The sequence below is a fragment of the Hippoglossus hippoglossus genome, chromosome 3 (genome assembly GCF_009819705.1).
Source record: "Hippoglossus hippoglossus isolate fHipHip1 chromosome 3, fHipHip1.pri, whole genome shotgun sequence".
Lineage (NCBI taxonomy): Eukaryota > Metazoa > Chordata > Actinopteri > Pleuronectiformes > Pleuronectidae > Hippoglossus > Hippoglossus hippoglossus.
The window spans coordinates 17725774-17950840 of record NC_047153.1 but is presented as its reverse complement, the minus strand read 5'-3'; the positions used below and the strand labels follow the sequence as shown (position 1 = coordinate 17950840).

The 225067-nt window shown below is 41.2% G+C and overlaps 13 protein-coding genes across 21 annotated transcripts; 7 read left to right on the top strand and 6 right to left on the bottom strand.

Moving 5' to 3' along the window:
* Nucleotides 1–1018: 1018 nt before the first annotated feature.
* Nucleotides 1019–5037, bottom strand: acta1b (actin alpha 1, skeletal muscle b). Its single transcript, XM_034572208.1, has 7 exons — nt 4903–5037; nt 4013–4149; nt 3118–3442; nt 2615–2776; nt 1941–2132; nt 1650–1831; nt 1019–1516 (listed from the first exon to the last, which is right to left on the bottom strand). The coding sequence occupies exons 2-7, from the start codon at nt 4139–4141 to the stop codon at nt 1373–1375; spliced, it is 1134 nt and encodes a 377-aa protein (XP_034428099.1). The 5' UTR covers nt 4142–4149; nt 4903–5037; the 3' UTR covers nt 1019–1372.
* Nucleotides 5038–10878: 5841 nt separating this feature from the next.
* On the bottom strand, nt 10879–18654 carry abcb10 (ATP-binding cassette, sub-family B (MDR/TAP), member 10). The gene is made up of 14 exons (XM_034575995.1): nt 18021–18654; nt 17393–17599; nt 17018–17220; nt 15882–16016; nt 15343–15489; nt 14760–14895; nt 14534–14629; nt 13918–14127; nt 13106–13185; nt 12740–12920; nt 12301–12344; nt 12168–12202; nt 11919–11977; nt 10879–11797 (listed from the first exon to the last, which is right to left on the bottom strand). Exons 1-14 carry the CDS (start codon nt 18436–18438, stop codon nt 11604–11606), a joined length of 2145 nt encoding a protein of 714 aa, XP_034431886.1. The 5' UTR covers nt 18439–18654; the 3' UTR covers nt 10879–11603.
* Nucleotides 18655–19541: 887 nt separating this feature from the next.
* urb2 (URB2 ribosome biogenesis homolog) lies at nt 19542–34963 on the top strand. Of its 2 annotated transcripts, none has more exons than XM_034575975.1 (12): nt 19542–19710; nt 20419–20552; nt 21764–21940; nt 22075–23228; nt 23328–23466; nt 23960–26426; nt 26953–27113; nt 27203–27313; nt 28902–29144; nt 31223–31319; nt 32165–32298; nt 34511–34963. In XM_034575975.1, exons 2-12 carry the CDS (start codon nt 20427–20429, stop codon nt 34706–34708), a joined length of 5007 nt encoding a protein of 1668 aa, XP_034431866.1. In that variant the 5' UTR covers nt 19542–19710; nt 20419–20426; the 3' UTR covers nt 34709–34963. The 2 variants fall into 2 exon arrangements, with proteins under 2 accessions (XP_034431866.1, XP_034431875.1); XM_034575984.1 differs by having other exon boundaries at nt 20416–20552.
* A 5087-nt stretch (nt 34964–40050) lies between these two features.
* Nucleotides 40051–93261, top strand: galnt2 (UDP-N-acetyl-alpha-D-galactosamine:polypeptide N-acetylgalactosaminyltransferase 2). Of its 4 annotated transcripts, none has more exons than XM_034578943.1 (16): nt 40051–40636; nt 71032–71116; nt 75432–75585; nt 78133–78231; nt 78354–78421; nt 78535–78600; nt 78684–78805; nt 81270–81357; nt 82544–82631; nt 82778–82881; nt 83836–83962; nt 87357–87449; nt 88212–88295; nt 88570–88723; nt 90043–90162; nt 90400–93261. In XM_034578943.1, exons 1-16 carry the CDS (start codon nt 40541–40543, stop codon nt 90553–90555), a joined length of 1704 nt encoding a protein of 567 aa, XP_034434834.1. In that variant the 5' UTR covers nt 40051–40540; the 3' UTR covers nt 90556–93261. The 4 variants fall into 4 exon arrangements, with proteins under 4 accessions (XP_034434834.1, XP_034434826.1, XP_034434853.1 ...); XM_034578935.1 differs by having other exon boundaries at nt 40054–40636; nt 71029–71116; XM_034578962.1 differs by having other exon boundaries at nt 40064–40636; nt 88570–88696.
* Nucleotides 93262–97127: 3866 nt separating this feature from the next.
* smyd2a (SET and MYND domain containing 2a) lies at nt 97128–105820 on the top strand. The gene is made up of 12 exons (XM_034580761.1): nt 97128–97464; nt 98844–98907; nt 99524–99634; nt 100068–100128; nt 101004–101131; nt 102611–102678; nt 102794–102896; nt 103041–103151; nt 103416–103536; nt 103705–103879; nt 104923–105031; nt 105275–105820. Exons 1-12 carry the CDS (start codon nt 97292–97294, stop codon nt 105356–105358), a joined length of 1308 nt encoding a protein of 435 aa, XP_034436652.1. The 5' UTR covers nt 97128–97291; the 3' UTR covers nt 105359–105820.
* A 2781-nt stretch (nt 105821–108601) lies between these two features.
* On the top strand, nt 108602–129367 carry cenpf (centromere protein F). Of its 2 annotated transcripts, none has more exons than XM_034581077.1 (38): nt 108602–108706; nt 110038–110213; nt 110372–110497; nt 110932–111002; nt 111151–111290; nt 111523–111614; nt 111689–111962; nt 112076–112278; nt 112644–112769; nt 112893–113021; nt 113430–113552; nt 113873–114008; nt 114088–114217; nt 114327–114606; nt 114896–115102; nt 115235–115443; nt 116150–116279; nt 116582–116860; nt 117049–117636; nt 117801–117974; nt 118084–118988; nt 119118–119320; nt 119401–119533; nt 119637–119772; nt 119991–120093; nt 120361–120614; nt 120722–120830; nt 121001–121206; nt 121299–121517; nt 122288–122431; nt 122682–122871; nt 122958–123055; nt 123222–123263; nt 123469–124605; nt 124743–124872; nt 124975–125610; nt 125972–126093; nt 128428–129367. In XM_034581077.1, the coding sequence occupies exons 2-38, from the start codon at nt 110052–110054 to the stop codon at nt 128572–128574; spliced, it is 8493 nt and encodes a 2830-aa protein (XP_034436968.1). In that variant the 5' UTR covers nt 108602–108706; nt 110038–110051; the 3' UTR covers nt 128575–129367. The 2 variants fall into 2 exon arrangements, with proteins under 2 accessions (XP_034436968.1, XP_034436969.1); XM_034581078.1 differs by having other exon boundaries at nt 108671–108706; nt 110042–110213.
* Nucleotides 129368–139306: 9939 nt separating this feature from the next.
* On the bottom strand, nt 139307–151361 carry LOC117757314 (potassium channel subfamily K member 2-like). The gene is made up of 9 exons (XM_034578335.1): nt 151008–151361; nt 147708–147814; nt 147436–147548; nt 146162–146252; nt 145534–145651; nt 144796–144956; nt 142930–143116; nt 142691–142830; nt 139307–139645 (listed from the first exon to the last, which is right to left on the bottom strand). Coding segments are annotated over exons 1-9 (1257 nt in total). The 5' UTR covers nt 151009–151361.
* Nucleotides 151362–162380: 11019 nt separating this feature from the next.
* On the top strand, nt 162381–163905 carry LOC117759405. The gene is made up of 2 exons (XM_034581507.1): nt 162381–162780; nt 163399–163905. Exons 1-2 carry the CDS (start codon nt 162442–162444, stop codon nt 163720–163722), a joined length of 663 nt encoding a protein of 220 aa, XP_034437398.1. The 5' UTR covers nt 162381–162441; the 3' UTR covers nt 163723–163905.
* Nucleotides 163906–165104: 1199 nt separating this feature from the next.
* Nucleotides 165105–184869, top strand: rufy2 (RUN and FYVE domain containing 2). Of its 4 annotated transcripts, none has more exons than XM_034581856.1 (20): nt 165105–165452; nt 167506–167788; nt 170930–171103; nt 171275–171392; nt 172483–172584; nt 173755–173878; nt 174379–174443; nt 174544–174609; nt 175335–175404; nt 175698–175799; nt 175964–176080; nt 176176–176268; nt 176990–177064; nt 177191–177288; nt 181627–181746; nt 182092–182221; nt 182315–182409; nt 182883–182931; nt 183077–183157; nt 183906–184049. In XM_034581856.1, the coding sequence occupies exons 2-20, from the start codon at nt 167713–167715 to the stop codon at nt 184047–184049; spliced, it is 1899 nt and encodes a 632-aa protein (XP_034437747.1). In that variant the 5' UTR covers nt 165105–165452; nt 167506–167712. The 4 variants fall into 4 exon arrangements, with proteins under 4 accessions (XP_034437747.1, XP_034437748.1, XP_034437749.1 ...); XM_034581857.1 differs by lacking the exon at nt 165105–165452 and adding an exon at nt 166120–166647; XM_034581855.1 differs by lacking the exons at nt 165105–165452; nt 167506–167788 and adding an exon at nt 168739–169448 and having other exon boundaries at nt 183906–184869.
* A 1575-nt stretch (nt 184870–186444) lies between these two features.
* Nucleotides 186445–195319, bottom strand: hnrnph3 (heterogeneous nuclear ribonucleoprotein H3 (2H9)). The gene is made up of 11 exons (XM_034581859.1): nt 195254–195319; nt 194317–194409; nt 193722–193877; nt 193202–193345; nt 191193–191331; nt 190282–190481; nt 189606–189701; nt 189024–189139; nt 188525–188660; nt 187599–187655; nt 186445–187464 (listed from the first exon to the last, which is right to left on the bottom strand). The coding sequence occupies exons 2-11, from the start codon at nt 194402–194404 to the stop codon at nt 187385–187387; spliced, it is 1212 nt and encodes a 403-aa protein (XP_034437750.1). The 5' UTR covers nt 194405–194409; nt 195254–195319; the 3' UTR covers nt 186445–187384.
* A 433-nt stretch (nt 195320–195752) lies between these two features.
* On the top strand, nt 195753–200218 carry LOC117759625 (phenazine biosynthesis-like domain-containing protein 1). The gene is made up of 10 exons (XM_034581862.1): nt 195753–196129; nt 196331–196430; nt 197148–197246; nt 197566–197675; nt 198108–198137; nt 198293–198381; nt 198554–198645; nt 198772–198855; nt 199134–199196; nt 199524–200218. The coding sequence occupies exons 1-10, from the start codon at nt 196043–196045 to the stop codon at nt 199634–199636; spliced, it is 867 nt and encodes a 288-aa protein (XP_034437753.1). The 5' UTR covers nt 195753–196042; the 3' UTR covers nt 199637–200218.
* Nucleotides 200175–213305, bottom strand: dna2 (DNA replication helicase/nuclease 2). The gene is made up of 26 exons (XM_034581854.1): nt 212846–213305; nt 211841–211897; nt 210645–211506; nt 210094–210202; nt 209835–209984; nt 209172–209355; nt 207293–207441; nt 207008–207130; nt 206518–206764; nt 206276–206390; nt 205821–205977; nt 205495–205686; nt 205112–205354; nt 204897–205010; nt 204689–204798; nt 204003–204112; nt 203765–203893; nt 203483–203575; nt 203124–203317; nt 202790–202879; nt 202392–202605; nt 202037–202126; nt 201738–201923; nt 201474–201620; nt 200540–201276; nt 200175–200301 (listed from the first exon to the last, which is right to left on the bottom strand). Exons 1-25 carry the CDS (start codon nt 212873–212875, stop codon nt 201223–201225), a joined length of 4149 nt encoding a protein of 1382 aa, XP_034437745.1. The 5' UTR covers nt 212876–213305; the 3' UTR covers nt 200175–200301; nt 200540–201222.
* A 1229-nt stretch (nt 213306–214534) lies between these two features.
* On the bottom strand, nt 214535–216813 carry LOC117759623 (zinc finger protein 260-like). Its single transcript, XM_034581860.1, has 2 exons — nt 216569–216813; nt 214535–215539 (listed from the first exon to the last, which is right to left on the bottom strand). The coding sequence occupies exons 1-2, from the start codon at nt 216729–216731 to the stop codon at nt 214584–214586; spliced, it is 1119 nt and encodes a 372-aa protein (XP_034437751.1). The 5' UTR covers nt 216732–216813; the 3' UTR covers nt 214535–214583.
* Nucleotides 216814–225067: the final 8254 nt, after the last annotated feature.

The following is a 225067-nucleotide window of genomic DNA, read 5'->3' as shown; positions in this document are numbered from 1 at the left end:
TGTCTCTAAACTATCTGTACTTGTTATATGTGACGTCCTCTGATAGCTTATTTGGTGTAACAGGTGTAATATGTCTTCTCTTCCATATGAGCTTCCCCTGAAAGAGTATGGAGCCCCCGGGAGAGGCCTGCATTACGCTCTGATGCTGTAATTGACCACTTGTGTCTCCAAAATGTTCCTCTTGTAGGCCAAATGTACCTGCAGCCTGTAGTGGTTAATCATAGGCCACACAATAGATCACTGAGGTGGTGTAGGATAATGTGGACTCGCCTGCAGACGCACACCCCTTTGTGCTTTTAACCTACACCCTGATAGGTGAGCTTCTCTGCATATAAGGCAGGGGCTGCATGCGGAGATGACCCTCCTGTACAAGGTCTGGATTTTGTCTAAAGATGGTCTGGGCGGAGGACGGGGCTGCAGGGCAGGAAGCTCAACAGGATTCAGAGCCGGGTGTCAGGTGTCCCTGCTACTGATCCTGCGAGTCTAAAGAGGAGCTGCATGCTGCTGCTGCTGCCTCGGCACATTCCTGGCAAGTCAAACTCCCGACTGTCGGAGCTTGAAGGCGTCGCTTTCCAACAATTCTGTCACGTGGTATAGCCCTCCCCCCCAGCTGACAGCAGGGGCTGGTGGGACAGTGAGAGACCCCCACCACCACCACTATCTGTCACCCGTTCAAGGCACTCTATCCAGGGTGCCGTGCCAACACCTCTGTCGACCTCAGCTCATTGGTTCATGTTGCAGTGGTGTGCGTCATACAGTAGGTGAGCTTGTTGCTGAGTCAGTTAAGTCTTGGCTTAGATTAATTAATTTGATTATTTCAGTGAAAAGTTCTTTCCCCTTTTGTTGTTGTGATGAGTATAGCATTTAAATATTTGATTGTATTTGCATCTATATTAAATTTTAAATGTCACTATTTAAATACCAGTTATCATGCAGATACCAGTAATTGTAAATTTCACCAAAGCTTTTGTTTTTCATTATCTTCCCTCTAATAGAAAAACAAGGCCAAGGTCTAAAATACCAAATGATGGACTTTAATAAATATCAATATGTATATACACTTACATTCACATGTGTTGGGCAACATGTTGTTATTTTTTTTATTAAAGTTGTTTTTTGGATGGATGCATGGTTCAGTGGTGGGTTTTTCACAGCTTTTCTCCGTGCAACACAGACAACAGACAGTTACAAAATATGCACATTTTATAGGGATAAAACATGCATATGAATGTCAACAGCGCAGACTGACAGTCCATTGACAGCAGAGTGTTGCTGTGCCGCAAAGGGTGATCGTCCACCCGGCTTGATCCCCTGATAGCTGGTGGTGATAGTTGTGGAAATGGCGGAGAAGCTGGAGAAGATGATGAAGGATTTAGAAGCACTTCCTGTGGACAATGCTGGGACCTGCCTCGTCGTACTCCTGCTTGGAGATCCACATCTGCTGGAAGGTGGACAGGGAAGCCAGGATGGAGCCACCGATCCAGACGGAGTATTTCCTCTCTGGGGGAGCAATGATCTGAAGGAGGAGGAGGAGGAGGAGGAGAGAGTGAATTAGTGATTGCATCTTCTTGTGCGTAATTGTCAATTTGCGTAAAACATTTCAGCTTGCGTATAAACTTGTTTTTGTTCTCATAGTTTGGTTTAAGTACCTTGATCTTCATGGTGCTGGGGGCCAGAGCAGTGATCTCCTTCTGCATACGGTCAGCAATACCAGGGTACATGGTGGTACCACCGGAGAGCACATTGTTGGCGTACAGATCCTTACGGATGTCAATGTCGCACTTCATGATGCTGTTGTAGGCGGTCTCATGGATACCAGCAGACTCCATACCTAGTCAGGTGAGAGGGACAAGTTATCAGAGGGCGGCAGGTGTTGGCATCGAGCTGCATATTGATATTCTTTGAAAGATTTAGAGGATTAAAATGGTTGTCTTAAGTACCGATGAAGGAAGGCTGGAACAGGGTCTCGGGACAACGGAACCTCTCGTTTCCGATGGTGATGACCTGACCGTCGGGAAGCTCGTAGCTCTTCTCCAGGGAGGAGGAGGAGGCAGCGGTGGCCATCTCGTTCTCGAAGTCCAGAGCCACATAGCACAACTTCTCCTTGATGTCGCGCACGATCTCACGCTCGGCTGTAGGGGGGCAAGTGGATGAACCGTTACTCAGAGTGTCGAGGAGCCGAGCGCCACAACTAACGTGTGCGTAATGATAATACGATTGAATGTGCGGAACAGTTACTCTAAGTTACAGAAAGGTCTGAAGTGGAAAAATAACTCGTTTACAATTACATATTATTTTGATAATCATAATTTTGTCGGGCCCAGTGCGCACACAGGCCACATAAATTGTGTCCATTGTAAATTAATTTCTCTGTATCTCTGTGCACGGCCGCCGTAACGTGGTGCGTGCATCTGTCAATACTTCATGTTAATGTCAGTTTTAGTTGTGCTATTATAACAAAACTGCTGGTAAAATAATAATTTATAATAAAAATGTAGATGCTACTTCGGGGGAAAAAAATCGTGCTGCTTAAAGTGAAAGTCTGGAAAGAGCTAATCTTTCGTTTCTTCCTTTTCGGATGTATTGTTTTAGGTGTATAGGTGGAGTTCCTTACCGGTGGTCACGAAAGAGTAGCCACGCTCAGTCAGGATCTTCATCAGGTAGTCGGTCAGATCGCGACCAGCCAGGTCCAGACGCATGATGGCGTGGGGCAGGGCGTAACCCTCATAGACTGGGACGTTGTGGGTCACACCATCACCAGCATCCAGCACAATACCTGAAGAGAGGCAAGGAGGGAGTTTGATTAAGATCGACAGGCGACAGTATGTTTTCTACATAAGTCTGGGGCTATAGCGGGTGTATGAATGATAATTTACATGTACACTCAGATGTATGTATCGATAAGTGCCATAAACTGGCATAAGTAGACCCAGAAAGGCCGATGGGCTGTGCGTAAAAGTTGTGCGTAAAATGGCATCAGTGGGGAAAAATACCCCATAAATAGTGGAGTTATGTGTTGTGTAATTTTATAAGTCAATTATATGTCATCCTGGTATAAAGGAGACTGATTCGATGTGTTATGTCTGAGTGGCAGCTGTTTGTCGTTGTTAATCTTACCGGTGGTACGGCCGGAAGCGTACAGGGACAGCACAGCCTGGATGGCCACATACATGGCGGGGACGTTGAAGGTCTCAAACATGATCTGGGTCATCTTCTCCCTGTTGGCCTTGGGGTTCAGGGGGGCCTCTGTGAGCAGGGTGGGGTGCTCCTCGGGTGCCACTCTCAACTCGTTGTAGAAGGTGTGGTGCCAGATCTTCTCCATGTCGTCCCAGTTGGTGATGATACCGTGCTCAATGGGGTACTTCAGAGTCAGGATACCCCTCTTGCTCTGGGCCTCGTCGCCGACGTAGGAGTCCTTCTGACCCATACCGACCATGACACCCTGAAGGGGAGAGAGAGAGCGAGGTGGTGGAACGGTCAGTCGTGGACGTCAAATACTCCATACAGAAATATTATCTCTTCTGGTCAGATTAAAGGGTTTGGAAATGCGTGGTGAACATTCCGTAAATGTGCCAAGTTACAGCACGGGTCACAGAGACCGACAGAGAACAATTGTGTGACTGACAAATTGTCTGTGACTAATTTAGTCTCTAAGTAGCAAAGGCCACATAGCTGCAGGAGCCAGAATTACATGGCTGAAGATTTATTATTCCACCACTGTTGTCACCTGTAGGCTAATAATAGCACAAAAACTTTACACAGCCTACAGCGATGACATCTCAGTTCAATATTTTTATCACATCGGATAAATCTGCCTGAATATAGTACAACTGACCAAATTAATATTTCATTCATTATTTTAAAATGAGACCAAATCGAATTGTATTTATCTATAGGTTGATGATTTTATATTTAGAGTAATTGTGAATTTATTTTTGTATATCACATTTATTATTGCCAATGATTCTGTCCTCACACTCTGTCCCTATAGAAGCATTTCCTCGCTGTTTACCTGATGACGGGGGCGGCCGACGATGGAGGGGAACACTGCCCTGGGGGCATCGTCTCCGGCGAACCCAGCCTTCACAAGGCCGGAGCCGTTGTCGCACACAAGGGCGGTAGTTTCTTCGTCGTCACACATGATGGCTTCTGTAGGAGAGGAGATGGAGAAAAAAGACCTGAGTTGAATTCACATGGAGATACTGTATGTGACAGAAATGACTTCCAAATTAAATCTTTGTTTCTTGTAAACGCCCACTGGGTGTGTTTTTTAAAACAGACTAAAAAACGAAACAACTGTATCATTTACTGGAGCATGATCTGGATCAGGTCTGTGCTTTGCGCAAAATGCCTCCATTACGCACCGACACAAGGCCGTTCCTAGAAACCTGTATACATCTACACACTCACATTTTAAATATGGAACTAAGCGGTTTTCCTTTAGATAACATATGGTCTTGACTAAAATAAATTCTTTACAGACTGTTATTTACATTTTCGTTATTCAATTATTCAAATTCTAATTCAAATAAATCTACAAGCATCAACTTTCTGTTTTTCAATTGGTCTGATTGCGCATTGCAGCATCAGCATCTTTTCAGGATTTAGTGTTAACACCTGTGAAGCTGGTGAATCAGATTGATCTACTGTATCTGCTTTATCTATTTATCCCTTTATCTATCTAAAGTTTCTAGATCTTCAGATTAGAGCTTCTCCTCTCGGCCCCCTCTCTCAGTCCTCAGCCCTCTCCTAGCCTCTCTTCCAGTGGAGCTGCCCCTGGTCAGGTCCTGTCTGACTCCTGCTCCAGTAGATGCTGTAGTGGTGCTCAGGTAAAGGCCTACAGTCTGCTATCCCAGTGTGGATGAGTGGCTTCAGGAGAGGCCGGTCTCTGCAGGGTCTTACCTTAGGAGTGTGTCTGCGGCTTCGGAGTGAAAGACCCAACCAGTGATACTGCTGAACCAGCTACGGTCCTCTGTTGCAGCTCGTCCACCTTTTATACCCGAGCTCCACCATTCACAAACCTCAGCACTGGCCCCCATCCCGTCCCTCTGCCATATTAGGATGCTGACAGGCCGAGGATGAGGAGTGGGTGGGCGGGGGAGCAGCATGGAGGCGCGCCTCAGGGTGGGAGGACGGGTGCCCTCATCCACCGGGCATCGGTAGAGGGGGCATGAGGAGTGACGCTGCGCGCGCCCGACGAGGAGAGGGCGCGCGCCATATATGGAACTGTCGCTTTGACCTCCCATCGATCCTCGCGGTCCCACCTCGAGGGCCGTAAAAGGAGCGCGAGAGCCACTTGGGGTTTCTAGGGGAGACAGTTGCTCCCTAGCAGGGTTGCAGATTTGCTGCTACTCGGCTCCATCCAGCCTTAAAATGGGAAATTGCTGCTCTCATCTGAACAGATTTAGGATCCAGCGAGAGCCAGGACTGACAGGGCACACAGGAGCTGAGCTGCAGCCATTAAATGCCAATTAAGAGTTCAATCCTCATAATGGAGACCAGTGCAACGTTACATAACATCAGTCCATTAAAGCTGAGCAGGGACATTCTGTGTGTAGACAGTTCATTTCAGTCAAATAAAATCAAGGTGTTCTCTGTGGTTGATTGCACTAAATGTTGTAATCCGACACAATATGGATTCATGATTTTTTTTTAAAAGGGGTTTTGCATCTATACCATGTGTGCATTTGTCATCATAAATGTATGACATATCATAATAAATCGTAAAGATTAATGGTGTGTGTGCACTGAAGTGTATCACTGCACTTGCACACACAATAGTGCTGTATTATTATTCTTTTCTTTTCACAAACAGAGTAGTAATTAAAAATCTGCCACTATGCAGACCTCATGTGTTCATACAGATCTGTCAGAAGCCGATTGAATAAATAAGGAGAGAACCACAGAAACAGCCAACAGCTGAAACCTTACCCGCCTCCTCTGCTCTGTCACAGGAGCAGTTGGATTAATTATAACTCTAACGGTGGAGGGGAGCTGCTGTGCATGTGGCTGGACAAATGGAGGAAGGAACCCAGTGAATGTACATGTGTGCATGCACATGTTTGCTGTGTGTTGACACCAGCAGGAGAGGAAGAGGAGGTTTATAATAAAGTTAAATAAAAGAGAGGAAAAGCAGAGGAATAGACGGAAGTGTGGAGAAAAAGACAGATAAGCGTGAAGAGGTAAAGAAAAGTAGGTAAATGTTTGGGAAGTTAAATGAGCAGAAGCACAGAAGTTAAGAATTCTCAAGCTTAATGAAAAATCAATCAAACGGGGCCAAATTGCACTTGTATATCCAAACTAAAGCTGGGTTCACAAAGACCAGGCAAATGTTCACATGTACAGTATGGCGTGGCATGTCATGACCTGGATTCTCCTTATAGCAGCAACAGAATGTATCACTGTGGATTTCACATGAATGGTTATGGAATGTTATCTGTCCATGTAAAATACATGGAAAGTCATATTTGGAACTCCTAAACCAGGCTCGGTTACTGTAATTGAGGAGAAATGCTGAGTTGCATTAATGCAAGTCCTGCAGGTTTTCAATACACTCCCTGCACCTGAAGTTCAGTTATTACTGTGTACACTAAAATATTTTAGTGGTGGGGGGGTTTCTTCCTATAGGGTTCATTCATTGATATGTCCAGACAAATATGGGATAAGAAGAGGGAGGGAGGGAGGGAGGGAGGGATATCTTTGAAGACTTGGGGGACGGGAGGAAATGCAGATTGAAAATGGTGTGTGTGTGTGTGTGTGTGTGTCAGTGGGAGGGGAGCGAGTGCAGGGCAAGGTTGAGCTACTTTTATGCACTTGTTGTGAGCCATTCTGGATCCGAGGGCCTGTGTGAAACGCCTAAAATGTAAAGGGGCTGGCAGTTGGCTGGGACCAAGAGAGGGAGGGTAAACGAGGAAGGAGGTGAGGAGAGGTCAGAGGGGCCGAGGGGGAGGAGAGTAGTGAGACTTCTCCCGGAGAGGCTGGGGGGGGGGTGAAGGGCGTGTGCGGCAGGTGGTCGACAACATGAGTTTAGTGTGACCAAGCCAGCTGAAGACTCTGGAGAGAAGAGGGTAGTTCTTGTATCATAGATGTTTTGGTGGAGACGACAGAGAGAAAATACAAATCCACTGTGATCATTTCAGCCAGTAGATTTGAAAAGAAGAAGAGGTGGACAGGTGGAGACAGAGAGAGTTTTTTGGGTCAGGGCATTGAAGTTTTTCAGATAGATCATTTTTCAGCCAGCACTATCAGAGAGAACGTCCAGGACTCATGCAGCACAGCGGGTGAGAGTGTCAGGGAAAGTGTAAGAATGGCACAAGCTCGGGTATTCAGTGTAGCTGTAACCAATAATCTAGCTCTAAGTCAGTGTTCAACTTTTTAAAGTGTGGCAGCAACACGTACAGTAGACGTTTTGCATCTGGAAGAGAGAACAATCAGGATTTAGTTGAATTGAGTTTGTTATCTGTGCTGTTGCAGTGAAGAATGACTGAGGATCATGTGGATGTTGTTGCACAGGTAAAACTCAGCAAATCGATTGAATATCAGCAGTTTAATCGATTCCTGTTTTCCCTCATCTTTGTAACTGATGTGCTGCCAAATTCGAGTTCCATCCTCAGCGTGCACCGCTCTCTCTCGCTCAGATTGAGGATAAACACACTCCATCCTGTGTGAAGACAAACCAAATTTGCATTTTGTCTTAATTTGCAGTAGAAGTCCCTTGGTTTTTTGGGTAGTAAACACTGGAGGTGGACAGTGTTTACATAGGGCAGACAGGCAGAGCTGGGAGCATGGTCCCTGATCACTGAGAATCAGTTTTAAAGTTGGATGCCCTTATTGTGCTTTCAGGAGCTTAAGATGTTATCCACATGTTGCTCTGCATGTTTCTTACCAAACCATGGTAATGTGGCATTGTTGAGCCGATCCAAACTGCAACATTAAAGTGTTTGTACCTTCATGGTTCAATTCACTTATTGGAAGCTGCTTTGGAAAAAAAGCGTCAGCTAAATGATATATAATGTTATGTAATGATGTTTTGCTCCTATTTCACGAACAAATAAGGCTCCATGTAACGTCTTCAAGTGATGAATGAACATAGAATATTTTGAGGCCAAAGGGGGTGGGAACTTTCCCTCCAGTTCCCCAAATAGCCCAGGGTACGGTGAAAAGTGAGGGGAGCTGAAGCACATGGAGCTGGAATTAGAAACACCGCACAGGTCTGAACAGCACCGGGTCAGCTGGGACCAATCATCCTCTGCAGGACAGGAGCACAACTGCTGCCTCTGCTGGAGGTGTCCAGCCTCTGCTGGGGTTAGAGGAAGAATGTGACTGGAACTGAAGGAGCAAGAGAAGTTAGATCATCATACAGATCAAACTGTGTAAGAGAAAACGGTGGAAAGAGATTCATAAACATGACAAAAATGGGCGTGGAATTCATCAAAGGTTTTATGTCAGAGAGGTTTTTACAGCGCCGCTTTGCATCGTGTGCCTGTTCTGTTTGATATCATATGAAGATTAAAAATGTTTTTATTTAAACATCTGACTTGATTTTAAGTATAAAACCTGGTTGATGTTTACTTGATGAATCTCTTAACCTGCACCACACTCATATATATATGATATATGATATATTATATAAATCAGTAGATCACACTCGTGTACTGGATCCAGTGGCAGCTGATTGGACACCGTTCAGGAGAAAAGTTCACTGCAAAGTCAACACAACATGCCGCCGGCTAAATACACACCATTACAACCAGGTTTTATTTAGGTATGAATGACAGAATGAACATTGATCCCAGGAACCAGCGGTGACCAGTGGAACATTTCCTGGGCCTGGCCTTTGTGGTAGTCCAACAGCACCACCTACTGGCAGCCTGACACACTGCATGAAACACAGTTGCTGAGAGAAGGTTTGAGTGGGATGGGGCCACCGACCCTGTGGCTCCTCTTCGTACCATTTGTAATAGTTTTATAGGGAAGCGGTGATTTATAAAAAAAAAACGTTTTTTAAGATAAAACTTCATCAAAAGTTCTGAATAAAAAAATAATGTTATTAGTTAGAAACATTAATGTTATATGATGATGGCTTTTGATTCATGTATAATTGATTTGTTATTTGATTTTGAGAAAAGAAATGAAATGAAATTGGGCAGGTTATTAAAGTTTTCTACTTCCTGCTCCTTTTTCTTTCATGGAATGTGTAGGTGTATACAATTGTGAAATTCTTTTGGATTGCAAAATGAACAAACTAAACTAAACAAACTAATAAATATTGTTAAACTGCTTAAGCAAATTAAGTGACAACTTCACTAATAAAAATCTGACATTTAAATTTAATACTAGTACCACAAAAAACTCTTCTTTTAAATATTTTACTTTATTTCTCTTTACATATATGTATAACTTAGCAAACAGAAAATCATTAAAAAAATCATGAAGGTCATATTATTTATTACTCAACACATACATAACAATCATACGAGTTTGCTGTCCTCTGATTTATAATCATTGATGAATTCAGTGGATTCAAGTTTGGGTTATATCAGTGGGTGGAGGAGAGACTGGAGACGAAACAGAAGAAGTGATGTTAACAGATGATGGTCATGGCATCACTGGAAGTGAGATTTAGTTTATAAATTTTAAGTAAAAACTGTTTGTCTTATTGGTGAAATAACAAGACATACAAATAAAGAGAATAAAACTATTGGAAAACTGCCCATAACAAATCAGCCTTTAAAGAATATGTTAACTGATATACAATCTAAGCACTGTAATAAATTAATATATAAAAACCAGAACTAAAGTATAATGACGATAGTGAGACAATAAAACGGCTGATAATCAGTGATCAGTGTTGTGTTAATTCCACGAATCGCTGCCTTCAAATCGTGGATAAATAGTTACATCCACAATGATTCAAGTTTCTGATCCTAAACAAAGGACGCTTGTTCAACATATACAGCACGACAGCAGAACATTGCTGGGTCGTTCCTGATGTGCAATTCTAGAAACAACCAAATCTGGACTTACTTTAAGGTCACAGAGAAGTACAGCTCAAGGCATTTGCATGTGTGGTGTAAACAAGACAAGAAAATCCACTCTCTGAGCGGTGAACTGGGTTTTTACGAGCCAAATAGTTACTGAGGAGAATCATTACTTCTTAGTGGGACTCTCAGAGCCAGCGATAATATTTAACCGGCTCAACAGCGCGGAGGCCGACATGTAGGGGGTTTACGAGCTGTTTGTATAGACTTTAATGAAGGCCAAGTGTACACATGCACACTTTATAAGGAACAGAGCATGGAGGGGACAACGTGTCACAATATAATCAGGTCAGAAGACACTCACATGATCTAATGCTGGTTTTCCGCTTTTCCATAATTTAATGTCAAGAGCAAGAAAGTCACATGTTTTGCTCTTTTTGGAAAAAGATAAAAAGGTGAAGGGATGAATGATGACATTTTTCAGGGCTGGCACTTAAATCCAAGGCAAGGAAACTAGACAATAAGTCCCATGGTAGCTCCTCAGCTTAGACTGTCAGGACTGCTGCTCTTCTTTCCCACAACAAATGTGCATACAGTACATTAATCACGATATTTCAGACTAGTGTTCTCCTTGACAGCACATTGTAGACATGATGAATATCTGCTTCATTTGTCTCGTTTACAATTCAAAATGGCAGGAAGATGCTCTGAATAGAAAAATCTGTGATACATAAACACTTGTATCCAACATCCTAGACTGACTGTTTTCCAATTTAGTTATGAAAATCATAAAAGTGACAACAAATTGAAGTGTCACATCTCATACAATGAAATAGTTTTCTCTTTTGCACCAGATTCAAAGTCCCACATTTATATTTCTGCCTTTTTCTGTCATAGGTCTGAATAATTACCTGCACCAATGAAGTTCTCGTTGCTGTTTGTCTGTAAACAGGATTACACAAAAAACTAAATTTTGTGACAGGGTGGGACATGAAGAACAAGATCAAATTTCTTTAACATGACGGAATATGGTATTAGCCTTGGCGGAGGTTTGCCCTCTGCGAGTGCCCCTCTAGTTAAAGCTGGATTGGAGCTTTTCTTCAAAGCTACAGTAGTGACAGTGATTTAAATCCATGAGCCTCGAGTTTGAGGAGTGTCCCTCTTCATCCTGTCTCATTTTCACACTCAGCCTCTCTCCCGGTCTCATTATTTCAGTGTAGAATAAAAATATATTATCAAAAGAAAGTCTCTCTATAACTTCACTGATCCATGTTTCAGTTCTTAGGTTTTCACTGTGGATTACCCTGGGTTTCCATTACAATTAGATCTTTATGTGATGCTACATAGTCATTCCAGTGGTGAAGGGACTCAAAGCATTGAAGAAAATCCCTTTATGTTTCTCAGTGGCTTCCACATCTCCCATCTCTAGTCCTCCTCTGCTTTCCTTCAGCGTTTATCCATCTCTCTCCATTCCAGGAAAAATAATAGAATTTCTTTGTTCCTCTTTCTCCTCCTCCTCCTCCGTCTTTAGGGAGCATTTCATCCCATTGTGGAGCGAAGCCACTGAACTCACCTCCAGATTTCCTCCGCCTCTGATTCCATGTGTCTCTACTCACTGTCCTCTCAGCGCAGGGCTTGTTTCTGTTCCTCCTGCAGAAACGTCTGTTTCTCCATCAGTTTTCTGAACAGTCCTTGCCTGTTGCCTAGCAGCTCTGTGTGCTGACCACACTCGGCCACGCGGCGCTGATCTAGCACCGCCACAGTGTTCGCATTCTTGATGGTGGACAGACGGTGAGCGATGATCATGACCGTCCTCCCTATTGATTGGATGAGAGGGGCGGGACATAGAAAGGAATAATAAGTATCATTCATAAAAAACTGCTGATTAAACTGAATGTCAGTTAAGTGGAAGAAATTCAAAAAGACAAAGAGATGTACCTTCCATCAGGCGCTCCAAGGCCTCCTGGACCAGGAACTCATTCTCAGAGTCCAGTGCACTGAGGAAAAATGTTGTTTAGGATCTTTTGTTTTAACAGTTGACCTAACATGGGTCTCCAACCATCACAAAGGAGACCAAGAAAATTTAGACGACAAAGATAAAGACAGTGAAGGATTGTAAGTAAAGCATATTATATTTGTTAACTGACTGTACTTTAATTGTTTAATTCAATCAGACATGACTCTCACCTGGTAGCCTCGTCTAAAAGCAGGATCTTTGGATTCTGTGGAGAGAAAACCCAAATATATTGTTATGCAAAATAATTCAGGTTCAACAGAAAGGATGAGGATACAAGCAACACAAAAATGCTGTGGTTCTTACCTTGAGCAAAGCTCTGGCTATGGCAATCCTCTGCTTCTGACCACCTGAGACACAAACCCAGAAGAAAACTTCATTTACACATGCACACTTCACTCAGGGTTTACATGAACCCGACCTGAACCCATAGCTACACTCTAATGTGCACTGTATGGCTAGGTAGAAACAGAAAAACTGCAATGGACAAACATAACACTATTGTTTGTCATATTGAATTGTTGTTTATGTTGTGCAATATGTAGTATATAGCCATATTATTGTGACGTTTTTTTAACACAATTTTTAATGCAGAAATACAAATTTCTGAACCCTCAAATTTGAAACTGGAGTTTCAGAGGAACAGTTGACCACTCTGGCAAAGTAAATAATAAAAGACTACTGCAGATACAGTTGAATCAACATTGTTATGGTAATTCTGTTTGCTTCTCTGCCTGTTCCTCACCTGACAGCAGCACTCCTTTCTCCCCCACTATAGTGTTGAAGCCATCAGGAAAAGCCTGGATGAAATCATAGGCGTTAGCATCTCTGGCTGCTCTGTAGATGTCTTCTGTGGCCACACTGTCGGGGAAATCTGCACCGTACGCTATATTATCCCTGATGGAGCAAGAGAACAGCACGGGCTCCTGGGAGAGAGGAGGGAGGAGCAGAGGGACAATGTGAGAGGTGATCTTCACTCAAAATGCTAATTATTTTTTGGGACGGTTGCAGTTAATATATGTATAAATGTATGACATGTTTTGTGTGTCTGCCCAGCTTCTGTGCTGTGAGATATTTTGTATAGGATGTTTGACATTCATTTATTTATTACCTGGCTGACAGTTCCAATGTGACGCCTGAGCCAATAGGGATTAAGATCCCTGATGTCATGACCATCTATGGTGATGATACCTGGAGAGGAGAGGGTTTTTTAGGTTTGATATATAGTATGTGTTATGACAGTTTTCTGGAAGCTGGTGAAAGGAGAACTCAGGCAGCAGCTGATGTCTTACGCAGGTTTTAATGTGGACTTGATGCATCAAGGAGACCAGAAGGTGCAACAACATACAAACGCTACCAGAGTAACATGAGCAATTGTCACCCCCAAGTCTGAAGATGTCTCCCACAGCCTCCCCATATATCTCCCTCTACTTGCATCACCCAATCTAACAGCACATCCATGAATGGCTAGAATTGCTGTCACTCTCTATGTTACATGTGGGTGTTTGCATCCTATTGGATAGTTAAGCCTAAAGTATGCATAACTAAATCACATTGTGTCCTTGCGTCTTGCCACTGGTGAAATACGCAAAAGAGTTAAAGTTGGTGAGAGTTGAAGTTGGTGTCGTTCTGTCTGGCACCTCTGAGTTAGATATGAAAATCCCTCAATGTAGACACTACAATGCATTGTTGGTTGGCCCTTTATCTTTAACCTAACCTTGGGTCCGGCTTAGAGAGAGAAGGGAGTATCTGTGGAATTTAGACAGGCACTACTCTCCTGTACAGATAGTGGCATATACAGTAATGTGTGAGTATGTTCAAAAATTCTTCAACAGTGTGTAGTCTTGAAATTATTCATTTGTCATAATCGGATTTTTAACCATCTAATGACTGAACAGTAGCTGAATGAGCTCTTGTTCTCACCTCCATCGGAGTCGTACAGTCTGAGCAGCAGCGAGACCAGGGTCGATTTTCCAGACCCGCTGGATCCCACCACTGCCATGATGGTTCCAGCTGGGACCAGCAGACTAAGGTTCTGGAAAATAAGAGCCTCTTTTCGGGTCGGGTAGGCAAAAGAGACATCACAGAACTGCAGCTCACCCTTCAGCTGGTCTGCAGGGAGAACTAGACCCTCTGTGGAGGAATGGACAAGGACAAATTTAAATATATTTAAATATGTTTATTCACAGAGGAGGCAAAAACATGAATATAAATGAAAGGCAAGAAGAGATGTTTGCAATAATAAATAAAATCTTCACATTTTTCAAGCAAGCACTGAATCTTTGAAAATTGTTGACACCAAAATACTCATGTGGTTATAGAGTGACGGTTCAGATGATTAACTTTTCTGTTAGCAGTAATTATTCAAGGAAAATATATTCTAATCAACTATTCTGAAACCCCTTCACACTAAAGATGATCTGCTTTCTGAATACTAAAATAACTCTAATATGTTAAAGATATAATTGCAGGAAAACATGGGAACTCATTGATGTATTGAGGTAATACTCTGCCAGTATTTGTGTATCTGTGTACTGACCATTGAGAGGAAACTCAGGCTTTCTGTCCAGCAGCTCCCAAAGTCGGGTTCCTGCTCCAAAACCCTTCATCAGCTCAGAGTAGAATGAACTCAGTCCTAAGCATCAATACAGAAAAAACAGCACATTATTATCAATCCTAGTTATAGTGCACATGGATGTACACAGTGCAGACGAACAGATTCATATAAGAGGACAGTGCACATGCATGTTCAGTATGCGTGTTACCTGCGATACTGATGCCCACCCAGAAGGTGTACATGAGGAACGCTGAAAGCTCTCCCACGGTCATGTGCTGGCTGGCCATCAGAAGGCCTCCTTTGTAGAGCACTGACAGGATCATGATGTTACCACTGAGACCAGTCTGAAATATCAGGGAAGGGAAAAATTGGATCAGAACATCTAGACATATGAAATGATGAAAGCTGTGACATATCGAATTGAACACAGACTTCCAAATGATACAGTATATAAAGAAGTGAAGTCCTTTAAGAGCTTGTATAATCATGTCATTAAGCTGTTAAATCACTTGATGTAGTTCTCCTCTCACTGTTTCAAGAGCACAAGTGGGCTAATCTGTTCTCTGACCATGTATGGAGGATTGGAAAATACTTTTTTAATGGTGAAACATCCCAGACACAGACACAACAGGTACTGTGGTCATGTAGCAACCCTAACATACAGTGGCAAAATGCAGATGTGTGCAACCGCTCATTTGCTAACAGTGGATTTGGTTTGCATCGCTGACACGCACACACAACACACACACACACACACACACACACACACACACACACACACACACACTTACCACTCCAAAGAAACCAGCTCGTAGCTTAGCTTCCGTCCTGGCCAGGCTGAGGACCTGGTCTGTCTTCTCTGCGTATGTGCTGACCTCTGACAGCTCTTTACCAAAAGCCCTGACCGTTCGCATGTTGCTGATGCGCTCCTCCGCCAACTACACACACACAAACACAGACACGTCCCAAACACATTTTTTTCATTAGAGCTTTATCAACAGGAAATTAGATTATCAACATAGCAAATTAAATCTGTCTACAAATGTAATTCAATTAGCACAGGCAGTGAAGCATTTATCAAACACACACAACTATGGGATGGACACGAGGGCTTCACTAACCATTAATTCAAACAGCTGTTTTCAGAGAAGAGCTTTATTAAATTCATATACTAAGGAAAAACACTGAATTCATTTACAAAACAACTTTGAAATCCTATTTTGTCACATCTTCCTTGTTTACAACACCTACATCCTCAAATAAGGTCTTAATAATCCCTGTACCAAGAACTAAACCCTCAGCTGTATCTTCAGTCTGTTTGTATTTGTACCTCTGTAGCTTGTGCGAGTGCGTCCTGTGTGCGTTTGGAGATGGAGCGAAGATATCGACCATAGACGACCGCAAGACCGGCCAGAGGAGGAACAATCATCAACACAAAGCTCGCAAGACTGGGGGAGACATAGAACTGGAAGAGCAGAGGGAAAAACACAGTGTTAATGGAAATCAAAAGAAGAGGGAGGAGGGGAACAAAAGACGTTCACACAAAATTACTTTTGACAGTAATTACAGTAATTATTTACAGTCATTTCCTTCAATGTTCACGACACCAGGAAATCATTTTACTTCCTTGTAGGGGATACAAATTGTCCTCACGGCATGCATCATGTTTATTATCAGCTTTCTGGTAATACACATGATGCAAAGGTGTTTATGATACTTACTTACAAGTCAATATTACTTCATGAAACTGCTGTTCAAGACTGTATATATCCTAGTTCTTAGATTGTCTGGGGTGTGGCACTCTTTCAACATAATCTCGCATTGATAAGAAGTACTTTTTAAACTGGTTTTCCGACAATCCTATAGCCCACAAACAATAACATAAATGGAAACTGTCAGCTCACATACAACAGCTCTGAATGGAAATATGCAAACAAAAGATCTTTCTAAAGAAAGAGAGAGAAAGGGGGGTTTGGTTTCCGGTTTTGATTTCTTAACTCTTTCGTTTTTGACTTGGAAAGCAATTTGTGCTTAAGCTGGAAAAGTGCTTCATAAATAAAATGTATAATTACTTTATCTTTAAGATGTGTACTGTATGATGGCTGTACTGCCCACCTGTTGTTTAATGACCGATTGTCAACATCATCGTGCATCATGAGCATTTGTATATCCTCCAACTGATTTCACATCACAAACATTTTTTTGGATTAGATATTTTAGATTGACATCACATTTCTAATTATCTGTTTTGATACAATGAATAGACACGATGTGAGAGATAATTATTTGGTGGCTAATAGGATATTGAGTGTGTCCTTTTTTGTAGTAATTGTGATAAAATAATTTCTTTCTCATCAGAAATACAATACCCAACACACATATCTATGCTTTAAATGATGTCTGTTAATTCGGCATTCAGACCTGTCCTCACCAGACACAGAGGACCACTCTGAGGGACGTACTCACCATCATACTGACACCAGCAGCTGCCTGGGCGACAGCTCTCAGACCGTCTGAAAGGTTGTCTGTGATTGAGCGCCCTACTACGGCTGTGTCAGCAGAGAGGCGGTTGATAAGCTCCCCGGTCCTGTTCCGGTCAAAAAATGCCACTTCCTGTCTGAGAATGGAGGAGAAGACGGAGGTTCTGAGATTACTAACAATCCGCTGACCTGCAGAAAGAAGGTAAAATATATTAGTGAGGAAAACAGAGTTGCACTGAAACAATCAGTTGATTTAATAAATTGTGAATCAGTAGAAAAATCATCATGTATTGTTTTTTTGGGACCATTTCATGTGAATGTGTCTGTGCCTGTGCAGTATTAATCTGCCTCATCGTCTCACCTGAGAGCTGCATGAGGTAGACTCTGGCGGCGTTGGCTGCTCCACCACACAGGAACACTCCCGTCAGCATGATACATAATGACGTCAGGGAAGCCGTCATCGCCTCTGTGTCTGTTCCAGTGGTGTATATGGTGTCGATCACTTTACCGAGGAGGAACGGTGCTGACATGGTGACTGCACTGGACACAGTTAGGAATCCAAGAGCAGCTGTTGTGAACAAAAGAAAAAAGACAGAGAAATGAGACATGAAGAGGAAAGGTTAAATAAAAGCAGAAGATCCACTGAAGACCGTGGAAACTAAAACCACAGTTACAAATGATCAAAGAAAGTATTTAAATCAAAATTTGGAAGCAGTTATTACAGTAACCCCTAATCACAAGATACTTTTAAACTCTTATAACGTTGCTCTCCATTGTTCTGAAGTAAACAGAGAAGCCAGAGAATTTGTAAATAAGGGGACCAGAAAGCTGAAGACACTCAACACCAGCAAAGAAACTCTACTGCCACTGGAGTTTCGGTGGAATGAATGAAATGAACGAGGGGGGGGGGGCAGATACATGTAAAGGGGGCCCTCGCTGCCTGCGCTACGCTCCTGGCCATACAGACCCATTATACACACACAGTTTACCTGCCAGTTTCCATCTCTCTGGATGAGCGAGTCCCAAAATCCTCTTCACATCCTCCAGAGGGACGGTGGTCGGCGTCTGTTCCCTGTCCGTGTCCGGCTGTGTCGCCGGGGAGGACGAGGAGGACGAGGAGGCGGCTGAGGAGCTGGCGAAGGCGACAGGTGTGCGGGTGACTGTCCGTGCTCGGGCTGTGGACTCGGACGTGTGTAAACAGAGTATGGAGAGCGAGCTGCGGGGCAGCACCGACGTGAGGGGCCTGGCTGCCGGGTGGAGTGAGGAGTTAGCCCCGCTCCTCCTCCGGGGGTCCGCTGCTGAGAGGGTCAGGCGGTGCCCCTGTGATAGCCCCCTGGCCTGAGTCAGTCTCAGTCGGGACAAATGCCCTCCGTGTGTGCAGCCTGACATGCGGACTAACAGCCACATTGTCCTAGATGCGAGCTAAATTCCCCACAGAGGCGTCAAAGACATTAACCGGTGAAGATAAACAAGTGGTGTCGAGGTGTTGTAAGGTCCATGTCAGCTCCGCCGCCCTCAGGTCAACACACCGCCTCCGTAGCCGCCCAGCTGCCGAGCCTGCCGCCGCTTCATTGTCGAGTTGTGACCGTTATTGTCGCTTTTATCTGCGCTTCACAGGCGTCTTCACCCAGTTTATCTCTTATCAGCGAGCAGCTAGCAGCAACACCCCGCCCGTCACGCACATCTGCCGGCCCCTGACACATATGTGGCGGAAGCGGAGACACGGGCGACACCACAATCAGCCCGAGGACCACATCTGATGTTCCGGTGCGGAGTGTGGAGCAGCGCGGGGGAGCGTGGAGCAGTGGGAGCAGTGGGAGAGGAAAGGTGACCCTGCGGCTCCTGGTTCACACGAAGCCGCTGCTCGATGTCACCGCCGAGCACCAAACTTCCTCCAGGCGAGACCAATCCAGCCCAGAGCAGCCCAGTGTTTGTTTCAATGCTTTATTGACAAACAGCAACATTAACAATGATCAAAGCGAACACAACAACACGTAAAACACAACAAATCACGCCATAAATTAATCAGTATTATAGAGGGTTTGTAAATTAAGCCAAACAATACATTTTCACAGGAGAGGGAGAATTCAGAATCAATATATGGGGAAATAAATGTGCAGACATCTTGCCAACAAACAGGAGAGTGGGGACAAGAGCAAAATAAGTGATGGATATCTCCTGGAACCATGTGACTAGAAGACACATCTATATCTCTATTGCATTATCATAGTGTTCAGTTGACTCCACAGCAGAAACCATAATTTCATAATTGGAATAATTTCCATAAACTCATATATGGCTGCTTGGCAGTTGTCAGTATTATTAGCAAATTTACAAAGCTAAAACCCATTTCCTATTTGCATCCGGTATATTCTAGCTGAATTTTTCGATAGTTTAAAAAAGTGGTTTTCTGTTATTTTGAAAATAAATGTTGCATTATCTTTCTGTTTTTGCATACTTCTTAAAATAATAAATAAGTTAGTTTGAATATTATGTCATTTCTGTGAGAGAGAGACATTCTGTGAAAGAGAGACATTACTCTGGAATATCTGAGACGACCATATTGACTAACTGCCGATGATGTCGATCGACTCTCGGTTGCTTTGGGCTGGCCGGCAGGGTGAAAGTTGAAAGTTCGTCCCCATCTGAAAACAGGAGCCACGTGCCTGCTGTAAAGTCGTGAGTTCAATGAAAGAAATGTTTACAAGTGCATGTATGGTTTATATAATAAGCTTAGTCGGTGCTCGGGGATAGTTTGCTCCAGTACACACGAGTGACAGCCCAACTATTAGCTTATTTTGACGTCAGCTAGAACGTGCTATCTAGCTAGGTGCCGTTAGCTTCAGAAGCGGAGAGAGTCAGAAAGTTGGTTTGTATACATGAAAAGCATGTACACCCCAATAATGATAATAATCAAATCAAAATATACTTCATTGTCCCCATGGGCATGGGGAAGTTTTTCTTAGGCCATAGTGCTACAACAGAACAGTACACAAGGACATATAGTGTAAGACCCACAATAATAATGCAGAATAAAAGCGAGTTGAATATTGCACCTGCCCTAAAACACTTAAAAAGATAAAACACTTAAAGGATATAACGCTTAAAAGATGAACAACAACAAGTGGAATTATCCAGATTGTAAATGTGCCAGACGAGGTGCAAAGGTTATTGAGATACATGGCTGAATCAAGATGTTTCCTTATTGAGTGTGATAGACTTTGGGATGAATGAGAGCTTGAGGCGTTGGGTCTTAGTAATGATTGAACATTACACATGAACCTAAATGTGACCGCTGTCAGCATGTTCTCTCATTCAGTGTGTGTTAACTGTGCCTAAAGTACAATCATACAATAAAACGCTCATCTTGTTTCCTGTGCACAGCAGCTACAGCGATGGCTGCCATCTACTCAGGAATCCATCTGAAACTGAAGAGTCCTCAGACTCCATGGGAGGACAAGCTGAAGCTGGCACGCTTTGCCTGGATCTCCTCTCAGTGTCTGCTGCCCAACAAGGAACAGGTGACAGCTGAAGTTGTCTTGCAAGATACTTGTGTCTTTGTAAAACTATTATAATACTCTGTTTGTTTTAATTTGGGTGCAAGGTTCAGATGCTGGAAAGCCTCAGTAGTCATAAATGTGGTCTGAGTAAAAAGTGGTTGCTGTAGTTTTATTTCATAATAATCATCCATGTAGATCATTGTTTGGATATCAGTTATCATCTGTAGATGTTATGTGTCCTCTGTTTTAATCCTTACTCATGGGTGTCTGGTTATAATTTGAAGTGGGGAGCTAACTTAAAATACTTAATTGCCTGGGGGTCTGCAGGTCCTTCCCAATTACAAATAGCACTTTAAAACAGGGTTCCTGCATTCCTACATCACCTAACCCCTTGTATTAAGCAACAGCACCCTGCAGTGGTGTAGATTAGTTGGATTGAGGGTGCCATGTAAACCAAGAATGCATCAACAACAGTATATCACCAGCTTTATCAGGACAGAAGATGATCACTGGAAGAATTTCATATTTAAAATTATATTCATAACAACATTGTAGTCGAGGCTGCAGGCTATTGGGTCAATTTCCAAATCAAACAAAGATAAAAAAAATTATATTAAACAGCCTAACGACTAATAATATAATTAGTATAATTAAACCTGAGGGTTGTCTTTCTCAGTACTCACAAAGCCATTTCCAACAACAACCCACAGTTTAGATGAATAAAATGGATTTACAACAGATATCACATTCCAATACCACCTGTTTATTTTACACATAAGTTCTAGTTGAAGCAGTTGTCATAGCAACACTAGCTGGTGTAGTTGTATGGCTATACATGAAGGAATAATCACATGATGATAAGTGTATTTGTATAATAACAAAAAGTAAAAATTGGGTTGTAGCTTCGCTGCAGATGAATTTGCTGAACATTTGCTCACATGTTCCATTGCTCTGGTACCAATGGCTTTTGTATTAATTCTATTTATGATGTCTACTAGAGGATTTGGGTTTGGCATCTATCTTAGTGCACATTACTTGACAGGCCTTCATTAGGACTGTGCTGATGCAGTGACCACATTTACTGTGGAGGATTTGTGAATTTCTTTCTTTGTCTCTTGTTCATTTTTATTTTTCATTCTATAATTTGTGTCTGCTTTAAGATAGTTAAAAAAAGACTGCCTGTAATTCAAACACTTTATTTCAATGACTGTCTTAACCTTTTCTCACTGCAGGTGCTGGTGGACTGGTGCACCCATGCTTTGACAGGCTGGTACAACCAGAAGGTGGAGTTTTCTCAGAATGTACTGGAAGGCCTGTGGTATTACCTGGATGACCTGCTTCACAGCCGAAAGCTCCACTCACTTCTCAAACAGGGAAAGACCGTCAGCCTGAGGCTCAACATGGCACAGGTGTTTGTTTACGGCAGAATCGTGTGTTGGTTAATGCGCTTGCATATTCATACTTAAGAAACAGGATGTGTCGATATATGTGTTGGATGTTTGTATATGAAGATTTCATTCCTTGTTCCTCTTTTCGCCTCCAGCTGCTGCTTGAGCGTCTCCAGGAGTGTTCTCGTGTTGGCTCCAAGTCGCTGGTGTGTGCGGCCACCATACTGAGCGTGTGTCAGGGCATTCTCTCTTCTCCCGTACTCTCATCTGTCTTCATCACCAAGTATGAACTCATGGTTGACCTGCTGGCCAAACTCTGCTCGATGGCCTGCTGTGAGCTTCAGCAGCCATTGCTCACAGAAAGCATAATGCCTGAGTCTGATACATGTCAAGATGAGGCGATGAGCGAGCCTCTTCAAACTCCACGTGCTAACAGTAAGGACACGTTGGACTCTCCTGCAGATCAGCCAGAGTTAGATACCAATAAACCAGCTTCCAAACCAAATGAAAACCGTTCATCTAATTTGTTTGAGGTGCTGCTTCAGGTGTTGTCATGTTATTTAGCGGTACAGAGACAACAAGCCAACCCTAACAGGGTCTTTACCCTGGTGACCAACCAGCTGATCCAGCCATTAGTGCTGCTCAGGCATCTGCTGACTTCTGGGGAATTTGCTCCCTCTCACACACATCTCCGTCAGCCGCTGTGCAGAGACATCCGCGTCAAGATTGACTCCATCCTTCAGTCTGCCCTCTTCCCGTCCGAGCACCTGACCTCTTACAAGGAGGAGCTCCTTCCATCTAAAGGCGAGACTGGGAAACGTGGTCCAGGAGGAGCAAAAGGCCCCCTGAAGCCAATCAGTGCCATTATTCCCAAACTGAGTGCACAGGGCTACTGTGAGCCGCACCTACATTACTCTGTGAAGTCCAACACGTTGTCTCTGCTGTTTAAATTTTTTCTGGAAAGCTATGGAAAAGGGAGAGGAGAGAATGAAGAAGAACAGAAGATGCTGTGTTTCTATTTTCTCATGAGATTGGTCCCAGCATTAGATCTATGTCTTGATGGAGACTCCGTCTCACCTGCAAAAGCAAAGCAGTCAGTGTCTGAGTCGACTGGGCAGACGTCTTCCCCGGACTCCCCCCATTCCCCAGAGAGCTGGTCATTGGCTCTGTTGTCTGTGGAGTTCCTGCTAAGCCAGGCTCTGTCAGCAGACATTTATAATGTAGCAGCAGACAGAATACGACACAAACAGGTCCAGCTCAACTTTTACAGAGCCCTGGGGCAAATGCTCTTCAACCAGGCTCAGCCAAGGTAACAAAAACCTCCTCTTGATGTGTTTTTCATTATCTTTTTTTCATGTAAACAATCTTTTGGTCATTAAATGTAAAACTCGAATATCTTGTCTTTCAGCATCCCAGCATGGTACCGCTGTTTGAAGGTGCTCTTGAGTCTTAACCATATGATTCTTGAACCAGACCTGGACCAGCTGTTATCTTCAGCCTGGGTTAATTCGGAGTGCATGGAAGCACGAGTGCAGCGCGCCAGACAGGTCATAATTCTAACAGTAATTCCTAAATTTGATTGTGTAACAATATGATATTTGTATTTATTACATATGCACAAAAAATCTGGGTTTTGAGGTCACGGTTCGGTATGTGTTCGGTATTTAAAAAAACAAGAAATAGAAAACATTAAACTGCTCCTTTTAAAAAAAGTAAACACAATTTGACTTAACAGACAATGGCTGTCAGCCATAAAATCCATAATACTGCTGCAACTGGCTGCAATCTACAAATAAAGTACATTTACAAAAGCAAAATCATTACGAGGAACTTACGCTATTTGTTACACATGCGCTCAGAACCGAAAGGCCCATACTGAAATTGTTTCGGTACAAATACATTTACTGTTACACCCCTAATGCAAATGCTATAAAAAAAACAATAGATAAGCTCATGCTGAGAATTGAATACATGTAAATATAGAATTGAGTCATTATAAACAGATGAATTTTAATGATTCTGGATTTTTTGTCCCAACAGCTGATGGTGTGCAGTCTCCTCCAGACCTACACTAAGCTCCGTCAGATCCCTCGCCTCTTCTCTGAGCTCCTGTCTGTGATCTGTCAGCCAGCTCTGGAAGAACTCCGACCTCCTCTGCTGTCCGAGGCGGTCTCCGTCTCCCTCGGGACTTGTCTTCTGGACACGCCCCCGTCCCAGTGCCTTGAGATCTGCTCATCAGTGCTGGAGAGCATCAGGACATATATACTTCCTGAACTGGTGAAGGATGAAAAAGAGGCAGAGAAGATGGACATTGATGGAGGAGGAGATGATAAAAAAAGCAAACTCAATGTGGACCAAGAGAGACAAGATGCATCTCTGAAGCTCTTCTCCCTCAGCCAGCTCCTTAATGCGGTTTTATTTAGCCTGAAAACTCTAGACAATGCATCTCCTCTTCCTTTAGTCAGGCAGGGTCAAGCCCTGATGGAGGAGATGCAGCAGGTAGTCAAGGAGTTACTTCAGGTGTTGCCAAGAGAAAAGAGGATAAAAAAGACGCCAAGGAAAGGCAAAAAGAAAATGGACCACAAAGAGCCAGAGAGGACCACAGTGCTGTGGGAACAGAAGACCCAGGAGGCAACTCTGCTCCTCAGGTACGCCTGGGTGGAAGTGGACACGCTTTTTGATATCCACTGTGGTAAATACATATCTCCTGACTCTGACCAGGAGGCAGCTGTCCGTGAGACTGGGGAGGAAGCTCTTTCTAATGCTCCGGTCCAAACTCGCATTGAGAGTCTTCTATCTGGTGACATCTTACCTGCACATCTCTATCCCTCCCCCTCCTGCAGCCCCATGAGCTGCTTGCTGCTCAAACTCCTCACCTTACAGCAGATGAAGAGAGTAATGTTGGACTGCAACTTACCGTGTGAATCCAGCACTACTGCACTGCTGAACAGGGCGGCCCACTTTATTTCAGCTGAACTGAAGCTTGAGGAGACTCCAGGTGGAGAGCAGGTGTGGGACGGGCAGATAAGCAGCGTAAACAGCAGCTCCTACGTTGTCGCACACTGGCATCTTGTCGCATCCAATCTGCCATTGCTGGCTCCCTACCTGAGCGGAGATGACGCGGGCTGCATAGCAAATGTTCTCGTCAGGTCTCTCAGCGAACAGTCAGACGGAGGGATGGACTGTCCAACCAGCTGTCTGACCATCTCCCTCATATCATCGCAGCTTCTTCAAAGCCTAATTCTCCCCGAGTTACCTTCACTTCTCTCTGCAATAGTTTGTTCCCTCGCACAAAGGATTTACGGTGTCCTGCTGGTGGCACATGCACCCAAGGTTTGTGCTACACTCCCGAAGATTCAGGAAGACGGAAGTGATGCCAGTCCGTCTTCTGCCAAACTGGTGGAAAAGGAGACCATAGTTGAGGATATACTGGCGTCCTCTAAGACTGGAGACGTGTTTGTATCACTCACGGACTCACAGACCAAGGAACTGGTGAACTTAATTCAAATCTTAACACAACTTAACCCAGATGCTATGAACTCTGAGGATCTCGCCTCTGTTTTCCTCCTCCTCTTCATGATGCTCACCTCCGCCTCCTGTCAGTCAGACGATCGTCCTGACTCTGAAGCTGATGCTGTGTTCCAGGCGAAGCTGCTCAGGATCCTGACTCCTCTTGTGGAGAGCAGACACTTAAAAAGTGTATTGAAGCTCATTCATGCAGGTTCTCTGCTGCAGGCTGCTGTGTCTTCTCTCCTCTGGCATAGCAACAGTGGAAGATATCGAGCCACAAACAGCCCTGATTGGATGGACTTAATCAAAGCAGTGCAGGACTTCATCAGGGCCTTGGTCCAGTTGATTATATTCAGAAACAGCAGCGTCCAACTCAACCTGAATCAGTTTGTTGCTTTTCTTACCAGTAAGGAAAACCCAAGCGGGCACAATGTTGCACTAAGTTCAGCAGCTGTTTCAGGAAAACCAGATCCAGGAGCATCCATTTCTTCTGTTCATCTTGAGCTGGCATCACTGTCTTCTTTTGTCCAGGAGATGACCTCTAACCTGGGGAGGAGTAAACTAATGGATCAGACCTTGACCCAAATGGTAACAAAAGTGAATGCTACACTGGGACCAGCTGTTGAGTCCGTCATAAGACCCCAGACTGCCGGCGAAGCAGCCGTCCAACCAGTCGTCCTCGATCAAGCCTTTGTGGTAGAAGTTGTTACCGTCATGCTGCACTGTGAACTGTCCTCATTGTCAGTGGAAGAACAGAACAAGCAGGATGGCACCACGCTCACCCTGAGCCACATGACCCTCTATCAGAGCTTGTGCCAGCAGATCCTCAGAGAATTAACCTCTGACCTCAGGCCAATGGAATCTCTGGTCTCCTATCTCCATTTCCTGTCCTTATTCTACAAGGCAGCAGAGATGACGAGAGGAGACGAGAAGGGAGAAAAGGAGCTGGATGAGCTGTATGCTCAGATCCTGCAGAATGTGCAGGGACTGCTGAAAGGTAAATGGACAGACTGGACACATAATAATAATATCCATCCATACATGCATACACACACACACAGGACAGATCATAAGTGAATCACAGGGCCATAATAATAATAATAATACAACTTTATTTATATGGCACTTATCTAAACAAGGTTACAGAGTGCTGTGTCAGTGGTTTCCTTCATTAATCACCTCCTACTGGCAGAAGTTTACAACTGCTTCTGCATTTAATTTATGACAGTGTTGAAATATGACGACTATTTGTAGGGGTTGTTCAAAAAGGAGGTTTGATATTTCATAACAAACAAAGCTAGATAAAATCTTATCACATAGATTTTGATTTCTATAAAACACTTGACATCAGCTCAGATTAATGTCAATACCTAAAGACCAAACATTATTGTAAACGTTAAAAGCATTAAATTTATTTCTAGATATATGCATGGAGTTATACTGTGTAGTTGTGTCACGTCTCTATCAAACAGACTGATATGCTGATATGACTTTACACTGTTTTTTTCCCATTTTGCCTGCAGCTCCATGGCTGTCACCAAAAGACATCTGTGAGCTGGAGCCAGCAGTGCAGGAGCTGCTGCGCCACCTGGTGGAAAAAAGCACGGCTGCTCAGTTCAAGCTGCTGCTCCTGATGATCAGAGAAGGACTTAACACTGGTGAACTGAGGGCTGGAAACTACAGGGTGAGGCTAATTGGTCCAAATCACTTTTGTAGTATCAGTTAAAAAAATAACTGCTTTAATTTTGTCACTGTTCCTCCTCTGTTCTGCAGGAGGTGCTGTCTGCAGTAACCATCACTAAGCTGCTGTTCTGTTGTCAGTTACCTGAGCCCTGCAATAAAGCTCTGTGGCACATTGCACCGGAGATTATATCTGCTATGGTGGTGAGAAAACACAAACACTTAACACACACTTACAGGGATAGTTCACCGAAAAATGAAAATTCACTCATTATCTACTCACCACTATTACCCCTGAGACTCGTAACATGTTTTGTGGACTCACCCACCCCTCCATCGGCATAGTGGTGAGTGGATAATGAGTGCATTTTAATTTTACACACAAAGTCATACAAAGCAAACACAGGAAGGAGCAGCCTTCAGTGAGCATCACACAAACATACAGAACTTATAGACGGATATGTTTAAGTGTCCTAATCCAAACTGTAGGAGTTCCATTAAACAAGCTGTATTTACATTTTGATCATCCTTTGATTTTAAGATGTGTAGACAAAAGAAATGATAACACATCAGTGTAGCTTGCACTGCACTTTTTAAACAAGCAGGGACAGTCCCACGCTGAGAGCATTTTTAATATGTTCTTCAGACATCAGTAATATTTCTTCAGGAAGTGCAGCACATGTGACAGCTGTCAGGAGTGACCCTGCAGACAAATGACGATCAGGCTGCTGATTTCCACTGGAATGTCTCTTCTTTTCTTCCTTTGGTCAATGTGCTTTCAATTAGGCTGGCTGGGTGGAGAAAACAGACAACACAGCAATCTGCTTATATCATACTGTAAACACACACACACCCAAAGTGTACTTAAATATGTTAATCATGCTGTTGTTTCCTCTGTTACGACCTTCACTATGTCCATATGTCTTCAGTCGTTGATTTGTTTCCTGCACAGTCTTCTCTTGAGACAATTTTCTTGGTTTTAGATTATTGATGGAGGTTACGTTTTCAGCCCTGTCCATTTGTTGGGTGGTGTGATTGTAAGCGAGATTACACAAAAAATCCAGACAGATCTCCACGAAACTTGGTGGAATGATGTTGTGTGGGTCAAAGAAGAACCCATTAGAGTGGATCTGGATCAGGTGCAGATCAAGGAATTTCTTTTCAGTTTCTTTAACATTGGAAGATAAGGCGTTTTTCAACATTTACCTCGATTTCTCCGAATAAATCATGGATCTTGATGAAAAAATCTGATGTTTAGGTGACAATCTAGTAAATTGTGGTTTCATAAGGGGACTGTTGGGCCTTGGAGGAGTTATACACTCTACTCAATGCCCTCTAGTTGTCTATGTCTTAACTTTTTTTTCCACAGTTATTGAGTGCTGTGTCTGTGTCACAGTTTAAGTAATGAAATGAATGATGGCTGAATTCCATTTAGCTGATTCAGTTCCAGAGACCTGATGCAGTTTCTGCTCACTCTCATGGTTCAATGTGACACTTGAAAAGATCAAATCAACGTTCAATGCTATTAGTATCAGCTGCTGTGTCTTTCCTGCTGTGACAAGTCAAAATGTCGCCTGGGGAAAAAGTCCTCGTAGTGTTGTCAGGGTTTTTCAGTTTCATATTTAATTTATTACTTCTTGAAAGCTTCAAAAAGTGTTCATACTCTGTGTGTGTGTGTGTGTGTGTGTGTGTGTGTGTGTGTGTGTGTGTGTGTGTGTGTGTGTGTGTGTGTGTGTGTGTGTGTGTGTGTGTGTGTGTGTGTGTGTGTGTGTGTGTGTGTCTTTACCTACAGTTCTTGGTAAGAGCATCTGGACTGGACAGCTCTCTAACGCTTCCCTTTACCGTTCCTACGGTGACTTCGATGACATCACTGCTGCGGCAGGGGGAGGGGCTCTTCACCAACCCTCATCATGTGGTCCTGGTGCTTGGCGCGCTGCAGTCTGTGCCCCTCGACCACTTGTCCCCACCCGTCTACCAGTCAGCCTTCTTGGCTGTTCATGAGGCGCTGTTCGCCATCATCCAGTGTCATACTCAGGTAGGAAGAGACAGAAGGTTGGGTGGTTTCCAAGCTCGTATGCTTTTAGAACAGGATAATCCCAACAATACTGGATTCTTGAGGCCTGATGTATATGTAGAGTGAAAAAGTTATCCTTAACATAAACTTGTACCATAAACCGACATTTTTTATCTATATCTCTAGGATTTATGATTTTGAAGATTTGTGACCAAGATACACACAGACATTTTACATTGGAAGAATCAACTTATCTGGTAGACAATCTCTTCAATGGCTTTACTGTTTTTAAATTACTTCACACCAAGTTTGGTATTTCTGCACTGCAATTTATTATTTCTTAGGTAATAAGATGTCAGATATTGGCCAATATCAGCCAATATATCAAACTGGACAATTTTTTGTTATAGCTCCAGTCCAGAAGTTATCCAAGTAGATATAAATCTGTGTTTCATTTGACAGGATTGCAACAGAATGTGATGTAATCCAAAGAACAAGAAGACATTTAAAGGAACACCGCAAACTAGAGTGTTGTAAACATATAACCAAACTCATAGCAATAGATAATTGTAGCACCCCCACTGTAGGTCAATATAGGTAAACGCTGCTGGTTCAAATCCAAGATTTGAAGAAAAAGGTGCCTTAAACTGTGCTGCTGAGCCCACAGGATGCCCTAGAGGAATGTCGCTTTATACCAGAGGATATTGCAGCTCATCAGAGTTGTGATGCAGCTGCACAAAAATGTCATGACATCCAAAATTTCAGCTTTAGTTTGCATTGCAAACAAAATGTGTGAAAAAATAGACCTATTTTTTTTTCTCCTAGTTTTTAAAACTTTTTGAAGGGGAATTGATGTCCTAGCCTGCATATGGCCTTTTGTTGTACCGGTGTAAATGTGATAACTTTTGAGTTTCTCACTGGTTAAAATGTTGAAAGTGTTCTTTGTTCAGAAACAGCAACAGAGAGCGACTGAAACAAGGCAGCTGTGTTGAATAAAACAGAGCAAGACCCAGCTAACTGATTTCAGATGTTTGTGAGGACAAAAGACAGCAGTAAAAGAGAGCAGGAGCGAGGGAGGTAGAACTGAGAGGAAGCAGAAAATAAAAAACTACATTTATAGAGTATGGGAGGGGAATAAAAAAAAAGTGATAAAGAGAAGAGAGCAGGAGGTGGAGAACAAAAGAGTGAGGAGTAAGTGAGGGAAGTTTTAGGACATTGAAGATAAGAGAGGAAGTGAAGTGGGGGGAGGGAGGTGGAGAGGAGAGAGGTGGAGAGGAGAGAGGTAGGGGAGCTGGCAGACAGTTTAGGTTGGCATGGAGCGGGTTCAAGTCAATGGAAACCATTACTGAGCTCCAACCAGAGCTGGTGACGTCACCCCCCCCTCTCTAATTATTCTTTCTTCATCCCTCACTCTATCCGCTGTAGTCTTCAAGCAAAGAGAGGTACTGAGTGAAATGCAAACGTAGCTCTTGTGGGAAGCCAACTTTACCTCAGTCTTATACTGAACTGTAGGTTTGTAGCTGCTCTGTTGTGACTCGAACAGTGAAAATGATGAAACAGTATTGTCATAATTCAAAAACATTTCTTTGTTTAAATATTAATGTTCGCTAACTTTTTATTTTTCTCCTTTTAAATTTCTTTAAACTCAGAAAACTGAAACTCAAATCTGTGACAGTATCACATTATTCTCTATGTTTGTTGCAAAGTTAAATATTTAAGACACCCTGGCTGTACCATTAGATCAGAATAATGTCTTGTGCATCATTTTATACCCTTTACTTTAAAAATCTAATTACCTCTACAATTTCTTTCTGATGCAATCATAAGGTTGAGCTGGATCCATTTGAAAATCTATTGTATCATTACATATATTGATACACCTATTATACCCCTGCTATAGAGAACAGTACAGTTGCGGTATCTACCAGATTTAAGCTGAATCTCACCTGCCCCCCTAAGGCGGTAAAATCATTATGGATGTTTTATGGCCACCGACCACCAACATTATGACAGTCCAACTACAATCTGTTAGTTTTACCTCCTGATCAGACAAACGTGTGACATCTAAAATATGTTTGTGTGTGTGTGTGTGTGTCTAGGTGTTGTCGAACGCAGCTCCATCCTTTTTAAATGTCTTCTATCGTCTGGTGGCATCCATTATGCAGGAGGGTCGGCAGAGAGGCGACAGTGACACAGGTAACATCTACATGCTCAGAAAAGTTGACTCACTATGTTAATTAATTTGGAGAAAAACTTGCGGTTTGAATGTGAACGTGAATAAACGTGTGATTTAAACTAGTCGTAAAAGCAGGTAGCTGAGTAATAGGAACATTTATAAAATTCCTCCGGCCCTAATATAATAAACCCCATTCATCCAGTATCCCCAGCATGTCGAGAGAAATGTACATGTACCCTTTTCTGTTCTTGAATTGTAAAAGATTCAGTGAAATTAACTTTGAAGTCAGTTCAATGCTGAATTAAATACAAAAGAGGAGATTCATCTTTCTGCCCTTCACGAGTTACTGGAACCGACAGGGACTCTGTGTCGTGCCCAGTCACATTTCAACACTGTTGGCAGCTTCTGATATTTACTCAACAGCAGCAGCCTCCCAAAAACAGTGAAATATTAAGTCAGTGAGTTTTCTTGGTCTCAATTAGGTTTTTCGTTAAATCCACTGTAAACCGCTGACATCCTCTGCAGAAATCTGTGACCATAGAAACTTCTCCACAGCAACAAGAGTGCTGAGTCAGCGTGTTGTAGAGGTATCTTAAATTTTTGATCTGCTCAGTTTTTTCTGCACTTAAATCCAAGCATCTTTTATAATCTTGGCTTAAAAACAAGTGTTAACGAGGCAGCATTGTAGTGCAACGTTGTCAATGAAACAAGACCAGCTAACAGGATCGAAAAGAAATGTTTCCTACAGTAAATTAAGTGTAGCTGCAGGCAAAACAGTGAGTCCCAGGTATAATGTGTAAACAGAGCATTTACTTTCCGCATATAAACATGTAAATAAATTGATATCTCTGATTTCATTTTTTAGGTTCTGATTGTGACGTGTATCACAAGTGCTCCAGACTGACACAGAGGATGTTCTCTCACATTGCTGCTACAGCTGAGAGCTTCACCACACTGTCGGCCTTCATGGTGGCTCAGTACGTCACAGAGCTCCAGAAGGTAAAAACACACACACAAACACAAACAACCTTAACCTACTTCTAACCTGAACCTTAAAGTGTTAATCTTTATAAACAGATTCTTCATGTGAATCTGCAAAATCTGTAGGCGAGAGACAAGATTTTGGGGCAGAAAGCCTTGGTTTCCGTCTGTAGTTTGACCTATCACGCTTGAGCAGGTTTTGGTTGCCCGCAGGTCAGTCCGTGTGGTAGACCAAAAGAGGCAGGACTCATTGACCAAAATGCACTGGCTATTAGCTTTTTATTTAATCTGCATTCATATTCAGATAGCTGTTAATAAAGACTAGTTGAAATAGTGTCTGGACCTAAAACACCTACAAAAAACAGATGTTTGTGTTTAGTGTGGCTAAACGTTTTACTTGTGTGATAAAAGAAAACTAGTCAGACTGTAAACAGTGTAAAGCAAACGAAAGACAGGGACTTGGCCCGGATATCTGCTGTCTACAACTGAAGCCTCAAAATATTAGCCGTTGCCCCCAGAGGTTAATTTGTCATCATACGATAGCTGATGACCTCCACGATTGCTAAGTGTTAACCCATAAACAACTCTTTGAAGGTGTGTCAGAAAATAAGGACTGGCTAACACCATATCCTCACTTTGTAGGTCCTCACAAAGATAGAAGTACATGTACACACACACACACACACACACACTTAATCACATACAGCCATACAGTCAGCACAGTTCCTCGTCCAAACCCAACTGTTAGAGCCTGCGGTTTCATTACAGCTGTGAGTGACACACTTACACACACATACAGAACATGTGGATGTATAAGTGAGGCGGCAGGATCTCAGCTGATCCTTTGAGCCCGTCCAGTTTGTCTGGTGGTTAGCGCTGAGCTGGAGAGATTGAGTCGGGCTGCGTGACGGAGACGCTGACGCACAGAGGCAAAGATGGGAACTATTTCCATTGGCCGCGTTGCAAACGTTCACACCATCTCGGTGAGCGGGTCCAGTATTACTGTAAGTCACTGTGCAGAAAGTTTCAGGCTGGATGTTCCCTCAGAGCCGTGAGTCACGTCTGGTTTATGAACGTGGCTCCTCTCTGCTACCAGACTGTATTTAACACGATGCCAACCTGACTCAGCAGTCTGCAGCAGAGTCGCCACACTGAGAGGAATACATGAAAGTACACATTCAGACAGACAGACAGAATGGTGGTGTTTGAGCTTCTTTGAGGCATCTAATAATCCTGAAGTTGGATTTATATTGTGCTTTTTATCAGAGAGTTCAAAGAGATGGACCTCTTTGCGAGTCCAAGGTAATTTAGTTGTCTGAACTGTGTCTAATGGCTCTTAGTCGGAATTACACTTTCCATGCAGCAGTCAGGTTCAATTAAATTAGGGTGGAGCCGCAATTAAAAGTGAAGTTTTTGTGCTGGCGAAGTTTGAGACTTTGGGCTCTGACTTAATAACATTATTAAATCAAGGATACATTTGTTCACTGTAATTCAGCAGGATTCATTGTATCTTGTCATGTCCATTACAATACAAGTCCAGTTACAGATGCTTACCATAGGTACAGGTGAGGGAGCTTTCAGTCAGGTAAAGGTTGTATATGTCAATCTACTCAAATGTTATATACTTCAGCAGCTACAGTAGATGTAGTTTGATTACTTAGTTCTCAGAGAGCTTTAGAATTTCTTGAACATATAACACCATCTGTCCTCACTCCCATTCTCTATCTGTGACAGATTTTATTTGTTTCATTTCTGCAGTAAAACTCTGAGAGACACACAGAACTTATTTTCACTCATGAGTTCATTTTCCTCTTTGGCAGTAGAACATGTTGCACCAGCTTTCAGAAACTCCTGCAGGTCAAATTGGACAAACCAAACACCTAAGGCTGATTAAGTGTAAAAGACTCACTATAGATGGACGTGTAAACTCTCCAGCCCAGTAACATAAAGGCTACAAGTGCAAATGTGTTTGTAGTAAAGACTAGATGTGAGAGAGGACAGTGACCTATTGGCCACCAATATAACATTGGTTGGTATTTGCCACCACTGGGCTCCTGTTTTGTGTCTGTTTGTGTGCATGTGTTTATGTGAGTGAGAAATAAGAAAAAACAGTAATATCATTGCTGCTCGGCATAACTAAATCTATTGATGGGAAAACAACCAGTGAAACAGATCTCGTAAACTGCTTCCTCCTCCTCCCTCATAACTCCCTATTTACTCACCTCTCCAGGTTACTCTGCGACCAGACGTTAAGCTGCATCTCACTGAGGGGATCTATCAGATTATGGACCTGTGCATGGAGCAAGACATCAAGTTTCTGATGGCAGGACTGCAGATGGGAGTCAGAGAGGTTTTCAACGAGCTGTACGGCAGCTACACCCACTACCACAAAGCAGAGAGGCAAGGAGAGGAAAAGTACACTGTTTGAATTTTAATTAGGAAAACAAATGTCTGGATAAGGAAAGATTATGTGATTTCTGCATTTCAATGAGACAGGCTGGTGCAAATCATCGGATGTTTAGGCAGTTGTCACTGGTTCTGTTCAGACCTGGTATTTACATCCATCCTGAGAGATCCAATCATAAGGCAGCAGGGTAAAGTGAAGCGAGCAGAGTCAGGAGGGACTGAATGAATCAATGCTGTGTGTAGATCTACTATGAACAAAGATTTAACCCATTTGAAAAAAAAATAATCATTACCTGGTGGTCAGTGTTGGCTGTATGGTCACCGAGAAACATGTGTTTTAGTCATTATGAAACTGTAGCAAGTCAGAGGACGTCAGCTGAGTAGTCTGTCGTCAATATGTGGCCAAGGATACATTTGTGTCCACACAGCGAAAAAAGAATGTGGCCACGTGCATCTCAGACCACCTCCGAATGTGGTCTGTGTGATCGGATGTCAGCTGACCACTTGTGATCAGATCACTCAGGACGAGGTCTGAGCGAGGTCACTGAGGAAGATGTCGGTTTCTAAAGGGTTGACCCACAGCCATTAAGAACAAAACAGTGCTGTCTGATATAACTGGTTATTATGATATTCAAACACAAAGCTATCTACTAGTGGATTACTTTGGAGAACATGACGGACTGGAGCAACAGTCACCATTCGCATAGTGTCGAAGTCGATATGTGAACTGATCATGTGGAAGTGTTTCCTTTTGCTGCAACCATGACAAATGATACGTAAAATATTGTTTTAATATTATAAATAAAAACAACTGGTTTCAGTGAGATATGATTCTTATTTTACTGCTGGATGAAAAATGGCGACAAATGGGAATTGTACATATTTTCTATATTAGCTTTGTTTCTTTACCAAACTTTTATCATTTTATATGGATACATTTCAATACAATACTGTCTCAACCCAATCTGTGTCTGCATCTTTTTGTGCCCTGTATTGTTTTCATGTACTTTTTGCCTTTATTTGATTGAGTTCAGTAGAAGATCAGACAGGAAATATGAGGGGAGATCAAAGAGGAACATAGCAGGCACATGAATGTTTCACACTGCCAAGCCCAACATGACACCAGCACTGTTTGAGTTGTTCTAGTTTAACGGTCAACAACACACTCGTACAGAGTCTTTCTGCGAATTGATGGTTTTTTGGGGGGCTTTAACTTTCTGAAGCTTGTGGTTTCTATTATCTAAACCCTCATACAAACACATTGAAGCTCCAACATTTCGTTGGGCGTAGTTTTCTGCTTTAGTTACACCAGCAGGGCAGTAAATGTCTGCTGCTCACATCCTGCCAGCCAGTCTTAATCTAATGAGTGGAAAGCCCCTCTATTTACCAATGAACGTATATAAAACTTACTGTAAATCCGTCATTGTGCAACGCCCCCAGTAGAAATGCTGTCACCCCAATAACACGTTGCTTTATGTCATAATGAATTGATGTGACAGTTGTTTTTTTTTACTTTGAAGAGAAACACTAAGCTGTTGATTCAAGAAGTGGCAGTAAGTGACACCTTTTTTGTGCTGTAAATGTATTATTTAAACGAACATTATACACATTGATGCAAAAGTCAGAACCAAGTGGAGCTCTGTAAGAAACTACGTAAGTATTTTTTGATTAACTACATAATGTTGTTGGGCTTTTGGGGAACTGAAGGTTTTAGTTTCAATTCTCAGTGCTGTTATTATAACTGATTCATGTACATAGTGTCTTAGAAAGTGGTCTCAGATGTTTGGACCCCACTGTTTATTTTAATTGGGGGGATTTCTTTTAAATTGTAGTGCAGTTAAAATTCAAATGAATAAAACTGACTGTTGGCCACCGTCCCTCCATGTACATGATTGTATTGACATTCTCATATTACTGTTTAAAGGACTTTTATCAGATTAGTTGAAAACTCTCCTCTTACAGGTGACAATGTTTGACCTGAAGGTTTATGTAAATGGTTGAGAATGCAGAGAAAAATCTTCGAGTGTCAAAGCAATGTTCAAGAAAATGGAAACTATTTTATTAAGAATTTGGCTTCTCACCGACGTTTTAAAATGCTCAGTTAAAGCAAATGAGGCATTTAGGTAGGCGTTCGGATCGAACATAGCTCGAACACATCTCCCCTTGGTTGTTCTTCTGTTAAGCTGTGTCTGTAAATCTTAATACTGGACCGACAAACTCTTTAGTTAAAATTGAACTTCATTTGATATGTTTGGTGGATCATTACTGCAGAGAATGTTGATTTTAAGGACTAATGATTGATGGTCTTCTGGTTTCACAAAAGGTTCTGTGTGGTGTGTTTTGATGTAACTGCTCCAGTAACATGGTCATGTACATATTTGTGAGAATGATGCAGAGCTATAATAAGCTATAAATCTGTCTATTATATAAAAATCGGTCTGCCAGACAAATGTATGGTGGAGCCACTGCAGCCAAGACGTGTACAGTCTATGGAAATACCCTCCACACACTATACAATATTAATTTAATGTTACAACACTGGAAAAAGTTATCTATAGATGTGAGGAAATGAGAAACACAGTTATAGACCGAGTACAGTGAATCTAGTGATTCTATTGTAACTCTTCTACTTAATGTTCCTGTAGAGTTCACAGAGCCACCTAATGATAACAGTAACTGACTTGTTGATGAGTCAGGGAAGTTAGTTTCTTTCCATTGTCTTAGAAAGAAAGTCTATATACTATGCTGGACCCGGTGTTAATGCTGAAAACTGTGAACAACACACATCCAGTAAAGACTCTTCTGATGTGTGCTGGATCAAGGAAACATTTGAAATAAAGGAGACGATCTGCACGTCTGAAACTCCTGTTAAAGGGATTTATTTGACGTTTTGAGCACCAGGCTCTTCCTCAGACTTGTGATGCAGAACAGAGTCAGACCAGGTGTAACAACATGGCAGCTAGAAACACACATGCAATTGATGCTCTTTTAATCTGACAAATATTTCAGACTTGAACTCGCTGATCCATGTTCAGCCTTAAAGACAAAATCTTTCCTTGCTGTCACATGAAAGTGGCTGGTCTTTCACTGGTATTCCATGATAGGTTTATATGACTTTGTTTAATTTATTATTTAAGTCTCAGGTCTCCTGTCTTGCAACATCTTTAGATCATGTTCTCGAGCACAGCAGTTTTCTCTTTGCTCAACTTAGTTATTTTATTTGCTACGTGATTATAACGTGATAGTAAACCCACACATTACCATTGTTAAGCAAAAATAGATGAAAGACTTTAATCAAAGACACGTTGACAGTGAATTCACTTAGTTAATGTAATGTTAACTATTTTTTTAATCATATCTTTGGTGCAGTTAAAGATCAAACCGAACTTTCAGACTAATATTTACAAAGTTTCACTGACACTGCTGTCATGTATGTGTTGAATGTGTTGTCATTATTTGGGAATTGCATCTGTGAACTAGAATGTCACGCGGTAGAGCTCATACCTCTGCCAAGGCCCAACAGTCCCATAATGAATGTAACCACATTTAAATTAACTAGATCCAGATTTTTATTCAAATCTGCACCAAAGTTCACACACTCATAAATATCAGTCCGCCTAAACATGCCTGGTTTATTGCATCAATATCCATGAATTATTCTTTGAGAAATCCAGGTAAATGTTGAAAAAAGCCCTAACTTGCAATTTTAAAGAAAGTGATGCAAAAATGTTCCCAGATCTGGATCCATACCAAAGTTCAATGAGTTCTTCCCTGACCTGTGAAGCATCCTTCAGCAAAATTTTGTGGTGATCCGTCCAATAGTCTTTTCGTAATCCTGCTAACAAACAAACAAACAAATGCCTGTTAAAACATATAACTTCCCTTATGGAGGTCATAAGCATTTTTTCCAAGTGTTACAGATCATACTGTATGTTGCCATGATCCCTCCTAATAGTTTGGATGGACTTTTTTTTAATTGACAAAGGTTTTTGTTGTCATCAAAAAGAAACAGACAACTGCAATATAGAGACAGAATGCAAGATGTTTATAATGTGCATTTATGTGATTAAACACATGTTAACTCCATTTAAAGTAACACTCTGTTGCTCCTGCAAAGTGGCTGACAAGCCAGTAGACAGGCTTGTTGCCATTACTCTCTGTTTCTGGAAGTTGAATTCTTGAAAGCCAAACAGATCCTCTTCAGGGTAATTTGAGGCCCTCGTAACAGTTGTTCAGGACATCCAGGGCAAAGGGCAAAAGATAAAACCCTCTTTAACCTCCGCGCGGCTAAACATCTGTTTCTGTGCCTCTCACTCCTCCACTCTCTTCTCAAACGTTAGCTTGACTTCCATCCATCCATGCTCTAACACTACTGTAGGTAACATAAACACGCTGAGTGTCTCCTCAGACCACCGTAGCGTAAGCAGTAATGAATAAGTGTGTGTGTGTAATTTTACTGGGACACTCTGGAGGAACAGCACAAAGTATGTATTGACAGCTTTTTTTTCTCAGACTGCAGAGCTGTTTGCTTTCCAGTCAAAATCAAATTCTGTCCCCATTAAAATGAAAAATGTCAGAGGCAGATTGAAGCAAACTGAAGATGATCTGACCATCTTACTGTAGCTAAATGTGTTCCAGCTGAAATCTGTCTTACACAGAGTTGATCCCAGAGCTACTGACCATAGACAAATCTATTTACATGGTGCCTTCAATTGGCTTTAAAAATTTAACAAGATGGTGTGACTTGCATAAATGTCCCCATTAATATTTCAAATCTTACCAAAAAATCTTACTTCACTGTGTTCTTCTCCCTGGTGCAGTCAGTGATCATAAATATAAACTAGAAACTAGTAGCATAAAAAAATCATGCACATTGTGGCATAGTTTATTTTGTTGTTGTTGTGATAAACCTAGTGAATACTTAAGAAGACCATTGTCTCTGTGTGAACTGTTGAGTATTTAACAAAAGGTTATTGAAATAAATTGGTAAGTAAGTCAGAGATGTGCTACTATATTTAACTTTTAGGCTTTAAAACATTTTTTATTAATAAATGAGAAGTGCCCTTTTTCTCACTTGAGCCCCCCCCCCAATATGTCTGTGCACGTCCCTGAGACTGAGTTGTTTCCACTAGAACACGTTTCTTTGCCACATCCCGACCCCAGGAGCTAGAACTAGAACAAGAGAGGGGGAGGAGAGAGGAATAGGAAGAGAAAGTAAAACTAAACTGTCTACTTTGGCTTGATTTAAATCAGGTCAGAGAGGAACCAGCGGAAATAAAGAGAAAGTCTCTGCTGTGTGTGATTTAACTCGGTTTAATCTCTTTATACACAGTCTATGGGGTTCATCTGTGACTCTGGCGCCCCCGGTGTCTCCTCGCAGCACGTGCAGGCAGCTGCACGGCACACAGTGGAATCATATGATGATCACAGATCTTCTCTCAGCTCGCACAGACTCGACACTGACATTTTTACAACTAACATTTCCTACAGGGACTGTCCCCACCCCCCAGCCCCTCTGCGCTCGGCTCTAACACGGAACCGCACGGCACGGCACGGCTCTCCCAACCCAGCAGAGCCAGCTCGGGCCCTCCTCCAGGGCTGCGTGAGCCGGTGTTTGATTGGATTAGAGTCGGCTCGCCTTTGCCCTCTAACCTCGCTGATGGTGGTTGGCTGCTTCCTGCTGCCTCCGCTCCCCCTGACCGACTGAGAGAGCCTGCCGAAGCCGCACGGCGAAGCGCCCTGCACGGACACAGCCGACCGGGACGAGCCGCTTCCAGCCTGAGCAGAGCCGAGCCGGAGCGCAGCCACAGTGCACACACGGGCGGTCGGGGGAGAAAAAAGAAACAAGGCAGCCATGCGGAGGAAATCGAGGATATTGTTGTGTTTTGCGGTGCTGTGGGTGCTGGGGATAGCCTACTACTTCTACTCGGGGACATCGCTGAGTCGAAAGGTAGGTTCCCCGTGTTCCTCGACTGTCTTTCCCCGGCCACACGCTCCAGTCCCCGGCTCCGGGCGGACGTTTTCCTTCCAGGACAAAGCGAAGATGGAGCGGTGTGATTTGACGCTGTGGTGCCGCTTCTCCTCCTCTTTTATCGGGGACTCGCTGTATTTTTGGTTGCGGCTGCACCGATGCTGTGAGGAGTGTGATAGAGGGCCTGCTAGTATCAGTGGGCAGGCATTGATTTGCGGGAGATGAGTGTGGACAAGGGTAGCAGGGGGAGCGGGGCCGGCCGGGTCGGCGTGCGGGGACCTCCCGCTGTGCCGGTGATTGCTTTCCCGTGGCAGCGGGACCGGAGCACGTCGGCGCCGGGCAGCGTGTCAGCCACTGAACCGCGGCGGCGCCGGTTTAACGTGAGAGCCCGGTGAAGGTGGAGGAATAGCGGAGTGATTGTTGTTAATGTGAGGCTGCTGGCCTGGCTCACAGGGCCGGGGGTGTTGGGTGGTGGAGGCTGGGTGTGGGGTGGGGGGGTTCGCCCATAGAGCACGTCAGCACAAGCGGTGGCTGCTGCACAGGACTGAGCACAGATCAGGAAGTGTGGAGGCAGACAAGCGCCGGGTTAAATCCCTGATATTCACCATGCTGGCTGCAAACATCAGCTCATCACGTTTTACTGTGGGAAGAACCTGGATCCAGTTAGGAGTCTACTCCTGTGGGGAAACACACCTACAGTCATTCGAGCGATTCCTGAGCTAAACGTAATGCAGTCTGATTCAGACGCCCTGCAATAAGTCCTCTTATAATGTCTAGTTGATTTGTTAAAGCTGTTGTAGGGATTCAGCTGCATGTTTCTCGATAATCAGGGACTAAAAACTACAGTTGAAACAATAAATCGGTCAATTACCTTAAATTCAATCAAGCTGCATCGAGATAAAGATGAACTTTATTGTCCCTCAAAGTGGAGAAATTGTGCTTGGGCTCCTCACCAATAAAACCCACATAAACATGTACACATGCACAAATCCCCCATTATACAACAGACATCATAGCAATTACCCTAAATATGTACAATACAGTGCATACCTGACCATATTGCAAATACATATACATGTACAACAATGTAAATGAATACAATCATCAGTGTTCTCAAAACTGAATAAAAAAAAATCCTATAAATCAGGTATTAATGCAAATAATTGAGGAACAACAAGCGAGCAAATTTCACACACTCAAAAATGTCAGTTCCCTAAACATGCCTGATCTCACAATGTTAAAGAAAGTGGTTAAAATATTCCTGGATCTAACCCCTGATCCGGATCTGCACCAAAATTGAATGGGTTCGTCCTACCACATCCTTCCACCATGTTTTGTGGAAATTTGTTGTCTTGTTTTCCTGTAATCACGCTTGCGAACAACCGGACAGGCGTGAAAACGTAACCTCCCTGTCGCAGGTAATAACCGATTTATAGTTTTTTAAAAGTTATTTCTCAAGCAACAATGTGAACAAATAAATGATGCCTCCAGCTTCCAACATGTGCCTTTTCCTTTATAGAATTTATAGTTATTAGAATATATTTGGGTTCTGGACTTATGTGTCTTGGATAAAACAAGACACATAAGTAAGTAACGCCTGTCAATATAACACAGGGTAATTCAACAGCATCACGAGGCTGCCGTTTGTGATGCTGTTGAATTACCCTGTGTTATATTGACAGGCGTTACTTACTTATGTGTCTTGACTGTTGTTTTAGGCAGTATTAGCCATGTGTACCTAATAAACCGGAAGTGTTACTGGATTCTTTGACAACACAGTGTCCATCAGTTTATTTTTAGATCAGTGTTTTCCCTTTTTGTGTCATGTAGTTGGTTTACAGCAACGCCTTCAACTAGTTTTTCTAGTTACACTAGCGGTAACTGGAAAAGTCTATAGACGTTGCGGTAATAGTATTGTAATAGTTGTTATGGTAGTAATGATGATAGTAGCTGCTAAGATTGACTTTGTGTATGAGAGGGTATGAATTCCATTCATAATAAACCAGGCCTGCACATGCAAAAGTATGTCACATGTGAAATTGAAGTTAAATAACCTCCAGGTGTTCACATGTACGCTCACATGACTAAGACGTGCTGCTGGTGTAAACACTCTATGTTCTTGGTGTGTGTGTGAGAGAGAGAGACAGAGCGGTTACTCTTTTGTGTTGGGGGGGACCCTTGTGCTTGTTGTAACTCTGTCAGTGTGTCCTGTAAGAGTCAATGTAGTCCAGTGTGTCCTGTTTATTTGTCTGTATGGAGTCCTCTGCTTGGGCAGTTTCATTTGCACACTGCCTCTATCGCCCCTCTAGATTTGGTTGTGTGTGCGTGTGTTGGTGTGTGTGAAGGTCCTGTGTGTATTCCACCTGTTCTGTTGTCTTGTCCTATCTTTACTTTGTTTGCTTTGTTTCAGTCAACCAGAGCAGAGCTGTTACTTTTCCATTAGGCTGATAGCTTTTTGTGTGTGTGTGTGTGTGTGGTTGCTAAGAGGGTCAAAGGGGCAATCCATGATAAGCAACTTTCTTTTGAGTTGATTTGTGGGCGGCATTAATGTGGAGCTGGGTTGATCGGTTGCACCTGGATGGGGTCTTTACACACTGGGAGATTTGATCTGTTCAAACAAAGGTGCTGCTGCTCAGGTTAAGTGTTGTTTTCCATCTCACCGTACTCTACTTTCAAGGAACCAAGGTGTTAAGTGATTTCTCTCTGATGTCGTGAAACAAACTTTTGTAGCTGGACTGGAGCTTAGTGAACTTTTCCAAAACGCTCAGGGCTCAACACAGATGGACTAAAGTTGGTTGACCCTGGCCTCATGGAAACAATAAAAACTAAATGTAATGGTTTTTAACAATGGTCTGTGTTTGGTTCCAAGTCCCTTAATTTTATACAATATAAAATGTTTCAAGCAAATGAGAATTTATTTTCTTTACATTGCAAGTTGTGTCTGACCAAGCGAATACAGTGTTATGACAAACAGCAAATCTTTATATTTAATATGTTGGAATTGGAGAATTGTAATATTTACTATAAATTAAATGATTATTGAATATTTATTGATTTTGTTGCTCGATTTAAGTGCTTAATCGATAGCTATCAACTCCAAATAATGTATTTAACAGTTCTAATGTGGCGACTCCATCATTCATTTTTCATCTCGTTTCTTCTCATGACAACAGATGTGTGAATTGGAAACGATGTGAATCTAATGATGTAACAGTGTTGGTAGGTTTCCAGTTATGGACAAACACTCCCCCTCATGTTCAAAGTGTGATTTACAAGTTTGTACGTTCATTCATTCATTAGTCATACTTGAGATAATGGTGACTTGTCTGCATGTTTAGTGGTGCAAAGACAATTAGAAAAGGAGCATGTTCACAGATAGTGCTTTAATCCAGGGTTACACCTCACAAAGCCACGCGTCGTGTCGTCCCTGTTCACGAGCATTGTGGTGACTTCAGTGTCCGGCGGCTTTGGGCTGAGATTTAATGGCAGCTAATACAGCTAATACACTTTTGAATAATCTTAAAGGACAGTGTCTGTGCCAGGGGAATAAGTACCCACACACACACACACACACACACACACACACACACACACACACAGCCATGACACGGTGGCTCTTTGGATCAAAGCTCTCACCAAATAGCATTATCAGTTCAAAAGTATCCCATTTGGAAGAATGTTGCTCTGTCTGTGTGACAACTTCAAAGACACTTTTTGATCACAGTATCAATGCCTGTGAGCGATCACACTGCGCCGTTCAGAAATGAATGCTGCCATTTCTCACATGTTCCTTGTAAGCTCTTTTTGACAAGGCAGTAAAAACAAGGACTGAAATGTCACGGCGTGTTTACATCGGTCAATTGCAAACCTTTTATACAAAATCACTCCTGTATCCTTGAACTTAAATTTCGACCCGCTTCAGTGGAAAGTTTCTTTCTTTAATTAATGTGCACACAATTATACAGTGTTCTTGAGTATTTTTTTCAGGTTCACTGGCTTCAATTCCATTGATATACAGTGTGAAATGAGAGGATTTGAGCTGGGATCAGGCCATAATCTCTGCAATTCTAGAAATATGGATACTTTATAAATTGAATGTCATATTTAAAACATGAGGGTTTCTAATAATCATTCATATTTTCAACCCCTTGGCATTGGTTGGAAAATAGAAATGCATCTCTACATTTATATGATGATAACTGTGAAGAATCTGCTCCTTTGCATATTTTATAGTTGTACGTGTACATGTGTAGTTGATGGACGGGGAGGCACAGTGTAGTGGTTTACCTCATAGCAAGAAGCTTGGTCGGTGGTTTGATCCCCAACTACCTATGGTCCGAATTCCAAAATGTCCTTGGGGCAAGATACCTATCCCCAAATTGTCATTGGAGGCTGTTTTAGCCTGACAGTCTTAAGAAAAAAGCACTGCATGTATAAGAGCTGTATGAATGTGTGCATGAATGGGTGAATGTGGATTGTAGTGTCAAGCTCTCTGAGTGATCGATAAGACTAGAAAAGGGCAATATAAATAGTCCATTTACCATTTTGTGGAATATCTGTTTCGGTTAATTGGCGATAAACTGCTCATCAGTGAGAGTGCGTGGTTGTTTGTATCTGTATGTCGGCTCTGAGATAGATTGTCATATACCCTACAGTATATATTCCCAATGTCAGCTGGGATTAGTTCCAGCTCCCCTCCACCTCCGACCTTGAAAGGATAAGCAGTGTTGCTAACAGATGGATAGTTGATGGACTGAAAGTAAAGTTTCCCCTCTTCTCATCTCCTGTACACAGAACACAGTAGGTGTCTAGAATGACAGGAAACTTTGGGAGACACCCAGCAGCTGGACTCAGTACAAACCCACATATCTGTAAGTGCATTGTTGTACACTGGAGGATAATGTTGCAAACATGAGCCTGCTGCCTCATTAAAGTCTTCCTTGTTGGACGAAGCTCAGAGGGATTTTTCCGGCCTGCTTTTGAAAAGCCGACGTCCCACTGTTGAGTCTACTTTTCCTTCTAATCAGTGGCGTGAGAGGAGAGCTAAATGGCAGGTAGAGGAAGGTGGAACTAAACCAACAAACACTAAAAAGAAAGATATCAGCTGTTTGAGCAAAGCTGCAGGGGTAGACCTACAAAACTATTCATGGGGTTGGAGGAGAGCAGCATGGAGACTAAAAGGGTTTGTGGAAATATAGATATATATACACTATATATATCTATATTTAACTGCAAACTGCCAATATTTGCTTGCAAATTAAGATATTTTAAGTCAAATCCATCCCATTATTGCACCAGCAAAGCATTTAATAAAAATTTCTAAAGGTGGCATCAGAAATCAACCTATCATGTATTCGAGATAAGCTAATCCCTCAATTTGAAATGAAGCCATAACAGATCATCAAATTATGTTAGTGAGGCGCAAACTCTTGAGTGCAGAGGTTTAAATGAACTGACTTGGGCATTGACTTGAGTGAGCGATTTTCATGCTTTTTAAATTCTGTATTATTATAAATTGAATCTTGCACTTACAGGACCTGCATGATCTCAAATTTGAATGTTTGCCGACTGAGCAGTTTAGAAGATGTTTGTAGCTGCAGGCAATTTGGGTTCAGTCAGGTTTAATCCATCCCTCAAACGACATAAAGCACGAGCATAGAGTTACTAAACAAAGCAACCCTGCCACCATACATCCGTGGCTGTCCTGGTTTTCTACAAGACACACACACACACACACATTACGTCATGTGTGGCCTAGACCGGTAAAGGCTGCAAAGATTGCTGCTCGGGCAGGGAGAAAAAAAAGAAAGTATTGCTGGTGAAAACTGGGTAAGGATGTAACCAACCCTGTGTCCTCTCACAGCTGCTGACAAGACTGTCTGGCTTGTTTGCTCCCTTATGACTCATCCCCTCATCGTATAGCCTGCAAACTGCTCTTGAACGCATTCTGTGAACTGCTCAAGTTAGAACGCAGGAATGAGGATCGTGTCTTTCACGAATCACCTGCACTCTGACATCAGAGTTTTGACCTTTTTAAAGTTGTGAAGGCAATTATGAGGCGTGGCAGCTGGCACCCCCAGTAGATCTGCCCCTGGATAGAGCGTTAATTACATAAACTGATAATTGGATTTATCAAAGCAATTAATGGTGTGTTTAACCCCCCCCGAAGATAAGGTGTGTTGCGTGTAGTCAAGACATCCTGTTCATCATTTGTCACTTGACTCATTAATATGTAGATTAGCACAATTATAATGAAAAATTTCCATAAATGAAACTTTTACAAAGAATAGAGACAATGATAATATATAATAAGAGGTTGACACATTCATGCAACATTGTCCAATATTGTCATGGAGCTCAACTTTCAACCAGAGGTGGATCACAGTGTTGACTTGCAAGTATTTCTCAGTGTTATTAGCCGGAGGATTGGATTATAGTTTCTACTTGGTAGTAGATGATTCAGTGGTGAACTTTTCCTTCCAGCAAACCAAAGAGAGGAGAGAAGCAGGAAATTTATCGACTCCGTACGGATTCAGAGAGTCTGTAAAGCTGCCGGGTCCAGAGCTCATGAGTGAAAGTTACAGTCTCTGTTATCTGCAGCTGTAGGCGGCCAGTCTCTGCCGGTCTGTGCATGTCTCAAACTATGGCGTAATCAATACATCTGTCTCTCATCGTAGATAATGTGACTTCACTGGCTCAAAGCATTTCACTGACGTAAAAGTGGAAAATGTTGATTCAGTGACTGATGAAGATGTTGCGTTATCGACGTCGATTAGAGTGCGATTTGACGTGTTATTTTATGTGTGGTATTAAGAACAAGGTGGATGCCAACCTCTGATCCTCAGCATAGGAGTCTGCACACTTCTCTGTATCTGCAATCATTTCAGCAACGTCAGAACTATATATGCAAACTTATGTACACACACACACACACACACACACACACACACACACACACACACACGTTGTGTAACTATGGTACAGTAATCTAACTAAAAGACCTGTGGCTTTTAAACCACTTGAGGCCTCAGCAGTTCAACGTGTTTATAAAGCCAGAACTCGCTGTAATTTCAGCCTGCAAGCAGATCCATTATTGCTAACTAACTAAATGCAGTTCCACAGAGCAAACACTGAATTAATAAAAGGCTTGAATTAAGCTGGAGATCCCCAGGTACGGACTCCTTCACAGATGTATAGCTTTTGTATGAAATCTGTGTGTGCAGGGTTAATTAATGTTCGGTTCCTGCAGATGTTGATCTGATTTAGAACTGATAAGATACAGAGATATCAAAGAAGTTGTGTTATTTAGGTTCTAAGTTAGTTTATGAGTTAAAGGAAAATCCTCTTTTAAACCAAGTAATGGGTTCACTGTTGCTTTAGAGTCACACAATTTCATGCCTGGGAGTTCTAGTAGAGAGGCAGTCTTGTTCTGTTGGAGCTGTGTGTGTGTGTGTGTGTGTGTGTGTGTGTGTGTGTGTGTGTGTGTGTGTGTGTGTGTGTGTGTGTGTGTGTGTGTGTGTGTGTGTGTGTGTGTGTGTGTGTGTGTGTGTGTGTGTGTGTGTGTGTGTGTGTGTGTGTGTGTGTGTGTGTGTGTGTTCACAGTACATGTGGAGGGGAAAGAAACTGTTAGTGACTGTGCATTCGTGTGCTCCTCTTAAGGTCCCAGTTTGTGAAGTCGTTGTACCAACTTCGGTGTCTTCATTTGTCTTGAATTCAGAGTGTGGAAAAAACATGGGGGGGACACTGTAAACGAAATGTGTTGTATTTGTGGATATACAGTTTGCACGTGACAAAAGGTAAACACTTGACAAGTTGACATTAAAAGCTAATATTTAGAGCGGATTGTAAGATTATCTTAATATAGTGATGACATTGCTAAATTGGCAACGCTTGTACCAAAATCTTTGCAGACTTGTATCCCAGTTTGAGACAGCGTTCACGTGAATCTTCACAGTTGGGAACACATTTTTCCAACTTTTCCAATTCCACTTGAATGCACAATAATTTGCTAAACCCCTCCCTCAAATGGAGATTGTCCAATCATAGCTTAGAAACTGACAAGGCAAGCTGTCAACCTGACTCGTAGCAGCCCTGTGCATGGGGCTATAGTAAAAAATATGCATTTGAAGAGCTTGGATGGTCGTCATTAGCCTTTTCCACAAACATACCAGCTATATGGAACAGATTAATCAATATGTGGCTAGGTAGTAATTTTGCTTGAGCTGCAACTAGTAATTATTTACACTATTTATTAATCTGCTGAATATTTTCTCGGTCAGTGGATTCATTGATTTGTCAGAAACAGAAAATAGTGACTGTCTCCCACTAAAATTTCTCAAAGTTAGTTCATTCAAATTGATTCAAATTCTTAATTTTATGTAACAGTTTATTTAACAGTTTAAAATACCTTTTTTTCTTTTTCACCATATATGAACAGTAAAGCATAGACCTCACCCCTGTCCTGCTTGTGCATGTATGTTAGCTAAACAGCCAAACAGGGTTATGTTAGAATAAGAGTGTGATCTTACAATTTCATAATAGACCTAACTGGCTACCTATCTAACCACCTTTGTCTAAACGTACTTTTGAAAATAACGAGAATAAAGACTTTTGAGTGGTTAATCTCCCACTCTTATCTTTGTAACCGGCATTAATGGTTCTGACGAACATAAAACTTGACAGGCCTCGCAACGATAACTAACCATAGTGGGACTTAGCAAATAAATTAAAGCGATTTGCTGTAATTTTGAAAAAGAACGATGGACTGACGATGGAAAAGGTGAAAAATGGTGAGATTTGGGTAGAAAAAAGAGGTAGAAAAAGAGTGTGGCTGGATTCAAATGAGAGAATGGTGAGCTGTGTCGAGTCTGGGAGCTTTTACTTCCTCCAGTCAGAAGGAGTTAGTTCTGATCTACCAGCCCTGAATCCAAATGACTGACCGGCCGTGCTGAACAGACGGATAGCTGTTGACATACCAGGAAATAGACTGAGACGTTGCCAAGAATGAAGACAAATAGTTTAGGTAGATCTTTTAAAGAGCAGTTTATATCTTTTGATATAAAACTGACATCTGCTACCAGGTATGATTGACCACATGCTGATCCGTGGCAAAGAGAACAGCAGTTTTTACTTATTTGATATAACTTAACTCAGTCTTTGTATCCACCCCTCGTGGTCATCAGTAGGTTCCTTGTGGTTAAACATAATAATATGCTGCATCTGTGCATGTGCTGTAAACTGGATTATTTTCTTCTCATGATGATTTTCTTCCCTGGCAGATGCCATGCCTTCATAGAAAAGTGAAGAAAAGGGATAAAGCTGTCCATTGTTCCAAGGGACAAGCGCTGAGACAAGAACATATCAGGGATCTGTTTTTTCATTCAACAGATCAGCCCCTGTTTATTCAATTTGTCACAGAGACAAACTATTGTAGCTGTGTTATAACACTGAAGTTGACATGCAGTCGGAACATGGCAGTCAGGTCAGCAGTAATCTGTGTTCCCCTTATCTGGCTAAAATATTCAAAGAGGCCTGATACGGAGTGGAGGTAGTCATAGTGTTTTGCTTGTGTCCCGTTTGTGGCAAGGACACGGAAATCACTAAACGAATGACCGCGATAACCAAAATGCTCCCACACTGTTGACTTGATGTAGCCGGGGAGTCTGGGATCTAAAGGTTTTCAAATCCATCTCAATCCAATTACACAAGCATTGGAATTTAATAGAATCAGTGTAATGTGTATTATTTACAAAATATGCAGCCGAAGGCTCATTTATGCTGCCTTTACATAAGAAATGAGATACGAGCGTTTCAAATGGCAACTGTCACTGCCCACACACTTCCATGGCTACTCTGCACAGTTTTGTCTTTTGTTTCCATATCTGTAAGCTTTCAGAAGACGTGCACAAATACGGACAAAACCAAAAGGCTCCCTCTATTTCCACATACATATCTCACGTTAACATTGCGAAATCGAGTTGCGGTTCACAGAGCCGTTGTCCAGTTTTGTGATTTTTAGACTTTAGGCATTTGTTTAGCTGTTTTGGTCACAGTTTCAGAATCACTGCAACTGACGGCCACTATCAGATTTCACAAATTGAATTATTTTTTCTTTGTGAAAATCAGGGGGGAAGTCAAGCTCTTTGCCACTGTTAACAGGCTGATTAAGATTAAAGATAGGTGCATTGGCCTTTTAATCTTTCCTATATTTAAAAAATCCTGAATACAAACACCCTCGACAAGATATGCATCAGCTCTGCAGAGAATATTTTTGCTCAACATGAAGAATAGTCTCTGTCTGGAATGATGCTCCATCCACACCACTTCCTGCTGTTTGTTACTGCAGACTTACAAAGCAAATACAATACAGAGCGCATTGAAGCGCATGCAAACAGTCATCCAGGCCACCCACCTCCTCCTCAGACGTGTGTGGATCTGTCAAAGAATCCCGATGCTGACTGGGCTCATCGGTCTCAATGTTGAATGAGCTGCTGATCTTTCTGAATATTAGTTTTTGACATTCTCTCTGAATACAAAAATAAGATCACAAAAATCACAAGAAATTACTTTATTATGTAACGGCATCAAATATTTAGTGCACAACATAATTTTAGATGTTAAGTATAATTTCATACATGATTCATGAAAGATAATCCTAAAATACTTTGCAGTGATGGCTTCCCCTGAATGAATCAATCGGTAAACATGTAGAGAGAAGGTATGGACTAGGGCCAGTCCATTAGGCGTGTTTTATGGTGAATGGTTGTAACTGCAGCATAGCAAACTCCCATTGGTGATGAATCTCGGCAGCGTAAGTGATTTTTAAAATGGAAAAAATGTCCAAATAATGTCTGGCCATGTGCCAAAGTGATGGGTACGATGGATTTTTTTTTTCAAACGCTCGTCTGGTGGGAGTTGTTAACTTCTCACCCTTCATCACATCATGACCATGTGATAACGAACTGGTATTGGTTTCATCTATTCTGTGAGAAAGAAAACACAGCCAACACCACCTATTTGTGAATTGTCTTCCACATGTTTCTTTAAGTGATTCTCTTGGTTTAAAATGTGCATTTTCTTTATGCTTTCGTTAGTCCCTGCAAAAATTGTATCATCAATTGTCCATTGATGTGATTAGGGGCTGCTCAAACTTGGCATGACTCCTCAGCCTATTTTGTTATTCAATGTTATTAATCGTAAATTTTAGGCTCTGGTATCTGCCTGTGAGATTAAATAAGCAAAGTTTTCCTTCTTGCCTCGTCACTATTTTATACTGACAACTGCTCTGCAGGAAGAAGGTGCAGATGCTATCAAAGCAATATAGATATACCGATTAAACTGATTTCAATCCCATAATCTACATATTTGACAAGGACCTACTCCACTGACTCCTGCTACTGATGCTACTTGTGATTTCTCCACCATCATAGCTCATTGCTACAGGACTGAAATTAACACACTGCTACTCACATACACTAAGTTCAAAATCCACAGTTAGGTTTATGATTTTATTGGTCAAGACTTGTAAAGAAGAAGCTTGTAACTTGTCTTTTAAAAAATGTGTTGAAATGGGTTTCAGGAAACAGAGTTGCTGACCTGGCTCTACTGGTTTTTTTCTCATTTACAGGAGGAGGAATCAGAAGGAATGCAATGACTTACTGACTGACAAACAGACTTGTGCCTTATATGAGTACGAGTCTAAGAGTTCCAATACAATGGATAGAAGTGGATGAAATGAATACAGTGTGTGTTTGTACACTTTTTGTTACATCCTCAGGACTTATTGCATCATAAACATCTACCTCGTGGGGACCAAAGCCTGGTCCCAATGACGCAAAACAGAATTTCTGAGGATCTGGTTAAAGTTAGGTGTAAGATGTGAATTGTGGTTAGGTTTAGGTTAGGGTTAGTAATGAATTGGTGATGGTTAAGGTTAGGTACACGGTTTTGGTTTGGCTGCCCACGATGATTGAAAGTCAATACAAAGTCCTAAATGGGGTATAGCTGCGTGAATGTGTAAGGGTGTTGGAAGGATCAGTGTCTTAACAAGGATAGCTATGCAAACACAAAAGAGTCTGTGTGCGCTGTGTGTGTGTGTGTTACCACCACAGCATGTCCTACCACTAGCTAACTTTTCCTGTGGGCTCGTTTCTCCGCTCAGGGACACGTCAGCAGATTTAAGAATTTTGTGTTTGCATCGCAGACTGTCATATGTTTATATGCCAACTCATTACAGTATTTGGCAACACAAAGGTTTTTTTCCACCCATTCCTTCAAGTCGAGTTGCTGTGTCGAACCTGGATGGCTCAAAAAGCTGTAAAAAAAAAAAAAAGAACAAGGTTGCTTAATAGCAGCAGGAGTCATCTGTTTGAGTGGTTGAAACTCTAATGGAAAAAAAACCTGAAAATCAGACCATTTGCAAAAATAAATAGTCAGGAAATACCGTGCTCTTAAAAACAGACTGCTACTGTGTTCCTCTGGTGACAGAAGCCTTGGTTGGCCATTCTGTAAAAATAGACACATGCATTTCCAAATTTAACTTAATGGTAAAGTATACCTCTCTTTTTAACATAAACCCTCCATTTTAACCTAGACTCAGCGCAGAGGTTTATATGAAATGGTGTTTCCTCACTTTCAGACTAATTCTGCTGCCTCAGGACTTTGAAGCCAGTTGTAATTGTATGACTTCATTTACAGGGGCTTATGGTAGGAAATGATTTGTTACTCCAAAATAAGTAGCTGCACCCATCAGTTCCTCTGAGGAGAACTAGTGTTGCCAACGAGCTATTTGAAGCTCAGTGGAGTTGTGTTGTCAGTCAAATACGACAACATATTTTAGGATGACTTCTTTACAATAGTGACATTATTTCTAAAGAAAACTGACTGAAGTGTGTAGTTTCCATTAGTGGCCGTATGTTAAAGTGTAAGTTATTAAGTTAATTGTGTGTTTGTCTGCTCCCCGTTAGCATGTCCATGTCACCAACTCATTATCTACTGTGTAAAAGGAACCAGGCTAGGGGCCATTTCATACTTCATTATACTGTCAGTCAAAGAGTCAGTGACGCTGATGGGCGGTAGGGGAGGTTGTGTTATTGCCTTGTTTGAAAATACTCATCCAACTTGGCTAATGTTCAGTGCCAGAGCTGAGTCCCTCTCCATCATCCAGCTCCGTCTTCACTACAGTTGGGTTGGTAGTTTATTGAAGTTTTATTGTGCATTTCTCTTTGTGCTCTATTGCAGCTAAAGAAAAAGTGCAGAGATTTGGTTGACACAACAATGCTCTGCTTTCTATATTCATCACGAATGACGCCATCACATAGGTTAGAAGGATTTAACAGCTAGTTAGCTGCAGTTGTTTAAAATCTGCTAGTGACAGTTTACATCTCAGCCGGCAAAGGTTGTAGACGAGAAATGAGAAGCTGCTTTTGCTTCTAGCTCTTTCTAAAATCGAGGATCAACGTTTGTGTGTGGGTGTGTGTGTTGGTGTGTCGGTGTGTTTTCCCCTGACTCAGGCCATATTTATGTTAACTCTCCAAAAGGCCATATGGTAATGCACTTTCTCTCCCACCTCTTTTCCTTCTATTTCCTCCTGTGTATTTGCTTTTTTGTCTTCCTGTCTTCACAAGCACACTTTTCTCTCTTCCCGTGCATTCTTGCTTTGTCATACTATTTGTTTTTTAATTTTTAATGCCGTTTGTTCTTTTGTTGTTCTTTTGAAGTAGGCCCATGAATTCAGTTGCTTACCCAGGGAGCCAATTATGAAAACACAGTCAGAAAACACAATATTCTTGCCGTGTATAGATCCTCCAGAAACAGGTCAGTGACCCACTTTTGGGCCCTAACCCACAGTTTTAGAAACCACAGACACAGAGAGAGTAACAGAATATCATGTGCTCTTGGGCCAGCAGGGCCTCATGCCTTTTTTTTGTGGCTCTCTGCATTTTTGCCTTAAAAGGTAGGTTTGATTTATCTGCGATTTCTACTCGGTGGGGGAGGAGTAAATGTGATTGTGTCACATCCTATTAAGATGGGCTAAGAATAGCTAAAACCATCTAACACCTGATTTATTTGAAATGGGTTGTTGCAATGCCCTCTTGTCTGCCTGTCATTATGACCCGGAGCTTAATTCCATGTTGGAGACGCGGCCAAGTCATACACTTTACAGTCGCAGGTACATCTTTCACCTGACAGAACGCTATGTTAGGTTTTGTATCACTCTTTCTATTTGCAGATAGGACTGTTTCATTGTCCAGTCCGCTGTCTATCAGCTGTGTTTGATCCTATCGCAGTGCGTCCCTGCTCAGGGTATGATGTTGTCACAGGTCACCTTACCACCCTACGTGTTAACGAATCAACCACGAGTGTGCAACTATAGCAGCACCAGAATTTGTAGCCACAAACCGCAAGCAAAGTTGTGCATGGCTCTTGTCAGCTCACTGATTAAAATGTATGAACGCAGCTAAATGAAATTTCACTTTCGGAGCTGTAATGGCAGAATTGAGATAAATTGTGGCACCAGAGAATTTGTATTCCGCCTGGACTGAAGTCTGTGTTGTTTCTGTTTCTGTTGTTGGCAGATAACTCGCCTTTCACACTCTATTACTTACAGTTCTCGTGTTTCCAAAAACAGCAGCACGATAGAAATGAAATCTAACTTTGTTTTTGCACTGCTGCTGAACTTGATACTGAAAGTGTCTCTTCGACTTGACTCTTCACTTAATAACTCAATTTGTAGCTGGTTTTGATTCTTGCATTTTGCTGCTGTTATTTATTATTGTGACACAATTTGACATGAATTCCGTCGTCTCAGCTCTATTGTTGCATAGATTACATAGCCCACATATCTCAATGATTATCATAATGATCAAGAAAAAGCATGACATGGGAAGTAATAACACAATATACTCTGATCTTTTGTAGATAAGAACTTAGATTTGTCATCTGTCTGCACGCATCCACAGACAAACATTTTGAGCACCATAGGGACCGAATCCATTCATGCACACACACTCAGAGTAGTATATTATGTCTTATAGTTCTGTCTGTTGTTTGGACTGCATGCTGTACCGGCTCTGTTGGGGGGAGAAACAGCAGACTGTAAGTAGATCCAGTGTTTGCATTGCATTTACATTATATTGCTGAGTTTTACTCTTTCCTAACTTGACAAATGAGCAGGAGATCCATGATATCCTCAGCACTTATACTGCTGGGTTTACACTTTTGTGTGCCATTGGACCGACCTTTTAATGAATACCAGTTGTGTTGCAGTTGTTCTGTGTGCTGCATCAGCTGCCTTTCCTGTTCATGTGAAATGTTACACCGTTTTTTTTTTTTTGCCCTTTGCACGTCACATCTGTAGCGTAATGATAAGGATAGCCGCCTTTTGAAACGAGCCACAGTCAAATGTTTATGATGACTGAATCTAACTATGAATAATGCACCCTGAAACCAGAATAAACCTTTACACTGTCAGACCAGTCCATAAGTATAGCTTGATAACGGTCTGTTATATGTCACTGACACCCATTACAAGAAAAACATGAGTGGGAAGTGTGTAATTAACTTTCATTAAAAGTCTCACATCTGCTCCCCGTCTGTGACTCCAGCCTGATAAACATGTTAATATAGCAAAAGCTGAGATGTTGTCATGATCCTGCCGTGTTTACAGCGGAGAGGCTGTGTGCTGTCTGTGTTGTAACACACACACACACACACACACACACACACACACACACACACACACACACACACACACACACACACACACACACACACACACACACACACGTGACCAAGTCACATCAAAGAGGCCCACTCAGGACGAGATGTTTTAATGCTGCATAAAAAGAATACAGGTGCAACCTAACTCAAAAACAAGTGTTTGTTCAAATGCACCAAAAGAACGTCCTCCTCATTCAAACATCACATCATCGGGGGCGCACACAATAAGCAATCCTGGGAGCCGCTTATTGTTTAATGCTGTCTCAACTTCCTGCATTTGTCCGAACTATCCCAAAAATTATTTTCACTCTGCACACAAACCAAATCATGGTTTAGTTTGATCTGGACTGAGGCCGTCTCTTTTGGCTTACAACATTTTGTTCAGTGAGGGATTAAGAGAAGGACAATCTTTTCAGGATGTCACACAGCAGGTTCAGGCAGTTATGTCTCATTATTCACATTGCATATTAAAGCTGGAATAACTCCCATTGGATCATAGATTTGACTTGCTGATCTATAGCACTGTGCACTGGCTGCGTTGGTGCTTTTAGAGGATGTTATTGGTGCCAGGCCAAGGATAGAACATGTCTGGTTTATGTCCAAACAGGATTGTGTCGCCATCCATTAGTTCATCCTCCTGCAGCGAGAGCTAGAATCCAGCTCTGGCACGTGTGTTCAATTTAGCAACCGATGTGTATAGGTAGTATTAATGTACGTGTAAGGAGAGTTGTATGGAAAATCTAGAGCAAAGGTTATATACTGTATGCATACATATATATTTCAACATTTGGTCTTAAATTTACATAAACAACACACACAGTACAACATACATAGTCATGTAGAGACTGTAAATCTTGGCTTCAGTTCAGACTAAACACACACGCACAGCAACTCCTGCACACCACTCTCATCCATATGTGATACCCATTCATGAAAAATACACCCTCTCTTGCTGGCTTGCAGAAAACATTTACCCTTGTATGGGAAAGAAAATATTTATAGACTTAAAGCTCCTTCCTGTCACACACGCACACGCACACACACACACACTCCTATGGTATGAGGTAACCTGCTGTGTTTCAGTACTTTAACATGCTTCAGTACCGCTGAGGACCTCAGCGTCGTCTGGGGGGGTCTTCATCCACATTGTGCATTTTACTATTTGCAATTTCAATCTTTCTGCCTTTTTTTTTGTGCAACACCCCGTCATTATATTCTCTTAAAAAAGCGCCAGGAGCTGTAATTTCCACAAATCATCATGATCATTACCATGCGCCAAACAATTGAACTAAAGCTCTTCCCATCATTTAGATTCTCTTAAAGCAAGAAGGAACGTTTTTGGTGGTAGTAATCACAGACCACCGCTGTGGTCGAGGGAGGGATGGTCATTTACTGTTCGCAGGAGAGAGGAGGAGGAGGAGGCAGCATCAAAGGAGGCAGGGAGGAAGGACGGGGGTGTACGGAAAGAAAAGAGAGTAAGCAAGTGGCTGATGAAAGAGTGAATTGGGGATTTTAACTTCCACCAGCCCACCACCCTGATGACCTACTTTTTAGCCTCTGCTGACACACTCGGATGATTCAGCACTCCACTCAGTCTCCCCCCTCTGCCTCATCTTCCGCTCTCATTCCCCCCTCCACTCTTCTCTCCTTCTCCTTGCCTCTTACCTCATCTTGTTTAGCATTTCCTCTTTTTCTCCAGCAGCGCCTTCCCTCCTTTCCGAAAATTGAATTCGAACCTGCTCATTTATCAGGAGTCATTTGTTCAAATTATTTCTTAAACTCCCGCCGTCTTAACAGCAAGGGAGCGAGCAGCTTCCACAATGCTGAAGCATCACTACCGCCAATGGAAAATCAGACAAAAGATTTCAGGAAGTGAAATTTAACATTTTAGTTTGTTAGTGTGGTCAATGTCGAACTTCTTTGGTTGAATCTTTGGTGTTTGAGCACATAAATCATCTTTGAGTTCAGGTAGAGAGATGAAAACCACTTGATAACAGTATCATGTCTCATGATCATATATCCCTCGTTTTAGTCTTTCCACTAGCTCCCTGTCTGTTTACAGATTTTAAGATATTGCAAACTAGTTTGAAGGCTCTCTGTGGTCTATCTCTGAGCTTTTTGTACCATATGTCCCGGCATGTACTTTGAGATCCTTGTGCTGAGGTCTTTTGTCTGTTCCAGGATTATCAATAAACGAGTGGTCAGCCACCACAACGATTTCCCGGCCCATGATGGTGACTGAATCATCAGCTGATTTAGATTCTCTAGAACTGTAATCTTGAATTTGCTATGAATAACATTGTATAATTTTTACCTTTCTGCTTAAAGCCCCTTTGGAAATACAATAATTCTGTAAAATTGTATAGGTTTGGGATATAGCAGCTGTCTCTAAATTTGATAATCCTGCGGTTGTGCTTCTTCCTCTTGTCGCGTGATGCCATGTTTCACCATAGACACCAATTGGTTAGTAGGATAATTTAATATTCATGAGGTGCTTTGCATTGACCATTTATGGTTGAATGTGGGCGTGTAGAGGGGAGCGGACTTTGAGGCAGAGCCACATACACACGTTTCCAGGTGGAGTGTGGTTTATAAGGGGAACATGGCCTTCAGGTGTGCGTGTCCACGGTTTTATAGATCTGGATCTTTTCTTGCGTACGCCATTTTCGGACTTTGTGCGCACGTACACTTCTATGTCAGCAACGTCTTTTAAGCCCCTATTTCTGTTTTCACATACAGTATTGGTTTTCATGCATCAAATAGTTTTTTACCTGTATTTAAAAGCAATTTTATGACTTTCTTGTTTAATATGCTGCCAGTGTAAAGCACTTTGTGGTATGGATTTTGAAAAGTGCTCTCTAAATAAAGTTTAATGTTATCATCATTATTATTATATTATTGAGCTCTGTCCCACCCCCCTCTCTTCCTACCCCACCCACTCTATTTCCTCTCACAGATCTCCTCAGCGGTTCGGTCAGCAATCAGCTGTTCTCTCCATCCAGCCTTCTGTTTTGCGTTCTTTCCCACTTGTTATCCCCCCTCTTTCATGTCCGTCTGAACTCCTGGACAGAAACACAGAAGGCCCTGTCTGTGACCCCTCTGGCTGAACATAAATGGTGTGTGTGTTGTGCGTGTAAGTGGGTGTAACAGACACGATGAACCTGAGGCAGGGAGGGAGGCAGATGCATTTCCTAGGCTGCTGCTTGGTGAACTGGCCTTACTGGTCACTTTACCAGTGAACATGATGAGGCAAAGACAACAAGACTTTAATTATCTCATTAGTGAGAAAATTTCCGCTAATTATTAATGGACAGTATATTTCATTGTGTCGGTATATGGATTTAGTTTGATGTTTAATGAGAGTCTGTATCTCAATAAGCTTAACTGCCACGACTACAGTCTCACCAGAAAACCATATGCAAGGTTGAGCTTTTTTTTGTTTTTTGAATATAGATTTCAGATGAACCTTTCCAGATGAATTTAAAGAAGTCAACTTGGGCTCTGGGAAATTGTTTGTGGGTCTGTTTGTCTGTTAGTTAGCAGGATTATGCAAAAGTACTGGACAGATCATCACAAAATAAGGGAAGGGAGGTAAGCGCTCTCTGAGTGTCCTAGTTTTTGATATTGTTATTTTGTACATGATACAATCAGTTACTGAAAAATGTATCAACAGCTACATGGATAATGAGGAATCTTTATTTGCAGCCTTAACCAAATAAATCATTTTCAGCTGATGCCACAAACTGTTTTCGTAGATTGTGAATAGTGGAGCCTCGTGGTAGTTTGAACTCACATGTTCTCCAATCACCAGCAATATGGCCAGGACCTCTCTCTCAAGTTGTCTACATGAATACTTGATGCTCTCTCACTGCTGTTACTCTGCTGCCGGCTTTCACAAAGGTAACTCCCTCCACCTCTGCAGCCTCCTCCTGTCTTCCCATTTAGGTGCATGTGAATTTGAAATGATCTCTTTTAATACTGTGATGTTCATTAAAGGGAACTTATGATTCTCACTGATAGCTCAGACCTCTTTAAGAGACTTTCTTCTGTTTGGCCAAACATCTAGAAACCCTGCTGAGAAGTAGCACAGCCAGCACTCACTGGGTTTTCAGACATCCCAAATGCATAAATCTAAAATTTTCAGAAGATATCCCACTGGCTGGATTCTTTCTGAGCACCAAACATGACTTTCATTAAATCACCAATATCATGCTGGTTTTGTCCCTTTTTGTTTGGTGTGTGTATAGATTTTTGTAGCAAAGGTCCACGACAGAGGGAGTTTTTCTCTCTCACAGAAAACACAGAAGAGCCTGAAACGCCTTGTTTTTATTCCTTTGTGTAAAAGTTGCGTTTTCGTTAAAGACAAACGTGTAATCACGCTTCCTAGCGGGAATCGAAGTGGCAGAGCCAACATTATTGTCACCGTGGCTACAGCAGTGTTAACAGCTGATCAGGAAGCCTCTGGTTAAGGGGTGTGACTGTGACTGTGTGGGCTGACTGTCCATCAGAGCAGTGTGGGCTTTATGTTTCAGAAAGAGGGTGAAAAGAGCAGCGAAGCAGTGCACGCTGAGACAAATAATGTGTATTTGCATATAAACCTATTGCAGTAGACCCCCAACTTAAAATTGAGGACCTTTTTAAATGGTCTAAATATAGAAATTATAAGTAATGTGTCATCTAATAAATGACAAAACACTTGAAAGATACAGAATTGTGTTTCCAGCAATGTTTCTGTGAGAGCAACAGTAACACAGCAGATGGTGCACATGCAGAATCGTTTGTAAATGCTTTGGCTGTGATGTGGTGAAAGTTTACAAGGTTTTATTTCCTGGTAGCAGATTGAGAGCAAACTCACTTATTGGACGTCTTCATTTGGGCTGATCCAGACAACACCAGCGTCAGCCGCTGATAAACAAGAACACAGGAACTGAGGATAATTAGTTACTTTTCCTTCTATGTGTGTGATCTGATTTTAAGTGTGTGTGTGTGTGTGTGTGTGTGTGTGTGTGTGTGTGTGTGTGTGTGTGTGTGTGTGTGTGTGTGTGTGTGTGTGTGTGTGTGTGTGTGTGTGTGTGTGTGTGTGTGTGTGTGTGTGTGTGTGTGCGCGCGCGCGAGTGTGATGCAGATGGGGTTTTGGGAAGGAGGCCAGCACACACAATTGCTCCATTGAGTCTTACACCCCCTAAGTCTCTCTCTCTCTCTCTCTCGCTCCCTCTCCCTCTCTCGCTCCCTCTCTCTCTCTTTCTCTCTCTCTCTCACTCTCTCACACTGGTGAGACTTGTCACAGTTTGCTTCATGCAGTCTGAATTCTCTAGTCAAGCTGACGGAGCTTCAACCCTGAAGCTCCGTCAGCTTCCCAGCACAGCCCCACCCCCTGTCTTTTTGTTATTCTGCCCCCCTCTCTCTCTCTCTCTCTCTCTCTCTCTCTCTCTCTCTCTCTCTCTCTCTTTCTCCTATGTCACTCTTGGCGAATGTTTGATTTTGGCATGACTTTATTTTAAAGTTACACATAATGATTTGATCCATGTGTTTGAAGCAGAATAAACATCTGCGGCCATTCGCCAGCAGGAGTGTGTGAGTGTGTGAGTGTGTGAGTGTGTGTGTGTGTGAGACTTGCTTCTGAAACCTGTGATATTTTGGATAACTCTCCTCCTTTGTCATGGTTTATTAAGTGTCAGAGAAACAGACAGAGAGCAGAACTGTGTTTTTCTTACTCCAGGCCTGGTTGACTAACAACTCGAAGAACCCTTTGTAACAGAACCGAGAGAAAGTGTTGATTTATTTATTGGACCGGTCACTTTCACTCTTTGACATGGATTTTTGAGTTTGTTTCTTGTTTCATTGTTCTAGAATAAGCCCGGGTGTTGATGTCATGCCTTGTGTTTTTGTTTTTTTAAGACTATAGTTTACTTTTGTGCCAATCTATATCTCAAAGAATGGCAGGTTATGCAGAGATAGCTAAAGTATATAATAATAATCATTCGTGAAGAAACCTTACATTACCTGAAACCATAAGAGCTGAGAGAAGCATTGAGCTGAATCGTAAATCATTAATTAGTTTACTGTGGAATAATCAGTCGCAAGGGACACAGAAGAAAAGTTAAAAAAGATGAACCTTGCACATCCCTCTGCTCTGCTTTCTCGTCTCTGTTGTCATTTTCAAATTTCCTGTCGGTATTTATCTCTCTTGTTAAATTTTGTTCAACAAAATCACCACAAATGCCCTCCCTCCCTGTGCATCCTCCTCGACCTCATCTATGACTACATCCCAGTTAAGACATGTTGCAATAACAACCTTCTCCCACTGCTTTCATCCGTGTGTGTGTGTGTGTGTGTGTGTGTGTGTGTGTGTGTGTGTGTGTGTGTGTGTGTGTGTGTGTGTGTGTGTGTGTGTGTGTGTGTGTGTGTGTGTGTGTGTGTGTGTGTGTGTGTGTGTGTGTGTGTGTGTGTGTGTGTGTCCTGAGAACATCGAGCTTTGGTTAAAGACAAGAGAAAAAGATGTTGCTCAGGATCCAAGGCGCTCCACAGTTTCTGCTGACTTTCTCCACCTGACCTCCTAGTATAATGTCCGTAAAAATCCAGGAGAAGTCGATGTGTGAACACAGCAGGGGACCCCCCCGCTGGATTCACTGCGAGCGAGTTGCGGGGTTGATGCCGCTTCTTACACACGACAGATGCCAAAATGTAAAAACGAATATCTTTTCTGGTGAAAATGCGGTGTCATACATTCATGAAGACGCCGGTAAAGCGAGTTTGTGGTGATAAGAGCTGACACCGGTGTCTGTGTGTTGTCTAGAAGATCACGTGATCTCCACAGCGAACTTAATACGTCCTCTCGCCTGAGTAATGCAGAGGATTTGTTTCTGTTTTGAATTGCGTCTGTGCAGAGAACCTCCCGCGGTGGTCATGTCTGACAACGGATAAGAGATTCTAGAGCTTTTGGTGACATGGGCTGACGGTGGTGCTAATGTGCTGTAAATACAAACCTGTGATTTCCGCAGCAGAATAAATACGTCATGTCTTGCCTTCTGAATGCTCTGCAGACGTCACCTCTCGCCTGAATGTTCCAGTCATTTTCCTGTGGTTGTTAATGCATCTACCCTGGAGAATCTCCTGCTGCTCTGTTCACATGTGAAAGACAAAATCTGGAGAAAGTCTGTCCCCAAATGTCTGTAGATTTTCTAGAGAAAACTGATTCAGTCACATGTACTCACTCCTGCTCTATGAACTCCATTGTTCAGGAACTGCACAAGTCCCTTGAGCAAGTTTGTCTGTCTACTGCTTTTCAACAACTGTGAAGGAAAGTTTTGAAGAACACCAAGCCCTCTATTTTTTTTAATAATCCTGTTTCAGTTTTTTTTTATTTCGTGTTATTCTGTGGTAAACTGTGTTTTAGCCTACAAGAGCTCTACAAGACCTTCAACCCCCCTCACCCCTCTTTACATAAAGTAGGAGTGAAATGCTTCCACCTGACTTCACAATGAGACATAAATCAGACTTTGTTCTCTCTTCTTCCTCTTCTTGTGTGGGGATTTTTCTTGGTTGACTCCTTGAAGTTCAGCGAGTTCACGTCTGGGTCTCATCTGGAGAAGAAACAAGGCTTTTTGAGAGATGATAAAAATCTCTGCCTGTGCTTTACGTTAAAGCAGTTTGTTTAATGAGAATTTATGTTTTATACCCCAGAAATATTAACACAGTTAAATGTTACGTCCATTTAAGGCATTTACCATGGTGTGCTTTCCCTAAGAAATGTGATCAGGGCTGTAGTGTGTTGATGGTAAACTGATCAGTTTAGAAACAGCAATAAATGACAAATAATAAAAGATGAGTTTGTATTAGTAAAAGATTTCAGCAGATTTGTCTTGACAGGAAGAGGTCTGATTCAGAAGGGATCAGGTTGAGGTGGCACGTGACTCTGTTTGTTATGACATGTTTGATGCTTATCTGACCAGACGGGTCAGGTTCACACATCATACATAACATGTTGTCTCACCTCTTTTGACTGTGGTTTACTTCTCCGTGATAACCAGCGCAGTGCGTACAGTGTGTTGTGATGTTACTATGAACCCCTGCAGGGATGGTTCTCTTTTCGCTCCTCGGGGTCAGGCAAAACTCATCAGAAAAACTCATCAGAATTCAGCGTCTTGCTAAAGGACACTTCGACAGGACAGATGCTGGCTGTCAGGAGGGCTTGAACCTGTGCCATCTACTTGAAGGATCTTGTCTCTAATCACTCACAGAGCTCGTTGCTGTACACTGGCCTGTGGGTGAAAGCCAGCATAGATTACATACTGTAGGACAACATAATAGAAACAAGTAGCATTGTATTCATTTGTTTCTTTTCTGTTCAAATTTTTACTAATAGCTCTGTGTAGGGCAATATCCTCCCGTCGATCCAAATCTTAATTGAAATATTTCAACACAGCTCCATTCTCTCAGTTGTGGTCGCTAGAGATCGAAGCCAACTTGCTTTGATGATATGCAACTTTACCGCTCGATGTCACTAAACTCTACACACTGGACCTTTTTAAGAGGAATGTTTTGGCTGCATGCATAGATTGCAATGTTTCTGTGTGTTGCAGTTCTTTCTCAACGACGTAGATATTAGGACATTGTTGTAATAAAACTAAGAGCTGATTCTACAAACACCCTGGTCAGAATTTATCTAAGTGCACTCACCTTGGCTGTGGGAAAGATGATGGATACCTACTGTCTCTGCCAGTAGTTTGTGAGCTAACATGGTGCATTTCGAAGGTTATTCGCGAGGCTGCTTCACCTCATCTTCAATTATGGGAAAGTGTAAGTAATTCTGGGACTCCAGTATTCTCTCATATCTGTCATACTTGACCTAGTTCTTACATTTCATTCACTATGGTAAATATAAGAGGAACAGATTTCAGTCAGCACCGTATCATCACTGTGTGCTTACTTCTGCTTCCTGCTGCTCTGCATGCCTGATGTCCTGTATTGTTCTGTCCTGTCGTCTCTTGGAGGGATTTTGTAATAAATTAAATCCCGCAGAGCAAATCAGATCATTGGCACTGAGTGTTGTATCCGAAACATGGTTTAATCTGGATTTACTCTGTGAAATCAAAACCACGTTTGGCTTGAGTTTTGGTGTGTACATAACATGTATGTAAAAAAAGGTGTGTGTGTGTGTGTGTGTGTGTGTGTGTGTGTGTGTGTGTGTGTGTGTGTGTGTGTGTGTGTGTGTGTGTGTGTGTGTGTGTGTGTGTGTGTGTGTGTGTGTGTGTGTGTGTGTGTGTGTGCACACTGTACCCTCACCTCCTCTCTGAGTTAATCTATCACTGGATGTGATCAGATTACTGTGGATTATACGATGACTATTAGAGTCTCAACTAAGTCTTGATAGAACACACATTCACTTACGAACAGATAAGTGCACATAAGTGTGCGTGTAACCGGACTGACGCACTAATGCATGTGAGCTCTCAAACCCCCACATACACAAATATGAGCTGACACCTAACACACACACATGCGTGCTTTGGTGTGATCTGTCAGGGGCTTAAAGTCCATCCCATTATCAGCAAAGCAGGTGAGAGACCTTTTTTGCACCCTGCAGAGATCCTTCAGTTAGCAGAGAGATAAACGTTCATCAGGGCTGGCAGTTGCTTTTTATACAAAGAACTCAACTTAATAAAATAACCCCAAAATCTTAAATGTGGTTTTGAGCCCTCCCTGTGTAAACAGAAGCTGTACTGCTGTAAACAGGGCAACAGGCAGATTTGCTCTCAAAGTCCTTCGACGGTTGAACAGTGAAATCTGTTGTGACAGCCTCAGTGTTTGTCGATCATTAGGTGACATCAGGTGCCTGTCGCATTGAGAGTGTTGATCATGACTTGTCACTGTCATTTTGCGTCATGCTGCAACAACAGCCCACAAAACGGTGATTTTCTTTTTTTTACAAATATAAATTCTTTATCGCTCCGTGCTGCCGTACAAGGACCACCAAAGAACAAGAGAGACAAACTCACTGCAGGGAAGCGTTCACATGAGAGAGTTGTGAGGTGGCTCAAACCATGAAAGCAAAAACCACCACAGTGGGAACAATTATACAAACAAAACAAAAAGCAGCTACAGCTTAAGGAATATCAAAAGACAAGAACATGTCCACACAATGCAGTCTGTATGGACCTTGTCTGGAGTTTGCCTTTCACGTGCTATGAACGCAGCAGGAGATTCTTTGTGGCACACTCACAACAACAGTAAAATTCTTTGCGAATGCAGGTGGCAGGACATGGTGTATTCAGCTTTGGAAATAACCTTACAGCACATTGACGTCTTTATTCTCATCGTCTCTTAAAGTTGACGACTTCATCAGTGGCTCCTCTTTTCTTTTTGTTTTGTTTTCCTTTTTGCAATCCGTAATTGCAAAGATTGTACATGTATAGTTTATCATATTTTCAGACAGGGTGGAAATATATTGTTATATCTACACACAAAGTTAAAAAGTGGAAGAACTGGGTGTTTTTAACAATTGCTCACAACAATATTTTTGTCGGTTATTAATACACAGGCTGTAGCAAGTGGACTGAGGTGTGTGTCTGTCTGTGTGTGAGTGCACTTTTAATCATGTTTCTGTCCTAGAGGAGAAGCAGATAAGAGGCTAAAGCCATTTTCAACGAGAGGTTTTAAAATCCATTCGAGCGATGTGAGTCATAAAAATAGCTCTGCCAACATCTGCTCTCCACTTACCTTTTCTAAGTCACGTTTCAATCAGCAACAAGTCCTTTTTACAGCGGCCAGCTATTGATAAATCACGCAGACCGTTCCTTAAAGCACTGCGTTGTTCTCATCGTCTCTTAAAGCCTTCTGTCCTGGTGCGATTTGTGATTTCCATAAATCACAGGGTGTGCGGATCAGAAGTGGGCAGCACAGACGCAGCTGCACTTTGTCTCCTATCACTTTTCTCTGGGCAACTCTTCTTTCATTTCATTTTCTCCTTGTTCTAATTTTTTATCAATAGCAATATAACAAGTTTTAATATGTATCTCCATATTGCTTATGCATTGTGTAAGAACAGTGTGAGCATATAACACATGATCTACCTCAGATTTGTAAAATGTTTTGCCATTTATCAAGTGTTTGTCATTCTTTGCTCACAACCTTCACCCAGGAGAAAAATCAGTCTTTAACCTAAAACAATATAGTATGACTGGGGGATATTTACATCAAGATAAACATTTTATACCAATTGATAACAATAAATATCAGATTATTTCTTCTTTTATGTTCAAAGACAGATTTTTGCTCCTAAATGAAGGCAGGGGTTTTAAACTCTTCTGTATGAGCAGGGAATAAATTGGTTATGGAGGAAAATTATATTGCAATAACTATTAATACCGTTTTATTTCCCAGCCCTAATATTGTGTGCTGACTGTAACAGTCAGCCATTCTTTAACCCTCAGGGAAATATTACCACTTCAGGTAATTGCTATAGCACTAAGTTCTGCTCTGCTCTTGTATGTTTTGCAGCTGCTGGGAAGATCTCCTGTTGACTCAAATTAAACTAAATTTCACTTGTGCCTATTTCTTGGTTTTCACTTCTTTTATCTCACATTCCATTATTTATTTTCCTCTCAACAAAATTTATTTCTGCAGTTGCAAGTGAAAGTGGAACCCAGCGCTCTGCAGCCATTTGGCACTGTGAAGCACAGCAGGGAAAATTACTTGTTGATCTGTTCCCAGCACTGGCTCTTCATGAGTGTGATTAGGGTGTAGAAGCAAAACGATTGGCATGGGACTGAAAATAGTTTGTTTTTTTAATTCTCTGATGGAATTAAACATTAACATTTTTAACATAGTCATTTTATAATTTACTTGTGCAGCCACTAGAAGGGAAAGTGGTGTGTTTCCAAGAGGAAGCTCATCACTCAACATCACTCAGCAGTAAGCTAGTGGCTTCTTTGTTTTAGTTTCTTGTTCAGCCAATGTTTATCTTTAAGATTTCACTTCCTGTAAACGGATTGTCTGTAAGGAACAGCTGCTAAAAACTGAAATCTGTCTAAGCCTTTTGATAAACATCAAACTGTCAGCAGGTCGGAGGGGAATTCATCTGGTTTGTTGGAAATAACTGTAGGTGGCAGAGATGAGTGTCAGTACAAGTCTGTCTGTCAGTCAATCGACCGGATGAATCAAAAACCACTGAACTGATTTCCATTGAATTTTGTGGAGGGGTTAGACACGACCCAATGAAGAACTCAATTATATTTTGGAGCAGATCCAGATAAACGGGTGGATCAGGATTTTTTGGGTGGAGGTATGGGCTCTCTGAGCAACCTTCTGCATTTTATTTCCTCTTCTAAGGAAGTTATGTTTTCACCCCTGTCTGTTTGTTTGTGAGCAAGATTTCGCAAAAAAAACAGAACAGATTTCCCCAAAACTTGGTGGAAGGGTTCAGTTTGGCTCAGGGAAGAACCCATTACATTTTCGGGCGATTCCAGGATTTTATTTTCATTTTCTCTTTAACATTGTGAGACATATTCAACATTTTTCTAAGGGAATAATTCATGGATCCTGATATAAAAAAAATCTTTGAACAGACCTTTGTCTCTTTGAAACCCCTGATTTCTCAAACACCATTGCATCAATGACTGTAACAAACAGTCTCATGACCTGAGTGAAAAGTCTGGATGAGACTGAAATGACGTGACCCTCACAAGACGCAACACAGTTGACCTCATTAGGTGTCAGTGCTTTAAAGTCTTACAATCAACAGTGGTGGTTACAACCAAAATTTTACAAAATCACACCAATATGAACGAGGTCAGAACTTGCAAACGCTGGTTTACTGACAACCACTGACAGTGACAATACATGGAGATTGAAGAGGGGAGGAAGTTCCACAGTTTAGAATCACATTTGAGAAGCTGTAACAGGGCAAGACTTTGTAAACAAGTTGAAGCATTTCAGTTTGAAGAGTTGTTTTCCCTTCTGAATCTGTCAAACTCCATCTCTGCAGCGAGTACACTGTCAGCTTTAGTTTCCATCCCACATCGAGCATCACCGTCAGACTGAGCACGCTCTCAGCTGTCGTCAACACTTATAGAAATGTATTTTATGGAGGATTTTCTTTAGAGTAGTCGTGGGTGTTAGAGAACCTAATCTTATTTCAGTCAGGAAAATAGGTGTAGTTTTAGAACACAATGACACGCCGTCCTCAGCAGATGAATGGAAACGTTGGCATATAGAGGAAAGAGAAAACAAGAGCGGTTGTTTTGCTACTAGAAAGGCAGCCGCATAAAAGCGTTAAAAATAGTGTGAAAATCCTTTTTCTCCCCTTCACCCCGTCTCTCCAGTGTAGAAATTAACTGTTAAATACTGTTTCTGTTGGTCTCAGACTGTTGCCTGTTCTCCTGAGACAGGAACAAAAACAGATCAATAAAGCGTTTAGAAAAAGCTGAAGGTGAAAGGGACCTACGGAGCAAACAAGAGAGTTTAACAATAGTTTTCTGAAGTCAAGGGCAGCGGTCTGCACAGGGAGGGACGGTCACTAATTGCTGTGGCTCACAGTGTATTGATCCAGTGGGTTTTTATGGTAATATAGATGAACACAAACATGGATGGCTCGGTTCAAATGTCCACCTGTGTAAATGGTGAGAGCATTGCTGTGCTTCTGTCGGGATGGAGTGACTGAATGAATGAGATAATGAGTGGACGGATGAATGACCTGGTTGAAATGTTCCGAATCACTGAGCACATCTCTGATTTTATTTCAAACGCTAAATAATGTGAAATAAAACAGCTTTTCAGTTTAATTATGAGGCTACAGACGACTGAAGAGCAGGATCAGTGAATTGATGATTTTAACGTGAATCTTTTCTGCATTGTTTACTTTGTAAAATAACATTTTCTTATTGGCAATAAACATAAATAACTCAGATAGTGATGTGTCTTTGAAAGGCTCATATCGGCTCAAATATTAGTTTTCTCTTTTAGGTTGGGAATGAAATGTGTAAACTAGTTCAACCCTGTGTTACTAATCTATTATTGAATTGAAGCTATTGAAACTTCTAATAACATCCGCCAAGGAGGTTATGTTGTCACCCCTGTCTAATAGTTTGTATGTTTGATTGTAAGGAAGATTACAGAAAAACCACTGGACAGATTATCATGAAACCCGGTGAAAGGATGCTCTATGGGTCAGGGAAGAAGCTATTACATTTTGGTGTGGATCCTGAAATCTTTTTCACTTTCTTTAACATTGTAAGATGGGACTCAATTTTGTTGTTGTTGACATTTTCATCTTTTTTATCAGAGAATAGTTCATGGATCTTGATGAAAAACTCTGGTGCAGCTTGATTGAATTTAAAGGGACTGTTGGGCCTTGATGGGGGTTTGTGCCCTTCTGAGCGCCATTCTAGTTGATGCTCCATTTAGAATCTTTAAGAATAAGGTGTATCTAGCTGCTCTACTCTGTGACTACCATCAGCCGACGCTGTGTGTGTGTGTGTGTGTGTGTGTGTGTGTGTGTGTGTGTGTGTGTGTGTGTGTGTGTGTGTGTGTGTGTGTGTGTGTGTGTGTGTGTGTGTGTGTGTGTGTGTGTGTGTGTGTGTGTGTGTGTGTGTGTGTGTGTTTTAGGGTCTTGTGTGTGTCAATGCTAATGTGTGTCTCCCGGTTTCTTCCAGAAGGATTCGGACTCCAGTGACTCGTCTAGTAGAAGCAAACTTCACAGCTCGGACGATAAGACTCATGGTCTGGAGACCCTGCCGCCAGGTAGGAAACTTCACTTCTCATCTTACACCACCACCACACTGCACCTAAGCATGACATGGATAATATAGCTTTAATAGTAACAATTATTTGAGTCTATTCAGTGTGTCATTGTTTGTGCTTGCACTGAAGGGAAAGACAAACGCACCCCCGCTGTATGCACAGACATGGTGCACCACAGTCATGTATCCAGAGGGTTTCCCACATCATATTCCCATAACCAAAACCATTTCCTCTTTCAAATGTGGTAACATGACATAGCTTTGGTTTGATTATCAAGAGAGCATGACCATCCTCCACTTCACCATGTTCAAATAACCACCAGACTGTACAGCCATCAGTGTGACACAAATGTCACATCCACTAATGTATCCAGATAATTCAAGGATCCATTTTAATCCTCCCGCAAACCCAACTATGCGTCTCCACCCTGACTTTGACAAACACTGTTTTAGAGTCCAGCAGGGCAGAGAAGTAAGAGCAGAAAGAGCAAATCTGAGAAGAGATTTTTTTATTCAGCGCTCGTCTCTGCTCAACTCACGGCAGCCGCTGCCCCTCCCTCACCAGCCCAGGGCCTGCGAACGCTGAACACACACTCTCTTATCTGATCCAGCAGTAGAAATGGAATCCACTTTGAATGTTGAAGTAGGGACATTTCAACTTCAGGGTGACTTTTTACTTAATAATGGCAGCATATCGCAACGTCACACACACACACACACACACACACACACACACACACACACACACACACACACACACACACACACACACACACACACACACACACACACACACACACACACACACACACACAAACTTGCAAAGAAGAACGGGGAAAAAGGTGAAAAAGAGGAGGAGGAGACTGGGATTAAAATATGGAGGATTAAGTGATGAAAGAATAACTCTTCCACCGATGAAGATTGTCTGATGGATTTAAAGCCCCAGGAAAAAAACTGCAAATGGATTTTATATTTAGGTTTGCAACTAATATATCTTTATTGATTAATTGATCTTCCGTACGTTTCTTGATAGATCAATAATAGTTTAATAAATGTTCCACCTGCATTCCAAAGTCGATTCAGTTCGATTTGTAAGTTGCCAAGTCACCCCATATGTTATTTTATTCACATGCCATGTTTAGACCCTATAATATTAAAGAGAAACACAACAAATGACCCCACAATGAACAAGCAGCTGGTGACTGTGGAGAGAAAAAAAACTCCCTTTAATAGGAGGAAACCTTCAAAGTCAGTGTGGACGGCCGTCTGTCCCTCGACCGGTCAGGAGTTAGAGGAGAAAAATGGTGGAGAGAGGAGAGGAGAGGTGGGTGGAAATGGGGAGAGAGGGAGGTGGAGGGGGCAACAGAAGAGGGAAAGAGAAGAGAGGCAGACAAGTATCATCGTGTTCATAATGCAGCACATCTGAGAAGCTGGATGCAAGAAATTAAACAATAAAACTTAAATCAATTCGTAAAATACTTTTTCCTGTCAATGAATTAATTGTTTCAGTTCTACTCCTGTTTAGATTATCTTTTCAAATTAAATTCTTTATACTGAAATCCACTTTAAAGAGTTTCTGAACATCCCCCTAACATCTTGTTTTCTGATGACCTCCAGGACGCTGTGATGACGTCACTGTTTATTTGGTTGCAGGTAAAACAAGGTTCACACCTGACCTCATCCATCAGTGATGCTTGGTGTGAAACACTTTGTTTGGTGTTATAGATATAATGTGTAACAATTCTTCATTAAATTGTCTAAAATTGACCAGACCTATGTTATAAATTTAGTTTTCTTATGCACTTGCATTATCCAAAATGTTTACAACAATGTTCAAACGCAGATAAATTCACAAGTTTCTTAAAGGTAACAAGACTCGTAATGATCGATTATTGATTGGCATTTGCTGTGTAATGTGAATAAAACTCTAATGCGAAAATGTTGTAACAAACTAAAGCTACCTGTCACAAACAGCTCAGTGTGGAAGGGTGAAAAGTCAACGGTAACTCTGAGAGTCCGAAGCAGCAAACTGCCAGTGGGGTCCCGTCGAGAGTATATAAAGTCGTCTGAGACAGAGAGAGTATTGGGAAAATGTCAACGAGACTAGTAATACCATTGAGAAAGTGAGCAGTTAAACTACTCTGAGTGGTTCAGTGTTCAGGGAGGTCAGGAGCAGCAGGGAGAGAGTGGCACCAGAGTGAGAAGTCGAAAATGTTCATTTCACCACATTAATTAGTTGCTGCCACTAAACATAGATATCAGCAAGGACATCAAACATTGTGACACATGCAGCAGAGACTTGGAGGCACTGGCCGATCAGCGCAAGCTTCGGCTCATTAGCATGCCAGACACATTCACATGCCGTCAGGGTAGACACACAGACACACAGACACACAGACACACACACACACACACACACACACACAGAGATAACCTCGCTGGATCTTTTCTTCTCATAAGGCTCTGTCTCTCTCTCTTACACACACTCATCCATACTGGTAGTGTAATCTCGCACCACCATATGCTTAACACAAGACATTAGCATAGCAGCTGCACCCGGCTAATTAGTTGTATTATTATTCGTTTGTGCCCGTGTCTCAGTAGCCAATGACAAACTGTGAAATTAAACATGACAACTTTCTCTGTTTAGTGGGCAATGATCTCGGTAATCTGCTCAGACAGACGTGACATTCTCCGCCTGTCTTTCTCTCTAAAATCACATTTTAGGCTGAAGCAAATTAGTAAATACTCAAATGTAGTAGTTTTTTTTTCTCCCCAGCTCACTGCAGTGCATAGTAAATGTTCTTTTGTGTTCTTGTAGCTTTGCTCAAATAGCCTCGCCTCATCTCTTTCTGCATATTTTCTGCATATGAGCAGCATGCATTTCATGTCAGCTTTTCCTCAGTGACATGTTGCCACCTTGTCGAGCAGCAAGGTTTCCTTCCCGCCAGTCGTGAGGGATCCTTGCATCATCCAAGCTGCTGCCTACATTTCACCTTCCCACTGATGTGTAATCCCATTCATTCCTGAGACACATTTTCCGCCTTTTGTGAAGGTTTAAATAGCATCTTTTATTTTTGGATACGCTGTGTTTATTTAACATTTCACCAGAGTTGCATTGAGAATATAGTCCTTTATAAAAAGCTGGATTTAGTGTTTATGTGAACATAAAGAAGATAGAGGAAAGTCATTTTCCCCATCACGTTATAATTTATATTGAACAAAATGTGCTTAAAACATTTAGAAACTAGAATGGCACCCAGTGCATACGTCCGCCAAGGGCGCTCGTGAAACCACATTTAAATTCACTCGATCTGGATTTTTACTTTGGAGTCATCAAGATCCATGAATTGCTCTCTCTTATCTAATCAAATCTTATCTCATCAAATCAGTGAAAATGTTGAAAAACTCCCTTCACTCAATTTTCACACAGATCCACCCCTTGATCCGGTTCCTCTCGAAAACATAATGGGTTCTTCCCTGACCCGAACCACCTCCTTCCACCAAATTATGTGTAATCCTGCTAACTAACAGACAAACTAACAAAACGCAGATGAAAACTTAACCTCCATAGTGTTATGGAAGTTTTCTGGAAGCTGGTGAAAGGGGAACTCAGGCAGCAGCTGATGTCTTATGCAGAAGGTTTTAATGTAGACTTGATGCATCAAGGAGACCAGAAGGTGGAACAACATACAAACGCTAACACAGTAACATGAGCAATTGTCATCTCCAAGTCTGAAGATGTCTCCCACAGCCTCCCATATATCTCCCTCTACTTGTGTCACCCATTCCAACAGCACATCCATGAAGGGCTAGAATGCTGTCACGCTCTTTGTTACATGTAGGTGTTCGCATCCTATTGGATAAGTTAAGCCTAAAGTATGCATAACTAAATCACATTGTGTTCTTACGTCTTGCCACTGGTGAAATACGCAAAAGAGTTGAAGTTGGTGCCTCAATGTCTGGGAGCATCTGAGTTAGATATGAACGTCCCTAAACGTAGACACTACAATGTGCTGTTGGTTGGTCCTTTATCTATAACCTGACCTTTAGTCCTGCTTAAAGAGGCAATGGCGTATATCTGTGGAACTTAGACAGGCACTATTCTCCTGCACAGATATAATATACAATATACATTCTATACATAATATATAGTGGCATATACAGTAATGTGTGAGGATGGTCAAACATTCCTCAACACATAGGTAACAAGTAACCTTCACTTAAGGGTAGTCAACATGTGATTTTGATCATCTAACACATCTAGATGGATGTGGTTTGACTGTTGCTTCATATGTTTGCGTGTGTGTGTCTAGGGAAAGTGCGCTGGCAGGATTATGACCAGGACCTATACGTTGGTGCCACGGTGGTCCGATCGGGTCAGGATCCATACGCCAGGAACAAGTTCAACCAGGTGGAGAGCGACAAACTCCGCATGGACAGAGCAGTGCCCGATACAAGACACGACCAGTACGTATCTGCCGTTGCTCAGAATACCTGCTTCACTAATACACACACATTACACACAAAAACTACAACACTGCCCCTATAAGGGTTTTGTGTGCACATGGCTGTCCTTTATTATCTGTCCATTTGATTAATTGGCACCAGACTGGAAACTCCCTGTATTGTGCTCTATCAGATGGAACGAGGAAGTAGCAGCACACACACACACACACACACACACACACACACACACACACACACACACACACACACACACACACACACACACTGTGCTGTATGCTCGATTCATAAAACAAACCTCTGCTTAATGGCTGATTGTTCTGCTTGTTAAATGGATGAGGAGGCAAAAATAAATCCTGAAACAGCACTATGCCATTATGTTTTATTAGGCTTGATTCTCAAGGTGTACCAAATGATCTCGTTGCCTCCTGAACAATTAAGCTGCATATTGGTTTAGCACAAAGAAAAAAGAAAAATTCTGCCTATTTTAATCTTTGCTGTCTTCTCAATCCTTGTAAAACTTCAAGGTCAAATATTTATATGCAACAGCTGCTCTTACTGAATTTCCTGTCAGTTGGCTGCATTTTCCTTTACTAGGAGGATCTGTTCTAAACCTGTATGTTTTGAATGGGCTGTTTGTTTGGCCTGCGGTGATGTTGGTTGCAGCTTACTTACAAAAACTGTAAAAATAACGTGTAGTAATTGAACCGTGGCCAGTAAAGAGCAACTGCAGGACTCAGTCCACAGAACCCTGAGGCCAACGCTACTGCACAATGAACTGTTGAGTCCCTGCATCCACTGCTACAGAGTGCTGGTCACCTGTTTATTCAGTTTATTATTATTGAATGTATCGCCTGTGCACTTCCTTGGGCTCTTAACGATACACATGCCAAACAGATTTTTGTGTAATCCTGCTAGCTAACGCTGATGAAAAAATTACCTCCTATTGAGACGTAATAAAGTAGAAATACCTACCACACTGAGCAAATATTTTGATATTAAGACCAACAACTAAACAATGGGCAGACAAGACTTAACAACCTCTGAATTTATTTTAATATTACAGGTACATGTAAATATTTCAACCTATATGATTTCTGTAGGATTTATTGAGTGTTTTCTATTTTTGAGTCTTGTTTATTCTGAGCAATGGAATGTCGTGTGTGTGTGTGTGTGTGTGTGTGTGTGTGTGTGTGTGTGTTTCATGTGATGCAGTGACTATTTCACTGGTTTCAAGTGAGAGATCATGTGGTGCCAACCAGGCTGCTCCTGAACCCACTGAACGAACCTGTTCTCCAAGAGGGATTTTCATATGTTAAATGAGAGGAACACGTCTGCATTTTGATCAAGTGTTTGTTGTCTGGCTGTTCCTCACCTTGCTCTGCAGGACAAGATCATTATTGAAAACTGGAGTCATTCTGATCTTGATTATTGTAGCGTGTTTTCAAATATTCCAGAATAACTAGATACCTCACAAATGAATGCTGAACAGTTTGTTCTATGTCTTCAGTTCTCTGTACATTGATTCTGTCAATTTAACCAACACAGTGACTTCTAAGTTTAGCTGTAAATCAGCTGGAGACACAAAGAAGTGAAGCTGCTGCCTTTGTTTTACAGTCAGTGGTTTTACTCCTCTCGTATCTGTCTAGATCTATGGTCTAGATACATACTGTGTGATTCAAGGACTATTTTTATAAAGGCACTGGTCTGGCCTCACTGATGTATTGACCTAACGCAGATAGATTTAGCCATTAGCCCACTAAAAGAGCAGAGATGTGTCTCCCATTGATCTGTGAGTGATGTGTCATTTGCACAGCAGCAGCGATTGTGAAAGTTTTTCTAGAAAACCAGCCGGAGCAGGTTCAGTGAGTGAACAAAAGATCAAAAGAGCTTGCAGACTTACTCTATTGCCAGGCTGACAATCCAATATATATAAACTATATACACAATATCATTGGATTGTTGCCCTGCGGTCAGCAAAACCACTATCAGTCGTGTGTGTGTGTGCTCCTGTACAGACATCTTTGTGAGGACCATTTTGAGCCTACAACCTACAGGCCGAGGATATTTTGGCAGGTCCTCCCTTTCTGACTCACTTTTAATGAGCTGTTTGAGGGATAAGACTTGGTTTTAGGGTTAGAGTAAGGATTAGGGTAAGGCATTTAGTTTTGATGGTTAGGGTCAGGGCCTAGGGAATGCACTATGCCAATGAGTGTCCTCACCAAGATAGATGTACAAATTTGCGTGTCGGTGTACTTTGCTTCTTTAGGACCTTTTCAAGAATATACACTGCCCTTGTCAAGACCAGTAGTCTACATCGGGTCCTAATGAGGCCAAACGAGTGAGTGCGTGCGTGTGCACGCCTCGGTGTGTACTAAATCCTTTTTAGTGCATTCCTGTCTTTAGGACCTGTTTAGGGAGTGATTCCAGCTTGCACATTCATTCAGCTGTGCACCTATGTGTGGAGGAGTGTTTTTGCATTTATACTTTGTCATTAAATATTTTTGTGTCTCTTTGTTCCTAATTCGTACGATTTCCTTGTGCGTGCAGCTGCAGACATAAACAATGGAAGTCAGAACTACCAGCCTCCAGCGTGGTCATCACCTTCCACAATGAGGCTCGCTCTGCTCTGCTGCGGACTGTGGTCAGGTAGGTGAATGGTGTGTGTGCTATCCACTCCAAAAAAATACTTATCTATTTTTATGTCTTGGCTGAGATTCTATCTTTTTAAATTTGTTCTTCCTATAAATACCCTCCTTGTCTGTCTTTAGTGTCTTGAAGAAAAGTCCTCCTCACTTGGTCAAAGAGATCATTCTGGTGGACGACTACAGTGATAATCGTAAGTATTGCACAGAAGCACATTTAATGAAAACACTCAGACTTGTTGATATCTGTGTGTAAGTGCAAATGCAACATGAATCTCATCTGTTTGCCACGATCTGTGTATTTCAGCGGAGGACGGGTCGTTGCTGGGGAAGATTGAGAAAGTGCGAGTGTTGAGGAACGACCGCAGAGAAGGTGAATAGAAAAGGAGAAGAAGAAAGTTTTATATGTGTGATGGTTTGTAATAAAGATTTTCTTCTGACTGATGTTTCTCTCAGGACTGATGCGTTCGAGGGTTCGTGGTGCAGACGCTGCCACAGCGCCAGTGCTCACCTTCTTGGATTCTCACTGTGAATGTAATGACCACTGGCTGGAGCCGCTACTGGAGAGAGTGGCTGAGGTACACACACCGTACACACACCGTACACACACCATACACATACCTTACACACTCATACACACACACAGATCACTTAATGAGGTCCCTCTGCCTTTGCCTCTTTTTGTCCTCTAATCACTGCATATAATAAAAATAGTATTTCGGCATCTTTTAAAAGTGACTGTGAAGGGAAAATTCTTGTCCAGTCGTTTATATTTTTAAAAGCATCTCTATAAGGCTGCTTTCAGACATGCACTACATTCTCCTGATATAATATGATGGGGCTAAATGTGAGAGCCCAAATTTTGAAGTCAGTTGCTGCGGATATTCTCCAGAGTTTCTCCTCCCAGCTCCCAAGTAAAAAACATAGGCGTGAGCTCGTGTGAGAGTACAGCAGGAACATGTCTGGAGAATTCACAGAACTCAGGTGAGCTGGTGGATGACGCTCCTAACACACGATGGAAGCGAAACTGAAAAAAAGGAGCCACACGCGTAGAAGACACGCACAAAGATGCAGACTCTGAAAGGCAACAACAGCTTTTGATGATAAGAGCCGACACTGGTGCTGATGTGCTGTAAACAAAAACATGATATCTGCAGCACAATTTATACGACATTTCCTGCTGTAAACGCGTCAGATTGAGACAATCTCCTGCTGTGTTCTTCATATGTGAAAACAGAGTCTGGAAAATGCTTGAACCCAGTTGTGTGGACATTTTCCAGAGTACATGTCTGAGATTGGCTGATCAATATCGATTAGTCGAATCCAAAACAGTTTTAGTTTTATGGTCCAATCCCTCGGCCAACGTGCACACTTTGGACAAAGAATTGCTCTGTAACTCATCTAATTGCTTTAAGTGGATGTGGCGTCATGTCGTTCAGCCTGGATTTTGTCCCATCACCATGCCAACACCAGCCACAAAACAATATCCCAGAAAAGCCACTAAAACTACGCTTATTTATATCTGTTGAGGAATTGTGTTTTTCCTTCCTTCTTTCACATAGAGGTCAGAGGTCAGTGAGGAAGTCAGTCAGTCTCTCATTAACATTCACGTGAAAAACAAGGTGTGTGACATCGCTGCAGTCACACAGGAGTGTTTGGACATTTTCAAAATAAAAACATATTTTCACGTTTTCTGACGTGAAATGTTTGGAAAAACGACTAATGACTCTGTTTGTTGGTGGGGTGATTTTATTTTATCAGTCAGAACAGTGTTTATTCAATTTTAAAAAGTAATTCCTCTGACAGCTTCATGTTTCCGTCTTTCCAAACCAAAGCAAGCTGTAAATGGGAAACTCCGGAAACCGAGCCCCCTTATAGATCAACAGTCTGGTGACATTTACAGTGAAGCCTTGAAGTCGTGACTTGAGAAGGAGCTTCTTGATTAAATGTTATCTTAATCTAAGCGTCGGCACCATGGGTAAAATGAGGGTTGTTCTTTAAATATTTATCTGATATGACTGAAAATAGTCTAATACTCTTTTTGATCTGTCTAAATGTGGCATTCTGTTATCATTGCAAAGGGAATTAATGCCTGAAGCCAAATCTAAAACACTTAGCTTTCAGATTAATTGAAGCCAAAGAAACATGAAATCTGTTTGTTTGTCAAGTCAAAACGTTTCAGCCCAAAATAAACAGATCAGTCAGTATGTGGGGTCCTGTTGTTATCACTCAGACCACTTGAGCAATCCTCTCTCTGAACCAGTGTGAGATGCAGCTTTCAGCTCCAGGATTTGATTTGTTGTAAGACGACAGGGCTGCTTTACTGTCAGATCTACTTTATAAACAGTGATAAACTAAATATAGAACCCAGACTAAACATATGAATCACTGACGTTGAGGGAAATATTTACTTCTGCTCTAAAATTCTACATAACAGGGTAAAGTGCTTGGAGTCGTCTTTAGCTTTGCTAGTTTTGTTGTAAGACTTGCTGTAAATATTTATTAATAAGCTGGATCTCTTCTTACTCTCTGTTAGTTTCTTTGGAGTCGTAAAGTTTTTAAGCAGGTTTTTATGTCTCCACACCAGCAACAGCCAGTTTCTGGAGGCATTTAGTTTTCTGTCCGTCCATCAGTCCCATTCTTGTGAACATGATATCGTAAGTGGTTGAAGGTCAAAGGTGAAAGTCACTGTGTCCTCATAAATCCCTTATTTGCCTCATGATTGAGTTATCTTATGATCACCTTGAGAGAATCCTTCAACGTACAAACGCTCACTTATACTCACAGCTTAGCTGATTACAATGGGATGCTCAATGGTCAAAGTTAAAACATATTTCTGGCCTCTTGAACATGATTTCTAAAGTCTGCTTTCAGGGAATTTCTTCAAATTTTGACCAGTTGTCACTTGGACTCAGAGATTTAATGATGAGATTTCAGTTTCCTAATCTGGAATTGTTATTATATAGACTGAAACTGTACTGGTTGACAGAGACATACACCTGCAGGGCATTCATTGTAGTATTTTCTTTCTGTTCTTCTCAGGATAAGACAAGAGTAGTTTCTCCGATTATTGACGTCATCAACATGGACAACTTCCAGTATGTAGGAGCCTCGGCCGATCTGAAAGGAGGTAAAGTATCCAAGTATAGGTACATGCATGCGCGCACAAACACACACAATAGCAGCACTTATAACTGCTGTTTTGGCATCTACTGTTCTATTTCATAAACGGTTTTCACTTGAGGCTGCTGTTGTTTAGTGGAACCCACGACTACAGGAGTCAGGGTAGCTGGTTCCAACTAAAAAGCAAAAAAAACAACAACTGTAGACAACCTGATCAGCACAAGATAGCAGACTGACACTGGGGGCTGGTGAACATAGTGGACCAATTAGAGTCAAAGTCCACTTTATTGTCAATTCTGGCATATGTAGAGGGATTGAAATGCTGTTTCTCTCTGATCCATAGTGTAAACATATACGTAGACATAGTAACACACTCAACATAGTATATAGTACATAGTACAGAGTGTATGATATGGGACTTAAATTCATCAGGTCGCCAGTAAGACAAATAAAAGGTAACCTAGAATGCTGAATATGTATATAGACAAACTTTTACTAACAAGTTCACCACATCAACTTAAACAGTGACGATATATCAGTGTTGTGTTCACAGCTGGTTTCCTCTGCCCCCAAGTGGCCAAAGACATCCAGAAATGCACGTTAAAGTTTCCAAATAACAAATGGCAGCCGTTTCAATTTAGATTTTGAATCAGACATCTGTTGAAACTTTAAGTACAATTTCATGGTCGTACAAAAAAAATGTGAAAAATGGTGCACGCTGCCATAATTGTATACTGTTTTGGGGAAATTAGTACAGAGTTTAAAATGCAGCAAACGGGGACCTTTTTTTTTTATTGTTTGTAATTTATAACAGACACTAATATCTGGAGTTTCATTATCATTATGCCTCCATCATTCTACATATATACAGTATATGTGTATGTATATTTTTTCAGCGTTACCATTCCTAATGTATGTTTAATTCTACTGTGTATGGAGTATACTACACATTTATTCTTTGTTAAAAATGTTTAATATAATATTAATACTGACTATGCATACTGACATAAAAAAAACTTATAGGGATAAATATCTTGTACTATTATAGAACTAGTATAAAGAGTGTAACAGGGATACTTCCACATACTTTGTTAGTTTTGGGGGTTGAACTCTCTCTCCATTGTGACTTAATCCCAACTAATGGTCATAATGGTTCTGTCGGTCATTTGTCCTCTGTTTGTGTGTGTGCATAGGTTTTGACTGGAATTTGGTGTTTAAATGGGACTACATGACTCTGGAGCAGAGACGAGCCAGACAAGGCAACCCCATCGCGCCAATAAAGTAAGACACACACACACACACACACACACACACACACACACACACACACACACACACACACAGATTTCACAGTTGCCATCATCAGCTAATCCCCCTCCTCTTCCTCACTCCCTCCACCTGCCCTCTTTCTCCCTCTGCCCCTCCAGGACTCCGATGATAGCTGGAGGTCTATTTGTCATGGATAAGGAAAACTTTGAGCTGCTCGGAAAGTACGACATGATGATGGATGTGTGGGGAGGAGAAAACCTGGGTGAGTCAAAGGAGAGCAGAAGAAATGATGACACAGTAATGGACTTCTGAGGAGTAGAAATTGTTGGTGATTGAAGGTTAAACAATATCAAATAGCGAGCAGAAAGAATAAAGTCTAACTCTTGTCAGCTTTCACCATCAATACACTCGGCTGCTGTTATCCCCTGGCCTCCAGCTTCTAAAGGTGAAAGACGTGAGCAGCTTTTCCAGACGCTTTTAATGCTCAGTTTGATATTATTTGAAATGTCAAATAGTTTCTTCTTTAGGTCTTATACAGGCACATAACTGAAACTTATTTCCATCACAAGTGCAGTTCTTTTTTGGCTTGAAAACCACAGATTCCTGTTCACTTATGAAATCTCATCTGTCACATGAGATTTGATATAGTAGCACCAGGGACTTGTCTTCTGCTGTGTTTATTGGGTGTCCATGCCAAGAATATAATCTAAATTCCTCAGGAATGTGGAGGTCAGCTATGAGTAAAAGCATCTTCCGGAGTACAGTCTTGGAGAGTGACAGTGTTAATGTGATAATCACTGGAGTTGGCATTGAGTGGAAATTACCATTGTGTACACAATGGAGCTCATTTGCAAACAGTACAATGATATAATAACAGCTGTGTGTCCCTGCTGCCTCAGTCTGAATGCAGTTGGGATATTGTCAAGAATAAACAGCTGACAGGATGATTCATGCTTCTCTGGCGGCTCCGGCGTGATTAACCAGGACTCAGATCCTGGTTCAATTTCTGTGTTTGTTTAGTCAAAACTTATTCAAATGCAGACAATGTTCTACAGGGAACTTCCTTATCAATGCACTGAAGGGAGGTGCAGAAAAAGCCGTTTTCATACCTCTTATCATAATTAACTGTAATAATTTTATGGAAACAGTTTGTTCAAATGAGTTTATGAAAGGAAAGTGTTTCTGACTTGTGTGTGTTTGTCTTTGTGTGTTTCAGAGATCTCATTTCGTGTGTGGCAGTGCGGTGGCAGTCTGGAGATCATCCCCTGCAGTCGAGTCGGCCACGTCTTCAGAAAGCAACATCCGTACACCTTCCCAGGGGGCAGCGGGACAGTGTTTGCAAGGTGACACGCCTACACAAATATGCCAAGCCTGTAAAATCCGCATTAATCTCTAAGACTCCACCCATCATTTACTTATTTACATTTCCCTTCCACACATATCACATTTCTACTCAAGCCCGACCGATGAATCAGTTGACAAATACGAGCGTTTCACAAATATATCAGCATCAGCGTTTATGTTTATGCTGATCTGTGCTGATATAAAACCTTTTACTTGCTAAATAAACAATGCAAAAACAGTCTGACCACTTTTTGGCCTCTTCTAGTGGGTTGTCATTGTTTGGGAACCAAAATACCAAAATTAATGCTCAGTTCACACGAAATAGACCCAAAAAATCCAACACCCTAATTTTGTATTTATTGTTAACCTATATTTAACCAGAAAAACTTGTGTTGAGAATAAAAAAAACTTTTTAAGGGAGTCCTGGCCTAGACAGGCAGCAACACAAAGTACAAGTTAATCGGGTAAAAACAAGACAATCAGAGTTAGAATATAAAAACAAGAAATAAGGTGCAAAACAAACCAAACATCCTGCAACATCGGTTAAAAACATCGACATCCCAGCGACTCCATTTCCTGGTCTTTTAATATGTTTTTAAAAGCACTCAATATTTCAAATCCCGTAGTTTTAAAACCTTTTTGTAAAATATCTATTACCCTCAAAATATCTATCACCCTCAGATCAACTCCCGCAGATTGTGACTTCAGAGCTTTATTCTGAGGATCACAGTTCACGCTTGATCTTGTATGTCAGCAGGTTAGAAAGCGATCTCACTCTAAGGTTAATTTACCAGCTGCTGCTCCGAGCCTTTCAGTCTTATCACATGATTTTGGTCCACTGCTCAGTTGTCATGCAATTGAAGATCATGTGATTTGGTTGAAAAGCTCCAGAACAGTGACTAAATGGTCCTTGTTGTTGGATTGTTTTGTCAACTGCTGTTTCCAAGGTCAAGAGTCAACCTTCAGGCTCAACTTTTAACTAGACATGGACAGAACTTTCTTCAGGTGCTCAGAAAAGGGAAAATCTATAAAACCATGACAACTGAGGAAACATGTGACATGATGGAAAGCCTGAGAGCAGCTACTGAAAGGATGAATGCTTTTCTTTTCACTCATTTCAGAGTGCATTTAATCTGCACTCAAATCAAACATCAGTGTATAATTGAACCGCCCAGTCCTCCTCTGCGGGCCTCTCTCTATACTCAAATTATTTCAGGCTCAAGTTATTTGCATTGAGTGCTGTGGTGTAAAGGATTGTCTGTGGTTTTAATGACTGAACATGTGATATTTAGTTTTACTGCAGGTCTGAGAATCAAACCCGTGTTAGATAATTAAAACCCAAACCACAACAATTAAAAGCCGAGCAATCACAGGGACAATTGCTTCCAGATTAGGAACGAGCGCTCTTGTTAAATACAGATCTGTTTTTTGCCCATGCTGTGATTTAGAGCTCTGATGAATGTGACAGCATAATCACTGAGCATCGGTTAATGGAAGCATGATACATAGAAAGATAATGGATCTCTGCTTTGAAATGTGGACCATTTACAAGTAACCACCCCTAGAAACAAGCCTGACAAAGCCACATGGTCCTGATTAAGAAAGTATGGGCGGATCAACAAACAGATAAGTGGGAGTTTAAAGTGGCTGTGGTTTCTCGGGTCCTCACCATCATTTACACAGCACAGGGGAAAAAACAAAATGAAGGACATAACAGATGAAGATACTGAACATCTTTGCTCATCACTCTCTTAAGTTTGTGTCCGAAAGTGAACACAGTCGCAGAAATATAACCCTTTCCAACAATTCAGGATATGATTTATGAATTGACACGTGCAGTGGTGTCCTCGTGTTTCAGCCTCAACAATAAAGGTTCATAATGCAGCACAGCGTCATCTCTGGTTTCAGGCTGTTCAGTCCAACATTGTGCTCTTTATGTCGCACATAACTCCAGAGTCCGTCCCATGTGGCTGCTCACAGGGGGAGCTACAACACAGCACATATTTTCTCTGCTTGGATGCCATTATAATTGCTCTTCTGAGAACAGCATGTCCCAAATATCAAACTTTTATGGCGCAAAGATGGGGCTCACTTACAATCAATGTGAAGAACTCTAGACTCCATATGGTGGATCAGAATGACCACCATAGACCAACCAGAGTGGTTGCATATTGGAAATAGTCATAGTGGAAAAATACTGAAACTGCATTTGGTGTCATGTCCAGCATCTGAATTTTAAGGCAATTATTATTTATTTATAAAGCTCATTTCATACACAGAGGTAGAGACATTGATAACTATGCAGAAACTAAACGAAATCTTCAGAAAATCAAAAAGCACAATTCAAAACATGCTGCATGAACCTCTCCTTGATTTGGCTTGTTCAGACTCCAGACCGCTAGCAGACCACTCCTCAGTGATCTCAGAGGTCTTGCTGGGTTGTATTGCACTAACATGTCTGTTATGTATTTGTGGCCAGCTCCATCAAGAGATTTAAAAATAAGCATACAACTTAAAAAATTAGATTTAAGAACAGGGGTGATGTGGGCAGTCATTTTGGTTTTGGTCCGAACTCTTGTGGCTACATTTTGAATGAGTGGTAAGTGCCGGATGGTCTTTTTAGGAAGTCCCATTTAACGTTCTTTGCAGTAGTGATTGGACTGAAACATGGATGAATGAACTGGATCAATGAACTCTTTTAAGTTCATGATCTTCAGATGCTCTTCAGTGGTCTTCAGTGGGGTGATGTAGGGGGCTTCAGTCCAGTAGGTGTTCACAGCAGAAGCCTCATTACACCAACGACTGCTCCTCAGTGTTTAGAACTGTGACCCTGTTCAGACCTGGTATTGGAATCTGTCTTGAGTGACTTGATCACAGGTCACAGGAGACACATTCAGGACACCTTTTACTGCCAGACGTGAACATACGAACTTAGCACGGAAACCAAAAGGCTAAATGCAACACTGCAGTTTTCTCTCGGCTTAAGAGTCTCAGATAGAACTTCTGTACCTGTGACTCAGGCAGAGCATGGCTATATTTGGTGACTAATGAGACCTTTTATCAGTTTTTCCAGTCAAACCAGTTTCAGCTGTTCCATGCCAGTTGACTGTTTTATGATGCCAGAATAATATAGTTAATGGCTGCAACTATCAATAATTTTGATTAATCTCACTTTACTTTCTGCATCTCTGTCAGTGCCTCTCTACGTCTCTCTCTGTCTCTCAAAACACCCACCGTCTTTATATCTCTCTCAATCATTATTTTTACTCATTGATTCTTGATTTTTTTTCCCTTTATTTTCACATTCATGTCTCTTATCGCCCCATCACAACTCTCTCCATTCTGTCCCTCACCCCTCACTGATTTGTTTTCCTTTTCTCCCCCCTCTGTTAGGAACACAAGGAGAGCAGCAGAAGTGTGGATGGACCAGTATAAAAACTTCTACTACGCTGCTGTCCCATCAGCGAGAAATGTCCCCTACGGAAAGTAAGTACCCTTAAGTGTAAACCTTAACAGGAGCTAAATCAGAAAATGAAGGTCAGGCAGACACATGTATTAATTAGTTTGCCAATTAGCCATATGTCAGCTGTAAAAAAGAAGTCAGTAACCCCCTTTATGGAAGTGACATGAGGCAGTTAATGTGGCAGAAAGGACTGCAAGAGGTCGCTGCCTGATTTGCATTGATCAAAAGACTGCCATATTATTTGATGTGCTGAGGGGATTAGTGTGAAATTACTGCAGAACAGGGCAAAGTGAAAGGACATGATGGACACGAGCGGCTCCACTAAAAAGGATCGGATGGCAAAGCCCCATGAAAAAGGAAGATTGAGTGAATTACATTGCCGTGTTTTAGACTTTTTAGTCTTTTGTCATCCTTTGACGTGTTTGCTGGTCCTTATTTCCAAAGTAATCTGCGTAAAATCTCACTGTTTCTTTGTGTCCCTTCACACACCCAGAGAGAGTCTACACAACAACAAGCACTCTCGCATTCAGACAGCGTAGTGAGACGGAGATAAAAAATGCTGAGATGTATGACCTTGTGGGAACACTATTGTCATCTCCCTGCGGTGCCAGCCAAATCAGTTATTTTCCCTGCAAAACAGCCGCCTCAGATGTACCCTGGGCCTCCTCTTGCTGCCCTCACAGAATCACTGAGCAGGGCTATAATTCAGTCGAACTTCAGAGACGCACTGGAAACCACAAGTGATCAACCCTCTCATTCCCTCTCTGTCTCTTCCTCTCACTCAGCATCCAGAGTCGTTTGGAGATGAAGAAGAGATTAGGCTGTCAGCCATTTAAATGGTACCTGGATAACGTCTACCCCGAACTGAGGTAAGAAAATGAAAGCATTTGATGTAATATGGACGGGTGCATGGAATTATATACATACATATCATTATATATTGAGACATAAATTACACTGAGGAACACCCATTGTACTTTCCTACTTGTGATCGACAAACACGGCTCTTTTCATTTTCGGTCACCACACCCCCACCATTTCCTGCTACTCACAATCAAGCCTCGATATATTTATAGAGCTGATACCAGCATGATACAGTGGATAAACAATCAAACAACACTCTGTGTGTCTGTGTGTGTTCAGGGTCCCAGATCACCAGGACATAGCGTTTGGAGCCTTGCAGCAGGGAGGAAACTGTCTGGACACCCTGGGTCATTTTGCTGACGGGGTGGTGGGCGTCTATGAGTGCCACAACGCTGGTGGGAACCAGGTAGCGTTACAACGACGACACACACAGGTCAGCTTGTCTAGTCCTTGCTCTAGAGACACCTGGGTGGCAAGAGGTGGCACTTGTGGTGAGACTACAGGGGGTACGTCCGATGAATTGGCAATTTTCGGTCGAATGTTACAGAGGTCCAATCTTTCTCTCGTAACTCAAAAAAACAGCAGTCAGGTGGAACTAAGAACATTGTAACCCCATACAGTTCTACACTTACAGAATTTCTTAGAGAAAGTGTTCTTTCTTGGAGCATTTACAATGTAGAGGGTGTCCACTGTGCATGTGTGCATGTGTGCAATGTTCATGCATACTTGTGCTTGTGTGGTGTGACGTTTTCCTTTTCCTGAAATAGGACGACAGGTGTAGAGGGGGAAACACAGACATCGACCTCACATATCACATGTTTACTGTCACTTTTCAGTTCCTGCCCACATGAGCAGATTTGTAGTTTTAACAACAAACCTGTGCTGTATCAAGTCCAGTTTTTTTAAGTTTACTGCAGCTCAGATGAATGGAGACGCCCTGTTTCATTTAAATCATGTAAATAACAATACGGTTCTTTAGACAACTTGTTTTGATGGAATATCTTGATGGATACTCGTCTTCCTTTGGATGTTGGTTAATCCCATCATTATCTATTGCTGCTATTGTTTGTTAATCAGAGCAGGAATTTCATTTCATATGGCCCGAACATTTACTTGGAGTCAAGGATGACCTGATTAGAATTTGAGGTGACAGAATCATTTCAAATTTGGCACAAAACCCAGACAGATGGCTGAACTTATTAACCAATCAATTAATTGGGGGGGGGGTCAAAGTCACAGTGGCCTCACATTCATGTTTTGGGCCGACTGAACATGATATCTCAAAGTCAAAGTATCTTTATTGTCCCCTAGGAGCTATTTGTTGTACAGCCAGTAGAACAATCACACAACCAAGTCTGCCTTTAGGGAATTTCATGATACTGACCAGTTGTCACTTGGACTCAAAGATGAACTTAATAGACTTCAGTGGTCAAAGGTCACGGTGACTGAGTCTGGAAGAAAATGTATAATGACTGAAACTGTACTGGGAGAAAAAACAAGTGCTGAGATGCAGGTTTCTCTCCTGTTGTGAAGGGTCTCAACCATCAGGCACTTCACACCAGATTTCATGACCTCTGATGTGCAGCACTTTAACATCTACTCTACCGTATTATACTATGAAATAAAACAACAGATCAGGACAGATCGTACTTGGATTATTGGAGAATGCCTGGATCAGAACATCCATACCTGTGTGCAGGCAGAGATGTGGATGCAGTGATACTAATATTTTCCCGTGTCTATTTTGTGAAGGAATGGGCCCTGACCAAGGACAAATCAGTCAAACACATGGACTTGTGTCTCACTGTGGTGGACAGAACCGCCGGCTCCCTCATCAAACTACAAGGCTGTCGAGAGAATGACAGCAGACAGGTACAGACGCTGAGCAGCTTCTCTTTCCTGCAGCCAAGACAAAATAAGAACTGAAGGACATTTGTGACCAGCTTGTGTGTGTGTGTGTGTGTGTGTGTGTGTGTGTGTGTGTGTGTGTGTGTGTGTGTGTGTGTGTGTGTGTGTGTGTGTGTGTGTGTGTGTGTGTGTGTGTGTGTGTGTGTGTGTGTGTGTGTGTGTGTGTGTGTGTGTGTGTGTGTGTGTTATTTTTCTCACCAGAAATGGGAGCAGATTGAGTCCAATTCCAAGCTTCGTCACGTGGGCAGTAACCTCTGTCTGGACAGCCGCAGCGCCAGGATGGGCGGACTCACCGTGGAGGTCTGCAGCCCCAGCCTCAACCAGCAATGGAAGTTCACCCTCAATTTACAATCTTAGGGGGCGCTACAGTCCCCAGGCAGAGTTGGATCTTGAATAGAGACCCCAACAGACTCTGAGACACGGGTTAGAAGATGGACTTGAAGGAGAAAGACAAACTCAATGGATAAAAATGGATTTTTGCTCCTCAGAGGTGCAGCCTGTCATGCACCCCTCTCCCCCAACTCTCCCCCACCAAAAAAAAAAAAAAACATGAGCCACACACCCTGGGGGGAGGGGCTTGCAGACCATTACTGGAGTAAACGGGAATCTGTCTGTGTTTTCATGATGAGGATAAAAGCGATGAAGAGGCTTCCCACCCAAACTACATACCTCAGTGTTTTTTCATTGATGGTTCCAGAAGCAAATGTTGAGTGAATTCCTTTTTTTGTTTTGTTCTTTTACATTATTCAATTCTGGTGAAATAGGAATCTTTGACATTTTTACTTTGTAATTGTTTTATTTCATTTTTATTAATATTTTTTATTCCTTGCTCTTAATTCTTTAGGGGGGTTTACAGGAGCTTTTTTTTCTTTTGGAAGAATGGGATGTTGGCTGTGGTGTTGTTGCTCCTCTCCGGTGCTCTCTCGTTGGTTTTCCACACTGAACTCGAGCCCGTAGCGGCAGATGGAGGCTTCAGGTTGTGGTTTTTTGGTGAAGGTTTGGATGAAGGGGGGAACCGGACTCGATTCTTTGAGCTTTTCTTCTTGTTTACTTTCATTGGTTCACAGGATCAACAGAGAAAAGAGAGACGAGGTGGAGAGATTACTATGTGTACTTTCTTGTCTCCTGTACCGTTTCCTTCCTACAGATTCTTTCTTGAGGCGGGGGAAGCGGTTCAGGGCAGAGCTTCTGTACTTTGGACTGGGCCTGACACTGGAACAACCGTTCCTAAAACCAGGAAGTGTCTTGAAGCTCACCTTGAAGATTTTCTGTTTATGTTCAGGCTGTAGCACCGGCTGTTGCAGCATCTTCACTACTACACCAGTTATGTCTCTATAGGAAAAACACAGAAAATAAGTCTCCCGTCTCTTTTTGTCTACTTTAAAAACAATGGAACCAAATTTCAAATGGATATTTTATGTTTCAGGTGAAACAGAGGAGCGATTAAAATAATTTTTCATTAAATACTCTCGCTGCTCTCTAACTGCTTCCTGTGGGGAAGTTCAGTTTATACATCTTTTTCCTGCACACATAATTGTCTTTGCATGTGTCTATATTTCCATTGTACGAAGGTTACTGTCTAAAATCCAGGTCCAAACTGGATTTAATGTTGCAGCTTCTTCTCTAGCACTAACAGGTGTTTGTTGCAAACGGATAATAGCGGCATTTTTAATATCACCATGACGAGACACCTAATATTTTACAAATTCATTCACATGGACAGGATTGAGGCGAGTGTTCATCCACTTTCTACATGACCCTGCAGGCACAGGCATAGGAAAATCACCAGTGTCTACGTGTGGCAAACTTCTCAGAGGACTCATACTGTCGACCTGTAACAAGTTTTTTTTAACTTTTATTTATTTAAAGGAGACTTGAGGAGATCCCTTGCTTATTCCAGCCTGTGAACAGAGGTCATGCTCAAACAACAGCACCTCCAAAGCCCCTGACTGAGTTCAAACTGTATGGAGTGTGCATGCACTCGTCTTCTTGAAAGCTCAGAAAGCTGCATGCATCACCATCGAGTTCCCACAGTTGCCCTCAGTCACTAGTGATTTGCATCAACATTTTTTTCCCCTTCACTGTGGCTGTTAGATGAGCCATCTGTTCAGAAGTCTAATACTGCAATAAACAAGGTTTCACTATGTGACGTACTCTGCTTCTGCACAAGGCGGCCAGGTTTTTCTGATTGCACAAGCGGAACTGTCGAACTTGCGCTGACACGACAGCTTCTTAGTTTCTTGTTACCTGATTTTGGTACAGATTAAATTTACAGAACGTGTATCTGTTTGCAAGTCCATTATCTGATGCCCGTTTTGCATCTTTTGCATAACTGCTCTCCCCTGTGCTCCATCATCTCTTCTGTCTCTGTCACTGATGAGTCATGATGGTGGATTTGGGGGTAAATTGGTTTTGATTAAGTTCAGAGTGACTCATCACTTGGCATCGTTAATGCAGCTACATACAAAAAACTCCACAAAAATCCCTGAACAGATGATACTGTATGACAGACTTCATTCCTGGTTTACTCTAGAAAGAAGCTGCAGCAGAATTTGTTTATTAATGTGAACAAATCTGTTTCTCATTATTTCTCTTTCACGCACATTCACATCCTTTCTCCTTGGATTTTGTTTATTTTATTTTTCTAAATAGATTTTCCAAACCTGACAAAGACAGCTGGTTGTGTTTGCTCTGTTGTCTGATCCTTTTCTTATTTTCTGCCATGTTGTTTCCCTGGTTCTGATGATTGCCTTGTCTTAACGCCTGAGTGGCGAGGAGAAGGTCAGCTGAAAGTGCAGCTGGTTGAAAAGCCTATCCTGTGACTTGATAGGTCGCTTCATGAGGACCCAGGGTATGAGGCCAGATTCTCACCCTGAAGCGGGGGGAGCCTAGATGGGGGGAAAGCTTTTGTGTTGCCATGGGGATGAGACTCAAGGGCCCAAATCTGGTTTAGGCTGGTTTAATGCTTATCAAGAGGTAGATATACTGTCAACTTTTAAAGTACTTTTTACATTTTTCCATTCTGTTGGGAAATTGTAAAATAACATAAAATAAATCAGTTGTTTTAATTTACTACAATACACTAGAAAGGTTATACATTTTCATAAAATGTGCAACTACAGTCAAATCAGAGGCTTTGCAGAACATGACACTTTAGGCTGGTTGCAATACAAATGTGTAAAGATGGATCTCGCATACTACATGTTGCAGGAAATGCATACACTCCTTCAAAGTGGCTGGAGCTTAATTTTAAATTTGAAAACCACCAAATATTTATTTTGTTTATTATATGGTTCCATTTTTTTTACACATCAGCTGATTCTGAATTTGAGCCTGTTTTGTTGAAACTATTATTACTGTTTGGGGTAGATCTGAAATCTGGGTTGTTTTGGGAGAAATCGGGTCCAGGTAGAATAATTTTAAATATTTTGTTTTCCTTTAATTTTTATTTATATGTGTAAGGATCATGTCTATAAGTGTTACTGGGCTGGATGTACAAATGTCAAAGCATTTTTATTTGCTATCATTGTGACATCCAGCTCTGGGATTGTAAAAAACCTCCACTGCAATTGTTTGTGATGCTGACGTTTTACTGACCTATAGCGCCCTCTACTGCCACCCTTCTTGTGGTTCATGATTCGAGAACCAGGGGCGAAGGGGTGTGGAGGTAGTTAAGTTCTGTTGTAAAATGTACATCCAGAGAGTTTTTTTACTTATTCACATTTTCTTTGTCTTTCTTTACATTATGATATAACCTGTTAATTCAGCAGCCTTGCTAACCTGGATTTTCAGTGGCAATGAACCTGATTACACAGAATCAGAACAGGCACGATGACCAAACTGCACACGCCCGAGTGATCATGGCAGTACGGTCTGCAAACAGTGTTTCACATGTGTTGTTTAATGCCTTTTCTTTTCAAAACAAGTCTTATTCTTGTGAAGTTGAACAATTTTGCTATTTTATTTTCATTTTATATTATTTTCTATGTTAATACATACGTAGAAGAAAATGACTGTAAAGGTCAAGCACCTCTTTTTGATTGGATAATTAAATGTTTACATCTTTAGCACAATGTGCCAAAGTTCCTTCCAGGAAGAATGAAAAAAGAGGTAAATGCCTTTGGGAAATGCAGAAATGGTCGTGTTGGGTGCACATTTTCCCACAGATTGTTGTTGTTGCGTTAGAGTTCAGAGTGCAGGATGTGAGCTGCTGTGCTGATCTGGTGTCAGATTTTATCATGGTGCAGGGTTATTAATGTGGCTGCCTCCTTATTTGATGTCTATATATCTTTTTGACAAACACCAGCTGTGTAATGGAAATAGACGTTAATGTCTGTAAAACATCTGTTGAGGAATTACTAGTTTTTTGTGTGTGTGTGATGGAAACAGCTAAGAGCTTCATTCAAAGGGAAGAAGGATATTGTCAATCTGGTAGTCAGACGTTTTTATTCTCATTAAAAGTAGAGTAGAGTGACTGAACACCAGGGAAACAATCAACGGTTTATTCTATGAAATTGAGCGAGAGAAGGTGTAAAGGTCAAGTTTTATATCTCAGATTTTGTGAGAGGAGTTGTGTCAGACTGAGAGACGTCTTCCTCCTCTCAGCCCACCTCAAAAAGAAGCGAAGCCCGCTCTGATGGGTGAAAAGCCCTGCACGGACATCCAGCTCAGGACGGCTAAATCTCCTCCATCTCTGTGTCTGTAATGGTGTGGATGAGTCGGGCCTAAGAAAGGCTTAATATGCACATACGACAACAAAGTGTAAAATTCTCATCGACCAGTAATGACTTAACAAAAACACGACATGGTAAATATCAGTATAAGTAGGGAGTGAAATGAACTGATGGATTAATGTTTTTTCTATGAGGAATGTGGCTTCATTCAATGATTGAATGACAATGGTGTTAAAATAACGAGGTGGGTGATGTGGCACGAGGGGGTTACACATGTAAAAGTGTATATTTTTGTATATACCTACATCCGTGTATGTACAGTATGTACATATATACACAGTGTACTCAGCCGCGGTTCCTAGTTTTGTTGTCAGACTGTACAGCGCTTCTAACTGTTCCCTGTTTTATAGATACTGCAGAAAATTCAACTTTGAATGAGGAGAAATGATTAACTTAAATAAATGCATTTATATATATATAAACTAAACGGTGTCTGGTGTTTTCATTGGCTTCAGTTATGTGATGGTGGAAACTCCACATCAACCACAAACATGCCCAGAGTATGTTGATGTTTCTGTGTCATCTCTGAATGTGGACTGCTGTGTGTAAATGATAGTAGTAATAATCGTCTCAAAACAAAGTTACATATATGTATAAAGAAAACAATACAAATGTGTGACAGAAATTGAATCATAAAGACTCAATATAATAATGAAAACTTGAGTTAGGTCAAATCAGGGAATGTGTTATCATAAAAGTACGTTTTAAGTTTGGATTCAAAGGAAGCTACTGACTCAGCCTGACGTATTTCCTCAGGCAGGGTGCTCCAGAGCCTTGGAGCTCATATTTCAAAAGCTCTTTAAAACCCTGTTGTATCCCACTGCTGCTGCTTTGTAGTTCTTCAATGTTAATGAGTCTGCAGCGTGTTAGGTGATGAAATCAGCTCTAAAAAGCCTCTGGTCTTCTCTTCCAAGGATGGGCAAATATCATGAAGATAAACATGAATTTTACATTTATCCTCAGCCATTACTATTTAATGAAGTGAATTTCTTCCATCAAATGCTGGAACTTAGATTTCCATCTAAAAATGTACAAAGTGCAACAACAGCCTGATGTATGTTGTGCTATGGGGCAACTTTTTGTCCTGACCTAGATTGCATAGATCTGCCTTAATATAAGCTCCAAATTTTATAACAACAGATGGATAATATTTCTTCTGGGTTACTAGGACAAAGGCAATATGGTTAATGCATTAGGCTACAAGTTACTCATTTATAATGTATAAACAGTATGTTTCACTGTCTCAATAAAGTGCCCCTTATCGTTCTAAGAAATTAAGTTTTATAGAAGCAAGTTGTATTTTGTACATCTGTACACAACCGCCACGATTCTGTATAGAACATATCTGTGAAGATAAATCACTGTCTTATCTAGCTTGGGTCTGTCTGTCTACTTGGGTAAAATTCAAAATGTATCCACCCAATGACCTGGAAAGACCTCAGAGCACCTTGACACATGCATCATAATAATTGGGATTTATTTTATGCAAACCAATTTGAATATTTATTTTGTTTGCGTTTTAAATCACAATTATTTTATTGTTTGAGTATGTGAAGCAGGAATTTCACTCAGATTCCCAGTATAGCTCTCGCTGTGTCCTTTTGTGCACAGTGCAGTGCTGAGAGCAAATCTGCAGAAAGAAGATACACACTGACATTTGTGAAACAAGGACAACAAAGATAAGCAAACATAAAGGCTAACTATGATGAGCAAGTAAATATGAAAGAATAGATACTCTCCAGTGTCATTTTATTAATTTAACAGTCCCTGCAATAACTCCTACCTTCATGAAGGTTTTAAAGTTTAGTTTTTGCTGAAACTGTTTTGTTTCACAGTTTGTGTTAGTACGTGAGTCATAGTTTGTTGAGGATTTATATTTTCTATGCTTTTTAAAGTACACTATGTGCTTGAGTAATGAACAATTTTCAAAAAGTGATCAATGATTTGTGATTTTACTCAAATATACAGAGCAAAAACACCATTGTCTTTATTCTATTTATTTAAAAAATTATTTGTATACCTTTTGCTAGTTTTGTTTTTTTAATCCTGAGTGTTTGTTTTATTGCTAACGTGTTCTTATTGATCTATCTTATTTCATGTCTTTGATTTTATTGTAAAGCAAGTTGAGCTGCATTTTATGTATAAAAAGTGCTGTATAAATAAAATGTATTATTATTAGTGTGCTGGCGCATGCATGTCTGTTTTGTCGCCTCTCCAGCAGGGGGCGGTGGGGGCCACACCGGACCCACTCAAAGCGGCGGGGAGGAAGAAGGGGCTCAGGCTGCCAGGGAGCTCGGTTCGCGTCGCTGCGGGTGTTCGGTGGTTGTGACGGAACTGAGGAGCCTTACACCGGAGGAGCCATGAAGAACGAAGGGATCGAGGGCACGGAGCGGTTCGTGAGCCCGGACAAAGGCAGAGGCCTGCAGGCGCTGGGGCACTTCGCGGTGGGGGAGCTGGTGTTCGCCTGCCCGTCGTACTCCTCCGTGTTGACAGTGAACGAGAGGGGGGCGCACTGCGACCTGTGCTTCACCAGGTAACAGCCCACCCCTCTGACCCTGCTGGGGACTCAGAGAACAGGCGAACACACCTCCGGGACGTGTAGCCACGAGCTGGTGGTTGAAGACAGTGGGAAGAGGGGGGCGGCGTGTCCAGAGCTAACCTGGCTAACCTGATTACCTAGCTAGGTTAGCCGTTAAACCTCCGGACACCCGCCGAGCTGCTGCAGACTTGAAGTGGGTCAGTGCGGCGAGGCAGCTCCCCTGAGTTCACCCTGTCAGACGAGCACAGAATACAACCACAACCACTTTACTGCTGCTTTAAAGCCAAACGTGTAAAGTAAAAACCTGCTCTACTGTAGACTCATTGAGCCTATTAACATATTTAGCATGATGCTAATGCTTACAGGTTTGTTAACGGAGCACTTGACTTATGTTAATATGACATTTTCTGACAGCATCGCAGGTGGTCATTAGTTACTTTGCCCCCAAAGTCAGCCTCCGTGATTTCAGATTCAGCGTGTGTTCATCTCTTTCATTTATCTGCCATGAGAAGATCATCACAACATTTAAATGTCTATCCCATGCTTGCACCAGTAAGGGTGTGGAGATGATATGGAGGCTGGGCCACATGACCCCTGACACGTGTCTCTGTGTGTAGGTATCCTAGACTGTATATAAAGAGGTTGCTATACTGTGTAAAGGAAGGTTAAACTGCTCTGGTCCTTTTTTAAAGGGTTAGGTGTCCGGCTTGCCTGCATGTCTTGTTAAACTATGATGCACTTTAACACACACTAGAGTTGTGTGTGTTAAATGAGAGTTAAATGAGGTTCTCTGCCACACACTGTCGTTCACACACATGCCTCCTACACTAGTTGAAATTGGTGGAGCAGTAAAAGGTTAGGGTGCTAAATATAGGTGTCCATTTGTCCCAAGAGAGGAGGAGCCAGGAGACGAGAAGGCCAGAGGTGCTTGTGTGCACTGGGTGTGTGTGTGTGTGTGTGTGGGGGGGGGGGGGGGTGTGGTGTGTGTGTGTGTGTGTTTTTACATTTCCTACTTTCAGTCAGTCGCTCAGTCCAACATTGTGTGTATTGTCTTAGGGCTGGGCAATAAAACAATATCAATAATCATCACAATATAATATCCATCGATCAGTTTGTCAAAAGTTCATATATATGTCAACATGCTTGTGCATTGTGTAAGCACAACTAGGAGGTATAACACAATTAAGTGACCTCATGTTTATAAAATGTTTTTTTTGTTGTCATTCTCAGCTCATAAAAAAGAGTTTAAAACCACAATGTTGATTTGAATCCATGTTATTTCACATTACATTTGAATTCTTGTAAAACGACAACACTGGTCTCATATTGATGGTTGTAGCAAACAAACATGTTGTGTCTTCCTCTCATTACAGGAGAGAAGACCTTTTTAAGTGTGGCAAATGTAAGCAGGCCTTCTACTGCAATGTGGACTGTCAGGTAAGTGGTTCACTGAGAGCTTCATAAGTGTGTGTGTGTCTATGAGAGTGTGCCAGTTTCCTCAATTAAATAAAGGAATAGGACATGAAGATATTTCCTACATTATTTAAAAATAAATAATAACAGAACACTTGTCCTAAAAACATCTGTCTTGGTCTTTTCCATTGGATTTTTTTGCAGTTGACTTATTTTTTGTCAGTTTGAGCTCTTTGTTGTATCAAAACATGAGACTTTTGCTTCACAAATCCATCACAGAGTAAACTGAAAGAAACGTATTATTGTGGTGTTCTTGTGACCCACTTTGGCAACTTGGACCAGAGAGCACTCAGGCACACTGTTGTTGCTATGACGATTCATTCCCGTTATCCAGTTTTAGATTCATTGCACAAATCACCCTCTGTGCACTGCAGTAAAAAAAAGAACTTTTACGTGTGTGTGTGTGTGTGTGTGTGAATATTTGACACTTTGTGATCGTATAATTATTCTTCAGCCATTCTATATATCGTTTTCTTTCCCCTTCCAACTTTCTGTCATTCCATGTATTTTTCTGTTTAACAGAATTACTTGTGATAATAAGGGGGCTGTTATTTCTCTCTTCCTCTTTGTATTGATGCAGAGAGGTGATTGGTCCATGCATAAGCTGGAGTGTGTAGCCATGTGTGCCTATGGGGATAACTGGTGTCCGTCAGAGACTGTCAGACTGGTGGCCAGAATTATCATGAAACAGGTAAAGTAATAAGAAGCAAGAAGAAATGATTCAACAGCCTTTTTATTGTGAACATGGAAAAGGTTAACATAACCAGCGATTGAGAATCAAGTAAAGTCAGAGAAGCAGATGTGAGATGCTATCACAGAATAATCGAAATAAAGATAAGTGAGGCAAAGACATAAGGCACAACTTGGTTTATTATAAAAAGTGTGTACAAGTCTGGAACTGTATTAATCTAACAAAGCATAATCAGAACATTAGGTCTTATATTACTGTTTGTGACACTGTAAACAAACATATAATTTAACTAAAATAAATATCCATCAATGTAAACTCAAATGACGTAAATTAAAAAGAAAAATCTAAGATTTAAAACAAAGCCACAATAAATCCTCCAATGCTCTGATCTTAGCTATCCTGAGTAAACCAAATGTTTTTTTTCTTGTTCCAGAGAGTCACAACAGAGCGCACCCCTTCAGAGAGGCTGCTGCTGCTCAGCGAGTTTGAAGCCCGTAAGTGTGTGAACAAATGAGCATGTATATTTAATTTCACATGATCTGCAGCAGCACTGGGACTTAAATCCCAAACTTCTGGATGCTGTAATTTCATGATCACTCCCCTAACAACTACATCCACTGTGCCCTTGAGCAAGGTAAATAGCCTGTACTTTAAACAAAGTACTACTGCTACTAATTTATTAGCCAAAACACACAAAAAATCAAGACCGTGTTCCACCTCAGCACCCACTAAGTGTTTTCTCAGCTCCAGTTGGTATTTTCATTTAATCTGAGCGGTTGTTGAAGGCTCATGTGTGTCACCAGCAGATTGTCACAGAATTAACCTTCACACCTGCCTCTCATTCACACAAAGCAAATCAGTGGCCAGCTGCTGTCTGCTGCCACCAGTCTGAGTGAGAGTCTATGCGTGTGTGTATGTATGTATGTGAGTGTGTGTGACTGACTGACGATGACACATGGCCTGTAGCAGTTGCATACTATACACTTTACACTGAGGGGTTCTTTCATGGAGCTATGTGGTCGACATCGATGGTAGTGGTAACAAACTACAACCAAATTCTTACTTATAATATTTTGGATCAATGGGCAACTTTTATGTTTTAGTCATTATCTTTTCATTATTGCTCACAGATTATTATGTGCTATGTGACATGTTTTTTTTTACTTAGCTGCTCCTTTTGTTCTCAAGAGGGTTTGCATATTTTAAAAGTATTTTTTAAGATGTTCATTTGTAAAAGCAAATGCTAAGAATTACACAATCTTCTAGACACAAAGTGGTCTTTCTGTGGTGTTCTGTCATGTTTTTGACTTTTGATTCTGTCATGTCCCCTCTGTCCTTGTCTTTTGGTCTGTTTCATTGCCTCCTCCAGATTTAGATAAGATGGACAGTGAGAAGGATGAGTTGAACCAGACAGACATAGCAGCACTGCATCACTTTTACTCCAAACACATCAGTAATCTTCCAGATGAGCAGGCTCTCACTGAGCTCTTTGCACAGGTAATGTTTGATATTATCTAAAATTATTTTAGATCAGAATGAAAGGATGTTTCAGTCTTGTAGTTTCTATAGAGTCACACTGTGTATGAAGTTACTGTAGAACTGTGGTGACAAACATTAGCTGTAACACAGGGTACCACTTTGTTTGTATGTATCTTTAATTATTTCTAAATGTACAGATGCCTCTTCCCCATTTATTCACAGCTTTTGTGAGCACTATCAGTGCAGTTGGCACTGTGCTGCTGTAATGCAGAGTCAGTCCCAGACAATGAGATTAAACGTACTTAAGCAGCTGCCTGAGTCACCTGTACCAGCTACTGCTCCTTCAGAGGGAGGTGTTTTTTCAAAGAAGCACAACATTGTCAAAATGGATTTTTCCTTAGATTTTAATGTGATTTTTGTGCTCTGAAGTCTGAACAGAACATTTTCTACACATGAACCTTCACTTATCTACAAAACACAAACTTAATCATTAAATGTTTTACACTTTCCTGCAATGAAAGAATGAATCGATCCACCCTAAATTTGGTGTAATATATTTTGAATTGCTCCTCCATTCCAGAATGCTCTTGGTTGACTCCTTCCGTTTGTTTCATTAAAGTTGTGTGATTGGTTAGGGGCGTGTCAGAGGTTTTGCCTGTCACACAGACAGGTGTTGACCTTTCTCAGTCTATGGAAGGATGTTCTAGTTGCAACATACACGCACATACATAGACCCACTGTGGGCAAATATAGTATGTTCATGTGCCCACACTACTCCAACCATTTGAATACAACTTTCACATCTATCTAATAACTATCTCTCTCCTCTTACCATCCTGCACTCACACATTACACACATGTTGTTGAATTGAAGCCAGGATCTGTGTCACACCCCCCCACTGGTCTTGTCTGTTTAACAGCATTTAGCTCTTTAATTTGATCCGTCAGAGGCCACCTGGTTTTAGTGATGCGATCACGTCAGACCACATTGGGAGGGGGTCTGGGCCACATGTGTCCACATTCTTTTAGCAGTGTGAACGCAAATCTGTCCTGGGCCACTTATGAAGGGCCTTATGAAGTGAAATCGGACACATCTGTAAACTCAGACTGGCTCAATGTTTGGTCTTAACCATCACAAATGACGTACGTGTGAATTTGCATGTAGGGCGGGGAAGTGAGATACGATCACAAGGGGTCACAGGAAACTCATTCAGGACGCATTTTAATGCCAGGTGTGAACACACGTACTAAACGCTGCCCACTTGTGATCGGATCTCTCAGGAAGTGTACCTCAGCTTCTTGTTTCAGGCTGCATTTAATCTGAAGGACTGGAGTTTCTTCTCAGTGGAAGGGTTGTGATAGTACGGTAGAGCAGAGGGTGGTGCGAGTTGTGTTATCATATTACTCACCCTGCCGTTCTTTTTCTCCATCTTCACCTGTTTTGTTTTTTTGTGTCATCTCTCATGCTCCGTCGCTCCTTTTCTTTTCTTTCTCCAGGTTAATTGCAATGGCTTTACTATAGAGGATGAGGAACTTTCCCATCTGGGATCAGCTGTTTTTCCTGAGTAAGTAGTCCGAGTCTTCGCTTGATTATTGCCCAAGAGTCCGTTCAGTCGTCATCACTTTTCTGATTTCTTAATAATTGATTTGACCCTTTGTGATTCTCTCTCTTCCTTCCAGTGTAGCACTGATGAATCACAGCTGTAGCCCTAATGTCATAGTGACGTATAAAGGCACAGTGGCTGAGGTCCGAGCTGTTCAAGAAATAAACCCTGGAGATGAGGTAAGAAAACGCAGGAATCGTTTGGCAAAAATATGCAAAAAGAAATTACAGAAATACAAATGTTTATTTTGATTGATGTAAAATGGCCATTTAAAACAAAACAAATCTCCTCATCCATTTAACTTCCTGTCTCTCTCTCTATAGATCTTGAACAGCTACATAGACCTGCTCTATCCAACAGAGGACAGGAAAGAGAGGTTGTTGGATTCCTACTTCTTCACATGCCAGTGTACTGAGTGCACCAGCAAGTCTAAGGTACCTTCAGCTGTTATTTTCTGCATCTCAAACATTCTCTTAGTTTTTGAAAAAGCTTATTTGATATATAGAATATGGATTTGGTAAAACCTATCAACTGTGATCTTAAAGAATTATACAAGAAAGAATCTCAATACCATCCGTCTTCTGTCTTTAGGAAAACGCAGCAGGTTCATAGTGGCTGCCATCACCAGTGTCTGTTTCTTGTGCAGGATATGTTACCAATAACGGTTTCTTTATTCTTGTCTTTTCATGTCCCTTTAGGACAAAGAAAAAATGGAAATCTTGAAGCTGAGTTCTCCGTCTGAGCCTGAGGAAATCCAGTCCATGGTCTATTATGCCAAGAATGTCATAGAGGAGTTCAGAAGAGCCAAACACTACAAGAATATCCTCTTCCTCTGACTATAATTGTGTTCTCCCCTTGTCCTCTTTGTCTTTTCAATTTTCTCTGTCTTTTCCTTTATCTTCTCTCCTAACTAATGACAACCGTTCATTTCCCTGCCTCCTCTTCTTTTGCTTTATTCTCTGTCATTACTCCTTGACGCACTGGCACCCCCCAGCGAGCTGCTGGAGATGTGTGAGCTCAGCCAGGAGAAAATGGGAACTATATTTGCAGACACCAACGTCTACATGCTGCACATGATGTATCAAGCCATGGGCGTCTGTCTCTACATGCAGGACTGGGACGGAGCCATGAGCTATGGAGAAAAGATCATTCAACCATACAGGTACATTGACTCTCAGCAGGGATGCAGTCGTGCGGCTACAATAGATAAATCAATTGTACAGCAACAGTTTTGTAGACAGATTTTAGAGCCCTGTAGACATGTTAAGTGGCTGATTTGGCTGCCAATGTTGATTAGAATGTTATCTCACTTGTTTAAGGCACAGATATCGTTCCTTAGACATCTGTTAGTTTGTCAACATTTCTGGTAAAAGATGAGATTTTAAATCACGCTTTAGTCTTTTAATAATTTCTTTTAACTTCACTTTGTTTCTTAGATTAAAGCTATCAATGTTTTATTTGCAAAAACAGTTTGTTTCCCATAAATGAATTCTTATTGTACCGACAATATTTACTCAAGTGTGTTGCTTCACTGAATTCTTAAACATGATAATGCCAAACATATTTTTCCTTTGTGTAATACCACACTCAGCCACTTCTACTCCAGTGAATGGTTTATTTTCAAGTATGGTGTTCTCCCAGCTTCGTAGGGTTTGAACTTTTGTCGCACAAAAATGTAATTAAATAATAATATTCCAAGCAGCATACATCTATTGCTACATTGTTGGCAAATATGACTCCCACCTCTGAATTTGAATCCTGGACCTTTTTTCCCCCCATGAAATGTGACGCACTGACTGTGCCACTGAGGAAACATATATTCCACAAAGTCTCACATCTTAAGACTATCGCTCGAGCGTTCATATATAACTGAACATTAAGATTTTCCTAAACAACTTAAGATCATTAAGTCTTGGGATGATTCTAAAAAAAGGTTTCACAACATTTAGTCCAACAGTTTTAGAGGAGATGTCAAATATGGGTTTAAGAAATAATGGAGAAAGGTTTTTAGTACATTTGAAAGTAATTGAGCAGTAGAGCTATTTATAAGAAAGGCAGATAAATTTAGAGATTAAAAAGATGAAATTATTTTTCTAAAATGTATTTTTAATTATCACAGGACCAACTTGGACCTGACCCTATTTATTTGTAGATTGTATCTAGTTTCTTCTCACATTCACTGCTTACATTGTGTTCTCTCTGCAGTGTGCACTACCCAGCCTACTCACTGAATGTGGCCTCTATGTATCTAAAGCTGGGACGTCTGTATTTGGGCCTGGAAAAGAAGACACAGGGAGTGAAAGCTCTAAAGAAGGTATTTTATTTACATCTGCTCCATTGGTGTTTTGATTGGTGGCAAGTTGATATTTCAGGCAAGTGAAGCTTGTGTACAAGCTTTGATCCACCTATTCACACAACTTAATTTACTATATGTTAGTGTCCTGGGCTACATTACTGTTTTGTTTTATGTAACCATATAATTTTCTGTTTGATCAGCTGTCATGGAAGAGGTGTCGTCACAGTTTAAAACTAACCCTGTTTTTTTCCCTGTTTTCAGGCAGTGGTCATCATGGAGGTGGCTCATGGGAAAGATCACCATTATGTAGCGGAAGTTAAAAGAGAAATTGAGGAGCAGAAGTGAAGGAGGTGCAGCTGAAGGAGCAAAAAGTTTAAAGACAGAGGCACTGGAATGAGGAACCTCTCGAAAAGCAACAACAGAATTACACATCACATCTGCATGGCATGCATCTTATACCTCTCTGTTTTTAAAACTCTTTCGTTGCCCACCCTCCTCTCTTCAGACAGTTTCTTATTTTCATATCTACCGTCAACATAATCATGTGGAGGGTGAGCACACCTGTATCTGCAGCAGCCTGCCACACCTCGACTTCAAAGCAAAAAAATAAGGTTTACATCTTTGAAGGTTATTTGAAAATAATGGTTTGTGTGCTGATGCTCAAAACAGGATTTAATACAAATACTGCTATTCAGAAAAGGATCACAGCAGCTGAGAAAAGAAGCTTTAGTTGCTGCATTTGAAGCTGCAACAAAGCTTTCATGAGACACCAAAGTAAGGTCAAGTGAATCTTATCCCAGTTTTTCTGTCTTTGGGGTCTGAGGTCATTCACCGTGATCTGTGGACCCATCCACACAACATGTGGCAGCACTTTTGGCTGCACAGCTTTGTTCCAGAGCAGCTGCTCATGTAAAATTCTGTTTTTAAAAAATCATTTCAAAGTTCAGTTAAAGAGGGTTTTACTACTTTTTCAAAGCTAATGCAATTTAATTCTATCGAATATTCAGCAGCAGAGTTTCTTGCCTCATTGACTACTGCTTAAACTGGAAAAATGACTAATCATGCATAGAGTACTCTGTAGCAATGGAGAAGAGAATACAAAGAACAATTCCTGAATGAATAACCAAGGGTTTGACTTGTCTTACAGTATGTTCTTATGTATGAAGTGCTGCATGTTCTATTGTTTGTTTCTATTTGTTTAGTTTATTTCATATCAGGCTTGATGACCAAAGGGCAACGGGTTTAACTGACAAGGAACCAGCTATAAATTCTCTGTTCACCTTAAGGGGTGCTGATCTGAAGTCAGTCACAGTGAAGACATAGATCCTGGATCAGAGCCCCTTTGCTCTCAGGAAAAAAAACACAACACTGTAGCTTATGTTGCCTTTTGTCAAGAAATGCATCATCATAGCTTTATAGTGTTTTCTCCTAAACACCATGAGTCCAGATTGTCTTTATCCTGGGAATCAAATCATCTTAGCAGCAGTGGGCAGACTATTTATGTGCAACATATCTGAATCAGAGACATTGTACCTTTTACAATTTATCAAAGCAAAATAGGGGGAGATTATGATCATCCTCATTTACAATTTCAGCTTTATAATCTGTATCAATACTTTTTAAACATCTCCCTTTAATTTCTACTTTACCGGGTTTATTTTGCACTCTTGTAAGATGAATAACCTGAGATGATTCAAATACCATGATAATCATCTTTGAAACACAAACATGGCAACTTTTTTAAGGCAGTATTACGTTCAGCAGGAATGAGTACTCGTTCCTCTGAGTCTGTGTTACAAGGTTACAATAGGCTGTGATCAAGAAAACCATGTATTATGGTTTTATTCAACGTCGATCAGGACATAAGTAGGAGCTGGAACAGTTATGGGTCATGACACTGTATTATTTTCTCTACTGTAAATTTGACTTAGGCAGGGTATTGAAATATCAAGTTAAAAGCAGCTGGACTTGCTGTCTAATGTCAATGGTTTAGACCTAAAGACTAAGCATGCAATGTGTGAAGGAGGCTTTAAAACTATGAAACTTAAGGCAATGCAAAGATCATCACCTGGGCCTTATGTAAAGATTCTTCCACTCACATTTTGCACAATTTTGTGAAAAAGAAGAGATGGGGGGGGGAAAACGTGTAAGCACATTTTGTTCCGAGTTATCAGTTCATGTCAGTAGACAGTTGGCTTTGACCCTTGAACCTGCAGTCTTCACACTATGCACTGCCAGAGGAGCTAATGTCAGATCTGATTTCATCTTTTGCTTTAAAACCTGTAGCTCCCCTTGTGTTTACTATGGATGCAGTTGTATGCACCACATGATTGTGGGTTACTGAGGATATTACGGAGTCATATTTGTAGCAACTCCAGCACAGGTGACCATCTCTCTCACCTACAACAATGCATCTGGACGGTGCCTGCCTTACAGCATAGGTCATCAAAAAGCACCACCGGGGGGGTTGCAAATGGCACAACCCAAAAACCATCTAAACCATTTTTTTTCAAGGTATATTTATTTTCTGGTCAGACGCTCACAAAATGCACATGATTCATTTTATTTTTCCTGAAATGTCATAAAAGATAAAAGCTGTGGCGCAAGGATTTAGAGCATTGAACTCCATAATCACGCATGTAGAAAACCAGGTGTAGACTGATATCTCTGAAATAAACTGTTAAATTATCAGGCATGAATTTTATTCTAATGTTATGCATACCTAAAGTCTGAGACTCTTGATTCTTTCTGTACCATGTCAATGGAACTCAATAAATAACGTTAGGGCACTTGCTTTGCTACTGATGCTTATTTGTTCACTTGAAATATGTACAGAATTTGATGCTCCTGCAGTTTCTCATGAGCAGTTCATGTCACAGGTCCATCTTAGATCTGTATTTCATGATCATGTAAACAACGAGGCCAACAGACGTTATATTTTGGGGTATAGGTTCAAACCATAGACTAGACTTTAAATGCAGTTTATGGTTCAAACGAGGGATAGTGCTGCTGAAAAATATCAGGCCTGAAATCATAGGCTGAACCATTAATTCAGCGATAAATCATCTATAAGAGTTCAGTAGACTAATTACACATTCCCAAGATGATAAGTACGCTGTTAATTTAAGATGCTTTGATGCTTTAAGAAATTAAAAAACCCTGCCTCTATAATCAATTGTGTCTGATGCATTTTGAGATGTAAGATGAGCAAAGAAGATGCATGTAAAAGCTGCCATATAGTGCCAAAGGAAAGATGAGATAAGATACAATAAGATCGTACTTATTAATCCCAAATAAGAAATAAATAAATGTATCTTTTGTATTGTTATATGATTTTGCAATGGTCATCTCTTACTCTTCATATTTTTACACTTCACTTATATTTGATACTATTTTAATGCAATGAAATCAAACGCACACACACACACACACACACACGGTGAGATTCATGAACTCATGATGTGATGTTTTGAACAGTTCACTGTTGCTTGAGGGCGACGTCCTGATATCCTGTTTTCCACCACGCGGCGGCACTGCTGAGACCGGAGTAAACCAATCATCTGCGTCCTCCGACTGACGTCGCCCGAAGCAGCCAATGAGCGCGCAGCTGAGTGAGCTTCCGTCTCCTCGGCGAAGTTTGAATTTCCCAACGAGCCGCATTAGCGAATCTGATCGAGGAGCGTCGCGCCCAAAGTAAGTGAAGCCGCTTCTGCTCGTTCGAACCGTGACTTAACGGGAACACTTGATTTAACGTTTTATCTCCTCACTCTCACATGAACTGGTGTCGTCGCTGGCTCACTAACATGTCGTCTTGGTCACTAGAAAACACGTTGAACCGCTCGGTCAAAGTTACGTCCACACAAACTACTGACTGCACGCTCTATATGTATTTACCATTCACTCTTTTGCATCTGTGTGGAATGCATGTATTGTGTTTTATGTTCGGGACCCAGTGAAGACTAGAGGCATACCCATGGGTTTCTGACGGGTTCATTAAACAAACTAACCTGTGGTATTGATTGTTAGCCGACCATTGTCCGTTAGCCACCATTAACTGTGAAGAAGCTAACATAATCTAACTTCACACAACGTTTCCATTTGAACTCGTTGGTAAAGTTCGAAGATAAACGGTTAAACCAGCGACGCTATTCGTTTACGTTAAAGTCTGTAGCACCCGTTCAAGTAGCATTAACATTAGTGTAGTGTTCGTATTATTATTATTATTATTAACGCATTTAATTAACAGACACTGTGGGTTTTTTCTGTAAGTGGGTTTATAATTAAAGGAACAAACACGGGTGATCCAACCAAAGCACAGTGACAACGTGTGTGTGTGTGTGTCTGCTGCTGGTGACTCATCCTGCTTTGGCACATGTACAAGAAGGAAAATGGATTGCTGAATTACACTCGGATTAAAAATAATACAATTTCACCTAGACGTTAGACGTCCTCACTCACATTGGTTGAAGACATGATGTGAAGCACATACTGGTGTTGATGGGTTGGTGACTGGTTGTTTCTGCTGTTGCACAGTAGCAGGTCAAAGCTGGATTAGAGATGAATTGGGCAGGACAGAGGAGTAAGCCATGTGATGTACAGACTCAGAGGTGTGATTGTTGTAGCTGTTAGCATCACATCGATGACATCATGCACTCATAAGCTGCACAGATGGATCAGTGCAGTGGCTTCATGGTAAATGTATTAAATAGGTTTCAATCAAGGGGCCTTAATCAGGCATTATGACGCTTGCTTGACTGAGGCCGTAGCTTTTTAACAAATTCATCATAGGTGTGTGAGAGTTTTTACACACCTGATTTTATAAGTCTGATCACCTTCCACATCATTTTCCATCACTTTCAACTGCATTTGGAAATCATACCAGTCCCACCTTTTGCTGTTCTCCTCGTCTTTGTTGTCGTCTTCAGTTCTCTCCTGAATCCTCCAGGCAGAGGATACATACAACCTCTGCACCAAAGTGGCTGACCTCCTGTGTCCCTCCTATAAATAAATTGATGTCTGTTCAGTCAGGTTGCAAACCATGAGCTGGGCAGTGGAGGAGTGGAAGGATGGACTTCCAGGGAAAGCCCTGCAGAAGATCCAGGAGCTGGAAGTCCAGCTGGATAAACTGAAGAAGGAAAGGAGTCAGAAACAGTTTCAACTGGACTCATTAGAGGCTGCCCTGCAAAAGCAGAAACATAAGGTCAGTGTTCAAGAGGAAAGGATGAATTCAACATAAACTGTTCATGTGCAGATAAATACACTGTAGTTAGTCCCTTGGGGGAATTACTGATGTAGCAGCCTTACAGAAGTGGAAGGTCTTTCCAAACATCCATCCATTATCTGTTTGCGTCTCTCCAGGTGGACAGTGAACGTACAGAGACCTCTGCTTTGAAAAGAGAGAACCAGGGTTTAGTAGAGTCACTTGACTCTCTGGAGAAAGCCCGTCACAAGGTGGTCCATGACTTCGGAATCAAAGAGCAGCAGGTAATTACTCTCTCCCAACTTAATTTTCAAACTATTGTCTTTTGTCTCTTCTCTCCCTGTGTTTGTATCTCACTCACTGATTTGAGATGCAATGATTGGCTGAGAAGCATCACACACCCAAGAAGACTGAGCGCCACTACACCAGAGCCATTAAGGGTAGAAAAGTGGTGGCTAGAATAGAAATGCTCTGCCAAGATTTAACAAGTCACTGTGATTTATCAGAGATTGGTCTGGGTCTCGATAGGACCGCAGTCCACTGTCAGAGTAAATCAGAGTAAAGGACCTGGACTCTATTATAACTGTCACACATTATTAGAGAGTTGCAACTACTGTGTTTGATAAAAGGAAAATGAGGCAGAGGATATACACATCTGGAATTAATATGAATTTTTAACTTCCTGTGATAACTGAATTCTGTTCCTGATTGGATTTAGGTAAGCTACCTGGAGGGTCAGCTTATTTCCTCCAAGAAGACCATAGAACGACTGGAGCAGGAGCTCAAGAAGTGAGTTCACTTGTGTCTGTTGAAACAGGGTTTTAAGAGTGACATTTGTGGTTAGATTTAGTCCCTGTGTCATTGTGTTTGAGTTGATGCAAAGATTTCAAACCTGACTCTTGAATGGCTGGTGATGAAGTTTTTCTTATTTACCCAGGTTCAAAAATGAACTGGATCGTTCTCAGCCCGCTGGTTCTTCCTCCATGTCATCATCATCATCCTCTGAGCTGCAGCCTTACACTACTCCACAGAAATGTTTCTCTACCCCAGCTCCTGTCCCAGCTTACAGACAGCAGGGTACTTCAGTTTGTTCATAATATATCTTTTTATATATTCAAGTTATTATTTTTTCTTCACCTGTTGTTTCCAGCTTTATGCAGACTGCCTCTGTTAATTTCTGTATGTCTGAACCTCAGTTGAAGGTGTTGATGTAAATGTCAGGGATTTTGCTGTGTCATCTATTTTGGACATTGTGACTCTGGAAAAATCTAAGTTTACTGTGATGTTTGAACTGATGTTTGCTCCATAGATAATAGACTGGAGGAGCTTCAAGAGAAATACAACCAGGAGGTAGAAGAAAGGAAAAGACTGGAGAATGAACTCAAAGTCATGCAGGTCAAAGTGAGTACATCACTTATCGAAATGATGTTTGTTTCTTTGTAATTGATGATGTTAACATGCCTGTTTTCTTCTAGTTGTTAAATCCGTCTTCAGTCGGTGTAAGTCACAAGGACATTGCTGCCCGCCAAACTGGATCTTCCATATTCCCATGGCAACAGCAAGATCAGGGCCACGGCCGACAGTCTCAGGATCCAATGGAAACGCCTCTGAAGAGGCGAGCTGCATCCCTGTGGGACGCCCATGAGGAGACACCTATCAAATCCTGCCAGAGAATGAGCTCTTCCATAGCAGTGCAGAGTCCCAGTCGATCCTCACAACAGATGGAGCAGCTGAAGACGCTCAACCAAGGTTTGTTATATTTCTTCAGTTCATGTCTTGCCTCTGAAAAATCTATTTGCTCCCTTTGAGTTTGACCATCATGGGGAGCAACAAGGATGTAACTTTTTGTGTTTCTTCATCAGAGCTGCGTGGCCGTGTGTCCGAGCTGGAGAGGAATCTGGCTAATCAGGAGAAGGAAATTCGTGGCCAGGCCTCCAAACTGCAGGAACTACAAACTCAACTGAACCAGGCCCGCAAAGACCTGACTGAACGGGACAGAGACCTGGCCAAGACTAGTCATGAGCTGAGTCAATCCACAGACAGAAAACAGCAGCTGGAGACCAAGGTAGGCTTCAATTACTGATACATAGTGATGGTGTGGGGTCGGGTGATTTGCATTATGGATATTTCCAGCTGATATTATTAGTGCGTGCTTGTCTGTGTTGGTGTTGCAACTGTCGGTTGTATCGGGCAAATATTGTCTAATTTTAGTACCACCACCTCTATGAATAACTATCAATGATCATTGATCTACCAACCCCATATAAGACAGAAAAACATGCATAGGTACATAAACAATTTTTGCACGATAGATTGTTTTTGTTTTATGTCTGCTTCCTTACATATCTTGTTGTAGTAAAGATAGGTGAAACAGGAAGCAAATATAAACAGCTGGCAAAGTATAATAAAAGGTTGCTTGATTGTTCTTAGTGTTGCTCAGTTGAGCAGAAGCTGAAACAAGTCACGGAGGAGATGAACTGTCAGAGGCACAACGCTGAAAGCTGCAGACGTGCCCTGGAGCAGAAACTCAAGGACCAAGAACGAGACAGTCAGAAGGTGCAATAATGTGGAGTCTTACCCTCATCAGGCCTTCATTCTTTTAGGTTTAATCAGATATTATGAATAAATATGTACTGTTATTTTAATCCAAAGGTTTTGTATTGGTTATATTCTGTGTAGGAGCTTGCCCAGCTCCAGAATTCCCACACGGCTTTGGATCAGCAGCTGAACCAGACCAGAACCAAGCTCACACAAGAGATCCAACAGTCCAAAAAAGACTACAACATACTGCAGGCTGATTTGGAGAAGGTAACTGTGTCACCTCTCTGCTTTACTTTGCACTTTTCTGCCCTTTCTTCTTCTACTCAACTTTTTTTAACTCACAAAACCATTGGTTTAGACAATGGGTCACTGAATCCCAAAGCACTGGTGACAGAAGCACGGTGACCATCAAAAAATCCCTAACATTTCTACCATCCATTCAAGGCAGAGTTCTTTATAACACCTGTAGTTTCCACTCTAACTGTGAGTGTTTCTAAGTCAGGCAGGTAGTTCTCAGGAAGTCAGATCTATGTGTAACACCGCCCCTCTCTTTACCCTTCAATAAAGGGGGTGTATATGAGAGCATGCTGTGTGAGAGTTTACTGGCTAATTACAAAAATCGACCTTACCCCAGCCCCCCTAGCTTGACTTGTCTCTTCCCTTGCTTCTTTATAGATGTGCCTCCAGAAGAGTCAGATGGAGAAGGAGGTGGAGGAGCAGAAACAGAAACTGCTGCGGTCAGAGCAGAGCCTCCAGGTCATTCAGACTAAAGAACAGGACATCCGCAAGAACATGGAGGTGGGTGGCTTTGAGTAGAATATTTTCTTACTATAATGGTGTATTGAAATTTCACTAATAAGTCTGCTGATATAGTTTTCATCTTTAGTTGATGTCTAAACAGCCGTTGGTGGCCAAATACAATAAAAGTAAAACAATTACCACCAAATATTATATTTTAACCAAAATACAACATAAAAATGTGTTTGTTTTTATTGCAACACTGTGAGCTATTCTTTTATTTTTCTTATCATCTTTGTTTTCCTGCTTGATCTTGTCTTCCACCGTCACTGTCGTCATCTTTTGCTGTCGCTTCTCTCCACATTTCTCCCTCCCACCAGGAGCTGCAGAGAGAGAAGAACAGTTTGACTGTCCAGTTGGACCAAAGCAGCAGGCGTCTGTCTCAGCTGGAGGAAGAGAAGAAGAGTGGAGATCAGAGCCTGAAACGCACCCAGGGACAACTAGATGACCTCAAAGGTAAGTTAGGTAGTTGATATGGATTGTGGAGCATGATCTGAAGTCATCTCTGTTTTTAACTCGTATTTTTGCTCCTTAGCGAAATCAGAAGGACAGTTAGAAGAGCTGAAGAGACTTGAGACAAAACTGGAGCAGCAGACTCAGGCTTCAACCCGTGAGCTGGAAAACTCGAAGAAGACTCTTTCTGATGCAGAAACCAAAAATGACAGGTGAACATAGTCTTACTACACAGAGGCAGAAAGTTGGTCTTTCATTATTCATCTATGCTTTATTTAACTTTCTTTTTGATCATTATAAAATATTTTAATCCCACTGTAGACTTCAGAATGAACTGCAGAAACAGAAACAGGAGGTGGAGAAACTGACCAACAGGTTGACAGTCGTGGAGAAGGAGAGCCAAGACCTGAAATCCAATCTCTCTGTGAGTCAGAGTGAGTGTAAGGAGGTGCAACAAGAACATCAAGCTCTGCTGGAGTGGAAGAAAGAAAAGGAGGTCTTGATTAATGAAACTGAAGCAGTGCAAAAGGAACTCACTGACAAAATTAACAACTTGGAGAAGAGTCTCATTTCGCTGAAGGAGGCTAATGAAGAACTTAAGGTAAGATGAAGTGGTTTCCGTGGTTTTTTTAGACTTAATAAAGAAACATTGATAAAGGAATGATTGCCACACAGAATGACAGTACAAGGAACAGTTTACAATTCATTCTTGATTGACAAATTTGTGTCAATCAAGAGCCAATTGTAAAAATTCTCATAATTTGTTGAGAATTTGTTAAGAATACCATCAATGACTATAATATGAAATATATTTCAAAATACACTAACATCAACTAAAGTATTCAGTGAATTATCCCTCACCCTGAGTATGTTTACTGTCATCATTGTAGAAGCAGCACATGAGTGTTGAGGACGATAAGGCCGGTTTGTCTGCTCACATCGATTCCCTGAAGGGTGAACTCCTCAACAAGAGCACAGAGTTGGAGCAGAGAGAGCATGAGAACAATGAGCTGAAGTCTCAACTCTGTGAGGCTGGACAGAAACACGCCAAAGATCTGGAGAATGTTGGTGTGCAAGTGGCACAACTCGAAGCTCAGGTGATTTATTATATCTTTTATTTTCATTGAGAACAGTTTGTAGGTTAAAATATTTTTTTAATGATTTGAAAATATTGGATTGTTGTAATTAAAAAAAATCCTAATTGGCCTATTTGTATTTTATTTTTACAGGTCAAAGATCTGGAGTTGCGGCTGCAAAAGGAAATGACTCGAGCAGAACAAGCTGAGAAGACGAACACAGAGCTGCAGGGTGAGCATCAGGCAGCCTGTGACCTGGTTCACTCCAAAGACCAGCTGGTGGCGCTGCGCCAGGCTGAGATCAACCAGCTGAGAGAGAGTCTCGAGCAGTCCACTGCACAGCAAGAGGAGCAAAACCTCAGGTGAGAGTTGTTTGTTAGTTCATCATTTTGTTATGATTTTTCTTTTTCAATACAACAGACAGCTTTTCCAAAATTAATTCAAGTTTTCATCAAGGCTGTGTCTGCAACATAAATTCACTAAAGTCAATAGAGTGCACACAATAAAATATTCAAGGATGCATTATTAATCAATCAAATTTTACTTGTATAGCCCATATTCACAAATTACAATTTGTCTCATAGGAATTAACACAGTGTGACATCCTCTGTCCTTAACCCTCAACAAGAGTAAGGGAAAACTACCCCAAAAAATGTAGAAACCTCAGAGAGAGCCACATGTGAAGGATCCCTCTCTCAGAATAGACAGAAGTGCAACTGATGCTGCCTGTAGCTGATCATATCAACAAAATAATAATATTTACAAAATTGAATAGAAGAAACAGCTTTTAACACAAAAGAGAGGTGTGTCGATGTTTAAAGTATTTCTAAATAAGAAAATGTCCGATAGAAATGAAGGGAGCAGCAATGACAATTATGTTATTATTGCCAGTAATGGTAGTGTATTTGAGTAGCCATATTATATATCTAAGCAATCTTGTTGTAATCTTATTCATCATTAGTGCAGTATCATATGAATCCTGTCCCCATTGTTTTCCTCAGGCTACAATTAGTGTAGCTCGCTTTTTAACATGCATATTTTCGGTCCTCTGTATCTTATCTGTACCAGATTGGCAGAAGAGAGGGAAGTGCTGCTGAGGCAGTGTGAGGAGAGGGTTTCAGCAAAGGCTGAAGAGACAGAGCACATCAAGTTTCTGTTGGAGGAGGCTAAGCAAGAGCTGCTGCTCATCCAAAACCAGGTCTGTTATACTGCACTGCAACAGAAACGTATTTAACAGATCAATGATTACTATTTTTATTCAGTTTACTTGTTCTGGCATTTCCTTTGGAGTTGATCCAACTTTGTACAAAATAATCATATGACTAATATAATATGATATTATGATCAACTGTCTGGAACATAAATAAATGGTGTATTGGCTGATTGTACTTGGTGTTTAATATCTACTCCTGACTGTGCTTTTTCTTCATGTTGGGTCTTATTCCTTACTTTTGTTTTAACCAGTAGAGGTCTAAGATGCATCTTCTATACATTATTCAGGTCAATTCCATGGAACAGTCCCTTAAGCTACAGGAGCAACTGGAAGCTGAGATGCATGAACAACTTAAGTTACTGGCAGTAAGCGAAGAGGTACACAAAAAGATGTTGGATAAAAAATCTGAAGATCTCAAATTGTTGGAAGGGGAGCTAAAGGACCAGCAGGGCCACGCAGAAGAGAAGGAGAAGCAGCTTAGAGAGGCTGAAGCTCATATTTCATCTGTGGAGAAACAAAAGGCTGAGCTGGACAATGCAGCAGAAGAGATGAAAAAAGAAGCAGAGGTATTAAATGTATTAAATATTGTTAGATTTGTTTGTTATATTATCTTTTATTGTTTTGTTATATTTATTTACCAGTTATCTTCAAGTGCACAAATCCATTCTGTTTATCCCAAATCAAGTTGTTTTTACTGACAAATGTTCAAATATAAATATGAAGCTTAATTCCTTCTATTCTGCTTCCTATTAAGATCCTCCAACATGCTCAGATGGAAAAGATCAACCATCTTATGGAGCAGATATCTACCTTTGAAGAAAAAGTAGCTGGGAACACAGATGCAGCAGAGAAGCTTCCAGTCTTGAAGAATCAGCTAGATGTGATCAACCAATCCCACACTGACCTTAAAAAGTCTCTAGAAGCTCTTGAGAAGAATCACTCATCCACAATTGAAATCAAGACAAACCTAGAGAACACCCTGACTGAGAAAAGTAAGCTGGTGTCTGCTCTGGAGAAAGAGGTAAAAGATCTGACCGAGAAGATGATTAAAGAGTCAGAGAGTCAAGTTTCAGAGATTGAAAAATTCCTCAACAAAGAGAAGAGCTTGAAAGAGCAGCTCAAAACATCCAAGCAATCAGTAACTTCTGCTAAATCAGAATTGAGTGTGTGTCGAGTGGAGATAAAGACCATGAAGACGACTCTGTCTGCTGCTTCACGCGGCTTAGAAGACAGAGACGGCACGATAAAGAGTCTGAAAGAGAAGCTGAATAAAGCAGAGGCAGAGCAGCTCAAATCCTCAGATCTACTGAAGGAGAAGATGGTCGCCATGAACAAAATCAAGGTTGGTCATTTATTTGTTCTTATGTCTTTGGCCTTAGGTGTCTACAGTCTACCTGCATATAATCTAATCTAAACCATACTATATTGTGTTTTTCTTCTGTGGAATATTTTAACAAATAAAGTATGAGATAGCCCATTGATCAGCCCGTTATTATTCACATCCAGGTACAGCTGGAGATGCTGCAAATGGACCTGGAGGACAACGAGTCAACCATGAACTCTTTTGACAGTCAGTTGGAGGGGTTAAAGGCGACGATAGAGGCACTGGAGGTGCAGCTTGCTCAGAACCACACCCAGATGACCGATATGGAGGACAGGCTGGAGGACAGCAAAGCCCAGGTAGTCTTACACGTCTGTCAAAAATCAATGTGCATCATCTTTTCAACCTCCTTTTGCTCTGAGAAAAGAAAATATCCCTTTTGAAATCTAAATTCAGTTTCTCCTTCAGGTCTCTGTCCTGGAATCCCGCTTAGATGAGGTCCAATCCCAGAACTCTCTGCTGGAGACACAGTATGTCACAGCTAAGGAGGAGCTTTTGGGGAGGAGCTGTGAAATAACTCGTCTAGAGGAGGACTCTGTCAAGCGCAACCAGCTGGAGGAGAGTGTGGCTGAATTAGAGACTAAACTCAGTCAGACCACAGAGGGAAATATCAGGTTAGAGACGACTCTCAGGCAGATAAACGAAGACAAAGAGAAGTATCGCAACCAGTTTCTTCAGGAGAAAAACAGTCTTGAAGCTGAACGGAAACAGTTGACAGATGAAAAAAACCAAATTGAGAATGAAATAATAAAAGTAACTGCAGAGAAGAAACAACTAGAAGCCAGTTTAGACAAACTATCTGAGGAGAACAAGCAACTACATTCAAATGTTGAGCAGTTAACAGAAGACAAGCAGCAAACAGAAGCAAAGATCGATAGAGTAGCTGCTGAGAAACTTGAAGTTGAATCAACTGTTGGTCAAGTCACTGAGGAGAAAGCACAGCTAGATGTTGCTCTCAGTCTGATAAATGAGGAGAAAACCAAACTTGAGTCTGAACTCAGTGAATTAACTGCTGAGAAAAAGGCTTTGGTTTCCAACTTGGCTCAAGTCGTTGAGGAGAAGCTTCAGCTGGAAACGAGCTATAATCGGCTGACTGAAGAGAACATCCAGCAACAGTCGAGTGTGATTCAAGTAACTGAAGAGAAGCTGCAGTTACAGGAAAGCACTCAGAGGCGTGAGAATGAGATGGCTTCACTTAGAGAGGAATACCAGTGCATCCAGTACTCGCTCCAGGCCTCAGAGCAGGAGCAGCAGAGGCTGAAGGAGCAGCTCGAGATGAGGGACATGAAGACTGAGGAGGAGAACAGAGAAAGGTACAGTACATCTTCACTTCAAAGGTCAAATGTGCTTCCACAAGTAAATATATCTATACCAGTGTCTATTAGATGGTTTTGACTGTGTTTTGTACTGTAAATATCAGCTGGAATTCTGCTTTATCACAGGAGCCTCCAGTTTGAGGCAGAGCAGGCCAAACTGCATGAGAAGCTGGTGGCTTTACAGGAGGAGCTGACTGTGTTCAGACAAAAGTACGAGTTACTGCTGGAGCAGGTGGGACAGCAACACAGCCTCATACAGCAACTCACAGAAACACAGACGCCAGAAGAGAACATCAGCCACATCGAGTCTGAGGAGGCAGGAACTGGTGGTGAGTGTAAACCAAAAACTATGAAATCTGTGCTACTTTAATTTGAATATGTGCAATAATGTGCATTTATCTCTTAACAGTTTCCCCGGAGGAAGCAGCAGGACAGATTCTTGATTCAAGTACAAATACCGAGTCTCTTAAAGAAAAGGAGCAGCAGAACTCGATGGTGTTTGACCTGGAGGAACTTTTCCATGAGTCTGACGATTCTTTCTGGTACAATGAGCTCTGTACTAAGAACAAATACACAATTATATACTTATGTTATATGTATTTTGTTATGTGATCATTAAAACTCAATTTCCCTGAACTCTTACAGTGAGACAAAGTTGGTCTTCAAGGAGGTCGTCATTGAGCAAGTGCTGATCCAGGAACAGATTGAGGAGCAGAGGCAGGCAAGTGTGGCTGATGAAGAGGAAATGAGGAATGATGAGGAGGAGCAGCCCTTGGATCAGGTATTAGATCATTACTACAACAATGTATTTGTCTTTGCTCATTATGGTGTCATTAGTTAAATACTAGCCTTTCTATATTTGTCATTAGCTAGTGATATTTCTCTTGAATGTTCAACATCCATATAACCCCTTACCTCTCAAAATGTATAATATTAAATCCTGACTGATTTAAGATGTCGCTCCTCTTGACCTTTTTAATTTTGTCTTCCCTCTCACAGGTTCCTCGTGACAGCAGCTGTCCCAGAGATGTTATTGACAATGAACCTGAAGTTTGTGAAATGTCTCCAACCATCTCCACGACGAAAGAATTTAACTCCTGTGGTGAGAAAATAAAGTGTGCTTTGAACTGCAGTAATAATAATATAATCATGGGATTTCTTGGTCTTACTAACTGATTCACACTGAGCACATACTAAAGAGTGATGATTTCTTTTAGCTATTACTGTGGCGTTAAACTTTTCAGCTGCATCTTTTTAAAAAACGACTTTAAAAGGCCAATATCAGCATCACAACTTATTTTAGAATTTTATTTGTCATTTTACTGTTTGAATGTAGTTTTATTTAGACTTTTTATTAAAATTTCAACAGACTCGTCCCAGGGACAAGATGACATCACCCCGTATAAGGAAGTGATCACAAAACAAGAAAATGAGCTCCAGACCTTGCGCTCAGAGTGTGACCTCCTGAGCTCTGAACTGACCCTGAGAAAGGAGCTGACATCTGAACTGGAAGTCCAAGTTCAAAACTTGGAAAAGAAAGTGGATGCAGCAGAGGAGGAGGCACATGGTGCAGCACATAAACTGAACGCTGCTTTGAAGGAGAAGAAAGATCTTGCTGAGCAGGTAGGGGAAAGAAATTGTACAGTGGCAAATATCACATACGTGGTAGTGTAACAGTAGCATTCATTATTTTAATATATGTTATACTTGTGCTGTGTGCTCATCTTCAGCTGGCGCAACTGTCAGAGGAGCGAGAGACATTGACTCTACAGCTACAGACATCTAAATGCCAGCTGGCTGATGTTATGGAGATGCTGGAAGGACTGGAAATGGCCAAAGGTAAATATCTTTCTGCTTATGAGGAAGTCATTTCACAAGTCCAGACTGAAACAAGGTGTTACAGTATATGCTCTGTGAATGTGGTTGTGAATTCAGACTGCTCAAATCGAATGGCACTGCCCGATTTATGAATAAATACACAAGTTGAACAGTTGTACTATGTTCTACAGGTGGATGGGATGAAAAGTTCCTTCAGCAGGAGAGCGAGTTGAAGAGGGTTCGATCTGAGAAAGCGAACCTGGAGAAGCACATCCTGGGCATGGAGTCTGAGCTGGAGACCCTGCAGGAGGAGAGGAGCAGACTGAAGGATGAGATGGAGACGCAGAGGAGGACGTGTTCCGGCATGGAGCAGCAGAGAGAAACACTCCTGACAGAGGTGAGCAGAGCTGAGCAGAGAAATAATGTATATGAAAGGCTCACGAATCAATGAAGGTAACATAACAATTTTTAATCTTATTTTTTCCTCAGACAAGCCAACTGAGATCTGAGCTTGTGTCCTGCTCTGAGGAGCGAGATGAGCTGAACCAGTCTTTGGGGCAATGGAGAGAAAAGGTTCACAGTCTGGAGAAGACGAACTGTGACACCAGGCACTTGATTTCCATCCTGGAGGATGACATCAGAGCCGGGAGGAAGGAGTACGAAGCTCTGCAAGGCAACACGGAGAAACTGAAGACAGAGAGGCAACAGGTAAAATGAAGAGGAGGTTGGTTTGAGTTGAATCTGGGACCTGGTTACATGCCACATCACAAGGCAAGGTAGACTTTTATTTAGATGTAGTGAGTGTTTAGATTTTTAGGCAACTTGAATGGTGAGAGAAATGCCTCTTAGATTCTATTGGGTTAAGACATGACAACAGCTCCAAACTTACCTGTGCATTCTAATGTCTGCTAATGGCATATCTAGACCGTATAATAGACTGTATATAAAGACTGACATTATGACAAATCCCCCAAAATTACGCTAAAGTCTCTTGATTGCCACCTAGTGTCTGATTGCAGTATATGTCATAAATCCCACCTCTGCGTCAATGGATGGGACATGGACCAAACCAAAAAGTCAAAGTGCACATCAAATACATCTTTCTCAGAGAGCGTTTCTGACATTTTAGGTTTTTCTTATCACACAGATGTTTGTAGTGCTTATTTTTTCAGTAAGTTTGGTTTGAATTGTTTGATGTTGTAAAAACTGGGTGATATCATCAGAATTTACATCTGAGACTGAATGGTCACTACTGTGCAGACTATGGCTCCAAATGTGCAAGATGGCTGCGTTTGTATCCGGGTTATTTTAACTTCATTTCTGGGTATTGAGAGGAAGTGGAGAAGCTTCATCCATCTTTATTTACAGTCTAGGATCTAGACGTTTAGTTGATATCCATGCGTCCCAAATGTCCTCTGTTATTTATGTTACTGTTTTGGTTTTATTTCTAACTATAAGTTAATTTTATTCCACTAAAGCTGTTGGAGAACATTAAGGGGCAGGAGCAGGCGATCTCTCAACAGAGTGGAGAAAGGGAGGACCTTATCGGCCATCTTAACCAGATCCAGGAAGACCAGACCTCTGCCAATCAAAACACTGAGTCCATGGTCAGCAAGATACAGGTGAGGGTGAAGTTTCATACTAAGCATTTTATTATACATGTAATTCAATGGATGCGAGAGTCAAACACTTTCAAGTACTTAAATGAGTCAGAAGGTTTTACCTGGGTTATATCCCATCTGCTCGAAATAATACTAATAGACTATGATGAGGGATTTAGAGAATATGTGAAATATATATTTTAGATTCAAGGAACCTAAGGTTTTCAATTTAACTCCTCCTCACTGTTTCTCTCCTATTTCTCTTCCCAAGGCTTTAGAGGGAGAAGTCAGTCGTATTACACAGTCTCTAGAGTCGTCTCTTCTGGAGAAAGGAGAGATTGCCTCTCGTCTGAACTCCACACAAGGTGAGGTCCAGCAGATGAGAACTGGCATCGAAAAGCTTCAAGTCCGCATTGAGTCAGACGAGAGAAAGAAAAAGAAGATGGGAGAGCTGCTCAAAGGTGACCCCTCTGTCTTTGATATAAAATGATATGACGTTTTCAGTTCTGTAGTGTGTTTGCCCTAACGTTACTTTGTATCTCTGTAGCTGCCCAGAGGAAGTCCGACTCACTGCAGGATTGCATTGATGCTCTGGAACGAGAGAAGGAAGATTTAGAGCAAAGTCTGGAGGAAGCATTTCTACAGGTATTCTGTCAAAAAATACAAACAGTAACATGTACCTCCATTTAGACTTGGTTTTTTCTAGTATTGTAACTTATTTTTTTTACCATGATAAGACACACAGGTGAAGGGGTTTAATGAAATAAAGGGTTAGATCTATATCATATAAATGGAAATGTGTTTTACACAGGTTGAGACAACCAAAGCTGAGCTGGAGGAGGAGAGAAGAGAGGTACTTTATATTATTCTATTCAGATGGGGTGATTTGTGACACATTAACTGTATATCAACTTAGAACTGTAGTAATCTGGTTTCCTCTCCTTTTCTCTTTTTTTTCTCGTGCTCTTACTCTTGTTTCGATCCTGATTTCTCCCCCACTCTTGATTTGTCTCCTTTCACAAACTCTCTGCTGTCTTGTCTTGAACCCTCAATCTTAGGTGGAGGAGGAGAAGACAAAGCTCACCGAGAAACTATCGGATCTCTCAACCATGCTGGAAAACCTGAGATCTGAGAAAGAACAATTGGAGAGAGAGCTGGAAACCAAAAACAGAGAGATAGAGGAGCTGAAGGCAGCTAAGGAGGAGCTTGAAAGAGGATTGGAGAAGGCAGAAGTAGATAGAAAACAGGAAGAGGAGAGACGAAAATGCATGGTAGAGCTGGAGAAAGGGATGAGAGAGGAAGCAGAGAGGCAAATCAGACACGTAGATGACCTCCAGGCGCAGCTGGAAGCCTCTAAGCAGAGAGAGATCTCACTCGAACAAAAGAGTGCAGAGACAGAGGGTGAGAAAGATAAGGTGCAGTTCCTGTTGGTAGAGATGGAGAAAGAGAGAAATTGCCTCCAGAGTTCTTTGGAGGACGAGCAGACTGAAGGAGAGAGACTCCGCTCCCGGCGAGATGAGTGGCGAAAAGAGAGAGAGGACCTGAGCACCTGTATTGAGACCTTGGAAGCAGAAATTAAAGAGTTGAAAATGTTTATAAAAGCCAAAGAAGAAGAGATGGCAATTCTGGAAAAAGAAAGGGAGGATGAAGTCGATCAGAGACAAGCCTCAGTAAACTCCATCTCATCGGTTATGGCAGAGAAAGAACAGATAGAAGGAGAAAAGGGACGATTGGTAGAGGAAAAAGAGAAACTGCAGTCTACCTTATTAACAGTGGAAGAAGAGAGAGATAACCTGCGTTGCTCTCTTGAATCTGCGGAAAAAGAGAAACAAAGACTAGAGCAAGACCAGGAGAGAATCACTGATGAGAGAGAAAAGCTTCAATCTCAACTTTCTTTGATAGAAAATGAGAAACACAGCCTGCAACAGACTCTGTCTCCACTCAAGCAAGAGAAGGAACAAATAGAGGAGGAGAAACAGAAGTTAGACGTCCAATTGCAGTCATCCCTTACTTTGATTGAAGTAGAGAAGGAGAAGCTGTGCTCCACTCTTTCTGCGCTGGAAGAAGAGAAGCAAAGAGCAGAGAGAGAGAGACAGAAACTTGCAGAAGAACAAGAGAGCCTTCAGTCTGCTGTTGCCTCTATGGAAAAAGAGCTGGAAACCCACAACTTGTCCATTGTACAGTTAAATGAGCAGGTACACACATTCATATGTTAAACTCTGAACTAATTGTCATTTTACACAAAGAATAACAGGTTGCACTGTTCAACCCAACACTCTTGTTTCCCCCCACACGCTGTCTCAACATATTTCTCTGTGTGCTTCTCCTGGAGGTGTTGGTGCTGACATCCCGGGCTGCTCGTCTGTCCAAAGAGAGAGACTCTGCTCAGAGCAAGATGAATCTCTGGATGAAAAACTGCAAACAGCTGGAGCAGGAAAAGCAAATGATGTTAAACAGCTCAGGTGCATACATCGCCAACAGATTCACCAGTTAGTCATCATGCTTAATGGTTAACTGTCTCCAGAAAGTGCAGTTGAATAATTCCGTTAACATTTTTGTTTCAGGAGATGCTAAGAGCCGTGAGGAGGTGCAGCCAGGGATAAACCCACTGAAGATCGAGTCACAGGACAAAACCAAGGAGGTGGGAGAACTTAAAGCTGCCCTCGATGGAAAGAAGAGGGAATTAGAAGAGAGGGATAAAGAGCTGGAGGAGATCAAGAGTGAGCTGGATGAAGTGAAGACACTCCTGGAGGAGAAAAGCACTGAGGCCGATGAGAGCATGGATAAATACTGCACTCTGATGGTCGAGGTCCACAAACTGGAAGAGACCAACCATGCACTGACAACACGACTCGAACAGATTACTGCCAGCCAACGTGCTAATGAAGCCAATGCCCACTCGAGCACCGCTGGTAGTACTCACTGCCGGCGCTCAGGTAGGAAGTCTTCCTCCAAACACGAGGAAGAAAAGATGCACAACGACATTGAGAACACGGTTCCCTTGACGCCTCAGAAGTCTCCTCAAGGGTCACTCTCAGGGAAGCGGGGTCACCGTGACGTCAGCGATAAAGACAGCGCCCAGGAGGCCCTGCACAACCTGACAAAGAAGATCAAGGCCAACGCAGTGGCTACACCCAAATCAAGAAGTGAGCAGGAGGATGAGTTCAGGCCAGAGGGACTTCCTGAGCTGGTGCAGAGAGGTTTGTGTTGGGTGGTTCTCTATTGTAACTACAACTCTTTCACAGGAAATACTTCTGCAGTTAGTTTTCTGTGCTGCTGTATATTACCGAGTCCTAGTTTTAGCAGCCTGCCACATTTCTATAGAAATAGTGTTCTATTTGAAATACTCTATGCCTTCGGGCTATTGAGATCTTTTTTCACCTTAAAACTCTAAGGTAGGAATACAGCAGTGTGTGAGATTAGCAGCAAAAACACAGGAGCAAATGGACAGAAAGATGGAAGCAAAATAAAAACATTTAAAAAATATCACTGGGTTTGAAGCTAGTTGGCGGAACAAAGCTCTAAATTCAAAACATTACATCATCATTTGTGCTCCCTCAGGCTTTGCTGATATTCCCCTGGGAGAGAAGAGTCCATTCATCATGAGGAGAACCACAGTGAAGCGCTGTAGCCCACGACTGCTTGCCAGAAAGACTGGTCCTGTATCGTCACCTGACGGCAAGGTGAGCGCACACACACACACACACACACACACACACACACACACACACACACACACACACACACACACACACACACACACACACACACACACACACACACACACACGTTTGTACAGCTTCTTAGTGAGGACATTCATTGACATAATGCATTCCCTAGCCCAGGGGTTCCCAAAGTGGGGGGTCGCGAGACACAGAGGGGGGGTCGCGAGATGCCGTCCAAAAAACAAATACAATTTTAAAATAAAATAATTTAAAATGGAATATTTAACCCATTATTGTATAAATATGAGTTGAAATTAGAATAAAAACATTCTCATCAGTTTTTTCCTTTTTCTTTGTTGACCCTTGAGGTTATTACTACACGGATTAGCGGAACGAGCGAGAGTTGCAAGGCCAAAAGAAAGTCCTTACTAAACAGACAGACAATCCCAGCCGAAGCTCAAAGGGCATCATATGATGTGGCATATTTAATTGCACAGGCAAAAAAGCCACACACAATCGGCGAAACGTTAATTAAACCCGCTGCTGTAGCTATAAATTGGGCCATGCATGGGGATAAATTAGCCCGTTATCTGGAATCAGTGCTGCTGTCTAACGGGACGATTGCCCGGCGCATCACCGACATGGCCCAGGACATAAAGTGCCAGCTGGTGGATAGAGTTAAAAAAGGAAAATATGCTTTACAGTTAGATGAATCCACAGATATATTAAACTCTGCCCAGCTGCTTGTTTTCATCAGATACAGTTTTGATGGAAAACGTAATGCTGTTTTGCTCCGTGCTCCGGAGTGGACGTGCATAGGTGAGGACATTTTTACAAAACTAAAAGAAGAGGGACTATCTTCGGAAAACTGTATTGGTGTGTGTAGGGACAGGGCTGGAGCGATGCTGGGAAAAGAAAGGACTGAAAGCGAGAGTCTTACAAGTGGCGCCGCACGTAAATTTCACACACTGTATTATTCACAGAGAATCTCTTGCAAGCAAAACACTTGAACCAAAGCTTAAACATATTCTTGACATTGCGATAAAAATGGTCAACTACATAAAAACACATCCACTCAATATCAGACTTGCTCTTGCGGGGAAATGTGCTGAGCCGCCTGCGTGAGCTGCGGGACGAGTTGCGCATATTTCTGATGGAGCATGGATCCCAGCTCGCTGACCACCTCACTGACCCTGACTGGTTAAGGAGGCTGGCGTACTTGTGCAAGACTTTCTCAGCCCTAACATACATAAAGAATAGATACAGAGCGCAGCTAAACGTGGAGAATGATCTCCGAGTCGCCGTCTCCAAAATAAAGCCGAGAATGGACTTGCTCTGCTCCATGCATATTGCCCACCTGTAGTGATTTTAAGAAATGAAAGTAATGTTTAGGCTAAAATAAATAACCCTAAAGTTTTTGCACATGGCAGCAATAAGGTGTCTGCTGCTCGTTATGCATACAGACGCGCACAGACATCACCTGCGCACTTTTTTATACTTACAGTATATGCTCACTCAGCCCTGCTGTTTATACAGGGAGTTTCCCTGTATTCTGGTTATATTCTATTTCTTAAATTGCTATAAAATAATATCATGGCTGTAAGGCTGTTGTTCTTTTGTGTTGTATTAATGCCCGTGTTTGCATAGGCCTAATAGTGCGTGTGCATGGCTGTGCGCAACATTATATACCACATCCAGGGTCGGTGGGGGTCGCCAGTCTCTGGCACTGTTATTTTGGGGGTCGCGGGCTGAAAAGTTGGGGAACCCCTGCCCTAGCCTCTTACGCAAACCATCCAAACTAAATCCCTAACCCTTAACCTAACCTAAACCTCATTCTAACCCTAAAACCTAGTCTCAACCCCCAAACAGTCCATTAAAGGGGGGGCCAGCCAAAATGTCCTCTCTTTCCCAAAATGTCCTCACACTTTGTTATATGCTCAAACTGGTACACACACACACACACACACACACACACACACACACACACACACACACACACACACACACACACACACACACACACACACACACAAAGTTTTACACTTCAGCTAACTTTTATCAGTCCCCTAATGGGTCTGCAGAATATCCGGACCCCTCACACCTCTAAGTCAGTCCAGGTCAGCTTCCTTATGGTGTCAGGTCAACTGAAGCAAAGCAGTGATGTATTTAAAGGATGTAGAGGTTTGAGGTCAAAGAGGTCAAGAGGAAATGATGTGTCACAATCACCTGTTAGAGTGAACCCCCGCTGTATGTGTCAAAATTGCTGACAAATGTACTTCCTTCATTCATGAATGTCCCTCTGCCCTACTTTAATGACTTTTCTTATTCTTTTCTTTCTCCACACTCCTCCAGAGTGCGTCTGCAGACAGCTCCAACAGGAAGCGTCTTTCCCTGAGTGGCGAAGAAAAACCAGCGCGTCAATCACTGAGCTCACTGAAGAGCCCAGAGCAGAAAGAGACACAACAAACACAACAAGCAGACAACTGTCATGTTCAGTAGATCAATGTACACACACAAACACACACATTCTTGCACTTTGTAAATACATACACACGAATAAATACACAAAAGGTTAACACTCCACTTTTAAATTTCAAAGCAGAGACACTTATTTTAAATGTGTCTGGGTGGAAGTGGACTGGGTTTGGGTTATTGTCGCATTATGTCAGTTCATGTCCTCACATAGATATAAGTACAAGTATGTGTGTTGAATCACTGTGATGCAGCACTGCCACAGCTACACGTCACCTCTTTACAAACTAAATCAAGTGAGGTGAAGACAGGTTTAAAAACATCCAGGTCCCGAAACGTATTTTTCCTGAGAGCAAATGAAACCGCCATTGTTTTGTGATCCTCTGAATGTATCTTCATCTTCACCTTGTTCTGGTCTCTTTGTTTATCTTCACCTCCGACTCACTGGTTGTATATTTTTTCCTCTTATTTACTGTTCCTGTTTTCTTGGTGTGTGAGAAATGTATTGAATAATGTACATTACAGAACTAATGACCGCTAATGCTAATGCATCCTGCAGCATATCAGCTAAATACTAATGGCAGCTAAGTTTGTGTAGATTTTCTGCTTTCAGTGTTTCATATTTTCTACATATTTTAACTGTTTTAGTCATGACAACAAATCTGCTAAAACATTATAGTTATGACATTTTTCTGTTTTTAAAAAGCTTTCAGCATTTTATGTTTTGATTTAGATGTAGATCAACGCTATTGTAAATAGTTAATAAGGCCTCATAGTTCTAAATGACCCTTGTTTTTTTACTAAACCTTCTAAGTTTGCACGATCTTTGTCTTGTCTTTATTATATGAATGAGTGTGACTGTAGACGGGCGCAGACTGCAGTATGCCACCACAGGGTGGAGCAGCTGAGCCATGCTGTTGGGTTAAGGTGTGCAGTGCAGCAGTGCAGGGCTGTGTGACCTGCTGAGTGTACTGGGCAGGAAACACCAGACAGAATCCGATTAATCTGTCAGTGGGAGATTCACCTCAGAACTTAAATTCATCAGATGAGGAAATAATATGTCTGATGATACCAATATATCTGGTTCCCTCACACCAGAGCAGAAACTAAGATTATCAACTGAAAGAAAAGAGAAAACAGGCACCGAGTGTTTATCATGCAAAACTAATATATGTTCAGTTTCATGATAATCAGAAAACCAGTTTGGACTTGAAGCATTTTGACTTGAAAACCTTCAACAGATGATAATAGAAGATACTGATTTGGCTCTTATTGGCTAACAGTTTGAATTCCTATTTATACTGAGAGATATTTATTCACCTAATATACAACTCAGTCCATATTTCTATTAGTTGAAGTTGGAGTAAAATGACAAGAAAAACAGTTTAATTTTCACACTGTCGTCTTCTTACACTGAATTATTGAGCTGTCAGTTGACAAATGTTTAATTTCAAAAATCGGATTCATATTTTGAACAACCACCGTTTTCTAATTCATGTCCTGCACAACATCGGGTCACAGTGGCTTCCCTCCACCCAATCGTCTCACATCAGGTGCTGTCGGTGAGGACACACCAGCAGCTCTCAGCCTTTTTAATAATGCAGAGGTCGATTTTAGATCATTTCAAAGTGCTGCCTAATTAGAACTTTCTCATAAAGCACATAATCAAATATTCTGTAAGAGATGATTGGAAAACAAGCTAATTTCCTCTTGATGGAGCATGGCGGTAATCACATGCTGTTGCTGTTTGGCTTTGTAAGGTCGTCTGGGTTTTAAAGTGACCAGTGACCTGCTGCTCTGCATCTGCCACAAGTTCTAAGATAAACACGTACTGTTTCTGAATTAGCAGCAGTCTCACAGTGCATCACTGCACCTTCACACACATTCCTCTGCATCTGAGCTTTGATAATTGTGCAGAAAAACAGAGATGAATATAAACTTGTTGTAGTGCTCCACATGTTTTCTTACTTTACTGTGTATATATCTAGAATGGCAGCCAGAGGAGTGGATGTCTCCGCCAAGGACCAACAGTCCCCTTAAATCAAATCATGCTGCACCAGATTTCACACACTCATAGATATCAGTTTCCTAAATGTGCTAAATGTTTTTTTCATCAAGATCCATTAATTAGCCTCGAGGAAATGTGATAAAGGAAGGGAAATTATATATTTTATCCTGGTAGTTGAGTAATTAAGTTTCAAGGTATTTGTTACATGTCATCGCCCCATCTCTCCCTGCGTTTCAATATCAAATGAAGGTAAAAATGCAACTAGACTACAGCGCAGTCCTCCGCCAAGGCCCAACAGCTCCCTTATGAAACCACAATTCAAAGATCAGGGACACTTTTATTTAGATCTGCTCCAAATGACACACTCATAAATATCAGTCCCCTGAATATGTCGAGCATTTTTCATCAAGAATGAATTTTTCTCTGAGAAATCTGTAGGGTAAAACAAAATTCCTGGATATGCAACTAAATGTATTGGCTTCTTTCCTGGGTCACGCTTCACACCTCATAAACTCTTCTGGAAATCAGTTGAGTAGTTTTTGCATAATCCTGCTGGAAAAACCTGACCTCCTTGGCAGAGGTAATTAATGAACAAGATGATTGCGTTATTCATGGCGTGGTGTCCTCCATATCCACTGAATGTGTCAGTGCTAACACATGGTAACAGTGGCTGGTGTAAAATGTCAAGAGCCGTCTTGTTTTTCTGGGTGAAGCTCTGCACGTCTGAGGAACACTGATCTGGATCAATAACCATTGACTTTCTCCTCTAGTGTATAAACATTCCAATTAGAAGTATTGACATGCACTGACCTTTTGACCTCTTGTTTTCTAAAGACACATTACAATGGGACACAGTGGTGGAGTCGTTTGCCTGTTTCTTGTCAGAGCATCAGAGAAACCTGGGCGGCTGGCTTGTTGAGTCATTCTCTTACATTAGTGTGTCTCTGTGGCTGGCAGTGGGCGAGGTGAGGAAGCAGCAGGGCATGCTGGGTTATGGGAACAGAGAGGAGTGGACACAGTCACACACCTCGGAGCGGATGCAGTCCTGCTCTGATGTCTCTGGCTGGAGTTGCTAGCGGAAGCCGCAGTGCCAGAACCAACTCTGGCCGACAGCATGGGAAATGAGGAGATGGGTCCACTGAGCTATGTTATCACTGGCACTAAGACTGATGTGTGTGTCTGTGTGTGTGTCTGTAACTGACAGACTGACTGACTGTCGATCCCCTGCTGTATGCATGATTTGTCCCATTCTTTAGTCACCAACACTGTGTAAGCAGCAGCTCTCAGGGGCAGAGTCACTGGCAGGAAGTGTCAACCAGTTTGTGTGAACAGGACAGAGGCAAAGAGGCGGTCGTGCATTTTAATAATTTTTAAAACTGAATTATGTAACCTGTAATCATACAGAATCTAGTAGTTTTATTACTGACAGGTGTAGACAGACGGAGTGAAGTACCCATGTGCTCTCAGTTTATCAGTTCAGACGGCCAGTAAAAGGGATTTTTTGCAACCTGGCAACCCAAAAGGGTTTTTCTTCTTAAATTATTCATTGACCAGTAATGAAGTCATTATTTAAAACCAGTAAATTGTTTATAAACTTACAAGACTTGTTAGAAAGTGATACCAAAACATTTTAGTTGTGCATCAGGGAGAAAACTGAGCAGGTATTAAAGTAACTCGACAAACTTACCTTTTGCAAGGAGGTTATGTTTTCACCTCCATCTGTTTGTTTATTTGTTTGTAGGATTACGCAAAAACAGCTGAACAGATTAACAAAATTAATGACGCTCTCATTATTTTTGCATTTCCTCAGGGTTGGAGGACCAACAGGAGACAGATACTCTGAGTTAAGCTCCAAAGTTTCATATAAAGCACCTTAAAAACGTCTGTGGTTCCTCCCCACCTGTTAAACTCTTTCAAACTGTTTGCAAACATATTATGACACCAGGTTTTTGTTAAAAATCTGTGCCCAAGCTGAGATAACTAATAATATGAGACATTAACTCAAAATCCAAGTCACATAAAACTCAATACAACTGTTTTCACAGACTGGGCGGTACTCGCTGTGACTAGCACATTTAAAATGGGTGGAATGCCCCTTTAAAAACATTTTATCACATGCATGCCCAACAAAATCTACAAAGAACCATGGCAAACAACCACTGTCGTCTTCAAATACCTGTCTGCCTGCCTGTCTGTCAGCTTGTCTGTCTGTCTGCCTGTCTGCCTGCCTGTCTGCCTGTCTGTCTGTCTGTCTGTCTGTCTGTCTGTCTGTCTGTCTGCCTGTCTGTCTGTCTGTCTGTCTGTCTGTCTGTCTGTCTGCCTGCCTGTCTGTCAGTCTGTCTATCTTTCAGCTTGTTGGTCTGTCTGCCTGCCTGTCTGCCTTTCTGTCTGTCTGTCTGTCTGTCTGTCTGTCTAACTGCCTGTCTGCCTGTCTGCCTGCCTGTCTGTCTGTCTGTCTGTCTGTCTGTCTGTCTGTCTGTCTGCCAGCCTGCTTGTCTGTCTGTCTGTCTGTCTGCCTGCCTGCCTGCCTGTCTGCCTGTCTGTCTGTCTGCCTGTCTGCCTGTCTGTCTGTCTGTCTGTCTGTCTGTCTGCCAGCCTGCTTGTCTGCCTGTCTGTCTGCCTGTCTGTCTGTCTGCCTGTCTGTCTGTCTGTCTGTCTGTCTGTCTGTCTGCCTGCCTGCCTGCCTGCCTGCCTGTCTGTCTGTCTGTCTGTCTGCCAGCCTGCTTGTCTGTCTGTCTGTCTGTCTGCCTGCCTGCCTGCCTGCCTGTCTGTCTGTCTGTCTGTCTGTCTGTCTGTCTGTCTGCCAGCCTGCTTGTCTGTCTGTCTGTCTGTCTGCCTGCCTGCCAGCCTGCTTGTCTGTCTGTCTGTCTGTCTACCTGCCTGCCTGTCTGTCTGTCTGTCTGTCTGTCTGCCTGCCTGCCTGCCTGCCTGCCTGCCTGCCTGCCTGTCTGTCTGGCTGTCTGGCTGTCTGGCTGTCTGGCTGTAAGAAGAGAAAGCAAGTTTGGAGAACAACAGAGCAGGGAAAATCGAACTGATAAATGTCTGATGTTTAGTTTTAGAGTGAGAAGCAGTAGAACCCAGTGGGAGCGACCATGTGGACTCATCTTCACTCTGCAGCGGCCGTGTGCCTCCCACTCCTGCCCCCCTGCCCTCTGCCTCCTCTTGGAGGACAATACAATGTTCAGTTACACACAGAGAACCAGCTATTTTTAATAAATACTGTCCCCCGGCTATTTTCCTTTTTTTATTCAGCACCTTTTCCAGCAAAGAATTGCCTCTACATGCACTGAGCTAAAAATAGAAACCATTAGAAGAGAAGGAGCATAAAGGAAAGTTGAGGCTTCAGTTCCTCTGACTTCTGCAGTTACAATGTTTTCAAACATTAACCCCCTCAGGGATTTGACTCTCAGAGAGTCGTGCTGAACGAGGACATCACTGTGGACGAGAGTCTCAGTGGTATTAATTCAGAGCCACGGGAAAAAGTGCTCTCTGCTCAGTTAGTCACTTATACACACTTTAACTTGTAATGATTGTGTATTAAATCATTTCTAATTATTACATTTTAAACTAGAGTAGCACCCAGTAGAGCACAAACCTCCACCAAGGTCCAACAGTCCCCTTACATTCATCAGGCTGCATTCCATTGTCCAATATTGAGATCCATTATCCCCTGGGAAATTTCTAACAAGTCAAAAAACTTAACTAAACTAACAAACTAAAATGACACTCAGTAGAACATGAACATCTTTCAAGGCCCAACAGTCCCCTTATGAAACCATATTTAAATTCAGATCCAGATTTTTATTTGGATGTACACCAAACTGCACACAGTCATAAATATCAGTCCTCTAAACATGTCTGATATTAGATTATTCTCCGAAAAATCAACGAAAAGGAAGAAGCAGGAAAAGAAAACACACAATGATCTCATTTGCACAACACACAATCCACATGTGTCACATACCCAGTAAATTATGGCTGAAGAAACTAATGCAGCAAATATTACAGTAATATAGATTTCCCTCTTCAAAACTACAATCACAACCCAAACTACACTGTTTTCTTTCCTGATGGCAATAAACCATAGAATTGAAGATAGTTTTAAGATCTCTTATTTGTAATTGGTGCACAAATTGTCGGATATTACACATGAAAAACTTCTCGTAGAAAAAAATGTCCCTATTGTTATGGAAGTTTTCTGGAAGCTGGCGAAAGGTGAACTCAGGCAGCAGCTGATGTCTTATGCAGAAGGTTTTAATGTAGACTTGATGCAACAAGGAGTCCAGAAGGTGCAACAACATACAAACGCTAACACAGTAACATGAGCAATTGTCACCCCCAAGTCTGAAGATGTCTCCCACAGCCTCCCCATATATCTCCCTCTACTTGCATCACCCAATCTAACAGCACATCCATGAATGGCTAGAATGCTGTCACGCTCTTTGTTACATGTAGGTATTTGCATCCTATTGGATAGTTAAGCCTAAAGTATGCATAACTAAATCACATTGTGTCCTTACGTCTTGCCACTGGTGAAATTTGCAAAAGAGTTGAAGTTGGTGAGAGTTGAAGTTGGTGCCTCTCTGTCTGGGAGCACCTGAGTTAGATATGAAAGTCCCTCAACATAGACACTACAAAGTGCTGTTGGTTGGCCCTTTATCTATAACCTGACCTTGGTTACTGCGAAGAGAGAGAAGGGAGTTTGTGTGGAATTAGACAGGCACTATTCTCACAATGGTATTGTGCAGATGTAATGTGTGAGGATGGTCAAAAATTCCTCAACACCAATCACCAGGATCACCCACAGATCTCATCAAATATTTTATGCCAAATGAATACTGAAAACAGTCCTGCAGTCCAGCCACTGTCAGAACAGAAGAAATGGTAACAACCAAGTTTCACCACCAATATTTTCACTTTTCACTCATAGGATCACAGTTCTGCTGGACGTCTGTGCCTGGTCGTCTGTGCCTGGTCGTCTGTGCCTGGTCGTCTGTGCCTGGTCGTCTGTGCCTGGTCGTCTGTGCCCTGACTGTCTGCAGTGGTTTTTGAAATGGAAATGTTCTGGTGAAATGAGCTGTATGTACTGTATCTGTTCTGACTGTGTGCTGTTGACTCTGCTCTGTACTTCCTGCTTTGATAACTTTACCTCACGCATCATAAGAGCAGCTGCCACTGACCCGTCACACTCATCAGACCACTCTCTCATCCAGGAAGTTTCAACACAGCGGCTGTGACATGTGTGAGTGATGAAAACCTACTGATTGATATGCACCTCATTTTACACACGCTGAAAACATTGCTATTCAACTTTTCATATCCATGACTTGGTTCTTAAAGAATTTGACTCTGTCACCAAACAATCAACATCAGATTTGAATTCAAATCGTACAGGATCCTGATGGAAGTGAGTTTCCATCTGAGGCACACCTCCTGTTCCCTTATGAAACCACACTTAAATTCACTACATCCAGATTTTTATTTGGATCTGCACACACTCACAAATATCAGTTCCCTAAACATGCCTGATTGTTTTCATCAAGATTCATGAACTTCTGTCTGAGAAATCAATGAAAATGTTGAAAGATGGTAAAGAGAGTGAACAAAAAATTCATGGACACGTCCCCTGATCTGGATGTATTGGGCTCTTCCCTGACACAGGCCACATCCTTACACCAAGTGTCCTGATAATCCGTCTGGTCATTATGGACAATTATTTAAGTGGAATATATGATGTATGACGTAATTCAACGACTCTATGACACATATACTCTTGTTCTGGAGACAGAAGCAACAGAATGACACCACAGAAGAATTGAAATTAGTTTAATCTCAAGTCATATATTTTACAAAAGTCTTTGTTAGGTTGTGTTTAGATTTGCTACAGACATTATTATTATTATCATTATTATTATTATTATTCTAACAACTTGATCTCCAAGACTTACACCAGTGTACAAACATATAGTGTACCATTTATAAAAATACACCGTTTTCATAATCATAAAAGTCATAAAAGCATTAACATATCTGACACGTTAGCAGAAAGTCGTAGAGTTAGTTTCATTTTAGCACAGCTAAAAAGATGATCGTGTAAAAACGTCATAAACTAAACAGCCGAGGCAAAGTCCGAGCAACCAGCCACTACCCAGTGTAACGTCACTACTGTTTCCATTCAGTGTTAATGTTGAACCACGGCCTCAGAGTTAATGCTACTGCTATAGTAAAAGTCAACACATAACAGGATGTCAGTTCAGGGCGTCTGAATGACTAGTTTAGTTCATCCAGAAGAATCGATATCACCTTTCACAGATTTCACCCAATAAAAGATCAACTAATCAACACTGCAGAGGATTCATGAAGCAAGTTTTCTGCTTCAGGGATATTTAGCTCCTATCTCTATTTTTATTTGTCGTTACATCACTAGATGAATTGAAAACTCTTTATAATATATATTGGTTTCACGCTCCCTGTGTGTGTGTGTGTGTGTGTGTGTGTGTGTGTGTGTTTGTTTGTGTTTGTTTGTGTGTGTGTGTGTATTAAAGCATGTTCTCACCACTAATGTCACATAACAACATCTGAATGGACTGATTCTCTGTGGAAGCGACAGCATGTTGTTACGGTCAAAGACTGACTCTCAAATCAAAGTGCATTTTCAACGGCAGGCATACACACACAAGAGGAAAGCCCTCTGTGTGTGTGTGTGTGTGTGTGTGTGTGTGTGTGTGTGTGTGTGTGTGTGTGTGTGTGTGTGTGTGTGTGTGTGTGTGCGTGTGTGTGTGTGTGTGTGTGTGTGCGTGAAAGCTGGGCATTAAAACTTTATTTGTTCTTGCACTGTAACATTAAACTTTCATGACTTGTCCACATCTGAGAATCCTCACATCAAACCATGATATCTCAACAACATGTAACATTTTCTAGGACACAAAAAGTTTGGCAGCTGACGGTTCAATGCTGTTAATCTGTGGCAGTACGGCTCAGACATGGTGAAGCAGCTTTGAGTTGGTCAGTCGTGAGTAAACGCTGGATATAATACTCACATTCATTATATAATCATAAATTATTAAAAACTGCTGCAGTTTCCACAAACATTTCTCCTTCAATTCACAAAAAAAACAAAACAGTGAGGTCTTCAGCAGTGGGACTCAGGCCTCTGCGTGCAGGGCACCCTCATCACCAGGTGAGCCGGTGGACGCCCCGCATTCGGAGGCCTTAATCCTCGTGTATCGACTGTGGGTTTGATTCCGACCCGGCACTTTGCCGTCTTCTCTCCTCATTTCATTCTTACCGTCATGTCAATAAATGTGAAAAAATGTGTTTCGAAAAGTAAAACGTCTGCAACTCACTGCTCGATTAAATGTTGGATGAGTATGATCACATGTGGATCCAGGCCAGTAGAACATGAGTGTATATAAACAGTATATCATAAATCATATGAGAGACACATGCAACGCTGCAAATAAACCCTTGTTCAGTCAGTGGTTCACCTCACAGTGTGTTGTGCTCGGCCTTGTAGGGAAAGGAAAGAGTTTAAGGCACAACGATGGTTCAACAAATCTCCTCACAGAGCCGATCAGAGATTTAAGTTCTGTTAAATCTACATCCAGAGTCAGAGAGAGACAATCTGAGCACCTCAAACTACGTGCACCATCTCCGTCCTCTCTGAAACTGAGAAGTTAGTGGTAAATCGTATACGTAAGGATGCCGTCAAATCCAAAACATTAAGACGACAACATTATACAAAAAGATCTACAGTTGTAGTAAAGTCTTGCTGTGTGGGAGTAAAGGCTGCCACTGACAACCACAGCGGTCAGACTCTTGTCATTATTGGCTGTTATCAGACGTGACCCACCCACCACTCAGGAACTGACTACAACTCTTAAGTTAGTCAACAGCAGGCATGAAAAGTGGGGAGAAAGTTTAACATTGAAGTAAAGATAATATTTGGCATTCAGTTACTGCAAAAAACTTGTACTTAAAGGAAGAGGCAATATTTAAATCTGTAGATTTGAATAATTACCAACAAACTATTGAAAGAGAAAAATCGAGCTCTTTTACCAACCAGTAAGATCAAGTAAACCCTAAATTATCTGCACCTCTCGATAAAACAGTCAGAATGATGATCAGGAAAAAGCTTCAGATTAAAATACATATTCATTTGATTCAGATTATTTCAGATGCTACTATTGGAATTAACTGCACCATTGAACTTAGTCTGGGACCTTAACTGCATGTCACCTCAAAGTGTTTGCTGCTATACAGTCAGACATAAAAAAAGGATGCTCAAAAAATAAAATGAAATAAATGTACGTATGTTGTAAAGCCTTGTAGTATAAAATGTATCCTAAACCACAGCCAGGCACCTTAGACAATCTACTGACTTTTCTACATTAGGTCACCATATACAGTAAATAGCAGGTTTTAACCACTGTTGTTCTTTCCAAGAGACTGAGTGAGTTTTCAACGAGGTCAACTCCTTCACTCGTCTTCTCGCTCTTTGTCTCTGTGTAGTAACGAGGATGGTGAGGTGGGGAAAGTGTCCCGTCGTCAGAAATCCACTGGAGTGTTCAGCTTTCCCTCCAGCCAGTTACAGAGAGGTGAAGACGCGCTCCTGGGGTCACAAAGCGCCATATCATCCTTTTTACTTGATTTAATATGAACTGTTTATCTGGTCAAGCTAATCTGGTTTCAGCACTGTTGACAAATGTAAAGGTCTTGGAAGGATCTAGAAAAGTGTTGGCCATCGTCTCTCTACTTGAGGTGTTCGATGGTTGAGCCATCGCCTCTTTCTGGATCCAAACCGTTCATGAGCGAACCCCCGTTTCTGGCCAGAGGCGTCATCAGGCCCTGCAGCCCGGCCTCCTTCTCCTTCTTGTCCCGTTCGTCGTTGAAATTGACCGACACAGTCCTCTTGGGCAGAGTGAGTTCAGGGGTGGGGCTAAATCCCATGTCAGTGGACAGTTTGCGTTTAATTGAGGCTGCGCGCTGGAACTTGTCGTAGATCTCGACGCTGACACGACGACGGGTTTCTTTGAACTCTGCCGAGACGTTCGCCGTCCACTCTGCAGCATGAGCACGGATCTCTCCGACCTGGGAGAAGAAAGAGAGAAAGATGTAAGCAGAGAGGACAGAGGGAAACACAGATGACAGGTTTGGTTCTTGGAACTGCAAACAAATCCTGTTTTAGTGATGGTGTCAGGTTAGTGGCTCAAATACAAATAAAGAAGACAGAAAATGTCATGATGATGTCATGAAACAGCGTGGGATCATGGGATGAAAATCTGCCTGATGCAAGTTGAGGTAATGTATTAATCTTTCATGTTACGTAGCAAGCGGCAATGAAAAATCACCAATCCATTGAGAGTCTGGCTAGCAGTGTGTTTTTCCTTCGTCATACGTTGTTTGCCCAGGATGTTATAGCAGAGACAGATAAAGCCACAGGTAAAGTGGATATGAAGCAATTAAAAGGTGACAAAATGAAAATGTTATGAACATAATGGTAAACGTATTGGATAATGTAAATACATGTTGTTGTTTATCTTTGAGAAATAACCTGTAAAGGTCCTTTTTGGTGGTTCTGTATAAGAAAGGGTTATTAAAATAATTCTTAATAATAATATTAATAATAACATTAATAACAACTAACTCGACTTGACTCTGTTTGACAAAGCAAAAAAATACTAATATACATGAGAGAGAGAGAGAGAGAGAGAGAGAGAGAGGTGGAGAGTGACAATGATACTGACCAGGTACAATTATATTTGAGCTATGAGCTGAATAGGATTGCACAGAGTGCACCATAGGGACAATGACGCACACACACACACACACACACACACACACACACACACACACACACACACACACACACACACACACACACACACACACACACACACACACACTGTGCACAAGAAGACAGCAATCATATGTATATTACTGGCGGAGTAGGTGGTTACAGCAGAGACAAAAAAAATCCTCGCACAGAAGAAGTATCTGAATAACAAAAAATGTCCGAGAACAGAGTGTGCTGCCACACAGCATCTAATTTGATTCTGTCAGCACATCTCACTTTAAATCAATTAAACACCTCCCTCTGAATCTTCAGACAACCACACAATCTGATAAGAGTTTTACTCTGCTACACCTCATAGATTTGTATTTGTATCTACTGTGATGAGAGGCTAGGAGATGCTTTCATAAAACTGAGAAAATCACTTTTCAGCACTTTGCCAGTAGGACAGGTTCTATATCAAACTCACAATCAGACAACACAACCTTCAGGTCTTTCTTTCTGAAAACATGTCTGTGAGAGACTGACACTAAATGTTTCATAATCATTCAAATGTACATATAAACCACAAACACATTATGAACAATAATAAAGGAAATTCAGTTGATCAAAAACATTGACTATACAATCTATCCTGCTGATAAACCAGGTAGGATGAACACAACGTTTTCTAACTTCACTCAGCACCACAGACTGTTTATAAAAATCTCTGCACACAAACAATAAAAAGTGTCAGTATATTGTAGAACTGTTAAAGGGGGACTCACTAAGGACAAGGAATATTTCTCGGGTGGCTCCGCAGCATAACCACAGGCCAAGCAAACTAACCCTGGTTCACATATCACCTCTAACCTTAACCAGGAGCTCAGAGATAATGTGTTGCCTCAGTAGGACCAGGCTTTGGTCCCCATGAGGTCTACTGATCCTTACAAGATCCGTATTTATGCTGCATCATGTATCAACATTTAACAGTTTTTGTTGCCAACCAGTAATTAAACTAATTATGTTTAATTATAGGGTACACTGTGTCAGGCCTTTAGCCGTTACATCCTTGCTAAATATACACTGCATGTCTTGTCCCTTGCAGAGTAATGGCCTCAGACTATGTGTTTGGATGGCTGACAGTCAATTAGATTAGAAAACAGTTTTGTCATTTAAAATTAAGTTAAGCAGGGAGCAAAAGTTGAGGCGGGGACATGGCGCTGTAAAGGAGTAGCTCGTACAACCTGTGTTGTACGGAAAAGAGACAAGGAGATATAGACATATAGCACAGAAACACTATTGCAGTGCCTGTTCTATACCTGCCTGTTTGTAATGTTCTATTCTCTCGTCCTGTTAATGCTCCAGAATCTACTTCTGAATCATTCCTTTTGATTAGTGACTCCTCCTTTACATAAATCTACTTTTACACATATTCTACAATATACTGACACTTTTATTGTTTGTGTGCTTGACGTTGTGTGCAGAGATTTTTATAAACAGTCTGTGGTGCCGAGTGAAGTTTGAAAACTTTGTGTTCATCCTACCTGGTTTATCTGCAATCAAGATTCTATATTCAATGTTAGTCATAAAATGAAACTGAATTTGCTTTAATACTGCTCATGTGTTTGGATTATATGCACGTTTAAATGATTTAATGAACAGGTGTTATTTTTTCAGCAATTTCACAGCTTTCTGTTTAACAATCGACAAAATCTCCAGACCCAAGTTCAAAACTTTTCAAAACAAAAGCTCACAGGAAGTGATAATGGGAATTCTGTATTTGCCTTGACGGATTTCAACTGTGCAACTTTAGATTTGTTTCGTCTTATCACTGAAAAAATACATGAAGATTGTCATTCTTTTGGTTTTTAGTGTCTTTATCACGTTCTCTTGGATCTGAAGAACAAATGCTGAGGGCCATACTGTGAACCTTAAATTCTTGCTGTGTGTTTGTGTCTCAGTCCGATATTGTAAAATAAAATGATCAAATTATGAAAATAATCTGACAGTGATTTCAACCTGCGGTTACACCCAGTTGCCGACCACTGCTGTAGTTTATCTGAGGACATAGAAGAAGATATGTTCAACAAAGACTGAAGGCACACTGCCCCGTCCCCACTGACTGCTACAGAGCGCTGGTCATATCTTTACTGATATTGAACGTATCGTGTGTTCAAATCGCACCAAACCCGTCAGTACACTTCCCCGGGCAATTTATAATAAACTTGCCATGTGTGAAGCCGATAAGATGAACGGTTTGTGGACGTTAATGGAATTAGTAGGTAGATACAATGTATTGATGAACAGATATGCAGAGAGCTAGTGAATGAAGGAGCAGATGAGAGTGGACAGTGTCATACCTCTTCTTTCGTCCTCTTGGAGATGACCCTGAGCCAGTCTCCTATCATGCTGAGGATGGCAGCAAAGTAGGCCAGTCCCACCAGAATCCAGAACCATACAACTGGTTTATAGTAATCTAAGTACTCTATGTCTGAGCCACCTAGACACGGAGAGAAGAAGCTGTTTATCAACACCTGATGAGACAGATCTGTATGATGCAAGGAAACAGAGCTTTATATCAGGGTTAAAGTGTCTGTACCTGCCACAAAGTCCCCAAATCCAATGGTTGTCAGTGTGACGACCACAAAGTAAAGGGACTCCAGCGCAGACCAACCCTCGATGTATTTAAAGATGGCTGCTGGGAGCGCCACAAACAGCAGGCAGCCGAACAACACAAACAGCAGCGTGGAGATAACCCGGATTTTTGTCTGACTGATGTCCCAGTGCTGCAGGTGACACACAGAGAGAGAGGACGGCTGAGACGATGAGAAATATAACAGTGAATTTCGACTGTGCAACATTAGATTTGTTTCATCTTATCACTGCAAAGATACATGAAGATTGTCATTCTTTTGGTTTTTAGTGTCTTTATCACATTCTCTTGGATCTGAAGAACAAATGCTAAGGACCGTACTGTGAACCTTAAATTCTTGCTTCTATGCTAAAACTGTTGTGTGGCTGGAAGCAGGTGCTTGAGAGAGATAATCCAGATTTAATGTGGATATATTTGTGCTAAGATATTTAATTACCTCCGCCAAAGAGGTTATGTTTTCACTCCTGTCCGTTAGTTAGCAGAATTACCCAAAAACTACTGAGTGGATTACCCTGAAACTTGATGGGAGAACTTTTCAGAGAAGGTTTTTGACATTTTCACAGATTTTCTTGGGAATTAATGCATCTTGATGAAAGAAATCAGGCATATGAAGGGAACTGAAGTCTATGAGTGTGCAGTTTCAATTTAAGAAGGTATGTGCTCTACTGAGTGTCATTCTATTGTTATACATCCATTAGCAATTGGAGGGCCAACATTAACAGATGCCCCACATTGTTTTTGAAGTGAAATGGTAAAACAGCATCAGATGCTGTTAGATGTAATAACATTATTCTGCAAATGGATCCTTTGGGTGCAGTAGAGAAGACGTTCACAGTATTCATTTAGGATAATGCTGCAGTCTCACACAAATTGCACAGAGCAATAAGGATTTCAAACACACACACACACACACACACACACACACACACACACACACACACACACACACACACACACACACACACACACACACACACACACACACACACACACACACTTACTTGTGTGTGATTATTTACACGTAGCGTTTATCACTGAAGCTATATCTTTAAGGTCTAAATCCCTTAGGGCTTACCCATTCTAAAGAACAAATAATGTCACTGCAGTGTCTGTCATTGATAAACTCTTCAAATATAGAAAATTACATATATTTGAGATACACTACCTTAATTAGCTCTGCCATTTATACTCAGTGTTCCATGCTAGTAGAGGTTAATGGCAAATGTGCTAACTTGAGGACAATTATATAGATACCATGAAATGAGAGAAGTTTGTCAATGTGTTTCTTTGTCATCAAAAATCACTATATCTGTTAATGTATTAGACCAATACAAGTTGTACAATACAATGTGTTGAAGCTCTTTCATATTTATTTATCTATGATCAGTTGCAGAAAATGAACTACATCACAATATATCTGTCTAAGTTCCATATATTACACTATAGGATTTAATCCATATCATCCACCATCACCACGTGGTTTTGTAAAATCTGTGAACAGTTGTTAAACCAGTTGTAGGTCTTATATAAGTGCAAACTAAAAGAGCTGGTGTGTGAGGATATTGTCGAGTGCTTTGATGTGAATTATTAAGGTGTACCTACTGTATCCGAAGCTGCAGTCTGAACTCTCCGGTATGTGTTTCAGAGGTAACTGTAAGTGCATGTCCACCCATACCAGTGTGTGTGTGTGTGTGTGTGTGTGTGTGTGTGTGTGTGTGTGTGTGTGTGTGTGTGTGTGTGTGTGTGTGTGTGTGTGTGTGTGTGTGTGTGTGTTCAGGGTTTACATGACTGTGTATGTGACTCCAGACTCACCACAAACATTTTCTCCACTCTGGCAATGCCCTTGCCAAATATGGTGCCGAGCTGATCTCCTACACCAGCCAAAAGAAAGCCGAACAGAGGGATTCCTAGCAACGCGTAGACGATGCAGAATATTCTTCCACCCTCTGTGTGAGGAGAGATGTTTCCAAAACCTGCAGAGATGGAGGGAAGACACTGAGACAGGGAAATACATGACCACTGACCTTACAGCTGAAGACAAGGACAGTGGAGATTTGGCCTATTTTTGTGTTTCACTATCTGTATCAAATGCCTTTTAATTCAGAGTCTGGACTGACTCATGTGTCTATGACTCTAGTGAAGTTACAACAGCGACATGGTAATCTATTTATTTTTAACACAGAAAAAGAAGGAGTTACTGCATCCTAAATCTTCATATACAACAAGGCAACATGTAAACTTTGAATCAACTCCTTTGCATGTGTTAACATGATATTTAATTCTTTAATGTATGGCAGTTTGTACTGACCAGTTTTCTGACCTAGTTTATATTTAGTTTGCTAGTTTGTGGTGTTTTTCATTTATGTTCAATCTGATCTTTGAATCAAAGTCAAACCTACTGACATAATCATGTCGATCTTAATGGCCTTCAGTGAAGTAAGGATGGATGGATGTTGTACAGAAAGACATGAACATCATGTGCAGAGACTAAAGAGAGTGTGATGAACAATGTGTACATTTGATCACAGTGTATGTGTGTGGGTGTTCTACCAATTGTTGTGATGACAGTCCCAGCAAAGAAGAAGGCAGAGTTCAGGTCCCATAGGCTGCTGTGGTTGGTCAGGACTCCTGCAGGGTTTACTCCTGAACGGATTGCAGACACAACTTGCTGGAAGGAGAGAAAGAAAGTGAGATTGGTGTTCAAAACAGCTGTTACCTTCCTTCTGCTTAAAAGAACAAATATTGTGTTCCTTTCTTGCTGCTGTAAATAATTCAATCCTCAAACACTGAAGCAAGTGCTTTTGAGACATATGTTTCTTGTTGTGGCACAGGCAGAAATGTGTGTTTGTGTACTTGCCTTTCTAATGAATAAAAGATGGAAATTTATAAAACTTGGGACGACTGTGGAGAAGGAAAAAATATGAAATCTACTGCAGGTGAGTCCCAGGTAGGGTTACTGGTTCAGAGCGGGAAACAGAAATAACAATAGGTGAACTGCAGAGACAACTTCCACACATGTAAAGTGATGCTGTGGGAACTGGCCATGGTGCTGAAACCTCTGCAGCTGTGCGAGCTCAGTCACAACACTGTGTGTTTAAGGAGATACTATGGGGTGATAGAAGTCCACAGTACATGTCTTTAGTCTCTCATTAGTCCTCAAAGGTAAAGGCGGCCTCACCTTCACCAGCTCCTCCAGCTGGCTCTGGTTCACACAGGAGTGACTGGACAGGAACTCCAGCTTCTGGGACAGGATGGCCAAACGCTGGGCACTGGGAGAGAGAGGAGAGAGAGAGGGATTGATTGGTCTGAAAAGAGTGTAATCAGAAGTCAAATTAAATTCATATTTCCTGAACAGAGTGTAATGGTTTGTTATAGAAGTTTAATTATAACAATATGTACTTGGGCCTCGTCTCTCCACAGTGGTACTTAATACAGTTCAGACTGTAAGTATTTGGGCAGAAAGATCGTCTGCTGGTGTTTGTGGGTCAGAGAGTTCAGGTACTCATAGACAACATATTATTAAATATGATAATTTTGTTTGATTTCATGTTTAGCTGTCCAGTTAGTTTTGGGCACGACATGTTTAAAGGCCTATATCTCCCATACAATTTTTCTATATGGATTTATACCTACTCACTTTAAAGCAGAGACTTGGCACTTTAATGTAGTATCAGTTATTTTATTTCAAATTGAATAGACTAAAGCTCTGAATCTATACCAAAACGGTGTAACTGTCAAAATATGTATATTCTAAACTGTAGAATTAGGATGTTTTGTCGCATCCACTGGTGTCCACAACTAACACGTCTACAGCGTTGTGTTATTCAATAAGTGTGTTTAGATGTCATTGGCAAAGCTGTGTTGTAAAATCTTATTGTCCTGCAAGTATAAGGACTGAATTATACAGGCCCAATTATTGAACCCTGGGGAACTCCGCATGTTATATTCAGACCTATTACTGATCGATGTTCACAAGTTGCAACAGCAACTCTTTATACCAGAGAGCAATTTATTTATTTTTGTTTAGAAATTATATGATCAATGATCTATGAAGTGTTGAAGACTAATATTTTTTCCATATTAAGTGATAGATGAGCATAATTCAGTAGCTTCACCACAGGGGACTCAGTTTTAAACAATGGAATTTGCATTTAAAAATAAATTTGCAGTGAATAGGTTAACCTAAATAATGAGAACATTCTCAATATTTCACAATAAAAGAAAAAATAAGTCAACAATGGTTCAGTACCAAAGGATTCGCACTGCACTTTTTAAATGGGGCTTAAAACCTGCAGTTTTCAGTGGAAATTCCTGATAGGAGTGAGCATTTTACAGCTAGTAGAGAGAATGTCAATAACAGGAGCGTGAGTGGTGGATGGATGGATGGGTAGAGGGGAGGGGGCTCCTCTGGCAGTGAGGCAGACAGACAACATACATATTCATCCCGCCTACCTCTCGTGAGGCTGCTCCAGAGCTCTGAAGATGGCTGCTCCCATTACCAGGTACAGAACCACCAAAAGAAAGATGGCTGTCACCGTCTTCCATTTCATGACTGTGGAAACCACCTACAACAATTCAACTGATCAATCAACCCGCATCCATACAAGCGGCATCCTAAAATAATCACTGATGCTAAAAATCCCCCGTCCAACACTGTGAATTGTGTAGCTTGTGAAAAAATAAAATTACTTTTAAAGTCAGGACTTCTTTCGTTTTTCTCTCACCTCACTCTCCTCCCGGGGAGTCAGTGTGATTGGCTTTGTGGAGAAGGAGAGGCGGGGCTTGGTGTTGTGAGTGGCAGATTTAGGGTCCAATAAGTCTGGAGCTGCCACTGTCAGGAGGAGAAAAAAAACACGATTGAACATTTTTTTCCTACACTTCTCTCCCCACCCTCTCTCTGCTGACCTGCTGCAATCCACATATTTAGAAGTCCTTATAAATAAATCACCAACAAGTCCTTTAAAAGGCATCTGAATCAAGCTCGAGTGTTTAGTCCTCAGGCCCCTCTCTCCCGTTACGCAGCAATGCTTGGGTGTGTACTGTGTGTGTGTGTGTGTGTCTGCTTTTATAAGATACAGCATGTAGTTGAGAATAAAAGGTATGCTGAAAGCAAGAAGAAAGAGGAAGAGGGGCACACGAGTTGTGTTCATCTTTAGTGTAGGGCAGTGATCACCAACCTTTTCGAGCCCAAGATCCCTTTTTAATTCCAAACGTAAGCCGAGATCTACCACCCTGATATCTTCCAAAACACCCACTTAGTCATATTTATTAGTTTTTGCAATTTCTGTTAAAGGCTGAATGTACAAGAAATAAATATACACAAAGAAGGGCAGTTGTGCAACTGTTTCTATTCAATGCACAATACTCAGATTAATATCAATTCATATTTACAACTATGTAGCTTCTCAGTTCCACAACATGTTCTGCAGAGGAGCTGCTACTGCAGCACAATGTTGTTACATATAGGCTTTGATTTGAATATGGCCACAAATATGATTATTGCCCAGAATAAAAGTAGTCCATTGTACTCAAATAAATACAAGTACTATACAGTATGAAGCCGTGCATCTTCCGCTCCTGTAAATATTTCACAATAAAAAAAAACTTTTAAACAAGGGAATGGATTCCATCAACAGAAACGCTGGAGTGCTTTTATTTTGAAAAGGCATACAGAAAGTGTTTGTTTGTGACATAAATTCATCAGATAAACATTAAAACTCAGGTGAAAGATCATCTTCTCTGTTTATTCTGCTAACACTTTCCGCACCCGTTTCAAAGTAAAAGCACTCCGGCGTTTCACCTTCTGAATCCACTCATTTGTTCCAACGGGGCTTTGATTGTTATCGACAGACCGGAAAATGCGCATCTTCATACCGTAGAGTCCTGACATTTACTTAAGTACATAAACCAACTTGTTCTTGAAAGAAATGCAGGAGATAAACCTGCAGCTCAGACGCCAGTAGCAGACACACAGCGCGTGTGAAAAACAGACAACCGACACACAGCTGATCTGCGGCGCGACGTCAGTCAGTGAGTCCAGAGAGTTGGGGGATCGACAGTGCAGACTGCGAGATCGACCGGTAGATCGCGATCGACGGGTTGGCGACCACTGCCATACACCTGCCACATGTGGTGACAGTGTTTGAAAGATAGAGAAATTAGAAAGCCGGGCTGAATAGAGTAGACAGAGTTTACTGATCATTCTGGTGAGACAGAGATTTAAGGAGAGGGGGGAAGAAGTTGCCCATGTTTTTTGAACAGTTTTTATGCATGAATGAGTGTGTAAAAATGTTACTGTGAAACTTTTGCATGACAGGACCTGCTTTATAATTTGCTAGACAGTTTTCGATCTGTTATTCAATTCCAATGTGATGAATGTGCAGTCAAAGACAATATGTGATACACCTCAGTTTGTCCACACACAACATATAATCCTCTGTATTTAAAGATGTGTTGACACACAGGTTGTCTTGATTCTTTTTCATGTATCTTGTTTATTGGAATTAAGTATATGGTATACATACTGTATATTGACAAAATACTGTGATATAAAGAATATTGATGATAATCCTGCAATAGCCTTATGTTTTAATGCTATCTTCAGTATTTTTTTATTTAGTTATAATGAGAAATGAGAGTAGACTACACTATATGTGATGGAAGGAATTAATAATAAGATGTCACATTAATGTAGCCTCAAACATAAAAGCAACTGTCAGACACCACGGTACAGCTTGAATATGAATATGTGCGTTTATGTGTGTGTGTGTGAGATGACTGAACAGGGGGATGAATGGAGGACAAGGAGAGAAAAGAGCAACGGCGAGGAGGAGTGGAGAGAATAAAGGAGGGTCTGGAGGTGGGGTCTGTTCAGGATCACACAGACAGGAGAGAAAATTAATGAAAGGGATGCATCCTTTAGGCAGAGGACATAACATTTTCACCATTTTTCTATACTTTAAAACCTAAACTGTTCAGAGAATTTTATCAATAGGCATAAATCAAACAATATGTTTTGCCTATTATTAGGATGACAAAAGAGGTGAAAAAAAGGCTTTGCCCAAATCATACACACTATCTACTAGTCATCTAAATGAAATGATCTATCCTCAGCATCACTACTCCCCTTACATTCATTAAATATAACACTAAATATTATTCTCCAAATGAAGGGTAACTAACTGGGGGGATGGGTAAGTTTTGAAATAATGAAGATGCTGAGCAAATGATGTGAGGAATCTCAAGTTAGTTACTCTCTGACATTTTTGTCAGATTTCTGGTGAGACTTTAATTGGGGACTTTGCATTGTCCTCAAGATTTACCCCAACCTAACCCTAACCCACTACTTTCCAAACCTTATCCTTACCTTTTCCGAGCCTTAATCCATCCTTATCCTAACCTTATCCTAGACTTAACTCAATCTTATCCTAACCCTATCCTAGCCTTATCCTGACCTTAATCTAACCTTGTCCTAACCTTAATCTAACCTTAACCCAATCTTATCCTAACCTTATCCTTACCTTAATCTATTCTCATCCTAACGTTATCATAACTTTATCCTCACATTATCCTAAATTTATCCTAATCTTAACCTAGCCGTATAAACCTTGTCCTATCCTTATCTTAACCTTATCCTAACCCTGTCCTAACTCCTAACCTTGTCATACCCTTAGCCTTCCCTTAATCTAACTTTGTCCATACCTTATCCTAACCTTTCCCTAGCCTTATACTAACTTTACCCTTATCCTAACCTTGATCCCTGACCCCAAAATCCGCGGGTTAGGATTTTCTAGCCTCGGCCAGAACACACATAGACAGGTGCAGAAGTGGTCTTGCATGAGCAATAATCATAATCATAATCATAATCATAATCATCATAATCATAATAAAGGTAATAATAATAATAATAATGATAATTTTAAGTTGGAACAGTAGTGTTTTAAAAGTTATCTACAAGTTTCAGGACAAGTTCTTTCTCCATCTCAACACCATGTCCCACATACAAACATGAAGTGTGTACTTACTCCTTGTTGTTGCCTATCCGATGCCCTCCGCTCTCCTCTTCTCCTCATCCGACGCTCTCACTGTGTTTGGGGGAATCTTTCCTCCTCTGCGTGTCTCCTCCCTGCGGGGCTGAGGCGGCGGGAGGAACAGGCGCTCCGTGTTTTTACTCGTGCTCCTCTCCTCTACACTCGTCCTGCTGATCGGACACTGATGCTGCGCGTTAATAGTGCCCACGTGTCAAGGTGATAGAGAGACGTGTTTCTGCTGTTTCCTTCCCTCTCCTCGTCCTCCTCCTCTTCCAGATCTCTGTCATCCACTGCGCTGCGTTTGCGCTCCGGCTTTTTGAGCTCACGGCACAGGGTGGAGATACAGGAGGGAAGGGGTGGAGGTGCAGCTCTGCGGGGGAGGTGGTCCCCTCATCAGGGAACCAAGGGAGGTCCTCCCCAAGAGTTTCAGTCACCCATGTAAATGTGTAGTGATTCGACTGCATGTTCATTCACCAGAGGGAAGTGCCAGGCCACAGGGCTACCGCTCTCCCAGTTTATCCCATAATGCACCTGCAAATTCATGTCAAATGAACGCACTATACCCAAGACAAAAAACATCTTCAAAGTGTCATTCTGTTATTTCAGATAAGTCAGATGAGTTTCCTACATTTGGCCCATATCCGGCCCACATACGCACTTGGGCGGTCCACTCCTGTTTGCCAGATCTGTGCCACGAGTAAGCCAAAGCAATTTGTCAACCACAAGTGCCAAAGGTGGCCTGATTTTGTTTTGTGCTATTTGATTCATATTCCTCATTTACCCCTCAAGTCTGATTACTGATTATTTGGGCCACATTTGTTATTTGACAAGTGGGCCAGTGTAGGCTCGCATCCATTTTGTGACGGCCACGAGAAGGCCAGAAGTGCAGCACCATTGCCTGAAGTGGCCCACGTCTGTTAGCTCTGTACTGTATGTCAGTCAGGAGGGTAGGATGAGACAGAGGGAGAAAGGTGGGGCTCCTAGATCAGTGGTTCCTAAACTTTTTAGGTTGTGACATCTTAATGATGATGATGACTTCTCACTGAGTGACAGTTCCTTTCATTTGAATGATAATCTATGACAAGCCAGGAGAGTTACAATTGTCCAGCTTTTAATTAAAAAATAAAAAGAAGTCACATTTTAGAAAACCCTTTCTGTAATATTGCAAGATAGGACAATTTTTTTACATTTAACAAAACAACACAACACAAACAATAATTCATGGATCTTGATTTAAAAAACCAGGCTTGTTTAGGGGACTGGTATTTATGAGAGTGTGTAATTTAGTGCAGATCTAGTGAATTTAAATGTGGTTTCATTAGGGGACTGTTGGGCCTCAGTGGAGGTATGAGCTCTACTGAGTGACTTTCTAGGGCTTTGTTTGTTTTGGTGAGAATGTATTGGAGACATTGTCTTGCTGTTCTTTCCACTAGACAATAACATAACCCATAGATGGTCCAGTGTGTTTATACTGTAGCATGGGATTTATGAAGTGGAAATGTTCTCTTACTGTAATATTTAACCAATATAGGTCATGGAAACTCAGCGTGAACACAAAGCTGATTTATTATCACACTCATTCTCTGCTATCCAAGACATCCTATTTGCTCGAGGATATTGAAGTACGCAGTACGGGGGGGGGCATTATTTAACCAGTCAGCCAGTCAGTCATTCATTTAGCTCAGATGTTCATTAGTCTCCCTCACCAAGAAAGGAGACAAGCGAGAATGTGAGGGGAGTGAATCAGTTGTCTGAACACACTGAAGTGATCAAATATGCAGAAATAGACCATTGATTTTTCAAAAACATATCAATAGAGGCTTATTGCCGCACATCAAGTCTCAACTATGGCAAGTGTCAGATGTTGAATTATCTGCATGGAGTCAGTCTCTGGCTTGGTCTGCACCCTCTGATTGAAACTAACACTGGCAGCATCCTGAGGTAAAGACTGCAGAGAGCTGTGTGTTGGTGATTGAAACAATCAGACGGATGAATCCCAGACTAATTAAAGCCCTGGAGGTGTAGATAGAGGCAGGATTGAGACGGATATACATGGCAAAGAGTATAATAAAATAGAAAAGTGGTTTTATAAATATATTTATTAACTACAGTACGCATCAGCATGTACTGTATAGTATAAAGGTTTTATTTTTATTTTAAGAGGGGCACTGTTCAGTTGTTTTTGCAAAATACGGCTAAGTAACAGCAAAACAAATGCAGACTAAAACATAAACTCCTTAGCAGATTCAAATATTCTTACATGGTTACTTGAAACTTAACAGCTCGACTACCAGGATAAAGTATTTAATTTTCAGCTATACTCTCTGTGGTCACCTTTCAAATGACCGATCAGTGGTGAGGACTATGTATCATCCATCTGTCATGCTCGATTTCTTTCTTTCTCTTTCCTCTCCTCCTCTCAAACTCTCCATTCCTCTCCCTCCTCCCTCTCTCTGTCTCTCGGCCCCTGATGAGAAATTAACGGTAGTTTAAATGTTCGTGTTTCCAACTCATGACTTCAACGTCTAAACATTAATTACACGCCTATTTGTACAGCTAAATATAGATAGATTCTGGGTGGCTTTCCATGTCTGACTGAGAGAGTGTGGGTGTTTTGTATCCATGTTTTCTCACTAACATGCACAGTTTGCATGTCTATGATGATGTGTGTTGCATGTAAGTGCATTTATGTGCACTTTGTTGTGTTTTGATGTACTTAGAGAGTCATGGTCTCACTTCACTTGTCTAAATCTGTCCACACGCCTGCAGCTCACTGTGGGCAGACATGCAGACCAGACGAGGAGATGGGTCCCTGTTGTCTCACATGGTGCAGCAGCTGCAGGTCAGTGTGAGCTGAATGATGCCTGAACATTTTATGATCTGTCAGATTTTATGTAGGTATCATAGGTTTAGATTTATTGATGCTGAACTGTTAATCCCATTCAGTGCTTGCAGAAGATAGTTAAACATTGAAATAAACTTAATTTAAACTGACAAGTGTATTTGAACAATAATGTGACCTCTTAGCTCATAAGAATTGAAAGAACTGATAATCACCTCCACTATATGCTGAAGTCACAGTATCGATTAATTGTGTGATTCAAACCAAAGGGGCTGATTTTTGCCTCGGACCATGACACAAGCTTCCTGTCATGAATCTCACTGTCACCATCTCAAGTCTCAATCTGTCACAATGATGCTGAAAAGCTTCTTGAATACAAAACTCTATAGTTCAAGCTAAATACTTGATAAGAAGCATTAGATGTTTACGGAGTGCCGTTTATTCCACTAACCGATATTTTGGTGCTGATGTCCCTTCTCTCTGCTAAAGTGTTTTTTTTGCTTGTTTGCTGCCTTCAAATATTAATGTTAAGCACATACTGCTAAAATTAGCCTCACTAAAGAACACAGAAATGTATACTCTAAGTTGTGGTTGTCACCTCCAGACAAACATGCACTGATGTCCTCTCCAGAGGCACATCTTACCCAGAATGAACTGGCCTCTTAGTATTTCCAAAATGGTCTGTAAATTATGTGCATTCATGTAGCGCTTTTCCAGTCTAGATGACCTCTCAAATCAGTTTTGCTGTTCACCCATTCACATTAGAGCAAATAAACACGCACACAGGATTCAGGTACTTTATGAAATTAACAGCTGAAACCACATATTGAGTATAAATAAAGATGAACCTATATGTGACATACTGTATCTATTGGATACATTTCAAATGGTTGTATTCAAGAAGCTGTCCAGCCCTTTCTGTCACCTGACCAATCACCTGTCTGCTAAGCTATTCTTCATTCATTCATTGGCCTCTTCAAATCAATGTTGAAAATACTGTTGTTTTGTTGATGTGTTCAGTTACACGTGGCATCTATTGCACTTCTGTCTGTCCTGGGAGATGAATCCCTCACGTGGCTCCTTCTGGGGTTTCTACATTATTTCACCAGTTACTAGGTTTTTTTTGGTATAGTTTTTCCTTACTGGCGGTTAAGTGCAGTGGATGTCGCACCTTGTGAAGAGCTATGAGAAAAATTGTGATTTGTGAATATGGGCTATACAAATAAAATTTGATTGATGATTGATTGATTGATTTGACAGTTTTCCCCACCAATTTTCCTTTTTTTTCCCGGTTTATTTCATGCCCAGGGTGTTTTTGATGCACCTGGTTTCTGCAGCTCCCTTCAATCGCCTGCCTAGTGATTCAATTAACTTCAGATCAAATGTCCAGGAAACACTAATCTCTCATGTAAACTCACTGTGTAATTGTTTTTATTTCATTACTTTTTGTCCCATCAAATGAATCTAGCATGAGCATATTTCCATATTTAGATCTCCCCCCCGATCCATACCGTGTCCCATTTTTTTCTCTTCTTCAGATGATTTAGTCTACTCGACAGCGTGGTCCTCTGAGTGACAAAGTACAGACGACTGACACTGAATAGAAATATCATTTCAGTTGTGTCTGTATATCAGCAGCTCATTTAGAAAGTGATTGCTTAATGTAGCACTCAGTCTGGTGTATTATCATCAATGATGCTGATACGTAGTCAGTTTACACAGCAGTGACCAAATATAGCTCTCTCATCTGAGCTTATTTTCACATCGTTTGTTACTGTCCGTCCGTCTGAAGGGTAAAAATAGATCTAACAATCTCATGAAATCTTGTTTCACTAAAAACTCATTTAACAACTTGTGCTCTACTGATCTGACAACAAGATGCCCTTTGAAACTGTATTATTATAATAAATGTTGTTAGTTTTATGAAGCCTGCTGTATCATGGAAACCTGAACAAAGATGGATTTAACAGTGTGCAGCTGTATTCATATCCATTTATCAGCCACTCTTGTCTATGAAACACACTCTATCTATCTTTACACACACGTACTCTTCATCGGAAAGGTTGACTTTACTTTCCAGTCATGAAATGAAATCTTATTTGCAGTGCATCATACTTTAATAGACAGAGAAACCATTTTATTCTAAAGTTGGAGTTCAGATAGAGCTGTGAAAAGTGAGCTCCTCTTTGTGTTCGGACACCAGAGGGACGTAGAGGAAAGTGAAAATGTAAAATTATGACACAAAATTCGAAAGAGGAAAGTTTGACACTTGATGTGTCTTAAAAGGCATATTTATGGGAAGTAAATAGGTCAAACTCAACTTTATTCTTATCACCATGACAACCTGAACATTTTAATTGTCACTTCTGGTATAGACTTTTCCAACATTATTAAATCCCCTGCTAGTGCACCTGTACATGACTTTGTATGTGTGGGTGATTACTTGAGTGTGTGTGTATTTGTGTGAACGTGTGTGCTAGCCCTACACTGTATGTGTGTGTAGTTTGTGTACTGTATATAAACGTGTATGTGGGTGTATTCAAGCAGTACAGTTGCTCTATCAGGTGATTGGTCCTGACAGTGTGGTGCCCCCTCAGATACCTGTGGATAAATGACCCCGGGGTCCTCGGGACATCATGTCCTGACTGGACACAAGCCTGCAATTAGACGCCCTTGAAGCGGAACTGCCTTCTGTGTGTGTGTGTGTGCGTGTGTGAAGTCACTGTACCAGATTTAGTGCCTCCTCTTGTTTTCCAGTTGTAATGATCTCAATCTGAGAAGAATTAGCTTGCGGAATGTGACAGCAACTACTTCAAACAAACTCATAGTATGGAGCAACTATCCTTTGTGTGACTGTCTTCTGTGTGAAAGTATGTGTCTGTGTGTGTGTGTGTGTGAGTGTGTGTGTGTGTGTGTGTGTGTGTGTGTGTGTGTGTGTGTGTGTGTGTGTGTGTGTGTGTGTGTGTGTGTGTGTGTGTGTGTGCATTGCAGGTGCAAAACTTTTGTCCCTTGCACTTCACCCATCTCTGTACTCTCCATCTGGCTCTGCTCTCAACTCTCCTTGTGTGATCAAACTTTGTAGTTTTTTTGTACTTTTGTTATAGCTCAGAGTTCACAGATAGACATAGTAAAGAGACATTTTAATATTTAATATTTTAATTATTGTTTTGTTGTCAACATGCATCCATCAGTCCTCAACTAGCTGCAGTGCTCTAACTTGAATGGCAACCATGACATACACCTAACTTCTCACGTTGAGAATATTACCCCTTTCTAATGTTAAGCGTGGTTGTATTCATTGAATAACATGGACTAGTGATAGACTACAGACTACAGCTTAACTGAAAACAGATTCATTTACAGGCTTAAAATAGTCTGTTTGGCAACGAAACTTTGGTTTCGCCCTCAGATTCGTCTGCAAAGTGACAATGGCTGTTGGTGTTGTGAGAGGCCCATGCAGTGAATATCAGTGATAGGAGGACTTGTCAACGTGAGCAGCGATGGCCGTTAATCACGGAAAGCGCCTGTTGATATTATATTTGGGTACAGGGTTAAAAATAGCTCACAAAGTTTTGACTGCTGAGGCCATGAAATAGTGACACCTAATCCTTGTTACATAAGTGAATGGAGGCAGCGCTTATGTATGGGACATGTGTGTGTGTGTGTGTGTAAGTGTGTATGTGTGAGAGTGTGTGTGTGAGTATGCATGTGAATGCACTTGGGCTATGCTAAAGACAAACAGAGCCTTGCAGTTGCGTGACATGGTGCTGGGAAGTGGGAACATCAGTCAGAAAATACCACTCAAATTTTAAGAGTTTAAAAAAACACTTTTGTCCTTAGCAAACTATAGGTCCATCTCTAATAAGCGCCTAACAACATTTTTAGTCAATACAATTTACAGACATTTTTTTAGTCAATTAATTGAAGACGTTTTTATGATTGACACATGTTTTTTTCTTAGAATATAGGACAAAATGTTGAATATCCCTTGTACGTTCTACCACACTAATTAATCCCTACGCCAGTTGATGTTATCGGATCTACGTGACCACCAGCGGATGTTAGGGACATATCTTTAGTTGTATACCTTAGTGTCTTCAGGTGTTTCAGCCTTTGAATCACAAGACACCCTCTTCTAAGGCAGGCCCACCACAGGTTGATCAGACCTGGGTGCATGTCCCTAGCATCTTGAGGATCATTTTGGATCTTTCCTCCTGATCCAGAGCCATTGGCTGCATCGTTCTGCAGTGTCTGATGTTTCTTTTATGGTCTGGCGCAGGGCTTGTCCATGGAGCCAAGATCTTTCAGCAACCTGATAGTGGATGTTGCAAGGAAACCCCTGCAGCAAACCTCTGCAGGGCAAACTATTGCTTTCCAGCCACGTTGCTCTTCCTCAAATGCCATGTCTGAGCGACTTCACAACTCGGGAACTGGGACCTTTTGAGGAGCATGTGAATGCACAGTTAGTCCCTGTGCTCCCCTGTCTCATTGGTCATTTTGTGTGTTTTTTTACTTGAGTTTTAGTTTTTGGGGTTTCCGGAGTTCCACTTGCCTGTCTGCTGACTGTAGTATTTTGGCTGCACTTCCTGTTTTTTTGTGTGTCTGCATTTGGGTCCAGCTCAGCAATAAATGTGACACAGTGGACTTGACACTGATCTGTCACACACAGGATAATGGCGCATTAGAATCTCCAACATCAAAAGGCCATGAAAGCTAATCCAGGGACACAAATCTGACAGAGCTTGGAACGGAGCTTGGTTTTTAATTTTGACAAAGATTGGAGGTTTGATCAATTCTGGCCAAATTGAGATGCTTTGGCTTCAATTGAGGGAACAGCCAAATCACCTCGCCTCCTGGTGGCTGCATGCAGTACAGGTCATAAATCAAGCCTGCTCCATGTCAGCAGATGGGACATTGATTAAACTAAAAGTCAAAATTCACAACAAATAAGTCTCAAAGATGTTTTTCTTCATTTTAGGTAGGTCTTATCACACTGATGTTTGTTTAAGAGTTCATGGATTCTGTTAAATTTGGTTTTAATTAGTTATTTGATGCAATAAAAATGGGATTGAACGTCATGATTGTCATATAATGCCATATTTATTAGAGTCTCTTTGTCTACACCTGCTTTTACGTACTTTCTTCTGATATGTCATCAACCCCCTCTTTCTCTCTCTCCTTCCCTCACTTGTTTTCTTTCCTCAGTGTCCACGCTCCTTCTCCTTTGTCTCTCCTCATCCAGATTATTCTTTAATAAGTCACACAGCAAATGCCGATGCTCCCATTAAGGTGTACTGCATCATACAATTAAACGATGTAACCTGTTCTGTGGCCTGTTCAGAAATGCTTGGGATTTACTTTTAATGACATACATGCTGGAGTTTCAGTGGGCTCTGAAATGATGTCTGTTGAAGCTCTGCTACATTACATCATGCCTCACCAGGCTCCACTTTATGTTTCACCATAGGTGTGGCAGGCATCTCTGCAGAGTTACACTCAGTCCTCGCAGGATCCTGCAGCGATGCATCGGCCCAATGACCCTCACAAAGTTATTTTAAAAAGATGCCTTGTGCTCCCATCAACTTCCCCCACATTTGCAGAATTGAAATAAGGTGAAGGTGCAGACCCCCTTCCTTTGCCTCGGAAAGCAAACCAGCCTCTGTGACTGGAAGCCACATCACCCCACAGCGGTTACTCTGGTGTTTCTATTCAACCAAAGAACACACCCAGTCAGAGCAGCAGGGGCTCATTTTAACAATAACAGCACATTCTGTGTAGTGTGATCTAGGCAGCAACTCATGTTAGCAATTACAGTGTAATATCCCTTCCTGTAAGTGTCATCAGGATGTTTATGTACCAACCGGCTGTGAAATAATGAGCTGCTACAGTCCGAGTGAGTCACACAAGGAGATGTTTGAGTATATTTGTGTGGTATTAGTGTGTATTATTAGTTCATGTGATTATAAAGGTGTAACTAGTCTTTCCCACTCACAGGTGCCTGCCTCAGAGTTTCCAGTGGAAGTCAAATACTTCCCTCCTTGACCCTTGAATGTGCACATGGTTTAGTTTGTTTTTGTTTTCTATCTTCAGCAGTTGCAGTTTTCTGTTACATGTGAACAGGCTTAATACCTTCGCTAAGGAGGTTATGTTTTCACCCCTGTTTGTTGGTTGCTTTGTTTGTTAGTTTGTAAGATGACGCAAAGTGTGTGTAATTTGGTGCAGTTTGTTTGGACCTTTGGGCCTTGGCAGAGGCATGTACTCTACCGACTGCCAGTCTAGTTTAGTTTGTCAGAGTTATTATCATACTGCCAGTCACTACTATGTGAAGAAAAGTTGGTAACTCCATAAAAAAAGTTAAACGTATTTTAAATATATATATATTTTTTAATTCCAATTCAGAAAGTCTGAATTTTAAATTCTGTAACAATGGAATCTGTTGCATTTGCAACTTTGTATTTCTTACCCTGCACAGCCATAATGGTATATCCAGTGTGGAAAGAAAGAAGAAGAAGAGGAAGAAATAAAACACAAATGAATAAATGGTGCATTTCGAATGTCAAACATACCAGAATCCTACTACTGGTCTTTTTTTGTAGTCTTATTGCCCAACATGCAACAAATGGACACTGGTTGTACTTTTAACGCCAGTGGGAACCACAATGTAGGTAGAAACCACTTTCCCACAATTGCAGTAACGTGAGGTACCTGGCAGTTGGTGCTGTCCTTCAACCACACAGCCTCAAAAAGACGTATTTGGACTTTACGATCAATGACTATCTCGAAATAATGATTCTCAGTGACATTAGTGTGCTGTTTCAACTGATCACCTGTGATGCTAAACTTTTTCACCGGATGTGAATTTTTTAAATTTTTTGTTTGTAAGTGCACAGTTCTGTGGGAAATAATAATCTGGTCATTTTTACTATTAAAACCCCCAAAAGAAACTCCAAGATAATATTTTTTAAAAGATATAAATCTGTGTTTCTGCTGCAACATTCAGTTTATAGGAGGCAGACGATTTCCTCCCTGGGATTTTTGATCAGAACTGGATGTGTCCAACGAACATTTTCCCTTACGACCAATGTCATGATCTCGACTGTGTTGTGTAAAATTACTATTCATCAAATATCACACACCCTGGAAGCTAGCAGAATGTCAGTATCATAATTGATTTTATTATGACCTGTGGGTTTGTGTGTGTGTGTGTGTGTGTGTGTGTGTGTGTGTGTATGTGTGTGTGTGTCTGAGCCTCGTTGTACATCTCATCCAAACCCTGACGAGACTGTTTGTAAGTGTCTCTCTCTAATGACACGTCACCTTGGGTTACCTAGGAAACAACATGTACAAGGTTTATATGTACCGGTTTTAAATGCCACTTTTAGTTGCAAAATCTGTACTAAAAGACCATGCACCTGTGTGTGTGTGTGTGTGTGTGTGTGTGTGTGTGTGTGTGTGTGTGTGTGTGTGTGTGTGTGCTCGTGCTCGAGCCATCAATTCAATCAGTTTGTGTTACATGATCCAAAGATTTCACAAATGCATCATTGTAAAATCCTCCTCCTGACCTCAATCTGAATAATAGGTGGAGAAATGTATAATTATTTGATTGTAACTTTAAGTTATTCAGTCAGTCAACAAAATACAAACACATTCATTCTAAGACAATACGAATAAACAAAATAAAAGTGTCTCAACTACAGTTTTGCCTCCTTTACTGACATGATATGATTTTATTATAATATTCATTAGGTTTTGCACATACAGGTTTCATACCTGCTGAGAAGCAATCAATGTGGAGTTATTCCATCATCTAGTGGTCAAATACCTGTAGTACAGTACATAACCTCTGTTATTCATCTGGTTTTGTGTGTATCTCTTTTTTTACTATATTAACCACAAAACTCTAAATCCATGTGCTGCTGCACCTGCTTTAAAGGGATAGGTCACACAAAAATGGAAATTCACTCATTATCTACTCACCACTATGCCAAAGGAGGGGCTGGTGAAGTGTCCACAAAACACTTTTGGAGTCCCAAATGTAAACAGTGTTGCAGCCAAATACAATACAATTGAAGTAAATGGTGACCGATTCTTCAAACGTAAAAAAACATTAAATGCAGTACAGTGCCATCTACAGGCAATGTGGCTACAGGGGAGAATATCAGAGGACATTAAGGCTTAAAACTTGGTATAAATTACCTTGTTTGTAGTCAAATTTGAATGTCTGGGCTTATGGACACTTGGATGACACCACAAGAGCAGTATGGAGGCATTTTATGTTTTGTTTCACCCACACCCCCATCTGCATAGTGGTGAGTAGACAATGAGTGGATTTTAATTTTGGGGTGAACTATCCCTAATCATCAATCAACCATCAATGATGGAAATAGTATACACTTAATATACCATAAGAAAATGTTATGTATGAAAAAAAAGTTTTATACATTCATATATATAGATATATATATAGATATATGTATATAAACTTTATTTTGAAGGTGTAGAGCTTGTGTTTCCTTCTGCCCAAACAAAGCAGGGTCGTGGTGAGCGGGCGAACAGACTTCGCTGAGGACGGAAGACACTGGGAGAATGAACGCGGTGGAGAGGAGGCTGGCGGAGCTCGTGCATGAGCGTCCGAATCTGTACGACCAGTCCCGGCAGGACTACAAGGACGCGGTGAAGGGCCATGAGTCCTGGGGGGAGGTCGCGGGCGCCATGGGGAGGCCCGAGTACGAGGTGAGGATCAAGTGGAAGAATCTGCGCGACAAGTTCTGCAAAGCGAAGAAGCGAATGACCAGGAGAAACTGCCCCCTGCTGGACGAAGAGGAGAACGGTGCGGTGGAGCGGCCCGCCCCGGCGCTGCTGCACCAGCTGCTCTGGCTGAGCGACTTCGTGAAGCCTCGAGAGGAAGCAGCCGGCGAGAAGAGAGTGAGGCGAGCTGCCGTCTGCGAGCACTTCATCCAGCACGTGTTTACTACACAGTCAACTGGGCACGTTACAAACTGTCAGTGTGGTTGTTCCTCTGGAAACACAACTACTGTTGACTACACGTCAGCTGTAGCCCGTTAGATTCTGTCTATAATCTACATACACGACTTCTCTTATATCTGCGGGAGAATCTAACGGTAGCTTTCCAAAGCGAAACATCCGGCTTCAGATTTCAAAATAAAAAACAAAATTACACCAATCAGACCCCTTTTATCATTGTTTCTTAAAAAAAACAACTACAAAATCAATCAAATTTTCTTCTTTGTCTTGAGCGTTTTGATTGGCTGTTTAACACTATAGGAGACAGTATTATCCCTTGCACTCAGCCAAATCAAAATATGAAATTGCATCTAAACATAAATCGAAGTCTCACAGTAAAATCAGAATCAAACACATGTTTTACATCTGCAACAAGTACTGTAAACATGCATGGAAGTATAAATCCTGTCAAATCAAATCTGTTAGGTTCCCATGTGCAGTGTAGGTTGTATAAGGGACTGATTTGCTTGTTGTGTTGTTGTCTGCATTGATGCTGTATGATGTTTCCATACCAAACAGGTAGCTGGGAGTGGTGATGACCTGGAGAGAGTGCGTGATAAAGTGAAGGAGCAGCACACACCCCTGTCTGCCATCAGTACCAGCTTCTCTCTAGTGGAGGCCTGTCCAACCAACTGCCAGGAGCTGGTCTGTCTTAACCGTAAGAGGCAAGCCAACACAGAAACTGAGATCAGTTCTGCAGATGCCCTCACCAACGTCAGAGATGAAGACGAACTGTTCCTGCTCAGCCTCCTGCCCTCACTGAAGAGGCTTACCATTAAAAAGAGAATGGAGGTGCGGATGAAATTCCAGCAGGTGCTTTACACTGCAGAGTTTGAGGACTGAAGAGACCAAAAGACAATGAGCCTTTCAGTTGAAAGGAGTTAAAATGAACTAGTTCAAAGTTCAGTTCATGCAGATGAAAATGAACTTGTTCACGTTCATAGTTAAATTTTTACAATTTTGAACTAAGTTCACGATTCCAAAAATGAACTAGTTCACGTTCATTTAAAAAAAAAAAAAAAAAATCAATAATAACCTCAACAAAAGGTTTTGCCTTATATTTCAAAGATCAAATTTATATCCAATGTTTCTTTTCTTTTCTAGTCCTTTTTATTTTGCAAGATATTGAAAGCGTAACAACAAGCCCCTGGTGGTTCATACTATAAACTAGAGTAAACAGTTATTAGTTAATTAGGTGCATATGTACAGTAACATGTACGCTAATGCAATAAAATACAACAGACGGATAATAACCACCTCTGGTTTGAACCTCATAATGTTCATTCATCCCAATTTGGAGGCAGTATGTTGTTATGTTATTATTGTACATTTTAAAATATGTAAAATAAGAACATAGTTTTTTTTTTTTACATTTAAGCTACAAAGTGGGGAAGTTGATAAACAGCTATGTTTTTATTATATGTAAATAAAGTTCACTGACGGAATGTATGGTAGCTCGCTTATCTTTCTGATAGGACACATTTATACTGTATATTTTTTACAAATAAATATTTTGTTGCTCCTGAAAAAATTTCTCTGGTTATTTCTGCTAGTCTCACTTTAGTCTAACACCTAATTCCAAGAGTAGCTGCTGCTAAATTTGTTGGTGTTATACTATACACAGTTTTTTATCCAGGTTAACATGAAGGATGGGCTCTCAAAGGTTTGTATTATTATTTATTTATTATTTCCTGTGTGTACAATATCAATTTTATCTTTCATCTCGCTTCTCCTTCTTTGCCCCCAGCCTCATCTCATCGTTCAGTAAGAGCTGCACTGATACTATTTCATTCTCTTAGCTGCCAAGTCATTCACACACACACACACACACACGCACAGTCTCTTGTCTGTCTCAACAAAGTCCTCCCTCTCTGTTCAAACCCCACTCAGTCATTGGTTGGTATAAGAACAAACCAGATTGTCCTCTCCTGTGTTCTGCTGTGCATGTGTTCATTCATATCTTCATGTATTTCATTCACTTATACAGACACGTGTGAACATGTGGGTGAGTGCTCTCCTTCTGCAGTGTGTCTTCTCTCTCTTTCAACCCTGTGCTACTCCATCACCAGCACCTCCTCTCCCCTCCTCACTGTATTTGTACCCCATGCGCCTCCTTTCTCCCTCCCTCCCTCCTCCTCCCTTTGCTGTGTTACTCCCAACCCCCTCCCCCTCCCCCTCTCCTAGTCTCCCTGCTCTCTTGTCATTGGGTGCTGTGTGGGGTGATGGTTGTGGTTTCTGGTGGTGATGTCTCCAGAGCGTGTACCGGCTTGCTGCTTTAGAACTGCAAAAGCTCATGTTGATGTAGCAGCACCTCTAGATTATGATGGATGGAGAGATAGATAGATAGATAGACATGTGAAAGAGAAGATGATTTTTTTTGTGTCTGTCATCTGACATCTAGGAGCTGATGCCTGTAGCTGCTATACGACTGGACAGGATATTATCAAGCTCATCTCAACCAGATTTCACAAGTCATTATCTGACAGTCTGCACACAGAACCAGTTCATAGACATATCCTATTTTGGACTAAGCTGCAGAACCAAGACTCATCGCTCTGCTTCTTGCTGCTGAGGTGAGGTGCAGTAAGTGCATGATAACAAACATGTTTAGATAGTGACAGCACATTAGGGGATGATGATGTGAAATGTGTATTATTTGATTTGATTACAGCCTTCACATGTACAGCAATGTGCTGCACATGTTGTAATAATAATGATAGATGACTGTATGAGAATCTGTGAGGCATAGCAGCACTCAAACTCCAGCACTGCTGCAGAATGAAAGGGTGGCTACTATGAGGAAACAGCATCACGCCCTTATTGGTGGAGAGAGGTTCCACCAAGGAATACTGATTGGTAAGTCCAGCTGTCGGTCCTGTGAGAGAGCATGCTCCTGCAGCGATTGTGGTCATATGATACAAACATAACCACCCTGGAAGTGGCGTTGAGCAGCGTGTTGGTTTAGGTGTGGTTCAGAGATGATGGGAGAGCGAAAGAGGGTGGAGTAGAGATGGAGAAATGATGCAAGAGATACTGAAAAAGAGCTCTTAGAATGCAAGATACCGATACATCACAAACTAAAATCGGTTACTTTTTAATACTATAATGTCATTATTGTTGAATTTCTGAATGTGTTACTGTATTGCCTACAAACAAATGGGCAGAAATGCAGCATCAAAGTAACACAGGCAGTTAAACCTGCAGAATGACAACAACATGATGAAGAGGATTACATATATTCGCTGTCATCCAGAGTAGAAAAAAAACAACTAAAGCCAAATATTAGGTCAAATGTCAGAGGATATAAATACAAACACACTTAGAAAAAGTGAGTGTTTAGAAGGAAAAAGTTCATTCACTATAAAAAACAAATACACAGAAAAGAAATGGACATTGACATCACTGCAGCAACGTCCGGAATTATGTAGAGAATGATCTCGGCCAGCATTCGGCCAGCGTTAGTGGTCATATGACTCTGGTCAGCCCTCAGCTATTAGAGAGAGAGAGAGAGAGAGAGAGAGACACACAGAGAGACAGAGAGAGAGACAGAGGAAGAGGAACAGAACAAGATAAAACAAAAGAGGGGAAAAAGGGAAATGACTGTGGTAATGCAGTGAGCTGTACGGTCCGTGCTACCACAGTCTGTCTCCTGTGTTGTTATGGATCTATCATTGTACAGCCAGCGCGGCTGGAGGCTTTTTCATTCACAACACGGTGAGGGTGAGGCCCACTGGATGTAATCCTCACAAGCTGCTACTCAGAAATAAGGTAAATGCTTGGTAAAGAAAATGTAAGTTTTGGTTGTGACGTTACTTTTTCGTCATGAAGTAAAGAGTGTATCTGAGGGAAGAGCCTTTTGGCATGTATTATTTATGACAGTGTAGGGTGGTGAATATGTGAATGGAGTTTGTATGGATAGGTGAGGAGATGTGAAGAAGAGAAAGTGTATTTTGAGGAAATGTTGCAGCCTAACTATCTTATTTTCATCCATGAATGACATTAAAATTATAAATGAAGACACAAGAATTATTTATAAAAATTGCTCTGGAATTGGGCGGGCCAAGATGGCTAGTTCTTTTCAAAACAGCTTCTCTTGTCTATATCATAATCATTTGCATCTGCACATCCTGTTCCCTGTTGATTAGTTATCCTAGTTTGACTTCCTCGCCACCTATACTCAACTGATTTCCGTGAAATTTTGTGGTTCCACAGTTTGTCTTGTCATGTCCCAAGGAAGAACCATTAACTTTTGGTGCAGATCCGTATCAGGCGTAGGAACTAGGATTATTTTTTTCACTTTCTTTAAGGCAGAGCGGTTTTCAACATTTTCATTGATTTTTCAAAAAATAATTCAGGGATCATGATGGAAAAAACATTTATGTTTAGGGGACTGATATTTATGTGTGTGCAATTTGGAGCAGATCCAAGTAAAAGTCTGGATATAGTGTTGTAAAGTGTGATTTCATAAGGGAACTGTTGGGTCTTGGTGGAGGTATGTGCTCTACAATGACATTCTGGTCTTTAAAAAGAAAAGAGTTTGCATGTCAGACGCATTTGTTTACCAACGATGACGAGTCTTATGCAGTCTCACTCTCTTTGCTGTCTCCACTGTCTGTTCTGTTCCAGACATCCCTGTCCAGCTCAGCAGAAGCCCAGCACATGTGGGAACTGGGGCAAATCCAGAACAAACTGGAAGACACCATATCTGGAACCAGAATCCAAGGAAACCTGACTGAGTCACACCAGTTTATTTTAGACCAGACAGGACTCAGCGGTCTGCTTGATCCATAACCTCTGCACCGAGGCAGTGGACAGTGGAGAATCCGACCCATCATGTACTCCCCTCAGAGTCTTCACCGCTGGGGCATCACTCATAGTGAGAGCATGGAGCGGTTAGCCTACAGCCAAAGTAAGTGGATTATTGCCATTTGAATGAATAATCGTATCTGTTTTAAGGTGATATTACGACCTGATATAGCAAATGTGTTAAAAATCATCTCTTAAATGTTTAGAAATGCTTGGGGACTTATTATATAGGCTCATTGTATGTTTTATATGAACAATCTTAATTTGCCAAGTAACTATGACTGTCACAATAATGTGGAGGAGTAAAACAATTATGTAATAATACTAATACTACTACCACTACTTTTATTTTGATTTAAAGGATTTGTATTTCATTTTCCAGAAGAGATTAATTTGGGATATTAAGGAGTAGAGGAACAACATGTTGCTCATGTATAGAGAAAATTGTCTATTGACTATTAAGTATGTAAGTTAGTGATCAAAGTGTATTTACTTTTCACAGACAAGAGTCACAAAGTGCTTTACAAGGCCAGTTTAAAAACAGAGTTACATCATACGGATATAAAAACAGACAAAACCACACACATACACACTAACAATAATAACACAGAGTCTAGTGAAGTGCATAAACAGCTGTGTTCTTAAAGGGATTTTGAATGATCCCACAGAATTAGCTAATCTTAAAGATGTAGGTGGGACATTCCACAGACCACAAGTCTTTAAACGGGTGTGTGGGATATGCAATAGCTTTAAATAGCCTGATCTGAGAAAGTGAGTGGGTGAATAAGTGTGGAAACTGCAGTCTCTCCTACTTTCTTTTCACATCCCATCCATCATTTAAAGTATTTTTGTACCACTCTTTCACTTATTTATTGAGTTATAAGCTGTAAGTCTACGCAGTGAGATCAATATAAAACCGGAGTCAGATTCCTTCAAACCGATTCTCGCCAGTGATTCTATGAAGCCAGGTGTTGTTCTGACTTCCAGCAGCAGGGGGCAGCAGATCCTGAGCAGGGCCGTGAAACCATTACGTAGTTTTCCTTTGTGTCCTGTGAGCGTTTAGACCACGCCCCTCCCTCCGGAGGGTGCAGCGGGACCGTGAGCAGCAGCAGCAGCCGAGCACCCCTGATCTCTGCCGGCTGTAAACAAACCTCCGGCCCGCCACTATGTACGGAGAGGGGCCGTTCTCCGAGCAGCGGCTCCCCGCGCTGTGTCCCCCGGCGCTGACGTGCACCACCGACCGCTGTCTCTGCTGAGCCCGCGTGACACAACGGCTCGTTTTTAAACACGACATCCAGACCTGTCATCGCTTCGCCTGGCGGTGCTATCACAGGTATTCTCGTGCTAATGGTGGCCCGCTAGAGTTGTACGCCCAAGACAGCTCGGTTAGCCAAGCGTCAACCTATCGGTGTGTTGTCGCACTCGACCCCCGCGTTCAGCTGCGCTCACTTGCCCGTGGAGGTCCGTGAACATGGCATCGTCCGCAGAGCAGGACCTGGCTCTGTCCGAGGCGGACAGCAGCAAGGAGAAGACTCAGGTGTTCGGGATCCTGAGGCTGCAGGAGGAGAAATGTGCTGCTGCCGCCGCGGACAAAGCTAACAGTGGCAGCACAGTGAGAGGAGGAGGAGGAGGAGACGGAAGATGGCAGGCTCCGATTTTCGCTTTGGCCAGAAAAGCGTCTGAGACCATCACAGGCAGCATGCACGTCCTGCCCAAAGTGTCCGAGCACAGGGCGTCTCTGCCCGGGGAGTGGGCCGTTCAAGGTAGAGCAGCCATCTGGGGACGTGTGTGTGTGTGTGTGTGTGTGTGTGTGTGTGTGTGTGTGTGTGTGTGTGTGTGTGTGTGTGTGTGTGTGTGTGTGTGTGTGTGTGTGTGTGTGTGTGTGTGTTGGATGGTCACTGGTTAATAATAACAGATCTGATGACACCCAGTAACTGATTGTTTCATGTATTTAACCCTGACCAGTCTCTCTACACAGAATGCTCATTATTCAGTCAGTAGATAAACGCAGCACAGTTGTGACAAACCCACTGTCTGTGTGATCCTCTCCCAGTACCTCACCACTGTCTGTGTGATCCTCTCCCAGTACCTCACCACTGTCTGTGTGTGGACAATTGATTTTGAATGGATGAGCTCTGCTGTCATGGTGTCATGGTGCATCCTCATCTGTTAGCAGAGTGCTGCTGCTGTTTCACACAACTTCTCTGCTTGAGGCATCACATGCTGCTGCACTGATGCAAATACAGAGGAAGACAATGTAAAGCTTGTTTTTTTACTTAGAGAACATGACGTTGACTTGTTTTTTCACACCGAGTCGCTGTGCTGTTAGTTGTGCATGTTTTTGACCTTATTGATAATTCTATAATTCAAATGCAAGAGCTCCACTGTACATAGTTTCCCATCAGCCACGAGCAATTACACTCAGAAAAACACATTTAGTTTCTGACTGCTTTCATATGTACATCACAGAATTTCATTTGAAATGTTGTTGATATTTTGACTGCAGCTTTTAACAGAGACAGGAATTGAGTTACATGAAATCCTAGATCACAAAGTCAGTTTTACGGTTGGATGAAGTTGCAAGTTGTTGTGTTATTGTTTTTCCACTGAATCCTCAGGACTCTTTGCCCCAGGACACCTGACAGTCGTGCATCTCCCAAAACATCTTCTGTTGATTTGCTGGCTTCCTCCAGGACATTTTTCTGTGCTCTTCTGGTGTTTGTCTATACATTAACCTCTGGCCTGGGAGGTTTTCTCTAATGGAAGGTGTTAAAGCTTCTGAACACCTAGATCCCTCTGGCTGATTAGACCTGGGTTAAGTCTGAAATCAATAATTAACTATTCCTCCTCAACTAAGGTGTTTTTTGTCAGTTGTAGCAGCAGTTTATTGTAGTTATACTATCGACAGACTGGATTTGCTACTGTCAGGCCCAGTTTTGTAATTTTGTTATCTCAACAGTTCTAACGGAAATGTTAGAAGAATGTAGCTACTGAGTGTTGAATTTGTTATTCAAAGGCTAATTAATGTCCAGCTTCAGAAAGGTGATTACAATTTGTGATCTGTTTCTTCTTCTGTCTGTAGCTCTGTTCAACTGCACTGACCTGACACAGAAATGTAAATGTACATTGACGTGTGGTGTGGAGTTTCCCTTTGCTGCATTTGCATTATATTCATTAAGCCTCCCTATAGTAAGACTGTGTCTGTTGTATGTTTAATTCATGTGTTTGTGTTCTTGTCCTGAAGCCCTGCGAGACCCCATGACCATGGAGCGAGCCAACCTGCTGAACATGGCCAAGCTGAGCATTAAAGGCCTGATAGAGTCGGCTCTGAGCTTCGGACGCACACTGGACTCGGACTACCCGCCCCTGCAGCAGTTCTTTGTTGTCATGGAGCACTGTCTCAAACATGGCCTCAAGGGTAAGAAGGAGAAAGACTGTTTTAAATGGTGTCAGCTGTGGGTGCTGTGTTGGTGTGTCTATGTATGCTACCCCCGTTGCTATTCATATTTCATGTCCAAGCAGCAGAAACGTGCGTGCATGTGCCTTCCTCGGGTGTTTGACTCTTCCTCTCCGTCTCTCCTGTCTCCAGTGAAGAAGTCCTTTCTGGGCTTTAACAAGTCCCTGTGGGGTCCTCTGGAGCTGGTGGAGAAACTGTGTCCTGAAGCAGCAGAGATTTCAGCCTCTGTACGAGACCTGCCTGGACTAAAGTAAGGAATACATCTCTGTGCACTTCTCACATACGTACAACATCCTGGTGGAAGAACATGAGCCAAAACATCTGCACAGACTCCTCCCACACACATGTAACATGAGAACCAGATTAGGGAAGTACCTGAGTGCCCTTTATTTTCACTTCACCTTTCCCCTCGCTGCTGCCTCACTTTTCCTCTTAGTCATAAGCTCTTCGTAGAAACCTGTGTATATGCATTTCCCCAAGCTGTTCCAAGAAAAGTCAGTGTTAACACTCATTATATTGCCAGTTTTGGGGAAAAGACACTTTTAAAATCAGTAATGTTACAGTTCTATATTTTACCATTTGTGACCTTGTGTGTCTTACTGCTGCTGTGACAATGACTAACAAGAACACACAAGTGTGTCGCTAATGTCTAATGTTCCTGGTATGTCAACATAGCAACATCAAAAAGCCTGCTGGTGCATCCTATGTTAATATTCAAGCTGTCATCCAGCGGCTGTAGTAAGCAGGCTCTTGCTCTCGCTCATTCATGCACATGATCTCCATTTCATGCTTTACTTTGTTATCCAGTCATCTGTCGCTGTATAGCAGAGCTTTCACGAGAATCAAGTGAGTAATATTCAGGTCTCGTCAGATCCAGTAAAATGAGGAACAGCTGTATTGTTTTAGATGAAGAACTGTGTCTGTTTCCTTTACTTGTGCTGAGTCAGACCAACAGCTGTGTCACAGACGCAGAGCAGCGTTTTTCAAAAATAAGTATGGGCCCAAAGGTTAGTTACAAGACAGTGCAGACTTTCCCTGTACCTGTAGTTATTCTCTAGGATAAGGCTATGGAATAAAATCACTCCCTGAGTCAGAGTGGAATTGGATGAGCCCACACAACTGTAGATGACATTAAATGCTGAGGTCAGGGGGAAGGAATCTGTTGAAAAGGTTATTGTTAAAAATGTAATTAAAAGAATATGTTGTTCTGGCTTGAGTTATGAGAGACTGGAAGAAAAAAGAAAGCAACTATGTCCCAACTACCACAAGCCTAAAACCCTCAGAGCCTTCCAAGAAAAAAACCTTACAATTAATGTGTATGTGTGTGTGTTGTCATCCAGGACTCCTCTAGGAAGGGCCAGGGCGTGGCTGCGTCTGGCTCTCATGCAGAAACGGTTGGCTGACTATCTGCGACTCCTCATCACCAGAAAAGACCTCCTCAGGTACACACACATAACAAATACACAATCAAGGTGTATGGCAGTGGTCGCCAACCCGTCGATCGCGATCTACCGGTCAATCTCGCAGTCTGCACTGTCGATCTCCCAACTCTCTGGACTCACTGGCTGTCGTCGCGCCACAGATCAGCTGTGTGTCGGTTGTCTGTTTTTCACATGCGCTGTGTGTCTGCTACTGGCGTCTGAGCTGCAGGTTTATCTCCTGCATTTCCTTCAAGAACAAGTTGGTTTATGTACTAAAGTAAATGTCAGGACTCTAACGTATGAAGATGCACATCTTTCAGACTGTCGATAACAATCAAAGCCCCGTTGGAACAAATGAGTGGATTCAGAAAGTGAAACGCTGTAGTGCTTTTACTTTGAAACGGGTTCGGAAAGTGTTGTAAATACATTTGTGTCATAGACAGATAAACATTGTGGTTCACAGCAGAATAAACCAAGAAAATTATCTTTCACCTGAGTTTGAATGTTTATGTGATGAATCTATGTCACAAACAAATGGTTGCAATACTTTCTGCATGCCTTTTCAAAAATAAAAGCACTCCAGCGTTTCTGTTGATGGAATCCATTCCCTTGTTTAAAAAGGGGGCTTTATTTTGAAATATTTGCAGGTGCGGAAGATGCATGGCTTCATACTGTGTAGTACTGGTATTTATTTGAGTACAATGGACTACTTTCATACAAGGAAATAATCATATTTGTGGCCATAATCAAATCAAAGCCTATATGTAAACACATTGTGCTGCTGTAGCAGCTCCTCTGCAGAACATGATGTGGAACTGAGAAGCTACATATTCTGCATTGTAAATATGAATTGATATTAATTTGAATATTGTGCATTGAATAGATGAAGTTGCAAAACTGCCCTTCTTTGTGTATATTTATTTATTGTAGATTCAGCCTTTAACAGAAATTGCAAAAAATAATAAATATGACCCTCCTAAGTGGGTTTCTTGGAAGATATCAGGGTGGTAGATCTCGGCTTACGTTTGGAATTAAAAAGTGATCCTGGGCTCGAAAAGGTTGGTGACCACTGGTGTATGACAATAGGTACATTCGACTTGTTTTGTAGAATATACATGTTGTATTTTGAGAACAAACTTTGATTTATAGAAACCGTGTGTTTATTATAACCTAGTGTATCTTCCTCCACAGTGATTTCTATGAGAATTCAGCACTGATGCTGGAGGAGGAGGGAGCAGTGATTGTGGGCCTGCTGGTGGGCCTGAACGTCATCGACGCCAACCTTTGTGTCAAAGGCGAGGACCTGGACTCTCAGGTGACCACTTTTCTGAAACCACATTCGGCCATTTGACTGGAAAAAGACATTTACACAGAACATTAAAATGTGGTCTTAATCTGCCTACGCCCTCTGGACAAAGTTTATAAATATACAGCTGATATGCGTCATTTTCTCCTTTCATGATGCGTAGATCTTTTTACAGATTTAATAATGGTGATTTCGCCACGTGAGTGTGGCTCACTGAAAATGTACACCTTTAAGCTTACATTGATAAACTATTATTAGGATTTAATAGTGGCTGATCACATATGAACTGTTTGACATCACTTTCTTGTGTGAAAACTGTGAAAAACAACAAACATACCTCATTTCTAAGTTTTCTTTGGTGGGTTACAGTAGCTAAGTTCCTAATGACGCAATACACGAGATCAGTAGTTGTGCAAACACTCACACTCTCAGTAGATGTTTCCTTCCTCAGTAAAATATATCAGCCAAGCTTTTACTCATGTTTTATGTTTTATGTTTTTTTTTTTAAGGTCGGGGTGATTGATTTCTCCATGTACTTGAAAAACGACATTGATGATTACAGGAGCGAGGAGAGGTATGATCAGTCATTGTCTCTCCAGTTTATTTAATACACCGGGCCCCCCTAATAAGTTTGATGCAGAACTCTTATTTTATGTCTGTTTCCATGACAACAGGAATAGCCAGATTTCATCCATCTTGGATCAGAAGAACTATGTAGAGGAACTGAATCGACAACTCAAGTAAGACATTTGTTTATTGAAAACAGAGCTGTCTGCAGGGTTTTCTCCAGAATTCATGGAGATGAAATGGAGTGTGTGTGATACTGTAACAATGGCAGATTGAGACGGGCAGTACTTCTTTATTTCTTCCTCACATTTTACTTTACCTCTATAGAATGTCTTAATGTGTGAGTTATGTTATGATGCTTTGAAATAAAGGTAGAGGGCTGAAAAGCTGATAACATGTTGAAATAGATCCGGTAACGTTAATTTGAAACCAGTCTGGTTGTTTTGAGAGATTCAGTAAAACACAGATTATGTTAGTCACATTTTCGTCTTTCTAATATTCCACTTCTTACAAAACTGGAATCTGGTTTAAATGAAGTTACTCTGCTGCCCTTAGGTTTGGTGAATAATCATTCAAATTTGGAGTTGCAATGAAGCTAAAAACCTGAATTAGAGATAACATAAGCCAAGCTAACTATGGCACTGTATCATTTAAAGACAAATTCAGCTCTGTCAGTTTGTGTTGACAGTTTCGTCCTTGTAACCTGTGAATGATATTTAACCCCATTAGCATAAATCAGAGGACTGAAAAGTTCTGTTTATGTTTACAATTTTAACACCTCAGCTGTAAATTGTACCACAACTACTATTTAAATTATGGAACAATAAACTCTTTGAGACTTGAAATGAGTTTAATTATAATATCTGTTGATCTTTTTTCTGTGTATTTGTACGTCTAGCTCCACAGTCCATGGTCTCCAGGGCAGAGTGGACAATATGGAAAAGTCCAACTCTAAACTCATAGAAGAGGCGAGACTGACTCAGTATATCTGTATATTAGAGTGGAGATGAAAGAGGAAACTGTAAAATCAGCTGTTAAGTATTAAATCTAAAACGTGTGTTTATGTACAGAGCAAAACAATCAATATTCCAACTATTCTTTTTTTTCGTGCCATACTTCATGACTAAAGTGCTCTCACTATGTTAAACTAGTCAGTCAAAGATTATTATATAATATATATATATATATATATATATATGTTGTTACTGGCATTATTAATTGTCTACATTCATTATATGTTTCTTCATGTGGGTATGTGCAGTTGGCCATAGCCAAGAACAACATCATCAAACTGCAGGAAGAGAACCAGCAGCTGAGGAGTGAGAACAACCTCATTCTGATGAAGGCACAACAACATTTAGAGGTACACACACACACACACACACACACACACACACACACACACACACACACACACACACACACACACACACACACACACACACGTGCTGTTTTAGTACAGATTTTGCAACTAAAAGTGAAATTTATAACCCGTAGATTTAAACCTTGTACATGTTGTTTTTCTAGGTGACCCAAGGTGATGTGTCATTGGAGAGGGACACTTACAAACAGTCTCGTCAGGGTTTGGATGAGATGTTCAACGATGCTCAGAGACAGCTGAAGGAGGAGTGTCAGCTCAGACAGGTCACACTACAGCTGCTCTGTAATAAAAAAACATGTGCTGTACATGCCGACTGTGTAATAATCATCATTTATGTAATTTTGTCGTATTTTTTTAGGACGTGGAGAATGAGTTAGTAGTCCAGGTGTCAATGAAACAGGAAATGGAGCTGGCCATGAAACTTCTGGAGAAAGATATTCACGAAAAACAGGTTTGACTTCCCTCCATTTTCATTTTTCACAACAGTACAGAAAGGATGCTGTAAGTTTCCATAGCGACCTACAGAATGACCAACTGAATACAATCACAAAACAAGATTCAATAACGTACAACCATGCCAGACCTGTGGGCACGTGAGGCTGAGTCAGAGATCTTGTGCTCGTCTCTCTGGTACTGCCACCAGTGACAGGCCTCTAACCACCAACCCTGTGAACTCTGTACCCTAAACACCTCCAGCTGACATTTGTAGCCAAGCCGTGACATACAGATGATGCCATGATCGCTTCATCATGACTTTTTCAGGGAAGCTGCTGGGATTATTAAAACAATATCAGCAGCTGTCAGACTGGGAAATAATGCCTGCATCTTTATCACTGGGGGTGTATTTATGTTATGTGTTGCTACATGTACTTTGACCGATTTTTATTTCAGCTTGCTTAGTATTTCTGCATGAAATTTAAAATTACAACTAAAGTCCAAAAGTAATTATCAGTGCTGAGATCAGTCTTCCTGGGATAATTAAGTGAATTCATGAATGAAACGTGAAAGAAAGGGAAGCATAAAAAAATCAAAGATAAATCAGAGGTAATATCACTTCTGTTTAACTGCTGTAGAAAATCAGAAGCATGACAGTGTGAACAGTGTGAACAGTGTGAACAGTGCAGCCAGAACTGGGCCACAACACAGCTACGACCTTTGCTTTCAATTAACAGGACACACTGATTGGACTGAGACATCAACTGGATGAGGTCAAATCCATCAATGTAGAAATGTACCAGAAGATGCAGGTACACACACAAGCACACACTCACACCCAACTTCATATCAACTGTAAAATTCATGAATAAAGAAGAAATATTGTAATCTTTTTTTACTACTACATTAATGACAGCCAGTAACTCTTTATTTCTTAGTCGTCCGATGAGGAGATGCAGAAGAAGAACGATATGATCAGCCGTCTGGAGGAGAAGACCAATCAGATCACTGCCACCATGAAGCAGCTGGAGCAAAGGTGAGATACACGATCTGGAAAGACACAGCCCACACACTAGTCTAAACAGGAAACCCAGTCTGTCCCACGTGTCTCCTCATTACATCCAGCTGCCTAAACCACGTTCTCTGTTCTTTGGGCAACAGCTTTTTATTTTTTATTTAGCTGAAAATACACAAAAGCCCTTCGGGAAAGTTCGATGATCTTGAAACCCTTTTAACTGCACTGACAATGACACCATGACACAAAATTATATAAGAGGTTAATCAGTCGAGAAAGGAATACCTCTCCATCCAAACTTTCATGTAAAGTTTATAGCTTAAGTTTCTGCATATTAATAAGAGTTCTGCATAATTTATCTCCGCAGCTATGCAGAAGAGAATTGGGAAAAACATGGGGGAAAGTATTTGAGCCTTCTGGTCCATCACTGGTGGTCAGACTGAAGTTAGGAGGCTTTCTATCAGGCTTATTTATTTGCTGTGTGTCCTGCACACACAATATCTCTCACAGTGACAGCACAAACCCACTCAAAGTGAGTTCCTTCAGGGTTTTAACTGACATTGCAATGTGGGATGTGATTGGTAAGAGTTTCAGCTGCTGAGCTGAAACCAACATTGTCTATTGTGACATATTTTGTAGATGGTAGTTTAAACAGTAGCTACAGTCATCATGTATCTGGTCTTTATTATGTAAAATACCAGATTTCTGAGGTTTGTCTCAGGCATTCATTCCTTGTGATGTTAGCAGAGCTGGTCTCTTTTAGTGGAGACTTTGAGCTGCTACCATTAACACTTTGGGGAACTGGTACTTACAATGGATTCAGAAAGAATTCAAACACTTCATTTGTAAGAAGTTTTAAAAAACATATTTTAACTTGGTCCTTTTTGGTTATTGTGTGTAGATGGATGGATAAGAATGGCAAAAATGTAATACATTGCTATGAATCAAGGAAAAGAGCAAAAATGCTTTTCACAGAATGAATGTAGCTGTTGTTAGGCCTTCACCTACTAACTACATCAATTACAAGAGATATGTCTGAGTTGTAGTTTCACTGTGGATCCCTTAAGTCCTTATTTAATCGTGTCTGATAAGATACGCTCCAGATATTTTCATGTTCAATCTCTGCATCAGTCATTTTAAAATCTGCTGTTTCATTGATACTTCATGATCCCCCCTCACTCCCATCGTCTCACAGTCAACACTGTCCATCCCTCCCCTCCCCTCTCTCATTGGTTTAAATCTGTTCCATCCTCTTTGTGATTGGTTGTGAATGTCTTTTGCTGCTCTAAAGGTTTATGTAGGCTTGAAGTACACAGACCCTGGTTACACTTGTGATCTTCAGTGCGAGTTTTGTGTTGTTGCAACTGAAAAGAGTCTGATGAAGTTAAAAATGTTGTGATTAGAGCAACTATTTGAAATCAAATTATTTACCATGGCATCTAATAAGAAATAAATTCCCCTCTTTGAATTGAACATGTTGACGTTAGAGATCAAACTTCTCTTATGTTGATAGTATAGCTTTCTGCACAATTCACCTAAAGACTGTAGTCGTATTCATTTATATGACCACATTACCTTTCTGTGCTTCTCCTCCCCACCTCTTATCATTACTCATACACTCACTGTAAGAGCAAATATATCCACACTGCAGAAATCTTATCACAGAGTGAACCTGGCAGCCTGAACCCAGATTCTGGTGTTTTGATGCCTTTCATTTGCACTTCCTGTCGTGCTCGTGATGTTAAAAGCTTCTCAAAGTGTTCAGTGTAACCGGGGCCAAAAATACTGATGTATTGACATCCTTTCTTCCTTCCTTCCCTCCTTCCTTCCTTCCTTTTTCTCCTTCTTGCCTCCCTCCCTTTTGCCTCTTTTATACCATCAATCCAATCATCTTTCCATTTTGCTCCCTGGAAACTTCCATGTTTCTTTTATTTTCCTGATTTTCATCCATGCTCCTCTGTGCAGCGATCAAGACCTGCTAAGTCAGACCAGGACGCTTGCTATGTCATTTGTTAAGTGTGCCAGCACAGACACGGAGCATCAGTACAAGCTAGTCAAGGACATCTCCTTCTGAGGACAGACACGCACACACAAGCACGCGAGGACACACAATTGCTTTTGACTCAATTAATACATGGACTTTACCTAAAGAAAGGGACATTCCTGGGTTTTGCACATAATATTCAGATGGTTTTGTGGCCTGAGTGCAGCCACAGAATCAGATGAAACTGGAACACATTGTTTTGGTCCTTTTTAGTCAATGAAACATGGTCATCATCCGCAGAACGCTAGGACGTGTCGAGACCACCACAATATGTTTCAGGATCTTTCTTTAGTTTAATTGCATTCACACGACTTTAGCAGCAGGGTTTGTGCTAAATGAGGACAGACTCTGTTAGTCTTTCCTCAAAGTCAGATACAGTAAGTATCTGATTATTACCTCAGTTACACTTTAATAGAAACTGAAAGAAAACATTTTAAAATAATCATACTACTTTATCTATCCACTGACGTGCTCAGGCATGCACACACACACACATACATACACATTGCAGGCTTTCTTCCAGTAGTCAGTCTATATGCAGTATCACTAACAGTAAGATAACAGATGGTTTGGGCTTTGAATTGTAATTTAAGAGGCGTTGTTGTTGTTATTGTTGTTGTTGTTGTTCACACTGAGTCAGAATAAATAACAGTGAGCTGTCCCGCTCATATCACAACTACTGAGTGGTTTTATCCTGGATCCTCAGAGCTGCTGGTTGACAGAGTTGAGTCATGGTAGTGTTTACAGTAGGGACCGTATAGAAGTTAATGGGGGGGTGTTACACATTATGTGCTCTACTTTCTTGCTAAAGGAGTTTACTGGTGTTTTCCTACAACTTTTCAGATCTTCCCTTAATCCTAATCATTTTCGTAACGACCTGTAGTGGCATCCATGTTGGCTCTGCTGAGATTTGTGAGTAACTGCGACTGTGCTTTGCAGATGGAACCGTTTTGACCTTACTGCAGACGACAATGTTTAGGTAGAAGCGAGAGCGGTGACATGAAAACCATCATATAACCTATAACCATAGTGTCTCTACTGCCTTTTGTCAGTCAGTCGCTGGTTTGTTGTTGGTTTGCTCTGCATGTGTTGCACCTCCCGACCTGCTTCTGACTGACAGTGATAACCCCCACTGTGCCTGAAATCACTCCCTCATTCACTCACTTCTCCCGTTTTAACACACACCCAGTAGTTTACTCAGTGGTGAGTAAACTAGCAGCAAATTGAAATTTCAGCCACCATCGTCATTTTGTGTCATCACTGGTGTGTAACAGTTAAGATCATTTAGGATGATGAGATTTGAAAGATATTATATGCATAAAGTTCACACTTCAATGTGAACATTCAAATTGAATTGCAGAGTGTAAATTACAAGGGAGCGATATCAGACACAGACTATCTCTTTCTTGCTCTTTGTCTCACTGAAGATTCACCTTAACTGAAAACCTTGTGAGATGGTGTCACAGGTCACAGTTTGTAGATGCTCAGTGGAACCAGCAGCTTCATGTACTTTGTTTCTGCAGAACAGACAGCCGAGCCCAGTGTGAAGTTAGTTACTCAAGCTGTAAACCTCTGGAGCCTCGGTCAAAGGGACCCTGAATGTGTTGTTCTGTCTCGTCTCGGCATATTTATTGACGTTTGTGATATATCAGGACGTAATCATCCTACCTATGTTCATAGTACTGCAACTCATCTCAGTTTGTAGAAGAATAAAAACTCTGTACAGCCGGTGAAAACTCACAACTACTGTCTTTTACCACCATGACAAATAAAGTTAGATGTTTGGAAATTGGTGTGGATGATATTTTTTTGCAATTTCTAAAGTGGATCTAAAAAAACTTATAGTAAAACTCAAGTTAGATCCTCATATGCCCTCAAAAATTAGCTATGAAATAAGCTTCCTCCCTCTGTTGGGGGAAAAACAATGAAATCTGTTTATTTTTCTAAATCAAAACGCAGTTGGTTGAAAGTATCATTGCAAAAGTCTTAATTTTCCCTCGCAGTGCTCAAAGATGCAGCAATCAGTTAGTTATTCTCTTTGTTTCTTGTCCATTCAGTTTCCTCAAGTGGATTTATCATTGTTTTTATCATATGTCTTTATTTTGGACTCATTAGCCCTTTTGTATTCGTCACTGAGCTCATAGTTCGCCTCTCATCCCTGCACTCTTAAATTTGACCCCGGTGTTGTAACAGTGCAAATTACAAAGCCGTCCTTCACCCCAAACTTCTCCATTTACCCTCATCCATCGCTCCTTCAACCCCTCCAGTTTTTTCTCTCCTTGGTCCTGAGTTTGTCCCTGGTTATAATGGTGCAGATTACAGGAGGCTGAGAGGCACCGCACGTCGGCCGAGGAGGGAACCCGACGCTTCAAGCTGGACTTCGCCAACAAGGCCGACAGCCTGCAGCGGCAGATCGAACACAGAGAGAGACAACTGTAAGGAAAATACCCTCAAAGGCAGACTAACTGGTAGACTCATGCTTACACAGACATCAACATTTAACACCTAGACAACATGTGCAGCGTGTTAAATCAGCTGTCGATGTTAATGTTCTTAGAACTGAAACTTGTCATGGCCCTAATTCATGTTGCACGTCTCCCTTAACAGTAGGAGTCTTTCCTTTTAGTTGTTGATTGTGATTTGAAAAAGCAAGACCAACATTTAATACAAATATAAATCTGTGTGTTAAAACAGAATCTGCTTCCATGTATCTCCCTGTCTCTGCTTGTCCTCCTCACTCTGGTTGGTGTTGCATGTATATGTTTGTGGTGCGTCTGTAGCCAGCAGCTGGAGACAGACCTGAAGATCGAGAGGGAGTGGAGACAAACGTTACAAAATGATCTGGACAGAGAGAGAGAGTCTGTGGCTGAGCTCAGCACAGAAGCGCTGCAGATCAACGGACTAAAAAAGGTAAAGAGAGAAAGAAATAAACATACCAGGTGTATAATATCATCGTGTATGTGATGCATGTCTTCTCTCGTTTATGTTTTAATATTTCTCCAGGAATTCCATCGTCTCCAGGATGAAAACATTCAGCTCAAGACCATCTGTGAAGACCAAGAACGAGCTCTTGAGGAGTTAGGCTCCAAACTCAGCGAGTACGTAATGATCAAATTACAAATGCTCTTTTCATTTAAACAATCAGACACAAAGTGCTTAACAGAATAAAGGCAATAAAAACAAAACCCACCTGTTCATGCACAGAGCAAGACATTCAGGAAACAAAAGCACTTCAATAACTTGTTATTCAAACAATTCTGAGAAAGTAAATAAGTCAGTAAATCATTGAATAAATAAATAAAATACAAGGATATAGCTTAAGATGTATAAATAAATGGAAATAAATAACTATAATTCATTTAAAAACCAAACTACAAAGGTAGGTTTTGAGTTGTGTTTTTTTTTTTAAACAGACAGAAGATAGTCTTATATGTCCAGTCTTAGATTTGAAATGCTCAGTTCAATGTTAGGATTACAAATGATGATTTTCATGTTTCCTTAAGAATAAAAATCATCCCTTTAAAACTAGTGTTCACAACAAGCTGCACTGTTTTATTCTCTTCATCATCAGATCCAAACTGAAGATTGAGGACATCAAAGAGGCCAACAAAGCTCTTCAGGTAAGGCAGCGTTCAGTTAGAGAGAAAAAAACATCCTGAATCTAAACCTCCTCACTCAGCAAGATCTTGAGTGTTTGATAAGATATTATTCAGAGTGCGTCAGTTTAGTTTGTTGTGTTGAGGTTTGATGTGTGTGTTGTTTCAGGGGGGTCAGGTGTGGCTGAAGGACAAGGAAGCCAGCCACTGCAAACTCTGTGAAAAGGAGTTTTCCATCTCAAGAAGAAAGGTCGGTTTTACTATTTCTACATTGAAAATCCCACTCAGTCACAGCTACTGTTGAATGTAATCTGAAGGCCTGTGTTTGTTGCTAAGGCCGCGATCCACAGTCTTTAACCCATAAATCTAAATGTTAACTGAATGAGATCTCTCAGGAACACCACAGGGAAATCTCAAGATTAACCGATAAGATTTGGGTGGTCAAAGGTCACCAGTGCATGCACAGATTTTGTGAATGTGATTTATCAGCCGTGCCCAGAGGGAATTCTATTACATTTGGGTCAATAATTGAATTGAAGAATGACCTGATTAGATTTTGGAGGCCAAAGGTCTCTGTGACCTCATAACATATAGTTTGGCAATAACTCAATAATTGATATGCTTATTATGACAAAATAAACGTAATACCTTTTATTGAATTCCTTCAGTCTTCACTACTTCTGAGTTGGATGCAAACTGACACATAAGGCTGTAATTTTAGTTTCCAGGGAAAATCATCAGGCTTAGATCTATGGGACTGAGTCAGTAATCTAATAGGAGTTTGACACTGAAGTCCACAACCCCTTGCTAAGTGACATCCCAAGCTAGATGCCTCTTGACTAATACATACTGGACACACATGCATGAAAAGCAGTATGTTGATAATGCATGTACAAGTGAGTAAATTTGATTAACTTGACAGCTAATATATATTTGCAATCCCAACACAAAGCAGCAGTATTTCTGATCAGTGTTTCTAACTTGTTCTCTGTCTGCAGCACCACTGTAGGAACTGTGGGGAGATTTTCTGCAACAGTTGCTCTGACAATGAGCTTCCTCTGCCTGCCTCACCGAAACCAGTCCGAGTGTGTGACACCTGCCACGCCCTCCTCCTCCAGCGATGCTCCTCCAATCCTACGTGAGGGCGCCCCACGCTGCTGCCGGGACTGTTTCCATCTATCAGAGCTGACACACTCCAGTCCTCCTCCTGTAATACCCCCCCTCCCAACTGACCTGAACAGTGTTTGCTGCTAGGAATGGACCCTGTGCATGAATGTGAAGGACAAATGATCAGTCTACTAAAGAAGGAAGAATCTCAAAGACACAGTCACCTCAAAGTCGTTTATCTCTCAGGCCTGATGTCACTACTTTGTCTGCACACTATCTGCTGTGTCAAATATTCTATCAGTTCACTATTTAGACAAAGACTGCTCACTGGGTAACTGACAAGTTGGAAATGGAAGTGTCTGCTTCAGTATCATAAACAATCATGACACACCTCTGTCACTTCAGTTCTACTAAATATAAAAGTGTTTTACAGATTAAACCATTCATTTACTGTAAACTGTAAATTTAAAATCAATGATCACGAAAGTATAAATTGCCTTTGACTCAGTCCAAGTGTTGCACTAGTTTTGCTTAGAGAGCATGAAAAGGCCACATGACAGCAACACTTTCCAAAACTCAACACACGCTCAAAACAATATAACAAAGTTCAAACGTATTAAAAGAAACGCTCTAACTGGTGGATGATAAAAAAAATGACTTCATGTTGAACTGATAGTGAAACTGCAGTGATGAGCACAGCTGCAGCTTAATGCAGATGTTTTTCTCAGCCAAACTTCAATCACATGTTTTATTACACGCATCAAGCAGCCAATTACATGAGATTATATATAATTTATATACCCACCGTACGGTGGCCTTGTTACTGTTGAGTCTGACTCCAGATCACCTTTATTTGTGAGGCAGCGTTAACAAATAAAGGTTGTTAACGCTGCCTCACAAATAAAGGTGAGGCAGCGTTGACACTTGCACAAAAGACTGAATCAAACTGGGTATATTCACTCAAGTTAAAATCTGAACTGTGCCACAAAATGACTTTAATTATTTTGTTTTCAATGTTTTAAGTGCAGTTGTTTCAGAAAGCATCATGAATATATTTTGTTTCTGCCATCATCAAGGGCCTCAGTGTGTTATGAAAAAGTCTGACACCTGCAACCTCATAAATATTCAGTGTGTAATGAGACACGAGTTCCAGGAACATTCATTCGCTCGATTGCTGCCAGACTAGTTCCCCATGAACACCTTTTCAAAGGAACTAAAAGATGTTTGTTTTTTTAAACACAGTTAAAAACTGGTGCTAATTGTGCCTGTGTAAATGCAATGAATCTTATCTACATGTTGCCAAAATTAGCCCTGTAACTGTAGCAACACTAGCTTATACTAGCCAGGCAAGCAGTCTCCATTAAAGGCAAATGTCACTGTTTGACAAACTAATGGATTCTGCTTAAAGGACCAAGCGTAGCAACAGATGTCTTCACCACACATTTAGTAACTGATTTAAATCCAAGTCAGTCTCTACAACTGGCTCTTTGAACCACTGATGGATGTTAGTGAAGACAAAGCCACAAAGTATGTTTGAACACTTTCCAATCATATATATTACTTGTAATATAGATTAATTTTAACGTATTTATAATTAATTCTGTTTTATACTCCTGAGTCCAGGGAACTTGTTTTGAGTTTACCCTGTTAACTTGAGTTTAGATGTAATCTGTTGTGGAAGAACCATATTTGACTGTTGCTCCATTCCTAAGAAGCACAGTCTGAAACTCTACACGATGTTTTTCTTTATCTTAAATCAAGATTGAAAGATTGCGACACGTTGTGTTAGCGTTGTGAAGCTGATGACTGTGTTTCAGTGACAGGTTGAGTTCCACTGCACATTCTGGTTTTGTACTCTTACACGATGTTTACAACCTGTGAATTTTTTTAAAGAACAGTAAGTATTCATTCCCATGAGATAAAACAGACCTGGGTTGATTTCAGTTTCAAGTGTTTTTCTTGTCACAAATATTTATAAATCATCTCACATTTGATCATATAATCATAAAAAGTTGTACAAGGAAAGTCTTCAGGTCTGAAACACTGAGCGCAGCGTCGCTCTTTCAAATCTCCCAGCTTTCAGTGGGACTTGTACAGTGTTAATACGACTGTATGTTGTGTATACATAGTGTTGATTATCACCGTGGCCCTTTAGCTTACTAAATCCTGCCACTTTAATGTCAGCTCTAGTGCCAACAGTATGTTGCCATGACTGGTTCAGATTCAGATTAAATCAAGAAATTTGTGATGATTTGTGTTGGTTACTGTCATTTCAATGGAGGGGAATTTCCTACAGTTAAACATTTAGCTACTGTTGTCCAGCTTAAATCAGTCAGGTCAAATTTTTTTCATTTCTTCATTACACACCTCATAAGCAGAGTTTTAAAAAATCTGATGTTTTTACAATAACATGTCAGTCAGGGAGACGTGGAGAATTAAATATAAAATTTATTAGGCAAAATGTACAACAGCTGCACAAGCATCTTACAGCTCAAATATAGAACCTTTATTTCACTTCCACTCTTTGAGAGCGGAATATAATATTCAACTTAGTTTAATTCTTTAATGAACTGTGAAAACATTCATAAAAAAAACACAACAGCTCACATTTATCAAACTTTTCAAAGCAGGAAAGCTGGTGTGAAATCAGGTGGAAACAATGGTTAAATATTCTGTTGAAAAGAAGCTTTTACTGGAATAAAAGATTTTTAAAAGTGGTTTTAAAATATGTGAAGTGTTTTTACCTACAGTTGCTTGTTTTTGTCTTTGCTTTTCCCTGCTTGGCCTCTTAAAGAGCATCAATCACCTAAAAGTGTCATCAAGTGACCATGCTCAGTTCTAACAGTGCAGCGATATTCACAATCTTATTTATATCACACCGAATGCATGTCTCGTCCATGATCCTGAGTCAGCACTGATTTACATCTCTTACCAACAAGTGAGATGTGGAACAAGATAAATTAAAGTACATCTCAATAAAATATTGAAAAACTCACATTTAGTTTCTGCCTTTTCAATCCAATTCAAAAACTGGTTATTATTATTATGAAAAACTATACAACAATATCCAATTAAACTTTTTTCTTTAGAAACAATGATGCTTCGATCATGTTCAGCACCAACAGCTACAACATGTTTTGTTCTTCATGTGCTTTTAGGAATGGTGAGATAATAGTGCTTGTTAAAGTCATATTTGGTCTGTTTGTAGTGAAGGTGAAGTTATACTAGAACCCCACAGTAATAACAATGGCTCGAACGAAATGAACTAGTGATTGTATCAGCATTCCTGCTTAGAAACTTGAGCTGAGTAAATGTGGGCTAAAGAGATGTGAAACAAACGCCAGGATGGATCGGAAGAGGGACGACTTCATCAGTAAGCACCTCGCAGCCCGCTGCTCCGTGAGCCTCCACCCCCTCCTGAGTTACTGTAGTAACCCCCCCCGCCACGACCTGAAAGAGGTGGCAAAGGATAGGTCAGTCTAAAAAGGATGCAAATTGTTTCAAGACAAGAAAAGCTCATTGGACTGTAAAAAGTTAATTTGACAATGGTGATCAAACTTTAAATCGCTTAAATAAAAACTCACTCATCTCAGCTGCTCCGCTGGAGGTCGAGTTGAGAAACAGCTCGATGTAGCGATGCTCTGTGGAGAAAACATCAGTTCATCATTCAGCCCATTAGAGCTGGTTTCATACTACACGACTTTCGGACTGATCTCCCTGCTCTTCTATGTCATCCTGCACACAGAATGACAGATGAGGTCGGAGGAGATGAGACGCGTCCGTGGACATCAGTTGTAAAGAATAGAGAGAAAAGAGGGCTGCATTTTTCTGTCTGACCCCGTCCAACACCATGGCTAATGCTTGATTTCCCTGATGAATACCTTCACCACTTTTAACCCATCTAATCTGGTTGGCCGGAGTTGTCACAGACTCCAGTTAGCTTTCCAGCAGGTTGGAAATCTGACCAGAATCTGCGATGCGTCCGGGACCCGTCAGCGAGCCTCTCTAATTGTGTCTCTGAAGAATTCACACCCAGTGATCGAGTGCCTATCGGGGGCTTTTGTTGCCGACTTGCAAAACAGCGAATAGGAAATTGTGTAGTGTGAATTAGGCCTGAGGAACCTGCATTTTTGTTTTGTGTAAATTAAATCCACATGGTTACTATTTTATGTATCATCTGCAATATCTCAAATATTGTTGTGATACTTGTGAACTTACATAGTTTGATTGTGTGTTTACTTTACATATTATATTTATGTTAGCAATGTGCCATCATAAACATGAATTCCAACATTACAACCTGCCTGAGTAAAATCTAATCCTGGCAGATTATCAATTGAGTTTTCATGTTTGTGTTATTATTCCGCTTCAGTAGATACCACACAGCCACTCAGCTATTGGTCAGCAAGTCATTCTGAGTCATGAACATTGCATAATGTAGTGTAACAGTGTGGTATCACCAGGGCCAACAAGAGAGCAGACAAGCTGAAGAGGAAAATGGAGGACATACGCATGTGGTTCTTGTCTTTGGACATGGCTGCCACAGCATCTTCATGGGAGCTAAACTCCACATCTGCCTCTCCAGTCGACTTGCCGTTAGGAGCCACATCAATGTGAACCCTCAGTGGATTCCAAGGAGAGAAGAACTACATGAAGAGAGAGACACACAGACACACACACACACACACAGACACACACACACACACACACACACACACACACACACACACACACACACACACACACACACACACACACACACACACACACACACACACACACACACACACTTTTAGTTTTTATGTGTGTAACATCTTCGACAACCTGAGATCATTTACAAAACAACTTTACAACTAATATCACTGCCTGCTACAGGCAAGAAAAAAATCCTTTAAATAGACTTAAGCAAATGAAATGTAAGAGCTTTTTCTACCTGTAAATAAACTTCCACTGTATGAAAGTGTTTGAGAGAGATAATTGAAGTAACTGGTCTGTGTGTGTGTTCTTACCTTAGCGATGTCTCCCTCTGTGGCACGGAAAGGTAGACCCCTCATATGCACAAAATGGCCGCTGTGAAAGCCTGAGCCACCATCATCTTGACCACCATAACTGTGGCCTCCCATCCCTGAGCCCAAACACACAAACGCACAGGTCAGTCGTACAGCAGAACCAATACCACGCTGTCTTCATGGACATACAAGAAAGGAGAAATCTGACACATTTACTCAAGAAGTGAAACAAAAACAGTGGATATTAATGAAACGGGCTGTGGTTATACATGTGTTTTTAAGTATTCTTAAAAGCATATTCTCATATTTAGTGTGAAATCTTCATTACTTCAGCCTCCTACGAGAGGTTGTGTTTTAGTTGTGGAAATGACACACCAAGATGGTCAGAAACCCTGTTTTACAAACTTAAAATGTGTAGGTGTTGAATAAACTTCAAAGTGAAAACATGTCAAATGAAAACAGATTTTTTTTAATGAGTTATTAGAAAAAATGTGAAACTGTGTGTATAAACGAAGGTTTTCAAACAGGAAATCCGTATCAGGCTGACTGCCAGTCTCTAGGTAAACAGATTCTGGACTTTACCTCTTCCTCCCCTCTCTCCTCTCACGCGCTCATCAAACATGTCGTTGCCAAAACAGTAGTTGTCGAAACCGTTGTAACTGTCAAAGCCACTGTAACCTGGACACAGACACCGGCACAGAGGAACAATAGAAGGCCTCACGTGTCAATTTAACATTCATAGAAAATCTGAACACATCTGAAGCAGGGGTCAATGGATGGTAAAACTTCTGTAGGATAAAAAAATGGAAATAATGTTTATAGGCCCATGACCCGATTAACCTACCGCTCCACCAGCAAAGTGGAGCGAACCCTCAAGTTGCTCCATGATGTCTATGTAAACTTATTGCTGCATACTGCTGATTGTACTGTTTAATATATTGTATTATGTACTTAAAACATTCCTTCATAAGAAAATATAATTTTAAAATAGGCTTCTTTACTTCAGAACAGACAAAAATCTAAAATCCATGGATTGAACTATCTGCTACTTAAGTTCAAGGTTGACACTGAATTTCATTTTGAGATGATTTTTTTAAATGTTTAACAGCACTACTGAAACCAAAAACAAAACATAGGCTGAGGGGAATTTAAATGGTTTTATATCGCTTTCCGCGACATCCCATTTTACTTTTCCTGTACTATTAGTTTCAGTACTCATCAATTACACTTAATGCACAAAAATAAAAAAGGTGCTTACCTCCTCCATAACCTCCTCCGCTCCTCATGGTGTTCATCAGAGCCCCACCACGGCCAACCCCCGGTCCAAAAAACCCTCCGCGTGGGCCCCCCATCATGGGTCTATCATAGGGTCCTGGTCTCTGGCCTCCCATCCCCCGCCGGGGCAGCTCATAGTAGGCTCTGATCTCATTACCACTGCTCTTAAAAATCTCTATATACCTGTAATATAAGAGGCCCGTTGGGAGGAGGGGTTAGAGGTTAAGGGTTATTGTGCAGATTAAGAGACACACACAAATAACTTCTAACTAGTGGTCTAAATTGTTCTAGCCTGGAGATCGGAGTCTGCATGACAGAACTACCTCAACAAAATCTCATCAGTAGATGGGTTTAGGGCTGAACTTGATGTCTACACCAACCTCACCTCTTGTTACTTACAGTTAAAGAAATCCTTACAGGGCTTTTAGGTGTTCCACTGATCGTTTTAATTAGTTACCACAGCAGAAATAATCTGATGCTTCACTGGTTGAGGGTATATTGACTGTTCTCTGCTAAACTCTAAAACTTATTCCCCTCTTTCACAATATTGATACATGTATCTTAAATGACCGCCTGTAAAATTGTCTATGGCATTTAACAATCAAACCACCTTTAACTCAAAGATTAGATATATGAACTTTCATCCCAATTTTCAGCATGTCCCCATAATTACAACACATAAACCCATTAAACCCAACCCATTAGCATTTTAATTAATATTACATGTCCCACCCAATTCATTGACCGTTTTATTGTAAGCATTATTTTAGCACACCAACCCATGCTTATCATTCACCCATAACAGAACCAAATCCCATTAATACCATATTGATTATAATATGACAACCCATTAGGTACTACAGTAGAAGCCCAACCCTTTCCCATCTGTCCCACCTGTGCCCTATTCTTTCCTTGTGTTTCCCCAGAGCCTTTTCTGCTATCTCCTTTGAGGCAAACTGCACGAAGGCTTCCCCTGTGCTCCTCCCCTGGTAGTCCACTGGCAGAGTAATCCCATTTGGCACGATTCTCAACCCTTCAACCCAAGCACACATAAATACATAGGTGGGTAGGTAGACTGATATAGAACAACACCCACTGCATCACTGGAGCTATAAGATTTAATATACATCATGACAGCGGATAAACAACAACTGTGGCATCTCATAAGACTGCATTAGAAAGGGGCATCTTGTCCAGCAAGGGAATAAAACAAGTACTGATCTGGAGTCAGGGTAGTACTCAGTATTATAATGGATTCAGAGACTTTTTCCTCTGATAAACTGAATTTACATCATTGGCCAAAATATTATATATTAGTGCTGAGGGACACATAAAATATTAACAATATATTGAGTTTATCATGTTATAAAGAGGCTGCCAGTAAGAAGAGTCACAGTACTGACCCCAGATCAGTGTCACGGGACTGTCTCCCTCAATCCAGCCCAGCCGATACTTTTATTTTTACTATTAACTATTGTTTAACCCTGAAGCATGACATGTAGTTCATATAAGAAACAAAAAGCTAAACAATGCATTAACACTATTGTGGTAAACAGCACAGTAATAGTTCTTTACGAGGACAAGTTAGTCAACCCAGTATGACTGCACTTAAAGGGATAGTTCACTGAAAAATGAAAATTCACTCACTATCCACTCAACACTATGCCGATAGAGTGGGTGAAGTGGTCTAGTCCACAAAACACTTTTCTCAGGGGTAAACAGTGTTGCAGCCAAATCGAATACAATTGAAGAAAAACCGGACAACTTCTTCAGACAGAACAAAACTGAAAATGCCTCCATACTGCTCGTGTGGTGTCATCCAAGTGTCCGGAAGCCCCGACATTCATATTCAACTCAAAACGGCATAAGTTACACCATGTTTTTAGCCTAAATGTCCACCGAAAGCCTCCTCAGAGGCGCGTTCACATTCACACGGACACACAGGAAAACCACACACTCTCTCTCACCAAAGGGCACTCGCAGGGTGCACGTTCCCATCGCTACGTCCGGTAGCATCATTACGTCCGGTAAAGGACTTTAAGGCTTAAAACATGGAGGAGCAGTATGGAGGCATGTTATGTGTTTTTTCTGTAGTTTTATTATTTCTGAAGAAGATGTCACTTTGGCTGGAACACTGTTTACCCCTGAGACTCCTAAAGTGTTTTGTGGACTCAAACACTTCACCCACCCCTCCATCGGCATAGTGGTGAGTAGATAATGTGTGAATTTAAATTTTTCCCTTTAAAGTACAAGAACAAACACACATTAGGGCCATGACACACACGCTTGTATGCAGATACAATGTCCTAACTACCTCAGGGAAAGATGATTGTAAATAAGGTACATTAGGTTTATAAAAAAAACTATTTTTAATATGGAGATCGATAACATGAATGTTGCTGTATGTTGATGTTGTAGTGTTTTAGTTTGAGGCTGATCCACTGTGTGAAGAGTTCAAAGTTGGCAGTAATCATGACATAATCAGTCACATTTCCTAATCCCATGTTAGTGTTTAAAAGGAGCCAGTAAATCTAGTGGATCGCTTTTGAGTAACTTTTCTACAAACACAAACTTGGGTTTACAAAAATATTCAGGACTGTTGTAAACACACAGTCTAATTTTAATCCTGTTGTATTTTACATTCCTGGTATGTTACTTATGTTAATTGCCTGTGAAGCCTATGGAGACAGGTTATGTGATAGAGGGATAGACATAAATATTGACTTGTGATTGGTTAGGTTTTGTCTTTTGGGACATTTGCTGGCTGTAATTTTCTCAGCATCATACACTGTGTTGAAAGCGAAAAAATACTTTTTGAACAGTGTGTCTGTAAAAACTATCCCTCAGCTTAATGTGTGTAAGATCAGTACAATGCAATAGAGTGATTAGAAGTGTTCATGTACCTGAGAAGAACTGAACAATCTCCTCCTTGCTGCAGCCAAAGGGCAGGCCTCTAAGTCTCAGCATGCAACCACTGCAGCTGTCATAATCAGCAGGACCCCTACGCTTCAGCACCCAGTCCATTTCACTACGGTTTGACTTGAACACTGATTCAGATACACAGACAGATGGACATAGCATAACAAACACATGTTATACTGCATGTCATTTCAAAGGACAATTAAACTTCGAATAATACACATAGATACAAATAGATTATTCTTCTGAAGTCATCACACATATGAAAATATCTGAGAAAAGCCTGTACAGTGAAATCAGTACAGATGATGACTAAAGCCTTTGCATGTAAAGCAAATACAAAGCAAAACTATCCTTAAAGTAAATTAATGAGATGTAAGCAACCAAGTAATTTGTATTAACATTACATAACGCAGTAACTATTAAAGTAACTACTAAAGAGAAACTCAATGGGAAAAATACTCACTGATTCATTAGTGTGTTATGCCTGTTTATATCACTTACCCTCTATGTATCTGTGTCCCATGTATTTTCGGTCCTTGGAGAGGGCGTTCTTGAAACCTTCAGATGCTTTCAGCTCAATAAACGCCTCTCCACTGGGACGGCCTTCTTTAGAGTAGGTGAAACACACTCCGTTCACTTTGCCAACAATGTCACAGTCTGTAAATCAGAAAGACTAATTAAAATCTCCTTAAAATGTTGCCTATACAGAAAGGAATATCTCACAATAGAGAATACAACTGGGTCCCATCTAATTTAATTATTTGGAATGGCAGAAAACAGAATAGCGTATTTGCCTGAAATTCTGACAGCACAGAAACAACACTTTGACACATTGAGATGATGTAAAAGCTCAGAAAAGGTCGAGAAACATTTTATGTGTCTGTGCTTTAACAACAAGATGTTATGTAGGATGGAGGTTAATGTCAATATCAAGTCTTCTGTCACGTCTATGTTCACTCACATTAAAACTAAGACACATTAAAAAGCACAAAGAATCGTGACACATCATTACAATTGCAACACAGAACAAAATATTTTAATGTCATTTCAGTCACGTAACACTTTTGTCATGTTGTAATGTTGTGTGTGTGTTCACCAGAGAAGAAGCTGGCCACCTCCTCCTGTGTGCAGGACCAGGGCAGTCCTCTGATCCGGACCACGTAGCCCTCGTCATTCACAGACATCCTCACTGCCACAGAGAGTAAAAACAGCAGCATGACATTATGTTACTGTCGTCTGAGGTACTTTAACACACAACACTGCCATCATCAAATAATGCTGTGCTTCCCCTGTTCCCCTGTTCTCCCAGCACTGGACATTATGTGCCGAGTCCACATTAGGAACAGAACAATTCTTCTTTAACAGCAACTAACTGCTCTTTTCATTTGTCTCTGTAGTATTTCTCCTTGGCTTATGTATGCATTTAGTATTAATGGTGATATACTTTATTTGTAGTTATTATTATAAACAGAGAAGCAAAGTGGGCACGAGCAGATCACTCACAAATGTCTTAATGTAATAAAGCACAGCATCATTTTGCATGTAGCTTATGTTGGTGCTATAAACAACACAGCATACTTCACCTGCAGGAACTTAGACACTTATAAACAGGCTGGAACAACAGGAAATAACAGGACTGTTCACGTAGCACTTAGTTAGCCTAAGTTAGCCTGTCTTCTAAACCTTGTCTCAAAGTAGGTTTAAGCTTCACAAACGTGTCCACGTCGTTACATATTCGTTCATGCAGTTGCTTCTGTGACGGTCGCCACAGGAGAACATTAGTCGGCCTGGATACAGAGTTAGCTCGTGATGCTAACGCGTCGCTGCTGCTGCTGTCAGTCTGCTGACAGGCTACCGTTAGCCTGGCACCAGCAGTGGTCAGCAGCTAGCAGCTAGCAGCTAACGGTAGGACACCGACAGCGGTCAAACGAAACGAGACAAACTAGTTCATTTCCTGACGGTCGTGCGCTGTCACCGGCCCCAGATATAATGTAACCACACGTCAGCTGAACAAAACGGTGGAGGTGTCTCACAGTCGCCTCTTGTCCCCGGTGTCCCCCTGCTCCTGTCTCCTCCTGCTCCTGTCCCGAGCCTCAGGTGACACCGCCCACACGACCGCTCAGGTATGATATCGCGAGACTACTCGAGATAACGTTATTCAATACTACTACTACTACTACTACTTATAATAATAATAATAATAATAGCCTTAGAAGATTATTCATACAGCACGGTGTAGAAATACTTTGTTAAAGGTAAAAGTCTTACATTTAAAAGTACAGTAAGTATTATATATATATATAAAACAAATCCTTATAGTAGCGAAAGTAAGAGTAGACTATTCATACTCATTATGTAAATTGTCCAATTTCACATTAAGGTATATTATTTCATGGAATTATAATTATTGATGCATTAGTATGTCCATAACCTTTATGTTGCAGGTGGTACAGTAACCCCCCTCCCCCCCCCTGTTTGACAGAAAACATGTGTCCCTTTCATATAGGTCTTTACGGTCAATGTGTAACAAGCACAAAACCAAGCTCATGCCATTCATCCGAAACAAAGCAAGAGCTGTTGGGTAACCAGTCATTCATTGACTGTCTTAAATGAAAGGTGTATTATAGTCTGAGCCAATACTAACACCAACACACTGAGCGTCTGACACTACGCTCATAAAGCCGAACACAGGCTGAAAATCTGGCAACCCTGACAAAACAAGTAGACAGTGTCCAAAGTCCACTGTCAGCAGAAGGCTGAAACCCAGTGCTCACTGCCTCGCTGGAGTCAACAGTCAGTTTAAAATTATTTTCACTGTAAACATGATGGAGATTCCAGTATTTACAGTGGACGCCTTCACTAATTTACCATTCAAGGGAAACCCTGCAGCAGTATGTCCACTAATGCACGTGAGTATTAAGGCTAATGCACAGTGTTTTTATATTTGCATTTTTCCACAAAATTGTAGTTGCTCATGTGTCACATGATTACATAGTTTATTGTAACTAAGCAGCCTGACATACTTTCCACCCATCCATCTATACTGTATGTATGCACCACAGTGACATAATGTGTCACAACTAAAATATTTCTGTATGTGTTTCCAACAGGAGCTGAGTGATGAGTTGTATCAGAAGATAGCAGCAGAGATGAACCTGTCAGAAACTGTTTTCATCACCACGATCAACCCCTCTGACACTTTCTCCACAGGTCAGATAATATCTGCTCACTGAATTTCACTACAGTTAATAAACCTTTATCATAACTTGTACGACCATCTTGTTTTCAAGACTGTTTGAATGGAGACAATACCGCTGCAAGCAATTCAGTGGATCTTGGCCAATAATCACTGTGTCCAAAGTTTTTTATTTAAATTTTTTTTAATGGTAATTTGTCGACTTTTGAAAGAACAGTTTGAATTTTTGGTCCCACCGTATGAGAGCGATGTTGTAGAGAGACAAAGTTCATGCTCTGATCATTATCAATATCCACTTCAGATCAGCTCATCGATACTGTATGTTGCATATGAATATCACAACATTTTCCCATAGGAATTTAATAGTTGTAGGACTATAAATTTTCATCTTGTGCCATGAGTCTAATAATGTGGGGAACTGAAAAAAAGAAAGAGAGTCACACTCAAAACCTGCTTAATATTAGTATACAGTGAGGAATTGGGACAGGATATCACTGTGTTTGCAAAGACAAATTTTGTTTGATTAATGCAACATTTTTGGTTTCACACGAGAAATGATGGATAAGTGTAAATTTCCCTTTAGAAAGAGACTTTGCTAAATCTTAAGCAAAGCGGTTTCTCATATTGTGATTATAAGGTCTCTGTTGACGGTTACACACAGAGGGGGACGGACATGTTGAAGTTGTGTTTGCGATAAAGCACCCATCTGAAAAATGTGATGTGATGAACAGGATCAAGGTTCCGTCTCAGATGGTTCACACCGACCACTGAAGTGAATCTGTGTGGTCACGCTACTCTGGCCTCCGCTGCAGTGCTGTTCCAGCATAAGAGTAAGATACAGACTGAACACACATATGCACATATTGATAGAGTATATTAGTCTGGTAACGCAGTGGCAGCATGACCGACTGGTCAGGGCCATTGAAGACATGAAGTTGAATATAATCATATTAATTAAACTGGCGGGTATTTTAATGTTATCCTGTTATTGTAAAACAGTTTCCATGTATAAAACAATGCAGCTTGATACACAGAAGAGCAAAGGATCTTTTAGCCAAGAAGTTCACATTACTCAGTTACAGTTAAAGACTTAAATCATCAGCCAGAATGTGAGTATCAGATCCAATAATCATATGGTCCATCTGTTAGAGAATGTGAATCCTGTACTGGTGTTTGAGACCAGGAGTGGAGATCTGGCGGTCACCAAGCAGAGCAAGGGCTACGTCATGGACTTTCCTCTCAACCCGCCCACCCAGGAGGTACAGTGTGTGTCTATGAGGTCAGATCAACACATCAGGACAGTGTCGCACAGGAAGTTAGAGTCACTTATTTGTTTAAAGGTTAAAGATGTACATTTTTGCCAAAGGGTAAAAGATCCACTATGTAAATCTGTAGGGCTCAAAGATATGAAACCATTAGTAACACCATGCAATACAGTGACGGAAGTGGAAAAAACAAATATGGAGCAAAATAATTAAAGCGAAGACACATCTGCAGTCACTAATTTCTATGCTATGCTAACAATACTCAGCATCACTATCAAGAAAACAGCTTTTGTGAAACCCAGCAGCTCTTCAACCAGCTCCGTGTTGTTACGTACAGTGCAGCTGTAGTTTGATGAGCAGAACCGTAATAAAATCAAAAGAAAAACGACAAAATGCCAGAATTATAACAGTTTTTTTTCTCTGCAGGATCCTAGTGAGTTCAGAGACATCATCAAGGTCAGTAGGACGGACCTTACAGACACCTCCTCTCTCTATGAGGGAACGTTCTACAGCACTGACTCCTGCTTTACTGTCCACATGAGCCCATCAGTAGAGCAGTGAGAGTTAATTCTTGTGTTTAAACTCCATCTCTGCTTCTGTGTGTGAAACAGGCAGCAGTTGGAAACCACCCAGTTCAGGATGTTTATCTGAGCGACAACACTAAGAAACTGATGGTTCGACTGGCTGACAGCTGTGACAGGTCACAGTCAAAACACACACACACACACACACACACACACACACACAATATATATTCCAAGGAGTCAAGATGAAGACAAGCTGAAAAAGGATCAAAGATGTTACAGTTCTGATAAACATCATTTAAATTCATTATTTAAATTAATAAAAAATGCATTGTGTGTTGCCTGCAGGTCAGTGTTAACCAGTCTGAAAGTCGACCCCGTCACTCTTCAGAGAAGTGAGAAGAGTGGAAGAGTCAAAGGACTCATTCTCACCATGAAAGGTAAAGAATAAATCATGTAGCCAGACCTTATATATACAGTCTATGAGCCAGACCAGTTGGGGTATCACTGGACAGCTTTACGATCTTAACCCTAACCCCATCACTGCAATGTGTGTCGGCCAATAGGGTCTCCAGACTGCCAGCCAGGATACGACTTCTACTCCAGATACTTTGCTCCATGGAATGGAATCCCAGAGGATCCCGTCACAGGTAAATCTACAGATACTACACCTCCACTCCTCCACATTCTCCCTGCTTCATTTGAATGTAGGGTGGATATTTTTTTTCTTAGAATACATCGACATAATCTTATATCACATTGTCATTAATGTGTTCTACACATTAACATACAAGTGACAGGTCCAAGGAAAAGTATGAGTATTTAAGATGTTCAGCACTTTACTGCAGCAACGTTTTTAAATGTTCAGTTTCGCTCCTGTAAAATTTGTTCTTCAATTTCTGGTCTTATGAGTTTGTTGTCTTTGCAGGTTCTGCTCACACCGTCCTCGGTAGCTACTGGTCTAAGAAACTGGGGAAGAAGAAAATGCTGGGTAATCAATATTGCATTCGTTACATTTACTCTTTATCCAAAAAGACAGTTGGGGACAACACTAAAATTTCAGTATAGAAGGAAACCTTGAAGTACATATATTCCTAAACCTGTTTAATAACAGACAACGTGTTGGAGATCAGGTAAAGAAGTGCACCGACCTAATGGTGCACCTGATAAAAGTAATTCCACAGTTAAAAAGGCAAAATCTTTTTCTACAAATTAAAAAAATGTAGGTGATAATTTAGTTGATGACAAAGGTTCAGGCAGTCATCACTATTGAACTGTACCATACTAACCCTCAGATCTTTTGTGTGTGTGTGTGTAGCGTACCAGTGCTCCAGTCGAGGTGGGGAGCTGGAACTGGAAGTGAGAGACGATGGGAGAATCAACATCGCTGGACAAACTGTCACTATTCTGCAGGGAACCATCACACTGTAGTTACACACTCACACTCAAGCAAAGAGGGTTTGAGATGCTGAAACAGTCAACTTGTTCCTGAGAGTAGAAGAGGACACGGGCAACAAAATACAAGAACGAAACATCATACACTTTGTTAGGATTTGTATTATTTATTCATATATCAGAAAAATCACAATATTACACAAAAACAAAACACGTAAAATCTGCGATTGTGCTGGAAGAAAAACAGATCAATCGAAGAATCACAGCTCGCCAGGTCATTAGGATGTTATCTGAAACATTTTACTCATTGTATTAAACAAATAAATTAATCCCATGAATTGTATTTATTCCTACTAATTCAGAGTTTTAACAGTTAGGATATCATCTAGTATCTACTAAAATGATTCAGTCTCTGTGTAGCTTTAGATCTGCGTTACACAAAGGAATTGAAATAACTCAAATGCTTGGCTTTACTTTAGTATTTGCTGTTACTAACAATATGATTCCATAAATGTTCTTTTTTAAATGAGAAATTATTTTCAGAACAGTTTGTTGTATGTCTTTGCAGTTGATGACTGGTGATGCTCATTCACAGAATAAAACAATAGTTCAAGTATGTATGAGGTCCAGTGTTCAACAGTCTATACACTAAATAAAATACAATACACACTGCAGCCATTACCTTGTCCTTTATACAACATCTACCTGAGTTTAAAGATGGACAACTTGACTCAGTCATTTAAGACTGATAGTAATTCTGGTTATCGTAATGTTGTGTAGCTTAACTTTTCCTTCCCGTAGACAGACATTTATGAGCTTATCTGACTGTTTGGTCTCCATTTGCTGCCCTGTGAAATTTTCAGTGTATGAATTGAGGTATTTGATCAAAAATATCTTGTCTTTATGAAAAGTGACCACTCCTCATTTGATGCGTCGTACCATAATCTATTACAGACATGTTTGAGCTAGTTTTAGTTTTGTGTGGAACAGGTTTAACAGGTCAGTCCTTGCTCTTTAGTGTTGCACAATGGGGACAGTTACACATACACTGCTAAAACTGGAATACAAACTGTGTGCTGTTAAAAAGAATTCAACAATGACAACAGAGCCACATCTTTTGAGGGTAAGTCACTAGTTTCAGAGAATGAGGTCTTCTAACTCGAACATCAAAGGATATTCTCACAATCTTTAGAAATGTACCAGTCGAAAAATTTACTTGCAAATTTATCAAAATATCAACTTTATGACCCAAAGCCACCTCAATCTTCGAGTTATTTGTATTATAAAGGTTGTGATTATAAAAACACATTTAATGTGGATATGACGCAGTGTTTGTTTCAAAGCTGACAAGTTGTTCAGATGTCAGAACTGGTCTGTTAAATATTGACAAAGTTAAAATCCACTTGATAGTGACACTATTTTGTGTCATCGACAACTGACACCTGCAGAAGTGTTTACAGCTCGTACTTTATATTTGATCACAAGAACCTGACGGATCACACAGGACCTTTTCGGACTGGTTCCCAGGCGCTGCCTTGTTGAAGTTCCCACAGCGACCGTCTGCTCCACTGTGAGACAAGCAGTTGTTCTGCGACACCATCATGGCTTCACACTGCCGTCTGTCATAGGTGCATGCTGGGTAAGGCCTTGTGAGCAGCTGGCGGGAGCTTGATAATGTGAAGTAAACGTTCAGGAAAAAACTTTGCAGACACAAAATATGTAAAAAAAAAAAAAAGTTATTTGTTTGAAACATAGGAAGCTAACTGATCGATACACTTTAAATTTCATTACATGTAAAGCTGAATTCATACGATTTGCAGTGAAAATTAAGAAACTTGGAGAGGTAGCATCATGATGTTTTTCTAAAGGATATCATGTTCTCTTGCTGGAGATGGTTGAGCAGCTTCTCCACAGGTGCGTAGCGTCGCAGTGTTGTGGCAGAGCCCACCATCAGCAGCTTGTGTTTGGCCCGGGTAATGGCGACATTCAGTCTGCGCCAGTCCTTCAACAACTCGCCTAACTGTTAACAGAGAGGGGGGGAGGGGTCATGTCAGGTTTTCACCCATTTATTCATCCATAAAGAGACAGAGGCTCCAGGATAAGAGTGGAAAGGGGAGTTGGGAAGTAAAACACTTACGTTTCCTTCCTCTGTCGTGCTCCTGACAAAAGAAAACACGATCAGACCTTTGTCTCGTCCTTGGTATTTGTCGACTGTGTTCACCTCCACCCCAGTGAAAGCAGAGGACAGCAGCAGAGCAGAGATGCTCTTCAGCTGTTGTCTGTAGGGAGCGATGACGCCTATATCACTGGGCTTACACCCTGCCTGAAAAAAAGAAATAAGCAGCATAGTCAGCCCACAAGACTATTCCACTCCCACTTATGTCATTGTATTGAATAACTTTAATGCCATAAATAGTTGAGAATCAGTTGATTTACCTTTATTAGCAGTGAAAGCAACATGTGAATGAGAGCAGCCTCATTGTGATTGCTTACACCTCCCTGCTCCACCGACTCCAGTGCCGGCACCTGGAATCAAACAGGGGACACAAACATTAAGACCAGCACAACTCAACACCTAATACACTATAAAATAGTGGTCATGTTGTTTTGACCACTTTCTTCTACAGTTACAGCAGCTGCCCTATGTGCTTCACCTACCACCATAGAAACAATCTATTTCAGCCTATATGTAAAAAACGCAGAACGAACATTTTCTGTCTCAACACAACACATTTTTTTTTAAAAACACAACAAACTACTGGTTGAAGCACATTCTCTATATTCAACTAACCATTGAGCAGTCAAGGAAGTAAACAGGGTTGCCAGGCAACAAAGTGGCCTGCATCCACGCCAGGTCATGCTGGGGATGAGTCTGAGAGTAGGAAGTAAGCTCCGACTGGACGGAGAGCAGGAAGGGCAGAGTGAGCAGAGCCGAGGCCGTCCTCTCTGATCCACACTCCAGACGACCCTCGTACATCAGGGAGTTACTGAGAGACATTATCTGCCTGAAACAAACACAGTACAAATCATTTACCATGGAGTGGAAATACTTTAAACCCATATAATTAAATACAGTTCATAACGAAGTTAACAGTAGCTACACTTACTTCTGTATTGATAATATTAGCAGTTAATGGTTGTGAAATAGCCATTTGAATGGTTTTATGGATCATAATAAATAAGACTTACCTGTTCATCCGGTACTGTACATTGAGGTGAACCACTGCTTCACTGTGGAGCTCCAGTCGCTTAAATAGACTTTCATCCATCCCAAGTGACCTGGAGAAGAAAATAAGAAATGACCGAACTTGTAAATGATGATGATTATAAGCTTTTTCTGGTAGGAAACACAAATCAACAGACACCTCATTTACACACACACACACACACACACACACACACACACACACACACACACACACACACACACACACACACACACACACACACACACACACACACACACACACACACACACACACACACACACACACACACACACACACACACACACACACTTTACCTCGCTTCCTGGTTTTGCACTATTGGTGACAGTTGTTGGTGATCTCCAACCAGGACAAATCTCTTGGCGTAGAACAGGGGTCCCAGACAGATGGGCTGGCTGATCTGTGACGCCTCGTCTACGATGCAGAAATCAAACCGCCGACGTGTGAAAATGGGATGCTTGATGCCCATACAGGTGGTCGCCACTACCAACTAGAGAGAGAGGGGATTGGTATTGAATCGGAAGACATTTACTGATTTTATGTTCAGTCAAACGTCCTTAGGCGGGAAAAACATTGGGATCAGCTGTAAAACATTCTAAAAATAAACTTCTAAATAAATAAAAAAGCTGATTGCATTGTTTAACTATTTCTTCACCTCCTTGTTGTAGAGCTGCTCCAAGTCTGAGGGAGAATGAATTCCTGTCTTCCTGGCAATTTCCTCTGTGTAGGGCAGAATATCTGGATGAACCTGGAGCAGGTGGAAGAAAACAGGACAGGAATCAGAAAAAGATGAGGAGGGGGTCACTGAGAGGGGATAATACAGGAGTTCTAGGCTTTTGCACTTTCAAAATATATACAATTGTTATTCCTTAATATTTCATAAATACAGGTTATTATAACTGATAATTACTTATTTTGACACATTACAACAGCAAACCTTTTGGCCCTGTCCAAGACGCAGAAACCCGACCCGGAAACGCTTCAGCTTCAGCAGGATGGTGTCCACTGCAGAGTGGGTGTAGCTGGTCAGCAACACACTGAAGCCACACGCATGTAGGATGCGAACCTGAGAGACAGAGTCAGAAGGAATTATGGAGAGAAGAGTCCTGGTTTTACAGGGAGTAAATAATGATGATTTATGATCTAGGTCATGTTTACAGGTGATGATGTTTTACCAGGGTGCAGATGGTTGTGGTTTTGCCTGTGCCAGGCATGCCAACAATCAGTGTGTAGTCTTTAGACAGCAACACCTTCTTCATAGCCTGCTTCTGGGGTTGGTTGAGTCCTAATACAAACACAACCAAATATTATCCAAAATGCACTAGGGATAATGGTAACAATGCATTATGAATGGGACTTTATAACGGGCGAAAATCTGAAGATTTGTCCGGTTTAGTTGCTAAACGCTTTTCAATAATGTAAACTGTTACACTCTTGTAAAGAAGAAAAAACTACATGCGGCTCTGCTGCTGTATGTGTCATGTGTCTGCAGACTTTATTCACCCACTTTAAATTACACATTACTTATTGATTCGCCCAAGATAGATTTTAAACATTTTCAATAGTTTAACAAAACCTATTACAATGATCATTTTAGTCACTATAATTATTATATGAAAAGTTCTATCATATAGTCTCCCACTCAACTGATGAGATGTCTTTATATAAGAAAATATGATTGTGTGCAGTTTTTGTTTTTTCAATTGATTTAGGTAAGAAACTACAATTCCAGCATCTTAGCAAAATTTCTTATTTACAAGAAGTTGCCCATTTACATCATTGCCCCCCGAAAACTCAACAGAATACAGAAAAAGACGTGAGAAAGGCACAGAAGGAAAACAGAAGAGAGAAGCTTCGGCACCTTTGAGGATGTTGGCCACGGTGTCTTTGGTCTCTCTGGGCAGAACTGAACTGAGGTTGGAGATAAACTGTGGAGGACGAAGGTCAACGACCAGCTCCCTCAGACGATCACTGCAAAGGGACGGACGTGTAAATAATTAAATAATAAAGTGTGTAAATTGTCCAAGAAACAGTCAAGAGGTGCTTTTACACACAATTACTGTACCGACCTGTCCTGACAGTTCTCCATCAGTCTGGAGAGATTGGTGAGGTGAGTGCTGAGGCCCACTACACCCTCATCAACGTCCAAACGAAACAACACACCACTGAACTTTGACAAGTCTCTGTGAAACACACAACAACAACAGCTGTCAATAAAGTTCAAAACCATGAATTGTCTTTGGGATGAAATATTCAAGATGGCAGCAATATGAGTTGTTCTCACCTGTCCAGAGTGCAGCTGATCTGTGACCTGCTGACCTCACACAGGTATCCTGTTGCCAAGCCAACAAAACGACCTTCCTGGTCACTAACTACGATGCGATCCCCGCTGGCCGGGCCGCTGTGGACCGAACCCTGCTGTGGTGCGACACTGCTTCTCTGGAAGCGATGGAGGAAAACTCCCTCAGCCTGGATGGTCACTGGACCACTGAGTTGCAGTCTCCCCACACAGCTGCCATTCTTCTCACTACAAGCACAAGTCAGAGTTTACGGAGCGAAATAAATTAGATACTACAGTTGAAGATAAGCGTTTTTGTAGTTTATACATTGTGACATTGTAACAGCAGCTGGTGGACGCCGTGAGGGTAAACGTCTAAAGTTTCTTACCTCTCCTCGACCGTATGAAGCCACACACGCTTTCGGACATTCTTTGCCTCCATGGTGGCAGTTTCAAGGCAACAGAGCAGCAGCCAGTGGGAAAAATATTTCAGATACGGTGGAGTCAGATGACCCGTCTCCTGCTGCAGGAAGTCTCGCACAACATCCTCGCTGACGTCTGCGGAGCTGCTATCCACCGCTCTGGAGGACGAGCGACGAGAGGTGTGGAGAAAAGAGGGACAATAAGAGAAAAAGTTGTAACTGGTTTAACCTTATGCCACCTGAGTAGTTTCTCTCCTCTTCCATGGCAGCAAAGAGAGATCAAAAAGTTTTACCTCTCATACAATGCACAGTTTCTCTGCTGAGGACAATACTGGCACGTTTGTCTGTCTGTCAAGATGTCGGGAAGTCTGGACAGGCGGCTCTGCTTCGCTTCCCTCTCCACACAGTTGTGAATGTGATGAACCAAAGTGTTCCTCAACTTCACCAGCTCTGTAATAAACAGAGAGGTTTAGTAAGAAAGCTGATGGAGGAGAAGCTGGAGTAAAAAAGACAGGACTCTCCGTTGGTTTTTGCACGATTGTGATGTGGTTAAATTTAGTTGAAAGTGGACTTTCAGTGGTGAAGTAGTTCTGGTGTGTGTGGGTGTGGGTGTGGGTGTGTGTGTGTTTTCTCTTTGTAACAATCATGGATCATCAGATACACTTTCATCTTATTTAGTAGAATTGAGAAAATACGATTGTGAATTGATTGTCCACAACTTGCACATCCGTTAAGTGTGCACGTGTACCTCTGCTGTCCATGCGAGTGGACACTACAGGGTGCACGTTTCCAGTCTTGAGGTAGAGCAGGAGGCCGGCTTCGGGATTGTATCTCTCCATGCTCATCAGAGTGTACAGAATCACCTATAAACACACAGAAACACATTTTGAAACCATAACTGTGAGTCAGGTTAAATGATTTTGAATGAATTTGCTTATAACCTGCCTGAGAGCAGATCTACCCAAGCTGAACACATGCTGGTCCACCAACCTGACTGCGATGCTCTATAGAGTTCGACTCTCGCCCAGTTTTCAGCTCCAGGGGCAAAGTCTTCTCCTCCGGGGTTCTGTGATTGCCCTGTCTTGAACTTTGGATTCGAACACGTGCCGTCACATCAATTTTCCCTTTCAGACCAAATCTCGGTGACCACACGTTCTCCTCGATATCTACAAGCTCTGTAACCGTGACAACCGCTGCAGAGTCCTTATCCCTGCTTGGAGCTCTGCTGCTGCTCGGGCTGGAGTCATGGAAACAGATGAACCGATAATCAGCTCTTTAAGTTGACACAACTTTATTCACATTCACATTTATGCACTGTGATCTACTTTGTAAGAAAACATCCACAGTGTCACTTCTGATGACATTTTAGTCGAAACTTAAAATAAAAATGTGACAGCACATTAATTACACTGATTAATATGAGACTTGGTTAAAACAACCAAGTAGACTACTGCAGTGGTGTGTGTGTGTGTGTACGTACATTTTGAGACTGATGGATTTTGGTGTTGCAGAGTTGAGGTATTCCTTTGCCCAGTGTTCCAGTGAGGGCAGATAATTTTGCAGTTCCTGTTTCATCTCCTCCTGACTCACACCCAAACTGTACCTGGAGACACAGACAGAAGAACACCAACCTGATTGAACAAGACTGATGCTGAGAATATCATTTACAACTAACCAACTGTATTCTTGTTTACTTAAAATCTTTACTGCTCTGCTCAAGCGTTGTATTCCAATGGGATCTGCAGGGTATTATATAACCACTTACATGTCTCCCAGGTACTGAGGGCGACGCAGCGCCTGGTCCGCCAGCTTAGTCAGAGTGTCCAAAGAAAAATCTTTGGCCGTAGCTGCTCTCTGAAAGACCTCGTGGACCATTGTGCCGTTCAGCATCTGCTTTGAGCCACCGTCAAAACTCTGCATCGCAGAAAACAGAAAGAATGAGAGAGAGAAAGATTAAAGCATTGGGGAGTGTATATAAATCATCATGAAAACTGTAAAATATAATGTAATATAATATGAAAACATGAATCTATGAGATCAAATATCACAGAGTTGAATAAAATCCTTGTTGAAATTGTGAACCGATAAAAATAAACTTTCACCATACAGACCTCCGTGATGAGCTTAGAAGTATTAGGGCCAATTGAAGGGAAAAAAAGGATATTTTGAGAATAAATACTGGATCTGATTAGGGTTGCAAAGGGGCGGAAAATTTCCGGTAATTTTCCGGAAACTTTCCATGGGAAGTTAAGCTCGGGAATTTTGAAAAAAAACTTTTACCGCAAATTAAACGCTGAGCAATAAAAAAATAATTCAAAACTCCATTTTAAAGATGTATGGAATGCAGCACACGCTGCACGTTGAATTTCAACCCTGCACTGTGCATTCTTCCATCACATGCACAGATAATTCCCAGTATCCTGCACACTACAGCAGGGCTATTGAGGCCACACTACTGCATTAGCCCAAGGACTAGTCAGGTAAGTTTTGATGATATTACTGGGGAAAATATATAAGCATGCTGATTGAGGATTGTTCATCTAACCTATTTCTATTCATTTATCCATCAATTGTAAAATATTTTTAAAGACGATTCCAATTGTTTAGATAACTATTTATATCTCTGGCATTGCATTAGTGTTTTTTACAAGCTTTTTTCGCATCTTATTCTACAGAACATTGCCACGTGCACTATCTCATGTGTGGAGACATTTCACCCCAGCCAATGTAGAAGGAAAGGCTGTGTACATTTGCGAATACTGTGCAAAGACCTATGTTAAGAATGCCACAAAGATGCAGAAGCATATAGTCAAGTGCCCAAAGTTTCCTCAGGGCTCAAATCAGCTTATGACAAAACAAAATGTTTATATTTATGTCTGTATATGACAAGGTAAATACAGTTAGTATAAATTACCCACAAAATGTCCAGTTCATTCCCGTTAATTCCCGTATATTCCCATGGAAAGTTTCCAACTTTGAATATTCCCGGAATTTTGCAACCCTAGATCTGATACATAAATACTGGCTCATCAGCACCACATTATCATATGTATCAGGACTTTGACAATATTGTGTAAGAAACTGTGCGTATTTTGTAGAGAAACCACACAGACTTGGAAGAAATTGGCTTTTCGGTGGAGGAGGTTTGTTTGTTTGTGGTCGACTGTGAGTTTACTGTCAGTTACATCTGCGTGCAGGTGTAGTTTCTCAAGAAACAATGAGATTGGTAACAAGATTTTGTATCGAGAAGTTCTCCTTACTGGTTATCTCCTGTTGTTTTTTTTATTCTTGTAATAGTATGTTTCTTAACATGTTCTGAAATACACCTTTATTCTTGATTATTCAAGTCTTATTCAATCACCTAACTAACACACAGTAAGATCGAAAAGCATTTGAGTGCAACAACATGATGAATGTAATCAAAGTAAATCCCTTGTGTTGATAACATGAAAAAATATTACTATGAGCTTTCACACTGTGCAAGTGTGCTGTCCATTTCAAGATACAACGGGATACAAAGAATAACACGATTATATAGCTCATGTTCTGACATTAAAAATTACACATTGATCCAAAGGAAAACGAATGTGCAATAGAAGTTGATAAAAATAAATTTTTATAATTATACTTGAAAGTTTTTTTACCTTGAACATATCGCTCAGTACTGCTCGCCTCATGCAGCGGATGGAGCTGGAGATGCTGGTGCCTGAGATCAGGCTATCAGGCAGTAGAACCAGGAAGCCCTGCTCCCGGTCCACCACCCAGGAGCCACCATCGGAGCGGCCCTCCAGGTGCACCACATCACCGCAACAAACAGGCGTCATCTCCCTGGGAACAGCCAGGAAATGATCATTATTACATACACGCTTAATGAAGACCAATCAGCAAAGATAAATAGTACACATGGATGTATGCGTTTATGAATGTGAAAACACCCGGGCACAAAATAGGAATGACAACTAAACTACTAGGAAAAGGAGCGAATAGAAACAGGCTCATATACAGAAACATACAGGGCCCATTGAATTTGTTAACATGTTGCCAGGTTGTGCACTTTATCTAAAATATTGGATTATTGCAACAATTTAACATGTAAAAAAAATCGTCAAGCCGAAAACTATTTTATGCGTTACTACATTTGTATGATTAAAAGTATGAAAAAAAAGTAACATTGTACATTAACTGACATTTAATTTTGCAGATTATTTATCTGGGGAGTTTAGTGAAAAATATGATACACGTGATATTGAAAACATGGTTGTTAATGACGGTGTCACCGGGGCAGACGTCCTAACACGCGTCATTACCATCCATCTTTCAGCAGACATGTCTCAGTTGGATGCAGAGATTTGTAGCATGTGATGGTCAGTGTTTTGTGACCAGGCTTCTCCTCAACATCCAACACCCAGTAGCGGTTGTTAGCACCTCCAGAAAGGATCACGTGATCTGGTACCTTACTGTAGGAGCAGAGAGGAACATTATCATCGGAGATGCTCATGGTTGTATTCAAGCATCAGTTTTGTTAATCTGAATAAACTCTGGAGTGGCTGTTCATGTTATTCTCACCGTGGTTTCTTGGATTTAACCTCTGGGACCAAACCTTCATTCTCATCCATAAAGTCTGCAAACCAGCTCTCATCCAACTTCTCTTCCACAGGACACGCAGATGTCATCCCTGGTATTAAAAAAGTTAGCAGTGGAAAATAAACATTCAAAGTTCAAAGATGTATATAGCAAATAGAGTGCATTTATATAGAGCTTATTTAGATTTAACAACCACTCAAAGCTCTTTACAGCACAAGTCACATTCATACAGCCTTGTCGTTTCTCTAACATATCATTCACACGCCGATGAAGAGGGCGATGTAGTGTTCAGACTGAATAAACCAAGGATCAAACCACCGACCTTCCGGTTAGTGGACGGCCCACTCTACCTGTAGAGCTCCAGCTGCCCCATTAAAGCAGTGTTTATATCATATTATCAAAATGATTGACTTAGTGTCACTCGATACAGAATTCTGAGATATGACAATGTATGAAGATAATTCATATATTCTTCATATATATTGTAATATTTGATCCTGTTACAGTTTTTGTCAGTATAATTACAATATTACCTCCAGCTTGGTCTTGATTGGACGATGGCCCTTTGTCTCCACTCGGTGATGTCATGGCTGTTCTCGTGGCCTCTGCCTGTGGTGCAGGTGTGATGGTTTGTGCACTGGGTTTGTGTACAGCAGTAGTAAGTGTGCGAGTGTCCTTGTCCAGACGAGTGTGTGGGTTTCCAGTGGTGTTTGCCTCCGCTGCTTTCTGCTCTGTTATCACAGTGAAACCAGAGTCTTTCTCAGCTTCATCTCTCTCTTCCTGATGTTTTCGCTGGCAAGACACAGACTTCAGTGACACTGTCGGGTGTCTGCTGTCATTGAAGACCACTCCAGCACCACGGCGGTGACCCTCTGACCTCTCAGACTGAGACTTTAACTGGTCACTGGAGAAATGAGGCATCCTCCCATGGCCAATCACAGATCTTGTTAGGTTGCTGCCAGTGGGGCTGATGATGGTTCTCGGTCTCTTTGCGTTGTGCGACTCTTCAGGGGGACTGAAGAGTCTTTTTATGGAGACAGAACATCCCTCTTCCCTCTTTGTCCTCCGCGTATTCTGCCCTTTGGCGTGCGGACTGAGGCAGATAGGGGACAGCTGGCCAGTATTCCCCAGGCTTGTGGCCTCTCTGCTGGGCCTGGGGCTCAGTCGACCTGCCTCTCTGGAGGGAGAGGAGGAGGCGAGCCTGATCTGACTTGTCGGGGTCTCTGGTACAGAGAGGAGAAAATCTGGCGAGGACGGCAGGAGGTTTTCAAGGTCCCCGAGGATGCACCTCTTTACCGGGGAGTGGAGTCTGACTCGAGCGCTGTCATCATTTTTGATCTGAGGTTCAGTCTTGGCAAATGCAGTGATGGAAATCTTACTTGAAAGTGACTCGCCCTAAAAAGCAACACAGTCAAATATAGGTTTGAGTTTCATTACAAAACCTAAATAGACAGTTAAAGCAAGAATAAATTGTTAATGCACAGGACATAGAACAGATGAAAGGGAAAAAAAATAGCCAATTTCTATTCACAGAACTGATAAAAGAATGTTCGAAGACTTTTCAAAACCATTGGGTATTGAGATCAATCAAATAGGCCTAATCAAGGTTTTAAAAGTTTTGTTAGTTCTGTCAAAAACATGAAGAAATAAGGAAAAAAAAGAATAAAGACAATGAAACAAAAAAGGAAACTTACACACAACACAACAAAGAAATAGAAGTGCTATTTACCTTTTGGGGTTCAGAGGAGAAGAAGGATGAGATGTTCTTCTGTCCTCCAAGGGTCACCTGAAGCAAAGACACCACACATGTACCATCTGTTTGTTGTATGACGAGTCAGCACATTAAAATCATTTTAGACAGTGAAGAGGCAGCAGCTCCAGTGAAGGAGTGGGTACTCTGCTGCCAGTAAACCACTCAGCAGTCTGTGATATCAGCACTGAAACACACTATTATTTTTAATTTCTTTATAGATTATAAAATTATCAAAATAATCTGATAATTTCCAGTTTTTCTTATTTATTTAATATAACAAAAATCTGAGCTCTAATCCTAAACCAGTTCATTGTGACGTCACAGTTACAGAAGTCCTCAGGGTTACAGAAGTCCTCTCAGCTGGTTTAAAGGGACATTTGCTGCACACTTCCCCTTGGACTGAATGTTTTGATACCTTCACTGTATTTATATAAAACCTGCAGTCTTGGAAATCTCCCTCTCTACAACAGGAGACCTTTAAAAGGATGTATTCTCCATGTTTGGCTCTTGTGATGTGACTGATGTTTTCCAGCCATACACACAGAGACAGTTAATAATTCATTTAAATTCATTTCCACCAACAGCTATGGCAGTTATGTCGGTTATTAGTGGTATATCATGGTATTAAATACATATATACACATATATACACCACTAACTTACTGAGTACTTTTCTTTAGGATATTTTAAGTACATGTTTCATCTGTCTGTGGAGATTCTCAGTCATCCAGGTCGTGGTACATCCAAGTCCTAAATACTGGTCAACTGGACTCGGTTGAGTTTCTTGAAGACGTTTCTCTTCAGTTCTAACTGCTGGGAGTCCCAACATGTTTCATACTTGTATCATTACTGTGATACTGTCATACTACTACTACATACTCACACCTGACATCCTCTGAAAACCGGATCTGGGTGCACCGTCGTGTAGTTTCATGTAAATGAATGAATACGGTGTTTCCTGCGAGTGGAATCATTACCCACCTTGGTTTTCTTCAGTCTGGTTCTGTTCATGTTGACTCTGATCGAACCACAGGCAGGTGTGCGAGTGTGTTAGTTATTAACGGAGCGGGTCAGTTGCATCTGTCCGTACAGAGGTCAGCTTCCTTCACTTAGAGCGACTCTTCGGCTCCATCACCCGGAGAAGGTTCACTGACACACCGGCCTCACCCAGCGGCACTTTCCGTTAAAGTACCGGCGGCTCGGACGCTTGTCGTCACGTTCTCTTCATCGTCTTTCCGCCGCATTTGTCGGTTTATGGTCTGTTTAAACCACCAGGGCGCCAAATTTCAGCTTCGCGGAACGGAAGTGACGTCCGGTACAGTTCCGCTCACAGTTTTTTTTTAAATTAACTTTATTGACATCCCGTAGACATTGTGCGTATTGTATTGTAGAGCAAATCATACAAACCCAAAATTAGGCCCAACAATTATTTAATTATGGGACAATGTGCTGTTTTTTACAGAAGCGTATTGCATTCACTTGAAAAATAAAAGTTCTGTTTTTCTGAGATAATTATCTCAGAAAAACGACCTTTGGTCTCACTGAGGAACAGCTTATTCCAAGCTCTACTGAATGACGTCCTGCGGGACATGTTGAATTGCTATGTCTTTGTCTACTTGGACGACATCCTCATCTTGTCCCAAGACGTGGAGGAACATATTCAACATGTTAGGTGCCTGGTGGAGAACAAACTCGTTGTTAAAGTTGAGAAATGTGAGCTACTTACCTCCCCAGTCAGTTTCTTGGGGTCTTGTGATCAGGTGAAGACAGACCGATGTAAAGTTCAGCCAGTGTCAGAGAGTGACACCTAATCCGAGAGGAGACAGTTGCAGCGGTTTCTGGGCTTCGCCAATTCAAGCGCTCCATCCGTCTTTGGAAAATCCTGATGGACTCAAGCTGGCTCCTCACAAAACTTATACAGTATGGCTGTATTTAAACTTGATCTTATCTCTGGTCTGTTTTATGATGGTCATTTGATTTGCCACTGAAATGAAGACTTAAAGGTACAACAGCATTATCACTTTTAATACTCAAGGCAAGCAAAATGTTTTAAAGTTGGGAAAATTTTAACTTCCAAAGCAAGAGCATCTACTGAACAACCGAGGAATTATAAGTAGAAACGAGATTGTTTAAGGGAAAAATGTTTTTGATATTGGTTTTACTCCTCTACGTCGTCATCCACTGTAACCGTAACTGTGTCTTTAGAGCTGAACGTTACATTGGTTTGTGATGGAAATCTGGAAATACAAGAGGCTGGAACACCAAATTTATCTACGTGTATTTTAATAGGGGCTTTCTGCAGAAAGGATCAACCCAGAGAGTTACAGGGATCTCAGAGTGAAGATGGAGAACAGTCAAATGGAGGATCTTATATAGGAGAACAAGGCTGTTTGCCTGAGCCAGTTCAGACTGGTTCTGTAGGCACAGTTTGAGGCAGGAATCAAGATACAGGAAACTGATTTGCATACATTTCCATTGGGTTCTTTGGACAGTCAATAAGTAATGGAAAGGTCATACAGGTATATAAAAAGGTCATACAGGTTTCAGGTCATAAACATTTCAGGTCTGGAGTCTTAGACATGTATGCAAAAAGTTACTCTTCAACTATAAAATAGGTTTCAACCACACTTAGTCATTTTCCACTACACTTAGTTATTTTTCCACTACAGGCTCTAAGCTGTAAATGATGAAATAAATGTCATTGGCAGTTGTAATGGTTTTATGAGTTCTCTCCTGCATGAGTCTTCATGTGAATGATTAAATGGGAGCGTCGTATGAATCGTTTCCCACAGGCGGCACAGCTGTATGGCTTCTCCCCTGAATGAGTCTTCATGTGGCGCGTTAGATTGGACTGAGCACTGAATCTCATGTTACATACAGTGCAAGTGTACGGCTTCTCTCCAGTGTGTATTATTGTGTGCTTGATGAGATCTGCTTTCTCTCTGAAACTCTTGCCACAGTCAGAGCAGCTGTGAGGCTTCTCCCCCGTGTGGATTCGCATGTGAGCGTTCATGTTCCCGACCTGCGTGAATCCTCTGCCGCAGTAACTACACGTGTGCGGTTTCTGTCCAGAGTGCGAGTTCATGTGAGTGTGCAGATAGGAGCGCTGGATGAAGCTTTTGCCGCAGACACTGCAGCTGTAAGGTTTCTCCCCCGTGTGTGTCTTCATGTGGCGAGTCAGGATGGATTTAATCCTGAAATTCTTGTTGCACACGCTGCAGGTGTACGGCCTCTCTACCGTCTCCCCGGCTTGCTGGGGTTTCTTTACACCTGAGAGAGGGGGACTGCTGTCTCTCCACTCATCATCACTGTCTTCACTCATCTGGAAGTCACTGGTCGGCTCTGACGCACCACAGCGGCCTCTCTCGGGTTCTGCTCTCAGCTGTTCAGATGAGCTGCTGGGCAAAGGGTCTGCTCTATTTTCAACCTCTTGGCTTCGACAAGGCGACTGTCTTCCATCTTCATCACTTCTCTGCACATAGATGATATTGAACATTGTCTCTTTGGTGTCAGCCTCCTCCTGCTTTTCACCTGCCTGAGCGGCCCACTGTTCATCCTCCTGTTCCTCTTTAACCTGCAGGGGCTCCTCGTCATCCTCGCCCACGTCAGTCGTCTTCTCACAGAGGTCCTGCTCCGACGGGATGTCCTCTTCCTGCACAGAGAGCTGCACAGGGCCTGGATATTACACAAGAAGAACGAAATTTAGTCCGATCAAAAACACATTCTGATTTCTATATGTTCAATAGAGAACTAGAAAAGTATTGAAACACGTTCCAGTGTGAATGTCCCTCAGAATTTTGCATTCTTATTAGCTTAGTCAATGAGGTTATGTTTTCCGCCCTGTTTTTTTCCCTTTTTCTTTTTGGTTGGTTTGGTGCTCAGCAAGATTATGCAAAAACTACGAAACCGATTTCCATGAAACGTGTTGGAAGGATGGAACATGGGCCATGAAAGAACCCAGTAATATTTGGGTACATAATGAATAGTCCCAAATAGAAAGAAGCTGTGAAAATGTTCACATAAGATTAGACAAGATAAGATAATCCTTTATTAGTCCCACAAGTACCACAAGGGCAGTCAAACATTTTAATCTTTAAAGTAATAATACGTGTAAGGAAATCTAAAAAAAATAGAAAACAATATAAATGGAATGAAAACGATTACATACAGTGTAAACAGAATATGTACAGTGTTTAACCTGAGTTAAAGTGCAGTCCATGAGGTGCGTGTGGTCTACTGACAATGTGATTATACTATTATTTATTATATTCACTTCTTGTTATATTCAAGTCAGTCCCCAAACTTTGAACTGAAATTGACGAACATGTATTTGTCTCTGTTAACTCAAACATTAAAGGTACATTTGCCCACACCAGGAGCAGATTTGGATTAAACCTAATGTAAATAATGTAAAAACATGATGCTGAAGTTTAGATTGAATCTTCAAATGTAATGTCTACCCCTATATATAAAAAAGCAGGTGATTTGAAGTGAGAAACTATTTGAATTCTTATCTCAAATTTGAACACAGGCATTTCTGTGACTTAATGGAGCCAGCCATTTTGCATCCTGATACACACAAGGGATGCAAAATGGCGCTACTTTCTGTGTGCTGTGTGGCGGACTGACAGTGAGATAAGAGGCACCTTTCTGCAGACACCTGAGGAGTGGTGGTGGTGGAGGTGAAAGTTAACCTGTCGTTACCTTGGCACCGGCTCAGTGTGCGCTGCTGCTCCATCCGCTGCCTCGAGAGAAAAACCTCCTGCTCATAGTCTCTGAGAGTTTGTTCGAACAGGCGGAAAATGTCCTCAGCAGCTGCGGCTAGTTTCTGCTGCACCGCAGCTTTGAGGAGTTGTGAGTTGGACATTGTGTCTGAGCAGCTCCTCTCTGGGTTCGGACCATACAGTCTCTGGTTTGAACGCGGCGAGCCGCTGCTGCTGCTGCTGCTTCTGGGTTGCCAGATACCACCAGAAAAACAAGTAAACTCTCTTATTGCTGGAAAAGGCGAAAAGACGCACACTCGTCTTCCTTCCATCTCTTTGAGGGTATACTGAATGAATTCTCGGGTGAAAACATCAATTAATAATAATATAGTAATAACAATAACAATAATAATAATGATAATAATAATAATAATAATAACAATGGCAATAATAATAATAATAATAATAGTAATACACTTTATATTATAATCAGTTAGCCTAAAGTTAGTTTTTTCATAATTACTAATGTTATAATGAATGTGCTTGTTTGATGGCATGTTTCAAATGAAGTATTTCTATAAGCCAAACATCCTGGATATCATTGTTTTTTTAAAGTAAAATACAATATGCACGTGCTTTTTTGTTCATGGACCAATATTTATTCGCATCTCAAAAATGCAATTGAGATATTTTGTGTTTGTATATTTTAGCTATCCCACCAATCAAACAGACAGAAGCACAGATGGTGATGAATATGCACAGGGCATCTGACTGATCAACTTCAGCAACTCTGTGGACGAGATAAGTCTCTGAGTAAACAGACATGGCAACACAACAGGCACACAATGGACCCAGCCCCTCAGCTTGATGGAGCCTTGCTGCCACCTACTGGTCTGAAACAACACCATCATCATAGACGTCTTCAACAGTGGGTTGTTGAGCTTTTTATTAGGTTATTCACTTTACAGCTTAGATCTAATCTTGAACGTTTTGACAAACAGAAACATGAACAAATTCAAGGCTGTCTTATTTTGTAAGACCTACCAACCTATTTACCTACCTAGCAACCCAACTACCTACCTATCTACCTACCTACCTACCTACCTACCTATTTTCCTGTCCATCCGTCAATCTGTCTGTCTGTCTGTCTAAAAGCCTACCTACCTACTTGCATACCTACCTGCCAACCTACCTACCTAGCCATATACCTACCGACCGATTGACCTATGTATGTTCCTGTCTATCCGTCCGTCTCGCTGTCTAATAGCCTACCTACCTACCTACCTACCTACCTACTTACACACCTGCCAACCTACCTACCTCTCTACCTACCTACCTACCTACCTGCCTGCCTTCATAAGAAAGAAGCAGTGGAGTTTACATTTACAGTAGCTGACCAGCAGATGGCAGCAGATATCGTGGAATACAACCGTGAGCTTCATGATATAAACGACTGCAGTGCTATTATTTGAAACTTTAAAATGCCAATGCTTTTATCATTACGAGTGATATTTGCCTCAGTGAGCGTTGATATCTACCAGATTTATCATAGTACAAAAACAAGATAGGATGTACAGGTTAACTGACACTTTTAATAAAACAGATGCATGTTTTCAGTACAAAATTCATCATCATTTTGAACTACTTCTTTCTCACCTCTTGTGGATTTTTTCAACTTATCCTTTATTATTTACTTTCATTCTTATGAAGTTTTGATGATAATCTTTTGACGTGAAATAGGCCAAAAGCTGCTTTGATGATTTATGTCTGCTTTTGTCGACTTCTTCCAAAAATCCTTATCAAAATTAATACAATTTCTATAGACAAATTATTATCAATGATCAATCCTAACAATCTTTTAATTTTTTACCATCATTTATTTTATGTTTTTTCATTTTATGTTCATACCGTCTCAGTATGTTTTCCTCTGAACTTATTTCTTTGTGTCCCTGCATGTCAGGCTTTTGAAAAATACCAGAAATACCATTCATGGTATTGTTAGTTGAGACATTGGGATTAAAGTTCACTGTTTCTGTATAGTCAGACAATAACATACCAGTGGGGGCCCCCCACACTTGCACACATGCAGGCACACACACACACACACACACACACACACACACAGCATCACGTATAAACTTTACATGCCAACATGACAGATGCTTCTGTGCCAGCTCACTCTGCACAGACCCACCACCTCCATCTCTTTACTCTTAAAGTCCAGCTGAAATTAAAATACTTTGTTTTGACTTGTTGAGTGTTTGCATCTGGTTTCTGTCCTCAACTGTCAGTCACATGGAAAACTGGAAGAGTAAAATTTACTTTTAAAGTGAATACATCTACAGCTGGTACTCTTGTGATTATCACTGGTTTGTGCACGCGCACACACCCACGCACGCACGCACGCACACACACACACGCACACACACACACACATGTTTACATTGTATTGTGAACTGGTAGCTGTAGTTCAAACACTTGCAAATTGGATCTAGTGGATAATGGTTAAGTAGCGCATCATCATTGTTTTCTTTCAGGTAATATCTGCAATGTTTTGTTGTATGATTATAGATGTACAGTGTTATCTGCAGGTATTTGGGGTGTAGCTTGTAAACTGCAGCTACCACAGGAAAACAGTTTGTGTTACCTCTCCCCTGCAGACCCAGCTGTCGGTCAAACACAGTGCAGAGGCTTTTTCTTTTTAACTCCATACATCTTAGTCTTCACCAGTTCATTGTATCACTTCTGACATCAGAAAGAAAACCTTCTTGTGCCCTTCACAGCATTTAAAGTGTTTAATCTCCCTTACTCTGAACTTGAAGGATACTCAGAAGGATCAGAGCATTATATATATATATACGACAGAAGAAATATATATATATATATATATATTTCTTCTGTCGTTCAGTTCAAAGAGTTCAAGATACACAGAGCTCCGACAATTATTCTTCCTCTCTCGTAGAAGCTGACACACTTTCCTTCGAGACAACAGTGTTAGATATTTTTCATCAAGGGCTTCAATGCCAATATCACACCATCACAAAAAGCCCAACACAACTGCGCTGTTTACTGAAACACATGTTGATGGTGTCTTCTTTCATTTTGATCTAATTGCTTTTGGGTGTCACATCATTGTTTCTTTGGAATCTAAAACCATGTTGAGTTCCATGCTACACACTTGGAGAACATTACAGATGACAGTTGGACAGTCCGTGAAAGATCTCAAAATTAAATGTAAAACTAGAATGTTACTCAGTAGATCATATACAGTCTATATATAACAGTCTCATTTAATTCAAAATCAAGCTGCATCACATTTCATACACTCAGGCAATAAGGCATACTCTGTCAATATGCCAGATTTTTTCCACCAAAATCCATGAATTAAAAATGTCCTATATCTCAGATTGTTAAAGAAAATGATAATTTGTGGTAATCTGTCTAGTCGTTTCTGTGTAACCTTGCTTACATACAAACAAATAGACAGAGTGAAAACATATCCTTGGCAGAGCTAACAAATCATTAAAGGAAACATGTTACGAGTGGTAGGATACCACATCTATATGATTTCCTGTTCGTTCTAAATTGTGTAGGAGTTACTCTAGAAAAGGTACAGCCCACTTACTGACAACATCAATCATCGGCTTAGTTAGGGCAAAGTGAGGTCAATTACTGTGCTAAGATCTGAAAGAGATTGCTCATTGTCCATTTTATTTCTGAAACTCTATTCACAGCCCATTCTTCAAATAATCACAATAATCATTTGGTATTTCAATGTACTGAGAGAATCAAACGTGGCCTAAAAGAAAACAAGATGACACAATCTATCCTTGTGGCAAATGAAAACATTATTCCCAGAAGTATGCAGGTATCCTTCTTTCTCTAAGTTGTGTCTTGAAGGACTTTGACATTTACGCCTGACACCTGTTGTTCGTGTGAAATCTGTCGATATGAATTTGCTGCATCTGTCAGGTCACTGCTGTTGTTGACACTCATGTCAACATGTGGGTGCAGCAGCTCAGAGAGATTACTGGATCAGTGTGCACCACCCGCTGCATGTGAACCTCCATGATGAGGGAGCCCAGCGCGGTGTGAAGGATGAGGATCACAGTTCTCCCTACATATTAACACAATCTGACCCCCTCACCCCACTGACTCGTTCCCTCACTCACTTATTTCATTTAGTTTTTTAATTTTTTACAAAAGTCAAAGCCACATTTAGTGAAAGAAGGACAAGTTAAGAGTGACAGAGGTAAAGACACAGGGGTAAACCGTTTTTTGGGAGACTCATTAGCAGCAAAGCAAAGCACCTGAATACATGATTCATTTGACCTTTGAATCTCTTCCGACATATTCATGATCAAGCTCCTTAATATGTTCAGTCATGTTTAACTCATTAAGTTGTCAAAGACTGGCTTTAAAGTCAACTTCTCATGTAAAGCATACAAGGAGAGTCTTTAGAAGCTTCACTTGTGAACAGTGTAACCACGACAAAATCCATTATTGTATATAGAAGATATATGTTTCCTATATATAGCTTATTCCTACTCCTTTACCAAGGGTGGCATGTTTGCATCAGTATTTGTTTGTTTGTGAGCAGGATTACACAAAGACTATTGGACAGATTACAACAAAACTTGGTGGAGGGATGTGGTGTGGGGTCAGGGTGGGTTGTGGACATGGCTTAGGAAAGAACCTATTACATTTTGGTAGAGACTTTCTTTAAAATAATGAAATAGTGTGTGTTTTTTATTGATTTCTCAGAAAATATTCATGGATCTCGATGAACAAAATCAGGCAGGTTTAGAGGATTGATATTTTTTCAAGTGTGGGAAATTTGGAGCAGATCCAAATAAAAATCGAGTGAATTTAAATGTGGTTTCATCAGGGAACTGTCAGGCCTCGGTGGACTTAAATGCTCTACTGGGTTCCACTTAGTTAGAAATAAGTTAAATGAAAAATCTTCATGACATGAAGGAGCTAGATGTGGTTAAAACGTCTGGAAAAGATATGTGAACATTTTGTAAATTCTGGAGTAAAGACATTACTGCGCTAAACACAGAACACTGTAGGTTGAGCTCCTATTCTCATCTCACTTAATAAACTGACATAATGACCTGGGCCTGGTCATGAGCACCATGGAGATAACCTACATCCCTGCTTCAGCCTATATGAGTGTGAGCCTAAGAGCCTGTCTCTAACACACCTGTCACCTGAGATGGAGGCTGACAGCAGCAGCTGCGTCTCTGTGTGTGGATGTGTGACAGAAATCGATCAGCGTGACTGATGGATGTTGTTACTGACAGTTACCTCCAGGTGAGGAGGAACCAGGGCTGGGTGAGGACGAGCTGCATGTCTTGGCAATGGCACATCAGGGTGTTTAGCATGAACCTATGAACATCTCACCCCCTCCTAATGAAGCAGTTGGTGAATCTGTGCATTGGAAATGGTGTCACGCCAATCCTAGCCAAGTAGCACTAAAGTAGACGGCTGTCGAAATAAGAATCATTAGCTGGTAAGTGATACAATTTTTGAGATACATTTTTCTTTGTATACATGATAGAAGTGGAGCGCTTTATAAAGTGGTGGTTGGTGGTAGAGTGGTGCATACAGTATGTGTGTGTGAATTTTTTACATTGATTTACTTTATTATTTACACCAGTATTTACTCGTTTACTTTAATATTTACTCTGTGTGCTAAAGCCTCGTGACCGTATGACTGTAGCACCATTCTACTCTACTGAGACGGGTGGGGGCAGGAAGTAACCACCATACAACCACCAGCGAGGAAGTTCCAGAAACAACAGAAAGAATACATAAAGTAACCAACATGAAAATACAAAATTTAAGGGCAATTTTCTCTAAATGATTCTCAAGTTAATTTGTGGTTTATTTGTGCTTGAGGGTCGTTGGTTTTATCTGTAGTAACCTTTTCATGCACAGTAGCACAGATAAATTAGTTTCACTGCAGAAGAACTGTGGAGAACGATTGTTTATAATAGCTTTGTTATTTTAGCTGCCATTAATATAAGACAGAGCAAGGAGTTCTGCCTGTTGATCAAAAAGTAAATAGCATGTTGAACGTACATGTTTGGCCCCGAGGTCAGTATCAGAAAGGGATCACATGACTGAGAAAGTTTGACAAATGATCTGAAAAGTGGTAAGATCACAATATGTATTTTACAGTGTCAGCATGAATAACTGTGCTGTTCACTGTCCATGCTAAACATCATTTAAGAAATCAGCAAACACAACACAATTTCTGCATATTTAACCATCTTACCTGTTTTAAAGAGATTCGCTACACGCATCAAATTTTAATCTTACTTTTTTAAAGCAGAATATTTAAACTATTATATCAGATAATGTTACTTCCTGCAGCCAAAGCTAAAACAATCCTAATTTACTCATTTATGAGTGAATCAAATATCTTTACTTTGTCCTATATATGAAAAAAAGTGTGATTCAACAAGACATTCAAATTTGAATCCAATTTACGCATGCTGGAAGTTAAGCTTTATTTCAGACTCCATATCAGTATAGAAAATATAATACAATAAAATTCTTGCAGAAGGTCGGAATTCATCATAATTAATTAGTTGATCATAATGTCTTGTCATATTTTACAATAAGGTGCATGTGCACACACTAACACACAAGTTGGCGCAGCTATCCTTATTAGGACTTTGTATTGACTTCCATTCCTTGTAGAGAGCCAAAGCAAAACCTTATACCGAATCTTTACCATGACCAGTTCATGACTAACCGACCTCCATCTAAACACAATTCATATCTCACCTCTAACCTTACACAGGAGCTGAGGAATGGTGTTTGGCCTCATTAGACCAGGCTGTGGTCCCCATGAGGTCCCCTGTGCTTGACAAGATACATTTTTCTTGTCGACAAGGTCCTGAGGAGGTAACAAAAACAAGTATGCGTGCACAGACACACTAACACACAAAATGGGGACGTACAAATTGCACATTCAGCACAACACACGCACACAGGAATATTCCCACACCACACACACTCGACAGGGAACATGTCAGATTCTCCCATTGCACAACAGTTCAAACTTCAAACTGACACAAGAGCTTTTGTTTTCCGTTTATTCAAAAATCACCACGTTGTTGGATTAACACTATTTGAACATCCAGAGCAGTTTCAATGGTAGTTTATTAATTATTTTTTTATTTCAGCACTGACACTGTGCATAGCAGCAAGCAGGGTATTCTTTAACCTACTGTATGTCCCTGTGTGTGTGTGTTAGGACAAAAGTATTTAAAGTATTTGATGAAACGTTTGTTTTGGTTTGAGACGTCGGTGCTACTGCAACAGTTATCGATGCTAAATATTGTTTATATGATAATTAAACAGGACAATACTTATCTACTGAAAATGTTTTTAGGGAGCAAACTGTCACAGAAGATTAGTTTCTACTTCTTCACGTTCACTCAACCACAATGAGCTCCAGCAGAGGTCAAAGGTGATGCATTTTTCAAGGACATCCGTACAGAAGTTATTAAAGGAGGAGGAGGAGGAGGAGGATGTTTCTCCCAAACCACAGTTTTGCTGTTTCAGTATTTATAAGTGGTTATTGTGCACCGTGATCTTGATGATCTTTGCCATTGATCCGACCCCGTGGTTAGTCACCGACGCTGCTCAGATACAACGAGCGGCTGAAAATGAGATCCAGTTCCTTAAGTTGTTTTTGTGATGACAACTCCGAGATAAAATTTTAATGGGATTCTTTACTGTGAAATCTGTGCCACCCAGACCACCATGACCCCCCCCCCCCCCCCCCCGCCATAAATCTACCTACAAAAACAGCTTCAACGGCAGAAGGGTGTGAGTTCGGATTCTTTCGATAAACAAAGTCATTCATCACAGTCATGTGGATTCTAAAGCTACAGCTGCAGTCTGCACTGAAGTACATGATCACACATGAGACTCAGTCAAGGATACAGCCAGACAGATACTCAGCAATATTACACTGCACACTACATGGCTTCAGAACACATTGCTGCTTTCTATTTCATTTCCTTATTATACATATAAAAACTGCTCTTTCAGTCACTTCTGCAGTTGATAAACAGACTCCCCGAACTGGAGCATTTTAAATATGTTGAATGAAGGTGGCTGTGGAGGAGAGAGAGGATTTGCAGTTATTGCAGCACAATGTTTCCCTTTCAATATATAACACTGATATTGCACTACATTAACCCCATCAGTGTTGTGCACCGTGAGATTTCAGATCCACTTGTTTCTGTCAAGAGTAGAACTCAGCACACAGAGTCGGGAATAGTTTTTTTATTTACTGTGCATGACTGAATTCTTTCTAAAAAGCTCAATAACATCATCATTTAATTTCCCTCGCTGACCTTTTTCATTTTCAAGCTCATTGACTCACGATGTTTTACAACTTGGAGCCAAAACACCGAAAATATAACAAGAGACACGAAAACTCCCTAAATCCACATCTATAAAGTTCTAAGAGGTT

What these genes read in the sequence shown, in the direction of transcription:
- LOC117759405 (XM_034581507.1), top strand. Translation starts at nt 162,442, where the DNA reads ATGAACGCGGTGGAGAGGAGGCTGGCGGAGCTCGTGCATGAGCGTCCG. An exon ending in AAGCAGCCGGCGAGAAGAGA is followed by an intron (nt 162,781 to 163,398) that starts GTGAGGCGAGCT and finishes CATACCAAACAG; the next exon opens with GTAGCTGGGAGTGGTGATGA.
- LOC117759623 (XM_034581860.1), bottom strand. Translation starts at nt 216,731, where the DNA reads ATGTCCAACTCACAACTCCTCAAAGCTGCGGTGCAGCAGAAACTAGCC. An exon ending in CACACTGAGCCGGTGCCAAG is followed by an intron (nt 215,540 to 216,568) that starts GTAACGACAGGT and finishes TGTAATATCCAG; the next exon opens with GCCCTGTGCAGCTCTCTGTG.
- smyd2a (XM_034580761.1), top strand. Translation starts at nt 97,292, where the DNA reads ATGAAGAACGAAGGGATCGAGGGCACGGAGCGGTTCGTGAGCCCGGAC. An exon ending in TCACTGAGCTCTTTGCACAG is followed by an intron (nt 101,132 to 102,610) that starts GTAATGTTTGAT and finishes TTCTTTCTCCAG; the next exon opens with GTTAATTGCAATGGCTTTAC. An exon ending in GAGTGAAAGCTCTAAAGAAG is followed by an intron (nt 105,032 to 105,274) that starts GTATTTTATTTA and finishes CCCTGTTTTCAG; the next exon opens with GCAGTGGTCATCATGGAGGT.
- galnt2 (XM_034578935.1), top strand. Translation starts at nt 40,541, where the DNA reads ATGCGGAGGAAATCGAGGATATTGTTGTGTTTTGCGGTGCTGTGGGTG. An exon ending in TACTGGAGAGAGTGGCTGAG is followed by an intron (nt 78,806 to 81,269) that starts GTACACACACCG and finishes TGTTCTTCTCAG; the next exon opens with GATAAGACAAGAGTAGTTTC. An exon ending in GAGAGAATGACAGCAGACAG is followed by an intron (nt 90,163 to 90,399) that starts GTACAGACGCTG and finishes TTTTCTCACCAG; the next exon opens with AAATGGGAGCAGATTGAGTC.
- abcb10 (XM_034575995.1), bottom strand. Translation starts at nt 18,438, where the DNA reads ATGTGGCTGTTAGTCCGCATGTCAGGCTGCACACACGGAGGGCATTTG. An exon ending in CTGCTGGTGTCAGTATGATG is followed by an intron (nt 16,017 to 17,017) that starts GTGAGTACGTCC and finishes CTGCTCTTCCAG; the next exon opens with TTCTATGTCTCCCCCAGTCT. An exon ending in GCCTGAGTTTCCTCTCAATG is followed by an intron (nt 14,128 to 14,533) that starts GTCAGTACACAG and finishes ATTCCTCCACAG; the next exon opens with AGGGTCTAGTTCTCCCTGCA.
- acta1b (XM_034572208.1), bottom strand. Translation starts at nt 4,141, where the DNA reads ATGTGTGACGACGAAGAAACTACCGCCCTTGTGTGCGACAACGGCTCC. An exon ending in TCGGCCGCCCCCGTCATCAG is followed by an intron (nt 3,443 to 4,012) that starts GTAAACAGCGAG and finishes TCTCCCCTTCAG; the next exon opens with GGTGTCATGGTCGGTATGGG. An exon ending in GTTCCAGCCTTCCTTCATCG is followed by an intron (nt 1,832 to 1,940) that starts GTACTTAAGACA and finishes TCACCTGACTAG; the next exon opens with GTATGGAGTCTGCTGGTATC.
- LOC117759625 (XM_034581862.1), top strand. Translation starts at nt 196,043, where the DNA reads ATGATGGAGATTCCAGTATTTACAGTGGACGCCTTCACTAATTTACCA. An exon ending in CTGGCTGACAGCTGTGACAG is followed by an intron (nt 198,382 to 198,553) that starts GTCACAGTCAAA and finishes TGTTGCCTGCAG; the next exon opens with GTCAGTGTTAACCAGTCTGA. An exon ending in CCCAGAGGATCCCGTCACAG is followed by an intron (nt 198,856 to 199,133) that starts GTAAATCTACAG and finishes TTGTCTTTGCAG; the next exon opens with GTTCTGCTCACACCGTCCTC.
- cenpf (XM_034581077.1), top strand. Translation starts at nt 110,052, where the DNA reads ATGAGCTGGGCAGTGGAGGAGTGGAAGGATGGACTTCCAGGGAAAGCC. An exon ending in GCAGAAACCAAAAATGACAG is followed by an intron (nt 114,218 to 114,326) that starts GTGAACATAGTC and finishes ATCCCACTGTAG; the next exon opens with ACTTCAGAATGAACTGCAGA. An exon ending in TCCTGAGCTGGTGCAGAGAG is followed by an intron (nt 125,611 to 125,971) that starts GTTTGTGTTGGG and finishes GTGCTCCCTCAG; the next exon opens with GCTTTGCTGATATTCCCCTG.
- rufy2 (XM_034581855.1), top strand. Translation starts at nt 169,157, where the DNA reads ATGGCATCGTCCGCAGAGCAGGACCTGGCTCTGTCCGAGGCGGACAGC. An exon ending in GATTACAGGAGCGAGGAGAG is followed by an intron (nt 174,444 to 174,543) that starts GTATGATCAGTC and finishes CCATGACAACAG; the next exon opens with GAATAGCCAGATTTCATCCA. An exon ending in GAACACAGAGAGAGACAACT is followed by an intron (nt 181,747 to 182,091) that starts GTAAGGAAAATA and finishes GTGCGTCTGTAG; the next exon opens with CCAGCAGCTGGAGACAGACC.
- urb2 (XM_034575975.1), top strand. Translation starts at nt 20,427, where the DNA reads ATGGCTGCCATCTACTCAGGAATCCATCTGAAACTGAAGAGTCCTCAG. An exon ending in AGATTATATCTGCTATGGTG is followed by an intron (nt 27,314 to 28,901) that starts GTGAGAAAACAC and finishes CTTTACCTACAG; the next exon opens with TTCTTGGTAAGAGCATCTGG. An exon ending in GAGAGGCGACAGTGACACAG is followed by an intron (nt 31,320 to 32,164) that starts GTAACATCTACA and finishes TTCATTTTTTAG; the next exon opens with GTTCTGATTGTGACGTGTAT.
- LOC117757314 (XM_034578335.1), bottom strand. An exon ending in GAGTGGAGAAAATGTTTGTG is followed by an intron (nt 143,117 to 144,795) that starts GTGAGTCTGGAG and finishes TGTCACCTGCAG; the next exon opens with CACTGGGACATCAGTCAGAC. An exon ending in CCAAGAGGACGAAAGAAGAG is followed by an intron (nt 139,646 to 142,690) that starts GTATGACACTGT and finishes TTCTTCTCCCAG; the next exon opens with GTCGGAGAGATCCGTGCTCA.
- dna2 (XM_034581854.1), bottom strand. Translation starts at nt 212,875, where the DNA reads ATGAACAGAACCAGACTGAAGAAAACCAAG. An exon ending in CCAGACTGAAGAAAACCAAG is followed by an intron (nt 211,898 to 212,845) that starts GTGGGTAATGAT and finishes TCTTTGCTTCAG; the next exon opens with GTGACCCTTGGAGGACAGAA. An exon ending in CTTCATACGGTCGAGGAGAG is followed by an intron (nt 205,355 to 205,494) that starts GTAAGAAACTTT and finishes TTGTGCTTGTAG; the next exon opens with TGAGAAGAATGGCAGCTGTG.
- hnrnph3 (XM_034581859.1), bottom strand. Translation starts at nt 194,404, where the DNA reads ATGTCTGTGAATGACGAGGGCTACGTGGTCCGGATCAGAGGACTGCCC. An exon ending in GATTGTTCAGTTCTTCTCAG is followed by an intron (nt 191,332 to 193,201) that starts GTACATGAACAC and finishes CTTGGGTTGAAG; the next exon opens with GGTTGAGAATCGTGCCAAAT. An exon ending in CAGCGGAGCAGCTGAGATGA is followed by an intron (nt 187,465 to 187,598) that starts GTGAGTTTTTAT and finishes CACCTCTTTCAG; the next exon opens with GTCGTGGCGGGGGGGGTTAC.